Here is a 243594-nt window from a genome sequence, read left to right as displayed (position 1 = left end):
AAGTTAAATAAGAATTATAGGTAATAAAAAATTTTAAATACTACAGGCATTAAATATGAAATGCCTTTAATTAAAAGTGAACTTGGGCTGTCATTCTTTCACATGGCACTTGAAGGAGCCATTGTGCCACTAGTAGTATGCGGGCTCCCCTGTGGTACCATCACTGCACTTGATATATGTATATAAAAATACATTACATTTTTTGTAGCATATTTTCGAGTTTGCAGTGCATCCAGAAATAAAGAACGCCATTCACCTTCCAATAGATGCTCACAGGTTCTGCTCTTGTCTGACTGCGCATTGATTCAACAAAGATGAGGTCGTTGTCTTCACAATCTTTTTCCTCTCCCTAAAAAAAAAAAAAAGTTTTTTCGTCCCTTGTCCTCAAAACACATTTGTCGAGAGAATGTACTATTCAATTTAAAAACTAAATTATGAACATACTTTTATACTATTTTAGGTTCATGTTTGGGAAACATGGCTTGCATTACATTGCATTCCCCCCTATATAATGACTTTTTTTTTTACTCTATTACAAATATATTTCTCTAAAAGGACTATATGGCGTTTGTAGTGAGGTAAAAAATTGTTTTAAAAAAAAAATATATAAAATAAATAAATAATAACAATCATACTAATAATAGTATTTGTTATTTTCTACACAATAAATGTTCCCATAATATAAGGACTTTTTGGGGGGACAAAAATGTAGCTTTTCTCTGAAAAAAAATATTGTTAGTATTTTTTAAACATTTATTTCTAACTCCATGCATTTTTTTAACTACGTCCATATTATACGTTTTCCCTACAAAATACGACGAAAGTACACAATGTACTTTTTTTTAACCTATAACCATGACGAATTATATATGAAATTACAGTCTCCCTCAAAAATAAAAATAGATGCAACTTTTTGCGTGAACTGAATGTGAAGACAAAAGTGGACTTTGTTGCCCTCTGCTGGTGACGCAACCCAGCAGCAGGGAGAAACTTGAAACATTTTCATTCATTCCTAATTACTGTAAGATTATATTAACTTATTAACTTTCACTCCATATCGAGCGGTGTACAGTATATTGTTACGCCATGAATGTGTAATTACCTCAAAATATGAGGGCACTAATTGAGCGAACACGTACTGAAATAAAAGCTTGTGTCTACATCCTGCTGAATTTAAATGATCCTAAAAATAAAGACAGAACCTGATATGCTTGAAATTAAAGGACATTTAAATTCGATCATACATACCGAATACATGAAGTAATACTAAGTCTTAGTTGCACACGTATTTTTGGTCCTGCCCCCTCTTTTAGTAAAAGAAAAAATGGCATAAATAACTTCAATCTGCCAAAAGTAATAACCAAAATACCTGCTGAGACGTGCAGAAGTCTTATTGAAAGTTAAAAAAAAAAGATTGCAGTGACTGCAGCAAAATATGAAGTGTACCATCTTTTTTTGTTAAGGCCTGTTTCATGAGTATTTTGAACCACAATTCAAAAGCAACCTGAATTTCATTAATTGTTACTCATTACTTTTGTATCTACACTACTTTACTTTCCAGCAGCTGACAAACATCCGCGTGCGACCCGCACGTGCGTCTTCTGAGTTTTATGAGCAATAATGAGCGGCGACAAGCCCTGATGCACGGCTTCGCATCATCGTCATCATCATCATCATCATCATCATCATCATCATCATCATCATCATCATCATCATGGAGATACAGACATGTGGCCATAGGACAAGCGCACGGCCCTCTGGAGACCAAACACACCATCTGAGACCAGGCAAGCCAGCAACCAGTGACACACACAAACGCACACGCATGCACCAAAGTCATCATATTTACTGTATGTACGGGGGAGAAAAAGCTTCTTTAAAAAATATAAGCTTTTATAAAATAAATTTTTTGGAGAGCTTTATGTCATTTAAAAAAAAAGTGTTTTATTTACTTGGAATTTTCTTTTGAGGACAAATTAGTTGTTTTCTAAGAAAAGGGGAATTTTGGGATTAACACATTGTATTTTTAGGTATTTAAATTTATTTTTAATAGATTTTAATATTTGAACATTTTTCCAGTAGAAAAATCCCAATTTATGGCGAAAAAAAAGCTTCTTTTAAAATGTGCTTTTAAAAAAAATATATATTTTTTGAGAGCTTTGTGTAATTAAAAAAAAGTGTTTTGTTTACTTGGAATTTTCTTTTGAGTACAAGTTGTTTTCTAAGAAAAAGGGCATTTTTGGATTAACACATTGTATTTTTAGGTACTTATAATTATTGTTTAATAGGTTTTAATATTTCAAAAATTTTCCTGTCGAAAAATCCCAATTTATGGCCAAAAACAAAGAAAAAACAAAAACAAACAGCGTTTTATTTTTTGTCTTTCTGCTTTGTTGTGTGAAGAAGATGAAGACGACGATGATGATGAAAATGACTCATCAAAAGTTGCTTTTGCGCAACAAATCCTACACGAACGCATCCAAACGGAAAGCAATCCTTGTTTCACGCCGTCAATAATTTGCTCCACGCCATTATCTACCTTACATCTTTGCTTCTTATGTAATATACAGTTTTCAAAATCACGGTTGGAGTGGAAATAGATTCGTTTGGAAGTTGAGAAAGTAAATGTGCTTCTCTCAGGTACAGAACAATTCATGAAAAACATCAAACATAATTAAAACTTTTTTTATACTGTAATAAATTCCATATGAATGTTATGTTTATTATTATACAACTTACAATATTTGTACTATATATGTGTGTGTCTATGATTGGCCGTGCAAGTATGTTGTTAAGGCGAAGCGTGCGTCACGGCACTGGCTTCTTTCTCCAGATTGCCAGTGAAAACACTTACCGGGCCGTGGAGGCGACTGAAGGGTCGCTGAATGGTCACCTCGTTCATCAATCATCACAGCGAAACCCACTCGGCCAGTGATACTCAAAAAACGTCCATCTACCGAGTTCATTTTGTCTTCACACACAGAGCAGAAAATGAAAAATGGTCTGAGCCCCTTTTGAAGGCTGTTGCTAACCAAAACAGCAAGCAAGCAGGCTATCAGATGAATTCCATCTTAATATATACATTTTAATATAATTGATGTAAAAGGATATTTAACTCATTCACTACCAGCCAAGTAAAAAAAAGAAAATGGATACTTGACGTCTTTAGCCGTCAATGGCACTTAATGAGTTAAGTCCTTTTTTTTTTTAATTTCATTTTCTCTGATGTGTTCATTTAACCTTTGAACGTAAGTGCTTCCATTATTATTTCGCCTCATCCAAATCCCAATCAATAGAAGCCCTCATCCCCTTTCACCTCCATCGGCTATCTTGAGAATCAATTTTGTTGTTATTACAAAGTTATGATATGGCTTCAGCATTTTCCCACCCGCAGCACGAAAAGGCTAAATTACATTGTCCGACCCTTGAACTCCTCATGTAGTGTTTTCTTTATCTGAATGTCAGGAGTGTTGCGTTTAGTGACGGACATCACGATGAGAGAAATTCACCATACTTGCCAGAAAATTATTATTTAAATTTCATAAAATAATAAATAAATAAGTGACAGGAGAGCTTATATGCTTCCAGAAAAAATACAACACACGCACACAAAAAATCCACGTGTTGCTCTTCATGAAACATTGACGTGTTAATAGTGTGTTTTAGTGGCACACGTGTGTGCGTAGTGTGTGACGAGGTGTCATCATACGATGGATGAGCGAGCGAGCGGTGGCCGCAACGCAATTATGCGTCGCTCAGATAAGGTTAATGCCCCCGCATAGCGCTCGCTAAAGGTCAAACGTATTCATTGCCTCCTCTCAAAATGTGCTAACCTGTTCACCCGCTAACCGGCATCTGATGGCGTTTTGATGCCACTTGAGCGACCAATTGCTTGGGTAAGAAAAAAAAAGAAATCCAAAAACGGACTTTATGGTCGCCGACTGCGTGAAATAATTCACTCAGCAACACATTTTATTTATTTATTTATTTTTTGTTGTTGAAACGTGCGTTGTGATTGACTGACGGCCAAGCCAATGTTTGACTAAATGCGCCCAAACAATGACTGGCGACCAGTCCATTGTCTGTTTTGTCACAATTTACACATTACTACAAAACTATGACCTTGTTTTTTGCTGATTATGCAACCATAAACTGGTATAATTTGTCACTTTGTCAAGAGAGAGGAAGGAGATTGGTAAAGGTGAAAAAGAACTTGTACCACTGCTGTTGTTTGCCAATAAGTTCACCACTGAAACAGTTCATATTGCTTTTTTGCGCTTTCGTCTCTGGTGTACCTAATGTTATGACCACAACGCCAACAAGAGTGAGGTCTGTAAGACGGAGCCCTGTGGGACTCCGCGCGGACAAGCTGATGTTTGTTCTAATAAAAGCATCATCATCATCATCACCAACATAATCATTATCATGTCCGAAGGTGTGTGCGTGTGGGGGGGGGGGGTGTTCAAACGAGCTGGCAGACACAGACCTCATCACACGGCACAGATGTGCACCTTATGTAAAGCGCTCGTGTTAATTGCGGCTAATTGGTAAAACAGCAGAAGAAAACACTCAGGCTCATTCAGGACGCACAGGCTGCTAATTAAAATATGTACATATTGAGTGCAAATATTGATTTTATGTAGGTAAATTGTGACCATCATGAAAGCTTCATCAACATGCAGACAATGTCTTAAGTCAGAAGTAGAAAAAAAACGTGTATATTTTTTCATTATTGTACTTATTTCAGTCCCTGCAGGGGAAATATATTGTAACATTCTTCACAGTCAGACGAGAGTAAATGTGCATTTGAATTTTAATGTAATTGTATTTAACTTGGAATTGATTCTCCGTGTTTTAAGCCTCTAAGAGGAAACTGATTTTACACTCAATATGATGTGCAAAAAAAAAAAAAAGTTAAGGTGTACTATTCTCTTGATATAATGGTCATAAAAGCTAAAGAAAAAGCACAAAGCAGAATTATTTACCGTGTATGAAATGAATATTCGAATGCGGTCTGAAGCGTATTCTGTTACATTGCTGATTAGCCCATTAAATGAAAGCAACACCGACTAAAGGAATGAATGTGACACATTATTGCTTCTTTCATTTACGTTCTGCATTGTTTTATGCAATTAAACTGCGATAGGCTCTTCTCACAATCTTGCACAAACTTTAGACAAAAACGCATCACTCGGGGGTGAGGGTAACATTTAAAAATAAAAAGGCAGCAGAAAATATGTATTTTTTTTATCACACAAGAATAAGGCGATTTTTTTTTCAATTTATTTCTTAAGATAAAATATTTTCACATAAAATAGAATGCTAGTGTAAAAGTCGAGGACAAAGGTTGTAATTTAACAGCAAAAAATATTCTCACAAAATTTGTTTCTTGTTTAAAGAGAAGACATTTGAAAGTGACAGTGGCTATCTAGTAAACAACTTAACTGTGTGTGTGTAATGCTTGTTAGCGCCACCTACAGGAACGGAGGGCAACAGTCAGACACAAACGCTTTGCTTCCCTCCAGCATTCATCATATAAGCATAGCTTGTTGCGTGTGATCACATTACATTTAGTAACTATTTTGTAAAGGCTCGCGCACGCAGACGTGGAGAATGACGCATGCGGATAAAATATCCTGATGACAAGGGAGAAAAAAAGGTACAGTAGAAAAGAGAACATTTTAGCGCACAGAAGCGAGCTCTTCTTCCTCATTGGTTTCTTAGCGCTTTGTCATGGTGTGAGAAGCCAGTTTTGGTCACGCACCAGCAACCGAGCGAAAGGAGCCGCGGTTTACGCCTACGCCCGATTAGCACGTTAAGTGATCCTAAACGACGGTGCGAGCCGTCACGCTGTCACGCATTCATTAGCTTCACTTAACAGCAGACACACAGGCAAAGGTTTTGCTTCATTAATCAACGAAACCCTCCGTCAGAGGCTGCGTGAACCTAACGGACCTGACCGACTGACTTAACACTTCACAACATTTAGGGGTTTTACGTTGTATACAAACGTTAACACAATCAAGTAACCCAAATAACGTAGCTCACGTGTGAATAATACAGCCCACACGTACTAACAAAGTAGCTAACATAATTAAGTAACGTAACCTGCTTTGCGAGCTAACAGCTAACACACTCAGCTAACATAACCAACTAGCATAACCTAACTAAAACAAGTAGCTCACGCAAACCAACAAAACTAGCTAATGTGAGGTAACCTAACTAGCGTAACATAGCTAACATAATGTAATGTAACCTAAAATAACTACTACTTTGAAGCTAACACGACCAAAGAAAATTAGTAGCTAACCAACACGGATAACATAGCTTAGTATTATCCAAGAAAGCACACCTCTACATAACATTGTATTTTTCATTAACAAAGAAAACAAAATAGAAAAAAAAGAAATACTGCCACTGCATCAGGTTTAGCCATAACATTAGCAATGACATTAGCAACTACATAAGCCACAATGTAAGCAATCAAATTACCTATCATGTTAGCTATGATCAAAGATCTAACAAGAATGACGTGTGTGTTTTTTTGGGTGGGGGGGGGGGCATGGTGGGGTGCGCATGTGTGCAGTTGGCAGATCACAGTCGGTGTGACATGATGTCCTGACGGGCACAGGCAGCACCTGTTTGCTTGCGCACAACAGCGGGCGGCGGGCACGCAGGGTCAGGACCCCTCTTAGTCATTAAGGTGGAAGCATCTGGACGTTACACACACACACACACACACACCCGCGCTCACAATGATCCTAGCTTTGATTGAACAGGAAACGCCCTCCATTGTTCTCGACTGCTCGTGAAGCCCAGCCCAACCATGGGCCTTTTAGAGTCATTTTATATAATAGTATTAAAATGATAATAAAGAAGCATGTTTGCTTTTGACAGAATTTAAGAGTTTAGCGATGTTCTTAGCTGCGTTAACTAATTATCGCAGCAAAATGTTCTTTGCAGCTTTTCGTCTATCTGTTCATGAACACCACTTGTACAGCCATTTGCTCCACTCGCATTGATGCTACGAATCAAAGTGATAGTTTTGACTTGTTGATGATGAACACGCCCTCCAGACAGACAAGATCAAGCGCAGCTCAAGCGCTATGCAGCTCCTGCACTAACAGTAAACATCAATTAGCACACCTATATAATCCTGAAATAACCTCTTTTTAAGAACTTGAATATTTTGATAATGCAGAGCAAACATGAGGAGCAAAACCAGACATGCTAACAGTTGGAGCATTGAGAAATCTTTTCAATTGTTCTCATCTGATAGCATGACAGTTATGATTAGCGATGATGTTAGCGATGATAATGAGTACAATGGTAGACAGCATGTTAGTTACTGCGTTAGCTATGAACATTATTGCTGTGTTCATTGCTATTATGTTAGCTGTGATGTTAGCATCATTTTCAGACATGTTCCCCACAATTTCACTCGTTGGTTGCTGTGTTAGTTACTTTTTTGTTAGCAACGCTATTAGCTATGGTGTTAGCTATGACAATAGCCATAAATTTGGCATGATGTTTGTCATGATGCGAATTGTGATGTTATTTACTATGTTCTCCATTATTTTAACTACGGTGTTGATGTTTCTTAGTTTTTGGTAGTTGTGTTTAAATATTTTCCAAATTCTATATAGTCAAACCAAATTAATTTTACCGTATATGCTAGAATTAATACCGCAGTGAGAAATGGCTCCACATAATAACAAACAACAATGACAGTAACAAATGATTTCTCGATATGTGCGCGTCCGTGCGTGTGTGTGTGCGTGTGTGAGCTCAAAGAATTGTTTCACTAGTTGGAAATGGAAAATGGAATAGGTTGGAATGTAAACTTCACAAAAGTTTCAAGTGAATTGAAAATTGTGTTTGACATTTGCTTTTAGCCCCCTGTGTGGTACTCGGCTAATGAAAACGGAGCCGCTGAAAAAAGGTTATGTTGACGTTTTGTTGAAAGGCAGCATAAAATGTCTGAAAATGGAGGAAAAAGAAAAACGTCAACTGACATAGACCATGATATAATCTTAACCAGTAATATTATTGTGTGAGGCACAATGCAAGCGATTAGCCTTTAGCCATGGTAGCACTTGTGCTAGTCATGATGTTAATTATATTGTTAGACATGATGTTAACTACAATAATTTTCGTGATGAAAGAATAGTATTGTAATAATATATTTATAAGAATGTAATGGCATTAGCCAGCGCTCAGCATTCAGTGTTAACGTTAGCCATTGTGTTAGCCATGACTTTAGAGAATATGTTCGTCATTATTTAAATTACTGTGTTAACAATGTTAGCGTTAACAGCTACTGTGTTAGCGACTAGGTAGAACAGACTAAAGTGCATCAGAATTAAAGATGAGAAAAAAATGCTTACCCTTCATAAATCCAATCCAGAATATTTTATTAATAGCCCTTTGAGCCTCAAAAACAATCTCTGGATGAATTTTTATTTTAGTGCATGAAAAAAAAAATCTAATTTATATGTGCTGCTTGAACTCTGTCCTGGAAGCTGATGGAGTGAGATGGGAGTCAGTTATTTTTTTTTCTCCAGAGAGGCTCGAGTGAGAAAAGTCTCACAGGTGATTGACAGGAAGTTAGTCCAAAGTAAATCTTTATATGAAGTAATGTGAGCGTCCTGTGGTGTGATGTGTTGATTATCAGATGAAATAAATCTGATTATGTTCACACACCGCAGCCGCTAATCTAATTTTAGGGATGTAATGAGTGAGCCAAAAACAATTAAACGAATCTTTAATCACGTTAATGCAAGTCACATGATTGGTAAATTTGTACACAGGCAGTATTCCACATTAACCTAAATTGGCACTTACTGAAAGTTTGACAGCTCATGGCAACACTGCAGCTAATATCTTTGCTAGCATGATGGCTAAAAAGGCGTTCGGGAGTACGCTCGGAGTTTGCAATATTTCACCCCGACTGTTCATAAATTCAAGCTATGTACAAATTTGTAGGTCCACTGAAGGACGGTTTTCAGGCTGGGTCCTTTGAAGGCTCCTCCTGGCCTCCGTGGACTGCATAAACTGCGGCGAATTTGGACAGGCCTCGCTACGCTCACTTGAATGAATACCACTGGAAGAAGTGTGAAAATGTTGAAGTGTAGAAAAAGTGCGGCGTAGAAGAAGAGCGAAGCAAATGTAGGCTACGAAAGTATGCTCCAAGGTAGCTTCGCTCAGGGCCTGTCTCCATGGAAACAAAAGGCCAGATTTGAAGGCCACGTGAATTTGCCCGCAGGCTGGACCATCAAATTTGGCCTTCAGCCTAGAAATTTAGACGCAGCTTCAGAGCATTATTAATTTGTGCCATTCCGTTATACAGTGCTATAAAAAAGGGAGCGCCGTATCGCGTTCTTGCCGCGCCAACTGAGGACATCCACAGCGTCAGGCAGTACAGATGGAAACAGTTAATGGGAGAGGAGTGCGCGCTACTTCTTCGAACACACTCACTCTTGGAAAGGTGTTCTGGTTTCAGAGTGAATTTCTGATTGCGGAAGTTAACAAAATGGCTAATGTAGCAATGCTAACATTGGTATCAATGCTACCATCATAGCTAAACAGTAGCTCACAATGACAAACACAGTAGCTAGCACAACGGCTAACACTGTGCTATGCTAATACCTCTCCTAGCCAGAGCTGACCCTTTTTTTGACCCCACTTGATTTTTTTTGCCGGTCAGCCTTCTGGCTGTTGTTTTCACAGTTTTCTAGAGTGCTTTGGCACGCATTACAGGGTCAAATGACACTTTTAAAAGGTCTTTTAAGACTTTTAATTTGATCAGTTTAATGTTGATGTTCCAATACGGTTATCGCTTGTGTGTGTCTCCATAATGAGCGGCAACCTTTCTCTGACAAATGTGCTGCTTCCTGCATGCACTTCCTGTGCTACTTCTAAGCAGCTTCAGTCAGCTCCAAATGAAAATCAATCTTTGACATGAGCCTGGAAAGTTTGTGAGCGGTTAAAAACAACTATGGAATACTGCATACGTTATACATTTGCTGTAGTGTCAGAATATCAACCTCACTGACGAGCAGAATTCCTTGGAATGTTCAGGATGGAGTTTTTAGGTCATTCTTAAAGCTACCGAAGTACCAACTAACTTATTGCCTAACTAACTTACTACAAAACTTCATGAAAACATTTCATGGAATAATTCGTTTGTTGATTTTAAGGGAAACTCGCAAGCTACTTAGCGATCTAATTAACTGCCTAACTTTTGTATATTTATGGTTTTCTTATTTTTGCTTGTTTGTCTTCTTCTTAAGACATGCCAACCATTGGAAATTTATGTGAGTTTTACTTCAAACAATGGAAATTCTTTTGATGAATTATTTTAGTCTTATATTAACTCGCCAATTTTGGGGGGCTCTATCGTAGTTTTATCAAAACGCGAACAACTTTTCATCGAGAAGTCGTATGTAGGCCGTTCTCGGTTGTTCATGACTGTTTTTACAATTTTGACATTTACGAGATTTACTCACACATATCGCATGAAGTCTTAACAATAACAGCCATAAAATAAGTGCGCGAGCGTGAGTTTGTGCATGTCTCTGTGTGTGTGCGAGTATCAGGTCATCACACAGGCCAGTTCACTTGCTAGCTTTCACATTCCTTTTGGCTTTCCTTTAAGATGGGAAAGCTGACGGGAAACACACACACTGCGAGGTGGGAGGAATGTGTCTCTCTTTGTGCCGATGTAAATCTGAAGCCCCTCCGCCAACCCGCCTCCCAGCCTGTTCAGCGAAGACGATCGCAGAAAGTTGTTTATTCAAAATGGACTTTACCACGATGGTGGTTTTATGGTAAATAGGCTATTTGTTTTGTGGGAATCTGATTGAACTACAGCAATTCCTCTCGAAGAATGCCACTGCAGAAACACTTGAAAACGTGTATTCCTAAGTTGTCATGGCAACATACGGTTAAAAAAAAAAAAGAAAGAAAAAAAGCACAATGAGCTTTGAAGTGTGTGTAAAGTGTGTGTGGTTTCTACCAGGAAGCCAGTAGGGTCCGGGTAATTCTGGTCTTTCGCCTAACCATTTTCGTAATCTCAGATTTAAAAACGTTTTAGATCAGCCTTTTCCGAATCTCTGCCTTAATTCAATAGTTTTTGCGGCGGCGTGCGACATCCAACAACCAATAAATGAGCGCAAACAAAACCGGAAATGGCAAACTTTGACATGGATGAAGGGGAAAACGTCGGTGAAAATACAATTGAGCATGATGGGTAAAGAAAAATGGGGGGAAAAAAATGCTTAAAGAATGTAGAAGTAGTTTTGTAAAACGGGACCCTGCAAAATTCAGTGTGTAAAATCTCAGTCTGCGACTTGGCTGTGACTAAAAACTTGATAACTTTATAAAATGTGAGCCAGTGTGAGATGATATTTTTCCATTTCCTCAAGTCTTCTGATGTACAGGTAGTTTTAATAGGGTAAAGAGCTTGTCACTTGGCTAGCTTGTTAATTAGCTAGCTAGCTCGCTGTTTTTCCATGCAAACTACATAGGTAATACTCCCTGAAGTTTTGGAGGAACAAGGTTAATTATTTCTTTCGTTAGTTATCGAGCTTGTCATGTTATTAGTTCATTAGGTGGTAAGCCGGTTATCTTCAACTTTTGCTTGTTAGTTTGGTTGGCATATTAGTTTGTGCACAAGTTCGAAGGCTGGTCTATCATCATGAGTTTCATGTTTCATGAGTGGCCATTTTCATTTGCAGTCAGGTGAGTCAATAGCAGGAGGTGAGACTTAAGAGCACAGCGGACGTCAATGTTTTCCTTGTTTACGTAAGTGGCTCCTCGACAAGCGGCGCAATCAGCCGCTCGCCACAGCTCCTCGCTTAACGGCAATTGTTGAAATAGACTTCAGTGTGGATGCTGTCATTTACTTCCAGCGTGCTTATTTATTTATTTTTTCTACACTTGGCACTTTCCACCTTAAAGTAATGGCTACATTTAATTATAATACATTAAAAAAATAATACAAAAATACTCAACAAAACATGAACAAAGGCATCGTTAGCCGGGAACAATATGTCATTAACTGTGACATTTCCGTTATACTCTCGCTGCTATACAAATAAAATTATATCGGATTGTATTGTATTGTAAATGTTAAGCTAGCATTGCCATGTTTGGGAAAGCCTCCAAAAGTCAGCAAAAGGCTTCTGCTAATGGATAACCCCAGAGTGACATCAAGTGTACGTGGTAAATGTAGCTTTAATATGCCTTTATGTAAGCGTCGCTGTGTCTGAGCACATACTAATATCTTCAACCTTTTCTTTAATGACAGGCTGCATACATGTTAGTTTGTTAGCTAATCAGTTAGATAACTGTTAAGTTTGATAGTTTGTCCGCTTGTCAGGTAGCACATAGGTTTCAAATGGAAAAAGTTTAGTTCACTGAGTAGTTGCTTAGATAGCGTACAGGTTTATGGAAACATGACAACTAATATTGCTAGTGAGGTAGTTCACATTAGTATTATTACTTCTGCTTCAAGCCAACTTGAACGAGGTTAGCTAGCTAGTTAGCTTGTCAGTTACTTGGTTTGTTCCTCACATAGTTAGCTAGTTAGGTAGGTTTCAAGGAACAAGGTTGGTTCGCTAGGTAGATTTCAATTTTACAGCAACATTACATAAACAATATTCCAGAGGTGCTGTAAGCGTTAGCATGATTACCGCATCTTGAACCCAAACTGGACAAGGTTAACTTGTAAATTAGCTGGTCAGTTAGTTAGTTTCTTAATGTTTTAGTTAGCTGGTTTGTTTACGATTGATTTATTTATTTATTTATTTTTTTTACCAAATGCTAACAACAAGATTAGTGAGTTACATTGCAGCTTGCTTGTGTGTAATACAAATTACTGCCATCTAAAGGACTGGAGGGAAACAGCTTTGTGATTCAAGTCATACAGATATGTGGGAGGCTTTGTCTGGCGTTGGTGGAGGTCTGCGTAAGTGATACAGCATTTGTAGCCTGGGGCTAGAGGCGGTATCTGAAAGATCTCCTGCCTTTAAAACCGCCAGTGATAACCCACACTTGTCGGCGTAGTGGTACTGTAGTGCCATTTTATTGCCTCTTGGGCCGTTTGATGAAATGATTCACGCATGTTGGATGTGCTGCCAATTATCCGTGAGGCCCTCGAACGTATCAGACGTGTCTCCGCTTGTGGAGCTTGAACTCAGATATGACACCACCGCGCAGCTGGCGTCATAATTGGACTACTTAATGCTGTGGATCCTGTAACACACAAGACAAGCAGTGGCGGCAGAGCACGAGCATCAGATCAATATGTGAATGGAATCACATTTTATAAAAGAGACATACACTATCTGTGTAGTTCTCCAGCTTGTTAATTAGTTCGTTTAGCATGTCAGCTATGTATTCTATAACAGAGTCAGTTAGCTCATTAGTTACCGTACTTAGCTTGAAAGCTTTATTGTTGGTAAGATTACTATTTACCTAATTACAGCAAGTTAAGTACTTTGCAGTTTTGCGAAAGTAAAAAAAAAACTGTGAGTGAGTGAGTTGATCAGTGTGTAGTTAGCTCGTTAGCATGTGATGGAGTGAGGCAGTAAGCATTAGCAATAGACTATTTGAAAGATAACATTGTCATACATGGTTTCTATACAAACTCTGTGCCGAGGTAGTTAACAAACGTTCTTTTCTTTATTTTTTGAGCATTCTAGCTTAGAGTGAGCCCCAACCAGGAGGTATGGTGGTCTTTAATTTACAAAAGGCATAATCTACATGTCGCCATTTGTCTGCTCCAAAGTAAGCAATGAACCTATAAACCAATGCTTTGGTGTTGTTAACTTATGACCAAAATGCTGACGTGGTGGTACTAACCTGATGCCAAGAAACAATCCATTAACCGGCAAAGCTCACAAGTCTTGCGTCATGGTCCACAATAGAAGCAGGCAGAGACCAGTGGTCTTTGAAGCTCTGAGTCCTGCGTGACTTGGTTGCGGAGAAAGAGGTAGTGGAGGGGGTCGTAGGGAATTAAGGGCGTGCTAAAGAGATTTGTGTGCGTGAAATAGATACCTTCGCCCCCAGCATGGCCCATCTGTCTTGACTACAAAGAGGCAGTCTGTCAGTCGTGCGTTTGATGGGAAGAGACCCTTTTTTATGCCTTGGAGACAATTCTCTCTGATTCTATGTTACACCCTACATATTAACCTATTTCACAAAGAGATCCCCATCATAGAAGCGAAAACCCTTTTACACCAGACCGAGCAAAGGCAGGGTATTCTCCCCTTTACATAGGACCTAGCAAATCTTATCAATATGGCGTCTTTTCCACGGCCTATATGAGCCAAAAATCTGGAGACACAGCACAATTTTTTTTCTGGCTTTGGAGGTGGTATCAGAGGCATAACGAGAGCGTGATGCATTTTCACAGAATTTTGTAAGCCAGAATTGTTCCACAACAATTTCAATCATATTTTCATCCGTTTATTATGAAAGTGTAAATGCACATTTCAACTTCATCGTGTGGATTAAAATTGTGGGATAAATAAATATATAATCTTTGTACAACTATAGTACGATAGATATAAACAGGAGGCATATGTACAATTTTGTAAGAAAAAAACGTAATCAAATATATAAATCTCGTATGCATACAGTACGTTACAGTACGTGAGTTTTAATATAAAACGCTGTTAAAGGACATTTTTAAGAGGAGTATGGCTTTTACAGAAAATCCTGAAACTACTCGATTTGTATTTAACTACAATACTACAAACCTCTAACCCCTGCTGGTTTGATAGTTGTTGTATTTGTTTAATTAGTTCATAGTTTTCCATGTTATCGTTAGCGCTTTTGAGCTAATTATAAGTCCTTCTCAGACAAACTTGCCCAATAGTGCCAACAGCCATGTTCAGCGGTTTAGATATACTCGAGATATCCTTTGGAGGGCTAGTCTGTGTCCAGTGGTGGAAACATCTTTAGACATCCATGTCTCAACATGGTTTGGAAGTGGTAGTACAAGATGACAAATATGTGTGCAGTGGTGTTGAAATATTTTTGACACCTGATCTTTTAGAAGTCTGTCTTGTATGTCCGTGTCTCCAGTAGACATCTTTAGTTATTCATGTCCAGTTTAGAGATCTGGTCTGGCGTCTAGTGAAAACATTCTTTAGATATACATCTCCTGACATCTTTAGATGTCTCTGTCCTGACTTCTTCAGTTGTATGTGTCCAGACGACCTTTTGAAATCCATGTCCAGAAATTCGTTCGATCTCTACGTCCAGTGGAAGCGACATCATTTAGAGGTGTGCTTTACGTCCAAATATCTTTTAGACATTCTGTCCAGACACCTTTAGACATTTGTATCCAGAAATCTTTAGTCAACTTTAGCTTAAATCCTTTAGTAGAAGTCTGTTTCTAGACACCCTTTACACATATGTGTCCCGTGGTGGAAACATCCTTTAGAAAGTTATGTCTAAGACATCTTTAGACATTGGGCAATGTCCGTGCCTCGACATCTTTTAGACATCAGTGTCCAGTGGTGGCGGGAAGTCCAGGCCGGGCGACAGTGAGTCCTGGCTGTGTGTGGAGCTGATGCCGGTGTCCGAGTCCGTGTCCGTCACATCGAAGGGAAATGAGACGTGTTTTACCGCAATGGCCTCATTTTTCACTTTTGCGTTTCCGCCAGTGATCTCCTGAGTGTTGTCGTTCATTTGCAGCGATCTGAGCTGAGCGGTCAATTGCCAGCACTCTTGATCCCTGGAAAGCCAGGTGGCCTCAGAGCAGCGGATCTGCTTGTCTACCTCAGCTACCTGGCTGTGGAGAGACACACCGGCGAGGAAGCTGCGCCTCAGCTCCGCTTGCATCCTTTCCAGCTCGGCAAGCAGCGACTCGTCAGTCTCACCGGGTAACCAGGGAGCGGCTGACGCACCTTCCTGCTCGACACTCGCCGCCATCCTCTGCTCGGCGTCTATGTCGTCACAGAGCTGTGCTATGAGCGCCTGCTGCCTATGGACCTGAAGCTCCAGCTGCTGGACATCGTCACTGGCTTGCAGGAGCTTGTCAAGCTCCTCCGAGTTCAAAGCGCCATCTTCCAACTCGTGGTCTTCCGGCCCTTGAAACTGCTGGATCTCCACCTCCAGATCCTCCATGCGGTGGATCTGCTCTCGAATGGTTTGGTCTTGGTTGAGGATGAGCTGCACCATGTGATCAATTTCTTCAGTACCGGCGGATGTTTTACTTTCCTTGTGGAGTTTCTCCAGCTTTCGGAAGGCCTTTCTCACGACGCGTTTCTGCTTCTCCACTGGGAGAGCCTGAGGGTTCCTCGTGTATCTACTCCGGTTCTTTGTAGGCTTCATAGCCCGCTGAGGCACAACATTGCTGCTTTTGACTAGGGCAAACTGGATGAAGGGTCTCTGGTCCCCCCAGGCGTACCACAGTCTCAGGATCCTGCTGAGAGGCGGCAATACCCTCTCGAAACCTTTGTAACGCTCCACCATACTGAAGTCTTTGGGCTCTCCATGCAGGAGTTGCTTGCTCTCCGGGACAGATTTGTGATCCTCGAGCAATGCCTGAATCATGTCGGCACAGGTGGTGTGCTTCGTCACGCCGCAAACCACCTTCTCCTCATTGCACACTGTCACCTGGATCTCCTTCCCAGCGATGGGCTCGCTGTCTTTTGTCCTGGAGAACACAAGAACAGGAATATGAATTTCCAAGTTCCAAACTCTTGTAACGAGATTGTCTTGAACTTGTGTCATAGCTTGGTTGTTCGGTAAAATAACACAAAACCAAGAACAATCTCCACAAAACTGACTAACTTATGTTATACCTATTTGAGGAAAAAGATGTATATTGTCCAGAATATGTTAGTTTTATGTACAAAGGTAATATTTCCAAGTCAGATTTTCTTTTCTATTATTATGTGGTAAAAAAAATAAGTTAAAAAAAATAAATAAATTAAAAGGGTACCATATACATTTGAGTAAAAAGTTGTATACTTTCACGCCAAAACTGACCCATTTTCAAGGAAAAGTCACATTTTCATAAAAACCAAGCAATATATTTCTGCGGAAATTTACTTATTCATGGGCGAAATACATGTACGTTACAGATACCTCTTTGTGAACCCTTTGGACAAATTTCCATTGATATTTGGCTGTCAAGATGTTGAATGAGCGTTTTTTTTGTTTCCGCGGGTGCTCAAGAAGTAGAAGACGACGTTCCTTCATAAGGTTTCATCATCTTATGAGGCTATTACTCATCCTCTATTGCTCCTTAACCCCTCATTACCTTTTCGTCTGGACTGAAACTACGCACCATAATTCTTTTTTTTCAACCACATGTATGTCTACATATGTGGCTAATAGGCCAGCGCTAATGTAGCGTTGCTAATACACATGACTTTAAATGGAACAGACGTCCAAGTTGTGGGAGCAGGTAATCAAATAAAGTCATGACATTTCCAGACGTTGCGATTGGATTTGTGCGCCGTGTTTGGCAGCCGCATGACAGGCGAAATGTTTGCGTCATCACAGTTAATGTCATAGCTATGTCATTTAATCACGTTTTATTATTTTGGCGAAATCCAGCGACAACTGAAAGAGCGCTTCTGGCAGGCTGGTTTTTATAGCCAAAGTGAAAGGGAGCCTTTATGCATGCTGTAAAATCTTTACAACCAAGCCGTAACAAGACACAAGTTGGCAGAAGTAAGTGTCCGGTGTTAAACTTCACACCAAACATTCTTTTTCTTGCAATTTTGTTTCTTGTTTTTTCTTGTTGGGAAAATACTGACAAATATTAAGTTTTCCTCGAATAGAGAATTTATGTATTTATTTATTTTCTTATTTTCTCGAATTTCTTTTTTGGGGGAAAAAAAGCATGTTTGATATTCCTCCAACTTGTTTGTAATATTTTTGAGAGTATTCTTCCAAAATTAGTTTTTAGATTTTTGAGAAAAAAAAAGTCAGATGATATTTTTGAGAATTATTTAGAATTATTTTTACTCCATATATTAAAGATAAAATATTTTTTGATAAAAGTCATAGATTTGTCTATAACTTGCTTTTACATTTTTGCAGGCAAAGAAATAGAAAAGTCAAAATTTTCAAAAATTATGTTTTGAGAAGAAATGAACGTTACAATTTATTTATGAAAGTGTACGACAATTCCTAAAATAGAAGCCATGTTTTTCTGGAGATGCAACCAAACTTTTCTTGAAATTATACATAGCATTTATATTGTAAAAAAAAAAAAAAAAAAAAAAAGAAAATCCAGAAAATTGTGCATTTGTTTCCGACCCAAATAACAATGCTCCGTTTTTGGAATGATAAATGCATTTTCTTTTTTAAAATAAGCCACTTTTTTTTTTTTTTTAAACAACTTTAGCCTCAAAGAAACCACCTTTGTCTAAAAAAATATGACTTTTTCCTTGAAAGTATCATCAATTTTGTTTTTCTAAAAAATATACCACTTTTTTCCTCAAAAGACCACCACATTTTCAACAAAATCCTTATTATATTATTAAAAATATGCATTTTTACTTCCATTAAATATATGTAAAATCTGTAATCAATATACAACTTTTTTTTTTTTTTAATAAAAATGTGCAACAATTAACAAATTACGCCTCCCTTTAAGATCGTAGCGTCAACAGAGCATCATCTTCTACATCAACTGAAACAAGAAAGTGCGACATCTCTTTATCTCAAAGTGTAATTATGTTGTTTTCTTTTCCGGAAGGCCCCAAATCGAATCTTGGAGGTCAAAGTCGTGCTGGTTTGCTGAATTTGGATGATTTGTTTGCGGAATGCGTCACTCGTCTATTTGCTTAGAGGGTCCACGTAACCATTAACTCCCTTTGTTGCGGGTCTGTCACATTGCCGATAACTTGTTCACCACTTCCACTCAGAAAACACGCGACACTTTGCAGCCACATCCACGTGGGTAACGAAAAAACAATGCATGGAAAGCTTTTACTCGTTTCGCTTGGTGTAAAAGATGATGCTATCTGTCCATGCTGTCGTCTAAACGGAAGGCATCTCATTAATCCTCATCTTGACAATGTGTGTATTTTTTGAGGGAAAAGTGACGTCTTAAAGAAAAGAATGTGTATGTTTTAAAGAAAATAATCTGGAATTTTTGAGAAGGCTTTCTGTAGAGAAAAAAAAAACACTTGATATATTTGAGAACATGATTTTAGAAAATAAATGTTTTTAGAATTAGAAAATTTTGACAAGTCGTATGTTTGACAAAAAGTAATAATCTTTTCGAGAATTTCTTTTTTGGGGGGAGAAAAAGTGACATATTTCTACAGGCTGTTTGAATATTTTTGAGAGTCGTATTTTTTCCAAAATTAGTTTTTAGATTTTTGAGGAAGAAAATAACAATCATTGCAAAAAAGTAATATTTCTGAGAATTTTTAGAAATATATTTACTCCCTATAATCAAGAAAAAATATTTTTGGAGAAAAGAAAAAAATGTTTTTACACTTTTGCAGGCAAAGAAATATAAAAATCTAATTTTTCAAAGATTATCTTTTGAGAAAAAAAACACATATTACAATGCAATATTCTATAATTTATTGACTATTTATTTGAGTAATAAATATTTTTTTACGTAGGAAAAGTATTTTTTTTTAAAGCTGGATATTTTTGAGAACAATAGTTAAGATTAAGAAAAAAGTCCTAAATACTCTTGACCCTTGAAAAGTCATCTTCAAGACAAATTTTATTTTGCAGCGATTTGATGCTCATACTGGATGTCTTACATCCAACATAGTTCAAGTGTAGCTAATGTGATTCAAGTTGATCTGGTAAAAAAAAAAAAAGTCATCAATCATGTCAAACTGTATAAAAGATATTATGCACCAATATCGTGAACACACCGATGGATAAACACACTCTGAGCAAAATGTAGTAACAGCGTGCAAATATATGTGTGTGTGTGTGTGTGTTTCGGGAAGCACCTGCATTTGTCCTCAGGCACAATCACCACTTCCTGTGCCCGACAGGAAGCCCAAGAATGGCCCTTGCCTCATTCTTTTCCACTGAAATCTGCTCAGTGTGCTCACATACGGACTACTGTGCGAACATTAGGCCGGCACGCTCGTGGCAAACACGTTGGTCTGATTTGCCATGCCGCTCGAAAGTTTGCAAAATTCAAATGGACTCAAACACAGGAAGATGTCAAGAAATTCAAGCTATGAACTGAAAATCATTTCGTCTCCAGCTTTTCAATATTTCTTTTCACAAAGCAGACATGTACAATCTCCAAAGCTGGGAAATTTGGGAAAAGAGGGGTGAAGGGGCCTTGATGTTTTGAGGAAAAAGACGGGTAAACATTCGCTTAGCGTGGCGGAAAAGAAAAACACGGGCGGCGCTTCCTGTGAGGGGGCTTATCTGGGCGGGGGGCACAGAGAAATAACATCATCTTTATCTGCGGGATGAGTCGCACTTGTGATCTGTGGACAGAGACACAACATACCGCTTCCCCATTTTATCTAACGACAACAACCACGACACAACCTTCAGAAACGTCCATGAGGCACTTTGGGTTGCAAATCGTCGGCCGCGTTAGGGTTTTTCTTTTTCTTTTTTGTCAGGAAATTTTGACTATTCCTCAAAAAATTTAAAAATTCCCTCTAAAAGATGTCTTTTTTTTAATGGAGAATACAACACTGTCTCAAAGATATATATTTTTATGTGCAAAATGCAAATTTTGAAAAACACGGTATTTATTATAATTATTATTATTTTGTTATTTTTTAAGGCTAAAAGCTTCCCCCCTCAAAAACATGACTTTTGTCTCAAAAATATTACGAATACAGTTATTTAGTTCATGAAACAAAACAATTTCCCCCAAAAATATACAGCATTTTCTATAAGTACATTATTTCAAATTATGCAACATTTTTTTTTAAATATTAGACCTTTCATATAAATGCACAGCCTTTTGAAAAAAAAATCTGATCTTTTACAACATAAAAATAAGTATTTTTTTTAATTGTAAATCTTTTTTTTTAAGCAAATATATATATTTTTTAAATAAAAATAAAAAAATACATCATTTGTATCAATTTGTATTTGCATATTGCTCATGGACATTCTTTTTTCTTGACTGAGAATGTTGTATTCATCCTGAAAAGGTAAGTAATTTTACTTTATTTTGGTTTTATTATAAAACCTTTATATACTAAGCATCCAATCAGATTGCTCACAATGTCATTGGGGGACCATAAGGTTAGTTTAGAGGATTAGCTCGTGCAAGTATAGCAAATCAAGTGGTCGAAAGCATCTGACCAGAATGATCACAAAAATAAGTGTAATATAGGTACTGTCTAACTTTTTTTTTTTCTCAAATCCACACTTCTGGCGGCAAGGAGAGCGCCTTTCAATTAAATCCGACTCAAAGCCAGCTGAGGCTTTAGCCGCTGCCCTCATCTAGTCAAGAGTGGCGTCGGCTCACTCCAGACCACTCAAAGCGAGCTTTTGCCCACATTTCCTGGGGGTGGGATGCTGATTTCACGCGCTTTTTTTTTCTTCCAAAAGAAGCACCATGCCCCAAAAAAATAGACATGAAAAAGCAATGTGAGCCACTTGAGCAAATTGCTGCTGCGGATTCAAGAAGAGGTGATGACAGTGTTGGCTTTCAAGATGCAAGCAAGGGAGAAAAATAGGGAGCGTACGCATTTTGCAGGTAATTCTAGAGCAGAGGCGCACAACTGAATGTCTCTACAAACATTGCATGCATGTAAATATCACTGGGGAGATTGTATGTGACTAACGCACGCATTAAATGTCAACTACATCCACCAATTTATTCTACCAAGCATATCACTGAAAGGGTCATTCAAAAAAAAAAAAACGCATGAAAACGAATTGAAAGTGGAAAAGGATTTTACTAGTTCTTGCTTTGAATAAATGGCGTCATTGTACTAGTATATTATTATCTAATAATACACACTCGTAACTCAAAGCACTTGTAGCTCAAAAATCATCATTCCCACATTGAAATAAATGGCAATGCCGTTTATTCGTTCTGGCCTCCCAGAAAAGGACAAAGTTTTTTTAATGGGTTTTTAAATCTGAAAAATAACACTCACATAACATTGTCCTTTATAAACATACAATAATGACATAATTAAATATTCAATTTTTGATTTTTTTTTTTATCCAATTCAATGGACATCGGGCTGCTCCTTCTGTTGTGTGTTCACTTTGGCTACAGATGCTACAAGTTACAAACCTTCATTAGGCCGCAATAATATTAGCTGTTCTTCACAGAGGAAACAGAATATATGAATGAGAGTATTGTTATTAACAGTCTACATGTGTTGCGCCACCGTTTGTGTTTAAATATCAAACAAAACACCACGACAGCGATGCTATTTGTAACCGCTTCTGTGGTGGTTCCCAGTGACATATGAGCTGTATTAGGTCATACAATAGCAAAGTATCAAGACAAAAATCAGTTCAATGAAAACTAAAGGACACAGTTATAAAAAAAAAAGTTAGAACAGACATGAATTGTATTCAAAGATGACTTTTGCCTTGTTTTCTTTTCAAATATTGACTCCAAGCGCTTGCTACAACACACTTATTATCACTTCGTTCATCGCATTGGTAATTTTAACACTGGAAACCACTTCACATGCCTGACCTGGTTTCCACTTGCACGGAAACTCCCACCCAGAAGCCCCCCTCGCAGCGAAAATGTAATGTAACTCCCCCCCCCACCACCACCCCTGAAGGGGCTCACATGGTGGTTTTAAATTACCTGTTTTTCAGACGAGCTTTCAGGAAGTTCTTCCCGAATGGAGCCATTGCAGTCGGTCCAAACTCCTCGCAAGCAGCACGACGCACACTTTGCTGCGCGAAACTGACAAAAAGTTCCTTGTTGTCCCGGCAGGAACTCAAAAGGAGGAGGAGGAGAGGAAAGAGGAGGAGGAGGAGGAGGCTACAAAAGTGGGACGTTATACTGGCGCAACACTGCCCCCATGCACCTGCGTGGCCAAACGGAGGTACTGCAACACACTTGTGCATGCACCTGTTGAAGAAATGACACGAGCGTCTTAACCGTTATGTACCGTTTGAGACAAATTTGACATAATTACATAAGAATACACTAAATGTCAGTCTTTCACCCTACATTTCGATATTTTGCCTGCAACCCAAATACTTGCCAAAAAAAAAAAAAGCATTTTTTTATTTAAACATTCAAAATGTTAAAATATCATTCTGTCCAGGTTCTACAATGTCTGCGGCCCATTTAAGGTGTTCTTGCTCAGGTAAGGAACTGTGAAAATGTTCATGCCATAAATGTGTGTATTTTTGGGACTGTTGGAGCGCTATTTCATTATTTTCTTTCATTCATTCATTCATTTACAAGCGTAGACAGCAAACTGAAGCAATCCCCATCAGTGGCAAAGCTACATGGTAGCCAAGTGTGGCCAGGAGGCATATCTCAAGACAAATTTGATTAGAATCTGTCTTTGCTGAGAACTGTCTGTGTTCCCACCACATTTGCCCAGCTTCTTGCAAAAAAAATTCATTTCACACAATTTCTCTGAAGGCTCACATGAGGAAATCTCGCAACAGAAAGACTTGTATAAGTCGATTTTGACGTATTTTCCATCAGACAGTGATTACAGTTTAAACGGGGATGGTTGAATGTGAGCGTGAATGCTTGTTTGTTGGTGATTGGGTGGCCTGCGATTGGCTGACGATCAATCCAGGGTGTACCCCGCCTCTTGCCTGAAGTCGGCCAGCACAACAATCACTCTCATGGGGATAAGTGCTATCGAAAATGGAGGGATTTATTTTCAGCGGTGAATGAATCATCCGCATAACTGCTGTGATGTTTTTAAAGCGCCCACCTCCCCTCCGCACCCCAGAATCCCCCCCAACCAACCAACCAGCCAGCCACCCCATCCCATCATCACCCCGCAGACCACATTTGATGTCAAATAATAAAATGACAGTCATCGCCAAATCTGTGACGGCAGAATGACGTGTGATGACACATCTGTATGAAGACATGACGGTGGGTGAGTGGAAGGGGAAGCTGAGGAGGGGGGTGTGGGGGGAGGGGGGATGTGGCTTGTATATAGCTGAGGTTCACATCCAAGCGATCCTCATCAGCAGAGGCAGAAGCAGCAGGGAAGTCTTCTCAAAAGTTTCACCTCTATGGACTAAAAGACACCATCTCATCAGGATCACATCTGGGACTTTTCCCGCTTTTTCTTCCCATTTTTCACTCATTGCTTTTTTATTTTGTGAGTTTGTTGAGATGCAGGCTCACTTGGCTTGTGTGCTGCTTCTGCTGTGTTTCACCTGCAGAGGGCTCTGTGCAGGTAAGATGCATCCAGATCATGAAATGTTCTCTTTGGACTGGTACTAATATGTGGAGCTGTTGTAGTCTCAGTAATAATATTATTGTAAATTATTGTTGCTTTGGAAACATTTTTGGAATATGTATATAAATTTGTAGTAAGAATATTTTTTTCCAGACATGATGGATGATGATTACCACTAGAGTATAATCTGAATAAGATTTAGAGTACAGTATTTTTAAATTCAAAGTAAATACTAGACATACTATCATGTTCAACTATTTTGAAATTATTTATTACACTGTTGTTTTTAAAGACAGACAGTCATCATAATGATTAGATAAAAACATTGTTAATATATATTAAATCTTTTTTCAAGTTATTTTATACAGGCAAAATTGGTGATACTCAGATTGGACATAATTAGAATAATTTGATTATGAGTATGATGATAATTTATAATGTTGTTAAATTAACACCTCTTTCCTTTTTTAATACAGTGAAATTGTTAATGCTTGCTTGGATTTGATGAGATTTGGCATGCGTACATAATGCTATGCTTGGTGCTTATATTGCACAATATTAATATCGTAAAATCTTCTTCAGACATGGAGCAGGAGCTGGGAGAACAACTCCTTGGCAGCCTGTTTGCTTCCAAGGTAAGAAAACACTCCACAAAAGGTTCTCACAGCTTCACCAGCGCTCCATTGCGCGCTGCATTCAATAGAAAGTTCACATAGACAAACACTGCCATCTGCTGGCATAGTGGGGTACTGCCCCGTGATGGAATGTCATTCCGGGTAGTCGTAGCTGCACAAACAAGTCATCCATTTTATTTCTAATTAGCCATTTGAGGCTTATTTTGACCACTTTCGGGTGTCCTTCAAAGAGAAACACACCCTAGATAATTTTGTGTGATCGAATCGTGTACATTATGTTTAATTGCATTTTTTTTCATTACACGTGGTGGATCATGGCAGCAAAGTTTAATTGTCATTGGTTTAGCAGTGTGCCATAGAATTTTTGAAAATTCAGACCCCAGAACCAGTTTTACTTGGCAAAATTAAATTAGTTTTTTTTTCATTAATAGAGCCACAAAAAAAAGTCTTAAACGTCCAACGAATACGAAATTAAACAAATACAAATTGGCTTTGTTGTGACATTTTTATTCAAAACAAATGGACAAAAAATGTCTCAAGAAAAAATACATTTAATTTAGGAGTAATTTGCACCGATACATTAAAGATGGACTCACTATACAGTCTGGTTTTGGTATTGGAATTTATGGGAAAATTCAACTCGCAAAATTAGTTCCATTTCACAGCATGAAATTTGGTAGCCATGTTTTTCTTCCATCGACCCACAAAAACCAAATCAAGAAACCATGCCAGTAAAGACACAGAAAGTGCGCCAGTGTGTTTGAAGGTGCCATTTGAGGCTCAGTTTGACAATTTCCAGGGTTCCTTCAAAAGCCACCAACTTGGATTTGCCGTTTCAAGTTGGCATCACACAAAACAAAGCACACTTTTGTCAAGCAAACGGATGGAAAAATCCACAAATATTAAATGAAGCTTTAGAATGTAATTTCTTGATGTTAAATGATTAAAAAACATCTGAATGGTTTGAACTCCAAATACTTTTTCTGTGGTGATCATCATATGTTTACTCGTTATCATCACTGGTACCTTTTTCTGTGCTCTGCTCCAAAGGCAAAGAAATGTATCAACGAGTGTTTTTTTTTTGTTTTTTTAAACATAAGAGTCCTGTAATAAGAGTTGCATTAAATTAGCAAGCTTAAATTGTTTAATGAAAATATATTTATATATAGGATTAAATCATTGTTTTAACATTTGGATTTAATCCTCACTTTCTGATCCTTCTTCCGCAAACAGCTGAAACAGGCGAGCAAGCAGAGCGCCCCCTACTGGCGCTTATCGCTGGTCAACCTGTGCCGGCTGGCTGGAGGCCTGCGTCTCGGGGAGGAGGGGGCGGAGGAGGCGACGTGGTGGAGGAGGAACGGTGAGGAGGCTGAAGAGGATGAGGAGGAGGAGGAGGAAGAGGAGGGGGAACAGCAAATGATGATGAGCGAGTGGAGTAACCAGAGGCTGGATGATGACCTCTACAGTCTGAAGCACATCTGCAGAGCGCTGCTGCACAGTCGCCAGGGCAGAGTGAGTTACGGGATTATTTTATTATTATTTTATTTATTATTATCAAGTAATTTTCTTGCCCCAGGGAGTTCCGCAGGGTTCAATTTTGGGGTTCCTTTTTTTCCCCCTCATTGTATGTGTTAGCAAAACAATGGCAGCCTCTCTTCATCTCACTGAACATAAAAAAGAAAATTTGTATATTGATTAAAAAATTTTTTTTCTCCCAACAGCTACGCCACAACTCCAGAGAGTACGTGGAGGGAAATGGCGGAGACGCTCCGCTTAAGCGCAAGTCGCCTTACATTCTCAAGAGGCAAGCCACTCATGGAGCCAAGTCTCGGAGGCCGTACATCTTGAAACGGAGTGAAATTTACTGACCTGTAACCCATCCTTCTATCGCCGCCCACTCATGCTGCGACCAACTTTTTCCCGCTCTGCCGCTCCTCTCACTGAAATAAAGATTCGAGCATCACGTTGAATGAGAAGCTATATTTCTTTATTGACACTTTACTTTGGTTTGTTTGTGTACTGTACATCATTAAACAATCATGGTACAAAAGAAGGTCTCTTTTACTTTCATGGAACGCAAATATGGTGGTTCTCAAGGCTAGAAAATTCATTTTTATGAAAACAAGTAGTGGATTAAAAATTTGCTTCTAAAGTCACACAAAACATCAAACACAAAGGACTGACTAGTAGGCCTTTTTCCACAGTTTGGTTGTCTTGCTTTTTCTTTGACCTTTCTTTTACACTTTATGAAACATTTAAAAAAGATATGCCTCAGGGTCCCAAACTTTGTTTTTATTTTTTATTGGTTGTGTTTTTTTTACATATTTTACTTTGTTTCTGTAAAGAGTGGTTTGCTTTTATTCACTCTATGATGTAAAAAAAAAATAAATAAATAAACGCCAGGAGGCGTTGGACCCGTACCTGGATCAGCCTTCTTAGAAGCTGCCATTACAGATGACAGCAGACACCGGATTTGAATTCACAATGGGGGAAACAAACATAATAAATTATTATTATTATCATAATATAAATACTGAGTAACGCGTTTATTACACAGTAATAACGCAAATATGATTAAAAAAAAATTGTCGTAAAATGTATGTTTAGGCATCTTTTTTTTATCTTTTTTTAATCATTTTTTGCTTATTATTAATATTATTATTATTATTATTATTCCTCTTTAATGTCGTATCTGAAGAAATGTCAGGTGAATGACCATTGCAGCCAGCAGATGGCAGTGTTGTAAGCCATTTCCTTCTGCCTTTTTCAAAGCGTCTTTGGACTAAGTGACTTTGGTGACACGGTGAAGCAGCATGTGGCTCTCTGGCCAAGGTTATTTATATATGTCATTTATTAATTGTATGCCATGCGGCTTCCCATTTGGTGCACGTGTGTGATGTGCACAGCTTGCCATATGTATGTGCAGTACTCGTCTTTCTTGGCAAGGCAGAAACTTTAAAGACAAGGACGGTTTTGTGGATACTTTTTATTGGAGAGCTGCAGGCGCCACAAGTTCCTGACTTTCATTTGAAAGACATTTTGGAAATATCTTTAAAAAAACACACACACAACGGAACTCTACTTTTTGTCTTTTTTCCAACCCCAGAAAGTTAACTTTACAAAGATTTGAGTGTGTGCGTGCGAGGGAGTGCGCGTGTGGGTGTGCGTGTGCGTGTGAATGTCGTGCCTGAAATGAAAAGCCACAAGACAGAATCTCATATTGCAGAAGTGTTGAACAAACCCTAGAAAAGATTATTGGAAGTCTCTCGGGGTGTCTGTTTTCAACATTGCGGAATGAATGTGTACATGTTAAGATCGGAACATCAAATTGTAACACATTTCTCTGAAAAGGAGAAAAAAAAATCAGCTTTTAGGAGGAAAACAATGTGTTAAGAAGAAAATGAAAAGTTATTCCTTAATAAAAAGTCAAAATCTTAAGCAAAAAACGTTTTTGGTGGGAAATTTAAAATCCCCCCCCCACCCGGAAAAGGTATTTATTTCAAATGATTAAAATATCGGTCCCAAAAAGGACTTCTTTTTTTTTAAGCAGTTTTCAGTTAGATTAGTGGAATAAAAAAATGTGCAATTTATTTTTGGGTAAAATTATCAGTATTTAGTTCTTTTTTTGTTTAAGAGAATTCTACAAAAAAAAAATACAATTTGTATCATTTCCCACACGAAAAATTACAAATTTGAAGAAAAAAAATTAAATTCAATATTTTTTTCATTCTCTTTCTAAATATTTGTCAATTCTGTTTCCTCACAATTTTCCCCCAGGCGTTGTGTGTAGGACCCATGAAGAGACAGCACGCCTTCGCTGGAGCTGCTGTTGGCCACAGCTCACATCCATACACTCACACGCAGACTCGTCCAGGTCACGTGACACCATGCCTCCCCTCTGTAAGTACAATCTATTTCCTTAACATTTTATACTTGCTGTATTTTCTCGTTTGTTCGAAAATGTTTACAATGTACTTACATTTTTTTTTTACTAAGTTTGCGTTTCAAGCCAAAAACAACAACAGTAAAAAGTATACGGCCTCTTTATATAGCAGATTTTGTATCCCATGTGACAAAGCAAGATTCACCGTCCTCACAAAGGCGACTAAATGCGATTCCTTCCCAAGTTTTCTTGGCTTCAGGTCGTCCCATTGAGACGTTTTAGCGGCAGCATCCAGCGCAGCTCGAAATGTCAGCTAAATGGGAAAAAACGTTCCCCGCCAGATGTCTGAGCAAACTTTTTAATTTAGTCCAATGATTTGGCGGCGGGCGCAATTGGTCGTGTCTTTTCAGGGTCACGCCAATCGTTTTGGTGATGGACATCTGCTGTGTTGAAAAGCAAACACGTCATGCGATGATGGAGTGCTTGGCACCCGCAAACATGATTTTGAAGTATGACACTTTTTTCGTCCAAATTTTATTTTTATAAATAGAAATAAATTTCTCATAAAACATGGAATGTTTTTTTCTCAAAAGTTACAGATAAAAATAAAAATGTGACACTTCTTTTATTTATTTAGAAAATTATCCAATTTTCCAATGTAAAAAAAAATAAAACTATTAATTTTTTGAAATTTCATTTTTCTTTGAGAATTTTTTGTTTCACATACATATGAAAATATGAATCCACATTACGCAACGAGTACTAATATAGCATTTCCAAGCGGGGTCAAAAACTGACTTCCTCTTCCATAAATCAACTTAATTATCAGCAGTTAATTAGACACGCCCCCTCCAGGCCCTCCCCACTTGATTCGCCTCTAATCGCCGTTTATAAGCCGCAATATCTTCGGAGAGAACAATGTGGCCTCTTCAATGAGCACGTAACCCCGTGTGCTCGCATTCGAAGACACAGTCACACATCGACAGCATCGATGACACCGCCGCGTCAGTCAGACCCCCCCCCGAGTTGTTGCTATGGCAACGTCACATCTTCCTGGTGGGCAGTGACAAGCAAAATAGAAAGACGAAATAGTACAAGAAAAACACCGCACTGTTACAAAAGTGGTCCAAAAGTCCAATTTTTGGGGCGAGGGGGGTGGGGGGGTGGGGTAGACTCTCATGAGAAAAGGGTATTATTATTATTAGTATTATTATTATTATTATTATTATTATTATTATTAGTAGTGTTATTATTGTGGTTGGTAATATTAATAATAATAATAGTAATATTAATATTAATATTAATATTAATATTAATATTAATATTAATATTAATATTAATATTAATATTAATATTAATATTAATATTAATATTAATATTAATATTAATATTGATATTGACATTGATATTAATCTTGATATTGACATTGATATTGATATTGATATTGATATCGATATTGATATTGATATTGACATTATATTAATATTGATATTGACATCGATATCGATATTGATATTGACATTAATATTAATATTGATATTGATATCGATATTAATATTGATTAATATTAATATTACCAACCACAATAATAATATTAATATTAATATTGCTATTAATATTAATATAGTCCTCGGCAAATTTATTCCGATCGTCCTCTGAGTCGGGCTTAATGTAGTGTTCTGGCCGACACACTAAAGACAACTGTATTTAGTTATTTAGTGCAATTCTTAACTTTCACGTTCACTTTTGAATATCGCGGTACAATCGCATGTGGCCTGAGCGAACTCATTATAATGGACTTTTGACTCATCCAAAAATAAATAATTAAATAAATCTTTGTATTTGAGTACTTGTGCTCTAACCCTAACCCCTTTCCCTCCCAGGAAATGGGCATGTGTGGTTCTGCTGGGAGGTAACGGCTGAAGCTGGTGCGTTATTAAAACGTGCAGCTATGTGACAGCGACACCCGCAAAGCCCCCCCCCCCACACACACACCCCCGAGCTGACAAAACACATATTTGCACGTCGTCGAGGCCTCTGCTGGTACGCCAGGCGCGTCCCGCTCCCACAGCCAGATGGCTCGCCGTGTTCCAAACACGAGGATGTCAGTAATTGTGGCGGCGAGAGCAAGATTGTATCTTTGCCTGCCTGCGCTAATTAAAATGACTCACTCGCTGTCCCCCTCCCCCCTGGACAATTGCAGGCTTTTGTCACACAAGCTGCTCTCCTAATCTTTCAACATGAAAGTATTTTTATTCTGATTTTTTTAATCGAGTTAGGGCAGCACGGTGTTTGACTGGTTAGCACGATGACCTCACAGCGCAGAGGTCGTGGGTTTGAAGCCGGCCTTCCTGTGTGGAGTTTGCATGTTCTCTCCGTGCATGTGTGGGTTTTCTCCAGGTACTCCGGTTTCCTCCAACATTCCAAAAACATGCATGGCAGGTTGATTTTACACTCTCAATTGCCCGTAGGTGAGAGCGTGAGTGCAGGTGGTTCTTCGTTTTTGTGTGCCCTGCGATTGGCTGGCAACCATTTCAGGGTTTATCTTGCCTGCTGCCCGTATACGGCATGGGATAGGCCACAACCCTCATAAGGATAAGCTGATCAGATAATGGATGGATAAATAAAGTTAAAGATTTGAAGTATTTTTTTAAGGCAAAACGTTTATTTTTTTTTAAGGAATTATTTACATTCAAGAAAGAGTGGAAATCTGTTTCAGGAATAAAATTAATTTTTTTCTGAAAAAGAAGCGGAAGCTCATGTGTGGGAAGTATTTTATTTATTTATTTATTTTTTAAATTTCAAGGAAACAAAAATTGACACAAAAATTTTCATTTCTTAAAACAAAACTCCAGAAAAAAGAAAATATTCAAGAAAAAAAAATTCTTTTTTACATTTTTTCATTTTTTTGGAAGAATAAAATCGTTCTTCATTTTTCATTCTTTCAAAATTTGAGGAGATAAATTTAGATATTATAATTTTTTTCCCCATTAACTAAGCTTTTCTTGAATATTTTTTTTGTTTGCAAAAGGCTACATTTGGTTGAGAAGATATTTTATTTTATTGCTTTTTTTTTACATATCCAAAAAAAGCAAACATTTCATGAATAATTTTTTTTTGTGGAATCCATTTTTTTATCCAACAAAATGTTTGATTTTATTATATATATATATATATATATATATATATATATATATATATATATATATATATAATATATATATAGTGCTTCTACCACAGCTGCAGCTGTGCTTCACGAAAAATAAGTCAAATCTTTTTGTGGCAAGGAGTTTACGATTGTATGGTTGCCTACTTGCACTAATTAAAGTGAGTCAATTACTTGCTGGCACCGTCATTGGGTTTCCTTGCGCTTTCTGGCCTGCGACTTGCAGTCGTTTGAGGAATGAGCAACGTGCGGGTGTCCGGCAGGGATGCTTCTGAGCAAAATGCTGCTGGGAGCCCAGAACGCACGCAGCGCACGCTGACATAAATCTTTAATTAGCGCCTTTTACAGTGTCAGGCTACATGGCCGCCCGTGTACTCGCGTGTGCACACACACACACTCACACACACGCACCCCGACTCACACACACGCAGTCATTTGATGTGATAAAAGTCAAAGCATGTGCATCTGTCAAGGCTTTTCCTTGCATTCCACAGAGCATGCTGTAAGAAATATCTGGAAGTGACTTGTTTTTTTTTTCACGTAATCCAGATTCATGTCCACAGAAACTGTCAACCCCTTCTGGTGTGCACGCCTTGACCACCAGGGGGCAGTACAATACCTATAACCGTACGGTGAAACACGAAGAAGACCATTTCAACCACGCTTGCATACTATCAGTTATTTTTCGAGAACATGTCCGCGTGTTTATCTTTACTTTGTTTCTGCTCAAATATCTGTTGTTGTAGTTTTCTCTTGGTCATATTAACTACTGCGATATCAATGCTAGTTTTGTTAGAGCATTGATGGTATTTCAAATTATGAGTTAGTGGTCGATTATTGGACTTTGGTGAAACAAAGATTATCTAGAAGCTTTTGCAGATATGAGGCGCTGTTTGGCTGATTTTTTTCCCTTTTATTTCGACTGAACTATTTGAGAGACGAGGACTGTATACTGGCAGTGATACCGAACAATTCTTCAAAAAACAGGCTTTAATATTTATTGTCACTCCTAGACGAAGTTTACTGTCAAATTAAACATAAAACAAAAATAACACTTTGTAATTGAAAACATTCAGGAAAGGCTGCTTAGCTTAATGCTAACAAACAAAATGAAACACCTGAGACGGGCTAAACATGGCGTCGGTGTTTTGCCGTTAATTATCCATTCAGCAGAGGATATTCGAACAAAAGCTGTGGTGCAACACATGTAGACAGAATTCAGTATTACTGAGGAGTCTCCGAATCCTGACCCCAAAGTGTGCCTTATATTTCTAAGACCCAAATTTAATTCTAACCTTAAATATATACCTAACAACCTAAACCCTAAAATGAAACCATGAATAAAATTCTCCAACCCAAATAAACCCTCATTTCAAAACTGTAAAACCACTCATAACCATAATATTACATTTTCTGCAAACCGGAAGATTAACTTTCGAGCGGATGAGTTTCTCCTTCTGCTTTTTTTTTTCTTTCTTGGGATGTGTTAAGAAAAGACGATACGTATATATACACTTCTTTTTACACTTTCACAACTTCAAATGTGTCTGAATGTCCTTGAGATTTGTTTTTTGTCCTACCCGTCCTTCAAAGCCAAGCATAACCAAACGAGGATGTATTTTCACCGTGACGCTCAGCAAGCTACTGTATGTGGTTAAAAAAAAAAAAAAAAACATGGTTCCAATAATAATAAGGAGAAGCAGCGAGCACAGCCCCACAGGAGATTGCGGGACAATCAATTGTCGCGGTTGCCATGGTTCTGCCAGCACACGGGAGGCCAAAGCCCGCCAGGCTTCCTTCCTTCCGTTGCCTTTTGATGCTCCCGTTCATGGGGATGACATCTGCCCCCCCGCTGAGGCGTTTAAGTCAAAGCCGACTGAGAAAAAGCAGCCAATAGCAACCCGGCAACAAAATGGCAGTTTTTACTCTTGTAGCACGCACACGGACGGTTGTTCCATGTGCGCTGACGAGCACCACTGGACATTGGACTGGTCATCTTTTGTGTGTTGCGGCACTTCTCAATGAAATTTGTCATTTGTCGACTTGTTTATTTGAGAGCCACATTTTTATTAGGTTCACTCTCAAAGCATCTTCATAAAAACAATTGCAACCAAAAATTGAAATTTGGCAGGATTGAGTTTTTTTTCTTGATTAATTGCAATTTTTATGAAACATAATAATAATAAGAAAAACTATTGGTTAAGGTCTGTAGCCATTTTGGTTTATTTAAGTGAAGTATTTCTCCCAAAAAAATTTTGTTTTAAAATAAAACAACAACAATTGTTTGCGCCATATCAATTGAAATTTGACAAAACTGACCAGGAAAAAGTTTTTAAAAAAATTACAAAAAAGAAAAAGTGCCTAAACTAATTTTCTTTTTAAAATGAGGGCATCCATTTGGAGGGGGGGGGCTTAATTCAAAATATCGTGATTTACAGCAAAACCAACCTTTTTTTTTTTTACAATTTCCATAAATGAGGTCACTTCAGTCTAAAAAAAATACGTATTTTTAGCCAAAACACGAAAAAGTCACGTGACACAATTCATCCAATCAGTTTCACAGGTTATTTTGGAGGATTTCATTTTGTTCTTTTCCCTCATGGAATTGTCACAGCAACCATCTGTTGTGTCGGCTTGGCAGACTGCGAGAGCAAACGTTTTCCAAATGTGGGATGAAACATGAGAAAGGAGCGCATGGAGCATTCAAAGTTTGTCAAAGTGGACTCGTTCCACGTGGCACGAACTGGCGGAATGCGGAGCCCACTTCAATGCAATCTATGACGCACCTGGAACACAAACTAACAGCTAAAGGGTTATGATACGACTTTATTCTGTAAAAAAAAAAAAAAAAAAAAAAAAAAAAAAAAAAAAACGGATTCTTTTAGTGTCGTTTAGCTTCGAAAACATGACTTTCCACTGATAAGCAGGAGCTTTCTCAAGAAAATCCGACCTGATTTCCATAATAATCCTTCCCTCTCGCAAGATTTTGACTCTCCATAACGGATTGCACCGGAAAAGACGACATTATTTATTTATTTTTTAAAGATTTTTGCCACAATCTTCTTTGATGGAGGTCAAAATCGGACATTGATTGAGCCAGGTGTGCTCTCTGTTTTCTGTACCAGAGGAACACAATTTTCCTGCATTTACTAAACAGGAGGAGTTAAGACAAGACAGAAGGCTTCGCGGGGGCGTTCGCCTCCGAATGGCTCGTCTCTTCGACGAACGACGCTTTTAAGCGCTGCCAAATGCTTCGTCTCGCAAAACAACGAGCAAAGACAACCCCCCCCCCACCCCCCGCTTACACCCCGCCCCCTCCCTCATCTCCCCCCTTTTGGGATTCAATGTCGCCAGTGAATGATTTTTTTTTTGCCTTGGGGAGGGGTGGGCTGGGGGTGTTTCCTTGCGTCCAGCTGGTGACGGCGACAATTACCAAAGTCTCTCGGCGGTGGTCTCGGAGGTGCCTCGTCTGCTTTCAAGTGCGTCTCCGAGCAGGTTGTGTGTCTGGAGGCCGGCAGCTGTCACAACAAACGGCGCGCACGCAAAACATGAGCAGCAAATGGAAAATGTTTGGATGCAACGGCGAGTCTCCAGAGATCGGGAACAGATCTTGTAACGTGACAGGAATGCAGAAGATTCCGATCGGATGCTTTGGTCGTGCGCTGCTTCACGGAACGACAAACAAACAGATACACGTTTTTTTTTATACATTTCTAGAGACTAGTGATTTGCAAAGTGGGGCATGTGTTCCACTTGTGATACGCTCGCGCCCTCTAGTGGTCACCTACAGAATCACTGAATACAATTCCAGCGCGTTCATCAAAATAAAAAAAATTTCAAATGACAGACATATCGGCAGCCATATTGTTTCAAAGATATGAGTTGACTCCGAAGCTTTGTACACGGGCACTCATACAAGGCGTGTGATTTGTTCCCGGCACGAGATCCACCAATGAGATTAAGATCGTGAGCTGATTGGCAGCATCTTCACTCGTTCTATCTCGGCAGTCTCGTCGACGTTAATAAACGAACAGCACTTTTGAACAACGTTCAGTTAGTCAGAGCGTGGAGCGCGCTCAGCCATCGCACGAGCAGCTTAGAGCAGTAGGTGTGGTCAAACTACGGCTCGGGGGCCACATGCGGCCCGTTAAATGTTTTATCCGGCCCACTGAAATTGAAAAAAAATAAATAAATAAAACCTTGTTCATGTTTTATTCTCTAAATTGTGTGGTTTTTCAAAGACATATATATTGTCGGAATGCTTTTGTTCACTTTCATTTAAAATTTAATGTTTTTTTTTCTTTCTCCGATGAGGTGAGGTTACCAAAACACTCCATCCATCGGCTCCTGGTCCGACCCCTCTGTCAAATTTTAGAACTCATAGAGGCCCACCAATCAAAACGTTTTCCCACCCCTGAGTTAAGGTAAACCAATTTTAATTTAAGAATGATAACATTAACAGTTATTCACCAACGTTCATCGTAATCGTCTGCTTCGTGGCTTGTGGAACACGTTCTTCTCACAGCCTGCAGCTTGGTAATTATTCTTCATTTTGCATTTTTAAAGTTAAATTTGTTGTGGAAGAAATATTTAGAAGTTCGGGAACCATGTCGTAACAGGATAATAGCGGCATAAATAGCCCTAAAATAAAAATGATTAAAAAAAAATAAATAAATAAAAAGTCAACCTCGACTTTGCGTTTTTCACTATTTTTGTAAGAGGGCAGAGATTTTTTTTTGTTTATTCTCCCCCAAAAATTGCATGACTCATAAGAATTCCCTTTTTCAGAAAAAAAAACTATTTAATTCCCCAAATAATCCTTCCTTCTGGTAGGATTACGACTCTCGAAAAATGTTGGGCTGGAGAGATCAAGACGATTAAAACAGATTAAATCAAATGAACTGCCAATTTCTTCAAGTCATGAAGAACCATTTGGCAACTTTTTTACGGGCACATCCATTCTGCCGTGACGGGAGACTAAACGGCACCCGGCGGGCCTTGTTTTTGACATTTTGCTTGGTGTTAATGCCTAACTGCAATCCAAATGTCACTCGGTCATCTATTTATTTTCCTTTTTCTTTTTTTTTTTAAGGCACCTTTTGACAGGAGCATAAGCCTGAAAGCTTCAAGTGACATTTACCCGTGTTGTGAAATGAAACACGTCAAAAAAAAAAAAACTTTCATATAGTGCATCAGGAAAGAATTGACAGTGCTACATTTTCCACATTTTGTTACAGCCTTATTCCAAAATGGATTCAATGAAATAAATTCCCAAATCTTTTTTTTTTTTTTACAATTTAATTAATTGTACAAGTCTTAAAAGTGAAACCCTGTGAATGATAGACATTTTATATCAAAGATTTTTATTGTTAAAAAATGTGGCCAAAAATTCGAAAACTTTTACTGTTGTCATTAAGCGGTGGTATGAGTGCAAATTTAAAGTTAATTTATTCCATTTTGGAATAAGGCGGAGAAAAGGAAAGGAAAAAATGTGATGCGAATAATTTTAAGAATATTTTCTGGTTGCACTCCAGGAATATTTTAAAAATAAATGTGAAATAGAATTCAGACATTTTTCACAATCTCATCAAAGGGGTGTTATTTGTAGAATTTTTCGAGCAAAATGAAATAAATTAATTTTGGAATAAGGACGGAGCACTATGAATACTTTCAAGACACACTGCATATACATATGATTTTGTTGTTTTTGAATTCTAATAAAATGGCAAACAAAAGTCATATTTCATTAAAAAGTGTCGAGTGTTGAATTTTGAGAGTCAAATAAATGGATTCAATTTTGGAAAGCTGAAACGAGAAAATACGGCAAAAGAAAGCGCTGTCATTATATGACAAAGATACGATTTCAGAGTTTCTTATTTTTGATAATTTTGCAAAAGTTTCCCAAAATTATTTTTCATTTTTTCATTAAGCCTTGATGTGTGTAGAAGTTGTATGCAAATTTATATACAGTATAGTTATAAAGGTATTACAGTAAATCTGATGTGTGTCCCTCATGCAAATCAAAACAAAGAGCCAGAGTGTGTCCCCTCTAGCGTTCATTATGGATGCTCTTGAGCAAGAGGGAAAAAAAAAAAAGCATATTATGAATATTGAAATGAATAATGTATGTTTTTGGCTGGCGGCTAAAACGTTAGTCTCAGGATGCTTCAACCAACTGCAAATGTCACAAACTGATTTTCTTTTTTCTTTGCGTATGGTTCCACTTTTATGTCAAAAGTGTGCAGTCAAGCGACGAAAACATGACGCTGGTCTTTCATGGGTTTAATCCGTCTCCTTTTTGCAACACGACATCATCATACAACGTGTGGATAAGCATCGCGGTACAAAAATATTTGCGGCATCTTACAGCGCGGCAGCAACGAGAAGGACAGAAGGAGAGACACAAAGTGTGTTACCACGTCTTCGACGGGAATCCGGGCCCGGGAAAAGATTTCACCATCACTTCATGCACGTGTTTACATGCGTCACATGACCGATATCGCGACTCCGGACTGCCACCTAAGCTAACATCCGGCTCGGGTCATTTTGATGCTTTTCAGTGGCCCGACAACGACGCTCACAGAGAGTTTGTCGGATTGCAACCACGTTTGAAGCTTTTGGAAAGATGGGTGATGCTGAACTGTGAATTTTAATAATTTTTTTTTTGCAGCATGGACGGTAGATGACTCGCTATCGGTTCAGTAAAATTTTAATTTTTTTTTTTAAATTCAGACCCTGACTGGTACTTAGCAACATGACATTTGGTAGGCATGTCTATCACGAGTTCATCCACAGCTACTTCTTGGGCACTAATTCATTATTATTGTCAATATTGTTATTATCATGTTATTATTCATGAACAATGATATTCACTTATGATAAGACACTGACCATGTTAATGGTTTCTCATTCTATTTTTTTATGAACGTAAATAAAAAAAAAAGAAAATCAAGCTCAATTCTGGTAGGCAGGTCTGTCAAGAGTTGACACACAAGAAGCAGACTAGAGAAGACACGGGGAGTCTGCTATTTTGTTTTAAATTGGCTTATTTTTTTAGAGTCTGTTTTTGTCATAAGAGAGAGCATTTACTGCGGGAAAATCGTGCTGCTGAGTGTATATGGGAGTACCAAAAAAAAACAACAGATGGGATAAAAAGAAAAGAGCAGCACTGCTGGCTCATTCTTCACTGAGCGATCTCATCACCAGTCTAAAAAACAAAAAAAAACAAAAAAACAAACAAACAATGTTCTCCTGTCAGCCACTTTGACACAACACGGAGCAGACGCGGCGACGCAAGGGAGGAAAAACGCCTTCAAAGTGAATATCCAAAGTGGCAAGCTCCTCAAGATGGCGCTCCTCCCGGCGGCTTAGCGGTGAGGGAGCTCATTAAGGTCCAAACGGGGACGAGGCCTGCCGGGAATCCCACAGCGCCACTTTGCCGCCTTGTTATCCGTCTTGAAAGGCTGCGAAAATACACAATTACCTCAAGTAATTGCTTCTCAAGGACGGGCTGTTGTACGACATTTCCTAATAACGACCACACCCTAAACCTTTTATTAGAAGACATATACGGAGATGCGTAGGTTAAGTGTAAGACCTTGAGATAATATTTAATATCTTGTAAGATTTAATTGAATCACTTTTGATCGCCTTTTTGGGTGCCTCGAAATTCCCAGACAAAAGTTTTCCCAGTGTGTGTATTCCGGTGAAAATATATTTTGAGGGTTCTGTTGGAAAACGCGTCACTTAGTTGTGGGCCCTGTAAAATTGGAAAATTTGGGGATGAAACAGCCACGTTATGGGAAAATTAAAAGAAAAAAAAAAATCGTAAGAAGACGAACGGAATCATGCTTGGAAGTCAGCCATGTTGGTTTGGGGCCGCCATTTTGGGGCGAATGCCTTGAAAAAGTGAAAAAGAAAAAAAAACGAAAATTAATTTGGGTTGGCATGTGATGAGGACGTGAAACATGAAAAAGACGTAAGGACCCAGAAATGAAAACTGAGCAGGAAGTTGAACCTTTCAATTTGTCAGATGAGCGACGTAAAATAGCGATCAAATCTTTTTGGCTGACTGTGGGTGGAGCCTTGATTGTCAAACCAAAGCATTTCACGATGCACACCATGTTGCCGGATTTTCTTTTCTCGCTTTTACGACGGGTGCTTCAATACATTAGTTTAAAAAAAACAAAAAAAACCTCAAAACAACAATTTTACATTCAACGACTTTTAACACTATTCAATACTGGGTAACGTTCATGTCAATTTACAACGTTCACTAAATACTTCCTGTTTTTCGGAGCACAGACGACAGACATAGACGGCTAATGTTAGCTTCTGCCGACCAGTTTTATAAGTAAAAAAAAAACGACTTTGGTGGTTGTGGTCTTCACGGTCACGAACGTGTTGCAATCACAGTCTTGACACCACGCGACAATTGCTCCGTGCTCGTCTTTTCCGTTCTACGCTAACACCAAACACAAGAACCAGGAGGAAGATCCGCGAATTGCAGGTATCAAAAAAACAACAAACAAAACTTGAGCAATCCAAATCAATAAATACGTACAAAACGCTGACGTTGGAGTGGAAATATGTACATTTATAATACAAATTGTTGCCTACAATGTTCTAAGGGTCCGCACGCCCGTCTCATTGGCTGGGCGGAGGCGTCGTCCATAAACTTATACTTCGGATTATGAGCCACTCTTTCTGGCTGGCTGTCACTACGATACGCACGCAGTCCACATCGAAACCGATCTTGTGGTCCACGTCCCGGACCTCAATGTTGCCGTTCTTAAACTCCCCCAAGGTGATGTACGAAGAACACTGCTTTCCCTTCTTGGTGCCCACCAGTTTCTCGCCGACTTCCAGAGCACCGCGTTGCAGGATGTCGTTCTGTCTATCGTCGGATCCCGTGGCGATCTTGATCCGGCTGATCTTGGCCGACTTGTTGAAAACCACCACGAAGAAGTCCCCGGTCGACGGGGGCTTGCCCCAGAAGTATTCGTCCACGGCGCTGTAGGCCTTGGCGGCATCGTAGCTCTCGAAGACGTCGATGTTGGTGTAGAGGCGCGCCGGCGGGTTGTCGGGAATGTCCACCGCGTCCTCCTCGAAGTCGTCGTCCTTCAGTTTATTCTCGACGCCCTTGTAGGATGAGTAGTAGCCCATGTGCTGGAAGAGCGACGGCTTGAACCGGATCACGTCTTTCTGGGCCAGGAGGCCGCGGAAGTGGATGAGCAGCCAATCGCACGGCATCTCCTGGTAGAACATGAGCAGGAAGTGCGCCAGGCGGGGCAGGTCCCGCGCGTGGTACAGTTTCCCGATGTAGCCCAGCTTGGAGAACTCCAACATCACCCAATAGGATCCGTCGCGAGAGGCGATCACTTTCTTCAGCGCCGTCAGGAAGTTACGAGAGCATCGCACGTCGTCCTCCAGCATCATGTAGAAATCCGAGAGGTTGGTGCAGAAATTAAGCAGGAAGGCGTAGTCCACGTTCTGCTTGGAGCGGAAGCGCACCCGGTCCTCGGGGTCGTTGTAGTTTCTCTTCAAGCCGTCCAGGGACGGGTAGTACTCCTCGGGAGCCTGGATCACCAGCAGGCGGCCGGCGATGATGTGGTGCGAGAATTTGCGGCTGATGTCCTGCAGCAGGTTCTCGCACCACTGCGAGTCGAAGTCGGCCAGGTGGACCACCACCACGATCTCCTTCAACTCCTCGTAGCTGGACTGGTCAAAGATGGACTTGATGGTGTCCAGGAGGTAGTTGCCGCGCTTCCTCTTCACTGACGACAACCCGATGGTCAGATATTCTGGCAATGACAAGGAACAAATGATGAGCATCATGTTTGGAGGACTTTTCTGAAAAGATGGACATGGGAGGCAAATCGGGTCCAACGTGGACTTTTGGTGTCAAGTGAACCGTGCCTGCTTAAAATCTTTTGACAGAACATTTGGACATACTCTTTCGGTTGAGCGGCGTTCCGGCCAGATAGCGGTAGGTGACGTTGATGGTTCCCGAAAAGTTACTGAGGTCTCGGAAGGTGTGTACGTATCGCTCGGTGCTGGGGGGGCGGGCCGACGTCTCCCTGAGCTGTCTCTTATCTTCTTCCTGGAAGACAAGGTGGAGCATTCAAATCTGTTAGACACCCCCACGCACACCCCCCCCACACACACACGAGATATTGGAATTACGAACCAGCACATATCCGTCTTCAATATAAAGGTTGAGGAAGAGGAGAAACGTGATGAGGAAGCCGAGGAAAGGGATGGCCGAGCGCTTCCGCAGACACCTCATCTTGTCCAGGGACTTCCACAGCAGCCTCATGGTCACGTCACCTGCAGTGCACGCGTCACGGAAAACGTTAGCAACACGTGTCCCGGAAAACGCCGTTCATTAATCTGACCCACAAAATATTTCGGTGATCATGAAATTAAGATTTGTTGCGTTCATCGGGTCATATATAACAGAATGTCTTTATTCCTTCTCAAAATTCATTTTTCATTCGTGCGCTCGTAGGTTGGTTGGCCAGTTAGTTAATTTTGTTTCATTATTTATTTAATGATTTAATCTTGAATCAATTTAATTGTAAATTTAATTCAATTATTCGTTATATTGCTGCGGAGAGGGGAGCTCTCCAATCTCGTTGTACACTCAGTACAATGACAATAAAGGCCATTCTGATTCTGATTTATTAAAATGTGGTCGTTTGGTGCGTTCGGTCACGAGTTGGTTTTTTGGTTAGTTGGTTAGCGATAAAAATTCCCCGAATTTTAGAACACAAGACAAGGATCAATAGCCCCATCTGTTACTGTACATCCCCATGTGTGATTTTTTTTTTTTTAACAAATAGATAATCAATTTCAGACTACTTCTTTGAAATCGGACAATTTGCCGCTGATGATTTGTCAGAAGCCTCCATGATGATCACAATCGTAAACTTCTCCTTCACGCTCATCAGCGCGCATGTCGTTGCTGCGTGTCACCATGATGAGGGAAACAACAAAACACAACACGACGCTCGTGTGGATTATGCGGCTTATGCGCATAAGTGCTGTAGCGTGGCTGCGATGATGCCCAGGTGTTGCCATGGCAACCATCTTCTTTCCTCCTACCGAGAAACTCAGCTGACTGACAAGACTGCACGTCCGTCTTATATTCCTTGACCGGGGGGATAGCTATAAATTCCCAGGATGCATTTACCGTGTGTGTGTGTGCGCGCGTGTGTGTGTGTGTGTTCATTCTCGCGGCAGCAATCCAGCCTGCCAAATGGACTAAAGGGTCTTTTAATGGTCGCGACCCATTGGCGGTCACACGAGCTGGGATGTCGTGGCGCCATTTTCTCAGGACGCTGCACACTTCCAGCAGCAGGCAGGAAAAAAGCGTGTGTGTGTGTGTGTGTGTGTGTGTGTGTTTGTGTGTATATAACCTTGTGTCAAGTGGAGCACATAAGCCACAGCATCGCCTCTCAGCTGGCTCATTCACAGCCAGTCACGTTTCCACACTCTATAGTCTGTCCATTGAGTGGGAGGTGAAAGCTCGCCTTTGAGTTGCGCGGTCGCTTCATTAGTTCCTAGGTTGCTTTATTAGTAAGTCGGTAGGTCGGTCCGTCGGTCAATGATAGTTGGTTCTTTGCTGCGTTTTGGCAGAGGATGCCTGTGGGCCTGCCGTCGTAACTTGAGCAGAACCGGCAGCCTCGCTTCTGCTTCCTCTCCCGAACCCGATGACAATGAACGGTGAACCGGGCGGCCTCGTTAGTTGATCAGAGGAAAATTCATGGTATGGCATGACATGGTGGTTGACTGGTTGGCACGATGGGCTCACAGTGCAAAGGTCGTGGGTTCGATTCCGGATCCGGCCTGCCTGTGTGGTGTTTGCAAGTTCTCCACGTGTCTGGGTGGGTTTTCTCCGGGTACTCCGGTTTCCTCCCACATTCCAAAAACGTGCACGGTCGGTTGATTGGACGCTCCAAATTGTCGCGAGGTGTGATTGTGAGTGCAAGAGGTTATTCGTCTATGTGTGCCCTGCGATTGGCTGGCAACCAGTTCAGGGTGTGTCTCGCCTACTACCCGAAGACAGCTGGGAGGAGAAGCGGCTCAGAAAATGGATGCATGGAAAACGGAATACTTTATTGATTTTTAATCGTTGTATTCCTTTTTGATTATATTTGACTGGATTTCACTTTAATTGGGGTTTGTGTTCTATTGATTTTAAATGGTAGACCATTCTGGTCAAAGGTCAAATTGCTTATTACAAGCCTTTCTTGTCGGGACGATACATTTTATTACCTCAATCTTGTTGGGCGAATTGCTTTTGAAAACTATATACCCGCATTTCGTCAGCTTTCTATAACGCTAACACATTTTTTTCCCCCCATGCTGTTGAAAAGGGATGGCCTTGTGTCGCCCGTCTTCTTTTTGACTTCCTATAACCACACTAAAATAAATAGAAAATACCCTCGCGAGCTGCCTTTCAATGCGTTGCTACACCGGGGTACACTCACACGCACACACACACGCACACACCCGCATAGCATGAAAAGTTGATCCGTGACCCAGGCGAAGGACAATCTCGTCACCGAAACAACAAGAACAAAATGCTCTCTCGTGAGTTGCTTCTCTGCGGGAGACGCCTTGATTCGAAATACGTATAGACCGCAACTACAATGCTCCATTCGAGCACAGTCACGTTGTGTGATGCATTCAAGGACACACGGTAAAACTGACAAATCTAAAAACAGATCACCAAAATAAAGCAAGTTACCCTTTTGGACCTTGGCTGGTTTTGTCTTTGGTTAGTTACTTAGTATTTAATGGGTGGTTAGTACAACTGGTAGTGTTGGTGGCTGCGTGGTTGGTTAGTTAGCCATTTAGTTGGTACTTTAGTTGATTGGTTATTTAATTATTTATTTCCTTTGTCGCTCCAATGAGTCGTTAGTAAGTCTGTACATTAGTTGGTTGGGTAGTTTAGTTGATTTGATGATTGGTTCATTATTTAGTTAGCTGGTCGGTTGGTTACTTAATGAGTTTGTTACTTCTTTGGTGATTTGGTTCTTTTTATTTGGTTCTTTTTGATGGAACTTTACAAAGAGTCATTTTGAGCCGCAGCATAATCAAAGCGTAAAGTGCGGAATTAAACGTCCGGGTTAAACAGTTGAAAGTCAAAGTAAAGACGCCGACATTTTTACAAGTGAGACGTCCTGCGGGAACACTTTGAACTGGAGCCACACGACCGAGTCACTTTGGAAATCAAAAAGTCTCTCAGATACTTTTCCGATTACATCATGTTTACGTTTCGATTCGGGCAATTTTGAAAAGCTTTGTTGGCGCGCCGGGAGGAAACGGGCTGGGCGTTAATACAAACGGGCGGCAGCGGCGACGGCAGTTCTCCCGCATTTCATCTTATCTGTTTTCCATTATTTCCCCCAGGGCCTCCTGCACCTCGCAGATACCCGCTTCCGGCGCCAATAATCAATTAAGCGGGCAGATTTGCTGGGCTTCAGCAGTCGCTTTGTGTCAGCACGTCAGCTTTCCATGGATTTCTCCTCCTTGATGAGAGACGCCAGCGCTTTTTATTGATAAGAGAAACGCAGCGCAGGCAGGGGCGAAATAATCAGCGCCTTTCATTACCAAACGGCTGTTTGGCTAATCATTGAAATTGGAGCCGAGCTTCTTACAGGCCGACGCACAAAAGAAAGAAGTCGGTGCACACTGTGCGAACATCAAGCTACGTCAATTAGCAGCCAGCGTACTCCTAATCAAATATATATATATATATATATATATATATATATTTACATATATTGTTTTTTATTTTTTTATTTTTTTTCACATATTCATGCTACTGTAACTTTTATTTTGTTTGAACATTTCATTCAGCGATTCTTTAGTTGACCACTAGAGGGAGCAAACATTTTTTTTCCTCCAATGGTAAGCCTGGTCTCGTACGATATATGATACATTTGATTTTCAAAGCACCTTATTAATAATAATAACTTCATGTACAATTCATTTAATCAGATAAAATCGATGGATGGAAACAGCCACGGAAATTCACACAAAATCTTGGCGCGGAACACTTTTTCCATTATGCAAAATACCTGGCATACCTGTCAGAATGATGTTATTTTACAAATGACAATTTTTCTACATAATTTACCAAATTATAGAAGTCCCACCTGGGAGTCTGCTGCAAACCAACAAACAACAATAAAACTCGGTTATCCCGAGCTGAGCATTTCTCGCTTTTCCCTCCCTCCCCACCTCATCCCATTCTGTGTGCGGCGCAGGATCCAGTCGGCGTCACCAAGGACCGGAACAGATGTATGAGCCCCACCGAACCTCTCCTGGCACCCCCCCATCACACATCCTACCCCGCCTTCGCCTGCCTGTCACTCGCTGTCAGAAGCATGAGCGAGTCGAGCTTTAACGTTCGAAAGTGGAGCTCGTCTCTGAGGACGAGGACCACCGGCCATCGTGTTTCCCTCGGGGAGTAATCGAGTCCACTGGACCAGGAACTAGTTTGCTAACTTGAGCATGGAAAAATAATTTAATTAATTACTGATTTTTCATTCTGTGATGACAACTCAGTCTGTAAACTAATTTTAAAGTCAAAGTCAGTTTTGGTATTGTCTGGTTGCAATCCAAGACTTCCCCACATCCAGTCTTGTTCTCGCCATGTATACCCTTGACCCAGTCTAGTCTCCAGTACGAGTCCAGTATGGCCTTAAAACCTTGGGTCGAGTCTTAGTGGTTGAGTCTTGGCTTAGTACTGGTCTAATATGGTACTAGTCTAAGAATAACAAAAATAATAATAAAAAAAAAACCACATTTTAAAAATTGCAAACTGTTGGGCCACTGTTTCGCATTATAATTGGTCAGCATGCGCTTGCAGGGGCGTGGCTTAACAAAAAGGTCTATTAAGAGCTGCTCTGTTGGCCTCGCAAAAGGAAAGCATGAGAGAATGCAGTAAAAGTCCGCAAGGCATCTTTTCTCTAGTCTCTCGAGAAAGAAAAGAAAGCACTTAAAAGCACTTTAGCGAGTCAAGGTCACGTCCTGGTCAAAAGAAAAAAAAAAATGTCTGCAGGCGGCAGGCAACATGACAAAGCTTTATCTCCTGCCTACACGCCTGGAGAGGGATGGCGGCCGGCTGGCTTTTCACCAGGAAATGAAAGCTGAAAGACACAATGAGACGGCACACTGACACCCCAAGGGGGGAGGGAACGCCAGCGAGCTCCTTTGGGTGACGATAGCCATAGAGACGGAAATTGGAACGACATGAGAAAGTGGTACGTGTGTCTCTGTCCTTTCTATAAAGCAACAACAATAAAAGTGAAGAAAATTCATTGGTAGATCAGCTATGGGGTTTTTTTTCCACCAAATTCTAGTGACGCCACAAATAAAACAGGAAGTGGAGGTTTTGCTTGACAAAGTAGGACACACTTTGTCTCTGTCGCGGCTGTTTGGTACAACATGGCTAAATCAACCAAAAAGTTAGCATTAAGCTAGCAACGGAAAGTTTTTATGCTAATCACATGGTACAGAAAGACAAACAAAAGACTGGTCACCTGCCAATAGCCTGACCGGTCGGCCATGTAGGGCCACAGCCCAGATTCGAACCAGGAACCCGAGAACTGTGAGGCAAAGGCGGAACCCGTGATTGGACAGTGCCGCCTCTACTCATCGCATTATGGCTAAAATATTAATAAGAGCCACCGACCACATTGACCGCGGTTAAATCGACTTCATTATAAATAAAACCCACGAGGGCAAGACCAATACGGGCGTCAAACCCACAACCCTGACATGAACAGAACTAAGATGGCATGTACGCTACCTTCAACAAGAAGAAGAAGAGGAGGAGGAAGAGGAGTAGCGGAGCAGGGAGCAGACACTCGGCTGCCTTTTCCCGGACGCGGCTGGACTGTCGGCACAATATCCCGTACATGCGCGCATGAATCTTTGATGAGGCTCGTCGGTCGGCCAGTGGCTACAAGACACTTAGTGGACATCCAATAGGCCTGATGGGGCAGACCCCTCCGAGGCCACCCGCCACCACGCCTCCCTCCTCCCCCGTCCTCCTCACTCCGTTGGGAATCAAACAAACATGTTGTGAGATTCCGCTCGCCTGTAGCTTAAAGCGACTTTAACCATTTAATGCTTGCGGGCTATTTATTTACTGAACAGAACCTCGGCCCAAGCCACTATTAAACAGGGGTGGGGAAACTTGTTGATTGGCGGGGCCACAATGGGTTGTAAAATTTGACAGAGTGGAGTGTTTTGGTAACCTCATTTAATTTTAAATGAAAGTGAACAAAACCATTACAACAAAATATGTGTATTTTGACACGCCACAGTATTTAGAAAAATAAAATTAACAAGGTTTATTCATTAAATTTTTTTCAAGTTTGGCGGGCCGGATTAAAACGTTTAACGGGCCGCAAGTGGCCCCCGGGCCGTAGTTTGCCCACAGCTGCGCTATTGGGTCTGAGGCAGAATGGGTGGGAAGAAATAAGTCACATAGTTGGCATTTATTGGGGGGGGCAGGCCTTTAAACTTGGAAACATGTCATCACGAAATGGTTTTCTGGCATTTATTTACGCAACTGAAGAGAGGAACAAGTCTCTGAGGTCTCACGTTGGATGGGAGTAAAAAAAAAAAAACCATCCAAACAACATTTAAGGTTGAGGCGCACTACATGGGACGGCAAACGTTCAAATCTACTGGTTGCAAACGTTTGTGAAAGACACCATCTTCCCCGTTCAGTGTTTATGAAAAGTCAATGATAAAAAGAATTGGAGCGCGGCCATTATTAGAGGGTGGGCCCTTTAAAAATAGACGCACGCAAAACTGGAAGCTGCACACGGTTGATGACGTCATGATCATGATCCCGATATTCAAATAAACACCCTGAGCCAGCACGTCGCACCGTGTAAGGCTCGTTATTATCACCTTGTGTTTGGAGGCGCGGCACAAATTTATAGGCGGCTCTGGCCCGACAGCGACACCATTACACTTTAATTAACAGGAGGTTGTTAATGCTCGCTGACATTCACACTTAAAACCCTCGCAACGAGAACAACACTTTCCCAGATGAAGCCTCTCTCTTGCATCGGCCTTGCATAAATTCAATTAGAACTTATTTTAAACTCCAACACCACTCGACAAAGAGGTCAAGAAAAGAAGTCTAGCTGTCGTATTTTGTCTGTAGCTGGTGTTTATTTACTCGGCTGCTGGGAAGGCGTGGAAAGTCAACTACAGATAAGTCTGGTGTTTTTATTGGGGGTGAGGCTATTAGGCAATCAGCCAAAGCAAGCTGACATATTTCCTTTAGAGTTCTCATTCATTTACTCAACTACAGTGACGAGTCGGGTATCGATGAGGGTTGGACAATCAGGAAAGCTATCGTAGTTAATCTAAGGTCAACTCAAATATAGAACCAAACAAGAAGTCCACCAAATTTGGGGTAAAACTTTTAGGCGATTAGCTAAAGCTAGCGACAGCGCTAAAATTCCTCATCGCTAAATCCAGAAATGTCACAAGAATTGTGAAATCAATCCAAATATAATCCTGCGCTCAGAAAAACTGGTTCTATCAAGTCAATGGGAAAGCAAGAGAGAGAAAAGGCAGAAGAGTTGTGAGCCACTCAGCGGAGACTTTTTTGCCGCCTCGGAGAAATAAATTCGACTAAAGGGCAGACGTGAAGAATGTATTGAAAAACTAAATGTCCTTTTTCACAGTTTAATGCCCAATAGATGATAGCCAAAGGCTAACGCTATACATCGCAGTGACAAGCACGGCTTCATCATGAAGCGCACAGCGTTACCTTTAAGGCTTTAAATGCCACACTGGGAGCGGACAAATGAGCAAAGGACTTTAAATAGAATCTACAATATATATTTTTTTGAAACAGATTTTCAGAGTGCTACTGGTTTTGGTTGAAAGTAAGGAGCCCAGGTTTCAAAGCCAACATGGTGACGTAGCATTTAGTTGTGATGCTGTAGACCAGGGGTGGGCAAACTTTTTGATTGGCGGGCCACAATGGGTTCTAAGATTTGACAGAGGGGCCGGACGAGGAGCAGATGGAGGCAGTGTTTTGGTAACCTCACCTCATTGGAGAAAAAAAAATACATTTAATTTTAAATGAAAGTAAACAACAATATATATGTCTTTGAAAAACCACAATATTTAGAAAATAAAACATGAACAAGGTTTATTCATTTAATTTTTTTAAAGTTCTGCAGGCCGGATTAAAACGCTTATCGGGCCGCATGTGGCCCCCGGGCCGTAGTTTGCCCACCCCTGCTGTAGACGAATGGAATAAATGGCCAACAGAAGTGAATCAGCCGCAAGTACGAATGCTTTTGAATCCAAATTATAGCGGTGACACGGAAAATGAACAACGCTACAGTCGGGAAACAAAGGATTGTTTTGTTTTTATTTCCGCTTTTGGACGTAAGCCAGTGAGACACACCACAAGGCTGAACTGGCATTGTCGCTTTTCCTTTCACGAGGTGCTGCTTGATCGTCCATGCTGAAACTGAAGCAAGGTGAGAAAATGTTCCAAAGGACGGCGGATGACATCAGCGCGTTCTGCTGGAACATTCCGCTCCGAGAGTCACGCTGGCGGCGGCAAGTGAGCCTCTTAGAGCTGATACGGCGCAGATTTGCTCGTCTTTTCTCGCGGGGGCCCTGAATGCGGGAGGAAGCGGCTTAGCGTCTTGACTCTTTCCGCGATGCCACAATGATGGCCCGATGCCCAACAATGACTCACAGCGCGGAAAATTGGCGGAACCGAGGCCGTCATTAGCCGGCAAATCCCGTCGGATCGCACGGAACGCCAACAATGGGGGACCGTGTCGGGACATTCATTGAAGGATGCGCCTGTCACGTCCAATGTGTGACACTTAAAGTAACTTGCCGTCATTTTGTAAAGGGCTAATATAACATATTAGCTTGCGTGTTTAAACATTTGGGCCTGGCGAGGCTCTGCAAGTCATTCAATTTCTTTTTGTAGTGACTCACTGTTTTCTTGTTATGCGAAGTCTTATGGAAAAGAAACAACATACTATACTCCATATTATATTCAGTACAAGGTGGAAAAAGTAGACTTGGGTTATAATATTATTATATATGTATTCACATTACAGGTGTCTTCAAACTTGCAATCAGTCATCACGGCCTATTTAAAGAGTGACAAGTAATAACACATTAACAGCACACTAAACATGGACTAGAAACGAGTTCTCTCAGGGGATTAGAAAAAAACTTAGATTAGCGCATTAATGTTGAAGGTTATAAAAAAAAGTAGTCCCCAACCCTTTTTTCGTGGCGGACCGGTTAATAAAGGTCCATAACTTTTGCAACCGGTGTTGGAGGAGTCGGGTGAGCTGGCACTTGTTGCTAATGCTAACAGCTAGCTGCTAGCTAACATTAACAATTAACGCCAGAGATTTGCGATGATTCGTTGCACCACCAGTCACGAGTCCATCATAGATGGATGTAATGGAGAGAAGCCTGGCACTTTTCAAAATAAGACATTTTTTAGCCACAAAAAATAAATAAAAAATACAAATGTACTGTGCTAACGGTAACGTGGCCTTCTGTTAGCATCTTCAAAGGCTGAGTAAGTCATTTTACTCGATTTGAGTCTAATTATACAGTGATTAACTTATCTGCTTGTTTGACTTGATTTATTTTTACATGCAACGCAGACGCTCTCAACTCAAGGTGACTTTTTATTGGGAATGTTTAAGAAAAAAAAAAAAGGATTAAAAACAACATCGAATGAGCATCCGGGGGTGACTCTAAGCTCTTCTCCCTCGCATCAAACATTGATGAGCTGTTTTTATTTTAATTTACGCCCGCTGGCGCGTGTCGTGCCGCAATCGAAGAGTCCATGTTTACAAACCGCGAGCTTGTTGGACATACCTGCTTATTAAAACGTGTCTCATTAGAAGCACTGAGTAGCTAGTTTGCATTCATTGTTTTTTTTTGAAGCCACGCTTTGTCCTTATTACCATTCCGACTTGCAAATGGTTGGGGGGGAAAAAAAATCATGAATATTCATTTTACAGTCCGCTCGGAAATGGTTGTGGAAATAAGCCAAAGGTGGAGTCGAGTCGCCGTGACGACTGCTGATGAATAATAAACAAAGGCTTGTTTGTTTCCTATAAACACGACACCACGGCCCTCGTTGAATTATTTTGTTTTATACACAATACAGCAGGACCTTCCAGTCTGTTCACAATCATTTCTTTCCCCAAGCGTGGCTAGTCTGAATTTGTATTAACTGTGCAGGTAATATTTTCTGACCTAAATGCACTACACCAGTCGCAGAAGATTAAACTCTTTGTTGCTAAAAAGCCGGTTCTATCAAGGCAAATGAAATACAGTGGGAACAAAACCAGGAGTAGCAACCTATCAAAGTAAATCCAGTAACAACACAAGCTAACTAAAAAAAGGTATAACATCGGAACACAGAGCCAAAACAAAGTCGTTGGCTCACAAAAAGCTGGTTTGTTATGTCAAACTAAGAAAAACGGCACTAAAACAACGTAAAAAAAATTTTGCAAAGTAAAAGAAGCACAAAGTGCATCATCAACAATGTGTGAAAATACACCGGAATCCATTTTTTAGCTCACAAAAAGCAGTCTTTGTTAAGCCAGCAAGATGAGAATAAGAGTAATATAGCAACCTTATGACACCTGTGAAAATTTACAAAACCAAACCCAAATCATTCGCTCTCAAAGAGCAGCATTAGTCACCTCTCAAACGAAAACCGGAAATCGCAAAAACGAGATGTGCAAGAATTAATGTAGACCAAAGCGCTTTGTTCACAAAGATCTGCTCAACAGTCATTAAAAAACATTAAAAAAAAATAAAATAACTTTGATCAACCATTTATTCACAAAAAGCTGGTCTTGTCAATCCAACGGGGGAGCGGACAGAACAATTTTCGTAATTCTTCGTCTCTTGTGGCTTTGAGAGAGCGAGAGAGAGAGAGAGAGAGAGAGAGAGAGATAGAGCTAGAGAGAGAGAGAGAGAGAGAGAGAGCTCTGCGCGCAAATGAAGGCTTTTTTTTAAAAGTTTCCTTTACGTCTGCAGTAGATAGAGATGGAGAGAGGGTCGAAAAGGGGGGGAAAAAGAAAAAAGTCGTGCTCGTCTATCTTGTAAGAATCCAGTAAAAGCCGGTGTGCATTATTAATGGCAGCAGAGTGGAGGAGAGGTGCAGGCTTTCCAAATCCTCAGGCAATCACAATGGACAGCGCAGCAAAAACACACAATGAGCAACACACTAAAGTACATACAGGAGCTTTTTGGCACTGGATACTATGAGGGAGCGCCAGGTTTTTTTCGAGCATGTAAAATTTAGAGCCGTGAATGATGGATTTTCTTTCCTAATTCTGTTGATTTTTAAGCTGCTAAAGTTTATTTGGTGACCAAGTGAGGGCGACATGGTGACGAGGATACTGGAGTGCGGGTGAAACAGAGCAGTCAAAAAGTTCACATTTTCAATTTTGTTGTCATTTTTCCGAGATGGTCTCATTACATTGTTGAGTTGGGCAGTGAAATAAGTTGAGAAGGAGTAAAATGACGTTAAGATCACCGTAAATGAGTGAAAAACCAAGCTTCAAATTTGCTTCATGAACCAGTTCTTGTATCTTGCCACTGTTGGCTTAAAAAAAAAAAAAAAATACCAAAACTATTTCATGAAGCTCCTGCCTACTACCCGAAGACAGCTGGGATAAATCCCAACACGCATTTGAAAGCCTCGCTTTTGAGTCACCACGGTTGACATTTACAGACATTCAACAATTTGGCCTTCGAGGTAACGTTCCAAACATAAAGGTCTCACGTTGGACTCCCGCAAGCTGCGTCGGAAGCTGTGATGCTTATTTGGTCCAATGTTTGCTATTCATTTGTGTGGCAGAAAGTAGCAAGGCGCTCCTAAAGGTGAACATGTGAAAAGGTCACATGGTACAAAGTATTTGTTGTGTTTTGTCAGCCGCCTGCTGTTTGCTTCACCACGACGACACCCCATTCTGTCACCTTGTTTTTGATTCAAACGGATGTAGCCAAGTGTACGTCAGATAAGTAGAGCATGATGCTATAAAAGTACACGACGTTCAAGTGCTAATTTAAGTACTTGTGAACTCTTGACTTGTTTTGGAAGAGATAAATGGAATAATCGTGATGGAAATTGAAATGAATCGCATCGCAATTAAAGTTGATCATCATCATTAGGCTGAATAGGATCAATGAATGCTAATTGGAGTGAATCACATTGTCAAGTGAGTCACATCATATGAGCAGTAAATCAAAGTGCATCGTAATCCAATTCCATGACGGAATAGTCATCTAATTGACTCCAATTACGATATTCACAAGCATTACGATTTGATCCAACGCAATTCACTCCAAAACGATATGATTCACTCAAATGACGATCACTCTTTCCAACGACGGTACGATTCGATCCGATTACGATATGATTCGCCCTCGGAGCAATTTGTTGCCACAACGATTCTGATGTTATTGTTCACTCATTGTTCATTAAATCCGAAAAAAAAAAATGCGAATCTGCTATAGAGCGCCCCCTACCGGTGAAAGAAAAATCAACAGAAAAGCTGCACCGTTGTATTAGCCGCATGGTTCAAAATCTAGGAAAAAAGTTGCGGGTTATAGTCCGGAAAATACGGTACTCTAAAAATAAATTGATTCACTTCAATTCTGACTCCAATTATGATCCAATATGATTCATTCCAACTTCTATATCCAGACACAAAACTCTCTCGATTGGTGTCAGTCGAACTTTTTAATCTAAGAAAGCATCGGCGGGAACTAGCTTCACACTGGCGTGAACCTCCCAGGAATTCTCGAGTCGCCGGCTTTGTCTTTGGCGTCGTCTCCGTGTCACTGTGTTGCGGATGAGTCGCCGTACCCGGGGGGGAGCTCAGAGGCCGAGACATGTCCTGACGGATCAACAGGATTTCATGTCTGGCCGGCGGAAGATTGTCAGCTTCAATTTCTTCAGGGAATTACGAGCGCGACAAGACACGGAGCGTCGGACTGAGCCTGGAACTGACTTCTTCAACGTGCTCCGCAGAGAAAAAAAAAAAAGAAAAAAAACGGCCGGGATGGAAATGTCACGTTCTTGATGTGAAAGCGGGATAATTGCACTGTGAGTGTAATTGAGTGATATGATATCGTACCGTTGACTGCAATTACGATGCAATATGGTATGAATCACTGCAATTATGATCGAATTCAATCCAATTACTTACAACTCACCTCGGTTGCGATACAACCGAGTCCAATTGCGATAAGATTCACTCTAATTATCATGTAATGCCATACGATTCACTTCAATTACGTTTCAAGTCACCTCAGATAAGACGCGATATATACAATTCAACTGTTTCGCAATAAATTCACTTCAATTAGCATCCAATTTACGACAAGTATAATCTGATTGACTCAAATTTTGAACCTCTTTTGAATCTGAAACAATTCAGTTGGGAGACGATTGAAGACGATCACTGTCCGATTCACTTCAAGTACGTTGTGACACAAAAGATTCATTTCTTTTATGATACGATTCTTTTAAATTTTGATGCAACTGGATGTGATTTAGCGTCGGGTTGTCCATGAACGATTCACTCAAAAAGAACGAAACTTTTCATCGAACGTGAGTGAATGGATCAGCTCCTCAAATGAATCGTTCGTTTTTTTCAGTTCATTTTACTTAAAAGAACTGTCATGCCCATCACTAACGTGATTCAATTAACTGACGCAACAATTCTCGCTCGGTTTGACGCAACAAATTCACTTCATTTATGATATGACATTCAGAATCGAATCGAATCGATTCGACACGCGCCAAATAAGAAAGGATTCACCCCAAATACGATACGATTCACTTCAATTACAATATAATTCACTTAAAAAGACTAAACGATAAAATACACGTGAATACATGTTTATGAAAAAATACGATAAATATAAAATATAGCACAATTCGCTAAAAAGACGCTACAATGCAATACGACTCCAAATATTGATACAATATGACTCATTATGGCTCTTCTGGTTAATATTATTAATATGTCCGTCTAGATTCTGACAACGTGAAAACAAACAGACGTGAGGTTGATCCGACTCAAAGAGGACGCGCGAATGATGATGGTGTCATTTGGAGCGATGAGGATGCTGCATCCAAAGGTGCGATAGGGCGTCGAGAGCACAGAGTGTTGACGTAGTGGTGTGAGGTCTGCTCGGACAGATGGCGACCGCTAATGAGAGTGTGGAGGATGACGGTGTGCTGCTGCTGCTGCTGCTGCTCACCCCTCTATAAACCACAACAAACTCATCAACAACAGGAATAATACGAAAAAAAATACAAAACAGTACTTGAATGATATCTAAATATTGAAAAATACGGTCTGTGTTTAGTTTACAAATATCCCGCCTTTGCTGGGTTCAGTATAAAAGGCTCTGTGTGAAAAGAAGTTTTAAGTCCCTCGTATAAATGCAATACCCAACAATCAGTTGTCCCGTCCAGTTGGATTTTTGGAGTGCACTTTATTTTGGAGTCAGCCAGTCCTCCCTCAAGCGCCTCCAACTGGTGCAAAATTTGCTGGTCGGAAGACGAATCACATCACCCCAATCTTGGCCTCTCTTCACTGGCTCCCACTTTCGAGTTCTTTTTACGATATTTCTGTTCGCCTTCAAATCTTTAGATGGCCCCGCCCCAGCGTACCTCTCGGATCTCCTCCGTCCCTACGCACCTGCTTCGTGGAGCTGCTGAGGACTAAGCGGAGATCCAGAGGCGATCGTGCCTTTTGTGTCGTCGGTCCTTTTCTCTCGGGAATGAGCTTCCTTTAAATGTTAGGAAAGCCCGCTCTCTGTCTGTTTTTTTAAAACTTGTTTGAAGTCACATTTTTAGTCTTTGGCTTTTGACTCAACATGAGACTGTCGCTGTTTTTGGTATTTACTTTATATGTGTTTAAGTGTTTTCATTAGGGTTGTCAAAATTAAAGCGTTAACACAAGATTTTTTTTTTTTTAATTATTAATGCGATTAAGTTTTTTAATTTTCCAAAATTAATTTGCATATCTTGCAAAGCCAAGTTCAAACACTGTATCATAGTAGCTCTACATTTTTAGCACATCATCTCAGAACTAAACACCCTATTCAAGTTACCACTGGGTGTGATGCTTACAAATAAACGTACTTTAGAAGTTTTGAGAATTGAAACTCCTGTCAAGAGGACTCCATTTAGATTGGATTCAATAATCAAAGAAAGCTATTAGAACAGTCTTTGATTTAAAATACACTTCATATTTGATAATTTTACATTAATTACAAGATATTTTTCAAGTAAATACCTGTTAAAAGTTTCACAAAAAATAGTAGAAAAAATGCGATTAATCGCGATTAAGAATTTCTTTTGCGATTAATTAGTTAAAAAATGACTCTAGTTTTCATTTCTGTTTTCATTTACTGCTAATTTATATTGCACCATGTGGAAATCGTTTTGTTACAGCTCCAGCTGTTGTGAAATGCGCTATATAAATAAAGTAGTCAATATACTACCGTATTCCACAAAGCAACCCGGCAATTTTTTCCCACAATGTTGTGTTGAAAGCCATTTTTTACAGCAACAATCCATCTTCAACAGCTTTGTGTTCAAGGCAAAGGTGGATAAGTCTTCTGTTACGGCTCTGATTTTTTTGCAAGACCATGAAAGGATATAAGTTTCGAGCCCATTTCACACAGACTGTAAAAAGTTTGCATGTGCCCACGTTTTTTTTTCTGTGTGGTTGTTCTCTATAAACTTCACTGACGTTGACTGAGGGGACAAAAGCAATTTTCTGCTACGTCGGAGGTACTTGCAGTGACGTTTCCGTGGAATGACATTCCATCATACCGCCACAAGGGGGTCAAGTTGCACCGCTGGCCTGCTATGTCTGCGTGAAAGGCAAAAGCAAAACCAAGCGGTGCGTTCTATCGCTGGGAGACGCCATTAAATCCACAATCAATTAACAGATTCTTAACGAGCAATTTCAGGCCAAAATGTCACGAGTAGATTACATGCTAACGGTCCCTTCGGCTGAAAGGAAGAGCAAGAACCTCCTTCTGCGCTGTGAGAGGAATATTCCGCCTTGTGCTCCTTGACCTTGTCATCATTAGTGGTTTGACACGAATGCATAATTAATGTCAAACAAATGAGTTTATGCTAATTTAGCGGGTGGAGGTGCGCCTTTGCGGTGCAGGTTTTGACGGCAGAGACATGTACCGACGGACCGGGCCACCGCAAGCGTGAAATGATTGGCCGCTTCTGTCCGTCATAAAAAAAAAAAAATTTAAATGAAAGAACATTAATCTTTCTTTGAAGCAAACTGTTTGAAAGTTGAGAAGTGATGGCCTACGTTTGCATGTTGTGTTGGCCAACGTTCAAAATCAATACGATTCTTGTTCAGGCATCGACAAGAACATTTTTGGTGCTGCCGCATCCATCTTGGCTTGAAGAATGTTCAAAATCAATATGATTCTTGCATCGGAATTTACACAACAAAAGTTTTTGTGATGACACATCCATCTTGGGTTGGAAAATGTTTCCAACAAATACAAATTTTGCTCAATGTAACAGGAAGTCGGCCATTTTGATTTGAAGCAGCCATTTTAGCCAAATTCGCTCTCAAGTCTGGAAAGTATTTAAAAATGAATACCCCAACACTGGTTTTACCAATCAGTACGAAATAGTCATAACTGAATGTAAACAAATAGTCTCAAGGAGCCATGCCCTAAATTAAACAGGAAGTCAGCCATTTTGTTTTGAAGCAGCCATTTCTCTTATTTTTCAACCAAATCCTACAAGAGGATTCGGTGAAAGGGCCCCAAATGGAAGCAGGCATCCGAGACAACTAAATTGCGAAGCTATTTTGCATATTCCATCTAAGTAGGCGGATTATCGTGTCAAAGTTTGATGATGATTGATTCTTGAATCTAGACAAAGAAATTCCGAAGCTTAGTGGGAATTTGTTCTCCGTCTCCTCCTTCCCGGGGTTTCTGACGACAGCTGACAGGAGGCAATGACATTTTTAGTCATTAACGGCATGCGCTCACAGGAAATGAGCGCTGGTATGTCAATATCCCGCAGTGACAGCGACACCGCAGCGTGCCTCGCTATTGATCCGTCGCTATTATCATTATGGATTCCAGTGCAGATCAAAATGGCGTGTGTCTCGACGTCAACGCTCAGAGCTAAAGAGGTGCCGTGGCTCGGCTCAGATCAAGATTAGCACAATATCAGGTACAGCTCGCTAATTAGATCCTTTAGGTGAGTGGTTCTCAAAATGGGGTTCCCAAACTCAAAAAATCTCATCGGAGAAAAAAAATACATTTAATATTAAATGAAAATGAACAAAAGCATTACAATAAAATATGTGCGTTTGACACACGAAAGTATTTCGAAAATTCAACATTAACAAGGTTTATTCATTTAATTTTTTTCCAGCTTGGCGGGCCGGATTAAAACGTTTAACGGGCCGCATGTGGCCCCCGGGCCGTAGTTTGCCCACCGCTGCATTAGACCATGCACCAACACACAAAAACATACAGATGCATGCTACACGATATAAGATAAAAGGCCAACATCAGCAGGCAGTGTGAAAGGATCTCACGAGACACCTCAGCCCTGCCGTTCGTATATCCGCTTAAACATCACGGCCACAAAGATTTCCTTGGTCGCCTCGGCTCAAATTTTGCTACCTTGCATTACTTCTGTGTCCTTTGCTCACACACATCAGGCTCATATGACACTCCTGCTCCAGCTTTATGCAGTACCCTTTCACACAACGATCATCTCTTCAACCCCCGTATTTCTCGTGCGTCTGAAGCGTTCTGACACCGAATGGCGAAAGGGGAAAATGATGACGGACAGAGTGAAAGGAGCTCTCATGACTAATGCAATCATAACACTTAGTGAAAGCCATCCAAACCCTTCACAAGCTACTTTTATCTGCCAGGCTGGAGGGCAGACAGTCCCATTTGGGATGGAATCTATTCCCCATCCCACCAAAGGTAATGGAGTCTGCGCTGATAAATGCGGCGAGTCAGGTTCTCCACGACTTGCGGCAGGTATGTGATTGGTCGCAGATTGCCGCTTACCGGTCACGTGACAAACGAGCCGGCGGCCATCAATCGTTGCGCGGCTTCATTTTGTCATGTAATTCCGGTGACTAATTGCACTGCAATGGCAGTTGTTGCCAGATTGACTTGAGTTGGAAATATGGCTCCGGCATTTGTGATATCCAGGTTGTCATGGAAACCAGCCCCTAAGCAGAAAATCAGTGCCATTTAATGAGAACATGTCGACTCCATCTCGGTTTGAAAAACATTGACGAGCATTTTTGCTTGAGTGACACCTCAAACGTCTGAACTGTCCTTTACGTCACGCTATTTAGTAGTAGTATTTAGTAGTGTGTGTGCATGCATGTGTGTCAGGTTAGCCAGTTATGACCATTGACAGCTAAAGACGTCAAAGAATCTTTTTTTTTAGTGAATTGAATGTTTTTTTTTTGTATATTTTAAATTTTCCCAACTTAATGATCAAAAGCTGAGCAAGACTTTTCTATGCTCACTCTAAAAAAAAAAAAAGAAATACAAAAAAAAAAAACAGTTGAAGACATTTCCCTGATTGGTGCTCCTCGTTCGGATCTCTGTTGACTTTTCACAATAATGTCGTTGAAAGAGTAACAAAAATAATTAAAAGGATTCTTGGATTAAATGTGAATTTTTCAAGTTCCATAGGATTTTTGTTCAGGTCCAGTGGACGGATCCATTCTCAGTTTGAGAATGCTAAAAATCATGTTTGTTGTTCTGGCATGAATACAACGATACATCAATTTTGGGAGACCTTTCAAAATGAATAAGATCCTTGAACAATTATTTTGTTGTGAACATCCAACGTAGATTGGAGAATTTTCTAAATCAATACAATTCCCAAGTTAGAAACCACATTTCAGTAATACTTTCAACACAAAGTTGGGCGGACATTTTTTTTTTTTATATCCCAGCCCTAGTATATAAAAATGTCTTTTATGAATGCCTTACATGACTGCATTACTTTGGACTGAAGTCGTCTGGCATCGCTTCAACCGAGCTAAGCTCATAAGGCGGCAAAACGGCTGCACGCATTTCCATCTTTTTATAGGGCAAAAGATATCCATTACGGCGGTGCTAGGGGCTCCTCGAGGACCTAACGTTTGTCGTGGTGTAGCCACTAAATAATTATTGGTTTAGTAAAAGGTTAATTGCTAGATGGAAAGCAAGCTATTGTGATTTAATTGCGCCGTTAAACGTCTGGGTTGTGAAGTAGGCGTCGGTAATTTGCTCATTTGGCGCCGTGTAAATGAAAATGAAAAACGCTTTGGATCCCCCCGATGAGCGCTTAAAGTTTGCAAAGCGTTGCAAAGACTTGCTGGTGAAAAAAAAAAAAAGTTTCATCAGAGTTTTGGTAGCATTGTCGGTAGGCAAGTTAATTTTGAAGAGAATTTCCGATTGAAAACGCCATTTGTATAGACCCACAAAACAAAACAAAAAAAATAAAAATATCAAGTCATGCCCAAAAAGGCTATAACTTGGTTCTTGGTCTAGTAAATTTCAACCAGATATACTCAAGATACAGACAACGTTTTGAATTTTTTTCCATGGTTTGTTCTCTTTTCATTGGTTCTGTAGTGCACCACAGTTTCATTTAAGAAAACATCTGAAATTTGGTAGACATGTTTACTATGAGAAGACCCACAAAACAAGATTAATTTGACAACGAAGCAATCAAATAGTGCTGTGGGCGAGACAATCTGCTTCTGCAGGCAGGGTCACCAGCACAGCAGAAAGAGAGAGAGAGAGATGTGTGCGGCAGCGAGCTAAAATAAACCAGCGTTTAATCTATCGGCCTTAAAAGTAAAAAAAAAAAAAAAAAAAGCCGATTCCGATAATCGGCAAAATGCCAAGCATCAGCTCCGATAATCGGCCCGACTGAGATAAGCGGTTCATCACTAGTCGCAAGTGAAGCTGGCTGACCAAAGCGATGAAAAACTTGCACTCTTCACTTAATCATCGCTTCATCGACGATAAGCGAGTGGGTCGGCCTGTCATCTTGACCTTGGAGGCGTGGCAGAAGGTGTGCGTAAACAACAACGTAAATTACCTTGACTCTTGATGGACGGAGCTGCCAGCTGGATGTTTGAGAAACCGTAATGAGATGTCCCCGCATTCATTTCACGCAGGTTCACTTGGAAATGAGCCGATAGCGACGGCGCTAATAATTTATACAGCTTTCATTAGGCGGTTCTTCTGACAAGACGCTCCTTGGAACGCTCCCTCGACCGTCTGTTTCTCACCTAGTTATCTTGCAACTCATTGTTGAGAACCCCCCCCCCGTTCCCCACTCAGGACTAATCGAGGAATCACAGCGAGAGGCACCAAATTATGACGACTCAAAAACGCTCATTTATATTGAAAAATGGCTACCTATGGTGATCAATGGATCTTATTTACCTCTCAATCCCCTACTGTATTTACTTCCCGCTGATGAATTGGTTTAAGAGAACCCTGAGAGAAAATGCAATCCAGCAATTAATTTTCAATATATAAAATTTGACTAATAACAAAACAACAATAATTTCAACCCAATGAGCCTTGCAGAAGATGGAGTAAAAATAAAAGTACGACAACTAATAAAGAATTAATGATGAAAACAAATGAATATTACAAACTAGAAAGTGCTAAGCAAAGTTCCTTGCAATGAACAAGGAACAGTTTATCAGTAACACCAGGAGCGAAGATAAATCATCTTATTAGTGTTATCTTCGTACCTTGTGCATTTGTTTTTCCAAGAATGCAAGCGCAGCTGCACGGCGAGCGATGAATTAATTTTTTTTTTTTCAAAGAAGAGGAAATTAGTGGAGGATGTGAGCGAGAACAAAGAGAACAATTGGGAAGAAATTCATTATTTAAATGTACCTGACGCGGTCCGTAACGCTTGCTACATTTTGGCCACAAGCTTTCACTTATTTCACCTCACCCATATGAAATTATGAAGGTGGTCATGGGTAAGTATGATTCTAAAACTCAATGAATATATTTTGACTACGGCAAAGCCGCACACCTTCCAGCATGACTGGATTTGGTAGGTAGGGTAAGACGGAGATCTCAGAGTTGGCGCCAGGTCAAGACGGACGTCATGTCTTGACGAGACATTAATATTTCACACGTTTGTGTCAGTCAAAGATTTCGAATAAGTTCATATTTCCTCATAAATAAATTCATTATTCTCGATACTGATAAAAGTGTGAGAGTAAGAACTCTTCTTTTTGTGGATCGCTTTCGAATTCGTTGATGTTAGCGCATCTGTTTCAATAGTGGATCTTTGACGTATTTCACCTCCGAAGAAAATCAGAGAAGATACTTTCGTAATTGCGTAAGAGTAGCTAATGACGTGATAAACTTACTCCAAAAGACGTGAGCCTTGGAAGACTTTCGAGTTTGTGAGTGTTTCTAATTTCATTAACATTTATTTTAGGTCAAGTGTGTACTTTATTTTGAACGCAAGTGTATGGAAGTGTGTTGTTTCATCAGGCTAACTGCTCATGTACAGACCTGCAGTATATTAATGTACTCTATGTTTATTTATTCTTCGTTTTAGTTACTAAATTTACAAATATGACTTATAATTGTTGTCTATATGGACAAGATAACTTCAGAAAAACATGGAAAGTACGCTTTGCCTATGGAGTTTTCTTCTTTATTTCGCTGGCTGTCTAGTCGCACATAATCACGTGACGTGAGGACGGGACGGTACAACGCCTCCACGCTCAACAAAAGTATGCTACATCGCGACATTTATTTATCGCGAAGGCAGGCAAAACTCGGTTGCTTCCAGATACTGAAATGTATTTTTAGCGTGTGTGAAAGCCTCTGAGAGTGAATGACGTCGTTGAGTTATGAATCATTACTTTATCGAAAACTGTACGTTTTTTTTTTACTTATTCACATTTCACAAAGGCCATCTGTCTAATATTGTGATGAATACAGATTTCTCATCACCATGGTTACCAACGTAGTATCCACAGCGGGACTCAAACTCGGGTCCCGCTGGGCCAGAGCTGGCTGCCTTCCGACGTTCTACTTTCTTCCGAGAAGCTTCATAACCCAGCGGGAGCTTCGCAGAGGTGCGCCTGCTGTTGTCATTGCACAGCAAGTGTTGAGATTCTTGTTATTCACGACATTTCATTGCTATAGCTGTGACAACTTAAATCCAGTTTTCTTGTGTGTTTTTTTTAACGTTTGGGCTTGTAAATTAAAATGTATTTATTTATCAGTTTTAACTTATTTCATTTTTTTTTAAATCAAGCAAGGTTTCAGTTATTTATTCATTTTTTTCTAAGCATGGGGCCACTTAATCCTTGCAGTAAACAGTAGAATCTAGTCAAATGACATGATATCTTAAATATTTTCTTTTTAGGACATTGAAACATCAATAGACACTGTTACAGATGCAAAAAAAAAAATGCAATCTGCTTTAAATTAGCAATCAGAAACAGCATAATACAGCTTCGTATTTTCTTTTCCATGAAAAGTTGGACGCCATTTTCTTTTCGCTATCCTACCATGGCCCATAACAGTTTGAAAAAAAGAATTAAACTGTTTCTTTTTAGGAAATTAATGATGCAGCCAAAAGCTTAGATGCACCGTTTTGCTCCTTTCACACTATTCACACAGCAAGCACAAAATTGTCCCACGAGAGACTTCACAGTCGCTTCTGATACTACCTCGAAAGTTGGGAAATGTGTGGCTCGCCTTCAGCCCCTTATACACAGACCAGCAATGTTTAATTGATTTTTTCTGGAAGTACTCAACTCCCAAAAAAGGCCAGGAGTTCAGAAATCAAACCTACTATTTGCTTCAGTGTGAGTTTACGCGGTTGATCCCTGACAGCAGGCTGCCTTTAGCGCAAATGCTAATGTTGTTACGTGCATCTCGGCGTGTGATCACAGCTTGTTGCGCTGGCGGTGTCGTCGAGGATGAAAGCGGTGTGTCGCCGTGCTCCCGCGCCGCCGTGAACGGGCTCGAGGTTGCGAGCCGCGGATCAAAGCCGAGATAATCGACTGCGACGTTGCGCGCGAACACCAGCCCCCCCCCCCCCCCCCCCCCCCCTCTGGGATGCTGAATTTACATTAAGCGCAAACTTCCGCTTTTTGCCACGGGGTGGGGGTTGGCGGTGCCAAACGCTCGGAAAACGGCTGCCAGCCACTTGACCTCCCGGCGCGTTGCGGGCGGCTTGGCATCGCCTCCGACTGCTCAAGCTGTTAATCTAGTTCGGCGGACAACACGATCGGCAAACAGGAGCACTTAGAGGAGCGCGCACCTCCGCCAAGGCCGAACAAAAGCGGCTTACAACATCATGCAAAATTAACACGACCTTATTCAAACAAAAGAATTATAGTTTATTATTTATTGACTAAAATCGCTTTTTGTTTCAATTTACATTACTTATTTTCAAGGCAACGTTATTTTCACGTTTAATTTGAGTTGAAAAGAAGACAGTATCTGAGAAAGAAATGTTCAAATTGAGCATCCGAAATGTTTGCTGATTCAGTTCCGAACTCGGATTAGTTGGTTCGGATTTATGGTTAACTTTATGGTTAGGCCTAGCGCATGTTGTGTTGAAACTAATTGAAGGACTACTTTCCAAAAGTCAACGTAACAGAATTACGATGAACCAACGTGAGAGTTTAGGGAACATATGAGTCAGCTAGTTTGTAGGTTAGTAGTTTGTTGTATGTTTGCTGGTTAAAGGGTTTTCTTCCTATTTTTTCCTCTGGATCTGTTTTGAACTTTAGGAAGCTCCTTTTACTTACTTTGCTTTTGCTGTGCGTGAAATGGGGTATTTAAATAAAGTTCCCTTCCCTTGGTTAGGATCGTGATAAGTGAAGGTTGTGGTTCCAGGAATGTAGGTTTGGGGTTAATTGTCGGTTCGGGTTTTGTGTTGGGCATCAGGGGGAGTGTTAAGATAGGGGTCAGGATTCGGGTTTTAGGATGATGCTTTTGCATTGAATTTGGGGTAATTGCTTTCGTTGAGTTTTTGATGATCACATGAAAATAAAATCCTAATTCCCTATCATGATTTGTCAATTAGGAGTAAAGCGTTGGGAAAATGAATGTCAGGAAAACAAGATGAATCTAATTTAATTTTTTCTCCCCTGTTCCTTCAAATGGTGTTCTTTTGGATCAGTTCTTAGGTTCCAACAGCTTTGAGGTTTTTTTTTCTCCACCGGTGCCACACCCTGTTGTCTTATTTTATGATAACCAGAGGCCTTCCACCGGTAATAACATTTTCGACAACCTGGGAACTGCATCGTGGGCGTGGACGGTTTCCATGCAGTTCAAGAGCATCAACCACCTGTGAAACGGTTAACGCTCGCACGTCCTCCAGTGAGCGGCCTGTTTACAAGAATCCCATTAGACCCGGCGAGGCTCGGCATCTTAACGCCGCCCCGGAGCTCGTCTCGCATCCAATCTGCAACGGATCGCCTCTCTGTGAGAGTAATGAGAAGCTGCTTCTGCCACGGAGATTTCCTCAAAGACAGGCGGATTAAGGATTCACAGGAGCTCGTGCCAGATCGCAACCTCCCCTCAGTCTACCACCCTTCACTTCTCCACCAATCAATTCTAATTTTGCCTTGCCCGTCGATATCCCGCACACGACTCCCTTTGTCTTTCTCATTTCCCACCAACCGTTTAAAACTCGGGGATTGGTTGATCTCTCGCCTTTGGGCTGATCCGCGGAGAAGCGACCCGGGCGGCGGCGTGATTGCTCCCAGAGTGAGATTTGTTAGACCGTAGATTCCGCCTCTTTCCACATTTTTCAGCAGAACCTAACAAACAGTTATTTGTTGGAGAAACTCACTTATACGTGCCTACCGACATAGGCGAAATGCCACAAGATGGCAGCCAATCGCTCTGCTCCTTCATGTTAGCTAAGGAGTAGCTAGCATTAGTCAACAGTTTATAGGCAGTCAACGAATTTCTAGTAGAAGTCTGACTGACAGGTTGAGGCTCTGCCAGATTTTGTCAAGGTAAGGACTCACTTGCCATATATGTATTCGAGCGAGAGAGCGGGCGAGTGTGAGAGAGAGAGAGAGAGAGAGTGAGAGAGATTGTAGCCATTTATTTTTGAGGGTGCTGTTGTAAGATGAATTTGGAAATATGTTCATGTTTTGGGGATTGTTGTATGTGTTGTAGATTTATAAAAGACACAGGAAGCTTTGATAGGGTTAGTCGTCACTCATTAGTTTGGTTTTACTGCAGCGCTTTCTGTATCACCTTCTTCTACCCTCTTCCAGTACACCATTTATCCCTCGTCTCCTGCACTGGTGCCCCTTAGTGGGCACTTATGACATTACACTGTGCATATATTGTATTTTTGGGGAGGGTGGTGATACGTGGACTTTACAATAAAATAATTTGTTATAAAGTAGAATTTTTTAAAATTTTTTTATCCATCATTTATCCTCCTAGCCAGTCACCCACCATGCCGCCAACATTTTTTTTATTTAATTTTTTTCCCCATCACATCACTAAGCTAAAATATCCATTACTACTACTTGAAAAAAACATTGAAATAATTCTGTGAATTTAATTATTTCTAAATTTACCCAATTCTAATGGTAAAATTCAACATGGCCAGTTGCAAGAAAACGTTTTCAGTAAATAATAAAGGATTGGTTCCAAAGGAAAATCAGTGAATGCTAAACGGGGAAGTTCACCGCCTAACGATGTTATTTACCGCCATTGAATCCGATCTACGGAATATGTGTCGATTTGTAATTGTTTTTTCATGCCCAATATTATCTGCCACTTGGCGTCCCGTGATCCGCACGGCCGCCGCACAGGGGAAGCGGCGCTGATTAGTGGCATTGTGCTAAAATCCGCCGCATAGAGCATCTGATAGGAAGCGGCGCACGCCCGGCTCAGAGGTGATCCACACGCGCTCGGCATGTAATTATGAACCGGCGCCAGCCAATTTTATACTTGGCGACTCCTGAAAACTGCGGCGGGGAAATGACACAAAAACGTCAGAGGACAATTTTGTAATGACGGAGTAGAGCCACGGCGCTCCACGCGTGTGCCGTAATGCGCCTTAATGTGCCATCATGTGCCATTTCAGTCGTCAAAACACGCCGCTAATGCACACCGACTGAACGCGCTGACTTTGAGAAGAAAATGGAAGGCCTCCACGTTGGATGATGATGATGACCGTGTTTAGTGTATTTTGGGACGCCACACATTCATGTGCCAATTTACGCCACGCTTTGTTTTCACTGGGCTTATCCGAGCTTGACCTGTTAGGCTGGATTTATTTTTTTTTTCTATTTGGAAAAGAGCAACACCAATAGTGGGATGCCACTCAAATGCTCACTCTGCTTATCCTAGCATGGCCTGTTACTGCCAGCAGTAACTTATAATAAAAAGCAAAATGCAGTCTATTTTTTTTTTATGTAACAGATTGAAAATGTTCTTTTTCAGAAAGTGCAACATGAATAGATGGATTTGTTTCTGCTGTGATTGTACGAGCATGACGTTTTTTGTTTGGAAAAATGCTAACAGTTAGCTAAAAAAAAAAAAAAGAAAGTATTTTAAAAAAATTTCAATTGAAGCTGCATTTTGCCACAAGACGAAAAGCGCAAAAAGAGTGAATAGGAGTTAAATTGGGCAAAATTACCAAACTGTCTGCTCCAAAAACAAATCCACAAATACTACGGACGACTTTGCAAATGCCAATGCACCAATGAGAAAGTGTAAAATGACACAAGAAGGCCTCACCATTTGTCCTGACATTGTGCAATTCCAGCACACACACGGACGCCGTCCCGCCTCAGCGGGATGCGGCGGTCCCTCGGAGCTTCACGCTTGACCCACTCGACCCCCCCACGAACGTCACGCCAGCTTGCGCTCGGGAGTCCAGTGTGCTTTGATGTCACCCGTGTCACGGGAGCAATTTTTCCTGCCTGGCCAATTCAGGTATCGCCGATTCCTGACACTGTCACAATCGTACTTTCACAGTCATACATTCACACTGCAAATAGAACATTCGTTATTTCTATACGTGAGCTGTACCATGTGACCTCGTTCACACAGAATTGGGTCAGCGGTTTGATGTATTTATACTTATTGCGATATTCATAGATCCAGTATATCTTCACAGTTTGATGACAACCATCTATGTCCAATTATCCAACGATCCCACAGGATGTAGTGGAATTAAAACAGCTCAAAGGTAAAACTAACTATGAATAATAAAAAAGTCCAAACTGTGCTGCAATTCGGAGTAGAGTGGACACCTGAGTGAACCACTGTTCATTTTAATCCTAAAAAAAATGAGCCTGGTGTGTTTTAAACAAGCACATCTAGATGAGCGCCAGGATTCATTTGTTAGGGCCGCATCAGAGTTCACGCTTGAGATCCACCAGGGTTCATTTTTCTAGTGTGCCAAAAAAAAGTGAAACTGATGCAAAACCAATCAAATAGATTCTGTGTTCATGTGATGATGTGTCCGGGCACAAAAAATAATAATAATCATTTTTTAGAAGTGAATGATGGGAATTGGCTCTTGATTAGGAGCCAATTTGTTGTCTTGGCTCTTTTTCTGTGACTGGATAAGATGCGTGGCTACGTCAGTGTGTCCACACTAAGTAGAAGGGGGAAGAAGAAGGGAGGTGACACACTCACAACATGCAAATTGGAGTGAGTGAATCGGTCGCAAATGATCCCATTTTTCGAGTCGGCTCTTGAAGTGAATGATGGGAATTGCCTCTTGATTGGGAGCCGATTTGTTCCCTTGGCTTTTGTCTTTTTCTCTTCACGCCAGATGTGATTGGTCATGATGTGTAGCTGCGTCTGTGTCCACACTAAGTAGAAGGGGGAAGAGGGAGGTTACACAGACTGGAGTGAGTGGAAGACAACAGAGCGTGGGAGAAAATTGTCGCTGTGTATATTTTAAAGTAAATATTTCGAGGGCAGAGTGAAGACAAACAACGACAACAAACTTCATCAGTCATGTGTGTCCTGCTCACCCATTAGTTGAGTTTGAGAAGAAAAAGACAAGCAAGGGAATCCGCTGTTAACTCATTCACTATCAGCCGAGCGAAAAAAATGGATCTTTGACGTATTTATCCGTCAATGGCAGTGAGTGAGTTAATGAGCGTGCGTGTGTCTGTTGCTGCTCCAACAATTTAAAGTGACACTTACGTGAAAAAAAAGAATAAATAATGCATCAACACAAAAAAAATGCCCAAAAAACTGGCACACACACGCACAAAAAAAAAAAGCAATACCTGAACACAGCCTGAGAAGAGATGATTTCCTCCGCGCACTGTTACCGATCGAAGCGAAGCACACAAAGTGTGGTCGTATTAAAGCGGACTAAAGGGCGCCGGGCTTCTTAATGTCACAGTGTGTTTCCAGAGCACTGATTCAGCTGCTAGTGGAGATGTACAGCGCTAACCTTTACAGATTACACTGACATTAAACGCTGCATATGGCAAGAGCGAGCGAGCGAGCGAGCGAGGGGGGGGGGGGGGGTTTGCTGGGAAGCGGGCGACGTCCTCTCGTCACCTCTATCAGCACAAGTAATTACAACACCTCAGAAGGGACCCTCATACCTGCTCAGGGGGTCACGCAGATACACAATTCCCGCCCCCCTCGCCTCCACCCTTCCTCCAAGCGAGGAGACAATTATCTTTTCACATTTGGGAAGAACTGCTGAGGGACCTGCCGTCCTCCATTTACAGCGTCTTCGTCGTTGCGCCACACAAGGGGCCAAAGAGACGGCGCCCTCATGAATAGAGTCAACCCGCGGGTACTTGTGAATATTTTCTGTTGAAAGTATCTCATGATTTGCTGGAAAAGGGGAATGGTAAGCATTAGAGGTAGGGCAAACCTAGCCTTAGGGTTAGGGCAAAGACTAGGACGAGGGTTTGGGTCTGGGTCTGGGTCTGGGTAGGACTAAGGCTAGGACTAGGGTTAGGTTTAGGTCATGACAGCGACCACAATTCACGGACTTTTGTTACTCAAAGCATAGTAATGGCCACTGTAAATCCACAAACGTGTTTTTGCTCTGTTTCTACAGCCGATGTAGAGCCGAGCAAATATGTACGTTAAGCATACACACACACACACACAAAGGGTGATGATGACGTGTTCACGGTCGGCTGACTTCAATTCCCACATTGTTCCGATTCACATCAGGTTGTGTACTCGAGATAAAAAGGGCGTAGAGGACATCCTTCTTCGGGGGGAAAAAAACACACACACACACACACACAAACCTTCTGTTTACTTACATACTTACCCTGATAACAAAGTTTGCTCGCGTGGGTGTGCATCAGTGTTCCTTTTTTTTTTTTTTTTTTTTTTGGGGGGGGGGCGGGGTGTGCAGCAGATGAGGGAACCCAAGTGAGAAGCAAACAAGCAATCCCCAGGTGTGCAACAAATGAGTGAGCCCCTGCGGCGCGCCGAACAAGTGGCTCCTGGTGCTCACCAAATAATAGAACTCTGGATTTTCTTATTTGGTGCACACCTCGCCTCACTGACATTTGGAAACAATTCACGTAACACAGCTGCTGAGACGCTGCTCACTCGAGTATGACACAATAGGATATCAAAAGCAAAATTCTCTCGGTCGTTTCCACATCCTGGTCACCACCTCTTTCTGCTCCTTCCCTCGGGTAGGCGCGATCAAACTCTGTGTGGACTTCAATCAGCAGCCATCAATTAGCGAAACTAAATTGTTTATTTGCACCTTGCAAATTTTGCCAATTTTCGCAGGTGAGTGTGTGACAGTATTGCTTTGTTGATTGTAGCTTCAGCGACTCTCTTATGCGTCACGTCTTTGTCAGTTATAGTTGCTTGTGAACCACAAGTGCAGCTCGCACGACTAGAGATATAGAATTCCTAGTGTGTATTTTATTTTATTTTTTTTACAAACCAAGACAATAAAATGTAGACTCATTCCCGATTTGTTGTCGTGATAATTCATTCTAGCCGATGTGCTACATGGATTGTTGCAAAAGTTTTATAAGATTCGATTGTCTGTGAGACAATGAAGGTTTCTGCAATTTGTGGATCCAATCACAAAGTGAGTGAGTCGATGGCCGGTTCGGTGACAGGAGGGAGAGGATTACGATTAATGTTTTCTTTTCATTTATTTTTTTTTTTGTTAAGAAAAAACAAGTTACGGCTTGTCTTTGTTTGCTTGTCGAAGCGGACGCACCAGAATATTGTCTGTCGTTTCACTTTTGCATGTGGGCGTTTGAGGAGTTTGCTGATGGCTGACATGAGGATTTAAGGCTGCCTAAACGGGAGAATCGCCCTCTCTTTAAAGTGCGTAAGAAAGTTGCGTAAGGAATCGACTTTGGTGCGAATGGGAGAAAATGTCCCTTTGTGAGCATCAGAAGGCGCTCATTGATTTGTTTGTGGCGCACGAGGATTTCCTTTGTGCGGTTTGCAGAATAATTTACTGGTTTAGCGGGAACCAAGGTTTACTTGTTTGTCGGGTATCGATTCAAATTTCCATCATTTATTTGATTCGATACATAAGGGCCTGATTCAATTTGATTCATGATTCACTTTGATTGCTTTTCGATTCAATCAAGGATTTCACGCAGTACCAATTTTGATTTCTTATGAAAGGCGTTCTCAGACGAACCAATGCTGCAATTCGTACAAATATTCATATTTACATTAAGAATTGAAGCCAATGCAGTTAAATTTTTACTTAACATGACCCGATCAAAACAATTTCATGCTTGTCGTCGCTGACTTCACCGCTTCCGCCATTTTGTTTTGAAACGCTACCATCACGTAGTGACGAGATCTCGCGTGACACGTGAAGTCATGTCAATTTCTGGGGGAAAAGACATTATTAAAATTATCGATATATGGTTTTATGAATCAATATCGGGCCGTGAAAAGGAAAATCGATTAAAATCGAAAAATCGATTTTATTAAACCCAGCCCTGCTTGATTGGTGCGCTCTCGGGTTACTTTTATCGCATGGAATCGGTATGCGCGACTAATTGTTTATTTAGTAAGAACCCAGGGCCATCGATTTGGTTCGCACAATAATTCATCAGTTTGGTGAGCACCAACGTTTGCTTGTTCTTTCATCGCGCTTTGCTATATGCAGAGAGCACTTGCATTGACCTCACATATTAAGCACAGTTATCAATAAACTATCGGCTTAAGGAAAAAGAACTCCACTCAATTAGCTCCCCCGTTTGCATCCAGCATCCATCAGGCCCTGTTGCGCTACGGCCCGCGTGCTAGCAAGAGCAATTAGGTGCGAGGATGCGTGGCTAACAGCTGCTGATGAACGAGGAGTGGCGTGCGTTGACGGCCTTGTAAAAACACGAGCAGCTGCTCGTCCCGAGAGGAGCTCGGCGTGCTTGCTAGCGGGAGGAAAGCGTTAGCGCGATGACAACGGCCTACGTGGCGTTGGTGTTTGTTTGCCGTCTTGCAGGGGCATTTCCCAAGCGTCGCAAATTGGCAATCGGGCAAGCTCCAGCGGGTTCTTTTCTTTGGTGAGCGCAGGAGATGAGGTCAAGGCCCCATCTTACTGCCGGAGAGAGTTTGGTTACGTTGCTCCTTTAGGGCTCATTGACTGTTTTTACGGGAAGTATGACGTAGCCCACGGGTGTGCAAGATTCTGTGCTGAAGGGCCACAATTGCTTTTTGTTTCCTTTTTAAATCAGACAGTTGGGCGATGCCATTTGAAAAGAGGTCAAAAATAAAAGCAAAGGGTTAAAAATAAGTTCCATATGTACAGTATATAAAATGGGGAAATTGTTTAAATAAAGCAACAATCCATGCTACTTTATTTTTAGATTGATAATGAATTTAACGCTTATTGGTTTAATTAATAAAAATAGTTTTCATAATAAATCTGTTCAATTTAATGAGACAAATGGAAAAATAAAAGTGGAACAGATGAGCCTGGTCGTTTGTAAAAAAAAAATACTTATTTCTTTATTATATGATTCATGATTCAATAAATCATGTAGCTTCATGATAAAAATGTTCAATGTAGAAAACATTTCGATGGACTAAACCACCTGCAATGGATGAAAGACTGAAACCACTCACCGACCAGAAACTGACCACCATTCCCAAAGCAACCTAAAAAAAGTCCAAGACCAAAATCTCTTGTCATACAACAAGGACCAAAACTCCCAGAAACTGTGCAACATCTCAAAACCACCTAAAAAAAATATCTGCCATAGGAAGGAACAGAACAACCAGAAACTGACAACAACCCAAAGTCACCTGTGAGGAACCAAGAGGACCAAGACCAAAACTGTTTGCCAAAGAACAAGGACCAAGACCAGTAACTGACTAATATCATAAAGCCACCGCCCCAAAAAAAGTACCAAGAACTAAAACCACCTGCAATACCCAAAACTATCCGCACAGGTCACGACCACATGCACCAGACCAAAACCTCCTTCAAAGAACCATAGACGTAAACCACCTGCAGACAACCAAGAACCAAAACCACCACCCACAAAAACAGGGACGAGGATCACTTGCAATGATCCAAGAACCAACATCACCAGAAACCGATTCGCAATTCACCACCTGCAATGAACCAAACACCCAAACCACCAGAAATGGAACAGCCATTGCTTAGAGTACCCAAACACAAGCCGAGCCACATGCTGTTTCACGCAGCCTCACGAGCGTTTGATGCATTTCCAGTACAGACGCTCATCTGAGAAGCATCTCCAACAGAATTTGAGAGAATCTTTAATCTGCTTCAGTCTTTCAAGTCCCGCGCCGTCACCAAATGTCAAGGGCCTCCTTGACTGGAGTGTGCCACTCCACCGGGGGCTTGACAGCCGTTTAAAAGCTGAAAAGGGGGTGTGTGTGCAGCAATTACAATGCACGCTTTGGAAAGTGCAATAACATTAGGATGGTGTCTGATGTGCATGAGGGGGATTGTAATAGAGATCAGGTTCACATGATTATGATCCAGGCATCACACCCACCTACGACATGAATATAATCACTAGTGATGGAGTGATTATCCGATATTTGGCATTTTGACGATTATCTGCATCGACCTTTTGTTTCACTTTCAAGGCCGATATATTAAAAAATTTAATATTTTGGCTCGCTGCAGCACACTTTTCACTCTCTCTTTGCTGTGCTGGTGCCCCGCCTGCAGAAGCAGATTGGCCCGCCCACAGCAACATCTGATGGGAAGCAGCCAATCAGCAGTAAGATGCCTGTTTGCTTTTTCACCTCGAGTCACACGCTCTACAGGAGGCAACAGACTGCCGGATTTTTAATAATGTCAGTCGACTACAACTCACAACTAAAATAAAAACTATTTGTAAACTTTAAAGAGATGTTTGTTTTCATTGAACTATAAGAAATGCAGCTGAGCCTAGGAGCTCCGAGCAAGTTTTATTAGATTTTTAAAAGTGAGTTGACCATTTTAAAAGATCTAAAAAAAAAAAGCTAAGTCAAGTTTTGGAGTTGCTGTTTTTCAAAATGTTGACACTATTTTACCCCCTTTTTTCAACAAATGAATATCGGCCTTCATGACTACTAATAATCAGTATCAGTATCGTCCCTGAAAAAAGCATATCGGTCTGTCGCTAGTAATCACTCTTACTATTAAAACGATAGCCGCTAATGGCTATTATGTTTCGGGTTTGGGATGTTTAGTGTTGGCGTTAGAGTTAACGTTAATAGTAGTTAGTTCAAATGGTGGTTGGTTAGTGTTGAGGTTAGGGTTAGTTCGATCCCCGGACTGCCTTTAAAATGCTGATGTAAACAAGTAGCTATGCGCCCGCACAATGATTTATTAGACCACACACAAGCCACAAAACATTCATTCAGAGACTCCTCAGGGTTTTTGCGGCTCACAGAAAGACTTTTGCTCGTGTTCGCTTTACTCAAACAAATGCGCGGTATTTGTCCACAAAACACACACACACACACACACACACACACAGACGCATGCGCAGAATGAAAAGTAATACCGCCAGCAAAGTGCAAGTGTTGCTGGTCAATATTTCCTTTGGCAGATAAAGCCTGTGGGCAGCAGCCAGCCAGCCAACACAAACGCTCGATTTTTTTTTTTTTTTTTACACTTTCAATCTGTCACAGGGTGTGAATTCAACACTTGGAGGAATCTACTAACGCTTATCTCGCTCAGCTATCAATTTTTGGGGAGGCATTAGATTGGCAATCACCAAAATCACACTTCACAGTTGATCTCTTACCGTCGTCTCAGGTGTGTTTGTGGACTGTCAGGTGGACTCAAACCAGGAAGTTGTCAGCTGCTCCTGAGAAGCGGAGAGATGCTAAGGTCACACTGTTGTGAAAGTATACGAAGATGGCACAGCGACTTCTTACACACGGCCACATAGTACATAGCTTCAGGCTAAAGCGAAATACAACACTAATGACAAAGGAATATAATTTGTTTCGAAAAGAAAAAAAAAAAGTTGCAGTTGTACTACAAGGCTAAAACATGTATGAAAACATAAAATGCGTTTTGGTCATGTTCGCCGTCTTAAAATTAGATTAAATGCTAATGAACTGTTGGATATGCTAGCTTGCTAAAGCTAAACCTAACTGTTGTAAAAAAAAAAAAGAAATACACGACACTTACTGTGCAGGTCAAATAAAGGGTGTACTTAATTTTCCCATGTTAGCTTACTAAAGCTAAGATTTCATGTTAAAACAGACGCGCGCTGTGGTTGTGTGACCTGGCTTGAATCAAGTTAAAAATGTACATTAAAAAAAGCGTGTTAACTGAATCAGGTTAATGCTGATGGTGTTTATATAATATAGGTGCGCTGTGGTGATGTTAGCTGGCTAAAGGTGTATTTGAAAAGAGGTGCGAGTATTCGTGGAGTCGTTTAAATAGCGGCTAACTGTGGACATGCTAGCTTGCTAAAGCTAAACCTAACTTGTAGTAAAAAGAAAAAAAAGTGCTGATGGTGTATATATAATAGAGGTGTGCTGTGGTAATGTTAGCTATCTAAAGCAAAAGGTGTATTTGAAAAGAGTTGGGGCCATGCTCGCTGGCTGAATATTGGTGGTGTCATTTAAATAGTGGTGAACTGTGGACATGCTAGCTTGCTAAGGCTAAACCTAACTGTATTAAAAAAATAAGTGCTGATGCTGTATATATAATAGAAGTGTGCTGTGGTGATGTTAGCTAGCTACTACTAAAAATTATGGTATGCCATGTTCATGTTTTAGCTGACTACGCTCATGATGTAGAAATGAAATTTTGTGCGTCTTGGCGTGAGCTACTGCCAACTGTGTATGTGAAATAAAGTTGTCTTGTTGCGCTTAGTGGATAAAGATATCAAGAATCAATAAAGGCGCGCTGCGGACGTCTTCACTGGGGAAAACTACAACAATGTTCTCCATCCCACAAATTCACATTTTATATATTTGCACCGTTCTCGCTCCACCTGCAGCATCACCAGAACAGAAAGGCCGCCCTTTCCCGCACCATTATTAGCATCGGCCGGCGGTGGATAAGAGCACACAGCGGCGGATAATAGGCTATCCTTTCCCGCGGCGCTATCACTGCCACACACACTCGCCTTCCATTACCATAACACTCGCAGCCGTAATAAGCCAGGAGAGGCTTCCAGTCGTGACGGCCGCTGCGCGACGGGAGGTCAGCGGCGTCAAGGATGTTTGCTAGCGCGCAGCTAATTGCAAGAAATCAGGAGGCCACAGCAACAGCAGTACTCCGTCATTTTTCTGTCGCTGTGCGGTCAGTGTATCGCCGGCCCGCAAAACTAAGGCCACCTCGGGATAATTCATTGTTCATTTGTCGGTGTGACTTTTGGAGATAAACACATTGGAATTAGCATCAAAGTGTCATGTCATATCTCAACATGCTTGGTGTGAATTTCAGATCCTTAAAATGATATGTATATTAATATACATTCCTGGTTTTAGAGCAGAAAGTCCAATCACTTTTCTCTGTATTTATTTGACATAATGCCAAAAAATGAGAATACACATCAAATAAAATATTATATATGTGTTGCTGAAATAACTGGAAATGCTCAGACTAACACCGCTACACATTGCATCACTACCACGGATTGCTTATTAGTACGACTCGTATATTGATAACCTATATGCAACGTAAACGTTACATTATATTGACTTTATAACTTCATTTCAGGGGATGTAAGAAAAGGCATGAAAGCTTTTCTCTAATTTGCTACACGGTGGGGGACTACTTACAAAATCGATGTGTAACTGTGATGGTTAGCCTGGGTGAGTCTTAAATGCGGCACGCAAAATAAAGCATTTTTTTTCAAAACTTAATTCATTTTATTACCAATGACGGCTAAACACGTCAAAGATCCTTTTTTTTTTCACTCGGCTGAGTTAAAATATAAATCAAGTTTGTTGCAGCAACATTGGCGATTATTCATGTGCAAAGGGCCAAGTGGATTGTAAATAGAGTCAAACAGACGATTTTTACGCGTTACTTGAGCAAATTTTATTTTGAGTTAAACATATTGTAATGTACTATTTGTGGCTTTGTCGATGCAGAATCTTTTTGGGATGAATTTGTGGTAATGAACTCCTACACTGTCATGAGATCAAGACTAGCTTAGCGGCTAAAGATGCTAAAAAGTTGGAAAAACGTCTACTCTTTCCATAAAAGTTGAATTTACATAGCCAGGTTTTTTTCAGTCAGCGTCTTTTGACTGCAGCGGCACCCTCAAAGGGGGTTGTACCCTTGACTTGTACACCCCGGGGGAGTAATGGGAATACACCTGTTCCTGATTAGCATGTGGAAAATGTACCTCAGATTCCAATAATTAGGCCTTTGGGGAGGATTTGGACCTTGAGGTATGGTAAAGGGCGTCAACAGGGATGGTTATCTCAGAGCGGGAGATGAAATATGTGCGAAATTGTGGCGCAGATGTTTCCATTGTTGATGGCGTCCAGCGTGGTCTTAAAGCATCTCTCATTATTGCCCTCATTAGCCGTGCCATCGATACGGCAGGCGGCTGCCAGCAGACCTGATTTATGCGCCCAACTCCACCACTAAACACCAATTAATTATCTGACAAGCAATTATGCAGCATGACTTTTTTTTTTACGATTTAGTCATACGCCGAGGCAGACTGATTCGAACCGGTAATGTCTTGTGCGTACGGGTCGGTTTGGATGGAAGTCATATGCCTTTCAGACGATAGTTGGGGAAAAAAAATTCTAAATTCGCATTCCGTTGCCATCGTCTTTAACGGCAACGTCTGATAATTCCAACGTCAACCACCCCATTCCATGTCAATTTCGTTGACACAGAAGAGCGCAGACCAATTAATATTGCTTTGTGGAATATAAGTTAAACAGCAAAATCCATCCGTTTTTAGTCATCTTAGTGGGCGGCCATTTTTTTATCGACCATCAACCAGGGAATGACCAATCACGACTTACCTGTTTTCTGAAGCTGAGCCATGATTGGTTGTTATCGGAACCCTGACCAACCGTGATGTCATTTTCAGTCGACAGAAGAGACAAAATGGCCGCCCCTGAGATGGCTAAAAAGAAAAGGTGGATTTTACTGCTTAACTCATATTCCGTAAACAAAATATTAATCAAGATGCCATATTTGGGCTTGTGGTCCTGCATAGAAAATATTCTTATAAAAACAATTTTGGAATTGACGTCCCCTTTAAGGGATGATGACTCGGCGCACTTTGATAAGTATTCATGACAGTATCACGCATCATCAAGAAGGCAATTATGCACCAATTTAATTTGACAAAATCATGAGAAATGGCGCAATCCAGTCCACTGCAACCACGGTGTCATTTCCAAGCGCTCCTCTCCACAAAATGGCCCCCCAAACAGTCTCAGGTGAGAGTGAGATGCAAGCGAGAAAAAGGAAATCAGGTCGGCGTGACGATCTCTCTCCGGGGCTCTGTAGACGAGGAGCCCCCCCCCCACCCCGAGGGAAGCATGCGGCCGACATTTGCGCCCAGGTTGGCGACCACGTGAGACACTTTGCAAGGTGGATTGCGGCAGCAAAATGGTCCTTTGGAGAAATGTAATCTTTTTGAAGAGAGCAGAAAATCTCGGTGATGATGCGATGCAAGTGTGCCGAATAACGTAACCGGCGCCGGTTTGTGACGAGTTTGCATCATTTTTCCTTTCACCAACCCACCTCGTCCATCTTTTTTTGCAACCAAAATTTTTCAGTCATTCATGTATCCATTATTTTATCCATCCCAGCTATCCGTGCACACCTCAGTAGTCTTCTTCAACGTGTGTGTGTGTGTGTGTGTGTGTGTGTCCTTGTGTTCAGAGCGCCAAGTGCGGTGCAATATTCATGGTCGAATTTTGACAAGCTGGCTGTCACAACTCCTCCCTACACGCGCTCCCTCTCTCGTTTACATTTCCTCTCGCCTCCCCGCCTGCACACATGCGCGTTTCTCCTTTCACGTTCCCGTCTGCAGAGGATTTCATCTCTGAGATAAAGAAAAAAAAAAAGGCACGCTGGTGTATTTTTTTTGCGCCTGTTGTTAAGTCATCATTAAAGGATTGCTGCGAGTCCTGCAGCTCGTTCTTGCTACCTGATACGTTTTCCCAAGGTGCTCCTTGGTGCTCTCAGTGGTGAAATTGATTTAATTTATGCCAGGATAATGGAAGAAGAGGAATTAGAGGCGTCGCTTGAATTCAGGTGGCGTCCCCCCCCCCCCCCCCCCGACGGCTATTGTTTAAAAAGTAATCAGGACAATTACAGCATCATGGCAAATTGAAAGGATGCTTGCGCTGTACCAATTTTAATGACGGGGTTTGGCGTTTACTATTTGGGAATTAGAGGTTAAAGGTTTAAGTGATATTTAGATATTTTCTCGCCTTGTGTCAGTCAATATAAATAGAATTCTTATGTGCTATAAAAAAAATAATAATAAAAAAATCAACACGTAAAATGTATAAAATCGAGTATTTTACCTTTTACATCAATTATGTCTCATTAAAAATGACGTAGAACAATCATCTCTGGTGATTTGAAAAAAAAGAAAAAAAAAGGAGGTTGAGGCGTTATAAAGACGGCAAGCGGTTTGCCGCGTCAATATCAATCGTGCGCTTCCCGCCACACACAACACTAACCCTCGACAATGCCAAAGAAAACCAGCGGGATTCTTGCTCAACTAAAGGAAGCCTCAATTAACACAAGATGTTTCCCTGCATTTTCTCTGCTTGGTCGGAGATTGCGTGGGAACATAACGTCTTCAGTCAAAGAAAATCCTCGGCCATCAACGGCAGAAAATCTTTGTGCAGTGACAGGCGGCTTGTTTAAGTCCGCCGGAGCGTTTGGCCGTGGAAGGCACCATTGATCATCTGGCTGGCTGCGGCGTGATTAGCCTCAGAGCAAGAAGGCAGGCAGGCAAAGCCGCTAGGAAGGCTGACTTGGTGGTTGCAAATCAAGCTTTCATTATGCTGGAGCGTTGGAGGTCCAAATTCTGCCGTGGTTTGTAATTGACCGGTGGCCAGTTTGAGCTGATTGACTGGCATCCAATGTCGTTAGATTGCCAGGCGAACCAATCCGGCTCCACTCACTGGTGACCAATCTCATATGATTGGCGGCGAGCCCGGAATGATTGACTGGTGATCAGTCATGGGTCGGCGAGTAGCGACCGATACGGGGTGCCTGACTGAGACCAGGGTTATTTTAGTTCACGGGAACTAACGAAATAACTAAAACTAGAATTGAAAAAAATATTAGGAATAAGGAAATAAAATCATGAAAATTATTAAAAATAAATAAATAAACTACATTTTATGTTTACAAAACTATAATTGTGGAAGAAATGTCTTTAGGGTTTATTTAAAATTTTAAATTAATTTATTTCGGTATTAACGGCACGAACAGTTATCTGGGAGTTGTAGTCGTCTCAATGTTTTTCGCACAGAAGTGAATTCATTGTGCAAAAAAGAAAAAGAAAAAGAAAAAGAGACACTAAATGACGTTGCTTGTTGGAGATGAGTTTGCGTGTACTTTTGGCTCGAAAGGCTCACCCGCTCTTGACATGTAACTCGGTCCGAAACGCAATTCTAGGTAAAAAGTGCTTTCATTTTTTGTTCAAAACAGATCATGACATGATCATGAATGAGTTAACTCATTCACTACCAGCCGAGTAAAAAAAAAAAAAAAATAATCATTGACGTCTTTAGCCGTCAATGGCAGTAAATGAGTTAACAGATGTACTTTTAAGATAAAACCAATTTTTGATTAACAGAACGGCTTAGCGATGTTGGTCGATATGGTGTTTTTTTTTAAGGTGGTACTTTAGTCCTAAAAAAAAAATAAAAATAAAAAATTAAGGTGGTACTTTAGTCCTAAATTTTTTTAAGGTGGTACTTTAGATCTAAAAAAAAAAAAAAAAAAAATCAAGAACAGCTGCTTTAGTGCACACAGTGTAAGAATACCAACGGTATCCCTGCAGCTCATTAAAGCTGTAATCACGCCGTAGCGGCAAAACGCAAAAGGGGGAGCGGGGTTGTGGGGGAGGCTCTGTGCACTTTTACTTAACAAAGTCAGCTAATTAGGTCAGAGCTCTTTATCCTCGTGGAGCTCTGAGGCCGGAGCGCTGGCCCGGAATTCACCTCCTCCTGCGGTTGAACATCAGGGAAGTTTGGACACACTGGCATGTTCCTTTGCCCGGTGACAAAAGGCCAAACGCATCACGAGAGTTCTTGAGGCAAACTCGGGTTTTTATCTCCGGAGTAGGTGGACTGCGGAGTCACCTCGGCGGGACGGTGGAAGCGGGAGACGTGCTGCTCGAAATCCTTTTCATCCAGATAGCTTGTTGGAGAAACGCGAGACGGTCGGTCGGTCGATGTCCCCGTGGAGGATCTTTGAAGGTCAATGAAGTGACTCACTTCAGCAAAGATGCACTTTGTTATGCTAAGTTTGGATTTATTCCGATTTTGATGTAAACTCACCCTAGTACGAAATCGTACGGTCAACTTGAAAAGATGCAAACGTGGTGAATCAGCATTTTGCTGTTATGCTGCACGCAAATGAAATAAACTGCGCACACAAGTGAAGTCAGCTCCAAGTATAAATGCTTTTCAATCTAAATTTGAATGTACGCTTTTACACACCGAAGATTCATTTCACTTTGCTTTTAAATATCTCCTAATATATCTCATCAAGTATGACCCTGAAGCCATTTCATTTTTCGGAAAATTGGGATGAAGCCCCAATTCGATTTTCAGTTCCCGATATCAATTCTGTTCGATTATTTTGTGTGACTAACATATATTTTTATTTTAACACCTGCATTTTGTTTTTGTTCCTTTTTTTTTTCCGACAAAAAATAATTGAAAATGAAGAAATCAGTTTGAGAGTTGAACTCCATTTTTGTCTTATAGTGTTTTGTCAGTGCCAGAATTGAAACCATGAAAATAAATAAATATAAAATAGATTTGACTTTTATCATTAAAAATCCTTTTGTGATCCAAATTTCCTTATCAACTTTTATTTTAAGCATTTTAAATCAATTTGGGATTGCATTCCTAATGGTAAGCATCAAAAAGTGCTTCACGCGTTAAGATAGGTGAAAGAATTAAACGCTGATGGTAACCATGGTGACTGTCGAGCCGCATCAAGTCTGTCATGTCACATGACACTTTTATTGACATCCAGTATGACACGTAACCGGCGATGAAATAACAATGAGAACACATCACGGAGCCCAAACGACTCACACCACAAACTTCATTTTTATTTCTTCTCTTCAGACGGGTTTATTTATTTGATTTTTTTTTTCCCCTTCAACTGGACGGCCACCGCACTACGAGAGCTAATGTCGAGCTCCAGAGGCTCTGATTTTCCGCTCTGAGAACTTTATTAACGTAATGCCCGGGAAACATAATGGGATTATTTTTCAAAGGCTTGCAGTGTTGTCACTGCAAAAGAATTAAAAAGAGAGTGAAAAAAAAAAAAGTCGACTGGACGGACATGAACTATTTTGCAAGTTTTTGAGAATAACACCAAAAATCAAGACTATCGTCCACTTTCCATCCTCTTTTTAGAGCGGTGTTGAAATCAGCACGTTTTGAGGCAGCTGCAATGCAAATGCAAATGAGCCACTGCTCACCCCGCCTCCCTCTAACTGCTGACGGTGCGAGTGTGAGTGATGACAAATTTCTGACTAATTGCCATTCACGCCCATTAAGATGCGACGCACTCCAATCATACGAATCACCTTCGATAATGATACACCAGTTGGGATGCAATCTGACCTCCTTACTTCCAATTACAATGTGACAATGTTTTAATACAAATTCACTTCAATGACAAATCAATTCACTCCAAATATACAGCTCAACATAATTACGATATGAAATACGATTTACTCCGATTATAACATGACTCACACCAGTTACACTATTTTCTCCAGCTATAAAACGATTCAACTCAATTGCAATACGATTCACTCACAGTTTCAGTCGTTCAAATCACGATCCAGTTCGCTTCCATTACGATCCAATTTCCTCACGGTTTCAAACCAATTATATCGGAGGTTTTATTCCGATCTGGAAACGATTTCCTGAAGCTACAGTATGACGCTACAATCAAAACACAATTTAATCCAATTGCAATTAAAATTCGCTCGCATTAGACGATGGACGTAAAAATAAACACAATTCACATAAATCACGATTTTTAAAATTACAATTATAACTCGATTACAAATCGATAAACTCCAATTTTGATCCTCTTTTCCCCATCACTCCAATTCAGTTTACAGTTCACTGCAATTAGAAGACAATTCACTTCAATTACAGTACAATGTCATAAAATCCAAATACAAAGCAATACGATTCACTCCATTTACGATTCGATTCCTTCTACTGTCCAGGGACAACCACTGAATGGACGTCGAATGTTGGGTTTTCCGCGAAACAACTCCATTTAGCAAAATAGTAAGAGGCGTAGGTGTAGCCAACATGAAAACCTGAGCACGCTGTTGATGGATACACGGAGGGCCAATAAACGGTGAAAGCGCCACACTTACTTACTTCCACTGCGGGGCCATCACTGAGCTCACACATCAAAGTGGCAGAGGGTCCTTACGGCCTAAAAGGGAAGAAACAAAAGGAACGTTAAATGGCTTACCCCCACGCACACACACGTATATAAGCGCCGTAAAGCCCAAGCTGAAGTTGTGAGAAAGAAAGATGGAGGCACACGAGAGAGCAAGCGACATTGATTTTCCCTCTCGTGAAGTGCCGCTTCATCATTTCTCCAGACACAATCTATCGATTGGCCGCCTTTAGTTTGTTGTTAATTTTTGGGGGCTCCAAAAGCCATCGTCCGTACTGACACTTGAACCTGGCCAGTGATGGATGGCAGTGGAGAGAGGGAGACCTCGCTCTTGCGTGACCTCGTTGAGTTTTTTTACCTATAAAGTACTGCGAATTGCAAGTATAAAATGCAGAGAAAATACTATTGTAGGATCTTTAAAGATGTAAGCACCTTTAAGAGGCGGGGTCAGGTGGCATGCTGTGTAACGTTGGCAAGTCGTCGCGCCATTAAAAAAAAAAAAATGAGGTAAAAAGCTTGATTTGGCGCACCCCCTCTAGCAAACACAAACCCCCTCCCCCAGCTCCAAAAGCAAATTTTGCGTACCTCCTCACAAAAAATAAAAAAATAAATAAAAATCCCCTAAAAAGCCAGAGCAGATGCACCTCCACCCCTCTCCACCACACCTACATTTTCAAAAGTGGTAGTTAAAACACCCTCTCAACTGCGCACACAAACTGTCCAAAAAAGCTCAATTTGGTGCACCCCCTCAGCAAAGAACTCTGAGTTTGAAGACCACAGCTTCCATTAGAAATAGTACTGAATAAGCTTGATTAAGGGTAGCGCCTCTCCATCTAAAAACAAACTCGCAAATGAATCAATATTTGGTGCACCCCCTTTTTTTCCCTCACATGCAATAAGTTGCCCCCCCCCAAAAAAAAGCTTGATTTGCCACACCACCTCTCTAAAAGAAAACCAGAGTTGGTGCACGTACTCACTTGAAGATGACTGTAAGTAAAAAGAAACAAAAAGCATTAGGTGGCGCACCCCTTTTCCACCGCACACAAAGAAAATGGTGTTGCCATGATTTTGTCCAAGTGTCTGTGGACAACAGCACTCAGCATGTCATATATTATTCACTGGCATGGAAAAAAAAAGAAAAAAGAAAAAACAGCACGCACACAGAGATCAAAGGTGCATTTTTTTTCAAAGACGCACGATTTGTCGCCTTCCCATCGCAGCGTGAACGCAATTTGCACGTCCTCGCTGACAATATCTCAAAAATAAACAACGGCTGCCGGCGCCGCTTATTTTCTGCCGTTTTATTTGAAAGAGCTGCGTGTGGGCGTGCAACAGCCTGACTGAGTGTAAAATAGAGAGCGAGTGGATGGGCGGCGGTGCGTGGTGAGGGGGGGGGGGTGCGCGTGCTGGTGATCCTTTGTCAAGCGCTCAGTGCCATTTAATGGCCTGTAAAAGGCCCCTTTGCAGCAGAAAGAACAGGCAATTAGCATAGTGAGTGGATTACAAGATTGCTCCGACTCCAGGATTAATGTGTGCACTTCATCCTCTCTTTGCTTTTACTATTTACTGCGCCACAGGAACTCATTTCTCACCCCCTGGGATTTCTTTTTTTGTTCCCTACCCCTATCCTGCTGGTATCCTTGTCAAAAAAAGCAAAACAAAAAAAAAAAAAACAAGCATACACTTTATTAGCTATACCGGATCAATGCGACACAGTGTGATGAACCCTGGTGCGCCTCTATCAAGGCTACCTTGGTGCGAGCCAAGCAAGTGAACGCTGGCGAACACACCAAAAAAAAATTTTTTAAATGGCAAAAGCATGGCTACAATAACAGAAAATGGAACCCTGGTGCGCATCTAACAAGTGAACATTGCTTGCACCAACCAATGTAATCCTAGTGCACAAATAAGTAAAAATGATCCGGGGTGCGCACCAAACAAGGAAAACGTGGTGCGCACCCACGTTTGCTCAATTGGTGAAATTAGGAACTCAAGTGTGCACCAAACAACTGAACCCAGGCGCAAGTGGCGCCAAATAAACAAAAAAAAACTGTTTTCCAAAGTCTACTTGCTGATTGATACGCACCAGGTTTCAGTAGTTTGGTGCGCATTTTAATTTGCAACTGGCCAACTAAACACTGGTATGAGCCAAACATGAAGTTAAGTGAACCCACGTACGTATAAAAAAAAAGCAAAGATTAGAGCCGGAAAAATCGAGTAAAATTGGGGGTGCACCCAAAAACTGAACGCCATTGCACACCCCTTGGGACATCGAAATTATTAAAATGACATCAAAATCTTTAAATTGATGTCATATTGATGTTGAATTGACTTCACGTTCTAAACAACCAAAAACTGTTGCGCACCTAAGACACACCTAAGAATCGAACATATTTCTTTCAAGAAATAAACAAACACCAAATGGGCAAACTCTGGTGCGCACTAAACCAGCAAAGAAAGTACACCAATTGAGTGAACAACAGAAAACTAATGACCACCAAACGACTGAACCATTCAATCGTGCACACTAAAAATTTCAACTGGACAGAAGAACCAAATATGTACACCCCAGTTCGCACCACTCCAGCCTACCTCAACGCACACCAAACAAGTGGTGTGTGCTCAACAAACAAACCCTGTTGCGCAACAAACAACTAAACCATGCCGGCCACCGCCAAATTGACTCCGGTGTGAGCCAAACAAGTGAAATTAAGTCTCAAATGATCCAAGGCGCACCACTCCTCTCGTCATTATTCTACGCGCAAACATTTGGGCTGCACTCCACATTGCCAGCAACTTGGGCTGCCTCGTGTATCTACGCCATCATTCCTGTACCGTCGCACGATATCATCTTTAATCCGCAGCCCGCCCGCCCGCCTGCCTGCCACCTCCCTCCAGATTCTTCTCAGCCGCAGCCTCGGGCGGCCACAACTCATCATGCTGAGCCAAGAGTCTCCAAACAAAACAAATATGCACACCCTCTACCCGGAATACGATTGAAGTCCAAAAAAAAAAAAAATGATTTGGCGCACCCCCTCTCTCTCCACATATATGAAATAAAAAAAATGTGCATGTATCCAGCCACTCTCCCCACACAGACGTTAAACTTGAACTGCTCATGATAGACAAAAATTGGAATAAAATGTTACACACAACTGAATTTTCAGGCATCCTTTCATTGCAAACGTACCCCCCCCAAAAAAAAGTCTGAAATTTCACACCCTTCTCTCATGCCAATTTGGTGAACCACTTTGCCAAGAAAAACTTAGTTGGTGCATCCATTCTATTCCAAATGCAATAAAAATATAAATATAAATTTCACTGTGGAGGAGGTGCGAAAACAACATCCAGATCACATTCACACATTCATAGCATGCGGGTGTGTGTGTGTGTGTGTGTGTGTTCGCAGATCAATAATGTCACATTGCAGCCAAGATCACCACAAAAACAATCACGCTCAATGTATCCACTCCATCAAGACAACCTGGCGAGTCAGTGCTTTTGAAAAAAAAACAAGACAAAAAATAATTAAAAAAAAAATACGGGTTGACACGCCCCCTCTAAAAAAAGCCGGAGTTGGCATACACCATCGCCACCAGACAAAAGCAAAATAATCAATGAATATATTCAACTTTACCATTTCTCCCCAGAATGCAATCAATATCGCCAAAAGCCTAAATCCGTACACCGCCCTACCCAGTACACACACTGAATTGGCGCACCCCCTCCACCCTCGTTCACCCATTGTCCCCAGCACAGATAAAATGTTTAAAAAAAAAAAAACTTTGTCGGAGCATCCCCTAACCTCTTCACAAAAAAAGAAGAAAGTGAAAAAGATTTTGCACACACTCTCCCACAAAAAAGTAAAACAAAATTCCAGAGTTGGCAGCCCCTCTTTCAGTCATATCAAAAGAGTGGTGCGCCCCCTCACTCTCACACGCATACAAAGTCAAGAAAAACTACAACTGAAAGCCTGTATAAAGAAAAAAATGATAATCTAATGAAAAGCCTGGGTTGGCGTACCTCCCGTCCCCTCCGAACACAAATAAAAATCCAAAAAGGCTTGATTTGGTGCACCTACTCCAAAAATAATGCGAGTTGGCACGCTCAGTCAAACGCAGGTTTGAAAAAAAAAAAGTGTACTTTAGCATATTCCCTCCAACGTGGAGCCAAAAAATAAAATGAAAAATCAGAGTTGATGTGCCACTTTTCCCCTGCACCCAAATATTTGGCGCACCCTTCCCCCAACCTGTAGGCAAAAAAAAAACGCAACAATATATATTTGTGATTCCACTCCCAAAAAAAAAATGAGATTAGGCACGCTCCCCTGACGACGACAAAAAAAGTGTTGCGCCCTTTTGCGCACACACAAATAGCTTCAAAACAAGTTGGCGCACCACTTTTACCCCAAAAACAAATATGTCCAAAAGACCTGTATTCATGCACACCCTGTACCATGTGATTTAAAAAAAAAGCCTGATTTGGCAAAGCCCCCCCCCCAAAAGAAATGAGTTGGCACACCCCCTCTCAACCACACACAAATGCTTGTTAAAAAAAAATGTGAGTTTGCACACCTCTACCCCTCCAAAAGAACTCAAATAAAAAAAAAACAGATTTGGTCCTTCGTGATGTTTGTTGAAGCATGTACATCGAATAATCTGGCTCCCATTTCGCCAGATTGCTGACGACAAAAAAAAATTTGCACCGTCAGCGAGTTTTAATGCTGACGTCGCTCATTGTTTTGAATATCTCCGCGTCGACGTCCGATACGGTTGAACGCGCACCTCTTGACCCGAAGCAACTGCACAACAACAGCAATGTATGACAGGATGGCCGCTTTGCGTTATTAGCACTAATGCGCCATCTGTCTCACGGGGTGACTCGTCATTAAAGATGGAGGACGTCCATGACAAAAGAGACCATCTGACTAATTGGGATTATCGTACCGCATGGGTCACAACTCAACAGGCGCACCTTTGTCTATCGGGTCTCGTCATGAAATACTCAGTCAGCTTCTTAGCAGTGATCAGCGCGCAGAATGTAATCCACAAACTAAAATCCCAACCCTAACTTGAAACAATTAATCAAAATTTGAGACGTAATTTTCGTCCGGGCTAATGCTAGCACCGCTATGCTAGCACCACCATGCGTGCCGTTTCGCACTTGATTTAAAGATGCAAAATTGGAAGGGCGCAATTTGTCTTTAATTAATGACAAATCTGAGATAAATAAATATAAACCCTATTTATATACCCCCTTAGCGTGTTTTTTTTATAGCATTCATAGTTTTACTATGCTGCTAACTAGTGGCTAAAGGTGGAATTACATTCGAAAATAAAGAACAAAATTGAGCTGTAACAGGACAAAAATAAAAGAAATCTGCGAAATGGCGGGATGGCAAACCTGTGATGTTTTCTGTAATCCAGAGGTTACCAACACGGTGTACGTGGACACCGAGTAGCCCCCCAAAGACCACATGAGCCTCCCGGGAGCCTGTTTTGAAAATAGCTCACCAGTAATGCGACTTTGAGGTTTCTCTAGGAATGTCATTGAAGTAATTACGTTTTTTTTTTCCCAGATCCCACACTGTGCCCCCACCAACCTAAAGTAAGATAGCTTGGGAATTACCATTTTTTACTCACCCCTTAATTTTTGTTCCCATTTTTTAAATCTAAAAATTGAGGCAACTTGTTAAACGTCCCAATCTGGTGTCATTGTCTCGTAGGTTTTTGGTCAGGTTAAAACTCTGAAATGAATTACGTTGCTCCGTACCTGTGACACATCCCCTTCGCACGTAGCCCCCGCCTCCCAAAGACGTATTTATACGTCTTTGCCTTTTTTATTTATTTATTTTTTTGCGTCATAGCTCCGTTTTTTTTTTTTTAATATAAAAATCAGTCAAAATCCAGAAAAAATCGTGAAAATTTCTGGGATTAAATGAGTTAATCACCCCCCAAGAAGTAGCCCCCACTTTTTGATACTAATTCTGCTCGTGCCTCGTTAATCGCTCGCCAACCTTTCATAAACCAGTCCCTGAGTGTTCCGTATCAGTTTGCGAGTGACTTTCAAAGATGCTCTGCAGTCCTGAAGACCCCAAAGAACCTCCAAACTCCGCTTGGTGTTCGTGTGCGTACCCTAATTACAAGTTAAGAGCGTTGCCGCAGAGAACTCTCGTCGGTGACCCCCCACAAGTAAAAAGGTGAGGCCAATAAAAGGCAATTTACTGCTTGGCTACTCCCGCAACTAAATACACCATATGGACAAAAGGCTGCTCTTAATCAATTAATTCATCAATGGAGAGTTGGAGCGGCGCCCGAGTTGTGCCTGAGTGTTAATTCTTCATCTTAACAAGACGTTTTTAGAAACACACTTTTGGAAAGGTCCACTGCTCCAGAGACAAAGCAGCCAAGTGGGCGCACGGACGTTGAGCAAGCACTTCCACGCGCGGGTTACGTTTGCCCTCAGCAGGCATTCTCTTAAAGGCTGATTTAAAACCGTAACCTTGTCTGGAAACCTGAACCTCAAAGATTAATTTATTCTAGAAATCGTTGCTTGAAATCTGAGCGCGGGCTTGAAATCCGAATTTGAAACCAAATTTCAAACTCATATCGCTGCCTTGAAACCCGAATTTGAAACATTAAGATTGTTTGAAATCCTAATTTGAAACCCTAATACCAATTTGAAACTCTTATTTGGAACCCTAACTCTACTTTGAAAGCCTAACTTGAAACACTAACTCCAACTTGAAGCCCTAATTTGAAAACTTCAAGCTTCCTTTTAAACCCAATTTGAAGCCCTGACCCCCCGTCTTCAAACCATAATTTGAAACCTTAATTTGAAGTAAAATCCCTGACTTGAAACTCTAATTTTAAACATTAAATCTTGTTTAAAAAGTAACCCTGACGTCAAATTGCAACCCTACCCCAACATTGAAACCCTAATTTGAGGCCCTTTCACTGTCTCAATACCTTAATTTCAAACCCTAACTAAGAAGCCTTAAACCTTCATTTGAAACCTTAACCCTATCTTGAAACCTTTTTTGAAACCCTAACTCAAATTTTGAATCATTTCTTGAAACCGTATTTTCAAACCCTTAAATTGAAACCCTACCTTGGTCCACCAAAGTATAGCTTGAAACCTTAATTTAAAACTCTGGTTTGAAAGTCTAATTTGAAGCCCTAACCCTACCTTGAAAATCTAAGTTGAAACACTAATCCTGACTTGAAACCCTACTTCGGAACATTCATTAAAATGTTTAAAACGTTTTTTTAAAAAACCCAAACCCTGTCTTGAAACCTTCATTTGAAGCCCTACCCAGAAACACTAATCCTGACTTGGAAGAAATTTAAAAACATGAACCGTTGTTTGAGAGCCCAACCTTGTCTTCAATTGGTTCGTGTGTCAAGGTAGGGTTTGAAATTAACGGGTAGGGCTTCAAATTAAGGGTTTTTAAGAGAGAGTACGCATTTCAAAAACCATTTTTAGTTTCGGGCTTCAAATTGCTGTTGGGTTATTTCAAACGCTAATCGTGGCTTGAAACCTTACCTGGTCTTCCTTTTCGTGTCTTTCTGCTTATTTTATTGCGAATATTTGAGCGTCTTTTTCTATTTGCGTGTCAGCAACTAATGTTCGGATGTTCTCGATGAACAGAGGGCAAGCCAACTTTGGCGAAGAAAGTTTGTGTTTCTTTGGCTGCGCCGAGTTTCCGCGTCCCCGAAGCGGGGCCGTGCTTTGCCGCACTCTGTGAAATGAGCTTACAATTCCATTACACGCTGGCCCGGGCCCGGACAAGAGCTCACTCTTGTTTCCATCAGCCCACAGGTGGACTCCGGGGGGGCCGACCGACGCAGCCCGCTGAGCCGTGAGGAAACACGGCCGACGATCGCCAAACAGGAAGCGACTTCAATTCAATAAACGTTTAGTTGCAGGCTTTTATTTTGAAGCCGCACTCGGACGCGAGTATAACTTTGGAGTGGCTCCCGAGTGGAAATTGAGCACAGCAACAATTGGATCCAAAAATATTAAAAAAAATTTTTTTTTTATAAAATTTATAAAAATTTTATACAATTTATAAAATTATAATTAAAATTAATATAAAATATTTTTTTTCTTATTTATTTGAATTTGTAATATATTGTATGATATGTAATATTAGTGACATTTTTTTTTCATAGTTCCTATTGTTTTTTTTTTTTTTATTGTTTTTGCAATGTCGAACGTGTGTGTTCGCGCGCGTGTGTGCATTTTATGGCATCCATTTAAAGATTTAAGCGTCGAAGAGCCACTGCAATAATAATAAAACCAGGGATGACCCCCATGGATCATTGTGATTGTGAAGCTTTTCAACCGGTTCCCGGTTTCTTCAAATAATTGAAGGCAGTACGATGAGTCCACATTGATAATTGACGGCGTTGGCCACAGGGGGCGATGAAAAAAAAAAAAACAATGCCTTTTAGCCAATAACGTTCGTCTTGGCTCCTCTGGGTTTCCCGTCTTTGGTGATTGAACGCAGCCGCGTTTTGCGAGCGCCCCCACCCTCACTAAGTCGTTTTGTTGTGTGTGCATGTGTCCCGTCGGCCTAATTGTGTGCGGGATATTTACGCTGACGGGTGATGAATTCGGCGCCGTAAATAAAATATACGGCGAGCCGGAAAGCGACACGGAGATATACGGCCGGGGTCTACGGGGAGATTGCGGTGTTATTAAAATGATACGTCGCAATGCCGGCAACCAATCAGCTTTGAGGGCGGGCAAATGAATGGTAATTTTTCATTATTGTAAATCTGTCTATTTTTTATCTTTTGGATGTAATTTTTTTTATTATTATTATTATTTTATATGGGTAGATTATTTTTCATGCAATTGTATTTTTGTCAAATGTGTTGTAGTCTTGTTAAAAATATTTGTGTATTTTCCATGAATTTGTCGCTTTTGTATTTAGTTATTTCTTTATTAAGTATTTGGGGATCACTGTGCGTACGATTTTGTGCTATTTTCCAATACTTCTGACACTGTATTATTTACTGTAATATTTGTGTAATTTTTTATACGTGTAATTTTGTAAAAAAAAAAAAATTCAAAAGTTTACATTTTTTCACATTTTCTTTTTTTGTATTTATTTATTTTTAATTTTTTTTAATTATTTATTATTACTGGTTTATTACACATTATATTACTTTTTGTACTATTTAATTTCTCATGTTTGCAGATTTTTTTAATGATTGTTAAAAAAATATCTAGTCTTTTTTTACACTAGTATCTGCCTTTTGACTTAAGTACGGTGTGTACTTTCTCCCATCTTTGTGCCTCACCGTTTACACCTTTTTTTCTTGGAAAATAAAAAATGTACAACTCATAATTGAGAAGGAAATGGGTTTAGGGGGCCTCGTTGCGAACCATGAGTCTCCATGCCACATACAGAAAGAAAAACCAAGTGGGAAGTTTTTTTATTTATTTATTTTTTTTAATCTTACTTGTCAGCCAGCATGTGGAGCAGGGCTTCTTCCGGCTGATGTGGCCAGTTTAGAGCGCCTTGTCGTTGGTTGCAAGTGCATGCATGCTCATCACAGAGAGACGGGTAGAAGTGTGAGGGACACAGTGCGGATATATTCCAGCCACTTTTGCTTTTTGTGTATGTTTGAGAGCGGTGAGAGGAGTTTTTGATGCCTCGTTTGATTTTTTTTAAGAATTTTTTTTTTAAGTGTGTCAAATTTACAAGACGTAGTTAGTTTTCACTTTACAGGTACTTTTGCAACCCATGACTAGTGGTAAACTTCTCTTTACACTTATTTAAGCGGCGTTGCCACGTGAATGTGCCACGTCAATCATCGGCAGCAGCAGTAATAGACGCGAATTTTATTTTATTTTTCACACATGGAGTGTTTTTTTTTTCCTTCATGTTGCGGTTGCGGTTCATCAAGGAGACAAGCTTTTAAAATATTCATGAGGCGTGTTGTGTTTCTTAAAATAAGGCTCATTAGCGCTCCCGGCCTCTTTTCAAGTTTCCGCCTTTCTCGTGTCACTCTCCAAAGAGCAACACTACAGCTTGTTATGCGTCTTGGCACTCAAAGTGGGTTAAGACCATCGCAGCGCATTCGAATGGACACCAAGGTAGAAATGCCACTTTGAACAAATCTCAGGATGAACATGCGGAAACTAAATAAATAAAATAAATAAATAAACAAATAATATTATATATATATATATATATATATGTTTTTTGTGAAGCTTGTTAACAGATATTTACTTGAATAATATCTTAGAATTTATGTAAAATTACAAGCATTTTCCTTCGAAACAACTCCTAAAACTTTTACCGTCCATTTATTTCTGCCTTCAAGCATCACACTTAAGGAGCATTGGTTTGCAAGGCCCAGGAGTTACTAGAGGAGGCCGTTTCGTTGTGAGATGATGTGCGAAAGATGTACAGCTAATATAGTGCAGTATTTGAATTTGGCATAGTTGAAGTTATGAAATTGAATGCTGCACTGTATTGTAAAAAAAAAAAAAAAGGAATAAAAACAATATAGAAACTAAAAAAAAAAAAAGATGCAACCACAAAAAACATGTTCATAAATGAAAAACAGAAAAATGTGGAAAAAAATTAAACTAAAAACACAAAACAGTGATGAAAATACCAAAAAATAATGACATGAATACAAACTAAAAATACCAACAAGTAACGAGAAATACATTCTAAAAATGCCAAATACAAAAATAAAGTAAAAATATACAGTTTGACACATGATGTATGATTTATTGTAAGAAAAAAAGATTAAATACCAAAAAGACGATTACAAATAAAAAAAAAAAATAATCAACACGATACAAAATAAAAATACTGCCAAATAATAAAAATAAATAATAATAAAAAAAAAAAAATAACTAATCAATCATTTTGCCTTTTTAAAGATAATGCTCTCGATTGCGAGGCATTCATTGAACTGAATGACCTCTTCCCTGACAGTGTCACTCAAGCAACACACTTTCCAGGGCAAAGTACTCCCGCTTTTGTACAGCCACAAAAGCGGTTTCTGAACAGCCGATAATTGATTTTGCCGTGAGATGTGGTCTAGGAGGAGAGAACAGATGAGTCAATTACACTCAGGCACCTCGTAGCGCCTCTCTCGACGCTCAATAGAGGACATCGCATTCATGTTGAGAGGAAAAGAAACACTTTTACGCTCCCAAAATTGACACTTAACACATTTCACAAAAAAAAGTCAGAGAGAGCTTCCAGGGACACGCTTTGTTGCCAGGCAACGCCCGGAGTACCCTTCAATGTCCAAGAGAAAATATAGCATGCAAATACATTTAGATTTTCCTGCATCATGCATATTAGCCAAGATAAAAAATAAAAAAAAAAGAAAGAAAGAAAACTACATTTGATCTATATCTGTTCTAAAAAAATATTTTATTTTTTTTGCAAATAACTTGAGTGCAAACATACAGATACTATGCATATGCAGTTGTGCTAATAAAGATTACAAATCGCTAGAGCAGGATTGGGCAACGACGGTCACAGAGGATTGTGATGTCAAATGATCAGCTCGTCAGCAAGCTCATGCGGGATAGCTGCCCTCGAGTACAAACGGCAATGCTCTTCCCTCCATTGGCCAAAACTTAGAATTACCTACATTTTGTTTCGGTTTATCTGAAGGAAATTTGGATTCATCCAGTTGTTAACTCTTTTACTGCCATTGACGGCTAAAGACGTCAAAGATAAATTTTTTTTTTTTTTTTTTTTTACTTGGCTAGCAGTGACTGAGTTAATTGGCTTCAGACAGTGACCCATGTTAATTGAACCGCTGTCATTTGGGAATGTTGATGAAGATGGAAGCTTGCGACGTTAAAGAAAATCCCATACAAAAAACACCAAAGAACTGTCGGTAATTTCTTGGTTGCACATTCCGTCCTTCGTTTTTCCACCAAGGCAGATCAAAAACAACAAAGTAGGACTTCTTATCAAAGCAGGCTGGTTTTATCTCATTAGCGCAGATGCAGCAGGGAGGCTGGTGGGGGTTCGTATGTGGGGGTGGGCCAGTCGCGGGGAGGTGTTGCTTCCAGTTCCAAAGGGAAATGAAACAGTTTTGCCCATATTTGCTTTGTTATTTAGCTGGAAGAGCTCAAATTAATGACTCGCACTCTATTCATTACCGTCGCCGTAAACACATTAGTCCAATGAATCGTCTCTGAGCACACCTGGCCTTATCTCCGTTGGCGGAGGAGGCAGGCAGGCGGGTGGGCAGGCCGGCTTGCTCTCATCCTGCCAACGTGCTGCAGGCGCATTCAAGAAAAGGCGGCGCGGCGTTGATGGGATGCGCTACCTGCCGCCTCGCCGGGGCCCCGCAGCTGCCTCCCAGGAAGCCATAAATGCATGAGATCTGTCAGTGTCAATTTCCCGCCTAATCTCGCCGCCGCCGAGGACGCGTTTGCTCGCCAACACACAACACGAAGCGGCGGGAATTTCACCTGCGATAAGGCAATCAGCAATCAGCGCACGTTTGTTGGCGACGTCCAGGTGGTGCGACGACAACATCACGCCGGCAAGGTCGAGGCGAGCAGCTGCCTCCTGATGATTCCGAGATACTGCTCGTGTTGTGCACCGCGCTCCACGGAGGCTTGGGGCTGCACGATAACGCTTCTTCCCGTGCAATACAATACCATTTTAATAAAGAATCGAAAAAATGTTGATGATCGAAAAATGTAAAGCGGTTAGTCATTCATCAACAAATGAAATGGGATCCATTCATTCCGATTACGATGCGATGTGATTCAATCTTATACAGGACAACACGATGTAAACCGATATCATACTCGATTCATTCGTGTAACGGTGTAATGTGATTCAATCCAATTACGATGCGGTACAATATGATAAAGGATTCCAATACGATGCAATCGGATACATTTTGAAGAGAATACGATTCACTCCGATTATGAAGTAACAATTGTGATTCGGAACGATTCGCTCCATCTACAATACGAAGCAGGGTGTGATTTATTTCAGTTACAATACATTTCACTCCAGTGCTATATGAATATTAGAGGATAACGATGAATCAACAAATAATTGATTCAAAACATGAATTGATCATTATTATTGAGAATCAACTAAAATATTCCACTTGTGATGTAATAAGATACAATTTCAATAAAATTGTATTCCTTCTAATTACGATACAATCCGTTATGATTCATTCCAATTACAAGAAAATGCGTCATGATTCGCTGCACTCCAATTACGATTCCCGCCCAATCTCATTAGTGACAAACAAGATTACATTTGAATTTGACTATAAATCATCCAATTGGAATAAAGCGATAAAACTTTTCGATTTCGACTGTTCCAATGTATGACATCCGTCACGCCGACGAGACCAGCAACATTTCCCAAAGTCCACTTTTATCTCCGTCATCATCCTAAACCAAACCATTCTGAACCTGAAGTTGAATATATAACAGCGAACACATTTATGTCTCGTTTTGTAATTCATGCATGCACTACTCAGAAGCGTTGTAAAATGCGGAGCTCTCCCGCTGCCTCTCACGCTGACATGAATTATTCGAAATTATGATACGACGCAACGTGATATGATATGATATGATTCACTTCAATTACATTGCAATAGCATTCAATCCATTTGCAATGGAAGGCGATACAGGGCGATGCTCTATGATAATGATCATGATGACAACACAAAACAGCACGAATAATACAATCCGGTATGATACGATTCGCACCAATTAGGATGCATCGAGATATGGTTCCACGCAATAACAATACAATACGACAAAATATCATACAATGTCCTGTAAAATGCAAACCATTCATTCCTATCGCAATGTGATGTGATTCAGTCCGATACAATGCAACATGAATTTGTATGATTCGCTTCAATGACGCCACGACAGAGCACAAGACACAATACGGTAGGATACAATGCAGTGCAAAACGATACAATAAGACATACAATGTGATACCATTCATTTGCTATGTGATGCAATATGCCAAACTATAAGACATGATACAATACCATCAAGATGCGGTGTGATTCAACCCAATACGATATTGTGCTATACGATTCAATATGATAAAACAAGCTATATCATGAGATGAATACGATTCACTCCAGTTATGAAATTACAATTATGATGCCGAACCATTCACTCCACTACGATATCACGCAGGATACAATTCATTCCAGTTACGATACGATTCACTCCAGTGACGGAATGACAAAATTGATATCAATTCCAATACGATACACTCAATAATAAGACACGATACTCCAGTTCTGAGATGATACCATCACTCCAATTCTGATATCATACCATCCAATGTCAATTTCGATACATACAGTTCACTAGAATTATGATAACATGGGTTGAGACACAGTTGATACTTACGATAACATGACACGATACAATACGATTAATTCCACTTGCGACGTGATACAATTCACAACAATTATAATATGATATCATACAATAAGACTGTCCCCACTTTGTGCTTATTCGGCAGATATACGACGCAATTAGCTTCAATTATGATTCAAATGTGATTCATTCATTTCAATTATGATATGATGCGATGTAATTTGCCAGACGGCCATATATTGCCCCAATTATAGTACGATACTATAGGATGATACATCATGCTGACAGCCCGCCTGATGTCCACCGTCGTCATCCTTTACGGTCCCATTCTCAAGGTGGAATAAATAACAGTGTACACATTTATGTCACTTCTCGGAATTGATGTGAGCGGAAGAAACTCCAGGAAGTCGTAAAAATGTCGTGATTTCCCGTCGTCGCCTTTAAGTGGCGAGCTAACGAGCGTAGCGCACGGCGTGAGACATCATGCCTCATTCAAGGTTGTCAGGGGAGGAATTATCATACCGCACGGCAGCTATGACTTGAAGCCAGAGAACAGATGTTGAATTCAAAGTGCGAGGAAAAAAAAAAGAGAGAGAGAAAAAAAAAAAAAAAAGACAGCCTTTCACTCGCGATCTCAGCGGGATCCTTGGAGACAAACCGCTAAAAAGGTAAAGAGGAGCATTCTGCACATTTCAGGAAATCTTTTATGATCTGTTGGGGGGAATAGAAAAAAAAAATCTATAAAACAAAAGATTTTTTTTGCTGCACATTTTGGTAAAGGGCTAAAAGCATTTTGCATTTTTTTTCTCTGAAAGCGCTACCTTTCTTTGCCTCTTCCAAAACAAAACTAAAAAAATTGTTTTCTGACACAGTGACTTTTTCCACTCAGTTAAAGTTGAATACCACTGAGATTGTACAATTCAAAATTCTCCCAAAAAGTTTGTCACACGGAAGTATTGATCAAAGCACATTTTGCTTTTTTTTTTTTTTTTTTTTTTATTAAATTTTTATTTTTTTGGGGGGGGGCAACATCAAGATAAATTTGTCTTAAATTAATATTTGGTAAAATGACAATTTAGACTTTCTAATAATTTCTAACATGGTGTGCGTCTAAATTTGACAAAATGTTCACTGAACAGTAAATTGTGTATAGAAAACTACAGTATAAAAAAAACTAAAGTCTTCAATGAACAATATCTTAAACCTCAAAGACAATTGGTCTTTGAGGTTAATAATATTGTTAATTAAAAACTACATTTTTACGTACGATGCATGTTAGGGCCAATCGAAGGCAAACTCGTGTTTAAATGTCACAAAAAGACAGATTTTGGATTTATTGACGATACTAAATTCTCTTTGATGTACGTATAATCGGGTCATTCTGGTCTTTGATGTTTCCAAAAAGCTAATTCATTAAACTGTCTGATGTTTCCAAAACGTTTTTTTCAAAGTCTTTGATGTTTATCTCCACCTGTAATCACATTTGAAAATAACACTATCAAAAAGAGACAAAACAAAAAAGTATCGTGATACATAATTGAAAGGCTGTCGGAGTTTCACACTTCAAGCCAAACACAAATGTTTTTCTATTCCGCAACAAAAATGTTTATCTGCCAGAGAAACAGAAAACCCGCTGTTAGCTTCGATGTGTATTTGCTGCCACACAATAAACTGGGAAATGTTCAAATTGGATTAAGTGCTAGGGGAACTTGTTCCCAGCTCACTGCGCACACCGGCTGCAAATTAGCATCACAAAGAGAAGAACATTAGCGCCGCACGCCTCCCGCTCTCGCTCACTTCCTGTACGGCCTCAACTGAAGGCAATGCCACTCGACCTTCAAAATCTGCGGGATGCTTATTAGCATCGGACGGCAGACATTTACACTGCACTAAGCAGGGAAGCCGTAGTTAGCATGTATGCCTCACAATTCGGAGCTTTGGGGTTCAAATCTCGCTTGGAAGTTTACGTCTGGCTTCCAACCACATTCCAAAAACATGCATGTTGCCCCGAGATGTCAATGTGACTCCCACTGACTAGCGATCAGTCCGTTATTTGCAGAGCTGGGCACTTGATCCTTTTTTTTTGATACAAGTGTCTCTGCAGTGTCGCCAACTTAGCAACATTTTTGCTATATTAGCGACTTTTACGAACGATCCAGTAGCTATAAAAACCCCAAAAAAGAGACCTGCAACAATGACAGCAGTGGTCTTAGCGATGTTCATATATCTCGATGTACCCAGTGATTAGCTGGCGACCAGTCCTGGGTAATAAACGCCACCACCTTCCCAAAGACAATTGAGACGGACCCCAATGAGCACAAGCGAAATGGAAATTGGGCAGATGCATGTTTACAAAGTCAAAACCACGAATGATGCACAAGTTGTCTTTGATGTTTAGAAAAATAAGTATGTTGGATACATTGAAGATTTTAATTGTCTTTGATATTCACGCCAAAAAAAGTGCAAAGGTCATTGAGGATTAAAAAACACCTTTGACGTTTATAAAAGGCTAATTGATGATTTGTCTTTATACTCTAAACACTCTTTGATGTTTAAAAAAATAACTTGCATCAGATTCATGGAGGTCTTGAAAGTCTCTTTGATGTTTACAAAGACGTTAACGCAGACGCCAATTCTTTATCACCGCGCGGGCACTTTGAACCCGTTCCGTTAACCCGATAACATTGTTTAATCGGTGTGCGCATGCCCGCGTGTCCATGCCGGATTATTCGTCGTAATGTAACGCGCACGCCTATAGCGAGCAACGGTAATCCTCACGTATTAAATCAATTTTCCACGTGGGCTCAGGGAGCCTGGAGGAAGACGAGTCACAAAAGTGATCGGGAAAATAAGCCGTGGGAACAAAACAACGACAACCGCAAATCCAAAATCATTAGCATATTCATATTAGCATCAAACACAACTTGTTAGGTTCGTTGAAGACGACATTGTCTTGGATGTTTAAAAAAAATGTAAATGAGGGTCATTGAATTATAAATGTGTTTGTTTAAATGCATTTATAAAAACAAGTAAATTAGACTATAAAATTGACTTTGTTGCTTCAAAAAAAACAATTAAAACTTGGATTTGTTTGATTGAAGACTAAATTGTCCTCGATGTTTACAACACTCATTTGAGGATCAAGCTGTCTTTGACGCTTACAAAAAGCACTAAAGTGAATGTTGCGTATTAAATTGTCTTCAATGTTTAAAAAAAAAAAAAATTGCAGCCGATAGCGTCACAGGAGAAGGGCTTGCGTTCACATTAACATCAACGTTGGGTTCTAAACTGTCTTTGATTTTTATAAAATCATGCAAATTGGCTTCGTTAAACCATATAACTTGTTTGAAGTTTACAAAAAGGTTGCCTTGGCTTCATTAAAGTTCTAAAAAATTGATATTTGCAAAAAAACAAAAAAAAAAACAGCATAAGTTTTGCTGCAGTCCAAATGGTTCTCGATTGATAAACTATGTACAGCACACACGGGAGACGAAATAGTCATTAAAAATACATTTTGCATTTCGACTAGGTTTATCAAAAAATAAAACAATAAAGTTCATTTTTCAGAATACATTTCTCAATGCATGTTCAAGCAATCCACTTTTCAACAACAAAGTGAACAATAAATCACATACTGTGATTTTTTTTTTTTCCCAACGTGAAGATCTCAAAACAGCTGAATAGCTAGGCACTAAGCGCGAAACCTCATTTTGTGCATTTTTTAACCACAAAAATCCACTCACACCATTTTTTTTTATAGTATTCAGGTGCTATGTTTGTCCCGCGTGTCATTCCATATCCACAAAAAAAAAATTTGGATCAGTATAAGACCTGGTGCAAGTGCAACTAATCCACATCTGCCATCTAGTGGTGAATAGTGATATTACAACTTAAATATATACAGTGGGACGCCACAACTAATTTGGGGGATAGAGACCCGAACGGCCCACGCATCGTGAAAATCCATGTGAAATTGATGTCCATTTTTTTTCCCACCCCAAACCTTAGAACAAAAGATGCTGAACCTCGAATATAAATTTTCCACAGCACACAACGAACGCTAACAGCATTTAGCACATAAAAAAAAATAGGGCTTAATTACACATAATGAAGAGTTGAAGAGGCTGTAAAGAGTAACGCAGGCATCATCTGCACTAAAACAATCGAGCGCACTTTCAGAAAAAAAAAAAAAAAAAAAGACCCGCCGCCAGCCGCTGACCAAACCTGACCCACTTCTGGCTGATTTATGCTTCACGGGCCCTCAGCAGACACAGTTTTGTTCTACTGGGGTCATAAATCTCAGGCTCCTCAGCGCCCATCAGCTGACCAGACAGACCCTCACCTCTAACCCTCCCGTCAACCGCCACCCCCCCGCCCCCAACACCACCTCCACTTCTTCTCAGGGCTCACCTAAGCCACATCGTGGCCACTTCATGAGCCCGAGCAGACAATGCCGTCAAATGCAGCCAAGTAGGCGGGCACGAAGGAGTTTACCCATTTGTAAACACTCCCTGAGGAAGGATTTGTACTCGTTTTCTTCATAAAACAAACCGGTAAGGTGGTAATAAAAATACGGCTAATTACATTGAATAATAGAAAGCATTTGTGGTGAATATTTTTAGGTGAGGCTCATTGAAATAAATTCAATTAAATGACACTACTTCACATTTGCCCCAAAAATTATTTCATCAAATAGTTGCACAAAATAAAATCATCGGGACTTTTTTTTTTGTATGTATTCTTAAAATCTATTCATTTTGGGGAACCACTTGACAAAATAAAATTGAGTAAACTCATAAGATTTTTGTTGGTATATGTTATTTAAAAATATATGTTATTTAAAAAATTTGGAACAATTTAATTGCATGGAAGTAAATTTTCTTTGATACTGACGAAAACACACGTTAAGTGCATAAAGATCGGAAATTCTCTTAGATATCGCCAAAATAAAGACGGCAACCTTTGAAGATTCAACCGTCTGCGATGTGACCATATGAATTATTACATTGGCTTCGTTGAACATTAAATGTTTTTTCAGGTTTACTAAAAACATGCACGTCGTGAGCGCCATTTAAAGTTAACGTTTTCAAAAATGTAACATGAGCTTTATAAAAGACCGTGAATTCTTCTTAAGACGCATTGAACAGTCAAAATTGCATTTGTTGTTTACTGATAAAAGCACTAAATTGTCCTTGATGTTAAAAAAAAAAAAAAGGAAAGTTGCTTGATCATCATCACCGTCCTATATTTGCAAACATCACGAAAAAAAAAACCATCCAGAACTGGACGGGACCGCTTGATGGAAATCCAAAGGGCCACCCAGTGAACAACAGAACCTCCCCCAAGCTTCGAGTTGGCGCACGATGACGAGAAGTGTCAGGCTAAGCTAATTAGACTTGCGGGTGACAGAAGCGGGACACGACTCCATAATTCATGAGCGCCATTGATGTGGCGACGGCATGCAGATGCCCACCTGAGGAAAGCGGACGACTTGCGGTTTGAAGAGACGGGCCGCGGGACCTTATCCCATCATCTCTGCCATTTATTGATCGAGGCGCTGTGGCGGCGGCTTCAAACGGGTGGCAGGTAGAAAGCGGGGCAGCGAGGAGAACTGCCTAAACGGAAGCGACAGGCCGTCTGAAGTGTTTGTTCATCAGTTAGCGGAATGTAAAACTCTCGTTTCAATGCTTTGGAGGCGCTTGTGAACAATGTTATTGAGTTACGGAAACTCAGCGACACAAACGGTTCTTGGAGGTAGTTTAAAAACAGCACCTAGCCCAACTTATAAGAGTACAGACAAAATGGCGGAAGCTGCCTGACTCTTCGGCGTTAATAAAAAAAAAAAAAATTTAAATTGTACGTTAGCGTCATTTAGGAATAGATCATCCTTGTGTTCAAAAACGTGTACCGTCGGATCTTAGAAGATTTTGAAGTGTCTTTGATGTTTTCAAAAACAACATTTTATTGAAGACTAATTTAAATTGTCTTGAACATTTCCAAGTCGATATATTGTGTTAGTTAAAGACAAGACGGTAACTACACTCGAAATTAATTGCATTTGATGTTATCAAAAACACATCGGCGGGTTCCTTCGTAACGAATTTGGCGTTAGAATTAAAAAAAAACAAAAAACGTTAGCTTCATCAAAGAATTGCCCTTGAAGGGTAAAAAAAAAATAATGATGCTGGCATCAGTTAATGACAAAACTGACTGACTTTGGCGTTGTAGGGAAGATTAAGTTGTCTTTGATATTTTTAAACGCTTCAGAGACCCTAAATTGTCTTTGATGTTCACAAAAAAGATGTAAGCTGGTCAAAACAACATTGTATACACAATACAATCGGTGCATGGAGTGTTTGGAATTGTCTGATGGTTTCAAACACATGAAAATTTAATTGGTCTTTGTTTTAAAAAAATAAACACTGTTGGCATCAAAGAGTCCTATTTCTCTTTGACGTTTACAAAACCACGCACAATGTTCAAACAAATATTAGTGTTGTTGAAGCTTCAAAATCATCCTCGACTCTTTCGAAAACAAAATGTTAGCGTCAAAGACCTGAAAATGTCTTTGACGCTCACAAAAAAAAACATCTTCACACAGCTTTATAAAAGAATACAAATATATTAATTTCCAACAACACTCGCTTCATTGAGCATTACAACAATATATATGTCTTTGAAAAACCTCAGTATTTAGAAAATAAAACATTAACAAGGTTTATTCATTTAATCTTTTTCAAGTGCAGTGGGCCGGATTAAAACGTTTAACGGACCGCATGTGGCCCCCGGGCCGCAGTTTGCCCACACCTGATCAAAATTGTCGGAATGTTTCCTAAAACGTGTATAGTACGCTCGGTTGAAGGGTATACGTGAGGGGCATCAGCAGCGTTTATTGGGTTGCGTGGGTGGAGTGAGTCATCGGGACCTTTATGACCTCCACGAGCGCAGATAACCGACACTGGGAAAGAAAAACGTTGGGTGCCGGGGGGTGGGATCAAGAGGCGCCACAACCATTATTGCTAACATTTGTCTAACCTTTCACGGAAGATTCTTGGAAAAGGACAACAACTGGGATACAGTCGACAGATAGACGGAAAGAAAAGTCGATATAGACAAGGTCGGTTAAATAAGTTGCAGTTAAAGAATCAAAATAAAACATCCATAAAACGTTATGTCATTTCAATTAAAATCGTGAATGAAAGACTTGCAGAGTACGAGAACCAAAAAGATGCCGTTTGTTTTCCTCAAATGAGTAGATAACAAAAAAAACAGGTAATTAAAGATGCATACAACAAAATTAATTAATTAACTATTAAATACCTGTGGCTAATTAAAGATAACTGAAATGTCTTGTCCCTGCACCACACGATTGGATAGCAAATGGACTTAATTACAGAGAGTGGGGAGTGCAAGTGTAATATGTGCAAGCCCAAAAAAAAAAAAAAAAAGTTAAAAAATGAATCGACTTTTATCCCCATTTCAGACACTGAAGAATTTGAATATTAATCCGAGTGTCTTCGCACTTACTCCATATTTATGTTCATAACTTTTGAAGCTGCACGCTGCATTTTAATTGACCCCGGTCCTTGCATCAAGGAGTGTTTAACCGAATTTACAGCATTAGAGTAAGAAATCCTGTTGATTCCCAGCCTTATGCCCTCGTGATCATTTAAACAAGAATGCTGCCCATGTTGAATGAGCACAATCAACCGCTTGCGTTTAGGCACAATACTTCTTTTCTTTCCAGGAATTTTATTATCTGAGAGGCTTGACATAGATGAGTTCAAATGTCGTAGATATTTTTAGATTGGTGCTGACTAACAGACATCCGGCATTTCTTCTTCTTGAGAACACACAAATGAAAGAAAGGAGGGGGGGTGCTCTTTCTGGTAACAAGCTGGGGCTCCGAGACGCTCTTTCCACCTCTGGTGACCTCTAGTGGGTCGGCAGCGGGAAGTAATGAGCCACTGTTTGGTTGGGGGATGGAGGGGGATTTTATTTAATTTTATCTTTTTAGTGGGGGGTGGGGGGGGTGACGTCAGTGGCATAAACCCAAACGTGACGCAATTGCTGTCGCTTTGCGAAGGAGGAAGCCTGACCTTGTCCAAGTGTGACTGCTTTTCATGTGATTAAAACACATAACAACAGTGTGTGATTTAAGAAGAGAAAGGACAGAGAGAGCCGACAGCTCCAGAAAGTCACACACAAGTGAACAAAATAAATGCTCCAAAGACAAAAAATGCAGAGTTTTGATTAACAGGGCACCGTTTGGAATATTTTGACCCGCAATTAGCGGAAAAAGGACAAGGAATGTGGCAGCAATGGGAACACACTTAATTACAAGAATTTTTCTTGATGGAAGCGGCGCTTTTTTCTAGACAGGGCACCTATCCAATATTTTAGAGGTGCTGCCACACACAGCAGAAAAAAGGAGTGAGGGAGTCGGCAGGGACAAGAAGTCATTCAGAAGCACACTGCAAGAGTTTTGCAAAGATCGGCTTCGATTGACAGGGCACTGTTTCTCAAATTTGTCAAGTCGCATATGAACAAATCGCAGAAAAATGACTGGGAGAGTAGGCAGCAAGAGAGAATATGAATAATGCATACTTCTATTTTATGCATGTATATTTTGATTCCTTGATGTATTTAAATATAATTATTTCTCTTTCATCTTTTTCGTCAGCTCAGCCATCGATAGAAACTAAAGCCATCTGCAGAAATAAGTATTGAATTCCATTGATAGTGATAACTAAAACCCATTCATAAGATTCACTAAAGTAATCACAAGTAAAAAGCAACCGATAGTAATAAGTAGGGATTGGCCAATACAATACCAAGTATTGTATCGGGTAAATAACTTTTTTTTAAATTTTATATGGAATTTGTCATCAAATCAGTCCTGACGGTGACAAATTCCTTGGGTGTTTTACATACTTGGCTAATAAGATGATTCTGATATCAGAAGTTCACTGGTATCAGTACTTGGTATCAGTGATCGTTCAAAGAGTGGGATCGGTCTGAAAAAAGTGGTAGCAAACATCCCTAAAATCATCCATACTTCAAAAGAAAAACCTTCCATAGTCCGAAGTAAAGCCATCCATTGTAATAAGTAAACCCACAAAAAGTCTCATATTAAAAACCTTCCAGTCATGAGTAAAGCCATCCATAATAAGTAAAGCCATCCAAAGTAATAAGTAAAACAATCTGTTGTAACAACTGAAGACATTCAAATAAATAACTCAAGCCATTAATAGTAATAAGGAAACCCATTAAGTAAATTCATATAGTATTGAGTAAATCCATTAATATTTAAACAAAGTCAATAGCAATAAGTAACGCTATCATTTGTCACAATTGTAATCATTCAATCCATCCATAAAATAACTAAAGTCATTCAAAATCCATTAAAAATAAGAAGCCATCAATGATAGAAAGTAAAGTCACAAAGTCAAGCTGATTGACTTGCACGTCCACGCTCACTTCCCGACGTGCGCGCGCGCCCGCGTCACTCACCTCCTCGTCAGCACACGCCGATGCCCGCCGCCAGAATGCCGGGACTGAGGTAGCACAGCACCGGGAGACGCCGCCACGAAGCACCGAGCGGCCGGCGGTGCAGCCAAGGCGGGCTCCGATCGCCAACGTTCGCGCAGACGTTGCCGCCTCCTCCTCCACTCCTGCCGACCTCGGTGCACTTTTATTTTCTTTCTTTTATTTATTTTGGAAAGAATTGTCTTCGCCGTTCGAACTGCTGCCGTACCCCAGAGGTGCCATCGGTCCCGATTGTGAGCGCCGTCTGCCGCTGCTCTCTCGGTGCAGGATTCTCGCGGAGACGCTCGGGAGGGGCGGTGCGAGAGAGAAGCAGATTGGAGGAAGAAGTGGAAAGCTCGCTCCAGCTGTGTGCACGCTGGACACACCTGTCGGGAATCACGCGCACACTCACTTATTTAACATCAACGATAATAAGACTTCGTAAGCGTCAGAATGTTTTTTGGTGGGGCGGATCGGAAAGAAGCAAAAAACGATCAGTTGTCTCAAATTCAAGAAATTGCTTGAGAAGCTGATCATTTTTGCAGTTGTGTGTTCATTTTTCCACAGAGAGCAACGTCGGAAAGTCTGAGCCATTGTTTGGGCGTCCGGGGGCGTGTTTGGACGATTCAAGAAGTTTTAGAATATAATGTGACAAAATGATATAAATCAAGTGTAAATTTGAATAACATATACATTCATATTTCGTTATCATGTGAACCCGGTCCAGAAGTATATTTTTGACTATTGCATAATTCCATCCATTATCCAAGCCGCTTATCCTCGCGAGGGTGCTGGAGTCTCGGGGCACAAAAGACGAACAACTATCCGCTCTCACGCTCACACTTAGGGACAATTTGGGGTGTGCCTGCATGTTTTTGGAACGTGGGAAAAAAAACGGAATACCCGGAGAAAAGCCACGCAGGCACAGTGAGAACTTGCAAACGCCACACAGGAAGGTCGGAGCCGAACTCACAACCTCTGCACTGAGAGGCCATCCTTCTAACCAGTCGGCGACCATGCCACCCTCACATAATTCTTTGTACATAAATAATCTACCAGTGTAATCTTTTTATATGTGAGTGAAGGTGTAGGACTAGATAATTATTGTTCTTCTTCCTCAACTAACACCTCATAGCTCAATAAGGTAAGAAAATTGTGAGAAACTTTTTACTTGTTATTTGTCTGCTCATGACCATACGACATGATGATAACGCTCATCTACATAACAATTAGCAAGTGACTATTAATGCAGAGAACCTTTTTTTTTTTTTTAAACCCAGCATTATTCTCCATAATATTTGCATAGAGAAACACTGATTAACAGCGGCATGTTGCGTTTGGCATCAACACACGGAAATTATCTCACCTGTCTTGCGCATTAAAATGCTGATTGCATTATTTAAAACGCCAGCTGGTAATTATTCCCATTCTGTGCTTTACTTTCAAATAATGTCATTCAGCCTTGACGAGCGATGACAGGCGCTAATGGAAAATCGTTCTGTTTATGTGTGTAGAACAACCGCTCATTGGAATAATACATACTTTCACTTCTAAAATAATAATAATAATGATAATGGGAAGTCTATTCAATCCGGGAAAAAAAACACGTGTGGTGCAAACTGCCAGTTGTCTTGCTAGCCACTAGCACGCTAAGCTAACGTAGAAGTCGACCTCATCATTCAAAGATTTCTATCAAAAAGATCCCAATGCCCCACACCAGTAAGTCAGAAACTTTGAATTGAACTATTCTTATCATTTTTTATTAGTTTCTTTGAAAATAAATGATTATATCCCCATCATGTTTTGACATTAAAAAAGTGTACACTAAGGTTTATTGTCATGCGTTAGCAGAAGCCTTACGTTAGATTTTCTTTGTTTTTTTTCTGCAATAGAGCCTGACAAGAAGAAGGTGAAAGTTAACAGTGGCAAGCAAGATACTTTGTATTCTCGATGTCTGCTCATCTGCGAGTCAACATGGCCTGGCATCATCTGGTATGGCCTACACTGCCAGTGACAATGAAACGTACACACAGTGAAATATTTCAAGACGCCGCGTCGTTGACTCTGTCCCAGAGGCAGTTAAAAAAAAAAAAAAAAAGCCTGTAAAACGTTATGGCTTGAGCGGAACGTGAGAAGGAAACACAAAAAATGGAAGCAAAAGAGAAGGCTTATTAAAGTCATAAAAAGTCATGTAGAAATCCTCAAACATCACAGCACAAGGCTGGAAAGTTTGCAGAAGTTTGCATCACAGCTTCTGTCACCTTCAGCGAAATACTCTTCAAAATAGTTTTAAACCAAAGATTTTTTTTAAGAGGTAAATGCGTTTTACGTCAGTTGTTGACGGTCGTAGAAGCGGAGGCTAGCACGAGATACTAGCATGGAGAGTTGGACCCGGAAGCTAGTGTAAGAAGCTAGCGTAAGAAGCTAGCGTGAGAAGCTAGCGTGAGAAGCTAGCGTAGGAAGCTAGCGTAGGAAGGTAGCGTAGGAAGCTAGTGTAAAAAGCTAGCGTAGGAAGCTAGCGTAAGAAGCTAGCGTGAGAAGCTAGCGTGAGAAGCTAGCGTAGGAAGCTAGCGTAAGAAGGTAGCGTAGGAAGCTAGTGTAAAAAGCTAGCGTAGGAAGCTAGCGTAAGAAGCTAGCGTAGGAAGCTAGCATAGCCGCATCACTTAATGCTATTTCACACAGAAACGCAAATCTGATTTGTTATGTTTTGTTTTTATTTGCCTTTTATTCAATGAAAATAACTAAGATTTATTTTTGTAAAAATATTACTTTATTGTCACGTTGCCGCACCTTTTATCTTTAAAGAAATGACACTTTTTCTTTTCAAGATACAACTTAAGCCTATTTTCCTAAATGTGGATAATTTTAGTAAAAACTTAGTCATGTAATATAATAAATTGTCGGGAAAATTATTTTCAGGTTTTTTTTCAAATATATTCATCTTGACGTTTATAATTTTACATTTTCTAGCAGTAAAAAAAATACAAATTCATTCACGTAATACTCCGACTTTTCGATAAAATGAATTGGAGCTGTCCACGTAATAACTCCCTCTCTTTACATCAAGTTTCAAAATAGGGTTAATATTTTATAGTAGGATTTCAAAGTGGGTTTTCAAACTAGCGTTAGGTTTTCAAAGTAGGGATGGAAATTCGGGTTAAAGTTTCAAAGTAAGGCTTCAAACTGGGGTTAGGGTTTCAAAGTTGGGTCAAGGTTTCACAGTGGGGTTTCAAAAAAGAGTTCAATGTGACTTGGAGCAGTAAACATATTCACACTTCTCATTACACATTGCACAAACATAAGCATTGCAAAAAAAAAAAAAAAACCTCAAAGAAACGCGAAAGACATAGGCAGCATTCGTCTTTTGAGTCCGGCTGAACTGGGGTCTCGTGATGTGCTTTTCACGTTATGAAAAACAAAAGAAATTGTTATCAAGCATGCCCTTTTTGCGGTTAGCGGTCGGCGTACAAAAATCCTTCCCCGGAGGTAGCATCATTGTAGCAAAGCTGCGGTCAGAGGATAGCTCGCAGGCCCGCGAGAACGGCTTGAAAAAACCCAAAGTGACAATTAGCGGAGTGACGCATCTCCATGAGTCACACCTCGCCGTCAAATCACCAGCGCGCCACTAATATCCCAAAATAGCTCCGACAGCTTCGGCAACAACACAAGATTCAAAACGCAACATAATGCTTGCCAAAACGCAACGTTTTCTCACATTTCCGTTCCCTTGGATGGTGACATTAAAGGAATGTCATGCTGCACCCGTCACCACATTAAACGGGGATGTTGCCGTGCTTCCAAAAGAGAACTGGCCATAATCCCCGATTTCTTTCCAGTCTGCGTCATTGAACGCGAGAAAAATAGCGTTCTATAATAATAAACCTTGAAATAAATATATCCGTACAATGATTACATCATTAAATAGAATTAAACCATTTTTTGTCAGGTGTTCTCATTTGTACGCACTTTGCTACGTATTCTTTTGGCCACCTAATGCCAACTATTAATTATTCCTTGCAGAGGATAAAGAATACATGCCAGTCACAATTGTTATATCTTTCATTTTTTGTGTTGCTGCACGGTTGGCCTTCCCATATTCATTCCTTAAAGAGTCATAATATGTCTTATATTTATATTTTAGCATTAAGACAGCGGTAGTAGCAGTACCTAGCACAGAGAGCGTCAATAGATGATTGGATGACGCATCCCCAAAAGAACAGAAAGTTTTCTTAGATATAAATCCCAACGATGATAGCCCAGGGCTGTTTTCAGTATTTTGCAGCAAGTCATGACAGTCCATAGTATGCTGCTATGCATCTAAAACAAACAAGGACATTTTCTCTGATTTATTTCAACTTCTTGCATAGCTCAATGTTGCAAAAAAGGGCGATGACAAAGGGCCTTTTGTCAGAGTTACATCGCAATAGTCAGGAGAGTGCATGGTATGCTGCTTTGCATCCAAAACAAAAACAGAGCATTTGTTTTAATTTCTTTATACATCACAAAGAAGAAAATGACAAAGGGCTGTGGTCATTACACTGCAGTAGTCATCCCAGTTCGTAGTATTCTGATATATATCTAAAACAAATCAGGAATTAAGGCATAATGGGGTTTTTTTCTCTCTTTATAGCTTAATTGTCAGATGTAGTCAACATATCACTGCGGCGCCATTTGAACAACAACAATGACATTTTACTAATTGCGGCCTTTACCGTGCATTGGATGGATTACACTCATTCATCGGAAACAAATGTACACTGACGGACTAGCTAACAGCCATGCTCCTAATTGGGGAGGCTAATTAGTGTAACAAGGGTTGTCCTAATGAAGCAAATAACATTTATTGTCTGCTTTCCAATACTGAACTGTCAATCATCTTGGGATTTGTCTGACTTTTGCTGTACTGAAAAAAAAAAGACCTCAAATTAGTAACGTAATGTTCGTATTTTTCTGCCAACCAAAAGTAGCGTTAGTTTACTGCTAATATAAGTGCAGACAAAAGAGTTGGCCTTTTACAGAGGGCTAAAAGAGATGAACAACATTTCCCATTAGAAACAGAAGCAACATTTTGGTTAAAGACCTAACAGCAGGACAGAAGTATGTAGATGACCACATATTGCTGGTGTTTGTTTGTTTTAGCTAACGTACATTAACTAGGATTTAAGTTCGTAGCATAGCGTTAGCATTTTGATTAAAAAAATGTGACAAAAGGTGCACATTCAAATGGCTATACAGACAACTGCCTAGCTTTATTCTGTGCTATTTAAGTTTATACTTACATTGAAATTTGCAAATAGCCTCATTATTTTAGCTAGCTAATGGGCGGTAACTTGGTAGAACCAACAAATGGTGAAATTTGGAGGGCCGAGCTAGCCTCATTAGCTGCGCTGGCTAAAGTACCAACTAGGCCTCTACTCTGAAGCGTATTGTTAGCATTTTTGTTCACCAGAAAAGTAGCATATGATACAATAAAATACAATACAATACAACTTTCTTTATATAGCACATTTCAAAACAGCTGGAGCTGTAACAAAGCGGTTTCCTTATGCTGTAATATAAATTAGCGGGAAAATAGCACACCAATTAATGGCTAATATGAATACATTGCTTCTCTTTAATTGAATGGACATCAAGCGTATAAAAAAATGAACTGAAAATACACACCGGATATTTTCACTTGCCTTGCAACATGAACTGATGGTGGCCGGATATGTGAAGTTCACTAAAAAAAAAAAAAATGAACCCGTTTAGTGAGTAAAAAAACTTAACATGGCTTAAGATAACACTGCATCCAATTTTGCGACATTCCTGTGTGGTGGTTTGCTTTCCGAATATAGACAGCGATATTTGTCTTGACTCAATACTTGATATGCAGTGTTTTATATTTTTTTAAGTATTTATTTACTTATTAATTATTTTGGCCAGTGTTGTTTGGTGTCACTTAAGCGACTTAAGTGCGTGAAGGTGGCGCGATAGCAGCACAACACTCATCAGAATCGCCTCCGTCCCTATCCTGATGACAAATGTTTACGGCACTACATTAAGAGCAAATTACCTCTCCTTCTCGAGGCCGTGTCATCGTTCATCCGTGGGGGCTGCTGTCGTAAATTTGTTTGGCGACGCTTGGGCAGAAGGAATTAGGGGACATCTATCTTGTGGACGGGCGGTTGAAATGACAACTTGGCCTCCTGTAGGACACAAGTTGCATTGTGGACGGACGGATTGGTGTGTTTTGTTGTCGTGGTGGTTGCTGGCGAAGGCAGGCCCACCACTCGCGTCTCACCATGCCGTGACTTCCCGTGTGTAAGCGCAGATGACAGGCTTGTGAGGAGACGACTCAAAGAAAGTCCTCAGCGCTTTCCCTAAGCAAAGATTTACAACAGGCTTCAAACAAAATGCACACTAATCCCCACTGAATCTAATATTAGTCTTTTGGTTAGTTTTTCTTGTGCGTTGAGGATATGAACGAAGATAAATAAATTAAAGGTGACTTGTTTTTGCACCTCAACATGGTGAAAAACAAAACAAAAAAAAATAAAAAACGTTTTTATTGTCAAAATAATGGCAGATTTGGAAATTGCTCCTGGTGGCCTTTAATATAATGACGCACCTTGACCTCAAAATTTAAATTTTACTTTAATGATTTGACCTGTAAGTAACAATGATGCCACACAACCTACAAGGTAAAGCTTTGTGAGTTTTAAACTACAACTACATAATGACAGACCTGGAAACCACAAATCCAAGCCTTTATTATGACGTATGAGTTTGTCACTAATTGATTTTTGACCTTGTTACAAGTAAACGAGAAAATCTATCACCGTTCTTTACACAACTCTCCCTGATAGACCTTTTAATTTCGTTTTCTAAAGGTTGCAACATAATACTAATAAAACAGGAGCCTAAAAAAAAAAAAAAAAAAAAGCTAATTACATTTTTGAAAAAGCACCCACGAAAATCAGTACTTTAAATTAGGTAGTACATTTTGTAGGAAAAACAAGTCAGGGAACATTATTCTACAAGACGATAAGTAGTCTGCATAATGGATCAATGTAGACTCGTCAGATCTATTCCAAACCACTAGGTGGCAGTAATGTAAAAAAACAGACATTCTCAGTTTCTTCCTGAACATATTTAAATTTGTTTTTTTTTTTTTCTTCTGTGTAATCATAAGAACAAATAAACCAAGATGAAAACATAACCTTGGTCGCCATAATTAGGAGTAGGAATTGGGAGTCGCTCACATCTGCAAGTAATGAGTAACTCTCAAATCTTAACCTTCAAGTTTCAAGCAAGACCCAACTTAATATGACCCCAAAAAAAAAAAAAAAAAACAAGAAAGTCAAGTTGGGTCCTTACTACATGTCGAGCAGATTTAGTCTTGTTATTACTTTGGTTAAGCAAGTCACAAAGCAAGTCATTCCGTCTCACTTATTCCGGTTTTAGCCATTTTGCACCCGCTATCTGGAATTGTGTTTGCTGTGCAACACATTCGCTAGAGTCAAGCCACGGAACTTGAGCCGGTCACCTCTGGTAATTAACATTTTACAAACACGCCTTACTGAGAGGGAAAATGTTCAACAGGAGAGATTAGCATCTTTAACAACGTTTGGCCAAAGATTACTGCAGGCGCCTTCTGCCGCTAATCCTGCAAACAAAATTCCCCTCTGGTGGATCGCTGCTGCGGGACTGCGGCTCTTGATTTTTAAAGAGCAGCAGTGGGCCAACTTTTTGATTGGCGGGCCACAATGGGTTCTAAAATTTGACAGAGGGGCCGGACCAGGAGCAGATGGATGGAGTGTTTTAGTAACATCACCTCATCGGAGAAAGAAAAATACATTTAATCAGAATCTTTACGGAAGTCCAATGACTTGTAATCGGTCCCTTCAATGACTCTCGCAGTACTTGGGGAGAGCGGACGGGGGCGTGGCCATATTCCTCATTAAAAGAAGGCGTTTTTCAAGTTGCTATTTCTTTCCTAATTTCTACTGAATGAATGTCTAAAAAATCGAATTTCAGTTTCCTGATCAAATATATAAACAGATGTGTTCATGAAAAATGGGCCATCTAATATATCGGTTTTATTTTTCAGCAAAATGAAATGGTCAAATGTGGCTAATGAAGTGTCTATTCAGAATAAATCTGAACTTTTACCATACCGGCTACATAACGAATGAACAAGGTTGCAAATGACTCGACGGACTTTCTTTCGTGGCTAATCCCGCTCACTAAACCTCCCACTGGGGGAGCGCTGCTGCAGGATGGCCGCTTCCAAAGAAGAAGGATGAAGCTTGGAGGAATTAACAATGGCTTAACCTTTTTATGCACAAGACTTACCATAGGGAGGGTGGGAGCGACATTCGGGACGCCGCCGATAATTAGCCACTATCGTTCGGCACAGAAATGATGAGCCGAACGTGAGCGCCCTCCCATTGTGGTGACTTCATTTCAAACGTGTTGTCAACTACCTGGCTGTCCTTTCACAAGATAACGCTGAGGTTTTAATGAGGTGCGCCCCCCCCCCAAAAAAAAAAAAAAAAATCACTTTTTAATTACCGCTAGAGCCCATTTCTTCTTGTGTAGTCCAATAATGAGGCCATCCAGGAAATCAATTGAGTGCCCTGTGTAACAAGAGGGAGTAGCCACTTTATCCCCGCTCGCTGAAAAATGACCTCAGATCTCAAACGTTCGCATATTTTTGCTCAAAGGGCTTAATGGGCGCCGTGTAACGCTTTGGCAATGATGTCGCTTCCCGTTTGTTAATTTTTTGATATAGCCAATACGACTGTACAATTAAGAATTGTATTCTATTTTGGAGATGAACATGCTCGTATGATATTGAACTTGTCGTATGTTAACATGATTTGTACCTTTTTTTTTTTGACGAGGATTTCGGTTAGATACAAAAGCCAATTTCAGACGATTTCAGTCAAATTTTAATTCCGGTTGCATTTGGCCAAAAATACGTTGTATGATGTTGCCAATGAATCTCTCAGCAATCGCTGATATGATAGCAAAATTATTATTTTAGCTTTTCTACTCTTTGGATATGCTAAATGATGCAGAATAGCAGTTTGAACTGCACTTACTCAGGAACATCAGACTTGGACCAAATTCATTATCAGATTTGGGGGATTCACACTCATGGATGATCAGGCCGAAAGGCGGTCTCCGAGTTCACGGCAGTGATCTGTGATCAGCCTGGTCAACTTCACATGAGGTGCAAATGGAGAATTTATAAACATATTTTTCACACTTGAATCTGTTGCACCGACTCCAGCGGGTCCATTTCTGCTTCGGCCATCTAGACTTTGTGCCTCTCCTACATTGAAATTAAAGGGAATTGACTGCTTTGCTTGTTCAGGAATTTAGCCCGCTCTGTTCACTCCCTTAACGGCGCATACGCCCCTTTCTAACAGGCTACAAAAATACCAAAAGAAACAAAACTCCACCCATCCCTATGCACAGTTAGACTGCATTTTGTGCAAGACTTAAGCGTCCCGCTACAAAATTAGGGATCTTCAATTCTATTTTATTATGAATCAGCATTGAGTCATTTACATGTTTATTAAATGTTCAGGCATTGTTTCATTTATTCCCTAATTTTCAGAGAGCCATTTTTGTAAACACGGCCTCATGGTCAGATGAAGGTTGCGCTAAAAGCACATAAAAACGTAATAATACATTATTAAAGCAGCCTTTTGGTGTATGTAATTCATCCCTTTTTAAACTTCAAATGTTTTTTGCCTACGGATAAATTCAGTTCGCCTTCATTCCTTATTGAAATAAAAATGAAAAGTGTGCTTGTGATCCCAAAATAATCCCCCCGCATGTGTCTTTGTTTGCCCCGCGTCGAAAACAATGCGGCCCAGGGGATGCGGCTCGTATTTTATGCATTCGCACGACGACTATGACGACAACGCTGCTGCTGCTTCTGTGGCTCCTCCGCGCCAACCCTTCCACAATGCAACCCAGGGACTGACGGCAATAAGTCCGACAATGTCCCCTGAGCCGCAATAATAAGAAGGCATAGGACGTGCACAATATGCTTTTAAAAAATGGCGGATAAACATAGTACAAGAATCATCGGCTCAATTAACAAGTATGAATACAGAGTGGCAGCTCGTACTGCGTGATTATAATGCACTTGGCCTACATATATTTTATTGTTTAAGATCTCGTAATAAGTTAAAATTTTGCAAGGTACGAGTTGGAAATGTCATTCAAATTTGTGACTGTACAGAGTGTTCCCGATCCTTTGATCTGTTTTTGCTCACCTCATATATGATAGCAGTTTGAACGCTGATTTTTTTCTCTCCAAAATTCTCATCAAATTATGAATTTTAGAAACCGGGATGTGTCGGACTACTCCAAAGTTAGAAAATAATCCAAAATATGCTAGAGAATTTTAGCCTTTGATCGCTGTTTGAACTCATTTGATCTCCTGCGATAGTTTAACCAACCCATTGGAACATTGATTTTTTATTTTTTTTTTTTAATCAAAATTCTTGGTCAAATTCAAAAGTGTATTTTACCCAAATACATTTTCTGATTTAACATTTGCGAGATACTAACATCGTAGCAGTTGAACTGCTTTGACCTCTCGCGTTTTGCTAACATCTTGCACAACAGCAGTTTGAACGCCGCAGTAGATTTTACTTTTTAGCAAATGTTATGTTCAAATTCCAAATTGCACAAACTCAAAGGCGTCAACCTTGCCCCAAAGACATTAGATGTTAACATTTGTTCTTGTTGTCATATGCCAGCATAATAATAAGTGTCGCAAAAAAAAAAGAAAAGAAAAGCACACTGAACTGAGCTCGGGTGAGGTTGAAATAAAAAGACAAGCGTTAGTGTGATTCACCTCAGCCAAGTGTGTGAAAAAGAAAAACAATACAGCGCTGCCAGAAAGAATGAATCAACGCGAAAAAGTGGCCTCTAAACAGCAAATAAATCAATAGTCAAATGTCATTTGATGCCAAGCTGAGCCTTTTACCGTCTCTGGGAGTCCCATCGGATTTTCCGCTTTCACCGGCGGAGCCAAACGTTTATTGAATGTCACTCAATGAGACTAAAGCATATTCTATGTCGTGTCATCACCGCATTGATTTTTTATTATTTTTTTTTTTGAGCCGTGATGCGGAAAAGGCATGCGTTTCGGTCCACGTTAAAGTTTAGCGCCTGACATCGGTCGCATCAATCTTTTGTCCACGGACTCAAATGAGCAATTTGAAACACTAGGGGACCGGGAAGCGTCGCTAACGTGTGCCGCTAGCTGCTCTCTCTTTTTGTCATTGATGACCTTTAGCGTCGACACGCTAATGCTAGTCTGTAAATTGACGGTGTTCAATAGCACCAAAACTTAATGGTGACCAATATCCTGGGTAAAATGACCAGTTTGTATCAGTTGGCCTTAATATGATTATAGATTGGTAGTTTTGATTGGTGGGCCACAATGGGTTCTAAAATTTGACAGAGGGGGCGGACCAGGAGTGGATGGATGGAGTGTTTTGGTAACCTCACCTCATCAGAGAAAAAAAAAATACATTTAATTTAAAATGAAAATGAACAAAAGCATTACAACAAAATATCTGGGTTTGACACACCATCGTATTTTGAAAATAAAACATGAACAAGGTTTATTCGTTTAATTTTTTTCAAGTTCGGTGGGCCGGATTAAAACATTAAACGGGCCGCATGTGGCCCCCGGGCCGTAGATTGTCCACACCTGCTCTAAATTGTCCCACGGTGTGATGGTTGTTCGTCTATGTGTGTCCTACGATTGGCTGGCAACCAGTTCAGGGTGTACCCCGCCTACTGCCCAAAGCCAGTGAGGAGAAGCGATACAGATATTGGATGGATGGATGGAATTTGATTGAGAAAACTTCAAGGTAGAATCGCTGTCTTGCATATAACGTTAAAAAGTCACTGCAGATAATAGGATAAAATAAAATCTTGTATTTGGGTCAAGAATGCCTCCCCTTAAATTTGTACAATGCAAAATTCAAACCAAATATTTGGGAAACAATCCACTTGTAGTGCACCACAGCAGTTAACGACTGAATAATTCTCCACGTGAATAATGTTTTACCCAATCCTTAATATACACACAGAGAAGACATCTTTCCACTCAGCTAATAGCCGTCATCATTCCGCCATTACTCGCCGCGCCAGACGCTAGCAAAGCTCATGAATATGTATGGCACGACTCAGCACGTCGTTAGTCAGAAGAAAATGATGTTGTCAGACACGACGGCGACAACAACAACGATGATGATGATGATGATGATGCGGCGATGAAAACGAGGGCGTCGTAATTAAGACGACAATAGCCCGTGGTCGCGTTGACGACCCTCGCAGACGTCTGTTCAACGCAATTCGCCGCTTTCAAGCATGCACGACGTCTCCAATTTGGGCAAATTCATCATCCAAATGCTGAAGTGCGAGATAAAAACGACATTTGATCGTCTCATACAATATGTTTTCATTTTCTTTTGGATTTTTCTACATTTTTAATTACTTTCATTTTATTGTTAGAGACAAAATCTCTCCAAATGTACTCCTGCCAGATTAAAACCATTTATTTGTTGCTTTCAGTTTTGTGCTCCATTGTTCTGGTTGTCTTCTACATCATAAATAAATAAATAAAAAATAAGACTGTCATATACTTCCTATCATTGCAACAGATAAGCAGTGACAGTTTGATGCGAACAAGGGTTGTCAGAATGTAAAAGTTACAACACAGTACATGTGGATTCTTTTTATTTTTTTTATCCATCTATAGAAAATTTAAAAAAGCAGTGCACAGTCTCTGTAAACATAGTTTATGTAACGTTCAAATCCACGGATCCGAGGCACAACAAAGCAGACTTAGGCAGTGATGGATGGGCCTCGTGGAGTGATGACGGCAAGCCAGGGGCCATGTTTGCGACTGCAACGACCTCAAGGTCACCGCCATCACAAAAAAAAATAATAATAAATTTTTTTTTTTAAATGTCGCGACAACCAAAAAGTCTGTTTGTTTTCTCAGTTTTCTTCCTCTGCACAAAAGAGCAGAAAAGTGCTAATTAACCTCAGAGGAAGTCATTAAAAAGTCGGCGAGGGGGCGAGATGTATCACACGGAAAGTCATTGTTGACATTTTTGGCTGTGTTGTTGTTAAGTAAACTGATATACGGCAACTTTATTTGACGAGGGCACTCAAAATAACGTGGAGATATGCTATGTTGTCACTTCGTTATAGCTGCTCCCCAAGAATCTAAAATCTATTGATTAAAGTCTTTTGTCATGTTGCTGTGTTGAAAAACAGTCGTTACTCAAACTTTTATAGTCACGCAACACCTCAATATAAAATGTGTGCATCCTTATACACGGCGGTACAATTTCACCCTTGCAAAAAAAGCCAGCTGTTTTGCGTAAAGTAGAGTTAGTAGTTTTGAATGTCGCCTCACTTTACTGCCCCCCCCCCACGACACCCTCAACAGCATCCCTGCCCGGAGGAATGCCTCGAGCTCGCTAACGCAAGCGCACGTCAGCACTCCAAGGCGGCTACATTGCTAGCATGACTTGTTTCCAATGCAGAATCGCTAAAAACAAAATGTTACCGTTTGATGTTGTAATATTTTTTGTTCGGGGGGGGGGGGGTGTCAACTTATCTCAATCACCAAAATTCTATTCCTTGAAATGAAGTAGCGAGCCTTCTAATTACTTTCTAAAATAAAATTGGTGAGAGCCTTATTTTATCCCACGAGCCTCTGTGACTAACGGTTGACACATCCTTCAGTCACACATTGTGTCTCTACATTCTTTGATTGGCTAGTTTAGTCACGTCGAGAGTTAAAACACACACACACACGAAGTTTCATAAGTTTGCCAAACCTTATAAGCTTCGCACCCGCTTTCCTCCACAACTGAGCTGGCACACCACTATCCACACAAAACAAGCTTTCACCTGACAAAACAAACATTTTTAAGCCTCGTGTGGGATGAACAGTCCTTTTTGCCTGTCTATATTTTGATTTACTTTTTATTTTGCTAATATTTCATAATGTCTAATTTGTGTTCGACATTACAAGAAGAGCTGCAAAGTAAATAGTTTGGGTCAGGGGGTACTTGGAAATCTATGCAGGCAGGTGAAGGCAGCTCAAGGGGTCCTTCGGCGAAACTGGTATGGCCATGTCGTATCTCGTCTGTTGCAGGTGAGCGGGAATTAATTACTAAAGGGATTCCTGTACTTTTTTTTGTGGTCCTTTGTTTTTTATGCTAGTCGGAAAATGCCTTCAGTGAAACTGGCGCGGTCACGTCGTATCTCGTCTGTTGAAGTGTGTTGTGGTTCGATATAAAGAGAACGCAAAATACACTCTCTCAAGTGTCTTCATCCAACCCCCCCGTGCCACACGTAACGGCTTCAACAACCCCCGATAGCGTTGACGCAAATCCTGCTTCGGCACCAAAATTCTGGAATCACTGACTTGGTTGACAGGCTGATGAATGTAGTAAATCGGGGACTGGTATCGAGGGAAGGCACTAACATATAAATTCGTGTCCAAGTCCATTTGTATTAGGCGGCGTGTTGTTGTGTTTTTCCCGAGTGACAAGATAAATGCTGACGTTTCTGACAGGCTGAATGCAGAATGATGCTCACGCTGATGCATCGGCCCTGAGAACAAGCTGCGCTTAATGAGAGGCTCTCTAGGAGCGTAGGAGGATCATCTCATCGGAAAGCGCGTTAATGTGCTTGTGTTAGCATTCCGCTCGCCATTGGGCAAGATTTGGCGATGACGTGTGGTGTTTGCATGAGCGTATACTCGGACAAATTGTAAAGTAAATTGTGGGGTGGGCTCATCCATCTGATGCTATTAAAATATAGATTGTACTCAGCTGTAGTAATTTTAATTAATTGCTTTGTTGAATTAGTTAGATTGTTCATCCATTTATTGTGTGGCTATTTGAATTTGCTAGTTAGTTTAGTAGGTCATTAAGGCATTTGTTCTTTCGTGGTTGGTTATTTGTAACATTTTTTTAGTGAGCCTATTCAGAATTTTGTTGCTTCGTTACTTAAATTCATACTTCCTTGCTAGTTATTTTGTCTGTTCATCATTTGTCAGTTGTTTAGTTTGTTTAATTCATTAGTTTGTTAGCTAATTTTCTTGGCTGTTATTTGCTCGTTAAATTGATTACTTTCTTCATTTATTTTAGTTTGTTAGTTGGTAAGTTCCTTGTTGGTTTGCTAGTTAGTTCACTTTTTTCATTTCACTTGTTAGTTTATTTAGTTATTTTTTATTTAATTATTTAATGTGTTCATTCATACTGTGGCTGTAATTAGCTAGTTAAATTGATTACTTTCTTCATTTATTTTCGTCAGTTTGTTTAATATGCTATTTAGTTAGTTAGTCTTTTCATTGTTGATTAGTTGGCTTAATTAGTTTTTGAACTAATCCTTGATAACAATGAGAATAAGTAGTATAGAGAACGCATGAATGTTTAGTAAGTTGGTTAGATCGTTAGTTAACTGGTTGGTTATTAGTTGTTGTTTTTTTTATTCCTTGTTTTCTTCTTTTATTTTTTGGGGGGGTAGATTGTATGTCAGATAATTTAGTTGGTATGGAAATTTTTTGATTGTTTTATTAGTAGTTGGTTAAATTTGTTTAGGTCCAGGCCCTTAAAGTACACTTACATGGTGGCCACATGGGGCAGTGACACATCAAAACCATGTGATGAAGTTGCAGCATTTTTTTCCCCCCAGGATTGTCATGTGGCTCAACTGTGACTGGCGATCCCACCACCTCCACCACTTGAGTGACACAGCATCACCATCACCTTGCATGGCTTTATTTTCGGAAAAGAAGACATGTTGAAGACGGTTTAGACATGCCCTCTGCTGATGTTGTTCCTTTGATGTAGTGGGTTGTTTTGTTCCACTCATTTCTGCTTTCACTGGAAAGTAAAAACGAGTCAGGGGAGTGACAAGCTGTAAGAGAAGCAGCTTCATGTTCAAGCGGGAGGCAACAAAACATCTTGAGGTGGTTGCAGGAAGAAGCCTGCCGGGGGGCATCCTGATAAGTCGTTCTCCGCATGTCAGTAAACATCAGCAGAATGCAGGTCAGCGCAGACGGGCAGCTGTACGCCATGAGCACATCATGTAACGCTTAGTGTTTGGCTGAACGAGCAATATAACAGGTCGGGGGAGCCAGCGCTGGTGGGCTCGCGTGGTTTCACCGACAGGGCTGATGTGTCAAAAGAGAAGCCCCGCACACCCGTGGGTCGCTGTCAGACCCTCATATACGTGCATATATAATAAAGCGTGATGCTTGCTCGAAGCAGGGCGGCTCTAAAGCATATTTTCATGCGTCAGCTGCAGGAGGAAGCGGTAAACACATTATCACAAGCAAGGGCTTTGATTTATAAGCCACACACACTTGAAGGATTTGAAAAGTTGCGAATGTTTTCATGTATTCGATTGATTTTCTGTCATCACATCAAACAAATGGATTATGAAATACGCTACACTAAAAAATAGGGGATGAATCACTTCTTCCTGGGTTCCTGGTGCAATAACCGATATAGATAGATAGACTGGACTATATCTACATAATGGATGATTGAAATGGCCGATCGATGTTTGAGGAATTCACCAGATGACAAGTCAATTAATGGTGCTCTGCATTATGAATGAGGTGTAGGCTGAGTAATGTTTGCTGAGGGAACGGGTTCAACGAGTTGAATGACCGACCAATCAATGATGCTTTGCTTTATAAGTGATTATAATATTCCTTTATTAGTTTCAGAAGGACAATCAACCCATCCGTTCTACAAAAATACAGTAGATAATGCAGTAGAGGGAAATGAATAATAACATGTAGCCTGATCAATGTTCGCTTTGGGAAGGAGTCAAGTAGCTGACCAATCAATGGTACTGTCTTTTTTAATGACTGGCATGTCGCAAAACCAATGTTCACATCTGAAGTGTGTCAAATAACCCATCAATCATGGGTGCTGTATGTTATGGCTGACACGTTGACTGACTAAAAAACACACTAGGCGCCCTATTTCTTTTGTCCAGCGAACGTCTAGCGCAAAGTGCAGCGAGGGCTGGAATTTTCTTTTATTGTTGCATTTTGGTTGACAGATTTGAAATTTGGCAGCTGCGCCGTTGTGGGAGTGAACACAGCCGACTTGATTCCCAGGCAATTGACGTGTCTCCCCTCGGACCTTCCCTCGCTAGAGTCTGTGCAGGAGATCGGTACATGCAAAGAGTGTTTATAACACAGGTGTCAAACCCAAGGCCTGGGGGGCCAGATCGAGCCCTGGACTTCATTTTATGTGGCCCACGAAAAGGCAAATCATGTGCATCAACTTCCTGTTTCGAGCACATTTACTTCACTTCTAACAACATTGAGAGATGAGATATTGCAATTTATTTGTTACCATAACGGTAATAACAACTTAGACCTGGTTTCACCAGGTCTCAAATCTAATCTACTTTCTGTCACAAAATTCTCAAGTTCGCTGCGGGAGTGAAATGGGTCATTTGGCGTACACCGTCTGCCGCATCCTTGCGCCTGATTAAAAATGCTGCTAGAGTTCTGACAAAAATCAAGAAATTGGACACACTATCTTTTAATTTATCTAGAATGGTGCTTGATTTTAATCATTTTAATCTTAATTATTTAAATTATTTTATTTTATTTCTGTAATGCTTTGAATGTGTTATGTAAGGCACTGTAACGAAATAAGCAATACAAATAAATTTGCCTTTTCGTACTAGGAATGAGTCAAGTGAAAAATCAACGCAACTGTGAGTTGCGATTGACAAGTCAGTTGCCCAATATTCACTTTGTTCATATTGTGTGTGTGTGCGTGTGTGTGCGGGGTGCGTGTGTGTGTAAAGGGAATAAAGCAGCAGTGGTCCATCTTCTACTCTTCTCTCCGAAAGCTTTTCCCAGTGATGCGCCTAGCTCCAACTCTGTTCCATTCCCCAGCGTGGAAGTGGCTGGCTCCTCCTCCTCATCGTTATCTGACTTGGCAGCCAAACGCAGAAAGGTCACAATGAGCACGCTGGCGCCTCCGCCGTCACAACGCTACTGAAGAGAGTGGATGAAAGGATTCTATTGAAGCGTCTATTGAACTGAGTGAGGGCTGCTTTTTTAATCAGTGTTCTTTTGGTCCATTTGACTGTTCTGTAAACGGCAGTTACAAAGCCAGATTGCTTTTTAAAGTGGAGCCACTTGGTCGTCAATCTGGCTGGCATCATCAAAGTTGTTTTGTTTTTTTTAACATGTGAAATAAAAGTCACAATCTCGATCAAAGTCATTATCGTTTAGGATGAAACATGACACAAGCGTAAAGCCATACAAAATGAAAAGTGAATTAAACACTAACCACTGGCAAAGGATGAACAGCTGAACGAGCTAACCAACTAACTCATCTACACTCGTGAGGATTGTGGGCGCACTTGTAATGGCTCAACAAGCAAGTCGATTTTTTTTTTTTGCTTTCCTGAAGAATGATGGTTTTGGAGATACAAGGCTTCAAGCACGTTAACTAACTTAATACCATTACACACAAAGTAAATGCAATTAATTTAAAATAAATATAATAAAATAAATAATGTATTGCCGGAACAATTAAAAAATCAAGTACAAAGAAATTGTCTGCCTGTCAAAAAAAAAAATCTAAAAGCAAAAATGAAGTTGCTGAATGAAACAAATGAATACATTTAAAAAATTTAATAATGGACAAAAAGTTTCAAGTTTTTAAAAAATTCAAACGTCAATCCAATTTTACATATGTGTAAAAACAATTACAAATACATATGCATGATAGGTTGATTTGGATTCTCTAAATTGCACCTAAGTGTGTTTGTGAGAGCGGATGGTTGTCTCGCGATTGGCTGGCAACCAGTTCACGGTGTACCCTGCCTACTGCCCGAAGACAGCTGGGATAGGCTCCAGCACGCAAATAATTTACAAAAAGCAGATTGCAACCATAGATAGATGCAGCCAACCATAGGTTTATTGAGATAAATATACAATTGTGAAGCTTGAGTTTAAAAAAAACACATTAATAATAACAAATTCCAAAATTAAAAAAAAAAACATTCACAAAAATGAACAATGTACAAATTATTCTTTTGGTACACTAACAAGAGTTGTCTCGTACATCGTAAATGACAGTAACATTTTTTTTTTTCAATCAGAGGTTAAATGAACTTTATAAAACCTCCAATGTATTTCGTCGAGGCTTCGCAACGCGTGCTCGCCGGTTTTCCCGGCTGAACGTTTGCAAGGATGCTCATCATGAAAAAGGAATAAATGGCCTGGTGTCGCGAAAACCAGCGCGGTCACGCTGCATTTTAAGAGCGATAATAAAGCATTCCGAGAGGAGCCACTTCAAACTCCGGCACCGCCCCCCCCCCTCGACCCCGCCTCCGACGTCGTAATCAGTTTAATTCAAATGTCACGCTGGCGGGCACTTTTTCCGTTGGTTTGCTTTGCTGGGCCGAATCGGGGGCGTCGGTCCGCCTGTAAAAGGTAATCAAGGCAGCGCTGTAATTATATCCTTCAGAGGACTTTTTTTTTTTTTTTTTTTTTTCTGCACAAGAGCTCGCAGGCACTTATTGGAAATTTGCATTTGTAATGACTCTCTTTCCCCACTGCGCTTGCTCTGTTGTGATTCGCAATAAACAAAACAAGTGTGCCATGCCAGAGCGCCTGCAGCAGGAAATCAATAGGGAATTGTGTCTTTTTAATCATCTGATACTTGGATCGGGGTTTGGGGCAGGTAGCGAAGGGACTCGCTGTTTCGACGTGTTGTTCGTCAGCAAAGTTGTTGACAAAACTATCGACCCGTGGCGTTCTTCCAAGCCGGCATCCAATCATCAACGTCCGTGGGAAATCCAATTCAGCTTCATGGATTTCACATTCAAGTTTCTTTCCTTGATTTTCAACTTCTAATGTGTGTGTGTGTGTGTTGAGTCAATGACCAAAGTTGCAGAACATGAGCATTTAGAACGGTCAAGTCCACAAACTAGCAATGCTAGCAATACTGAGCTAGCATTAGCATGGTAAACAAGCCGACATTGCTATATTTTACATTATTAGCATGACTTCCTGGCAATAGAGTTTTACTAAAACACTAAATCTATCAGTTAATTTTTGGGGGGACATAAAATGAATTCAAAATCTAACAAAGAGATGATAAACTCACTTGTCAAGCAAAAATGTTTCTGTTTACTGAGTGTTCGGCCCGTTTCTTGTTGGCAAACAAAGGATGGACAATTGTGTTTTTTATTTCACAGATCTGGCTATTCCGCCATGGCTTCAGCAAAGCTCCAGAGGCCCAAGGTAAGAGGTCAACGTGAGGGTGTGCCCACAATCCGTGTGCTCGATCAAATCATTTTACTAATGTTCTACAATCAGGTGAGATTGACGGTTTTAACAAATGTGACAAAATATATATTTATTTATTATTTATTTTTATTTTTTTTTTATGAACTGCAAACCCAATCTTTAAGCGGGAAGTAAAATAAAAAATGAGCTTTACAATATCTTCTATGCGCCGCCACTAGTCTAAACGGAACAGCAACAGTGGAATAAACTGGCTTTTCCGTGCATCGTTAAAGCGGCTGCTTTGGGCCCACAGATCCGTTTCAAAGCTCCCGAGAGTAAAGCTTTAAAATCAATTCAGTCTGACTGCCTCCAGCGAGGTCATGAGGTGGCGCTGTTCTTCTCTCACATGGTAATTCGTTGGGTAGGCCAAACAACGGAACACCTCCCACCCTTGGCCCGTGTGAATCACACCTTGTAAGAATCTCATCCTGTGCCGTATTTAAAGTGTTACGTCATCGATGATGACATATTCAAATGGGCAAAAAAGGAGGTGGGTGGGGGGGGATGGGGGGGTAATGATGACAGAGGAGCCCAGCGGGACTTAATTGGTTTCTTGGGAAATGAACGGGAGTCTGGCGTGACTGATGAGGTCGGAAAGTGGGTCAGAAGCGCAGGTCGCTCGACTGCACAAGTGGGCCGGGACGCCAAGAAGGAGGCTTTGCCGTAACAAATGACCTGGACGCTGCGGACTCACCGACTTTTACTCTACGCTTTTTAACAGTTCAACTAAATCTACAGAAGGTGATTTTTTTTCCCCGTCCATTGAAATGAATGGAAAAGCTATGAATATAGCCCAACCATTTTTGTCATGTGTTTTTAAATAAAGAAAATAAAATTGTAATTTTGGATATGACTAAAAAGCACCAGTAATAGTCTTTTTTTTTTTTTTTTACAGAGGATAAAGAATATATGCCAGTGAATATTGTTTTAATGTCTATCTACTTATATTGCTGCACCATTTGTGTTCAAACCAATTTACTATATCATTATAATTGCCCTTTTGATGTTGTTTGCGGTGTTTCCCATGATGCATTAGCATTAACCTAGTTTTCCCCTTTTTTCCTCGGAAAAAAAAACTTAACAATCTAAAATGAATTCAAATAATTTTTCGTTCCTTCAAAAAAATGGCATTTCAGCAACAAAACAAAATAGGAAATGTGACCAAAAGAAATTTACCCTCAAATACAGCAAATAAAAAGAAAAGCAAATCAAGATGGAAATATATATTTGCATAATGTAAACACGTATCACAGTCCAATTCAAATCGCAAACCACAAGAATAAATGTTAAAACAGAAAAAAATGTAATAAAAACAATTCTGTAAAAAAATAAATAATCAAGTAAGCGCATAAGACGATAAAAGCACCTGAAATCAAAATAATTTAATTAATTTAATTTATGGAATAGGACTGAAATCTATAGAATCAAACAGACATATTTGATACAAATGTACAAAAGCAAGTCATCCTTCAAGACCTCGAACAAAACGCTGCTGTATGGAAACGCAGACATCTTGAGCACGCACGGCCACCGAAGAAACAGCCTTGGAAGACCTTGAGGGGTGGGGATGCGTGGGAATATTATCCGGCGGGGGTCAGAAGTCGAACGGCTCGGTGTGTGAATATTCATCACTTTCACCCTTAAACTGTGCCATGATTAATTGAGCCGGTGCTGTGATTCAAATATGAATGAGCTGCTTTCAAAGCCTAAATTCTCAGGGACGCTTCAGACCGTCCCACGCGCTCATCTTTCATGCCTGCCACGTCTCCTCTCTCACGGATTTATCTCGCTTTACTTTTATACAGGTAGGGGCGTGGGCGCGTGTGTGTGTCTGTCTGGCCCAAAAATCAGTTTTTAATGTTTTGTTTTTTTTCTTATTTCATCATACATGGACTCCCTTACTTGGCGAGATTTATCTCTGAAACATTTCAGACACGCAAACACTTACGTGCTACTTATGTTGTTACTATTTCAATAAGTCAGAATTTATAAATGTAAGCATTGGTGCAGGTGTTACTACTTTGTGTGTGTTAAAGTAGCAAGTGTTTGAAGGTTGACAATTATTGTAGCGTTTATGCAAATTTTCATTAATTCATAATGTCATTATTGCATTTCACATGTTAGCATGAAGACAGCGGACTTTTGTGAAAATAAGATTTGGTTGAACATTCTGGGCTTTACATTTTATTATTAAAATTTAATTTAATTTAATTTGTATTACGGGCCAGTTTGGCGTTCAACTTAACTGGCAGTGACGTGTAAACAAATTAAGTAAGAACACGTTTTCTTTGATTTGGAGGACTGTTTTTGTTTGATTGTGATTATTTACGGACGGAATATATTTCTTTATCGTTTAGAGTGGCCGGGGGAATGTGTGGTTGTTAGTTTACGGAACAAAATGTTACTATCAAAAGTTTGAAAAAAAAAAAAAACATGCAACACTTAAAATAAAAATGCTTCGTCTTTTTTTATGTTACCGCAATACTCCTTAGAGAGGTCGATTGGCATCCCTGAACAGACTGTTATTTGAATTTTAGCTGCGTTCAGTATGTAGCAGCCTGCCTAAGAGAACTTCCCCTTGATACAGCACACACACACACACGCGCGGAGTGTCCGCTCCAATTCCTGCCTGCAATACACACTTGTAGCGTGGGGGTGTGTGTGTGTGTGCGTGTAGGTTTGATGGAGGGTCCACTCCAGTAGGGAAGCCGAGGGAAATGCATCACTCTAAATAAGAGTGCTTAGAGTTGGCAGCGAGCCTGGCAGGGCCCTCGTGAGGATTGTGGGCGGACAAATGCATTGCACAAACGTACACAAGGCAAACAGATACACACACACACACACAGCGTAACCTTTGGCCGCTTTAAAGAGGATAATAAGTCAGAGGCGGCACTGGATGTGAGCCCAGCAGGTGGTCTCCATCCTCAGAGCAGGTTGTGAGTCTTTTGGTCTTCCGCCATCATCGAGGAGTCAGCGAAGAGGAGAAGAATCAGTCCCTCTTCTGCTACAGTGTCCCGTATAGTGGGTTTGCTATTTTGTAGTGTTGCTCCAATATGTAGTCAGGAGAGGTTCAATTCACTGTTGTGCCCACAATGCATTCCACAATGCAGCTTTTAAAGAAAAAAAAATGTTCACTGGAAAAGCAATATGTCCCATAATGCACTGCGCTGATACACAATAACCAACCCATCACAACATGGATCAACAGAAAGTGCAGACAAGAGCCACCAGCTTCTGTTGTAATTATCTCAAAGCAATGAAGTATTTGATAAGTTAATGAGTGAACAATATAATCTACTGTGCAAAAATACCTAAATTGTGACAGCTGTAATAGTGCCTACGCGGTGGAGTGTGGTTGTCGCTCTTACTACATAAAAAAAAAAGTTATTAATCAACTATCCAGCTATTTAACTCATTCAATCCATAAAACGTATATATACATTTTGAAAGTTGTAATCCCCGCCTCCCAAAGACGTATTTATACGTCTTAGCCTTTTGCGCCAGAGCTCCATGTTTTTATATCTTTAGAACACAATATTATGTAAGCCTAAATCAGTCAAAATCCAGAAAAAAAAACCGCTGTGATTGAGGTGTTTCCTCTCGTGAAAGCGGCTGGGATTCAATGCGTTAATAATCTTCCAAACTAACTACCAGGGTACCCATCTACCTACTTGACTACATCACTAACTGACTGACAGACATACTCCCTGCCTGCCTTCCAACCTGCCTACCTACCCATCCACCAAACAAACTCCAATAAATAGAAATTAAGTGCTTATTTTTTACTCCCTTCAAATTTTGTCACCCAATTGAAAAATTACTGGTTAGAAAAGCTACCGTGTGCACGAGTGTGTGTATCTCTGAAATGGAAGACGGAGGCAGACAAGACACCTTGTTGAGAGGAAGAGGCCCCTCTGAAGACACCACACAAACCTTTGTCACCTTTCAACATCTTCCCACTTAAAGCAGCCATGACGGCGGCAATAACACGTCTGCTTTTTCCCGTCGGGAAAAAGATAGATGTGATGATTATTACATGAGGTGCAGTCCCTTCATGGAAAATCCCAGTGCTTGTGGCCCAAATTCAGTCTGTGGATGTCATCGTTCATGCAGTCGTTTAATCAGTCAAACATTAATAGGTTAACAATGTTCGATGTTTTTTGTTAGCCCAAAATGCTCACATTATGCAACTAATGTCATCTGAGGGTTGGCAAGGACACACATTTTCATACCCAGCCCAAGTCTGGCACAAAGACTGTCCGTATAGTTGGGGTGTTCTTTCGTTTGATATTTTCTGCAATGTGCGCAGTTCGAAATAGGTGTTTGCGCCGTTGTGGGGGTGAACAGAGCCACCTAGCTTCCTGGACAATGGAAGGAAATTCCCAAGCATACTAAAGGATGCTTGCACCAGTACAAAAACTAAGAAGCTGTGGTTTTCATGTCTTAGAACCCGAGGAGTCTACAAATTTTGAAGATTGTTGTTTCAGACTCCACACTTGAAGATTTTTACTTCAACTATTCAAAATGTTTTTTTTTTTCAATTGAGTTGTAAAAGTTTTAGGTGATATTGGGATTGTGCCGGCATTTGAACAGGGGTGTGTAAACATCTTATCCCAACCTTACAATCAAGGTGCCTTTCCTTGCTGCTTTTGTGGAAGTATGCATTTTACACAATATTGATTATATTTAATAGTATTTTCTTTTACATAAGTGCGATTCTTTGAGATGTTTCAATCTCTAAACATTCGTCCATCTATTTTCTTCTACTTATCTGGCAGGAAAACATCCATCCATGCTTTTTTTTTTTTTTTTTACCACCTATCACACTCACAAGCATCCATCCATCCATTTTCAGCCTGCTTATCCTGCTCACAATCATCTGTCCATCCACATTTTTTTTTGCTGATCTACTTCGATGCCGACTTCTACTTACTTCGTGCTGAAATATGTCAGGAAAAGAAAACTGTCAGGAGGTTAGCGTCACTATCAAGCGTTTGGTGCATGAAGCCGGGGAGGTCCCGTTTCGCCCCATCCGAGTCTTGCGTGTGGGGAGGCAATGACCTTTTTTCACAGGCATTCCATTCCAGTGCTTCATCACTGTCTGGCCAGGAAAGGTTTTCGCGCCAAGCCAGAGGCCAAAGATAAAGTGGACAGCTCTATACCGGGATCGGCTCCCTCTGCTGACTCGGGCGACGTATCCCATTAAGTGCCGGGTCAGCAGATAGCGGGACGTTCACCTTTGCTGCCACGTCGTCCTCGTTTGAGGGTAAGCTGAGTCAGCACCTTTTCTCCTGTTACATGCACACAACTTTGCATTGTAGCCACCCAATTGACTTTTAATGATATCCCAATCCACTCTCATTGCAACAAAACACACCCTTGCAACTATGAACCTTTTAGATTTTGAATAAAAACTCATACCTATCCTCACCGTGGCACGACAAAAGATATGCTGTCCCTTATGACTCCTATTGATTTTGAGCAACATCCCCAATCCTTTTCGGTGCCACAACCATGAGCTCTGTTTTCTTCTTCTTGATTTTATTTCCTGAAGATAGTTGACAAGGGACTGGAGCGAATCTGACTGGATGGAGTACTGCTGAGTTAGAGCTGAGGATCTTCAGCCTAACAGTGGAAATTGAGTCCATGCTGGCGAGTAATCCGATCAAGGGGAGCATGTAGATAGTGAAGAGGAGGGGCCCAAGGACAGAGCCTTGAGGTACTCCTTGATTGACGGGGACAGTGGGAACCAAAGCCATTTCTGATGGCCTACTGTGTCCCGTTAGTGAGATATGACAGAAACCAGGTGAGAGCAGTACCAGTTAGAGGTGGTTGAGGAGGATGGAGTGGGTAGGCTCAGGATTTTGATGTTTGCAGATTTTAGGGTTTCATAAAAATCTGACATTACAACTGCTCTTTGCAGGATCTTGTTGAGGGTTGGAAACTAGCCATAAATCATTAAAATCACAGAGCAGACATGATTTTTGAGGATGGGAGAGACGTATGTAGTTCTGAAACAGGTTGGACCGGTGCCAGATTTAAAAGAGAAACGTCTGATTTCCACCTTGAGACAACAGAGTGGAGGCAAGCAGGCAGGGACTTCGAATGAGTCTGGGCAAAGAAGCAAGTGGATGCTTTGGCCCGGGTGACCAGCGATAGAAAATCCAGTCTCCAGAAAGTAAAAGCCCTGCCACAGTTTGGACCTGGATTTCACACAGGGTATTCCTTGGAGGATGTAACATTCTGTGGCTGAGGCGAGAGAGGAAGGCGGTGCTTCGGAGTGTGACAGGGGATGAGTTGGTTGCACAGGTACCAGTAGCTTCTGTTGGATGGAGTCCAATTTGCCTTGGAAGAAATCTAGGAACTTGGGGCCAAGATCAACAGCAGCTGATGGTTGGAGGTCAGGAGTGCTGTCTTGTATGAAGCCACAGGGTCCCTGCAAGCCAGCAGGCGACTGAGAGCGCAGTCCTTTTACGGAGCCTCTACAGCTGACGACCCATGGCCTTCATGGCTCGGAGTCCAGCTTTTTTTCTTATGGTGTTGATATCTCATATTCATCTTTATTTAAACACACTGGAACTGATACACACGAGGACTTCTAAACCCCCCTGAGCGTAAATGCTATCCAGCATCCACGCACACGCATAGACGCACCCTGAGAAAGTTTACTTCTATTGATTTGAAATGACACAGCAGAAACAATTAAACACACACTGGCTCTTTTGAACTATTGACTTGGGATAATAGGCCCATTCTGATTGCAGCACAACAAATAACACAAAAATCGTTTTGTCCTTTGTTGTCTTCTTCAGTGGTATTATCTTTTTTTTTTTTTTGTTGATTATACCGCGCACACACACACACATACACTCCTCCTCATGCTGGCGTCTGACAAATGAGCAGGAAGATCATTAAGAAATGTCATGGGCGTCATTATGAGACAGATAATCACAGCGGCCCGCTTCCAAAGTCAAAACTGCGTTGTCGTTTTGTTTTTTTCCCGACATCATTAGGCCGGGACACAACACCGTGCGGCTGACATGAGCATTAGCGCCTGATGCATTGCACCACCGCAAGAAACAGCATTTGAAACGTTCGCCCGAGCGCGGGACTACTTGTCGTTAAGTTGCTGATGATTACAAATGAGCGAGCTGATGCGTTGCTAACGATAAACAATTGAAACTGACGTCGACACAACCAAATGAACTTTTCAACAAAGCTGCCGGTCCAAATCAAGGGTGTGTCTTTGAAAACATCAATGGCAATTTTCAACGTAGCAAACAAACGTGATGGAAACATCAAAGTGAATTAGTCCTTGACAAACACTACATCAAAGACGACTTTGTGAACTTAATCTTAGTAGATGTTTTTGTAAACATCAAAGACAGCTAGCGTGCTGCACTGACTCTGTATGATATTAAGGTTCTTTTACTAGTTTTTAAATATCTTACCCGTCTAAAGCCATCCTATTGATCTGATATGCGTAGGTACATACTTAGCTACTTTAGTACTCTTAAACATCAAACTATTTATTTTTCTAAAAACAAGAAGTACGTTCTTACAAAGACAATGCGTCATCTTCAAATTTAATTTACGTGTTTTCGTCAGAAATCATTTTAGTCTTTAAATAATCTTAGTGCATGATTTTGTAAACATGAAGCGAATGTACTTTTTTTTGCAGTTTTAAGCAAACCTTAACAAATGTGTTGTCGCGGTTCAATGAACCGTGTGGGAAGGAAGGAGGACCCGAAAGCGACAGGTGAGTGGGAAACAGGGTTTATTGAAGGCTGGAGTGGGGATGTGAGCTGGAGAGAGTCCACCGCAAGGCAGGCGTCGTCCAGGACAGCGTCGAAGGAAGCCGACGGGTCAGTGCCGGGTGGCGCGGACGAGGGTGCGGTCGAGCGAGACGTGTCGGGAGGCGAAGTCGGGCTGGCGTGGTAGCGCGAAGCACGGCGGAGCGGAGAGCGCTGTCGGGATGTTTGCCGGGCGGGATCTCGGAGGCGCTGGCGTGCGGAGCGGGACCAGACGGGTTCAGGTCGGCTAGAGGGGGGAGACGGCAGAGCAGGGGTCAAGCAAGCACGAGAGCAAGGCGAGTCAGGCGAACGGGAAACAAGACGAGACATGAGCCAGTACCACGTGAGGTGACAAGATAATCCGGCGTCGGACTCCTGGCGTGGCTGGTTCTTAAGCCGGCGCTGATTGCCGGCAACGAGCTGCAGGTGCGCCGGAGCCGACGCCCACTTTCTCCGGAGGAGAGCCTGTCTGGGTGGATCGTGAACCTGTAACAAACAGAACTGCCACGCCCTCCTCCCCGACCCGAACCGTCACAGTACCCCCCCCCTAACGGACGCCTCCTGGCGTCCTACCCGGCTTGTCCGGGTGAAGTGCGTAAAACTCCCTGATGGGGGCGTCGGTCAAAAACAGTTTTCGGGAGATCCAGGAGCGCTCCTCCGGACCGTAACCCTCCCAGTCCACCAGGTACTGGTAGCCCCGGCCCCGGCGCCGAACGTCCAGGACTTTTGCCACCGTGTAAGCCGGGTGGTCGTCTATTATCATGGGGGGTGGGGGGGGTGCCGCCGGAGTGCTCAGAGGGCTGGAGGATACCGGTTTGAGGAGGGAGACATGGAATGTGGGGTGAATCTTCAGGGAGTCGGGAAGTTTGAGTCGAACAGAGCATGGGTTGATGATTCTTTCGACGGGAAAGGGACCGATAAAGCGAGGAGCCAGCTTACGAGACTCGACTTGTAGGGGAAGATCGCGTGAGGAGAGCCATACCATTTGGCCAGGCACGTAGTCCGGGGCTGGGGACCGACGGCGATCAGCCAGTCGCTTGGTCCTCTGGGCTGTTCGGATGAGGGCGGCCCTCGCTTCGGCCCACACCCCCCGGATCCGGCGGAGGTGCTCCTCCACGGAAGGAATGGCCACGGTATGCTCCTGGTCCTTGAAGAGAGGTGGTTGGTAACCGAAACAGACCATGAAGGGAGACATACCTGTGGCCGTGGTGGAGAGGGAGTTATGGGCGTACTCGACCCAGGGTAGTGCGTCGCTCCAGGAGTCCGGGTTGCGGGCCACCACGCATCGGAGGGCGGCTTCCAGGTCCTGGTTGGCCCGCTCCGTCTGGCCGTTGGATTGGGGGTGGTAGCCCGAGGAGAGACTGGCGGTGGCCCCGATTGCCTTGCAGAATTCCTGCCAAACTTGTGAAGCGAACTGGGGGCCCCGGTCGGACACGATGTCCTCCGGGATGCCGTGGGGTCGGAAAACGTGTTGGGTGATGAGTTTGGCGGTCTCAAGCGCGGTGGGCAGCTTGGGTAGGGGGACGTAGTGGACGCTTTTGGAAAACCTGTCGACCAGGGTGAGGATGACTGTGTGTCCGTTGGACGGAGGGAGACCGGTAACAAAGTCCAGGGCGATGTGCGACCATGGACGGCTTGGAATCGGCAGGGGCTGGAGGAGGCCGGCGGGGACCGCGTGGGAGGCCTTTCCGCGTGCGCAGACGGAGCAGGCTCGCACGAACTCCCGGGTATCCTTAGCCATCCGGGGCCACCAGAAACGCTGCTGGAGGAAGCGGAGAGTGCGTGCCACCCCCGGGTGGCAGGTGAGTGTGGATGAGTGCCCCCATTGCAGTACCTGTGACCGCACGGTGTCGGGAACGAACAAGCGGTCGGAAGGGACTGGGCGCGGGTCCGGTTGCTGCTCCTGAGCGTTGCGGACGACCTGCTCGATGTCCCAGGTGGCCGCCCCCAGTAGACAGGCCGAGGGAAGAATGGGCTCCGGAGCGTCAGGGCTGGCAGGGGGCGAGAACTGACGTGAGAGGGCGTCCGCCTTCCCATTGTTCGAGCCGGGGCGGAAGGAGAGGGTAAAATTGAAACGGCTCAAGAACAAGTTCCAGCGTGCCTGGCGGGGGTTGAGTCTCTTGGCGGACTGCAGGTATGCCAGGTTTTTGTGGTCGGTCCAGACCAAAAAAGGGGTCGAGGTGCCCTCGAGCCAGTGCCGCCACTCCTGGAGAGCCCATACCACCGCGAGGAGTTCTCGATTGCCCACGTCGTAGTTTCGCTCGGCGGGGGATAGGCGCCTGGAAAAAAAGGCACACGGATGGACTACCTGGGTACCGGGATCCCGCTGGGAGAGGACGGCCCCCGCCCCGGTGTCGGAGGCGTCCACCTCCACGATGAACTGGAGAGCGGGGTCTGGGTGCCGGAGTACGGGGGCGCTGGTGAAGGCCTTCTTCAGGTGGGTGAAGGCCTGGGCGGCCGCCGGGGTCCACTGGAATGTGGTGGCTGTGGACGTAAGCGCGGTGAGTGGACTGGCGACCTTACTGTAGTCCCGGATGAAACGGCGGTAGAAATTTGCGAATCCGAGAAAACGTTGCAGCTCCTTCCGGGTGGTGGGCTGGGGCCACTCCGCCACGGCCTGGATCTTGGCCGGGTCGGGGCGAAGTTGCCCCCTGGCGATGATATAGCCAAGGAAGGGCACCGAAGGGACGTGGAACTCGCATTTCTCGGGCTTCACGTAGAGGCGGTTCTCCAGGAGGCGCTGGAGGACCAGTCGGACATGCCGGCGGTGATCTGCGAGAGAGCGGGAGAATATGAGGATGTCGTCGAGATATATGAATACGAACCGGTTGAGCATGTCGCGGAAAACGTCTGTCATGAGGGTCTGGAAGACGGCGGGGGCGTTGGTAAGTCCGAAAGGCATCACCAGATACTCGAAGTGCCCCAATGGTGTGTTGAATGCCGTCTTCCACTCGTCCCCCTCCCTGATGCGGACCAGGTGGTACGCATTTCGTAAGTCCAACTTTGAGAAAATCTGGGCCTCACATAGAGGTTCGAACGACGGGTCGATGAGGGGGAGCGAAGACTTGTTTTTGACCGTTATTTGGTTTAATGGTTTGAAGTCAATGCAGGGGCGGAGCGAGGCGTCCTTCTTTTTTACGAAAAAGAAGCCCGCGCCCAGAGGAGAAGACGAGGGGCGGATGAGACCGGTCGCAAGTGACTCCCGGATGTACGTCTCCATGGCCTCCTTCTCTGGCCTGGAGATGTTGTATAGCCGGGTGTTGGGCAGGGGGGCCCCCGGGAGGAGGTCGATGGCGCAGTCGTACGGACGATGGGGGGGGAGGGTACGGGCAAGGTCCTTGTTGAAGACCTGCGCCAGGTCGTGGTAGTCCGGGGGAACGGAGGAGACGTCAGGGGGAGGGGGGGGGGGGGAGCGTAGAGGAAGGGGGCGGATCCGCTGAACGCAAGCAGTGGGAGTGGCAGAACTCACTCCATCCTGTCAGCACGCACCTCCTCCAATCGATGGTGGGATTGTGGGTCTGGAGCCAGGGGAAACCTAAGACCAGGGGGACCTGGGGAGAGTGGATCAGAAAAAATCTGATGGACTCCCGGTGATTTCCAGAGACGATGAGGGTCAGGGGAGCGGTCTGTTGGGAGACCCGGGCGATGAGATGTCCGTCCAGCGCGACCACCCTTCGGGGAGACAGAATGGGTTCCATGGTGATGCCGAGCTGGCGGGCAAGGGTCAGGTCCAAGAAGCTGCCGTCGGCCCCCGAGTCGACCAGCGCGGTGACCGAGCGGGGGGTGTGTGGACCCAGCAGCCGGGCGGAGATGGACATCCGGGAAGAAGAGCCAGAAGCGGAGACCAGCAGGCTCGGCGTTGGGCTCTCCCTCAACGACGAGCCTGCTCTTTTGGGTTACTGGGACAGTGGATCAAGACGTGGCCGGGGAGGCCGCAATACAGGCAGAGCTGATGGGACCGACGGCGCTGGCGCTCCAGAGGGTCCAGAGTAGTTCTTCCTACCTGCATCGGTTCCTCCGCGCCGGTGGATAGCTGAACCGGCGATGGCGAGCGAACCTCGGGTCGGGGAACGGCTGCCCGGGCGGCGACTCCGGCGGGGCGTCGGAAACGATCAGCCTGCCGGTCCCGCAACCGATGGTCCACCTTGATGGCCAGGGCGATTAGCTCTTCGAGCGTCGTGGTTTCGTCTCGGATCGCCAGCTCGTCCTTGAGGGCGTCGGTCAACCCGTTGAGAAACGCCTCGCGGAGAGCCGGCTCGTTCCAACGGCTCTCGTGGGCCAGGATGCGGAATTCCACCGAGAAATCGGCCGCGGAGCGGGAACCCTGTCGGAGGGAGAGGAGCCGGCGGGACGCCTCGCGCCCCTGCACCGGGTGGTCGAAGACACGGCGTAACTCCTGGCTGAAATCCGCGTAAGTAGACATCGCAGGAGACGCCGCCTCCCACAATGCGGTTGCCCACTTGGCGGCGCGGCCGCGAAGCAAGTTGATGGTATAAGCGATCCTGGCCCGTTCGGTAGCGTAACTGTGGGGCTGGAGGTCGAAAACCAGGGAAGTGCTGAGTAAGAATTGGCTACACGAGCCCAAGTCCCCGGAGTAGGGTTCGGGAGTAGGAACGTGGGGCTCTCGACCGCCCGCATAATGCAATGCGGCGGCCGGGGGGGCCAGGGTCGCGTCCCTGGGGAGGTTGGAGGGGGGAGCGAGTGAACCCACCTGGTTAGAGAGGTGCGAGAGCTGGTGTTGGATGGCCTGGAGGGAGCCCGGAACTTCCTGCAGCATTCGATCATGGCGCTCGAGCACGCTGCCCTGGTGGGCAAGCGCTTCGCCCAGGGGGTCCGTGGTCGCGGGGTCCATTAACTTGGCCGGATTATTCTGTCGCGGTTCAATGAACCGTGTGGGAAGGAAGGAGGACCCGAAAGCGACAGGTGAGTGGGAAACAGGGTTTATTGAAGGCTGGAGTGGGGATGTGAGCTGGAGAGAGTCCACCGCAAGGCAGGCGTCGTCCAGGACAGCGTCGAAGGAAGCCGACGGGTCAGTGCCGGGTGGCGCGGACGAGGGTGCGGTCGAGCGAGACGTGTCGGGAGGCGAAGTCGGGCTGGCGTGGTAGCGCGAAGCACGGCGGAGCGGAGAGCGCTGTCGGGATGTTTGCCGGGCGGGATCTCGGAGGCGCTGGCGTGCGGAGCGGGACCAGACGGGTTCAGGTCGGCTAGAGGGGGGAGACGGCAGAGCAGGGGTCAAGCAAGCACGAGAGCAAGGCGAGTCAGGCGAACGGGAAACAAGACGAGACATGAGCCAGTACCACGTGAGGTGACAAGATAATCCGGCGTCGGACTCCTGGCGTGGCTGGTTCTTAAGCCGGCGCTGATTGCCGGCAACGAGCTGCAGGTGCGCCGGAGCCGACGCCCACTTTCTCCGGAGGAGAGCCTGGCTGGGTGGATCGTGAACCTGTAACAAACAGAACTGCCACGCCCTCCTCCCCGACCCGAACCGTCACATGTGTTCTGTGAACATCAAAGGCAATTCCGTTTTCGATTTGTTCTCCTTGTTTTAATGTCCTGGCTGTATAGTTGATCTGAGAGTGGCAACAGGCGGGACATAACCGGCCCCTCATGCCCGACTCGGGGCTCCCGTCCACAAACCTGCTCCTGACCTAGTTTCCCGGCCTCATCCGTTACGCCGGAATCGTCCCCCCGTGATTCCCATTTATCGCGCCCGGCCGGGCTTTTTAAAAAAAAAATTTTTATTACCAACCATCCACTCCGGCATTTGAATATTTCATCACGGCACTGTAGCGCTTTCAACACGGAATGTGATTTAACCGCCGTGGCGGTACACGCGAGTGACAGCGTGATTATTGTTGTCAAAAAGTGATGCATTGCCCATGTCGTAACACGGAGCGATGAGACGGGAACGGGACGGCCCTCGCAACTCGTAAATTTCCCGCACAAGGAGGGAGTGAAGCCGGCATTCATTTTCCTTTTGTTTCCAGATTGTTGAGCTGATCAGGAGGGTGGGCTAATTCACGAGATTAGTTGGAGGACTAGTGACAATTCTAGTCTCCAGTCTTTAGTTTGTGTTTGCAAACATCAAAGACACTTTAAAATGTCTCCAGTTAAGATGACATTTTTTTTAAGGGTGAAAACAATTTGGTCTTCAACCAACCTAATTTGTTTACCTTTGAAAAAAATCAAAGGCAGCTTATAGTCTTGTAATGCGCTTTTGGACAATATGTAAAATCATTTGGTATTTCATTAAACTAAGACAAAATAAGATATTTATCCATCCCACAATGGGGAAATTAGCTTTCAGCAGAAATAAAAAATATAGATAATTTTTTTTTTTTAATTTATCAAAATAATAATTTTAGTGTTTTACATTAGCGTTAGCATACGAATGTCTGCCGAGATGTGTGGACACATTAAATCGTAATAACCAGACAGGAATGCAAAACGTTGCTTCTATTTGACGTTCAAGTAGTGTCAAACATTCATTCATCTTCAAATGTTCAAGGATTGCTGAATGTCAAAGCAAAAATATTTGAAAAATTTGGTATAGTAGTCAAATAGGATTCTCAGTGGACTTGCTAAACAGTCACGTTTGTATCCGGCGCTCAAGCAGTAGTAATTTTAAACGGATAATTATTGAATGTCAAATGGTCACTGATTATTGAACGTCAAAGCAAGAACCCTATTTATGAAGAAAAAAAAAAAAAGTGGTTCAATACCTTTGCCAAATGTCAAACTTAATTGCTTCTATTCGACACTCGAGCGCTACTGGCAATTATTTTACAACAGTGTCCTCTGAGTCATCACTGTGCTTGGTATCCTTACAGCAAGGGGGGCAAACAAAGTCGTGTGGTACGTATAAGTTAAGTATCATTCACAGAGGAAATGTCAAACCTTTTTACTAATCCGCGCTCGAGCTGTTCAAAAGAAAAAAAAATTCATTCATATTCAAACTTTTGAGGATTGTGACAATATCGAAAAGCGAAAAGTTAGGCTCGGTGATGGGGAGCGGAATTTTTAGCATGTTGCTATGCTAACAATCAGCTAGCAATTAGGGGTTAAAGGTCTGTGGCAGCTGTTGTTGTTGTTGCTGTTGTTGTGCAGCTGCAGCCCGCCTGCGAGCGTCGATCGATATGGGCAGATATGGGCCGTGAGGGATCGGGTGTGGTGGTGGTGGAGGGGGGGGGGGGCTGCCATCCCCCCTCTGGCTCCCCAGGGGAGTCAATCACATGGTCACATGATCAATACTCAGCGTATTTCACCTTTATTAGCGCTGCAGCAGCAGCTGTCACGTGTTCCTACTGCGCTACGTGACCACTTTTCTTTTTTTGTTTGTTTTTTTAATGGATGGGATTCTTGCTTACATATTCAATAATCATTGAAAATGAATCAGATTTTTTTTCCAAAAGAGAAAGAAGAAGCTTTGGCCGTTCCACTTTGAATGGTACTTTACTCCGACTGTACCACTTCTTCAGTAGTGCAGAATAGAAACCAGTTGGTTTGGCATTTCAACACAAAAAAGCATCAGGTTAGACGCGCCCGATGAATAATTCTACAGCGGAGACGTCGCCGCGGTTGCCACCAGAATGTGAGCAGGTTATCTTCTCAGAGGTGGATCAATGGAGCCCAGCTCACTCCCCGGCGGGGTTTACCGCCATTGATGCGTCTGGACCTCCAACAGCCTCAAAAGAGGAAAGGGGTCAGGTGACAATGTTTCAATTGCCAGCGAAAGTGTTGTAAAAATGATAGTTAAAACGTGAAGAGTGCTGGACAGGAAAAAAGGTACAGGACAGAGACTGGAAGGGGGGGAAAAAATCAATGGTTCATGATTGTTTTAACTGCTCAGGAGGTAAATAGAAAAAAAACTAGCGGGGAGAAAAGTTTTGTTCTCTTACTGCCCCAGCAACTGAATAGAAAACACGACAAAGACTGGAAGAAGGAAAAAAAAATCAATTCATATAAAGATTTAATTTTTTGTAAAAGCTGGATAAGCGACAAATAAATACAAGAAAGGAAAATCAATAAATTTGATAAAGAAAAAAAAATTCTCAACATCAAATAGTGAACAAGACAACAATGGAAAAGAGAATTGAGTCTGAAAGAAAAAAAATCATTACATTTCACGGTAGGTATATATTTATTTTTTTACTGCTTGAGTTCCAATTAGAAAACAAGACAGCGACCAATAAAATCTAAAAATGTGATTTTTCTTCACCACTTGAGATGTGGGCTTACCACTTTTGAGGATGACGTCATATCAAGACTTTTTTTTCTCGACAAAAGCCAAAATATTACAACAATAAAGATGCATTTGACTTTTTTTAAATATTAAAAAGTGGAGTTTTTAAACAACCATCAGTAGAGAATAAACTGACTGACTTTGGACGTGCTTTAAAAAATACACAACTTAAATGTTTTCAATACTTGATCAATAAACTGAAAAGAAGAGACTGAAAAGGGTGCAAAACTAAATTTGAAGATATTTTTTTTCTTTATATTACCGTTCCGAAGAGAAAACACGTCAGGAAAAAGAAGGGGGAAAAAAATCCAATCCCCTTCCTGAAAAAATATAGTATCGTAAACGTGGCCTCAGTTCTATTGGTTTTTCTTTACCATTTGAGGAAGCGAGGTGAAACCAAAAAGGAGGTCAAACGGACCACCAGGACCACCCCTTTTCACGCATGTAATAAATCTTATTTTTCAACCAGCCGACTCGTATTTTGCGACAGGAAACACTCGCAGATGGTGTGCGACGTTCACACAACAGCCTAACAAATGGGAAGAGTAAACGAAGTGGACAGTTGCTCCCGAGTGGAACATCCGGCAGGTTCCGCCATTCTGGAGAAAATAAATAGGTTCTTCTTGGGGGGGGGATGAGGGGGTGCCTTTGACATTCCAGCACCACAAAAGCGAAAAAATGCCCCAAGTCATGGTATAGAATGTTGACTAAAACTATCACAAATAGGAATGACTAAATGTGACGGTAACTAATAAGCATGTTCGTCCAAAAGACTGAGATTAAATCTGAAATGCCTGCAAAAAACAACACTGGTTTCAAGACATGCATCGAATCAGCTTTTATGGGAGAGATGCACACTCCTAAAATGTTTGTATGCATTTTATGCCCCCTAGTGGCCAAAGCACACATGCACCGGTTGGAGTAACACAATGTCCGTTGAATTAGCATATGAAATCATGATGTAATTCTTATAATGTATTAAATTATTTCAATATTGTGTTTTTGTACTGTACAATTTCAGACAGTGCTATTTTTTTTTTTATTGAAAAACACTTGACAAAAAAGGCTGAATCGGATTAATGGCATTTCCATTCATTTCATTGGAAAAAGTTTTGACCTAAGAGTGATTTGATTCGAGTGTTGTCACGAAATAAATGAAATAGTTACCATTTAAAAAGGTTAAAATATAACTTAAACATTGCCTGGACCATTAATAAAAGCTTTAATTGCCTGGTCCACGTTTTGATGTTTAACAAGCAAACGACACAGAGCGTGACGTGGCATTCGAGATTTAATTGACAAATAAGAAAACGTTTGCCTTGATCTGCATGCTTCAGATAGCGAGCAAACGAAAAGCCAGATTAGCGCAGCAGAGCCTACAGGCCTAACGTTGGAACCTCAGCAGGTGTTTTGTGAGGGAAAACAGATTAGGAGTTCCTGTCTAGTTCTGTTGAATCAGTTAATGAGTCGATCAGGTTGGACTACGTGGCCTGAATCTTAATTGGTTGCCTTTTAAAAAAAAACGTCAAATAATTTTACAAGTTTATTTTCTCTGCCCACTGCAGTTAGTTGGATGATTTCAAGATGGAAGTTGACCTTGCAAATGAACAAAGTGACATATATCCTCTAAATCTTTTGACAAATGTGTTTTTAGTTGAGTGCAAACAAAATGACTGACCTAAAGAAAATACGATTTGGTATAAAAATGTTATATATTCTCTTTTGAATTATATACACGATATAGTTCTTTTTTTGTTTAGTTCGCTAATTAATATTCTCAAACTGTATAAAAACAAACAAATTTGCTCTCCACTTAACACTTATGGAAAATGTGTGCTTAACAGATGACCGTACCTTCCTTCTTGTTCTTCTTCTGTGGTGCCTATTCGCGGTAGACAAACCATCGTAATGGCGCATAATCACCACCAGCTGACTTTGTCTTTCCACTGCAAGCAAGCCAATGTGAATTGATGGTTAGGTGGACGTTGTGAAATTTGCTTTCGCCATCTATTGGTAGGAGGTCGGGAGTGCACACAAAGTATTTCAAATGTTTGCTCTTAATTCAAGTTAAAAACAAAACGGAAAAAAGGCAATTGTACTTCAAGGCACTATCGTAATTATTTTTTTAGATGATACTTTACTATTAAACAATCTAAGAATGAAATTTGATATTAGTTTACAAACAACAGTAACATTACAAGAATAAAGTCAATAAAGTGCTTATTTGGAGGGAATAAAGGGGGGGAAATGGGTTAAGGGAATTCATATTTGTTCGAACAATATCAGAATAAAGTAATATTTAAGAGGAAATAGCCATAATATTATGGCAATAAAGTTGTACTTTTTCCCAAATATTGGATTTAAAAAAAAACATTTTAATTTTATGAGACGTGTCATAATTAAAAAAAAGAAATTGTTTAAAAAAGGTTCCATTCATATTTTCAGAAAATAAACTGCAATATTACAATAATAAAATTATATGAATTTAGATTTATTTTTTTCATCCCTTTAAAAGTCAGCTCGTATTCAAGTGAATATGATCACACTTGATTGACATCCCTGTTCTTCCGTGCCTCGCCTGTAATAAAGTATCTGCCACCGTCGCTGCTGCGCTTCTGAGTAAGTGCGCTCCATTTGACCCTCGTCACACGGGAATCGATAATCAACGGCGATATCTTCTTTTTCTAATCTCCCCCGCTATCAATTGCACGCTATCTGACAGACTCATCTCATCATTTGACAAAATGTTATCTCTGTCTGACCCCACAATCGAACCAAACCAGCTCATTCCTGTTCTGCTCTCTTCGACAGCATTTTACAGAACAAAAGACCACCAAACAAAATAACAAAGCCTCCTACTATATGCGCGTCAATCATAACAATAAACAACTACGTATTGAATGGGCATTATCTTCTATAGGTACGAGTCCTCATGTCAAAGTTCCACTATGCCGAACAAATATTCAGAAGCTGTTTTCTTGAAAAATTTTGACGTCAATGTCATGCATGAATTAATAGTTTTCTTCTGTTTACAGAACCCTCCAAAAGCATTGGATTGAAAACGTCAGGTTCCTTTGTTTTTGTTGAGTATTGAAGACATTTGGGTTTCAAATCAAAAGTTAAATATGAGAAAAAAGTTATTTATATCTAGTTGCATTAAACAACTCGGAACCGAGCAGCTTTTGTTTGAGCCCACATATTTTCCAAGTATTGGAAGATGTGACTACTTTTACATTAATTGCTTAAATATTGGACAGTGCTTCTTCTTCACTTTGGGTTTCACCTGTAAAAATTGCATTTGCTGTTAAGCAAACATGAAGGACAGATAGCTGGAGAAAAGCAACCATGATGCAAAATGAAGGAAAATCCATTCGAGTTATTACACAAACATTGGGCATAGCCGATACAACAATTTGGAATGTCCTGAAAACGAGAAAAAATACTGGTCTTCAAAAGACGTCGAACAGCTCGACCAAGGGTATCCAAGAGCAGTTTATGGCAGAAACATTGTGAAGAAACACCCGGAGACATTAGCCAGTCATCACTGCCAAACTCCACAGGGCAGGGGTGAAGTTATCACAATCCACTGTTGGAAGAAGACTTTGAGCAAAGAAATATGCAAAGCCATACCACAAGATGAAAACTACTTATCGATACATTTTTGTATACAGACCTATTTTGTATGCATCAATGTTCAGGCCAATCGACGGTCCCATTAAAAGATACATACACAGTTGTGTTTTTTTTTTTTTACACATTTAAAAAAAATATTCCAAATGCCTTCATAAATAATCTGTGGCATGCTTTTGTAAAAAAAAAAATAAATAAATAAAATGTTTTTATAGCCTGGTTCCTTCTATTATGCATGATTACAGCGTCGTGTATCAGTCATTTAAGTATCTCAAAATGTTGCTACTGTATTTCTATTTGGATTCTTTTCGATGGGTGGAAAAAAAATGTCTGTTCTGAAAGGAATATTATATTATTCTATTATGGTCGGCATAATTTCTGCCATATTTTTAGCCTCACGCCTGAATGCTCTCTGGTTTATGCCTTGGCGAAACAATTAGAATGTGCCTCGAATCAATTTGCACTGTGCAGCTGAGCTCCATCTCCTCGTTCCTCGTCTTCCTCTTCCGCTTCAGATATGGAAGCAAGGTGCATGGCTAATTAAAGCGAGACAGTAATTACTTTTAGGCTAGTGTGGTTGATTGTTGCTTTAAACGGGGATCTTGTGGGTACATCCCATATGAGGCAAAAGGTCCAGTTTGACTTTTTACAGCTTTCTTCCAAATAGGAGGGACGATTCTGCTCTCTAGTGGCAACTGAGTTCATCTGGAAATCTCCCGCGATTTAAGATGAAACTGGAACTGCTATGTGTGTATTTTATTTTTGTTGTTGCTTACATTTTGTTTATTTCAATTTTAATCACCAATGAGATGCGCTTTATCAAAAGTTAAGGTATTTAATTTGACTTATTTTATAAAATCGTTTAGAAAAATAGATTTACATATTCAGTTAAAGATAGGTCGAGAATGTGATCAAAAAGGCCTTCAAAACTTATTCAATTCAAACCTGCTGACACCCTGCTGATAGTTTTAGTAAAATAAATTGTACCGTATTGTATTGTGAATTTACTAAAACAAAGATCTAGCGCTATCTGCTGGATCTGGTGGGTCATTGCCCTAACTGAAAATAAGTGCCAGTATGCATTTTCTTTGTTTTAATAAAAAGTATAATTTAATAAAATGTTAAATACATTTTTAAAGCTAATTTAAATTTTAAGTAGTTGTTTTTTTTTTTGTTTTTTTTTTAGATATGGAAATTAATAACATGTCTGAGTTTGTTTCATTTCTGTGAATTAAAACCAAATTAATAATGATGATTAAAGGAAAACTGTATAATGGCATTTCTAATGTATCCCAACTGAATAATTAGCATACATTTTCACCTTAATGTGGTAAACAAATTAGAAATTATTCCCATTTAATTCATTGGTTTACATATTTCGAGTATATGTTAAAGTCCATGGATCACTTGGTATTTATGAATAACCAAAACATGCACTGTCGTTTCCTGCAGTGCAGATGTTAAATTGGACGTCAATCAACAAAAGGAGGGCGGTCCCTTTTCTTCATTCAAAGCATTTCATTGGCTAAAGTTCCTCTTGGAAACGCCTTTTAACGTGTTTCTATCTTTCCATTGGTCCGAACCGGCACGGCAACAATATACGTCAACAGTACGAAACCCTTTGATTGGCAACTCGCGTGGCCCACATTAAGCGAAACGGCTAGGCAGCTAACGCGAACAAGCCCGAGCGAGCTAAAGGGAGAGATTGATGCGTGTGCTTTGTTTTGCGCTCATCTTTCTGCTCCTCGCCAACCTGTTTGCCGTCAGAAAGCCCACTCAGCGCTTGTCTTTAGGAACCATTTCCCCTTTTGGTAGTCACAAAACATTTACAAAACTGACGCTGCCTTGGTGAAGGTAGGGCGGACTTTTTTTCTCTCCCCGCGACACAAACGCCGCACCGGTTGATCCAAAATGGCGTCAAGCTAGCTGAAAAGTGAAAATTTGCAATCTATCCGCGCTAGCTGTTAGCACCCAAGCCGGCTGCTAGTAGCCTATCATTGACGTCGTCGCTCCTCTGATAGTGATCCGATTTAGTTTGATGACAAACGCAATTTGTTGTTACCTGGTCAGAACAAGATCAAGTGTGGTGTCCGAAATGGGGCTTCAGTACGCCACTAACCGCGGCTCTTTGCCCCCCTCCGCTGCACTGGAACGCAAATACCCCCACCCGCAATCAAATTAGCCATTTTGCCGCATTAGACACTTCTTATGTCATTTTGTTACCAATGGAAACACAACCGCGTAGTATTTTGGCCGCCACTTAACGTTGTTTTAAAAATGTATTTACCAAACGACGTCGTTTCGCCAACCGGCTGGGTTAGCACGTTAGCATTAGCCGGCTAGCCCAAAGAGACGGTGGTCGTGCTTTGTTCTAACAAAGACGGTCACGAATGACTTTTTCCACGTCTTGTCACTCGTGTCCAACCCTTCGCAGAGAAATTGAATGTGTAAACACGGCATCATGCGCGCACTGTCGCATTTTCCTCATGAATGCTTTCATATTATGCGTAATCGTCATTGACGAGGCCAGGCTGTAAAGCAAACTACTGCGGATTGAAACATGAAATAAATTTTATTCCCTGTTGGATTGTCGATAATTATTATTGTGTGATCGCTCATCAGTGGTTCTTCCTCTTCCTCCCCAGCACCGTCCCCCCCCCCCAATCCCTTCCTATTATCCTTATTCTTTCCACTATTCTTCATTGTCAAGCCGCCAAAGTGGAGAGTGTGATTGCAGAAGGGGGTGCTTCTCGTGTCAGGTAATAATCCTCTTGTGTTGTACTGTATTTCTATTTTTTTTCTCATCCTCCTCCTCCTCCTCCTCCTCCATGTAACTTCCGGCTGCAGAGAACAAAGCAGGATGTGGTAAAAGGCTCAAAATGGCTGTTTGTGCAGCCGGAGGGGCAAAGTGAGGAGGCGGGGGTTCTGTTGATAGCCTTGTGATGATTTGAGTCCTCTGGGTGGTGGATGGCAGCACAAGCCTGCTGCATTGGGCATGCCACGGCCTCTGTGTGATGCAGTGTTAGATAAAGCGTGCACGCCATGCACCACCACATTAGATGATCTGTCGTAGCCTCCAAGCATAAATCACTATCAATGCATCTCTAACTCAAACATACTGATAGAATAAAGTACCTGGTGCATTTCCTTATGTGTTAAATCAGATCGCAAGACATTTCATTAGATGCACAATTGAGCGAGATCCAAAACGAATGTGCAATTTCAAAGGTAAAATTGGTACTGGAAATCAATATGGTTGTTACATTTTGATTAACCTATGTAAAGTAAAAAAAAACGTTTTTATCAGAATTATGCCACAGCGTCTTGAAATTAGCAGCAGTGGTCTTGACTGATGCTTCCAATTCAAATGCCGGCGTACAACGTGACAGTGCTACGATTGTTAATGTCATAAATATTTTAAGTAAATTAAAAAAAAAGTTCTAGAGGGAAGATAAAGTTCTTCATTAAACCACCTCCTACTGTGTTTCATGTGAATACTTTTTTCTGACTGTAGAGAGTAAAATTGGGCCTCCTGCTTGGTCAGCTATGTGAGTAATTGCTTCATAAAAAAAACTTTCCCCATGTCACGTTGAGCATGTATATGCTCCGTCAATGACAAAATCTTAAATAATTTAAATGGGGTGCAAACGCGTTTCTTAAACATAATTTTACAATGGAGTTCACTTCTATTTTGTCTTATTTTGCTGCAGAAAAAAAGCGGATTTTTGTTTTATGGTTTACGGCACATCATTTGGCCTGTCGATGTACGCGTTTCATTGGACTGCTACAATTACAGTATCAGCTCTTTTACTGAATCTCATTCAATTGAGCGACACCATGCTTTAAAAAAAAATATTCGGCAAGCATCCAATGCATGCAGTATTTATTTATTCACGCAAACTTTCCACGCAACACCTAGTCATTATTGCAACAAAAGCTTAAATCTTAAAGCGTGCCTTTTGCTTGTGCTCCCTGGCGCAGTGCTTCTTCGGGGGGAGGAGGTGGTAGGGGTGCACCTCAGCACTATCCCAAGACTGTCGGCAACAGGTGCGTCACCGCGTCAATATTTCTCCCGCACATGTCACCAGTCAACCACATATGCTTTAATCCACACCCAGAACCCGCAAAACCTTGAACTTTCAAGTCATTCCGACGTGCCATTGTCCGATTTTTTATTTTATTTTATTTTTTTCCCGAGTGAAGAAAGGATGTCGTAGCGATGTGCGTAATACAAATGATCTCCTTTGGGCTTCTGCAGCGAGTTCCTGGGGAAAACCCCAGGGCAAAGCGTTCAGAGATGGGTTCCTTCACGAAGCACTAGACGAGATGCCAACTCCAGCAACGAAAAAGAGCGGCACGATGCCATCTTCAGGAAAGTGAGAGGGTAAGCAAACGTGCGTTTTGGCGTCTTAATCTACGTAACCGCCTCCGTCCCAAATTTATACGTGCCAATTTTGTGAACATGATTTACAGACGTTGCTTATATATGTTTTTGTTGTGGACTGCTATGTGTTGAGAGTTGGCAGTTATTCAAGACTGTTGACTGATTTTTTTTTTAACACATATTTACTACAGTACAGCGGTCTGCAACCTTTTTGGGTGGGGTACCCTGGTATAACTCTTTATTAGCGGTTATTGGCATAGCCAAAACTAGCAAGGCTAACAGCTATTCTGTTTGTGTTTTAGTCTTGTTCATTTCACTAACCCAGTTGTCCCCCCTTCCTGCAGCATACTCAACAAACTCACGCCTGATAAGTTTGACAAACTATGCCTTGAGCTTCTGAACGTGGGCGTAGACTCCAAACTCGTCCTTAAAGGTATCATCTTGCTGGTACGTACATGCGCGCACACAGCGCTCAACGTGTACGCGTCCGCTTTCACTCGGTGATTCTTGACCGCTTGTTGTGTGTCGTGCAGATTGTGGACAAAGCCCTAGAAGAGCCCAAGTATAGCTCGCTCTATGCTCAGCTATGTCTGCGCTTGGCAGAGGACGCACCAAACTTTGATGGCCCTTCAACCGAGAGCCAAACCTCCCAAAAGCAGAGCACAGTGAGTATGATTTCTGCACAGTTGTATCGTTGGTTAAAAACTTTACTTACACATTCATGCTGACCCCATCTCCACTACTTGCGTCATCTTTCCAGTCTTTAACTGTGCAATATTTACTCTTTATTTACAAAAAATGGATAACCTCCATTGCTGATTGTGCTGCAATTCCAGACCTTCAGAAGACTACTGATTTCCAAGCTTCAAGATGAATTTGAAAACCGTGCCAGAAATGTTGAAAGTAAGTCTACTCCATGGCGGGGACTTTGAATGTTGTTTCACTTAATTCGTCCTCACTAACCTCCTCACCCCATCCCCCAGTCTATGACAAACATGACAACCCTCTTACTTCTGAGGAGGAGGAGCAGAGAGCCATTGCCAAGATCAAGATGCTTGGCAACATTAAATTCATCGGGGAACTTGGCAAACTCGACCTCATCCATGAATCTATCCTTCATAAGTGCATCAAAACGGTAGAGGTCCTCGACTCTTTGGAAAGTTGTTCTTCAGAAAACATTTTATGACCCTCTCTCCTTTAAAGCTTCTGGAAAAGAAGAAGAGAGTCCAACTTAAGGATATGGGCGAGGATCTGGAGTGTCTCTGTCAGATAATGAGGACTGTTGGGCCGAGACTCGACCATGAGAAAGCAAAGGTAAACCGCAATCAGAAAGATGCAACTACACTCACAGGTTCCTCTGGCTCCCATTTTCATCAGTCTTCATCTTCTAAAAGTGTTTTTTCTCCATTAAGTAGTTGCCGGGCGTCTGAATAAAAGGATTGTGACATTCCTCAGTTACATTACACAAAGTATAAAGAATTGCAGCACAATAATTCACCACACCATTTTCAGGGTGGGGGGTTCCTTACACATAGGCCAAGCAGGAGTTTTGTTACCATGACAACCAGTTGCAGCATTAGGGCATACAACTAAACAAACCTGTTCAGAGTCTTTCTCACTGTATTGCAGGACTTTTCGGATTCTTTGAGAGACTGTATAATTGTTTTTTTTTAAACTAGCAACAAATCTAGCAACTTTTGAATGTGACTGAAATTCTATCCAGAGCTTCCCTCTGAATGGCGCATGCACGAAACCACCACTGGGTCATTTTGCCATATACCGAAGACATGAAGATTTTGCAGGAAATCTTTATTTTAGTAATTTGATTCGAAATGCGCAAGTCTACCTCATACGAAGTGGGATATTACATCATTTTTATATTCTAAAACATGGTTTGACTTGTTAATTACCCAAGTATTCAATTGAATAATCAATTATAGTAAGATTTGTGACGGCCTAGTGTGTATCTATATAATTACATCCTTTTTTTTCCCCCTGAAATAATTTTTTGGTGTCTCTTTAAGTAGCGGTTTTACTGTAGTGTACAGTAATTTTTTGGTGCAAACTTAAGACTTTTTCTCCTGCCGCAGTCTTTAATGGATCAGTACTTTGGCCGTATGCGATCCTTAATGAACAACAAGGATCTGCCAGCGAGGATCCGCTTCCTGCTGCAAGACACAGTCGAGCTGCGAGAGAACAACTGGGTCCCCCGCAAGGCTTTCCTCGACAATGGACCAAAGACGATCAACCAGATCCGACAGGACGCAGTGAAGGTCGGCGAGTCTGCTCCACATCCCGAGCAGAACACCCGTGTGTTTGTGTTTTGTTTTGTTTTTAAATGACATCTTCATGTCTGCAGGATTTGGGCCTTTTCATCCCAGCACCTATGTCGCAGGGCATGAGGATGGACTTCTTCCTGGAAAGCCCCTTCATGCCCAACAGAATGAAATTAGACAGGGAGACGCTGGGCGGATTGGCCGACATGTTTGGACAAATGCCGGGTATGAGTTGTCAGGAAAATTAAACCATGGATCTTTCCCATGTCTTGTGCATTTTATGACTTGCAAAGTTGACTGCACATTGACCTGTATGTTTTCACACGCATCCCTCCTCCAGGCAGTGGGATTGGAACAGGACCAGGAGTCATTCAGGACAGGTACTCCCCTACCATGGGACGCCATCGCACCAACCCGCTCTTCAACGGCCACGCCGGCCACATCGCTACTCAGCCGCAGTCGCAGTTCGACATCGGGCCCAAGTCCTCCTTCGTCAAGTCCAACCAGGCAAGCGGGCGCCTTGCCTCTACCGGCATGTCATCCCATCCCAAATGTCTCACGGTCGTCCCTGTCCGTGCAGGTTCAGAACCAGCATTTCCTCAGCCAGAGCCAGAACCACACGGCCCAGCAACAGGTCCAGTCCAAGGACTTGCCCCCACGCTTCAGCAAGAAAGGCCAGCTTAATGCGGATGAGGTAACCACTAGTCACACTTCTCTGTGCTTCACTCGATAGTGTGCGATCCTTCTTCCCCTCATGCTCGTTGATGATAAAAAGACGCGTTATTCTGAGGAAGCAAACTGCCACCAGTCCTCTCCTCTTCCTCCATCTCTCTCTCTCTCTCTCTCTCTCTCTCTCTCTCTCTCTCTCTCTCTCTCCCTCCCTCCCTTCCTCCACTCCTTCACACTGGTTGGTGGTCCTCTGACTGTGATTATGAGATCTGAGGGCATGATCACAACTGGTGCTCAGGTGTTTGGTTTTGTTTAAGATGGGAGTCAAATGCCCTTTTTTTTGTGTGTTGTTGTTGTTGTCTGTGTACGTGTCCCCCCCGCAGATCAGCCTGCGGCCGGCTCAGTCATTCCTCCTCAACAAGAGCCAGGTTCCCAAACTCACTCCGCAGATCCCCTCCATGATGCCTCCCAGCACCCAGCCCCCTCGCACACAAACCCCACCCCTGGGACAGGTGAGCAGGTCTAGCGCACGTGTCATTCAACTGGACGCGGTGTCCCACAAAAATGGACAATAGTACCTTGGTCTATGAGATTTGTTTGCAAGTCAATTTACCAATAGTAAATCAAATAAATGTTTCCCATTAAATCAAAGTAAAATGCATTTTTTTAATCTATTGATTTGAGGTTATTAAATTTAAGGTGATGCATACATAAACTGTGTATGAGTGCGTTTGCGTATTGGGTGCTTTTAAGGGCCGTCGATTTATGAGTTTGATCAGGAGCTCTGACTCCACCTCCGATTGGCTGTTTTCCTCATCTTCTGTAAACTCCTTGAATGATTCGTGTAATTGTGGGGCTCTCCCTTTTTTCCCCCGGTTTACTTGATTGGCCGTGTACCTGAAAACGGCTCCTAACGCAAATTTTGGCTCATAACACAGAAATAAAGCCATCCTTGGGCTCCTCGCAATGTGAAAAACTAATCTGGGGCCCTCGTAATTCAAGGTACCAAATCTCAGTTGAATTAAAATAGGTTAAGGTCACTTAATGGAATAGAACAAAACATGAGCTTTTGTTTTTAATTAATAATTTTTTTTTTTTTTTTGCAACACATTGTGTTTTTAATCACACAACCTTTCACCTCAGCCCCCTCAGCTTGGCTTGAAAACCAACCCGCCGCCCATTCAAGAGAAGCCTCCCAAAATCAACAAGAAACCACCCCCTGCCAGGGAGGAGCTGCTTAAGATGACGGTAGGTTCTCAAGGGCCGGTGGCACCAAGAAACCTAAAATGCATTCATTTCAGTTAGCGCCAAGATGTATGCTTTACATTAGAAAGATCTCACAGGTCACCACACAAGAAATACCTCACAAAAAGTATATATCCTGAAATAATGCTGATCTCATCTGGGTGTACTTACTGTGTGTAAAATTTGGGCCTGTGAACTGAAACACACATTTTGTTAATGGCAACAGATGCCCAAATTAATTGTACCTTTTGCCATTTAGTGGAAGATCATTGAATTGTACGACCTACCTGTACATGTCACTGGCGTAGACAGACAGAGCTAAGATACACTATTTGTTGTAAATGCATGATTTTTGCTGCACAGTAGCCGGGAATCACAGAATTGAGGCAGGGTGAAATAAAATTCACCTGAAAACACGCTATTATTCCACAAATATGAATGGAGCGTCACTAGAAACTTGCCTAAACGTACGTGCCGAGCCGAGACTTTGATTAAAGGTTAAGAGATACTAACAAACTTTTGATTCATTTCCAAAGGAGGCGACCATGGGCGAGTACTTCACCAGCAAGAATCTGAGCGAGGCGGTCAATGGCGTGCGCGAAATGAAGGCCCCCAAGCATTTCCTGTCTGAGATGCTGAGCAAGATCATCGTGTGCTCTCTCGACCGACCCGACGAGGACAAGGAGCACGCCAGCACGCTCATCCACGCGCTGCGCCTCGACGGACTCATCACAGCTGAGAATTTCATGCAGGTGGGCATGTGCTGTCATTTTTGTCTTTAGTGACGGCGGCTGCATGGTCACGTCTCTCATTTGGCAGGCTTTCCTCAGCGTGCTGGACCAGTGCCCCAAGATCGAGGTCGACGTCCCTCTGGTCAAGTCCTACCTGGCCCAGTTCGCTGCACGGGCCGTCATTGCCGAGTTACTGAGCGTGGCTGAGCTGGCGCACCCGCTGGAGAACGGCACCCACTTCCCGCTCTTCCTGCTCTGCCTGCAGCAGACGGCCAAGCTGAAGGATCGCGAGTGGCTCACCGACATCTTTCAGCAGAGCAAAGTCAACATGCAGAAGATGTTGCCAGGTAGGACCTGGATGGATGTCCGTTTTCTAGGCTGCTCATCACCTGTTAATAACACGACAACCATTCACACCTCTGTTACTATTTATACTGTACATTTTGCCCATGAGTGGTAAAACTTTTGCTCGAGGATCACATATTTTTAAAAGGAACGGAGGGACCAGGTTATTTAGTGAGGTAAAAAAAAAAAAATGGATAGTATGTGAAGTTTATTTCACATGGAGCTAATTATGAGGTGCTTTAAATAAATGTAAAAATGTGAATAATACATTGAACTTTTTTTTTTTAGAATACATTTTAATGCAACATTTTTCTTTTTAAATGTGTCTGGGAAAGGTAATTAAAAGCAGGCAAATTACAGATCACGGACGCAAAATGAGATTTACACCCAACCTTTTGATTATGATCCAGCCAAGTTGCCATCTTAGAACTGCCAGAACCCAGCTAAGCAGTATTTAGGAATAAACGTGCCGTTCGTCATCCTTTTTGCATCCGTGCCATGCAATAAAATTGGGAAAATGGTGGATTGGGATGCGTCTAGCACAAAAAAACCCTCTTTGAATTAATTCAGAGTTTGATATCCTATGCTAGAAGGCGGTTTGAACTCTTCAGTTTTCTTTTCAGGTATATTAGCTCTGGTAGGAACCCAGTGGCATCACTGCTAACCCCTCATCCACTGTGCAGAAATCGACCAGAACAAGGATCGCATGCTGGAGATCCTGGAGGGCAAGGGCCTGAGCTTCCTGTTCCCACTGCTCAAGCTGGAGAAGGAGCTGCTGAAGCAGATCACGGCAGACCCATCTCCACAGTCCATCTACAAGTGGATTAAGGACAACATCTCGCCCAAGCTCCATACCGACAGAGGTTTCGTCAACATCCTCATGACCAGGTAAGGTGAAAAGCGGCAATATTGTAACCATTTATGGGCTTGTTCGAGTTTTAGAACAGACCCGTGGCCTACTAATGCTTGCCCTTGGGGCTAACTTGTATGCGCTTGCACCATTTTTTATTTATTTATTTTTTTGGTGACGATGTACATTAATCAAAAGTCATCCGTGTAAGTAACTGTCTCTTTCATCTAACCTCCCTCTGTCCATCTTCCTTGCATAACTACTCACCTCTCCGTTCTTTGCTTGCCAAGAAGGAGGGAAACTAAAATGCGATTGGCATCTTCGTGGCGGCTCGTTTACTCAACTCTGAAAGCAGACAACCTCTTTTGCTAACCTAGTTCTCTCGCCTCAGCTTCCTGCAATACATCGCTCAGGAGCTGTGCATGTCCGAGGGCGACGAGCAGCTGTCGGCCCCCTCCAAGGAGCAGCTGGAGCAGGAGAAGACGCTGCTGCTGGCCTTCAAACCCGTCATGCAAAAGTTCCTGCACGACCACACCCAGCTGCAGGTCAGCGCCCTCTATGCCCTGCAGGTGCACTGCAACGCCAACGGCTTCCCCAAAGGTACGCCAAGACTGCCGCCCCAGGCCACTTTATTAGGTACCGGGTTGTAATTTTGCGCAAAGACACTGCCAGGTCTTTCTTGGGTGGGTTGTGTGTGAAAGTCGTCCCTCTTTTCTACACCACTTATAAGAAATACACTAGAGCTGAAGCCTGCTTTTTTTTTTTTTCCCCTGAAAATGTATTTGTTGTGTACTGACACTGGTGTGGTGTTAAAATAAGCATGAGGAATACGGCTTGAACAACAACCATAAAAAAAAAAAAGTAAACACTTGAACGCTTCACACCGACAGACGATCCTCATTTTTAGGATATATATTTAGTTATGTTGTGTTTCAAGGCATGTTGCTGCGCTACTTTGTCAACTTCTACGACATGGAGATCATTGAAGAAGAAGCCTTCCTCGCATGGAAAGAAGACCTCACCCAAGAATTCCCTGGGAAAGGAAAAGCTTTGTTCCAGGTATCATTAAGAAAAAAAAATCTGTTGTATACTTCCATTTTTCTTTCTATTGCATGTGAAAATAATCATCCATTTCAAGCCTACGCCGAGCATGCCTTGACGCTTTTGACTGGAGGTTGAGCACGATGCAGATGGCCTCAAAAAAGTTTGCAACTCAATGGTGGTCTTCCCACAGGTCAATCAGTGGCTCACGTGGTTGGAGACAGCCGAGGAAGAGGAGTCTGAGGACGACGGCGATTGAGGAGCCGCCAGCCACACAAGATTACACTTTGCCTTTTCCTTTGCGTTGACCTCCACCATTGATCGATCGACTAACCACTAACGAGCAACACCGCCGCATCTAAACCCTGCCATCCCCTTCCTCCTCCTCCTCCCATTTTGTGGCCGCGTGTGGAGTGACACGACTTAGTTTTCCTTTGTAACGTTTCTTACCTCGTTTTGACTAATTAACTCGCCCCGGGGCAAACATCAAGGTTGTAAAATCATTGGTTTGGTTGGAATATGCTCGCATTTTTTTTTCCTTTAGTTTTTTATTTTGGCGTAAAAGTTCCTCCTCAACCAATGACCGGTGACTTTTCTACCTCTTTAGGCGGGTATTTTTTGCCCTTTTTGTTGAAATCTAAACTCCAAAACCTCATTTGCTGTGCTTAATATTGTATTTCCTCAAATAATGGCCCCAATTGATCAGTGTAATTGTGTCCATTCTTTTGGTCAAAGATTTTCAAAACGGCAGCTCCCAGTGAGTTCACAATCTAGTTGGTCCGCTTAAGATTCCAGTTAAAACAAATACAGATTAGTTGTCTAATTTAAGAAGCTACCTAGTGACCTTCAGCATTCCGGTCGCTCCACAATGTTGTGCGTCATTTTCCCTTTAAGCCCAATTTCACTTGAGGTAAACTGTTACATATTGCTTACGTACTTCATCAGTCCTAAAATGAAGGCATCACACCAACGGCCTCGTTCCTGGCCGCCATTTTTGGGAAATACGGGGATAATCTCAACATTTAAGTGCAACAAATGACGAGGCTCATGAACTTTTTTTTTTTTTTTAAATAGTGAATGAAATAAAAAGATGCAAGTGAAGTGCCCCACTACTAGCTCCCCCCCTACTCATCCCTCCTTACTTAAAAACTGCTGAGTCATTGTACGTGAACATCATTGTACTCATTCATCATGATTGTGCACCTGCTTTAATGTCAATAAAGTCAGTAAATGAACACCAGTAACATTACTTGTCTCAATGGTTGTCCCAGCAGGACTTAGTCCTGGTCTGTGGGGATCCAAAAATATTCAACCAGCTTCCTGCTCCGTCGCTGGCCCGACGCCGACTCGGGACGCGTTCCCTCAAAATGGGGCAGCTCGTCAAAGTGGGCCGGTCCGGTGTCCCTCGCAGAGTGTGGCGCACTGACGCGGAACACGGTCCTGGTCCTGGGAATGGGGGATGGATTTGAGGATTGATGGAACATGGCAGGACGTTAAATTGGTTGGCCACTAGAGGGAGGCACAGAAGTAATAGCTCCACTCCGTTTGAATTGAAAATCATGGGGTTGCAACTTGCCCGTTCCTTTTTATACAAATGATGCATGCAACTATACGACTGACCTATTGGCATGAAAGTGGTAAAAATATAAGAAAGGCTTGGGATCGGTTTTTTTTGTTTTTTTTAATAAAACATTTTCCTCCTCCCTTTTGAACTTAATTATTTAAATGTTGTCCCCAAACTGCCGTCAGCTCCGTTATTCTATGGAAATGAGCGGTGACAGTTTGTCCAACTGATTAAATTGGGAAAGAAAAAACACTCTGGCCAACAGATGGCAGCATTGAGTCTATTTTAGATTAGATGACAAAACAATGTGGACACTTGTAAAAATTAGCATAAGTCAACGCTGTGCATAAAAAAAAGTTTCACAAAAAATAGTTTTCTGCATTTTGGGGTTCAAAACTACCTCCTCTCAGGTTCTTCGGAGTTGGCCTCTGGTATTGTGGAAATGTAAACAGGGCCGCCCTCCTGCCATAAAAAAAAAGACTTCAATCGTAACTGATTACCTGTACTTTCAAGATTTCATGACAATTTGTCTTACCGTGAAATTTTTCGGCATGCCGTCTTGATTTTTGAGAATTTTAACCCGCTGGTCACTCTCTGTCATGCACAGGAAGAAGCTCTTGATGTTAGCCTGACACTATTAAAAAAAAAAAACAGTTCAGCCAATGTATTTCTTGTTTTAGTGCTTAGTTCGAGGTCCAAAGATTAATGGAGTGCTAATCCATTATCCAATTAAGAAGTACTTATTTATGATAATTGATTTTTTTCCAATACCTTTTTTATTTAAAATTGTCCAAATGCTTGGAATTTGAGCTTGTCAACAGTCAATATTCTCCCATTACTTTTGTCCTCTATGAAAGCAGACCCTTTGTCTTGAATGAAAATAAAACATTTACTTTTACTTTGGAAAACAGCGATGAATATTTCTGCCTATTTTACAAAATGTTATGGACCAAAGCAGCAAATAAATCATAAATGTGTGCATTTTCTACACTGTTTGGAATGTCCTGTGTTTGAATGAAGCGATGCAATTAAAACATTTTTTAAATTAAATCCAAATTTAGATTAAAATCGATAAAATAATCCTAAATTGTGCCTTAAGTGTCTTTCTCATTTTGAATGTCAGAAACCATTTTCTAAAAATAAAGATACTCTTAATGAATACGGTCTCCTCACACTTTTGTCCCGCCTCATGGCCTTCATGTGGTCCTGCGCTCTCAGCACGCCATCCAGCGTAGCGTGCTTCGCCTTCCAGTCGCGGCACTCATCCGCCCAGTCCCGCCGCTCCCGCTCGGCCAGACGCCTCTCGGCCTCGACCTCCTCGCGACCCCGCTCGGCTCTTTCAAGAGCTTCCTGCGCCGCTGCTGCCCGACGTTGCCATTCCGCCTCGCTGGAAATAAATACAGGTTAGAAAAGCTTCATTAACCTCAAAGGCCATGTTTTCAATCACATTTTAAAATAGTTCACAAGTGTAATGGTAAAAGGTTAAAAATAGTCTTAGCCTAGCTAAGCACACTTAATTATCTGCACCTGAACGATTTTAGAAAAAATAATGTGTTAACATTTTTCTGACAGACGTTGCGATTTTGATTTGCGTTATTCTTCCCAATGTACAGTGACATTCACAAACATGACAGAAAATGCCGTTATAACATTAAAAACAATAAAATCTATTACTGTAATGAGTAATGACTTTTGCAAGTTTTTAGGAACTACTTACTATCGGTGTTATCTTATTTTAATAAATCTTTTTCTTTATCTCCGTTATATAGAAATTGTGCATTTCGTTGTCATATTGTCAAAATATTGCCATTGTATTGTGAGTGGAATCAAACCTTGTTACTTTGTTCTCATAAACATTGTTTCTATTATCTCAACTTAATTTTATTTAAAACACCTATTGCTGCTGAAATATTATATTGCAATGTATCGTCAGTATTTTCAATCAATCGTTTTATTATGCTACATTTTTCAAATTTCATTGAATTCATTTTTTGGCCAATGCCGATTAATTTATCTTGGCTGATAATTGGTCTTAAACATTTTACTCTAGATGATTTTAGATGATTTTATTGCGATTTTTACAATGGCCGAATATTTTGTTTCTCTTTCTGTCATGCTTTTAATGTTTTATGTAAAGCTCGCTGAATTGTCTTGTACATGGAATGTGCTATACAAACATGCCTTGCCTATATTTGGCAGGATAAATTTCTGATATCCGATTAATCGGCGGGTGAAAAAAAAAATGTAATGAACAACAGTCAAGACTCATTTACAATTCTTATCTCATATTTATTTAACATTACAATGGAAAAATCGATAAAAGGCAAACTTTTTTTGTGCCTTTTTTGGTTTCGGGTTCAACATCAGTATTTTTGGTTTGTTTTGTAATGTGTTAATGCGTAAAAATAGATTGGCAAAAATTATCCATCTTTGGAAGAGCTATTACTGGCCGATTAAATCTGGTGGTCGATTAATCGGTTGGGCCCGAATAATTACTACATCGTGATATTATCACTGGAAAAATGGCTCGAAAATAGTCTGATGGGTTGGCTGGTGGATGTCTGCTGAGCTTCTGTGAGAAGAAAGAGTTTCAGTAGGCCTCCGGGTGAACTTTACAGTCAAGGTGAGAAGGGCAACAAGAGCATGGGAACATTATGCGGAAATTCCAGTTCTCCCAACGGGATTTTGCACTGACCACGCACAAAAATCGCTGGGAAAAAAAAAATGCTCAATTTGCAAACAGAGACTTGATTCCCAGTCGGAAACGAGTTTAAAGAGAATTGTGTGAGCACGTTTGACAACACGACAAGATAGATCAATTCTTGGTGGTTATCTGGTCAACGGGCCATGCTGCAGATTTGACCTCCACTTCCTGCTTCCTCCCCATCATTTGTCTCGTTCACTCCGCTTTTTTGTTTGTCCCGCCGCATTGGCTTTGTGTCCTGGCGCTGTCGAACATCGCGGTGGCGGTGGACGTGACCGCTTGCAACATGTTGACTTGCTTGTTGACGCTGACGATCACCTCCACGCTCCTCAAAGGTACTTGAATAAATGGAGGCTCCGCTTTGAACCTGATTCTGTCATGGGTGCATGAATAGGAATGCTTGATAGGAAATGCTTTCGGACACTTGATTAGGGACATGGTCTAACTCATGATATATATTCGATTTATGATATTTTATACCGTATTCATATAGTTGTGCTTGTAAGTTTGCATAACCTGTCAGATTTTGTTCTATTGGCAATTCTTTTGAAAATATGTCCTGATTACTGAATGGGAACTATGCCATCATTTTCTCTGTTGATATGTTTTCTTTCATGATAGTACTTTTTTGAAATGTTAAAACGTACCGCTATGCTTTTCTTCCCAAACATGTGAATGAAGTCTTTTGAGGCATTTTCAAAATACATTTTCCAAAAGATTTTTTTCTTGAAATGTATGTTGGATTTCATTTGCATTTTATTTTTTATTTTTGTATATTGTTTTAAACTATCTTTGTTTGTAATTGTTTCATTCCACTTTGAGGTGGGTTATGTTTAGGGTTACTAATATTTGAAATGATCACATATGTACGTAGACCGTAGAGTCACGAGAAGCAACTGCTGCGTTCTATCCGCAGCCTCCCAAGGTCAGAGTGCCGCCGGGGTCTTCCTGCTCATCGAAGGCGGAGCTTACACCTTCAACTTTACCTCCGCGCACGTCGCCTGCCAAACGCGTCACGCCACCATGGCGACCACCGCCAACGTGGAGGAGGAACTGCGACACGGGCTGGAGACGTGCAAGTACGTGGTTTTGCTGGTTTTTGCACAGTTCCGTTTTATTTATAAGGTGAAAAAAAAATATTTGGAACACGCCACGTTGACTCATATGTCATATTAACGGCCTTGATGGTCACTTTCACGATGGGTCATTATTTTGTCAATATGCCCTTGTGAGATAATGAAATGACAAAAAAAAACATGATTTGACTTTTTCATAAAATTGTCAAAATCTTTTTTTTAAAGTCACACATTATTGAAACACAAACCTTCACTTTTCATTATTTTTTTTAGAATTGCGTGATGAGGCAGCTCAAATGCTTTGGTGGGCCTTATGTCGCTCACGGGCCTTAGGTTGCCCACCCTTGATTTAGATCTAAATTAACTGGTAACAAGGTCAAAAATCAATGTGGCAAACCACATCGACTGAAATGCGACATGAAAGAGCTGTCATAATTTTTACTTTCTCAAAAGTTTTTTGTGGTGAAATGTTTTGCCTCAACCAGGAGGTACGGTGGCTCTTTAGTGCCAAAATGTGTCAAAGTCTGAACTTGCCCTGAGGTTTTGTCTCGTGACGTGTGCGACACTTTCCCAGGTTTGGCTGGGTAGCGGAACAGGTGGCCGTCATCCCTCGACTTACAGCGAGCAGCAAGTGCGGAAACGGCAGGACGGGATTGGTTAAGTGGAACGCCAGGGCGGAGCAGGCCTTTGGCGTCTTCTGCTTCACTGCGACAGGTATTGACTGTACAAATGCCAAAAGTTGAAGTGAGATAATCGAGTCATGCGATTAACTACATAATAACGCTTTTTCAGACTGATTTTTTTTTTTCAGTATTTGTTCACTTTGTGATTTTTTTTGTCATATTTGAGTTTAATATTTAACATTTTTTTTAAAAAATATTTTGTATTGTGTTATAATTATAATAATATAATATATTTAGTAGACATTTTAGTATTATTTTTCTTTAAAAAAAATTTTTTTTCATATTTTTTGTTGAATAAATTGATATTTTCTGGTATTTCTGTATAATTTATTTTTCCTAATATTTCTATTATTCTCTCTACTTTTCCTTTTCCCACTTATTTTTGACTTTGAATATTTTATTTAGATAGATTTGTATTATTTCTAATATCACCCGCTATGTTTTAGTATTATAAGTAAAAAAAATCTTGTAATTAAAAAAATATTTTTAATTCACATTTGATTCTTTTTCTATTTTTTATCATTTTCTAAGGTTTTATCAAATATTTTGTACTGCCTATTATTATACTAGAATAGTTTTCTATATGTCATATTTATTTATTTGGCCCCTAATACCAGGTTGTTAATATTCCTTTCATTTTAAAATGTTTTATTTTATGTCTTACTTTTTTCAAATAGTTATGTATATTATGTCAAGCAGATAACATTTGCATATATTTTGTTAAGTATATTTTTTTAAAAGGTTTTCTTACTATTTGTGCATATATAAGGTGCTTGTCTACTGGCACGCATTTGCAATTAATGCGCAGTAAATGTTTTTTTCTTCCTCAACAGCCACCCTGCCGACTTCCAACTCGTCCTCCTCCACAACAACGCCTGACGCGCTTCCACTGCCGTCGTCAACATCCACACCTTCCCCTCCACTGACTAAAACCGCAAAAGCAGCCCCAGCCTGGACGTTCCACCCAGTGCCTATCTCCACTTCCTCTCCTCCTCTTCCTCACCATCCCTCCTCCTCTTCGAGCCATGCTCTTCCTTCTCATGTCATCACTTCATCGCCCACTTCCTCATTCTCCTCCTCCTCCTTCTCCTCAGCTCCGGCTCACCCGTCTAATCAGCAGACCCAGAGACCCACCGAGGCCCCCTTGAGAGGTATGTTCCGGAAGCACTCTGCAATGAATTAATTCATCCATGGCCGTGATTTACGTCAAATGTAAAATATGTCTATTCTGATAATATAAGTTTTGTCTAATGATTTTATTCTAGCATGATCATATCCCATTTTTTTTTCTAAACAATATTTCTCTATTATTCCTAATCTATTTTTTAAATATAATATACAGGCTTTGATTGCAGTAAAAACATATTCTGATCTACGTTTAAGACTCAATTTGCAAAGAAAATGTAAAATACAAAATCTGATTTTATCATTTTGATGCTCACTGAGCTAAAGTCTGATTATTTTTTTTTTGTTTGTTTGTTTGTTTGTTTGTTTGTTTTTAGCAGTATGGAGAGCGCTCATTGTCCTTGGCGTCGTGTTCCTAATGGCGACAGCGGCCGGAGTGTTGTGTTACTACTACAAATCGTAAGTTTAATTCAAATTATTTTTAATATTACTATTAACATAAAAGCTAGTCATGGTTTTACATTTTTAAATCCACATTTTAAGAAGTGTTTCAAAAATAAAATTGGGGAAAAAAATAGGATCTGTTTACATGTAGCATATCATCACTAAACGGTGAAAAATATTTGATACACTATAACAGAAAAATGTAAAAAAAAAAAAGAAAAAAAAAAGAAAACATTGAATTAAATTACGAAATAATGCTATAGAACTATTGAACAAAAAATACAAAAATATTTTGAAAAAAAAAATGGAACGTATTAGGTGGGAGAATATAAAAACTCTCTTCTTCCGGAAAAGGAAACATGGGCGGGCCCTGCAGGGGGACGATGTGGAAGCCGAGATGTGGAAGCCCACGGACAGCCGGATGGACCTTCATCGAGAACACGGTGACCATGATGAGGAAGAAGAGGAGGAAAGAGATGCAAAGTACTCCAGTGACATCATGCTATGTGTGAACCCACAAACGAGCAGAAACACCACCGTGTCGTAAAGATACTCAATCAAAAATGTTCATTTTATTTGAAAAGCAACAATGCGAGAAAAAAATACATCATCTCACAAAACATGAGGGTGTCTTTAATGTTGTGGTCATTGACAAGCTATACGAATGCCTCATTTCTGATTTCCTCATTCATGAAAAAATAAATAATAATAGAAAGAAAACTGAATACACTTTGTATGTAACGTATGTCTTTGCAGTTGTGTTGTAGAATCCATGCATCATTTATCCGATACACTTATTGTTGCCATTTTTGTATGTTCTACTACGTTCAATTGAAGGTCGGCAATGACTGCTACAGTGCTCAGCTGTAATTGTCATGTTTTATGGAAAATGTGATTGGATGTTGGTTTTGATTAATAAAGATTTTAAAAATATTTATCCTTGTAATGATTTTCTGAGACAATAATAATAAGATAGCGAGACCTTACTTACGTGTATTTTTTTTGTGGTACTTGATTTTAAAAATATATACTGCTGATTGGTGGATGTATTTACACACTTTTCTACTGGAGCAAATAAATAATGTGAAAGTATTGCAAATGTCATTAAGATACAGTATACTTTATTAGGGTTCGTAGCACAAATTGTGCAGGAGTTTGCGGTCGTCGACGGGCGACTCACATCGTGCAGGTGGTCACAGCTCGTGTATTGACATCGGAAGTAACCGTAGTAGAGTGTCCAGAAAGACGTGTCACACTGGCTGTCAATAATAATGAAAAAAAAATGCAACATGAAGTCAATAATATCATCTAAAATCATTGCATATATTTTTTATAGACTTACAAAAACGCAAAGACATATTTACGTATTTCTTCGCTCCCCTATAATGCGAGAAGAACAAAAGCGACGTGAAACTACACTACGAATCGTAGAAGAAGAAGCGATACGTCACGTGTCCGGAAATACAACTCACGCTGCCTTTCAATCAAAACATTAATATCCACTCCCTCTCCGGATATTCTAACCTGTCATAGTATCGTTCCATATTTGTATTTATTTCGATACTCGGGGCACCATGAGACGTATCGGCTCGGTCCAGCAGAAAGTATCGTGTGTTTTTATGACGGAAGTCAAAGAAGAACCGTCCAAAAAACGTGACTGCCAAGTGAGTGTGTGCATGGTGAGAAAATGCAGCTAACGTGTTAAACGATGTTAATATTTGATTTAACGTTGTTAAATAATATCAGTGTAGTCTTGGAAATAGGGTTAGGGTTGCTTTCATGTCTGTCACTTTGTTATTGGTTTGAGTCAACACTAGACACTGTGGCCCTCACACAAAACAGTTTATCCTTCAATCTGACAATTGCAAGACGTCAGAAGAAGCGTCACGATATCGCCCCCCTTTTGTGTTGAAAGCAATCGTAGCCCAAACATTATCCAAGTGTTGCCAACTCATAGATCGTAATCAGGCAGTGGCATAGTCATAAGGCTCCTTCACAAAAAACTCATAAAAAACAACAACAATGGTCCAGACTATCTGTGCTATTCACGCAGAGCCCAGCAAAATGAGATATTGTGTTTATTTTCTTGTGCGGAAATACGCTTATTGCAATTTTAATGACGGTTGTTAAAGCATCCCCTTTTTCCATTGTAGGATGCCCTTACAAAGAAGCATTTACCTCAAGAGTGAAAGAGATAAGATATGTTAAAACCGCAATTTCATTTCAGAGCCTTTTATGCAACATTGCGACATGGGGGGAAAAGGGCAAGAACATGTCGCCCTCAAAGATTATAATTTTGTTTTTTTTAGCCATTCCATATGGTCGCCACAACCATCTTGAACCCCGCCGTGCTAGAAGTCGACATCAACAACGCACTAGCCACAGAGAAACTGGACGGCACCTGCTGCTATGTTACGCACTACAAAGGTGACAATTCCTGACAAAACCCTCATCACATTCTTACTGCGTTGCAGTAAATGAAAGATCTGTTTTTTCTCTTCGGCCCTTAAGGGAAACTGCACCTCTGGGCTCGACTGGACAGGAAAGCCAATAAACAAGCAGAGAAAAGATTCAAGAAATATCAGTACGCTCACAGGAGTTCCAAAGGTATTTTAGTGAGTGTCACAAGCCAACGCTAATGCTGAAGTGTCTAAGAAACATTAAAATGTGATAATCTATGTCAGTGATTGTTTTAATTCGTGAACATTTTTTCCTAGGCCAATCAGTCACCCGAGACATTTAGCGGTAGCTCATAGCTTGTGTCTCTTAGCTGCTCCGAAACGTTTTTGTGTATTGTTTTACAGGTTTTACGTGGAATGTTGAAGAGGACTTTAAGACAGTGCCGGACGCATGGATCCCGGCTCACCGGGTCAAACATCACGATGGTCATCCCGTCCCCGATGAACATGGACACATTCCAGGTCAGCTGACATCGCAGACAAAATAAAAGGGGCTTCATTTCAATACGATGCCGTTAATACAGAACAGCTACATGGAAAACGGCATAAAAGGGAGACGATGCAAAATAACTGCACAATGTTTCCCCGTAAATGTCAGGTTGGGTTCCGGTGGAGGATGGCAACAAGCAGTACTGTTGGCACTCATCCGTGGTGGATTATGGTGCAGGAACCGTGCTGCTTCTCCGTCCCGTCGCCAGTAACAACTACGACACACTGGAAATTGCCGCCGTGCCGCTAACGGACGTCCAGGAACAAACTCTGGAGCTCATCGGGACCAACATCAATGGAAACCCTTACGGTAGCCGTTGATTTACAACCCAAGTTTTACTCTCCAACCAGTCATAATTTGACTTGGACATCAGTTTTACCAACATTTAGAATCAATTCATATAATTACAGTGAGGTACTCGTTGATTTATTTATTAGTAGAGTCCAAACATTAAATTGTGGTACTCTAGGGTTTTTGTCAGGTAGTCGTGAATTTATGACCATATTTTGACAGGCTTGGGATGCAAAAAGCAACCAGTCCACTTCCTGGTATCCCACGGGAGTGTCCATATCCAAAACCCGCCTCCGGTGGACTTCCAGCAGCTCTACTCATGGTTCCGCAGCAGCGCTGAGGGTCGCGTGGAGGGTATTGTGTGGCACTGCGACGACGGTTCGCTCTTTAAGGTGAAGCGGCAGATCTCGCTGCTTGCGGCAGAAGCTATTAATGCAGTCCGCTTCTTCACTCTGTGCTCCTTGTCATATTTTGAGGAGATTATCTGTCTCGGCAGGTTCATCGCCACCACCTGGGCTTGGAGTGGCCAGCAGAGGATACTCATTTGGGCAACAAGTCGGCAGTGGTCCGTGTGGGTGGGACGGTGGTTGCGGCTGGCGACAACAGCAAGAGTCTCTTCGTGTCATTATCTCACCTCAATGGACACCGTTTCAGCCGTCTGCGTGACATCCACTTTGACGTGTGAATGCAGTTCACAGGATATTCAAAGGCAGACACGCTTTCATACCCTTTATTTAACTTTCAGCAAGCTGAATATTTAAGAAAGTCCTAAAAAAAAAATCATAATTCAAATACAGTATGCACTGTACATTTTTTTATGTTCTTTTAAACATGGCTGCCAAGTGGAACTTAATATTTCCTTTTGTTGTAAGTCAGTATTTTCGTAATTAGTGGCCAGGAACATTGGAAAAAAAAAAGTGTGTAGCGGCCACATGTCAGAGTTGTTGGGAATTCAAATGATTCTTGAAGACAGCTTTACTGGAAACTGGGGGGAAAGAAAATATTCTGTGTAGCAAACCGGAACTCAAACATGGACGCACACAACATTGTGGAGCAACCACATTGTGGAATCTATGGCAGTACTAATCATCAATTAAGACAAATTTATCTTAAATACTGCTGATAGTTTCGAGCATTTAATTCAGGTTGCTTGCCACAACATTGTGGAGCTCCCATTTGTCAGAGTCAACTGAAACTCTTAATTACCAATAAAGGTGTCATTTCATTCTGCAGATTAGGCCCGACAAATAAGTCAAGTTGTTAGCTGGATTGTAAACATGGACACACAACATTGTGGCATGATTGCACGTAAGTGTCTTGGAGTGTTCCACGGAATGTGGGATCCAAGCAGACTGGACTGAAGTTGCTGGAACAGCCCATGGACGTACACAACATTGTGGAGCGACCACTGTCAAGTTTTCTGCAGTACACTATTTGAGTAAATGCTGAATTTGATAGTCAAAAATTATTCTTTGTGCATGATTACAATGTCTCAACTAATAAAAAAAATCTAGCAGACATTCCGTCATGGCTCAACCACCTGACCGAAACATCTCCTTGATGGAGGTAATACTGAGTCTTAACATTTTGCTTTTGCTTAATGTTTTTTTTTGTTGTTTTGTTTTTTTAAAGAAAATTTGTTCCAATTTATGGTTGATGTTTACCCCGTTTAATTGCAGAGTAAACAACGGCTTCTCAATGTGAATTTTTTGGGGGTTGGTGGAGGTGTTACGCCCCCAAAACTAGACAAGATGTACTCACTCCCTCTTCACCATACTTCACTCTGGATATCATCTCTCAACACTTGGCAACCAGACACATGTCTCTTGCTGGAATAAATTTTCATTTGACCTTAACGTCAAATGAAGGAAAATTCCCTAAATCTCCTGATAGATTTTCACTGCACTTACCAGATAGATTGGGAGCTTTCGTGAATCACCGCCATGTCTTGAGCTCGACTTGGAGCCGCTCCATCGACCCCGTCTATGAAAAGATAATTGATGATTATTTGACATGCATAGATCACTAATATGACACAGGCCATGTTGATGTGTGGTACATTGGTTTGATACGTTTACAAATTGTTCTGAATATCGTATGTTTCAGAGTGTAATTAAAACCTTTCACAAATTGATGCCAAACAAAAAACGTACATACTGTATGTGCCTATATATACTTAAAAAATGTCCCAAAATCACAACTAGATGTTTGATACTGAATCCGATTCCCACTTTTCTTTCTCTCCATTACACAATGTCGATGCGCAGACATGACAGGTTAATTTGATGGGATGACCAAGAAACACGATTCCATGTTCAGGTTTGAAACTTTTCATATATATTTTATTTTAATCTCACATGACATTAATTGTGATTGATTATGATTAAGTTATTTTTATTAACCTAAAACTGCCACTTTTATTCGTTTTGGGGGGATTAAATGCCATATCGGTGGCTAAATTAGCTTATCATTAGCAACGGTTTTGGACATCTCATGCACGCAAAACACGTAATAACTGCTTTAAAAGTATGGTTAATGAATGTTAAAATTAATATCTATATAAAATGTAATGTTTTTACAGTTTCGGAGCTACGTTACGCGTTTTTTGTAGTTATTTTTGCGGTTAAGTTAACCAAAAACCGAACACGTAAACGTGACATAGTAGTATAACCATCTCTGATTGGCTGTGTGAACGGAATTGACCAATCAGAGATTAGATTCTTAGATACCGAAAAGTACGAACGTCGATCCAGGTCAAGTTCAAGATTGCTAGTGTCATAATAATTATTCTTTTTCCATCTGTGGGTATTATTATTGCTTCTTTGTTGGTCAGACACCTCCAATGAGAGTAACACCTCAAGTTGAGACCTTTTTCCTCATTTCATAGGAAGGACTTCCATTTTACCAACCCCGCCTCCATGATGTCATAAAGATAAAGCCACAAAAAACAGGTGCTAGAATGTTTTGTAAATGTATTTAGTTTGATTCGTCAAAGTTAGGAGCAGCATTTGATGGACTAGAATAATAATGGAATATAAATGGAAAAAAAGTATTTAATACAATTTATTTTCATTTATTCCCTTTTTACTGGTGGCTTTGGACATTTTAGGGCTCACGATGCCTGCTGCTGTCGAATGGGACAATGTGAAGAAGCTGAACCCGGTGACACTCCATGAACATTACAAGGATGAACTGGACCGTGTCATCGACCTTCTCACGTCGGTAACCATACGCAGACTCGCTTCGGCGTCAAGTTGTGAATTTGCCACCCCACATGTGTTTGCAGTTATTTCAAGGTGCAAGCTGATGTGAGCTAATTTTACAAGACAGCAGCAAGTACTACTTGTTTTCTGATTGTTGGCAGCGCAATGTGCTTAAAAGTCAACATTACCGACGCCTCATCATCTCCACTCACCAATTTTTGATGTCTACTGGCATTAAAAGTCATTCCCGAGTTTACGTGGATCATTTGATCGGATAATTTTTCCTTTTTTGGGCCTTTGTGTTTTGTTTGTGTTGCAGGCAGACGAGTGGGAGTTGGAGCGCCAAGCTCAGGAAGATGTTGTCCACATTCTGCGAGTGTTTCAGGCCCTGCTCAAGGTCCTCTACCCAATGTGCTCTTATCTGTTGTGTGAAGACCTAATTCTCTCCTCAAATAGACAGCTAAATGAAGCTTTTTAAAGGAGTAATAAGTGAAAATTAACGCTAAGAGAGACCATATCCATCCATCCACGATCTAAGCCGCTTATCCTCACGAAATGCTGAGCCTATCCCAGCTGTCTTCGGGCAGTAGGCGGGGCACACCCTAAACTGGTTGCCAGCCAATTGCCGGGCACACAAAGACGAACAACCATCCGCGCTCATGATCCCACTAGGGACAATTTAGAGTCTTCAATCAACCTGCCATGCATGGTTTTTTTGTAATGTGGGCGGAAACCGGAGTACCCGGAGGAAACCCACGCAAGCACGGGGAGAACATGCAAATTCCACATAGAATGGCTGGAGCCAGAATCGAACAATGCACCTTTGAACTTTGAGGCCATCGTGCTAACCAGTCGTCCACCGTGCTGCTGAGAGACCACCACTGGACTGATGGATACCAAATCTTTTGTGCAACTAAATGCCTACTACTCGTAAACAGAAATTATTTCAGGGAGTGACGCAAGTTCAGGTGTGAAATTAACTGAAGTATTATACATTTATATTTAATCTTTAAGAACCATTTGATTTTGACTTTATCATATTTTTTCGGAGGTGGAACTTGGTTAAAAAATTGTAGAATTACTGCAGCAGCAAGCCATTGTGTGCATTTCGAATCTTGTTTAATGGCGACCATGTCTCCTCAGATGAAACATCAGGAAGCGACTTTGGCCGAACAGTTAGTTGAAGAACAAGAGAAAAATGGTTTGTATGTTGAATGTTGTTCTCAATACAAAGCCATTCTTACGTTGGTTCTGATGACTGTCTTTGCCGTGTAGAGAACACGCTTATCACCAAGGTGTCCAGACTGGAGGAAGAACTCACGGTGAGTCTCATGAGGACGCTTCTATCTCGTAGATGTTGCTCATTCACATGTTGGCGCTCTATGCTACACGTTAGTACGCCGGCACCGGCCCAGAGAATCGCTTTCTGAGGAACGAGATCCGGCAGCTGAAGGGCCAGCTGGTGCGCAAGGAGGAGATGGTCAACCAGCTGAAGAAGGAAATAAAAAGAGAGAAGAAGACGATGGAGAAGGTCTGAACACCTTATTCGGTACTTAGTATCTTCTGAACACTGCGAAATCAATGTCACTGATTTTGCTATTTATAGGTTTATGTTTGATTAAAGTGAACACTTTTGTTTCATTCTATAAACTGCTGATGAGATCATTTACACATTTCAAATAACAATATCATTTAGCGCATTTATTTGCAGACAATGAAAAATGGTCCAGTGCAGTGTTATTGGTGGCCTCATTTTTTTGATTTGCTGCCAGATTGACATTGTTGGTTCAACTCTGATTTGTTCCAATTCACCCCCCCTCACACACACAATAAATAAATATTTCATCTTGATCATAAAATGTTTATTTAAATTGGAAATGCTCTTTTCTCTGTGTATCTTCTGCTTTAGCTGTTTTTGCGAGCAGAAGCTGCGGAGGACGACCTGAAGATGTTGAAAAGAGAGGTACAGCATATGACATGGTTGACCTATCACACAATTTGGTTGGTGCTGAAAAGTAAAAAAAAAAAATATATAATTTATTCCACAAAATCCACCGAAAAATACTAAGAAGCCATGCCTGAAAACATAGATAACGTTCTGTGTTGGGAATCATAAACTGACGTAACGTTTTTGTCAAATGCAAAACTTTTTGAGTGACAGTAAATGAGCAAATTGTATTTGCGGCATTGCCTACAAATAGTTTCTAACAGCTTTACAAAGTGGCAAACTCACCGTGTGAGGGGCTCAAATCTAGCCAAAGTCTGCCATTTCTGTGTTTAGCAGCCACTTCTAAGAGGAACGGCTTTGCTGAATAGAACCCATTGGAATGTTTTGAAAAATCTCCCAACTCAAGCAGTTTGACGTTGTAACGTGAAATTTGGTCGACACGAAAAAAGTCCTAAAAGGCCATGGCTGCGAATGCATTGGAAGTCGGCCATTTTGGTTGGAAGCGTCCATTTTCAAACACAGACCTGGTAGCCAATAGCTGGAATGTTTTGAAAGTTCAGGCCCTGAAGCCTGTTTCATTTGGCTACATAAATTTTGGTTAGTGATAACGTGTCTAGAATGATTCGTCCCACAAAAAAATGTCTGTTGAAATGCGCTGCCATTTTCTTTCAAAAAGCCCTTTCAGGTCATTTGTGCAAAACAAAGTACTGTTTTAGTTGTTGTAGAAAAAAAATTGCAAATGATTTGCTTGTTTTCAAAAACAAACGGTTGACACAATTTGAAGATGAATGATCTTAAGGATTAAAAAAAGATTAAAAAAGCACCAAACATTTTGTATGAGCTTGAATTTAAAATCTCGTGTGCCATAATACCATCTAAAAGTAAAAAAATGTCCTGGGTCAGAACACGCAGCTCCAGCAGGATGTGGACTTTTACCACGGAGAGTTGGAGCTTAAGGAGTCAGATGTGTCCAAAGAGGAGACAGCAGAAACTCAGCGGAAGCTCATCGCGGCCAACCGCCAGCTCTCCCAGTGCATGGACGACCTTCAGGTGACCCCACTCACCACCTCTGCCACTGACATTACATTGGCCACCAGACGTGTGTGTGTTTTTTTTTAATTTTATTTTTTTTAAGCAAGCGGAGGACGAAATCTTGCGCCTGAAAGCGGACAACCTCCGGATGCAGAAGTGTGTGATGGACTCCACCAAGGAGATGGAGAAAATGAGCGACGAGTACAATCAGATCAAGATGGCCGTCCATCAGTGCGACTCGGAGACAGACCAGCTGAGGAAAGACCGGGATCGCGCCGAGCTGCAGGCAAACGCATTTCCTCGAATGAAACGCTTTTTGTCAATGTTGTCATGTTTCTGACATGTGCTTCGTGCGTAGGTTAGAGAGCTGACGCAGAAGATTACCGACATGGCGGAAGAGGATGACCCCATTTGGGCGGAAGTGGATGCTAAAGTTGAAGAATGGAAGGTTGGTGGTTAACGTTTTATCCCCCAAAGATTGTTTCAATTTGTAACATGAAAATTAGTAGGTCCACACACACAAAAAGAAAGTTTGATGTTTGAAGTGAGCATGTAGGATTTTAGGATCCATTTTTAGGGATCCTTAAAAAAAGAATTTGAAAATTCAGCCCCAAAATCCAGTTTCAGTTAGCAACATGAAATTTTCTAGGCAGGTCTGTCATGAGTCGACCCACAAAAAGTCTAAAGAAGCAATTTCCACAAAGTTGGAGGCTGTGTCCATATTCACTGGCTGCATCCTCCGATGGCCACATTTTTTTTGTTTCATGATGTTACTTCTGGCGCGACTTGGCCGCACGTGGCTTCCAAATTCTACAAAGACAGTTCACAGGCTAGGTTCTTCGACGCCTTCAAAGGCTCCTCCTCATGTCGCCTCTGTGGGAAATTTGGACCGGATTAATGTGAATTTGGAAATCAGGTGCGGTGCAGTCGCGCCGGAAGCGACGTCATGTGGCCAAAGATGTGAGGAGGACTCAGCCTGGGAATAATTTGGACACAGCCACAGTAAGTCAGCCATTTTGGTTTGAAGCGACCATTTTGTCGACCTTCATTCAACCATCCAAGGAGGCTGACATTTTATGCAGCACAGATGTGCTCACCTGCAGTGAGGTTGTGGAACATTGATGACCTGACTATTATTCGCAGAAAGTTCTGACTGAAAAGGATGAGGAGATTTTGGTGTACCAGCAGATGATCCGTGAGCTTCAGCAGAAGTTGCGCCTCGCCCAGTTGGACATGGACAGAAACAACAATCTTGCCTTGGAGCAGGTACGCTAGGCGATGTCCTCTCCTGAACATGCCACAAATCCTAATCAAGACAAATGTGAACAAACCAATGCTCTGCAGGCTGTAGAGGAGCGAGATAATCAGATCAAGCTCCTGAGAGAGCAAGTGGAGCAGTATACAGACGAAATGAAGAAGCAGACGTTGTTCATGGAAAGTCTGAAGATGCCCAAAAAGGGAAGTGAGTTGCTCCAAATTCTGAACACAATGAAGACAGCTGTGATAAAAAAAAATGTTTCTTAAAGCGTATTTGGTGCTGTATGAAAAACCACCGTCTGCTAAATTAACGTTTCTTGTCTATTTCATCCCTTTAATAATGACAATATTTATAGGCGCCTATTTGGAGACTCAAGCGCTGGTCCAGCAGAGGCAGACGGAAGAACTTGTGTCCAAGTGGGACACTGCCGAGATGAGAGCAGTAGAAGCGGAGGAGGCTTTGAAGCGAGCCGAAGATGACGCAGAAGAAAAAGACCGAGAGCTCATCGAGGTTTCCAAGCGCCTGAAAGCGTATGAGCGCGTAAGTGGATGACAACACGTGTCGTACGTGTGATGCCAACGGTGTCTCTATGTGGCCGGTTTCCTTTTAGACTTCCGTGAAAAGCTCAAGACAAAAGTTGCTGGTGATTCTTTCTCTGTATTCCAGGGCATTTACGGCCTGGAAGAAGCCGTCAGCGAGATCAAGGAGTGTAAAATTCAAATCCGAATGGGAGAGTTGGAATTGGAGGCCGTCACCAAAGAGAACAATCAAGCGTACATAACAATCAACCAGCTCATTGAAGAAAATGAGGACTTCCGGGAAAGACTCGGTGATGTCTGCTTGTTTGTTTTTAAATCACGCAATCTCTTGTGAAACTTTGATTGTTTCTTTTCAAAGGCTATGAGCCCAGCCAGGAAATCAACCTCAGCGAGTACAGGCGAGCCAAAGGCCTTAAACAACGGCAGTACAAGGCTGAAAATCAAGTCCTCACTAAAGAGGTAAACACAATCCAAAGTTTATACTACTGTTTTTATCTGGTTTCCCAATCTTCCTGTTCAGATTGAACGTCTTGAAGAGGAACGGCTGGTAATGAAGAAACAAGTCAGACAATTAGCCAAGCGAAAAGGTAATTATACACTATTTCCTCAGCTGCTTGGTGTGTCATCCACTTAAACCGAATCAGCACCTCCCTCAAATAGATGCTTCCCTGTTCAAAAAATGTGCATCAGTAAATTAAATCATACATGTTATTGTTGACACACATATGTTAAAGAGTTAAACTGAGCCCATTTGTATTCTGTTCCACCATACCTGATTAAAATGATCAGCAAGCTCTGAGAAACCTGATGACCAACCCCGACTCCGTTGGATTGTGAACGAGTCAAACATTGATCGCCTAATTTAATTTAATTTAATTTAATTTAATTTAATTTAATTTAATTTAATTTAATTTAATTTAATTTAATTTAATTTAATTTAATTTAATTTAATTTAATTTAATTTTATCTACTTTAGAAAATGGAATAAAGTATATCATGTTGCTACCCACCTCTGCTCATCAAAGTGGCACAAAAAAACGTCATAGTTGTGATACTTGTTTGAAATTGTGTCACTTGGGTTTAAAAAAATTAAATCACAAACTTTTGTAAAATGCCCTGAGGTGGTCATTTTGGTTCCAAGTGAACGTTGTCAGAGTCTTTCGAAAACGAATTTGCCGTTTCGTTCCAATTTGTATAACATTTTAGTGCTTGGTGTAGTTTTTGTGTTCAGTCTTGACCATATTTGTCTCTCCCTAGGGCTGCCACCGTCCATGTTGGAGGAAGACGATGTGGGATATGGTGTAAAATGGCCACCAACTGTTACCCAAAAAAGCAACACATTTGCGATTGAAGAGCCCCTAAGCGAGGTTGGCACCTTGAAAAAAAAATCCTCTCCCAATTAAAAAGAAAAGAAAAATGTAAAAATTAAACATGATTTTCCGTTGGCAGGTTGAATTTTGGGAAGAAGGGGTGACGATGTCTAAGAAGGAGCTGCAACTTAGGGGAGAAGAGTTGGCAATGTCAAAGGAGGAGCTGGAGCTTAGGGGAGAAGAGTTGGCGCTGCCAAAGGAGGAGCTGGAACTTAGGGGAGAAGAGTTGGCGCTGCCAAAGGAGGAGCTGGAACTTAGGGGAGAAGCGCTGATAATGTCAAAGAAGGAAGCGAAAGTTGGGGAAGAAGCAGTCATGATGTCGAAGAGGGAGGCGGCACTTGGGGAGGAAGCGATGACGAGGTCAAAGAAGGAGGCGGAACTTGGAGAAGAAGAAGTCATGACGTCAAAGAGGAAGGCGGCGGCACTTTGGAAAGAAGCGCTGATAATGTCAAAGAAGGAAGCGAAAGTTGGGGAAGAAGCAGTCATGATGTCGAAGAGGGAGGCAGCACTTAGGGAAGAAGCACGGATGACGTCAAAGAAGGAGGCGGAACCTGGAGAAGAAGAAGTCATGACGTCAAAGAGGAAGGCGGCGGCACTTTGGAAAGAAGCGCTCATAATGTCAAAGAAGGAAGCGAAAATTGGGGAAGAAGCAGTCATGATGTCGAAGAGGGAGGCGGCACTTGGGGAGGAAGCGATGACGAGGTCAAAGAAGGAGGCGGCGTTTAGGGAAGAAGCGCTGATGATGTCAAAGAAGGAGGCGAAACTTGGGGAAGAAGGGGTGACAAGGCCAAAGAAGGAGGTGGCACTTAGGGAAGAAGGAGTGCCGATGTCAAGGAGGGAGGCGGAACTCAACAAGTGCCAGTTCCAGTTTAAACGTAATTACGATTGTTATCCTCCATTTTGGTTCCTTTGGTCCCTCTTCCCAAACCTGCATCAATATTGCATTTTTGACTATCATATAATACACTGGACCATTTTAACATTCATAATTGCATGCATGGCATGGTTGGCAAAATGTGGCCCATGGGCCACATTTGGCCTGCTTTTTACTTAACTCTGGCCCACGGAGAATTTACAATATCTACAGTTCAATTATATTTGCTTCATTAATTTAGCAGTTTCTTTCCTAAAATTTGTGAAGAGGTGTTTATTAATTTTATTTATTTTTTATTCATTGATTTATTTTAACATAATTCAAACATGTTTACATTTATCATTTTAAAATAATAATTGGTCATTACAATTAGTTAAATAAAAAAAAAAAAAAAACGAGTTTCATTCGAAAATTATAATTGTTGGTTTTAAAAATCAAACGTGGCTCTTGACGACAAATGTTTGCCTAACCCTGACGTATGGAAGTCAAGGTAACGACTATGAAAATAATGCTAAAATAACATTTTGACCACTCCTGACAGACACAGAATGGGGAACAGGGAAGTTCTCTCACCCTAGTGCTGTTTTATAGATGGAAATAATGCCACCTGGACAATTTCCTACATTGTATATTCCAAGAAAGTCTCACTCTTTTTCTTTGTTCCCCTCTTGAATTCATGTGTCTTTGTCCTGTGTATGTCACCTCAAAGTGGAGCAACTTGAGAGAGAGAAAGGTGACCTGGAAGCTGCACTTAAAGACATCCTCCAGGCCTTGAAGGCTAAAGACGCCACAAACATCCCCAGTCTGAAAAAGCTGTCCAACGTAAGTACCAACATGACGTAGGACTTTTTTTTTAAAAATGCTTGTAGTATATCAACAATATTAAAAGTGAAGACATTTTGCAATATTTTACTACCAACCACGGCTCTTCTTTCTCAGCATAATCTGAAGGTCTTTGCCACTGACATGGTGGCGAGCCTCCTAGAGGAGCACGCGAAGGTTCTTCAGGAGAAGATGAAGGCCGAGCAGGAGAGCATGTGGACCAAGAGGAAGTTGGACAATCAGGAGCAGAGTCTTCAAGAGATGAAGGAGGCCTGCAGATGTTTGGAGGAGGTACCACTTTGCTCTCATTTCACTTTTTTCCAAATATTCCTAGGTGTGTTTATAACATGTTTGCGAGATGCTTTTTTCAAAGTACTCCAAAGCTCAGGAATTATTTCACACACCCTATTTCTTGTCTTGCTGAAATGAGCCTGTTATGAGGGACAGCGCGGTCCCATGACTGTTAACCACGCCCCATACAATGATCAGACAAGTGCAAGAAAGTCTTTAATTAGCTTGACGCTCACGGATGGATCATGGGCGTTGCGACCAGGCGAGTGGCTTCTACTTCTGGATGTGTAGCCTCGAGGGTGGAGTGGAATGGTGGAGTATTAAAAGCGAAGATCTGAAAAAACAATCAACTTCCTGTTAAATGTCAATTTGTGCGCAGCTCTGTGCATGAGGTGCATGCAGCAGACACATCGGCAAACGCGTACCTCCGCCACCATATTGACAACCTACCCTATGCCTCGAAAAATACTCAATGCAGCTCTGCTTACCTTTTGGATTTGTAATGACAATGTATAGGGCAGTGTAGTCTGGCCTTGCTGACAAATCATATAAACAGAAATTTGATGTGAGGACGATTACTCAGTAAATTTAACAGAATTGGGACATCATGAGGACACATTTTCAGAAATAGATTAGTAAAGATTTAATTGTTTAATTTCTCACTTACTGGTTATCCAGAGACCAAACTATTTGTAAATAAGCGATTAAAAAAAGTACATTTTCTATGCAGAAACTCGAGGAAAATTCCAGCCATGAGACAGAGAACCACGCTGCCCTCCAACTGGTCCACAAGAGTGTCAAAGATCTTCAAAGTCGACTCAACAATAAAGAGGACGTGATTAAAAAGTACCAGAACCAGCTGACCCAAATGGGAAAGGTACATTTTCGCCGTTTCTGAACTTTGCGGCGTTAGTCTACACATTACTGCTTGTTGCAGCAATAATTTTTTTCTTGCTGATATGATTGCAGTAGAGAAGCAGCATCATTGGTGTTCAATTGGGGAGCGGGATATAAACTGTATTCATTTGTGTAGAGATTACTGAAATTAGCACTCTATCTACTATGGCTGGGAAAAAATATCTTTTTGCAATGTATTGCGATACTTTGTGTGCCGATACCAATTATCGAGACGTGGAGGGAATGTCGATACTTTCCATGCCATGTTGTGTTTTATGAATGGAGTTTTTTTCCCCCCTATCTTGCACTCCGGTTTGTCAGGAATAGTTAGTGGAACGGTTTATGCACTTTTCAATCGTGACACTTAAATAACTATCAAATGGCACTTAAGTTAAAACTTTGGGAACACATGCCTGTTTTTTTAAAACAGATTTTATGGTTAATACTTCCTAATATTTAAGTATCACAATACGTATCGGATCGCCACCCAAGTTTTGGGATCCGCACTGGATCATGATAGAAGTGTATCGTCCCAGCCTTACTGTCTACACGGCTACTCGTTAAATCAAAATATAGCTAACAATACACCGTTAGCATTACGTCAAACTTGTTATCTTGTTTGAAACTGTGTTTTAACTTTGTTGTTGTCATCAGGATCAAGAAGAGTTGATCAAGACGCACGCCGAGGAGATGAAGATGCTGTATCAAAAGTTGGACTCCAACAACAACATGGCCGTGGATCGTCTCAAACGGCAGGCAGTGGTACTGATGATTACTTTTTGAAAATTATGGAATATCCTAAAAAATAAATGTAGTAAACCCTCTCTATTTTTGCAAATGGCAAAAATTCTAGAATCTTGGGCACTCTTTTTTTAGTACAAGCTCTACTGTTTCTTTTTGTTTTCATTTTATTTAAAAAAAAAAAAAAAAAAAAAAGGCCAGATTGACATTATAAAAGTTACAATCTGCAGGCTAAAAACCTCAAACGCAATCTCCAATGAATATTCAGGAAGCAATGAAGAATCCCAGCATCGGCGCATCGACAACCAAACATCTGGACCGCGTGAGTGAGTTGGAGCAGATGGTGGCCGAACAGGATGTGTCGCTCGCGTCTGTTAACAGGAAGCTGAAGATGGCCACTGCTGAGTCCGAGCGATACAAGGCAGCCATGGAAACACTGACCAAGAAGCACGCGGACGAGATCTCGAGGTGATCGTCTCATTTTGCCACTTTTCTCGCAAACACCCTCCATGTGATAACTTGTTAGAGTTGACGCAGGCTGAAGAGGTCTCAGGCGGCGCAGTTGGAAGATATGAACTTTGAGACCAAAGACCAGAGTAGCCAAATTGCGGCGTTGAAGAAAGAGATGGACTCCCTCCAGAACGAGCTCGAAACCCAAAAGGAGGCCAACGTTCAGTCCCCGAGTAACACCTTGAAGAACACGGCGGAACGTCTCAAGCTACAACTGGTCCACAAAGAGAAACAGATCAAGGTGAAATAAGGGCAAAATGCAAGATTAACAATTACAGAAAGGAAAAAAAACACTCTCATGATGTTTGTCTCCTCAGGCTCTCAGCAAAGTTCTCATTGGAATGCGCGCCGAGATGAAATCTGCGGCAGAACATCAAGTCTTGGCAAACTCCGCACAGACCGAGGAGAAACTCAACATTCAGAAGTTGGTTGACAAGCACACCAAAGACTTGAAGGTGAGCTCCAAATGCCACCGAATTGCAGAGCGTTTGTTGGATGTGTGTCGTCGTCTCTTGCACAGCTTCAAGTGCAGGAGCTGAGCAACCAACTGGAAGCGGCAAATGATTCGTCCAGAAAGAATGACAACAAACTGAAGGCTCAGGTGGACAATATCAACAAGAGGCTGCAGAAGAGCCTCAGCATTCAGAAGGTGCTCCGCACTCAATTGGAGGAGAAAGAACAAGAGTTCCTTGAGCTGGAGAAGCAAATGAAGAAGTGCGTTGATCCCGTTAAGGTTGGTAAAGCAGTGTGGAATATCGTAGCGGGATATTCAAGTGTTGCTGGACCTTTTAGGGAACCTCACACATCACTAAGGCCGATGGACTGCATCTAACGTTTTAAGTTCTATCTTACAACTAAACCATTTAGTACATTCAACATACGTATAATGCTACTGTGATCACTCCAACAATGACGCGCTACAATTCCATTTCACATTTAATTCACATTTTGTTTATTCCCAGCCAAAGGTTATGATAATTGACAAAAGCTAATGTCAAAACTAAAATGGAAAACACATTTTTGTTTATGAAATAAAATGAAAATGTTTTAAAAAAATAAAAATAAAAAAAGAAATAATTCATCTTACATTTGTAAACCTAACAAAAAGTAACCATATTAAAAATGTCATTTGGTTTTATCTTGGTCAATTAATACCATGTCTGAACTTTCTGGGTTCGTTTAAAGCAAAAACTAAAACTAATAAAAACTAAGCTATGCATTTTAGATAAATAGATAAAACCAATTTATTCTAAAAACTAATTAAAAGTAACTGACTTTAGAGAAACAAAAGTCCCCAAAAAAAAAAAAAAAAACTAGAATGGGAAAAATCTCAACCTATTATCACAATGCCTCCAACACTGTTCCGCATCTAACCAATATAATTTGCACCATTCTTTGCTTCCATCTTTGTGGGGCTACATTTTCCAGAGCAAAGAAAAAGTAGTGCAGTGGGAAGAGGCTAAGATGTGGCGGTCCAGGGTGGAAAAGGTCAAGCGCTTTCTGAAGGACAAGGAACAACAAAACTACTTCCTGCAAAGACAGCTCATTACTTTGAAAGATCTCTATGCCAAGTCAGTGCGGCAATGCTTTTACCAGCCAGATCACAAAAGCTTTTTAGTCCAACTATCAATGACTATTCAACCTCCATTTTGAATGTGTCAACGCAGGCTGGAGCAAGAAAAGAACACAATGCAGAGGAAGGCCAAGGCTAAGGCAGCGATGGCCGATCGTGTCCAAGAGAAGGAAACCCAATTCATCCCCGCCAAGTATGCATCAGTCCTAACTACAAAATGCTTATTCTTATTTGGGTTACTGGTTAGTTGGTTCTTAAGCCAAAGAAGTAAAGTGGAGTCGCCGGTCAATTAACAGGGATTAACATCTACGGACAATTAAGAGTCCTCAGTGATCCTAATGAATGTTTTTGGAAAGATTCAAACTCAGTCGGATTTCATCGAGCATCAAAAACATCAATTTGCTTTCATGGAGTACTGCAGAAAATGGAGAATTTAATTACGTATTATTATTAATGCTATCAATATATGCCGTCAACTCTTCGCTGGATTTTCTTCCCAGCATGACTTGGTCCAATTGGGAGTGTTTACTGTGGCGACTTTCAAATTGTAATTTTTATGTTTGTCCACCAGATGGCGCTACTCTTTCCCCATTCAATGCATGTAGCAAATTTCACACCTTTGTCTCCTGCCAGTGTGCCTCACTACTGAAATGCTTACTACTAATTTGAAGTCGTGCATATCTTTAATACAACCGCTAATAGAAGCTTGAGTTTTTGGCGTATCCTTGCAGACCACAACCATCTGTGAATGCTGAGGTCACCGAGGAAAAGAATCAGTCGGTGGAGGAGAGACTGCGATCCTTAGAAAAGCACATCTCTAACCAGCCTTTGGCAACACCGCTTGTGAGTTTATTTTATTTTATTTTATTATTGTTTTTTTTTTCATTCCCGAGTATTGCCGCATTTGGATGTTGCGTTTGCTTCAGGTGCCAAAGAAAGATGCTGAGACTTCCTCGCAAATTGACGGGGACCTCCAGAAAGAAAATCTCAAGCTGGCCTCGGAAAATCTGGAGTTACGACTCCAGCTCGCGCAAGCCAACATAGACCTGCCGAGATTCAAGGTACACTTTAAGACACACACACAAAAAAAGAGCAATTAGAATAAAAAAAATATATACAGAAATACATTACAGCCTAACGTAATTGAGATTAATTACTCCAGTTTTGGAGTGATGCAATTCAGACTAGTTTTGGATAAAATTGTTTTTTGTTTTCTTCCTTAGCGTAAAGTTGCAAATCTGGAGGAGATGTGCGGTGCACTGAAGAATGACAATGCTGAAAGTCTTTCTCATACATGTGAGGTACGTGGCAATAACATTGTGCGCTGTACACACTAAAATATCTGCATTTAACAGGGTACAAGTCAAATACTTGTGAGCTCCTGAAAATGAAGGCAAAGTGGCTGTGGCTGGCATTCCGACATGATAAATAGCATATTTTGTGAAAACTCTTCAATTCATTTGACTCCAAATGAGTAATGTATAGATTTTTTTCCTTTCATTTCCAGGTGGATACGTTTAACATTGCTGACAAGGGGGAGGCAGAAACAGACCTCACTGAGGAAGTCAAGTAAGAAAATGTGGGGTTTTTTTTCTAGGAAAATAAGTCACTCCCGGAATAAAGTTTGCTGTATAACTGACACCAAAATGCTCAACCACACCATGTTATTTCATCTAGTAAAGATTTGTTACCAAATAGGTGAAACGGCATGGAAATGAGCATAGATGGCACGGTAATTACAATATAAAACAAAATTTTAAAAAATGTGGAAATAGCGGATATAAAAAAGTTCAAATGCCCATTATTCAAATGCTATTTTTTTGTAACATTAAAAAAAAAAAAATTAGACCATGCTGTAGGCGCATAAGTCTAAATTCCGACTTGGCTTCTAAAGTGTAAAACTAAAAATTAACACTTAAAATTGAGCCAATATTTGTGTCAATAGTGAGCTAAGGAAAGACAACTTGACGCGGGAACAAAAGCCAGGCAAGACCCGCGATCCAAATTGGGAGACCCCTACAAATGACACAGGTGACACTCCCGCATGTGCTATTCAATATTAAATTTTTTAAATAATTCTGAACGTTTACATTTTTTTCCCATTTAGATACTAAGAAGCAAGGACATACCGAGCTTGCGGCTGAAACTGAGAAAAGCAACTTTGGAAGTGACACGAAGGATTTAAATGATTCATAATATACTGTCTCCATTCGAAGTATTTTTCATTCTCAAAAGGATGTAACCTGTAATGACTGTAAACTTGCTACATTTGTAGGTATGAACAGTGGTCTTAAGTATTTTTTTATGCAATACTAAAAATGTATTTAGGGTTATTTTAGTTCATTTATAAACAATTTGGTATTTTATAGTATAGCAAGCACATGCAACGCATACATAACAAAACTGCAGATGTTGAAACACTATTTTTGCCTTTTTAAGCCCTTTGATACGCTAAACATTCCATAAAACCCTTACACCTGCCATGAAACCCACATTTGAAATCCTAACCCTCGTTTAAAACCTTTACTCAGGCTAGAAGCACTGTTTTTAAAAGCTCAAATCATGTCTCGAAATCCTAATTTGAAAGTTTAAACCTTATTTAAATCCCGGACTGTGAGTTAGATGAAACAACTAGACCCCTAATTCTGTCTAGAAACACAACTTTGAAGTTATAGCCCTGGCTTGAACTCTGTCTTGGAACCTTACTTTGACACCATAACACGTTCCTTGTAAAAAAATTTTTGACAGTGCCATTTGGGAAACTTTATAGGAATTGCTGCTGATGTGATGCAAAGGTTTGAGGGTCGTTGCTATCTTGAAGGAGAACGTAGAATTGATTAATTAAACTGTGTTAAGTATCAGAATGAAAATAAAATGTCTCAAGCGTAGGTATTTGTTTTTATGACGTTTGTATGGTATATTCTTTTTCAAAGTGCAACGTTGATGTTTTTTTCCCCCTTCCAAGTCGCTAGCCGAGTTAGCATAGCAATCGCTAATGACGTCAGCAACGAACTGGAAACGACGACGTATGCCGTACTTGTGGGACGACAGTTGGACTTCTTCTACCCACCGCGTTTGGTCGGTGTTATTGCTCGTTTTCTCCCGGGGGAAATGAGAAGAACTATGCCCGGTAAGCGTCTTTTTATTCTTTACAATTCATTAATTTCTTAGTACATCGCGAATGTCGTCTAATGAAGAGCGGCTGAACATTGTTGCTCGCACGTCAAGCTAACGACACGCTACATGCATTTTATCATGTCTATTTATTTAGCAAACTTGAACATACATTAGGGTTATTTATAACACACCGTGTTATCCCTTAATGAAGAAATTTGCGCCTTTCAATAGTTTGAGGTCTTGCATTACCACCCGATCTGCTTTCGAAAGCCGATCTGCCGTTAAACACATTGCGCATGCGTACATCAGGCCGTCATTTTTGGAAAAGGACAAGTCACGACACATACTCATCTTTTAATGCATACATTTCAAAGTTTATAAAAAAATAATTACACCACTTTTTAATGAAGGATATACAACCTGGGAACATATGGAAAGCTGTTTGAGCATTAATTTGATATACTTAAGGCCACATGTTGTCCTCACCAGTAAGACAAGTGCACTAGTAGGGTAATGAATAAGTGCTCAAACTGATTTGTAGCCAGCTATCCTAAATGTGTGCTAAATTATAAACACAAGGCAAAAAAATGGATAAAATTACAAATATGCTGTTGTCAACTAATACATGGTTTTGCCTAGTAACGTGTATTTGTTCTACGAGCGCATGTAAGTGTCTTACTGGTGAAGCGAGAGTACTAGGACGTGGATGGATGGCTGGCTGGCTGGATATCAAGAATATTATATTGATTAAATGCGCCCCAACAGCTTGCCGTACTCACCATTGCCATGTTTTATTAGTAAATACAAGCACTACTGTACTACATGACAATTGTACAGATCTAAAACATAAGAAAATGCAGTATTCTACACTTGAAGCTGCCAATATGCAAGTAACTTGTTAAGACTTCCAAGTTACTGCATTGTTAAAAATACCACTGTTCTATCGACAATAAATAGCTCAAATGTCACAAATAATTACCCCTATCAAGGCACTGAACTGTTTATTAAAAGCTGGATGGCCAATTTGATCTCAACTGAGGGTGGCACTTGAGGTGCTGTCACACATTTTCCTCAGCTGCGCCTCCAGCACAACGTTCTTCTTCACCTCCACATTGTAGTTGTACTTCAAGTCCTCAATCTCATCAAAGAAAGCGGCGTCCAACTTGCCCAATTCGTCCTTCAGCTGTTGGACATGGGCTTCCAGTTTGCTTTTCTCCACCTCCGCCGACTTAAGGAGTCCTTTCAGCGCCCTGTTATCTTCCGAAGGACGAAAAGAGAAAATTTAGTTTGTAGTGGTAAACTGTGTAATATAGCGTGTGTGGGGGTGTGTGTGTGTGTGGGGGGGGGGGGGGTGCGTGTGTGTGTGAAAAGTCACCTGTCTCTTGTTTGGATGTCGCACAGTGTTGCTTGCTGTCCTCGTCCAGTCTTTTCTTTAACTCTGTGTTCTCTTTACGCATTACACTGTGTGTGGGAGTGGGGGTTGGGGGGAGTATTGATTAAAACAATAGTCCTAAAATGTATTTATAGCCTCCTACTACTAATTATTACCCTAATGCATTTTTAAAACAATAGTAAAAGTGGAATTCAAATCAAAACAAAAATACTCAAAAACCCAAGACTTGCAGCAACTTAATGTAACTAGCATAGCTCACTGGAACAGAAACAAGGACACACAACACATTGTGGAGTGACCACACATTATCGCCATACCTCATTTTCTTGGAGACATCTGCTTCTGTGCACGGACCACTGGTAACGTTCAATTTGTCAACCTGTAGAAATGACAAAAGAAAAAGAGAGGATACATCCAAAGTTAGTGGACTCTGTGTTTATTTCTTTCACTGTCTCTCCAGTTTGGTTGCTCAATCACCAAAATGCAGACCATTTAATTCATTGTAGCACTTTGTAGCCCACCAAAATCTCACGCCCAGGACGTGCTAACCAAACTGCACGAAGCAATAAGCAAAAACTGAAGACTTTACCTGATCTTCGAGTCGCTTGATGCAGATCTGCGCTTTCTCCTCACGAAGGTTCGCTTCCTTCAACTTCCGTTTGAGTTCTACCAGACTGGAGGTTTTTGTCGAGAGTTCCTTCTCCAGCTCCTTCATCTTGTTCTCAAACATTCTATGGAAACGGGGGAGATCCATTCAAAGAAAGAAAAAACAAAACAGATGGCAACATATTCCAATGGTGAAAGCCAGCCTTACCGAGTCACCACCGACGTCTTGGCGGACTTGCCATCAGTAACTTCCATGGCGGGTTTGGACAGGGCGTCGTAAAGTCTTTGCTTTGTTTCCTCCAGCTCAACCTCAAGCTTCTCACAACCCAATTCCACTCTGGTTTTGGACACGCGTAGCTTGTCTGCGGCCTCCGCTTCCTGATGACCCACGTTTGAGAACATGTCATCTTAAAAATGGTGTTCTGCTGAGTTCATGGTTAATTAAAATGGGAACTCAGAGTCATACAGTTAACCATATTAGCTTAAATACTCGAGAAATTGATGAGGAAATGAGATTTGGTAAAGTTGCAAATAGTGAACCGTCTATCTCATACTGGTCTTCCTTTTTACCCTTTTGACTTGCTTTCGCAGACGTTCATTCTCCATCACTATCTTCTCCAGTCCTCTGCATTTCGATTCCAATTTGCGAATCTCTGCTTCATGTTGACTCTTCACTTTGTCATATTCTTCCTAGAAGGTAAAAAGACGATTGGTTGAGCTTACTCTGGTGAAAACGTGGATGTTATGTGTGGCCAACAACCTGTAGCTTTTTGTGTTCTTGTTCCAAAGCCTTGTCCTGACTTTGACTTGCAGAGGTTTTTTTAAGTGCCTCATTCTCCTTTTGTAATCTCTCCACCACCTTCTTCATCAAGTGGATGGTTTTCTCCAATTCAGGCACAGATTTCCCGCTGTTGCCAACCTGTCAAGGATCCCATTACAATGATTATCAGGTTTTATAAAAACAAGACAAGTCTGTTTAATTTCTGCGGAATAATACTTTGGAATTGGCCAGCTTCTTTTGCAAATCGGCACGTTCCTTTTTCAAGAGACTGAACATCTCCTCCTGGTCTGCAACTTTACTCTAGAAAAACAAAGCAATAAACCACTAATCAATAATCTATATACAATTTTGACATGGTACTTCTGACCAACCATGTAGAAAAGTGGAGTGTACCTTCAGCCTTGGCAGGTCAATGTGGGCCTGTGCCAGTTGGAGACGGAGCTCCAGATTCTCTGAAGCCAGTTTGAGGTTTTCCTTCTGGAGATCCATGTCTCTTGGCGTCTCCACATCTTTATCCGACGTCTAGCGTAAGGCAAAGATAAGCATTATTTTAAAGACTAAAATCTAGAAAGCTGCGTTCGGTTTTGCCGACACACCACTATGGAAAAGTAAAGGGCAAAGGGGATCAACTTTGAAGTCTCGGGCTCTGCAAGGAATGCTACACAACTAGCACGGCGCTGGATGACTACGGACGTCTGAAGTACCTTTGGATACATTTGCGACCTGTTTTCTGGGTTCTGCACACCATCATACATTTGTTTCCTGATAGCACTGTCGAGGTTTTGGCTTGTTTTCTTGTATTTGCTCACATCTGGAATACATGACGTTGCTTCCCTTGTAGACACTTCATCTTGTTCTGTCCCCTCGGGCTTTTCTGCACCTGATCCTCCCTCGTCCTTATCATCTTCTCGACTAGCCAATTCATCATCTTTGTTTACGTTACCTTTGGTTTCACCTTCTTCTGCAGGGAAAGACAATGATTCACATCCTTCGGATCCTGGCTGTGCAATTTCGGAACCATCTGGTGTATCGGCAGATTTCCCTTTACTTCCCTTTGCTTCAATCTCATCTGCACCTTCTATGTGGTTGTTTTGCGCTGTCTCGTTTTTGGACGCCTCAAAGTTCAAGGTACTATTTTCTTCAGCATCAGTCTCGGACTTTTCAGGGGTGTTCGTGTTGACTTCAGGTCCTGTAGAGCAGCACCGTGGTTCATCCGGATTGTGCGCTGCAATTGCTTCAGATGACTTATCAACATCAAAAGTCATCCCTTTGAAAGCCTGCAAGTTTTTCCCCTTTGCATGCGCCGAATCCAACTGACACCAGTCAAGAAAGAAAATAAATGAAGACAGAGAAAGACAGCAGGGCTATATCATAAAAAGAAGAGGACGTGTGTGAAGAAGTCCCATGTAAGAATTTACAAATATGGGATTTGTTTCAACAGAAACACTCACCGGCGGTCTTGAGGGAGATGCGTGGTTCTCCATGGCTCGCAGTCTTTCCTCCAGGTGGTGGTTTCTCTGAGTCAGATCTTCCACAACGGCATCACGACTTAGAGCCTGCTGCTGCCTAGAAGGTTCCCCGAAATACAAATGCCGCAAGTCAGTACAGTGGTAGTGGCTTTGTGTTGGGATCCAAAATTGGCGTGATTTGAATTGGAGTTGATTTGTGTTCATGACCCCTTGAAGGCACACAGCCAACACAACTGTTAATACAGTGAATACAAAAAGTTATAAAATTTGTTTTGTTATATTGTGTTTTTATAATTGCTGTCATGCGTTACCTCAAATTCCTTTCAACGCCACTAATTCTAACACTTGATTAATGCACAACCCATAATTGGACTTGTACTGCACATGTTCTGTGTTCCAGGTAACATTATGATGTGGGATTGTAAGAATAGTTAGTGTGCTGTCAGAGATAACACCACACTCTTAACCCGAGTTGTCAATGGCGAGGGAAAAGCTGTTTTTTTTTTTGATAGAGTGGACTTGGTGCCAGTGACGAGAACCTCAGATTTGTTAGCGTTTACTTTGAGGAAGATTTGGGTCAACAGGGTTTTTATTTTGGCGGTCGAGGAGGAGATGAGGTAGAGCTGGGTGTTGTCATCAGCACAGCTGTTGGAATGAATGTTAAATCCATGGAAAATATTGCCGTGGGGGAGCGGTCGAAGACGAAGATAAGATGCCCCAGAATCGATCCCAGGGGCACACTTGAGGGGCTGGATTTGAAAGACTTGATATGGATAAACGGAGTGCAGCCAGAGAGGTGTGAATCAGTTCAACGGTGTGTACTCAAAAAGACAGGATACGTACTTTATGACGATCAGCTGAGTCTCCAGCTCTGCATTTTTTTTCGTCAGTTCCTCGAGATCCTTATCCAGCTCATCTCGTCTCGCTCCCACCACCTGATCTGCCGTCACTCCACGAGCCTTTGTTTTCCTTTGCAGCGCGTTCCTCTCTCGCTCTAGTCTGTCAGAACCATAAGAAAAAAAGACAATAAATGATTATCAAAACTTCCTAAAAAAACGATAACTTGTTCAGCCCTAACATCACGTGATACATAAGATTATTTGGTTGTCGACACTGACCTGCCGTAGAGATCTTTTATAGTGCTGAGCTGTTTAAGCAGCGAGTCATTTTCTTGTTCCTTGTCCTTCAGCGCGTTCTTCATCTTCTCAAGCTTGGACTGCCACTTCTTACCCTCCTCCCACAGCAGTATTTCCTCGTTGCTCTGTTGAATACGCATGTAGCGTTTAGCTCGGAGCAAATGAAACATTACACTTGTACATATAATGGTCGGAGGTTTTACAAACCTTTCCCTGATTGGCTCTTTTGATTTCAGCACTCTTCAAGTCTGACTCTAACGTCCTGATCTTCTTCTGCAAATTCTCAACAGTTGGCCCCTTCCCTTGGATCATGGGTTGAGCCTAAATCATCAAGTATTTCTTAATGGAGCAACACTGCAAAGGTGTTTCTATCCTAGAAGTTTTTCCCGCCCAACCTGAATGCAGCTGCTGAGCCTCTTGACTTGATTCTGGAGCTCCTGAATTTCCTGTTCTCCTTCCTCCTTCTTGGCTTGGAGGCTCTTATGCTGCTTCTGACTCTTCTGGAGCTCTTGGTTCAGATCATCCATTTCCTTTCTGAGGGTGTTCTCGTTTCTCTTGGCTGATGCCTTCGCCACTTGTAACTCATTGTTGAGCTCTTGCACCTGAGTCTTTGCGGAGAGAGTATAAATTGATTTCATCAACCAACCAAGATCAGTCATTTGAGATGTGGAGCCTACCTTCAGATCTTTGGTGTGCTTGTCAACTAACTTCTGTACATTAAGCCTCTCCTCAGTCTGCGCGGCGTTGGCCAAGACTTGTTGTTCAGCAGCAGACGCCATCTGGCTCCGCAGCTCTAAGAGAACTTTGCTGAGAGCCTGAGGAAACAAATCATCATGAGAGGAAGCTTCTGATCCAATTAAATAAAAAAACACTCTTGACAACCTTGATCTGTTTCTCTTTGTGGACCAGCTGCTGTCTCAGGCGCTCCACTAAGTTCTTCATGGTGTTGCTTGGGGACAGAACGTTGGCCTCCTTTTGGCTCTCCAGCTCATTCTGAAGGGAGTCATTCTCCTTCTTCAGCTCTGCTATTTCTCTCCTCTGGTCTTTGGTCTCCATGGCCAGATCTTCCACCTCTATGACATGAGACTCCTTCAGCCTATACAAAATACCCAATGTTAGCATAGTTTTGCTTTTTCTTCTGTCACCATGAGTGCGACTTTTACTTTTCACTGTTTTTGAATTATAAAGACGGAGCAACAAAAAGCCAACTTGTGTGTGACCCGAAACAAAAATGGCTTAGTGTCATTTAAAAAAAAAAAATAGACCCCTCCGATTTCATGAAACCCCTCATAACCTGGACATCTCGTCGGCGTGTTTCTTAGCTTGCGTATCTATGGCCATCTTCACTTGCTCCAATTCCACAGCGGCCATCTTCAGTTTATTGGTGGCGGATATGAGCGACGCGTCCTGTTCAACCACAGTCTGCTCCAACTCTGCCATGCGGTCCAAATGTTTGGATGTAGACACGACAATGCTGGGCTTTTTCATCATTTCCTGGGAGGTAGGACGGACATAAGGAACATTTGAGAACCATTAAAGGTCTGACCTATTTTAGTGTATCTAGACTAATTCAGATTTTTGGATACTAATTCGGATATTTGGCAGAATAAAATATCTATCTATCTAAATAACCTATCTATTAGTACCGCTGCCTGCTGTTTGAGACGGTCCAGGGCGGTGTCATTGTTGGAATCCAGCTTCTGATAAAGTGTTCTCATCTCCTCGTCATGCCTCTTGATCAGCTCCTCTTGATCCTGAGATTAGTCGCAAGGGTTAGTTTCAAGAACTGAACTCCAACTATTTGGTATCACGCTACCTTAACAGCTTGCGTCAGCTGGTTCTGGTACTTTTTGAGCACACTATCTTTCTTGTCCAGTCGCCCTTGGAGGTCTTTAACGGTCTTGTGCACCAGCTTGAGTGCTTCTCCATCTCGCTCGCAAGTGTCCGCCAGTAGACGCCCGCCACTGGCGACGACAGATGGGAGGCGCAGACGCAGCTCGTTGATGACTTTGTCCCGGGATGCCACGTTCTTTTCAGAATTTCTCAAAGCTACTTCTTTCTCCTTTAGTTTCTACGTTTGAGCGAAAGGATGTCGGTCATCTGTTGCGTGATTGAAAAGTCACACAAAATGAAAGAAAATGATACCTCCTCCAAACGTTTTCCAGCGGCCTGCGTGCTCGAGATGGCATCAACTTGCTCGTTGATTTTTCTCAAGGCTAACTCAAGTTGTTGAGTGAGAGGTAGATTTGTGTCTGGAAGATAGCTGGGGGTTTCGATTGCCTGAAATCAAAATCTTAGCTCATTATAAAATGATCTTAAAATAAAAATTACGATTTTTTTTTTTTTAAAACAAAAATTCAATTTCCCATTTCTGAATCCATTAAATCTTTTGATTTATCATCTCCAGCTAATTGCAGAATTAAAAAGCAATCGGAGATGGCTTTAAAATGAACCTTTTGAGTGCCTCCCTGAACCTCGTGGTGGTTCTCGTGCTGATCCAGCTGACGCTCCAACTCCAATTCTCGCTGGTCCCACGCAAGTTGCCGCTCTTCTTGAATCTTAAACCAAAGAAAATTAGGAACAAATAACTAAAACACACCCGCTTTTTACTTTCTCTCTCACGCTCACCATATTTTGTTGCACAATCTCCTCGCCGAGTGAGTGGATGTTTCTTTCCTGCTCCTCCAGCAGGTTCTTCAGGTACCGAATCTCCTCTTTCTGCATTGTCGCCTCCCTGCTTTTCCTCAGTTTCTGCAGATGGGCTTCTTCCATCTTTTTGTGCCACTCACGTACCTGTTTCGGGAATGTTATCTGATCAGCAGAATGCAAACAACAAACTGACGTTTGACTCGCTGTCGAAACACTTCAGCAAGTTTTGTCTGGGTGCTACGATTTCCAAAAACATGCTTGTTTGGTTAATTGAAGACTAAACTGTCCTCAAATTGTCTCTAACCTTCTGCGCCCCTTTGGCATCCTTCAATGTGGTACAAAGTTCTTCCAGGCCTCGGAGCCTCAACTCCAGCTCCTCCGCACGACCCTCCGCCCTCCTGCGCGCCTCCTCAGCCTCCCTCCGCTCCTGGTACGCCTTTGCTCTCTCTTCCTGGAGGCCCACCAGGGTGAACGAAAACTTCTCCTGCTGCTGCAGCGGCAGCGCGCCAGCAAACTGGCGGCGCAGCGACTGCACCGTCTGCCGCAGGCGCCGGCACCGGCTGCCGGCCTCCTGCCGGGCCAGGAACAGCACCCGCTCACTGGCGTCCAGCCGCTGTTCGGCGCGCTGTAAGAGTGCTTCCAAATGGCGGACATGGGCTGCGGAAGCAGCCAGCTTAGTCAGGGCGTCTGACTCGCTGAGTTGCAGAGCCACGATGTGCTGATGGAGCTTGGCTACTAGGGCCTTCTCATCTGATTGAGACTGAGGACAAGAAATGAAAGATTGGCCAAGATATTTTTTGGACCTAATTTTAGCCAGCATCAAAAAGATTAACAAGGTTCTATTCAGATTTTTCTACTGTTGTTGGGAATTATTTGTAATGTAAACTGATCAAATGCTAACATGCGCGTAGTTTGTGTGCTAACATACCAAGATGGCGACCTGATTCCAAGCGCAATTAAGCCGATTTGATAAGGATTTGACATATTGCCCTATATTCAGGTACTATTTCTCATGAGAATGTATTACATGCTAAAATGTTTGTAGTTGGTGAGCTATCACACATACCAGGTAGTCTAAGATTTGTCTCCTCAAAGATTCCACCTCGTTGTCTTTCGAATGTTGTCTGGCCTGGAAAGCTGATGCCTGTTTAATTGCAATGTCGGAAACCTCCCGAAGCCTATCAATCAAACACACGATTTAAAGGTTGTTATGATAATAATACTAATTAAAAAAAAAAAAAAAAAAAAACCCTGTTTTTGTACACAGTACTTTGAAAGCTCAGAGCGCATTTGTGCCTCAATGGTCTCTAGCTGTCCAATCTTCGCCCGGTCGGCATCGCTAGCCCCTTTGGTGACGCAGTCAGCCAGCTCATCCCTCAGCTCTCGCTCGATGTGTTGTGCCTCGACGTTCATTTTGGTCAGCTGAGGAGGAAGACAAAAAAACACCTGAGCCCAGGGCCTATGATCCTCATACAGATGGCTGGCAAGTGGTCTGTCTACATTGCTACTCAGTGCTCTGTATCGCAGTATTAATGTTTGTGTATAATGAATAGCTACGGTTTCCTACTTTTTTATTTCATTACCGTACATTCTATTCTTTTATAAAGCTTCATGAAATTTTAATTCATTTTAACAGAGAAAATTGATTAGCAATTCCAAGTAAGTGTCACAAATGACTATTTAATTTGTTAACTTAAATAAATACAAAATTTTTATATTAAAATGTACAAATGACAATTTATTACTTAAATTCAAATGTTGCATATTTAAATGACTTAAATATTGCATAAACTAAGCTTTCCCGTAAGCTAAATATCTGCTTCACGACTCCGCAGCCTACCTCCGCAAACTTGGCCTCCAGCTCACTGTTGCGCTCCTCCACTTTGCTGAGTGAGCTCCTCAGCCGTTCATACATGGCGGTAGCGTGCTCCGCCCTTTGTCGCTCGTTCAGCTCCTTCATCTCCAGCATAGCCATGCGTCGAGCGGCCGATGCCCCCTCACCGGGTTCCTTCTCCGCGTCACCCTCGCCCATTTCCAACCTGGCGTTCTCCCAGGCGTGCTCCAGCGTATGCAGCTTTTCCTTCGTGATCTCCAGCTCCTTGTTAATGGTGGCCAAGTGTCCTTTTAGAGAGAAATTCTCGCTCTGTAGGGACAATAAGAATATTTGAAGCAATCTTGTGTTGCACTAATGGTGCCTCACTTTGAGAAAGGCTGTCTTAAGGGAACAAATTGAACCTTTGAGGTTCACCGTGGTGTGTTTGCGCACCTCCAGATCTTCCAAGTTTGTAGTTCTCTTGATGAGCTGTCCGTCTCTCTGAAGCACGTCTCTGTATTTGACAGTGAGCTGCGTGTACTGCCTGTTGGCCTTCTCCAGCTCCGACGCCGGCACGCTGTCGTCCAAGGCCTTCTGCAGCGCCGCCATCCTGTACACTGCAGTTTCCTTTTTCACGCAAAACAATAATAGGGACAATAGTTTGGGCCACCTCCGGTTGAAAAAAAATCATTGTGAAAACTTATCTGCTGCACTGTCATTTTTAGCTGAAATTGTAGCATTACTGCCAACAAAGGCGGTGGATTCGAAACATTTGGAAGTTGCTCCTAAAACTGCCCAACTTCTAACAAATTTTCTTTTGTGGCTTTTCAATTATAAAATAAGCAAATTTCATTCCAAACAGTCTGAAATTTTGAATGCATCTTTCTGACACGTTTGTGCTCATCTGCTGGATTTCAATGAAGTAAAATGGAATGAAGGCAGGACAGGACACGAGGGGATTCAGTTGAAACGGAGAATCTTTATAATAAAACACAGTCAACGTTAGTCCCGATTTTCCACGGCGCCAGCGAGTTTGATTTGCAGTGGCTGGACAAATTCACCTGGCTCAGACACAAGCCTAGAAAAGAAAGCGTGAAATTTAATATGATGGCCAAAAATTCTTTCCATTTGCTTGCCAGGCACCAACTGAGACCGAAAAAAAAACCTGCGTTGCGATAATATTCTCCGAATGAGATGACTGCTTACCTTGTATCTTAGCAGGTGGCCAATCCTCTGCGTGACGGCAGTCTGCATTTGAACATCGGCGTCCCTCAGCCGGCCATTTTCTTTGCGCAGGTGCTGCTCCTGCTCCATCAGGGTGGTGCAGCGTCTAGTCAGCTTCTTCTCGTTCACTTTGGACACGGTCAACTTGCGCAGAGATTCACTCAGATGTCGTCTGACTTCCTCTGGGTTCTTGTCAAGGGCTTCCAGCAGGTCCTGGTAGTCGGATTGATAGGAAGCGTTAATGGATTTTTAACATCAACAAAAAAATGTGTGGGGACAAGGTCGACTAATTTTCAAGCGCAAGAGAAGTGAGACGCCCTTTTATATAAGGGAAATGCCGCACTGTGAGTTGTCTTGCAAGCCATAGTCGCTGTCTGACAACAATTTTATGTCAAACCCGATGCTGCCACTACGTCACAGTCTCCCGGCAGGAAAGTTGATCTTGCTTACACTGAACTGCTGGAGTTGAACAGCATCCATCTGCTGTTTCTCCTCAAATTTGATTCTGGTGCTGGTGAAAGTTTCTTTCTCCTTCTCCCATTGTGACTTCTCACTGCACAAAAATTGGATGCAAATTTCCATGAAATGTCAGCAGTCAGCCACCTAAAAACCTTCATGTCCGCACGAATCCATTGAGGTCTCCAAACCTGAGGTATTCCTCATACAGAAGCGCTTGCTGGTGGCTAATAATGGCGAATTTCTCTTTGTATTCCTCCAGTGTTACCATCAGCTTGTCCCGTGTGGTCTCCTGGTTCTGGACTTCCTAGTTAACACCAATAACAAAAAACAAAAACATGAGCTAATGCTTTATATTCATCGAGTAACGCATGCAGGATACCGCAGACCTGAAGCAGCCGAACAGCGTACTCGTTCATGGAGTTGATGACCTCCATGCTGCTGGCTTCCAAACCCTCAGGGAGGCTCACTGGTCGGAAGAGGCCGCCGCCCGACTTCCTCAGGTGCTCCAGCTTGCCCTCCAGGTGACTCATCTGACACCACACAAATTTAACCAAAAGTTGACCAGTTTGTTTTGAAACAGCCACTTCTGGTGAATTTATGGACTTGTATATTGACTCTTAATAGGACAGTGATTCGGAAACTCTTGTATGAGATTCCCCTAGTGGTACGTGAAAGAATCACAGAATTAAATGATCGAGCTCTGCATAATGTTACAGTGACCTAAACATTTTCTTATAATGCAGCACAGTAAACTTGTTAAGTACAGTTCGATACATTTGCATGTAATCTTTCAGAGTTCTTTCTTCTCAAACATTTATTTAGGTACAATTTTTAAATCTATGCCCCAATCCAACACAGATATCTTAGACTGATACAGAGCACGGAATATCAAAAAGGAAACTATCAAAAAACACTAGTCTCACTGACCAATACAAAATGTTTTGGACAAGATGCATGAAATCAAAACTGAACAAAACCTCAAACAAAACTGGGGAAATTGTAGTGTTCGTACTTTGACAAAACTCTTGACAAATTAACTGGCGCAAAGGAGCCCCAATCAGGCGTGGAGTGAACAATAAGATTCTGTGACCAGATTTTATAGCCTACAAGACCATAGTTGGGACAGGTTCCCAGATTCCGTCCTGGACGTACCTTCTCTTTGGCAGCAGCGAGTTGGGCAACGCTGCCAGTTGCTTCCTCCCGGGTGGACTTCAGTTCGCGCCGAAGCTCCTCGTTTCTGCCCACTAGTTCGTGGATTTGTGACTTGAGATCTGACGTCAGGTGCTGGCCCTGTGAGCCGACACAAATAGACACAGGAAAATGAAAAGCCTGTTGAACAAACTGTAAATTTGAGGTGTAGGTCTATTTGATGGACTCTGAAATTTGTTTGATGGCCATGGAGATTACGCACATCCACTGGACCGGCGTCAGACGGGCTTGTCTCCTTGGCCTTCAAGGCCTGGAGGACGTTCTTGAGTGCAGCCTCCACATCTCCTTTCTCTTTGGAGAGCTGTTCAACTTGGAAAAGACACACAAAATAGTCCAATGCAAGACCAAACGGAGGATGCGAAAAGAAATGGAGTGATTCTGCTTACACTGGAGGTGAAACTGAGTCTTGTGGAGCTCCATCTGTCTCTTCTGCATTTTCACTTCTTCTTCAAGGTGCTCATTCTGCATACACAATGTTTATAAATGAATCAGAACAAGAACTGGATTTCAATTTTGTGTCGCAACAGGTCCCTCGGGAGCTGACCTTGGCTCGGAGCTCTTCATCTGTGTGAGTTGTCGGCCTTCCTGTGCTGTGTGAGACATCTTCCTCCACCAAGCTAGACGGTGGCAGTCCTAAAGACACAAATTTATGTCGCAACCGAATGCAAAATTACACAAAGCACAAAAATTTTGGTATTAATCAGATCTCTGGCAATGAACCCACAATGGTTGCATTGGAACAAAATGACCGCGCAAGGGACCGATTTATTTGAGGGGAGTAATACTCTTCGACTGCTGTTTTGGTTAGCAACTGAGTTCAAATGAGCTCAACAGTTAATGTTTGTGTGTGAACAAAGCTTTCCACAAGTTTCTTTTTTTTCTGATATGTCTTAAGTAGATGCATCACGTGTCCAAGGAGTGAATCCCGATTAAAGCACCTCTCTGTTTGGCCAGGAGTCTGACTTGTTTCTTCATCTCCAGCCGTTCCTCTTCAAGACGTTCAATCTGAACAAAGTGAGTCATAGAATATTTTCCCAAATTGTTCTGCCCTACTTTGGATTGTGTTTACCTCTTTAGTGAGTATTTGATTTTCAGCTTTATATTGCCGTTGTTTAAGGTCTCTGGCTCGTCTGAACTCGCCGAGGTACACTTCTTGTTTGGGTTCATAGCCTTTGGAATGACACAAGAGTCAGATGATTTTTTTTTTTGTCTTATGAACAGCTGCAGTTGTTGTTGAAGTGCTCTCGAAAGAAAGGTGAATGGCGTTGAGGTGAGATGAAAGTCGTTATTGTTGTCATAATGCGATGCATAATGCCCAAAAAAAATAATAAATAAACCAAACCAAGTCTTTCCCGGAAGTCCTCATTTTCCTCTGAGAGCTGGTTAATCGTCATGTACGCTTGGTTGATCTCTTTGGTCACGGACTTTAACTCCAAATCCCTCTTTTGGATTTGACTTTTACACTCCCTGATCTCACCGATGGCTTGTTCGAGGCCGTAGGTGCCCTGAAATTCGGAAAAAGAGCCTTTGTTATGAGACATCACCACGATCTTGTGGAAGTGATTGGACACACAATGACCGTGTGTTGTCATCCACATACACGTTCATATTCTCTCATGCGCTTAGAGGCCTCGATGAGCTCTTGGTCTTTTTCTTCGGCGTGAATTTCAGCCCGTTTCAAAGCCTCCTCTGCCTCTGCTGCTCTCATCTCGGCAGCGTCCAGCTTGGATGTGAGCTCCTCCATCTTTCTCTGCTGGACCAGTGCTTAAACCAGACACACACACACACAAATGTTTTATTCAACAAAACATTCACAAAAATCAAATAATGGATGGATTAAAAGTGATCATTTTCAATGGTCAGGTTAGCTACTTGTTTTTAGTTTTACTATTGCAACTGTTGCTTGTATTTGTTTTTGCATTTCCAATGGGTTTTTTTTTTGCTGTCAAGTGCTGCAAATTTTTTTGAGCCCCTAAGCAGCACATTTAGGATGCATTTAGCTCCACAGCAACACTATTCCAATGCTTGTTGCTATCCGGTGACATAATTCAGATCTGTTATTTTTTTTTTCCCAGTTTCAATGTTTTCGTTTTCTCAAAATTCCAAATGACATATCTCCAGTGTGTTGTTTGTGCCTAATCAGTACAAGAACAATGTTGTTCTCGGTGGAGAGGGTAGGAACACATTGGAATTATTCTGATGAGGAAACCCAAATTATTGGAAGTGGTTTACTTGGAACACAAAAACAATTCTTAGATCTGTGTCACTTGGGAAAACATTGGACCTGTGCCAACAAATATCTGGGAGCAAATGACGTAACAGTTATGCCACTACAAATTTTCTGTGCACAAAATGTGGTACAGCTCACTCTTAGCACACTGAGGCCTTTCATAGAGAACAAAATCCACTTTTAGGATGACTTTTTAACCTCTGCTATGTTATGAACCTGGAGTTACGTACCTCCACTTTCCTTTCTGGGCACCTTCAGACCCTCCATGAGCAGTGTCTGCTTCACCATTTCACCCGTGAACTGCTCCACTTGCTCTTTCAGAGTCTTAATCTGATCATCTCGCTCCTCCACGGCCTGCGGAGGAGTCATTGGTCAACAATTATCTTCGTCAATATCAGCGACATGTTCAGTAAAGTGAAGCAGGTGGCGCAGACCTGCTGCAAGGCTAGAACGTTGCTTCTGTCCAAGTCCAACTGGGCCACGCGCAACTTGTGCTGAAGGTCACGGATCATCTGCTGGTACACTGAAATCTCCTCGTCCTTTTCAGAGAGTACTTTCTGTGAATGAACGTCAAGTCATGAACACAACGTCACTGTAGGCAAAGATATCAGCCTACCGGCGAGGACAAAAAACAAACAAACAGTCGAGCCATTAAACAAGGACAAGTTCACATTTTGGAAATTCTCCAAATGACTTGAGAGCTTCAAACCAAAGTGGCAGTATTTCTGTGAGTATTCTGACTTCGGCTTGGTTTCTTGAAATTTGTTTTTGGGTCAACGCGTGAAAAACATGATGCCAGATAAAAAATAATTTGAACTTTTCTGCTGTGCTCAGCCCAACCCGCAATGACAAAAACTCAAGACATCTGACTCAAACATGGCTCCAAATCAAGATGGTTTGACTTCCCTTTCGTGAGTGTGAAAAGACGATGCACTAAATTCTTCCCAACTTTCCTGTTTCTGGGTGAAACTAACTTGAGGTGCTGACCAACCTTCCATTGGTCCACTTGAGCATCCACTGCTGCAATAATGGGATCGTCCTCTTCGGTCATGTAGTTAATCTTCTGCGTCAGCTCTCGGACCTGCACAAGAAGCACATGTCAGCAACATGAAAAGCCAAAAAAAGTGTTTTATTGGCGGTTGTTTACCTGCAGCTCAGCACGATCCCGGTCTTTCCGAAGCTGGTCTGTCAAGGAGTCGCACTGATGGACGGCCATCTTGATCTGGTTGTACTCGTCGCTCATCTTTTCCATCTCCTTGGCCGACTCCATCATACATTTTTGCATGTGGAGGTTGTCCGCCTTCAGCTGTGAGATCTCATCCTCTGCTTGCTAAATTCAAGTCAACTGTGTCAACATAGATGTGAAGATGGTCATATGGGGTAGATAAGTGCGGTACCTGCAAGTCATCCAGGCACTGGGAAAGCTGGCGGTTGGCTGAGCTCAGCTTCCTCTGAGTTTCTGCATTCTCCTCTTTGGACGCAGCCGACTCTTTACGTTCCAACTCTCCTTGGTAAAAGTCCACATCCCGTTGGAGTTGCGTGTTCTGACCCAGGACACATTTACTTTTAGATACCTTTACGTACAATAGACGTCAAATTCATAAATCCAAATTTAAGACTTTTGTCTCACACATAATAGTGATTTTGTTTTGTTTATTTAGCAACGTCCGACTGTCTTGTATATACAATTTTAGGTGTCACACTGGAAATGACCCAAATTATCATAGAATTATTATTATTATTATTATTATTTTTTTTTTTTTTGCTGAAACGTTCTTGCGTGTAAAGTTAATCTATTCACTTGAGAGTTCCTGGAATGTTTCAAAATATCTCTTTCTCATACAAATACCAAACTAAATGAACATTTTTAACATCACTACTAATCATAATCATCTACCAAATTTACGCTACACCAAGAAAGAGTTCTACATCAACTACGACAACTACTATACAGTTATCCAGCAGGTGTTAAATTCCGGACCAATCTCCAATAAGTGAAATCCACGATATAAATTCTTTTGTGTTTTGTAGACTTCCTGTGACTTTCAGCTATGGCTTCTTTAGAATTTGTTGCGTCTACTCATGATAGACATGCTCGCCAAATTTCATAATGCTGAGTAAAAATGCTTTCGGGAGCATCATTTACTCAACATTCCAGGCTCCACAATTTTCTCCTCGACTGATCCCTGGGAATGACCCGTCAAATGACAGCTTCGAATGAAAATGTCAGGATTCCTGTGTCCCCCGCAGGCATGGCTTTTTGGGTGTCTGTGATAAACATGCCTATAAATGTTCTAGTTTCTCTGTGAAACTTCCCTCAGGGGCTCAAATTTCAAAACATTCTAAGCGATGTTACCAGGTCAACAAGTCGGTCTTTGAAAAAGATCCCTGAAAATGACTCAGAAAATGGCTTCTTTGAACCCAAAGCATTTTCAGGCATGGCTTCTTCAGACTTGTGTGTATGTGAGAAAGGATCCTGGGATCCAAAAATGGCGTACACACATGAGAGTCAATGCTTCGTCATGTTTGCGACCAGTTGTGACTTTTTGTTTATGCCAATGGAGTTCGAGGCTGTCGATCTAATTTTACAGTACAATCTATGAGCCTTACCTTCCTTTTGAGCTTTTTTATCTTTGGCAAAGAAGATCAGAGACAACAGTGGAAAAGATGTGAGGGGGGAAAAAAAAAACGTGGATGACAAATGCAAGGCAGTTGAGTAAGGCTATATTTGAACAGAGTAGATGAAGGAGAAGAGGGGGAAGTATTGGCATTCGCGTGGCGGCTACGTACTTCTCTTTTCAAAGTCTTCGCCTCGTCCTCGGCCGCTTCTGCTCGCACGACCAACTACAAGAGGAAATAGCAACCACTCACAACAAACATCTATTGGAGCACGACTGCTTATTGTCTTTTATACAAGTGCTTGCCTTCTTTAAAAAAAACAAACAAGAGTTCAGCTTTGTTTCAGACATTTAGACACTTTAGAACTCTTTATATTTTGAAGAAAAATGCATACTAAATCTACATTCTTTACGAGTGTTTATCCGTGAATATTACTGTTATGAGATTTTCCTTTGTGCAAGTCTCTTTTACGTAAGTAGTAGTTGCTGTTATGCCATAGTAACCGGACACCTAATTATCTTAATGTGTGAAGTCATAACGGCTGTTAGTGGGGTTCAGGTTAGCGCAATATCCCAGAAATGAATCCGGTTCCGGCTAGTCTGCAAAGAACAAAAATAGTGATTCTGATGTGATGGTCCCACCTCATCAATGGTTTTCTTGCTTCCTCCCATCTCCCTCTTCAAGTGTGTCGCCTCCTTTTCCTTTTGTTCCAGTTGCGTCTCCAGCTGACGGATTTCATTCCTCAGGAAGCGATTGTCCGTCCCGCTACCACCATCTCCGCTCTTGGCGTACTGAGACCAGACACACACACACAAAAAAAAAGGATCTATAATTGCGCTAACAATACGAGCGATTAATAACTTAGGTGGACATATGTTGTAGACAAAGATTAAACTGAGATTACCTTCTGCTTTGCAGTGCAAACAAGTTCTCTAGTTGGATTGTGTACCAAAATGAACAAAACAAAGTCGTAATTCAAACGAGCAGAATTAGCTGTAATCCTCTTAAGGTGCTCGGCCAATCACAACGCACCAACTTTGCATCTATTAGTACCCAAGGAGTAGCTTTGTTTCAAGAGCACTGTCAAGTACCTCGCTCCGATTGTTATTTGGTTTTGTTTAAACGCTAAACAACAATAGTCGGTCAATAAACTAATGGGAAAAAGTATTTTTGCAATATATTTTAAATGCAAAATATCAGATGAATGAAATGGAATAATGGAGAGCATAATCAACTGTAAAAATATTTGATAGTGATAGGTGTGATAAAGGGACATCATCGAGGCCTTTTAATATGACTTACCTTGAGGTCCTCCTCCAGTCTCAACATCTTGGCTTGGAGTTTATTTTCTACACGGCAGACATCGTTATCAAAAATCAATATATGCAGTGTCTTCTATACAAATATCTGTACCGACCATTTTTCTCTAGTTCTTCTATTAACTGCCCAGCGAGAGACGCTTCCTGATGTTTCATCTGAAGGAAGGAGGAGGACATGATCTCATTTGAATGGAGGCAAAATGAGAAAATAGTTGATGGTACAGAATGAAAGTGGAAAAAGACCTTGAGCAGGGCCTGAAACACTCGCAATGTGTGGACTACATCTTCCTGAGCTTGACGCTCCACCCGCCACTCTTCCGTCTGTAACACAAAACATATGCACTTCATAAGAACGACACAGTAAGGAAGAAGAATTGCCACTTTCACATACACAACAAAAAAACAAATAGAGGAAGTTCAATTTATTCCAATTTTAGTTGGGATTTTTTTCCCATTGACAGCAGTTAACCTTACCTTCACATCAACTAATTTAAAAATATTTTCCCCTTATGACCCTAAACGTGACTAAACAGTAAACAACAAAATGTTTTGATTGACATATTTTCAGACTTCCATCAGCTAGTTTTGTTGTCATGTCTCACAGCGGGGGGAATAGCTCATAAATAGCGTGAGAGAAAATGAGAATGAATATTCAGATGGCAATAAAGAAAAGCTTCAAGGGCCCTTGCAAGGATTTTGGCCACACCATTCGCTCAATGAGAAATTGCTTGAATATTGACATTTCCCAAAAGCGCTTGTCGAAGAGTATTTACGACTTGTACCACACTATATTGTCTCGTCATTAATTATTGTTTTTTCAGTGTGTTTGATGCTGTGTGGTATCGCTGCATGCGTGAATAAACAAGCGCCAAGCTTGGATAATAAAAGTTTCCGCTTCATGTCCATCATTTTCATCTTCATTGCTGTGGCGAGTTTCAGTGAAATATTTATGCTCGCTTGCTGGAATTATTATAAATTCCCCGAAGGAAAAAAAAACATGCAGACGTCTGTGGAACAGAAACCGCTCTTGCGCGCGCTCACACGCACGCACAAACAACTCTCATGCTTTGCAGGCGTTCACATCACAGTTCTCAAGAGCTTATACTGCTCATCCAGGCATCATTCAGAGTTGTGGAACTACCGAGGTCAAACACAGGAGTTTATTGGATTGAAAGGAAATCTAAAAAAAAACCCACACTTAATTTCCATCCCTATATTCAAAGACAGGGTATTAATTCTAATTGACAGTGCAGAAAATTCACAAACATTCAAGATAAAATTCCTGGTTTGTTCCAGAAAATGTCAGGAAATAGAAAAAAAAATGTTGACCATTGTTTTCCAATGTAAAAGCAGGTATTTTGTAAATGTTTTTATTTTGATTCAAATGATTTGCGTAATTAGATTGAAAAAGATTGAAAAATAATTAATTACATTTGGTCATCTATTTGTTTTTGATCAATCTTTTCTGGAGCGCTAATGGAAACAGAAATGATCTGTTGCAGGGTCACACCGGACCATCGTAAAACTGAAAATTCAACCTCTTAATGGTTAAAACCGTTTCCCACGGCAAATAATCAAGACTAAAATAGTCGTTGAATTTCTGGCAAATTCTCATCTTGTGAGGTCTTGCAATAAAAAAAAAACTGACAAAAAAAAAAAAAATCACCATAGGCGGTGTCGAATTTTTTTTTTCTGAATTTGCAGTAAATTCTCGACTTGTATTGTCCCCCAATACAAGTTTTAGTAATCTATAGCAGTTAACCCTTCGATGCTCGCCGGACAGAGCGTTCACACTGAATTCTTGTGTGACGTTGGAATTTCTCCCGACTTTTTTCAAACACATGATCAACCTGTGAGGTCTTGCTGCTGTATGGAAAAAGATGTTGAAAAGGAAAAAGACAAAAAAAAAAAGCTAATCAGAATTCTTTGATGATTATGAAGAAGCGTTTGAACAGCATCAATCCTTTGATGCGCACTGCTCTTGTTTTATGCGCCTTCAAAGACACATTTAGCATTTTCAGTGTGGGAAAATGGACTCCTCGCGTCATGTCCATGTGATTTAAAGGTGCACGAGACATTCTGTGAGCGTGGCTGGTCGTCATGTGAAATAACAGATAGCCACGGAGGAATAACGTCAAGAGCAGGTGTTTCAGTGAGCGATAGCTATATTTTTTACGCTGAACTGCATTTATGGTGGGGCAAAAGTCATTGCACACTTTTTAAATGACCTATGCTGAATAATGGCGGACAATTTACATACAAGAACCACACAAAATCAAAAAAGTTATTCCAAGAAAAGGAGTGAAGGATGCAAAATAAAAAGTGGGTCTTGAGGAATTAAAGAAGGCAGAAAATCAGTTGAGGCGAAGAAAGGAAGACTGTAAGAATCAACAACCTATATAAATATTAGGGCTGTGACGATACACTTTTGTCACTAGCCGATACGGCTCCCGATACTGGGTGGTGATCCGATACATATTGTGATTAATTATTATAAAATTTCAACCTAAAAGTATGTCTTAAAAAAAACAGGTTTTAACTTAAATGTCATTTGACAAGTGCATAAATCGTTCCAGTAACTGATCCTGGTGCACACAGAGAAACTCCAATCGCAGGGCTCAACATGGTATCGAAAGTATTGATATTGCTTCCACATATCGATACTTGGTATCGGCGCAAAAAGTAGCACCACACATTGCAAAGTGTTATTTTTCCAAGCCCTAATAAATACTGATACTTTACCGTGACCGTGACATTGGTAAAACACAGTTTGAAAACCTCCATACATCCTTTTGCCGATCCGCTTCTCCTAGCGAGGGTCACCCTGGACTTGTTGCAAGCCAATTGCAGCACACACAAAAACAACCATAAGCACTCATACTTCACACCTAGGAACAATTTAGAGTGACCAATCAAACAACCATGCATGTTTTGGGAATGTGGGAGGAAAGCAGAGTACCCGGAGAAAACCCACGAAGGCATGGTGCACAGAAATGGCACAGGAAATGCCCAGAAAAAAAACAGGTCTAAGTGAAAGGAAAGCATCAAGAGTTCCGAAAGAAAGTGGCAGAATAGGAACAAATGATGGAAGTCAGAAAAGTCCTTTTTGTAAAAGAATGGATGGCTGTAGATGTTGTGGACGGAAGAAAGATGCCGGATGGTAAAGAGGTGTAGGCAGGAAAGTAATGCATGAATTAAATCTCTCTGTGCGAAGCACGAAAGTGAGGACGGAAAAGATGCCACGGAGGGGAAAAAAACTGATTGTGAGCTAATGAACTTGAAAAATAGTGGATATACCCATTTGTGGCCCACTTTCGTGTTGGATAGTTACCGAGGTGAGCCGCGTTACAAGATCGTCCAATTCATCTCTGTCACATTCGTGGAGGTTCTGCGGCTCGATCCTCCTCATCTCTGCCCACTCGAGAGCAACAGTCATCCCGGCCATAGCGACGCCACACACAGCTGATGACCGTCAGCAAGCACACAAAATACTTATCACTTAAAAATGCGACATTATGAAAAAATGTTGACTAGGATTCCTAAAAATATATTCAAGTGCATTTCAGCAAAAACTGTTTATTTTTCGCAATTTGGCAAATTAATTCTCCATAATGGTCACCCGTCCGTCGCGAATGACATCCTTTCTGACTCCGTCGGTGTGTACAAAGTATCAGTATACCCGTCAGTGTTTAAAAAGAATTAAAAAAAAAAAAAAAAGTCATACATAACGCGATAGCATTTTATTTACGTTGGTTGAATTTCTTCTTCGGTGCTTATTATTCTGATGCATCACGCCACCTATCGCTTCGGAGTGTATACAGCGATGTTTTTCCTTTTTTTTTTAGATCTTTACATTTTATATTGAATATAAATTATTTTTTCCAGAAACATGCTTATATACATTAAGCAATTTTTATTACATTTTATCTCCAATTTCAACCCAATACACGACATGTTTTGTCCTGTCACCTCTGCCCCGGAAGTCATCGTGACGAGCCGCTTCTGGTTAGTGCGTGTGCACAACTCCAATACCGCTTGCTGGGTGGTGTATCGACTCTTTTTTGCTTGTTCCCAATTCAATTAATTTTAGTCGCTCCCCCTCGCGTCCCGAACTGCACCCCGATCCCCTCAAGGACACGGTACGTGTCGACACGAATTGTAAACTTTCATGGCACTTCCCAGGATAAAATCCCGCTACTTCTCGTGTCGCACTGCTAACTAGCATAATCTGTGAAAGTAACTCATGCTATCAGGTTGATGCTGAACTCACTTCAAGATGCGTTTACTGTGAATTGAGCAGGAAAGGATGTGCAATGAAGATTTACTTTATCACAAAAGTGACTTTTAAAACTAAAAACTGTTTAAGAACTAGAGGGTCCTGACAGCGCGAGTTACACCCTGTTTTGGGTTTAGAAGTCAGCTGTTAGGCTTCCGGTTGCATTGCATGTCTCACAACTCTTAATAGTGGTTTTAATTTAGCTATCCAAAAAATACGTCACCCTTGAGGACTATGTCTCCATATCCTGTGCTGCGTACTACTCTTCTTGTTGTTATAGATGAAGCTGTTGCCACAGGCTGCTTAATGGACAATTGCTTCGCAGTTTTGAGGTTCTGTGTTAACATTGGTTGATCCTTTTGATTGCGTGGGGCTTCTCCGGTTACTTTTAGGTTCATCCCCATTCCAAAAACATCCATGGGAGAGAGACCTTTTTCCACTCCCAAATTCTGTCCCCCTTGATTGACAGAAAAAAAAAATTCAGTTTTTTTTCTTTCTGCTGTGCTTATTTTTTTTTCCAAATCGCTTTCTATAACAAGTTTATTCCGCCTTTTAACCGAATGTGTCCATGCGCTGAGGTGTTCATGAATATGTCTCGCAGAGCAAAACAACAAATACATACGTCAAAGAAAAAAACAGTAAACTTGAAATAATTGCTAAAATGGATTAACCACTTATTTGTTTTCCCACACAGCAATCCATGACGCCGGCGCTGCGCCATGGCTGCCGTGTCGTGGAAGGAAGCGCTGCTGCTTACTGGCCTGGTGGTGGCATGCTACTGGAACAGCCTGTCGTGTGGTTTTGTTTTTGATGATGTCTCGGCCATCCTGGACAACAAGGACTTGCGGCCCACTACGCCACTGAAGAATCTCTTTCTCAATGACTTTTGGGGTACGCCTATGGTAGAGGTATGTCGATTTCCACTTGTTCAGTGACTGAAATGTTACTGTTTGGGTTTTTTTCTACAAGTGAAGGGAGTCGGGGGAGCAATTAAAATCAAATAACATTTTGGGATGTGGAAAATAGAGGTGAGATTTTTTTTTAAGGCGCCATAAAAGTAATTGAGAGTGCTCAAATAATATCGACCTTTGCAGAGTGATACTCTCATTAGGCATTAGGAGTGTTTCCTTACACTTAGATACGTTTATACTGTGTATATTTGCATGCTTTTTATGAATGTCTGCTGCTAATGTTATACATTAACGGCTACATTACGCCGCCGACTCTGTGTGATCTATATCTTTGCTGCTGTAACACTTCAAATTTCCCCATTGTGGGACTAATAAAGGACATCTTTATCTTTATCTTTATTTAGTGGTGTTGAAAAGTAAATCACCCTGTTGTCTTTCATGTTCCCATCCCAGGAACGCAGCCACAAATCTTACCGGCCGCTTACGGTGCTCACCTTCCGCCTCAACTACCTTCTGAGCGAGCTGAGGTCAACCTCCTACCACCTGCTCAACGTGGCTCTACATGCCTTCACCTGCTTGCTCTTCCTTCGCGTGTGCCGCCTCTTCTTGGACCGCACCTCGGGGCTGGTGGCGGCGCTGCTCTTTGCTGTGCACCCCATCCACACAGAAGCCGTGAGTGAATCTCTATGCGCCCATTTCAGCTTTGCGAATCAAGCTGGTTATTGTATATTCATAGTTAGAAACTATCGGATGCAATCTAATCAGATTTTTTTTTTCCCCCTAATTTTTTTCAAATTTTTTTTAAAGGGAAACTCAAGTCAAAAATTTCCCAGCCCATTGGGGGCAGTGAAGAGTGTTTAAGGTAGAAGAACAACACTTCACGACAGAAGTACAGAACAATTTAATTTTCATTTTTTTTATTATTGAATAAACAATGAAAATAAAACATGCAATTAGAAAACATTGTTTACAACTACATTTGCTCATCAGCCATCTTTTTCCGCTCAGAGCACCCGTGTCGGTTGCACATTTTTGAATAGTTGTGCAAAATGTGAGCAATGCAGATGCCGCGCGGAGGTCCGTGGTTTCCTAAGTGATGTAATTTCACCACGTGGAGCCGCTCCGACCTCGTGGGCGCATCAAGCATAAACCAAATTTAGCTTTTGAATGTCACATGTCCAAACCCAGATAACAGGTGAGCCGTGACAGCCTCGCTGATCATGTCAGCATGACAATTCGCTGTGGGCGTGCGCATTTAAATTAGACTCACTCATGTAACATTTTCTAAAATAGGCAGATAAAACATTTACTTAGTTGTTTAAGGTTACATTTGGGTACGCAGGGATTCCAGAGACCCAAAAATGGCTTTTAATGGTCAATTTTCCATTTTATGTCCTCTTGAATGTCGCTTGTCCTTGACTGTAACGTCATTGGCTAAACAATTTGGTTCTTAAAGGCTGATGGAACATGAGGCTCAAATACTGCTTTCACTCGTAACCGAAAGCCTTCAGTTCACTGTTTTAACACGGGAGGGATTGTTCACCTATAAAGGGGGGGTGGTCTGCCCTCACCCCACCTCCCAGCAATTAGGACTTGTAATTGATCCTGTCCTACATTGACCCACGTTCACAAACAAATGAAAGCAAATCTTCAGCCCCCTCCTTTAGTGTCCACCAGTTTGCCTGACAAACCTTCAAGTGAGACGGTTATCGCCATCCAGCATCTCCACCAACTGGATCATTTGTTCCTTGTGATAAGTCCATGCACAATGGCCGCCTTGTGCGTCATTCTTCGCAATATCAATTTATCACAACCAGCCTAATGGTTGGGCTTTATGAAACGAGTGCCAAACCGTAGAAATATTTGACACAATGATTCTTTTTAGTATTCGGAAAAACAACTGTCCTTGCTGTTTCACTTAAGTCCCCTGATGTCATTATCACTGTCACGAATTTGAAAGAGAGCCCTAGCAAAGCCGTCATTTTGACTGATTGCGCTCTGACAATGACATCATCGACTAAGATGATTGCTACTCGCTGTCTAATTACGTTTGTTTTTATTTATACTAAAATTGAATTGAGAAACGATTGACCCGTGCGACTCACGCACAAAGTGTTGGTCAGCTGTTGTCTAATATAGTTGGTTTGGCGCAGAATTAAAGAAGACACGTGTCACTACACTTCACTTCAAAGAAGAGGAAGTAAATCAGAAGTACGCCACAGAAAATAACTCTGTCCCCAGTGCACCCTGCCACTTTTTTATTTTCCATGGCAAAACTCGTTATTTTCTTGATATTGACCGCGTGGATTGTACGACCCACAACGTCATGACGTGTTAAAGCGCATTCAAACTATTGCTGTCTGTCAAAACAAATCAAGACCACTGTAATGAATACATAATTATATTATACATATATTACTTTACATTACAAATTTGTTTATATAGCGTATTTCACAACAGCTGGAACTGTATATAAAGTATATTACACATAAAAACATGCACAAGCATTTGACGCGTAACCAGACTGTTGTTGACTGACCAAACAATAGCGAAAAGGAGAAAAATGTTCGTGGACGATAAATACGATCTGTGGATTAAGATTGCATTTGTGAATATGCTTTCCTTAGAAGTGTACTTTTTACAACCTAGCTTCGCTTGTACTAGCACGCTCAGCGCGAACATCGGCTGTGATGTTCGTGCTCAGTGCCACATGTACATGAAAGTGGCAGGCATATGCTTAGTTTTGTGTCTTTTTTTTTTTTTCTGATCATAAATAGTTGAAGTCTTGGCCATAGTCAAATCAACATGCTCATAAAACACCAAAGGACGGTCAATGTTGCCAATTTAGCAATTTTACTAGCTAAATGTGGCTTTTCTATTCCCTCCACGCGACATTTATTTTTGGGGGGGGGGGGGTGACAAGTCACTTTAATTATATCTAAGAAATGGTTATGCTTTGTAATGTTTTTTTTTTTTTTAATAATAAATACAGAAACTGTACAGTGTATTACTTTTTAAAGAAGCAAAAAACAAAAGCCAAAGTAAAAAGATCAATCAATAAAATATAAAGAATTAGTTTGTGAATCTTTTTATTTGATTAGCATTTGGAAATCAAATTTTTGTTCGCGACTGAAAAAACTCTTATTGCACTCCGAAGTCTAGATTCCACTGTGTTTTCTTTGTAAACAAAAAAATAAATGTTGGCTTGTCCCATCAGCATTTGCCACAGCAAGTCGCTTGTATGATTTGTTTGGCAGTTTTATTTTTTATTTTAACTTCCAATATTTCTGTGGAAGATGGTGTATGGAAATGTAAAAAAAAACTTGTATTAAGAAAAAGAAAGCAATGCCTCCAAGGGAAAAAAAATCTGACAAATTGTTTTGATAATGTCAATTTTAGGAGACAAAACTGATTGAAAGCAAGTATGAATTTCAGGTTTATTGTTCATGTCAATTTCACCCCAACTGCACATTTTCTGAGCCTTTTTAGCACCACTTCCTGAACCCCCCCCAATAAAGCAGCGTTTAAGTCACTATCATGTGATGTTGTCCCGTTCCGCACATTGGTCCGTCCACATGAGGGCACTCAACGTTTGTGCCTTGTTGCCAGACAGTCTGTCCCTTACAACATTGCTTTGTTTGTGCGTGCGTCATCTTTAATAAGAGGTGTCTCTTAATCACCCCGGAGGCTTTGATGTGACCATATGATGCCTCGTGAAGCGGCCCTGAAGAGCTGTTTTCATATTTAATATCAAATTCCATGTTTTTGAAAACATGAAGCATTCCTTTTATGCTACGCCTTTTTTTTTTTTTTTAAGTCGAGACATCTTGTGTGTGCCAAACAGGCAGCGTTGAAGCACAGCCTTTCAAACTGCCAGTCAAAGTCATCTTATTCCCTTGTGGCTCTGTCTCTGTGAAAAAGGTACAAGGCATGAAACAAGGGGACGTGTGAAAGGGAATAGCCGGAAAACAGATACACCCCCGAAGTTCAGTCCTATTACGATGTTGTGTAGAACGAAGCGGGGATGTGTGATTCCAATCACCTGAGACTCATTTCTCGCTCAATTTTGGACGGTCCTTTAGCAAATGTTTAAGACTTATTAACATCCAAGTTTTTGCATGGTCCTTCCTGACTCCCAAGACTTCCTGTTGGTCAGACGTGCTCGGAGTTGAGCTAGCCTTGCCCCTAGGCCGGGTTACTTTGGAGAAGTGTTCAACTGTGCTCCAAAATATTGTCGCCATCCATCAAAAAACCAAATACAAATGGCAGCTATTTATTATGGTTTTCTTTTATTTATTTTTTTAAATCTTTTTTACTCCCCATCCGCCCAGGTGACCGGTGTGGTTGGCAGAGCTGAACTACTGTCATCAATCTTCCTCCTGGCTGCTTTCTTGGCCTACACCAAATCAACCGGCGCTGACCACTCTATCGGTGAGTTAATTTTTTTTTTATCTGTTCCCACGCAATGACACATGTCTTTAAAGAGTGCAAAGTTTTCCTTAATTTAATTTATATAGCATACCACAGTTCACATATTTTTACATTAGTATAATAGTTAAGAATTCTAAATCCCGTGGTACACTAACCAAAGACACTAATTAGTTCCGTTACGAAGCTCGTAACTCAATTTACTAGAAGGTCAAATAAATGTTCTGCATTGAAAGAATTTAAAAATATTGAATCCACTCCCCCTCTCCTACAAGGCCATATTTTTGTGTGTGTAAGTTTTTAAATATTAGACAAGTGGTTTTATAAAGTATACTTTTGCATGAAAGTTATTTTTATCGTAAAGGGCCAGCAGCAATGTCAACCAGGCAGATTACATCTTCTGTATGTCAGGCATCGTCAGTTCATTTGGCGCGCTTATGTAAGAATCTGATTATAGTATAGAAATCCTTAACCTCCGTTCAGCTATTAGGATCCCAGATAAGAAATTTTGTTCCCAAGACCCAAACCTCCGCACTTACACAGCACAAGTGATAAGCATAAGCTTCAACTGGCCTGCCGGCGCGAATGCATCAGTTTACGTCTTCGCTCGGTCCTCGGCACTCACGTCCTACCGACCTCGTTGTGTCTTGTTGGTTTTTAGTGTGGTCTCCCATCGCTCTGACCGTCGTGCTGGTGGCCGCAGCGACGCTCTGCAAAGAGCAGGGAATCACGGTAGTCGGCATCTGCTGCGTTTACGAGGTGTTTGTGGCGCAAGGGGTAGGTCCATGAATAAAGCTCAATGAGCCATTAGAAAAGTGAACCGGTACGATTTTGTGTGTGAAGGCCATTAAATTGATTTTTATGACTGAAATAAAATGTTATATTGATACAATGAATTTTTTATTATTTTTACCAAAGTGAGTTGTATTTTATCAGTCACATATTTATCTACTTAATTGATTTTTATACGATTTGCAAACGCTTGGATTCTAGTTGATATCCATATACAGATCCATTGCGGTGAAATGAGTTATCTTTTATGGATCAATGTATTTATTTGCATCTGCAGTAAATAAAAAAAAAAAAATTAATCATTGAATTAAATCAATTGTCATTTGCTTATTGAATGGCATAAAAATGCCATCCAATAAGTAAACCCCTCTGCTATAATCACAAATTAAAATTCAAAAGTGTGCCTTTGAATAATATAAAAGGGTTATGAAATGTATTTAAATGCAGCATTGTATAAATTGTAATTAATTAATATGCTCACAATGGACAACTTCATGAATAATTTCAAATGATAATTTAAACCGATTTTCTCCGCTCTGCCAGTTCACCTTACCGGTGCTGCTGGACACACTGAAGCAGGCTTTACGGGGCAAGGGCGCCTTCCCGTACGCCGTCCTCCAGATGTTGCTGAAGCTCATCGTGCTGGTCATCAGCACGCTGCTGCTCGTCATAGTGCGGGTCCAGGTCATCCAGTCGCAGTTGCCCGTCTTCACCAGGTAGGCTGTATTCTAAAATGTTTTGTTTTCTCGTCTTGATTGAGTCACATTGCAGGCAACCTGAAAAAAAAAATAAAAAAATGAGAGGTTGCACGAGTGCGGCCATACCTTGGTACCAAATATCAGTTCAATTTTTGTGACGACCATTCGTCTGTTATACTTCCATAATACATTAATAAATTAAAATAAAAAAAAATGTTCTGTTTTAAATTTAAATTTTTTTTTTTTTTTTTACAGTAATACTTTGTCGTAAATATTTAATGGGTACCTGTGACTAAAAAGCAAAACGTGGAGATTCTTCTCACCTAAATGCACAAGTGCAGTCCAACCGCCTCTCTCCTTGCCCTTTTCCTCTCTTTGTATTATTATATTATCGCTACAACGGCGGGGGAAATCCGTTTCTTCCTTGAGATTTGTTTGTGGTTCAGTAGAATGATAATATATGGCGCCTCAAAAAAATTTTTCCCTGATAAGAACACCGCGGGCCGCAGTTTTTCTTCTGCAGTGAGTTGGTATATGTGCAAGGTTCAATCGCCATGTGGTCGAGTGAAAGTTGCAGACCGTAATTTATGTGCAATTGTCCAGTTCTGTCGCCTTTAGATACGTTGCACAGTGTGCGGATGAAAGATGAAAGGGCACCCCATGACTGTTGATTCTGCACAAAGAAACGACACTTCACATTCCACAGCAACCGCTTCTTGTTTTAATAAGTCTGTCTGCTCCTTTGGCAGCCATCGAACCGGCCATCTCACAGATAAAATTCCCCCACAATTAGCCCGACAACTGCTAAGCCTATAATCCTCAAACTATCCCTGGGTTCTCGTGGAGCTAGAATTCCCGACATAAGTGGGACGAGCCATAACACAGGAACATAAGTTAAGAGGGCAGGATTAAGATAAACGCAGCGGTCGCCAAAACAATCTTTGAGGGTGGGAGTGTCACATGTCCAGGTTACTTGTGGGTTCCCGTCTTATGATGATGATCATACTGGATTGGCCCGCCATGTTCTGCCCACGCGCGATAACGATAACACAAATATTTCGCAATTTAGTCTTGCCCCTTTTTCGAGTAGATGTGCTTTAACTTTGCAATCAGACGACATAGCTCAGTCGTGTTCTATTTTGAAGGACCCCAAAATCACTTCGGAGGTTGAAATTCAAACCGCTGATATTCTGAACTCAGGCGAAAGGATTAACCGCGTGCAAACTTGTGTTTACGCGTCAATGCCAATGAGAGCCACTGTCAATACAAATCAAGAAGTAGGATGCGTGTTTGCCGTCCATGGGCTAGGGATGCTCACGCTAAAAACAACGCCAGTAGCAAAGCAATGTGAAGACGTAACACTTGACACCGGCTTTTGCTTCCTTGTGCATCACCGAAGCCCGTTGAGGCTATCAAATGATCTGATCGAAAGCTGACTTGTGTCAAATGGGAAAAAATATTGTTAATTAGCTGTGTTCTGTGTCAAATACACTTGACGTCTCCCGCTCTGATGCGCCAACATTTTCAGGCTCTCCGTATGAAACAGGGTCATAACAAACACGTCTTTTTCAGATTCGACAACCCGGCGGCCGTCAGTCCGACGCCAACCCGCCAGCTGACCTTCAACTACCTGCTGCCCGTCAACGCCTGGCTGTTGCTCAACCCGTCCGAGTTGTGCTGCGACTGGACCATGGGCACCATCCCCTTGGTGGAGTCGGCTCTGGACCAGCGCAACCTGGCCACGCTGCTCTTCTACGTCCTCTTGGGCCTGCTGGCGTACCGCAGCATCACCTGCTCTCGCAGCTCTGCTAAGACAGTCATCATGGTGAGACGGATCTACAAGCAGTGGACCCTAACTTTTTTTTCCCGCCGTGGCCCGGTTCATTCAAGTCCATAGCTTTTGCGGACCGGCAACCAGTGTGTTTAGTTGGCACTTGTTGCTAATGCTAACAGCTAGCTGCTAGTCAGTCGCCACAAACGCCGGAGACTTGTAAGATCAATTAAATCTGCGATAAAGCAAGCCAAAAGGTCCAAAACTACAATGTTGTGTTTGTCCATGTTGATGTTTGAGGGAGCTACGTGACATATTAGTTCCACTCAGTTTAGTTTCGAAGATTATCTTAGGTCATGTGGAGGCAAGCCTCATAAACAACGATTACACCGGTCAGCGCATTTTAACAAAAAAATTTTAATCAGAGATGCGAATTGCGCTCTTGTTTTTTTTTTTTTTAGCATATTGTTTTCATCATAATGATAGAAAAATAAAAAAAAGTAATATTTGAATTAAAGTTTAGGTTTGGCAACAGGTGGATTTTTTTTTCATCTGAAACATAGCTAGGAATTACAACACATGGTAAAAAAAATTCCTATTGTGCAATCTTTTATAGGGCAAATGTAAAAAAAAAAAAAAAACCTGATGAAAATATGTCAGCTTCAAAAATACGTTTAGCGACACGAAGCCATGTGATTAAAATTTGCTGTTGATCAGTGTTATTGTTTTTGTTCAGCGGACTTGCCAAGCTTCATTTCAAAGATAGTGTAAACAGCATCTTTAATAACGATTGGAGTGGTTACAGCAAAATGTTGTTCGTGTCTGAGGAGCAATGAAATGTTTTAGTTCTACCCGTTCTGCTTTTTTGCTTGGTGATAATCCTTTTGAAATTGGTTTTCTCCCTTTTTCTCAGTTTGTAATAGGTCACTCATATTGGTTCCATGCTCGCCATTGCACGGCATTTTTTCATAATCCTTTTATTTAGTTTTGATCAACACTTTCACTTGACACAAGTTTAATTTGTGAACAAATCCATCAGCAATTCTCAAAACACGCCTCCCCCCGTCCGTCTGCAGTTGAACACCCGTGTTTCACCCCTGCTGGTTACATAAATGTGGCGTATTAGGTTAACTTTTGGAAAATGTTGGCATGGTCAGAAAAGGCACGACGCTAAAATGAAATTAAAGGTGTCTTGTGCAGCAAGCCCAAACATTCTCACAGAACACAAACAAGAGCAAAAGATGACCTTTGTGGACTCCGGTATACAAAGGTCTGTGTTTGCAAATGTTGCACAATGTTCCTATCAGGAGATCGAGCATTAAAATGGCGTGCCTCATTGAATGGAGCTTTTTTTTTTTTTTTCTCCACAAACGTCTTCCCCTTTCTTCCTTTCAGGCCTTGTCTCTGATCGTTCTGCCCTTCATTCCCGCATCCAACCTTTTCTTCCCGGTGGGCTTCGTCGTGGCTGAGAGGGTCCTGTATGTCCCGAGCATGGGCTTCTGCGTGCTGGTAGCACACGGATTCAAGGTGGTCTCGCACAAAGGGTGAGCAGATGAGACGTTGGGTGTGAAAACGCCATCATCCATCTTGGTGTGAAAGTGCTTTTTTTTTCCTTCTTTTTTTTACATCCTGAGCCCGCACTAAAGTCACTTGGCATTTACAGATTTTGGAACTCGGTGCAAATAAATACACCATAAAATGTTTAATTAAAATTGTCATTAATTAATTAGTTAAATAATTAAATTACAGTGTCGTAATTAAATGTCATTTATGAATTAAATGTGAAATTGAATAAATCAATGTGTCATTAATTAAATTACGAAAAATTAAAAAACATGTATAAAATTATTTCTGTATTTAAATTCAATTAATTATTTCATGGTCCTTCATTGCAGTGTCTCTTGAATTTTTTTCATCTGATCTCAGCCATCACAGTTAGATTTTATTTTTTATTTATTTATCTAATTTAGTCAATTCAATTTACTAATTAATTAATAATTAGCAATTAACAACTAATGGCAATTTTAATCATAGCATTTCATGGTGTATTTATTCATTTAATTTTGGCACTTTCGGTCCTCCATACAAGGCGTGTCGCATTACTGGGCGGCTTGTCCATTTTGGAGAAAATGTAAGTGCGCCTTATGTTTATGAGAATACAATACTTTTTCATGGCTCTGTCCATCCATATGTCCTGTATATTTCAGATAGGTCATGGAGAGCATGTGAGCCTTCAGCGCATGTGGAGCGTGGCAGACGAGATCAAATGACTTGAAAGAAAGACATTGAGCTGTTCATATTTAACTTTTTTTCCCCCAATTTGAAATGCATTCCATCATTTAAGTCCTCTGTTGTTTGCAGTGAACAACCCAACAACCCCCTAATCGTCCAATCTGGTTTTGAAAGCAGTCCCTTCTCGAGACGTGCACTTTTTTCCTCTTGTACGTGGAACATTTCCATGAAAGAAAAATTAGAAAATATTTTATTTTTTTTAATATATACGTCTGAGCAACAAACTGAGAGGGCACACAGAATACATTTATTTATTGTATGCTTTTGGTTCAAATCTTGGCTCTTCACATTCTATAAACATGCTTCTTAAGTTCATACAGTAAATGGAAGTAGAGTTTCCCCTGATTAATAATGATTGACTTCCTTTTTGAAGGTACCTGAAAAAAATGTCATGGCTGATGATCGGTGTCCTGCTGACGACGCACGCCGTCAAGACCTTCAACAGGAACTGGGACTGGGAGTCTGAATATACTTTGTTCATGTCGGCTCTGAAGGTGAGACAGGAGTGCGTCAATGCCAACTTGCTTCTTGATTGAGCAATGTATTTTTTATTTATTTTTTTTTTTTTGTGGGGTTGAGCAAAGCATTTTGTTTTGTGCGGGGTTCGCAGGTGAACAAGAACAACGCCAAGTTGTGGAACAACGTTGGCCACGCGCTGGAGAACCAGAACGATTACGCCAGAGCCCTGCGCTTTTTCCTGCAGGCCACCTCCGTGCAGCCGGGTAAGTCTTTGTTCGGACACAAGTGGGGAATAAAACATAAGTATGCGTCTGTGTTTGCTACCTGCCTTAGTTTCAAAATTTCCAAGGGACAATAATTTGTGTCCACATTTGAAAGAGGCCCGATCCCGACCCTTGTGAATTATTTCAAGTTCCTCTCCGACTCGATGTGAATTCAACACCGCCTTACCTGCTACTGTCTCAGATGACGTCGGCGCCCACATGAACGTTGGGAGAACCTACAAGAACTTGAACAAGTCCAAAGAAGCCGAAGATGCTTATCTCGTTGCCAAGTCCCTCATGCCGCAGGTAAGCAAAATCAAAGAAAGTCAAGGACAGCCTTATAACTTGTATGAAAGTTGGACTGTGCTTGTCTCGGCAGATTATTCCCGGTAAAAAGTATGCTGCGCGTGTGGCGCCCAACCACCTCAACGTGTACATCAACTTGGCCAATCTGATTCGCGCTAACGAGTCCAGGCTGGAGGAAGCCGACCAGCTTTATCGCCAGGCCATCAGTATGAGGCCCGACTTCAAACAGGCGTACATCAGCAGGCAAGTTTTTGCACATTTAATATCGGCCTGGCCACTATTCTATTCTATTGGATGAAAGAGTCGTTCTTATTGCAGGTTAGGAGCAGTAGGGCCACATCGGAATACTTCAAATACTTAAAAAAAAAAAGAAAAAGTTGCAATTCTGAGCAATTTTTTTTTACATCTTTTTTATATCTCTATCTTTTATATCTTTTTTTTATGACAAATCTATGCAATTTAAAACATTGTAAATATTTTTGACTTGACTTCTCATTTAGGATTCTCTACTAATTAAAAGTTAGATTTTGATTCACGCAAGTTGTTTTTTTTTTTGTTTTTTTTTTTAAATAAAAACAACTTTGTCCTGAAAAAGCTTTTTGTTTTCAAGCAATATGACTTTCTGAAGACTGGAAGGAAGGACTTTTTTTCTTGTGATAAAAGAAACAAACAAAACACACACACACAAACACACACATTTTTTTCTCCTCTAATTGATTTTCCCCAAGTTCTTGGAACGCTTCACCTAATCAACCCAACCCAAGATCATGTTTTTCTTTCTTAGAACAGGACTTTGTAAAAGCGAAAATGACCCTTTTCCCTCCAAAAGTAAAACTAAGACTTTGTTCTGTTAAGAGTGGGAAAAAAAAATTGTTGTTCCGAATTTAATGTGTTGTGTGATGCACTTGCCAACAGAGGGGAGCTACTGTTGAAAATGAACAAGCTGACTGAGGCGCGTGACGCATACTTGAGCGCGCTGGAGCTGGACCGAGCCAACGCCAACCTGTGGTACAACCTGGCCATCGTGCATATCGAGATGAAGGAGCCATCAGAGGCGCTGCGCAACTTCGAGCAGGCTCTGCAACTCAGCCCGCGCCACAAGCTGGCGCTCTTCAACTCAGCCCTCCTCATGCAGGAGTCAGGTGAGAACTATTCTTAAATTTCTCGGCAGCAGGCCAATACAGATAGGTGCATCAATGTAGTTTTCTCGTTTCGTGTCTCACACATAGGAGTTAACTTTTAAGGTCATGCATGAAAAATAAATAGCTCTGTAATGTTCATTGACTTATCTCCAATCAGGTCCTTGCTATTGTAATATCTGGAAATAACACTATTTTTAATTGAAAAATCATTATTAGTCTTGTTTCATTAAAAAAAAAAAAAAAATTAGGACTATGTGTAACTTGACTTTTTTATTGATTACAATTTAAACTTGCGTATATCCTCAGAAAATACTGTTCTGCTCTTGCAATATTTTTGTAATATGATTTTTTTTTTTCCTTTAAAAATTTGACTCTTTCTGCAACCATCCCCCCCAAAAAAAGAAAAAAATACCAACTTTTCAGACTATGCATCTTCCGATGTGCGCTTCAAAACTAAACAACCGAACTTGGCTGGACCAAACAGCCTTTTAATAACAGCATGAGAAGCCATATGAAAACGTGCATTCAGCACAAACGTTTATCGATTGCTCCACGAAGTGAGCCAATCGCAATTATTTTCCCTAAACCATGCAGCCCTACCAGAAAAACCAGCAGGCGGCACCACCTGCTGCCTGCCAACGCAATCAGGGCGTTGACTCGAATAATGCGGAACGAGCTTGAATAAACTCTACGTGCACCGTCGGATCTCTGGCTTTTCTCGTTTGACTGACACACTCGCACACACACATTCACGCACACACCCAAAAAAAACCCCAAAAAAACAACATTTAATGCTCTTTAAAGGCTTTGAAATGGCAGTGCTTTCTGTAAACTTTGCCGCATTGTACGGCAGTAGCGGACTAAAGCAGGCTTACACGAACTAAAGAAGGATTATTACTATTGAATTGTATTCAAACAGTTGCAACAAAGAGAGATGAGTCATCAAGATGAAAGGCTTGGTTTTTTTTTTGTTTTCTTTTCCCGCCACTCTCACCTGCGGTTTGCACAATCATCTGTCAAAGCTGTCACTTAAACAACTGCTTCTGACAAAACACTCATACAATAAGTCTTTATTCTCTTAAGATACTTTTTTTTTCTCCTCCCTCTTAATAATTGTACTTTTTTCCTCCTAAGATTACTGGAGGGTTTCATAAAATAATTAACAAAATATTTTTTGACATGCCTAAAAATAACCCAACAAAATTCTTGATACAATATAATTTTTATCTGAAGGATACTAATTTTTCACTGAACGATGCTGATTCTTAAAAGATGGGCCTTTTTCTTAAAACATCTTTTTATGTCCATTTTAAACAAAAACACCTTTCTGGAAGTGTTCCTTTCCTTTTTATGTTTGTTCGAACACTCATAAGTACAATTGGAACGCGGTCAACTGGAAGCCAAGTGAAACGAAGTGGCCTATTGTTAGCATTGTGAGCTCTTGCTATCCTGGATGACAAGTTAGATGACAAATGGAAGTTCACCGAAAGGTTGCTGGCGTCCTCGTCATTTTGTAGAAGCTCACTCGAAATGGCTTTTTCACGCTCATTCTAGCGTCGATCTCCTTCTGAGTGCTCAACCTCTGATAGGAGAGGCCTTTATATGTATAAACAAGTCGTGAGATAAACTATGGAGCTTTGTTTAGTTTTATTTATTTTTTGTACATATAATTATTATTTATTTTTTTTGCTGCGAACTAAAAACATTTGGGTGAATTTTTTTTTTTTATCGAAATTACATTTTTGCAACCATCGGGCCCAGACCAACTAATTTTTTTCCTGCATTAAAATCCACATTTTTGTACATAATCTTTTGTGCGCTGAAAAAAAAATGAATTTGTTAAAATACAATTAAGTCTTGGTGTAATGGTACACTCGCATGATTGATTTGTGTGCGCGGTTCCGTTTCTGTTTCCCTACGTGAGACTGTCTGGCAACAAGTTCAGGGTGTAGTGCGCCTTTTGCCTGAAGTCAGCTGGGATTGGCTCCAGCACCCTCCTGTGTCCCTCTGTAGAGGAGTGGGCAAACTTTTTGATTAGTGGGTTCTAAAATTTGATGGATAAAAAAAAAAAAACATTTAATTTTAAATGAAAGTGAACAAAAGCATTACAACAATATATTTGTCTTTGAAAAACCACGATATTTAGAAAATAAAACATTAACAAGGTTTATTCATTTAATTTTTCTCAAGTTTGGCGGGCCGGCTTAAAAAGTTTAACGGGCCGCATGTGGCCCCCGGGCCGTAGTTTGCCCACGCCTGCTCTACAGGATAAGCGGCGTTGAAGATGACACAATTCAAAATCAAACTTTTCCAGTCGGTGCGCTCGTCAGTCAGGTTACCCCCAGATAACAGTAAGGCCGATACCATTTTGTCCCCCACTTCTCAGGCGAGCCCAAGTTCTGGCCCGAGGCCAACCGCCGCTTCCTGGCCTACGTGGAGGAGGAGCCGAACGACGCCAATGGCTATTTCAACTTGGGCATGCTCGCCATGGACGCGGAGGAGAACGTGGCGGCAGAGCGCTGGATGCACAAGGCCATCGCGTTGCAGTCGGGCTTCCGCTCAGCACTCTTCAACTTGGCGCTGCTCTACTCGCAGTCGCGCCGCGAGCAGGACGCGCTGCCCGTGCTGGACGAGCTGCTGCGCCACCATCCGGAGCACATCAAGGGCCTAATCCTCAAAGGCGACATCCTCATGAACCACAAGGGTGACACGGCTGGCGCCAAAGCCTGCTTCCAGCGCATCCTGCAGATGGACCCGAGCAACGTGCAGGGCAAGCACAACCTGTGCGTGGTCTACTTCGAGGAGCGGGACCTGCCGCGGGCTGAGCGTTGCCTGGAAGAGACGCTGGCGTTGGCGCCGCAAGAGGAGTACGTGCGGCGCCATCTGAACATCGTCAGGAGCAAGATGGCAGCCATGAGCGCGGCCGGGCAGCCCCTAGTCGAGGAGGAGAAACCAGCGACGGAGGAGGAGGAAAGGCGGAGTCCCAGCGGCGAAAAGAATGCAAGGAAATCCTCCGCAGAACGCGACCAATCGGAGCTGGATGCCGGCCAGCCGGACAGACGGACTGTGGCCAAGTCCGCCGAGCAGACGAGCGACATCGAGCAGAAGCGCGCTGCCGCCTTGAAGAGGCTGGAGGAAATTGAGCTCATTTTAAGCGGCGATTGACCACAATCTTCCTATTCATCTTATTTTTTTTTTTAAGAGCCATGACTATTTTTACACCGAACTTTGTTTTGTATTATGAATTTTGCTCCTATTATTCACATTTGCCCCCCTAGGTACAGTGAAACCCCATAAGGGATAGAAACTGAGCCCTACTGCGATTAGCAAAAAACTGCTAGCAATTGACCCCCCCCCCCCCCAAATGCTTTATAATTTCCTCTATCTATAGTTTTAACCATATATCCTCTCATAACACTTTCTACTATTTCATACATCTTAGCCTAAATATTTGATTCCAAAAATACACCAGACATGCACATGTCTAAGCACACGCGATGAAGACTCGTACCTTATATTGTCAACCACTTGAGCAGACTGCGCTAACTTTACACCAGTGCTTTTCAAATAGTGGGGCGTTGATTTAAAACAGCGTCGCCCTGTCGCTTGTTGTCCCGGAAGTCATTTCTTTTGCCGCTACTTGAATACTAGTCGCCGGGCTTTCTTGCGCCTAAGTCCGTGCACAGCAGGAGCGACGAGCTGCGCGATGACAAGCGACAACACGAACAAAAAGCGTTCTAAACGAGTCGTCGAACGTGGAGGCATCAAGCGTGCTGATTGCTGAAATGAATTACAGAGTAATAAGCGCTTCGATGTACGCTCGACTTTTCACAGAAGTCCGACTCGAACCGTGTTTGGGCAGAGAGCCAACAGCTAAGAATCTAAATGTTTAATTGCAACCATAAAATAAGATGACGGCTACGTTAGCAATGTAGCAGACGCTCTCAGACCGTCGTCAAACGTATAGTAAATGTGTGTCATCTCATCAATATTTGCACCACAGAGGTACTGAGTTTCGAGAGCCTCACAATAATAGTTCTCAAAATTATATTTCTTATCAATTTAGTACAAAATATAAATAAAAAAAAATGGTGGTGGGGGCCGCGAATTGTTTTCTTCTTGGTTGAGGGGCGTGACAGGAAATAATTGAGAAGCACTGCTTTACACCAAGTACTACTTTCCTATCAGCGAGGTCTTAGGCACATTTATTGTGACATATTCCAGCCCAAAAAGGACGGAAAAGCTGATTTTTGGCAATTAGCCAAGGATCTGAATTATTTTTTTTTTTGACTGGCGTACCGCGACTAGGCGGGGTTATTTCTTCTTAAAAAGGGAATCTTGAAAGACATCAAGGAGAAATTTACATCTATTGGAGGGCAACTTTTTGATTAAGTGTGTGCACATCGCTCAAGCTGAAGTGCAGATGTTACCTGAATTCGTTTCTGGGAAGAAACAGGGGCCATCTGGAAATCTCTTCCGTGCCAGCAATTTAGCACACAACACGTTGGTGCAGACTTTTATCACTTTGCTGTTTTATGGCAAGGCATAAAAACTTAACTGCCATGCTTAAGCCCACACGCAATGATGAAATTGTACTTTTTTGGTGGGGTTAGGGGGGGGCATCTGTTAAGTATGTGGTTTAAATTAAGTAGCAAACATTAGAACAAGTTAACGTAGAAGTGGATAAAATGGCCTCGTCCCAAAAAAATGACAGCCAATGCATGTTTTCGGTTAGACATTCTGGTGGTTCTACTCAAGCCAAGACATACCAAATTTGATGTTTGCGCAGCGAAATTGGCTTCGGAAGCTGAAATTTTTCCCAAAACGTGTGGCGTGCGCTACTTAACCAAAGGATGAAACATGACTTTTTATGACCTGAGCATCACACATCGATCATGTAGAGACATGCTTCACATTTGGTAGCCATCAGACACAATCTCGACCAGGAGCCAGGTATTTGAATGAGCACAGGGGAATTGGAGGAAACAAAATGGCAGACTTCCATTGCCTTTTTGAGCAAGGCTTTAAAAACTTGCCCTACGAGCCAATGGTCTGTCGTAAATTGATGCCGCCTCAGATTCATTCTTTACAACTGAGCGTCAGCCATCACGTCTAGCATGTGCGCTTCAAATTTGGCAGGCGAGCAAACCGAATCGTGAAGGACCACTAGAAATCGGTGAAAACAACCGAGATAGGCTGCTTCATTTCCTTTCTTTTGGCCATGTCTTTAAGACTTTGCCCTGGGTCATATGATAGACATAGCTATCAATTTTCATGTTGCTAAGTGGAAGTGGCTTTGAGGTGGATGGAATTTTCCCAAATTTCTGGAGCCCCACCCCTTTTCAAAAGGCCCAAATTGCTCCGATGCTTACACGGTGTCAGCTCAGCTGGTCAAGAAGCACAAGTTTGGTCGTTAACCACTGGATGTTGTTTTGTCGCCTTGTGACCCGTTTTCACTGCACGCGCACACCCAAAGTGGGAGTACAATTACAGGAAGTGACTACGAGGATGATGATGAAGGCTTGCCCCCGCCATGGAGCAAAACATCCTACGCCTCATCACCACCCGCTAATCTGTATTGATCTCCCGCCGCATTTCCTGCCTTCCCGTCATTGCCATTAGCGCTATTGTTGCGGCCCCTGCTAAGCTAATGCTAACGCCACGGCCGCGACAACCCCACCCCGTCACGCCACCGTGCAATACATTGTGTGTTTATTAACAACCCTGAAAGTGTTCAAAGATTGTATTTTCATTATTTATTAATGTATTTGTATGCAGACTGTGACGATATTCCCCAATCCCCCACCCCCAACCTCCCTACATCCCGCTATCAGTGGATTTCAAATCACTTTTGGTGTTACAACTGAAGAAGGTACGGTTTGATTTGATGACTTTCTGCCTGCCGAGTGACTTATCTTTATTTCAGATTTTTTTTGCTGAGATTCTTTTACGCTGGTGGTGGGCAAATAAAATGAGATGACTTGACTGCTTCTGTTGTGTTGTTTTGTTGATAAAGTGGTGCTTCGGTAAGAGTGGACAGCTACACTCCCTTCCAAAAGTTTTGGGATGGCTAGGTCACTTTGTTTTTGTTGTATACTGAAGACATTTGCGTTCAAATTAGAAAAAAAAAAATTCTGGTATTATGAGAGAGGTTCAGAATTCCAGCAGTCTTTCCGTTTGTGCTGGACGGATTGACAGAACGTAAATATTTTTTTTTTTAACGACGGACTACGCAAGGACGAAATTGAGTTTTTGTCCCAACCCGGACTTAAGCCCAATCAAGCCTGCATTTCACATCCTGTAGGGAGAAACCTCTGCACGAAAGGCGTGGAAAAATTGATGAAATACTTTAATCCCCAATGCAGACTCAAATCTAATTTAAAACTTTACTCTCACTTGAAACCCCAACTTTAACACCGACTTGAAATCGAAACTATGCTCAAATCCCAAATCCAAACTAGACACCCGAAGGTGCAACGTGATCCTCCGTGATGCTTTATTCAATCTTATCTTATCTGGTGGATCTCTTAAATTGTTTGAGTGTGTGTGTGTGTTGTCTTTTTGGCCTGTCAGTCATGTTTGCGTTGTTACCACGGTGACCTCCCGCTCTTAAGTTAGTGTGGCTCAAATGTCGGATGATTTAACATCTCGCCTCCAGCAATGCGATGGCAAGCGCAGACTGACACGGGCCTCTTTCCGTTTTTGTCCAGCTGCTGCGCATCTTTTCAACTGTCAGTCACATGTCCATCATATACGCATAGATCTTCACACAGGCGTTAATGGATTGGACAAGTAGTCAGTCCATTCTTGAAACTTTTATTAACGACACAAGCACTTTTCTTTTGGCCTTTACAACTGTGAAGGAAATGGCACATAAATCTCTCCTTAAATAATGCGTTACATGTTAGGTGTGGAGGGGTAAAATATTAAAATTAAAAGAAGTAAATGATTATAAAATAAATTTCAGTTATTTCACGAGTGTAAAATGTTAATATCTGGGTGTAAAAAAAATAATTTCCAAGTGTAAAATTTAATTGACTACTGTATTGAGATGTAATTTAGTTTTTCTTTCACAGGTGTAAAAAAAAAAAAGAGCTAAGCACTCTTAATATGTTGATGTATTTTTTTAATCATTCTAGTGTTGAAGAAAGTTTGCAATATTAAGCTAAAATTAACCAATCTTATTAAAACAACTAAATTGTTCTTTTTTTAGTGTTAAAATATCCTCACTGGAATTATTATTGCGCTTTCGTCACAGTTAATCATGGGAGTCAAAATAGGAGAGAAATATTTTGGATGTCGGCAAGTTTTGTTTATTGCCTGGCAACCCGAGGGAGCCCTGATGAAAGGCACACTGAAGCGAGCAGCTGGTCAACACACATCAACGCAACTTTGACCGCATGTCAACAGACGGCCTTTTTTTCGAAGCTTTGAACAAACGTGACCCCTTAAGATGGCGCCTTGCTAGCTCCGTCGAAGCTCAGGCGCTAAACGTAACACTGACCCGCAAAAAAAAGGACCACACAAGAAATCTCACCACTGGTTTGTTGTTACATGCGCTACTGTAGCTGTGTCGTTGGGCATATTTTTACCAGAATGTTCAGAGTTGTTAACCATAAAATTCGAAGTTCTCAACCTTATTTCTATGGCACTTGAAAAACAACCACAGCTGCATGCAAAGTGCTGTCCATAAAGCCAAAATCAGACGTCTAAAAACAAATTACTAACATAAAAAACAAAGCACAATAAAACACGAAAACAATGCCGAATCTCATGCTGAGTTGAAAGCAAAGAGTAAAAATGTTTTGAGATGTGTTTTTAAGATGACAGAGAGGGGGCTTGCCTAACGTTGAACGAAACGTTAATCCAAAGGGAGGGACTGACAACTAAAAAAGCATGATCCTCTCTGAGGCCCCGCTTTGTCCTCAGTACCTCCAGTAAGTTCTGGTCCGCTAGCCTGAGGCACTGGGCAGGTACGTAGAAGTAGAAGAGCTCAGAAAAGTAAGGTGGGGTGACACCATTTAAAGATTCTAAGAGAAATGAGAAGGCGAGCAGCAGCATTGTGGACCAACTGGAGATACTTGAGGGAGGCCTGGCTGACTCCAATATAAAGTGCATTACAGTAATCCAGCCAAGAAGTTACAAAGGCATGTTTTACAGTTTCTAAGTGCTGTTGTGAAATGAGAGGCTTTATTTTAGCCAGCTACCTAAGATATATTAAAAAAAAAAAAACAGCAATTTGCCGGTCCAACTTGAAACCCAAATTTGAAACCGCTCCTAAAGCCCATGCCACTAACTCCAGGTCTTAAGACCAAGTTCCGAAAGTGAGGTCCTTGTGATAGGCCAAGTCCCTAAAAGCCAGGTCTTTGAGACCAGCTAAGTCTTTGAAAGCCATGTCCTTGAGACAAGCAAAGTCCTTGAGACCAGTGAAGTCCCTCAAACCAGGTCCTAGAGACCAGCAAAATCAATAAAGCCAGGTCTTCAAGACCAACCAAATTCCGGTTCTCAAGGCCAACCAGGTACTCAAGATAAAATAAATCCCTAAACCCAGATCTTTACAAACCCCATGTCCTGAAAACTAAGTCCAGGTTTCTAAACGTACGTCCTCAGGATCAAGTCTCTCCACCCAAAAGCCCAGAACCTTTACTTTTACCAGGAAGGTAAAAGCCAGGTCCTTAAGACCAACCAAGACCCCAAAAGTATTATCCTTGAGACCAACCAGTTCCCAAAATGCCAGGTCCAAAGGACCAATCAAGTCACTGAACGCCAGGTTCTGAAAACCAACCATGTCCCTGAAAGCAGTAATCAATAGTTTTTGCTCTTCACTAGTCCTTTGTCTGCAAAAAAAAAGAAAAACTTCAACCCCCTGTCCCTGACAGCAAAACCCTTATGACCAACCTGGTAAAAGCTAGGTCCTGAGACAATTAAAAAAAAAACATGTTCATAAACCAACCGGATCCCAAAATGCCAGGTCCTTTGGTGCCATGAATTCCCTGAAAGCCACGTCCTTAAGACCAACCAGGTCCCTAAATGTGCCAAACCCTTCGGACAAATCAAGTGCCAGAAAGCCAAGTCCTGAAGGCAAACTCTGTCACTAAATCCACATCTTGTTAGGTGCTTAAGATAACAAACCTTGCTCTTCCTTGCTGTGTTTCAAGATGTTGTTTTCTTTCAAGTGAGCTTCACACACGGTTCACACAAGTCAAAGTATTTTTCTTTGGGGCAAAAATGTCAGCAAAGCTCTAGAGGTGATTCACCTGCTTTGTCGTCACACATCTGTAACATTCCAAACGCCAAAGTTCACACACTTTGAATTTCTATTCTCAAACATTGAACATACAGTTGGTTCTACTGTGGTTCTTATTTGTTATTATATTTTTGGGAGCAAGTTATTGATGTAGCTTGTAGCTGTGTTGTTACTTGAGGTGTTCCTCAGGATCACCAGATTGTCGTTGCGCATTTAAAATGTCATTCATCAAGCAGCTTCCATGTTAAGGTCAATGGAAGACGTCGAAGGTATTGTTAGCAATTGGGGAAAATGAAAGCAAACTCTGTTTAGTTCTAATATTTGTTTTACTGGTGGTCTCCGCCATCGCAAGAATCATATTGAATTAAAAAAAATAGAATTATTTAAAAAAAATAAATAAATAAATAAAAATCTGTATCTAATCCAAAATGGGGAAAGTCGATATTCCGAGCTGAGTTGACATTCCTGCCTAAAGCTAGTCCGTGCAAAGCCGCAAATTTCAGTTTCATTGCGGAACAGTTCGGGCATGTTTTAGGAAAACATGATTGTGGGCTAAAATGTTTTCAATAACATTCTTGGAGAGCAGTTGTGTGGATTGAAAATGAGAGAAACTTACATTTGCCAAATAACAGTGAACGGAGGCGGTGAGTGAGCAATGAGAAGTAGCATCCTAAACATTTGCTTTTCCCCTTGAAGGCATGTCAAACATGTCAGCAGCTTCGCCTCTAATATATATTTTTCTAATTATTGTTTGGAGTGGGGCGGCACAGTGGCCGACTGATTAGAACTCTCACAGTGCAGAGGATTGGATTCCGGCTCCGGCCTTCCTGTGTGGAGTTTGCATGTTCTCCGCGTGCCTGCGTGGGTCTTCTCCAGGTACTCCGGTTTCCTCCCACGTTCCAAAAACATGCATGGTAGTGTGATTGAACACTCCAAAAATTGTCCCTAGGTGTGAGTGTGAGAGTGAATGGTTGTTCGTCTACGTGAGTCCTTCGATTGGCTGGCAACCAGTTCAGTGTGTCCCCCACCGACTACCCAAAGACAGCTGGGATAGGCTCCAGCATGCTTGCGACCCCTGTGAGGACGCTGTCTGTGTGTGCCCTGCGACTGTCTTGACCAGTTGAGTGTGGAGTCCACCTTTTGCCCAAAGTCCGCTGGGATAGACTCCACCCGATGTGACGATGTACAGGATAAGCGGTGTTGAAGATGACGCGCAAAAGTGTGACGCAGGGGCTGACTAGTTCGCATGTCCGCCTCACAGTCCCGAGGTCGTGGTTTTGATTCCAGCCCCGGGGCTTTCTGTGTGAGTTTGCATGTTCTCCCCGTCTCTGCCTTTCTGGCAGGCGGCCTCTGGCTGCATAGATATTGATCGAACATAGATATCGATCGATAGAGCCTTCACTCGATCTTGATTGGCTACCGTGTTGAAATGACACATTATAGAGGCGCACCCTTCGTGTGAAGCCGGGCTAGTGGCGACATTCGAGCCAGTGAACCGAAGCGCACCCTCCGATCCTGCGGCCTGCCAATCCAGAGCCATTGACCTCGATATCCACGCGATTTTGCAAAGGCATGCCAACCAGGACAGCCCCACAACATCCAGAGACTTTAGCAGCAGATCTCATCCACCCCCGGGGCCTTGCCACCAAAGAGCTTTTTAACCACTTCGATGACCCACAGATTAGAGAACCCGACTCTGGAGTCCTCAGACTCATCTTCCTTATCGGAAGACATGTCGGTGGTAAGAAGGTCTTAATATTCTCGCCACCGACTCACAACATCCCGAGGTCGTCTCGGTCAGCAGCGCCCCATACTGCATGCTGCTTTTCCTTCCGAAGACACCGGATGGTAGGCCAGGATTTCCTCGAAACCATCTGGAAGTCATTCTCCATGGCTTCATTAAACTCCTCCCAAATCAGAGTTTTTGCGTCAGGCACAACCAAAGCTGCTTTGTACTTTGCCTTCTGGTACCCATGAGATGCATCCGGAGACCCATGGGCCAAAAAGTCCATCGGATTCGTTCTTTAGCTTCATAGCATCACCCCCTTGTTAACTCGTGCAGCAACTCAGTCCCGAAACAGAATTCCCGGGCTTTTTTCACCACAACCGTTTCCTCACAAAATTAGTCAGCCGCATTATCAGGATTTGCCTCCTTGTTTTTTGGGGAAAAAACTACGCACTGCTACAGTAGTCCTCAAAGCCATTGTTCATTGTTCACGACTTGCGTAAAACCTGAAAATTTACGCCACCTTCTTCTTTGGTGTTTGTCTTTTTTCATCTTCTCTTGGACTTAATGTAGCTCATTGGCACATTATCGCCAACAACTGGGTTAATGTACATTTTTAAAAAGCGGCACATCTTATCGCCCACCATGAGCTAGGAGATATTTAAAATTCTAAGTGCTTTATGACAACACATAGAAGCACTTGTGGTAAGGAAAATAGTGCTTTCAAAGAAACAAGTTCTCATATCGCTATACTGTAAGTGCTTTCAAACCACAAGAAAAATCTTGTCAATAAAAAAATCATTTAAACTAAGTGCAAAGATTTGGCTTTAGTGTTAGCGGGTTAGCGTTTGTCAGGTTTAGTTGATGTCAAAGGTTTACGTTTTACGACTCTTACCGTTCTATCACCATTCATTTGAACACAATAAGTGTTTGGGAACTGAGGACACTCATTGTTGAAGCTTTGTGGGTGGAATTCTTTAACCATTTTTGCCTACTGTACAACTTCAATTGCTCAACAGTCCGGGGTCTCCCTGGTCGACTTTTGTGCTTCATAATGCGGCACACGTTTTCAATGAGACATGTCTGGCCGACTTACATAAACTCTTTTACTACAAAGCCACACTGTTGGAACTCATGCAGAATGTGGCTTGGCATTGTCTTGCTCAATAAGCTGTGGCGTCCATGGAAAAGCCGTTACTGGGATGACAGCATGTGTTTCCTCAAAACCTGTATGTACCTCTCAGCATGAAGAGTTCCTTCCGAGATCTGCAAGTTACCCATGTCATTGGCATTAACGCAGCCCCAAACTATCACTTATGCTGCCTTTTGAACCTTTCACCGATAACAGTTTAGATGACTCTTTTCATCTTTGGCCAGCAGGACAGAATGTCGAAGAGTTCGAAATGCGGACTCGTCAGACCACAGCACACTTGTCCCCTTTGCGTCAGGCCATCTAAAATGAGCTCAGCCTCGGAGAAGCCAGTGGCAGCTGTATGGCTCTTGCTTCGCGAGGAGTTTCAACTTGCATTTGGGAACAACTGAGCCTTTTGGGATTTAAAATAAATAAATAAAAATAATAATAATAAAATGAAAATAAAATGTTTTTTCGGACCCCATTTTTTTCAGGGAAAGTAATAGTTCTAATGATGATAGGTTTAGGTTGTCTTTTTTCGACTTATTCTTTTCTTAAGTAGAATCGTATCTTAGCCGTCTTGAGTTTCTCAAGCTGTGTGTGCAAATAAATGGTGCATTTGTGTGAAAATTGCTTCATCCAGTCCCGTGAAGACTTGATAAGAAAATTGCGGGGATTCCAAAAGATGTTGGGTTTGGTAAACAATGTCCGAACATTGTTATCAGACGCTCCGTGTACTTTATCAGCAGTGATGTCAGCGCTATTGATTGGAAGTCATTGGACTCTGCGGCTTTTGGTAATTTTGGCACTGGTACATTTTTAGCATTTTTAGATGTTTTTTTTCCTCAGGGCAGGGACTTTTCAGAGGCCAACGGAGGATTTAAAAATGTCAATGAACACAGGCGCTAACTGTTCTGCAGTGTGCTGAAGGATGGTTCCGCAGATGATGTCAGGCCACGTTTTTTTTCCATCGATCACACTTGTTAAAAAAGTGAAACCCACCCTGTTGTGCCCGCGTTTATACCGCTGTGGACAAAACGGGATGGTCAAGAGACAATGCAAAAGGGACGTGATTGGCAAATGTGATTGCCTTGGATGACCAGTGAGTTTTTTTATTCACTCCAAAATTTGCGTAGTAGGACCTGTCAAAACTTTGTGGTGTTCTACAGTGGCACAGGAGGTATATATTCCTAGGCATCTCCCGGCACTTGGTCCGTTTATACACACATTTATCGAGAATTGCCCAAATTTCCTCTGACAATTCTTCTAAAGCTGCGCCACGTGTTGACAATATCTTAAAAATCCTGCGAGTGAGCAAGCGAGACATAGAGATTAGTCAATTTAGGGGCCGGACCAAGCATAGGATCTTTTTTTCGAGTCAGACAGGGCAACAAATGCGCTCCCAAGCTGCCTGGTGTCCACATATCATCAGTAAAAAGTCTTGATCGAATGCGACAAACAGACTTATCTCTCCCCAGCCACATCTTCCAGCTCTCCTGGAGGGATCCCCAGGCGTTCCCAAGCCAGCCGGGAGGCATAGTCCCTCCAACGTGTCCTGGGTTGTCCAAGGGGCCTCCTGCGGGACATGCCCGGAACACCTCACCAGGAGGCATCCTAATCAGATGCCGGGCCATCTCATCTGGCTCCTCTCAACGGCAGAGGAAGAGAATGCCTCCTTTAGTTTGGACATTGTCTGGGTCGTCCATCTCTTTGGGTTGGGTCCTTAGCCAACCCAAAGAAGAAACAGCCAACAAATTATTGCGTATCCGTGGGAGGAATTCTCTGTTATATTGGATATCTCCCCCCTTCCCAATGATATGCTCATGCTCGTGTCCATGGACGAGACAAGTGTACCGTATATAATCACTATAATGAGTGAAGTAGATGGTTGACGTGAGTGCCGTGCGAGATTAGACACATCCATCCGAAAAGTAATACGATACGATAAGTCGCAAATAAACAAGCAGTGCCCAGAAGTATTACAAATGTCTCAACAGCGCCAGTGCGGACTGTGTGTCTGTCTGATTGGGTCTGAATACAAACAGAAACATATTATCATGATGATTGATTTGAGCAACATGTCTCACTATGACTAATGTTGCTGTTTTCCTCTTCTTTTGATCTATGCAATGCGTGGCAACAAAAGACAAATGTTCATATCGATATTCTCTTCTTCATGTCTCATAATTTTGTGTGTGTGTGTGTGTCTCTGTGAACATGTGCTACGAGGGGGCACATATGTTAGGAATTAGCCTCCTGCTCATCCCAGTATTTGATACTCCATATTTGCGTGGCCTTCAACAAAGACAGCATCCATGTGGGGAAGAGGCGGTACTGTTAGATGATTAGATGTGGTGATTGGACGGCACTCGTGTGCATCTGGTCTAAGAATGCTCGAGTGCCATCAGTCGCAGACTTTAGCAAATATAAACCATCATTTGATCCCTTTCCCCTGTGCGATGTTTTTGTCAGTCGCACGCCACATATAACACATGCACTTTATTCTTGTTATACGAGACGCGTCAGAAAGGTTCCAGGACTAGTGTCACAAATTCTGTATTTCAAGCTACAATCAACCACTACCACTACTACTTGATATAGTCCACCTGGAAGGACTCTTCCGGGATCCTGCGCTGATTCATTGTCACTGCCGTCTTAATGCTGGCGACGTCAAAATAGACCCCATTGATCACCTTCTTGAGCGTGGGAAGGAGAGGAAAAAAAGCACTGTTTGTGCTGGACAGGAACTGTCAGATGCTCAGGGCAATGAACATGCGTGTAATGTTGAACGAGCCACAGGTTTTCCTGCCATAACTCTCAACTCGCACACAAAAAAACAAAACAAAGGAAATGCTGCTTAATCTCTTTGAAAACAAGCCGGTTAATCATCTGGCCCACATTGAAGGATAAAAATTCATAGTTTGGCTTTGAAATATAATTTGTGACACCAGTTTATGAATTTCTTTTCCGATGGGTCCAGTCAGGCCCTCGTACCAACCAAGCGGTGCTGCAATTCCACGTCCACGTGGTATGAACCAACCAAGGCCCGACCGAATGGTTCGGAGTCCATATTGTGATACCGTGTCCCCAGGCCCAACCAGGCCGCACTCCAGGCCTGACCCTGTGATGCTGCTCCTCCGTGGTTGACCCAGTGACCAGAATTTCTTTTCCTATTGGTCCAGTCAGGCCCTCCTACCAACCAAGCGGTGCTGTGTTTCCATGTCCACGTGGTATGACCCAACCAAGGCCCGACCGAGTGGTCCAGAGTCCATATTGTGATACTGTGTCCCCAGGCCGAATCAAACGGTGCCGCACTCCAGGCCCTGACCCTGTGATGCTGCTCCTCCATGGTCGACCCGGTGACCCTGATCTCCCCGACCCAATCCCGTGGCGCAATGCTTTCCTGTTGACCCCGTATAAATTCTAATTCTAATTCTAATGACAGGGGTGTCAAACTCATTTTTGTGGACGGGCCACATCGTAGTTGTGGTTTCCCTCAGAGGGCCGGTATGACTGTGAACCCATATAAATTGATTGAAAAGCCAGTTTTGAAATCAGAAGCTAGTAAGTAATTGTTCAACAATTTTTCAATTTATTTTAAAAGGGGAGGATTGGTAACAAATAAATGGCAATATCTCATTTCTCAGTGTTGTTGTGAAGAAAATATGCTAGAAGCAGGAAGTTGATGCAGATGATTTGCCCTTTGCGGGCCACATAAAATGAGGTTGCGGGCCAGATCTGGCCCCCGGGCCTAGAGTTTGACACATGTGCCATATAACCTGTTGTGGGCCAGATCCAACTGTGCCACGCTTCTTGGTCCAAGTGGTAATACCCTTTCGAATTCCAACCCGGCAGTGTCAAACCTCCGATACTGAGCCTTCAGGGTGACCCTCAAAAACTGGTTCTTTGGGTTTGAGTACGTTGTATGTTGTTGCATACAGAAGCCGACTCCCAGCTGTTTCCAGTGACTCAAAGCAGGCAGAGCCGTGTGCACCTGGAAGCTATCAGGATCCTAAAAGTAGATTTTATGCAAATTCCTCATTTGAAGAGGAATGGTCTTTCTTTCCCTGATTTATCCCCAAACTTGAATGATGCACGGGGTGATGTAGATGCTCGCCAGCTACTGCATGAGCTCGACTGAGCAAAAATGCTGCATTTTATTGTCTATTTATGGCGTCATTTTTGTGTTACTTTGTCAGGGGATAATGCCAAAAATCCAACCGAGGCAACTTTCACATGAAAACGGCCATTCATTTATCAACTATTTCTGTTATCACAACACAACAGCTGGAGCTGTAACAAAGCGCGTATGACATGGCCTCACCGCTCACGGTGAAGTGCGCCTTTTGCCCAAAGTCAACTGGGAACGGCTCCAGACATTTTGGAGGCTTCTTTGTTCAACAATGTTTTTTTTTGTTATTTTTTTTTTTACAAAGACACACTTCCTACAGCGTCAAGCCAAATATTTTGATTGAAAAAAGACTTGAAAGCCACGACTGTGTTCTGAATTTCAAACAAAAGAACACATTGACACTCAACAAAACGTTGCTTAAAAGATCAAAGTGTTAAGTCGAATTCCGCTGAAGTTTTTTGATAGCGGACTCTAAAAGCAATAATGAAATAAATATGACACTGTTTATGTTTAACAATATGCATTTATGGGTCAAATCAAATACATTAAATCAAATACAAATGTGGACTGGCAAAGGTACCAGTAATTTTACTTTTTACGATAAAAGAAAACAAATTTCGAGTCCTCTGTGGACCTAACATGTTTTTGTCACAATTTACGACTTTCTGACGTACATATTTTGGAAATTCTCAAGAAGACTTTCAATTTCAAATTTCATATTAAAAAAATAAAAATAAAATACATTGATGTCTTCCAAAACATCAAAGACCCCTTTGAGCGACTAAGCTTGCAAACCAGAGCCTCGAAAAACCCGAATTGACGCACATCAGTAGTGACATGCCGCGCGCAATTTCCAAATGTTTTGGCGCTCGGCCTGCCATTGATGATCACTCACTTGGTCATTTCTCATGGCGGCTTACAAAGACGCGTCCTGGGGCCCTGACACAAGCGCCACTCTGTGTCGGCGCTGAAGGATTCTCCTCCCTGGCAGCTTTGACGAATCCAAGCGTGGAGCTCGCTTCCAAACATGGTCATGTGCTCACACAGCCAACAAACGCAGAACGGGCAAGCGTCCACCGTCTCCTCTTTTAAAGTCTGTTGCAAGTGGTTTTAGGTCTTGGTCCAATTTAGGTGGTTTTGGTCCTTTGTGGTCTGGACAGGTGTTTTTGGGCTTTTGGTGCCAGCGCCATTTCAAAAGGATTATTTATTTAGTTATTTGTTTTTTTTTGGGGGGGGGGGGGTTTCTTGAGGGCATCGGATGTCAGTTCAGTGACATAAAACTCATATTGTTGTTAAATTGATATCAGATGCCCACCGGGTTTGGTCCATTACAACTGGTTTTGGTCCTTGATCTGTTGCACATTTTTTTTTCCAGAATGTTTTGTG

The 243594-nt window shown here is 41.5% G+C and overlaps 10 protein-coding genes, 2 long non-coding RNA genes and 1 other non-coding gene across 23 annotated transcripts; 9 read left to right on the top strand and 4 right to left on the bottom strand.

Annotated features, from left to right (window-relative positions):
* Positions 1-14478: 14478 nt before the first annotated feature.
* rassf9 (Ras association domain family member 9) lies at positions 14479-22892 on the bottom strand. Its single transcript, XM_088297464.1, has 2 exons — positions 22766-22892; positions 14479-16672 (listed from the first exon to the last, which is right to left on the bottom strand). Exons 1-2 carry the CDS (start codon positions 22810-22812, stop codon positions 15511-15513), a joined length of 1209 nt encoding a protein of 402 aa, XP_088153590.1. The 5' UTR covers positions 22813-22892; the 3' UTR covers positions 14479-15510.
* A 41-nt stretch (positions 22893-22933) lies between these two features.
* Positions 22934-27023, top strand: nts (neurotensin). Of its 2 annotated transcripts, XM_088297467.1 has the most exons (6): positions 22934-23009; positions 23235-23276; positions 24269-24341; positions 24927-24979; positions 26213-26491; positions 26701-27023. In XM_088297467.1, the coding sequence occupies exons 3-6, from the start codon at positions 24278-24280 to the stop codon at positions 26845-26847; spliced, it is 543 nt and encodes a 180-aa protein (XP_088153593.1). In that variant the 5' UTR covers positions 22934-23009; positions 23235-23276; positions 24269-24277; the 3' UTR covers positions 26848-27023. The 2 variants fall into 2 exon arrangements, with proteins under 2 accessions (XP_088153593.1, XP_088153592.1); XM_088297466.1 differs by lacking the exons at positions 22934-23009; positions 23235-23276 and having other exon boundaries at positions 23287-24341.
* An 11716-nt stretch (positions 27024-38739) lies between these two features.
* On the bottom strand, positions 38740-123068 carry LOC148334625 (alpha-1,3-mannosyl-glycoprotein 4-beta-N-acetylglucosaminyltransferase C-like). 4 transcript variants are annotated; one of them, XM_088298046.1, is made up of 7 exons: positions 122998-123068; positions 109106-109506; positions 85185-85246; positions 76380-76442; positions 42218-42357; positions 41983-42130; positions 38740-41831 (listed from the first exon to the last, which is right to left on the bottom strand). In XM_088298046.1, the coding sequence occupies exons 5-7, from the start codon at positions 42344-42346 to the stop codon at positions 40675-40677; spliced, it is 1434 nt and encodes a 477-aa protein (XP_088154172.1). In that variant the 5' UTR covers positions 42347-42357; positions 76380-76442; positions 85185-85246; positions 109106-109506; positions 122998-123068; the 3' UTR covers positions 38740-40674. The 4 variants fall into 4 exon arrangements, with proteins under 4 accessions (XP_088154172.1, XP_088154171.1, XP_088154173.1 ...); XM_088298045.1 differs by having other exon boundaries at positions 85189-85246; XM_088298047.1 differs by lacking the exon at positions 109106-109506 and having other exon boundaries at positions 85189-85246; positions 122998-123063.
* On the top strand, positions 123006-149252 carry LOC148334624 (uncharacterized). The gene is made up of 4 exons (XR_015844038.1): positions 123006-123317; positions 127010-127250; positions 129419-129464; positions 148580-149252. It is a non-coding gene; the product is annotated as an uncharacterized LOC148334624 (long non-coding RNA).
* A 2571-nt stretch (positions 149253-151823) lies between these two features.
* eif4g2b (eukaryotic translation initiation factor 4, gamma 2b) lies at positions 151824-161950 on the top strand. Its single transcript, XM_088298044.1, has 19 exons — positions 151824-151933; positions 153433-153558; positions 153903-154005; positions 154092-154223; positions 154395-154461; positions 154542-154693; positions 154762-154872; positions 155649-155831; positions 155918-156059; positions 156175-156341; positions 156415-156528; positions 156887-157015; positions 157647-157751; positions 158285-158500; positions 158568-158826; positions 159508-159712; positions 160066-160274; positions 160612-160733; positions 160909-161950. The coding sequence occupies exons 6-19, from the start codon at positions 154610-154612 to the stop codon at positions 160972-160974; spliced, it is 2112 nt and encodes a 703-aa protein (XP_088154170.1). The 5' UTR covers positions 151824-151933; positions 153433-153558; positions 153903-154005; positions 154092-154223; positions 154395-154461; positions 154542-154609; the 3' UTR covers positions 160975-161950.
* LOC148334623 (small nucleolar RNA SNORD97) lies at positions 156589-156782 on the top strand. Its single transcript, XR_015844179.1, has one exon. It is a non-coding gene; the product is annotated as a small nucleolar RNA SNORD97 (small nucleolar RNA).
* Positions 161951-161992: 42 nt separating the features above from the next.
* Positions 161993-165166, bottom strand: LOC148334621 (uncharacterized). Its single transcript, XM_088298054.1, has 5 exons — positions 165126-165166; positions 163453-163666; positions 162815-162913; positions 162680-162741; positions 161993-162161 (listed from the first exon to the last, which is right to left on the bottom strand). The coding sequence occupies exons 1-5, from the start codon at positions 165164-165166 to the stop codon at positions 161993-161995; spliced, it is 585 nt and encodes a 194-aa protein (XP_088154180.1).
* On the top strand, positions 165036-169218 carry lyve1b (lymphatic vessel endothelial hyaluronic receptor 1b). The gene is made up of 6 exons (XM_088298049.1): positions 165036-165318; positions 165900-166062; positions 166634-166773; positions 167576-167893; positions 168245-168326; positions 168666-169218. Exons 1-6 carry the CDS (start codon positions 165270-165272, stop codon positions 168856-168858), a joined length of 945 nt encoding a protein of 314 aa, XP_088154175.1. The 5' UTR covers positions 165036-165269; the 3' UTR covers positions 168859-169218.
* Positions 169219-169756: 538 nt separating this feature from the next.
* rlig1 (RNA 5'-phosphate and 3'-OH ligase 1) lies at positions 169757-173427 on the top strand. 4 transcript variants are annotated; one of them, XM_088297968.1, is made up of 7 exons: positions 169757-169975; positions 170621-170738; positions 170823-170918; positions 171116-171232; positions 171369-171569; positions 171774-171943; positions 172048-173427. In XM_088297968.1, exons 1-7 carry the CDS (start codon positions 169886-169888, stop codon positions 172234-172236), a joined length of 981 nt encoding a protein of 326 aa, XP_088154094.1. In that variant the 5' UTR covers positions 169757-169885; the 3' UTR covers positions 172237-173427. The 4 variants fall into 4 exon arrangements, with proteins under 4 accessions (XP_088154094.1, XP_088154093.1, XP_088154095.1 ...); XM_088297967.1 differs by having other exon boundaries at positions 169757-169990; XM_088297969.1 differs by having other exon boundaries at positions 169788-169975; positions 170465-170738.
* A 922-nt stretch (positions 173428-174349) lies between these two features.
* Positions 174350-189381, top strand: LOC148334618 (centrosomal protein of 290 kDa-like). 2 transcript variants are annotated; one of them, XM_088297965.1, is made up of 34 exons: positions 174350-174502; positions 174661-174773; positions 175074-175151; positions 175898-175955; positions 176030-176076; positions 176151-176285; positions 176664-176717; positions 177606-177752; positions 177838-178020; positions 178093-178182; positions 178878-179000; positions 179079-179196; positions 179348-179532; positions 179659-179821; positions 179890-179990; positions 180052-180118; positions 180789-180898; positions 180981-181776; positions 182485-182597; positions 182715-182888; positions 183619-183765; positions 184440-184547; positions 184795-184994; positions 185064-185277; positions 185354-185491; positions 185557-185769; positions 186465-186607; positions 186704-186802; positions 187341-187452; positions 187536-187670; positions 187833-187910; positions 188117-188178; positions 188555-188640; positions 188717-189381. In XM_088297965.1, exons 2-34 carry the CDS (start codon positions 174669-174671, stop codon positions 188803-188805), a joined length of 4671 nt encoding a protein of 1556 aa, XP_088154091.1. In that variant the 5' UTR covers positions 174350-174502; positions 174661-174668; the 3' UTR covers positions 188806-189381. The 2 variants fall into 2 exon arrangements, with proteins under 2 accessions (XP_088154091.1, XP_088154092.1); XM_088297966.1 differs by lacking the exon at positions 174350-174502 and having other exon boundaries at positions 174537-174773.
* Positions 189382-189523: 142 nt separating this feature from the next.
* LOC148334617 (uncharacterized) lies at positions 189524-203135 on the top strand. Its single transcript, XR_015844035.1, has 4 exons — positions 189524-189739; positions 201631-201777; positions 202659-202918; positions 202993-203135. It is a non-coding gene; the product is annotated as an uncharacterized LOC148334617 (long non-coding RNA).
* Positions 189874-212400, bottom strand: cep290 (centrosomal protein 290). 3 transcript variants are annotated; one of them, XM_088297961.1, is made up of 52 exons: positions 211965-212400; positions 208877-208954; positions 208732-208789; positions 208617-208663; positions 207956-208105; positions 207486-207539; positions 207306-207326; positions 206093-206239; positions 205843-206025; positions 205687-205776; positions 205130-205252; positions 204926-205049; positions 204066-204229; positions 203808-203970; positions 203535-203635; positions 203404-203470; positions 203010-203098; positions 202852-202927; positions 202668-202774; positions 202409-202546; positions 201643-201786; positions 201445-201560; positions 201248-201350; positions 200780-201010; positions 200027-200200; positions 199601-199903; positions 199031-199182; positions 198827-198938; positions 198065-198520; positions 197740-197904; positions 197565-197669; positions 197257-197391; positions 196928-197182; positions 196758-196865; positions 196406-196605; positions 195994-196207; positions 195789-195926; positions 195507-195719; positions 195319-195432; positions 195094-195236; positions 194819-194974; positions 193958-194072; positions 193211-193819; positions 192900-193028; positions 192723-192806; positions 192486-192644; positions 192296-192415; positions 191934-192103; positions 191709-191850; positions 191437-191498; positions 191102-191187; positions 189874-190983 (listed from the first exon to the last, which is right to left on the bottom strand). In XM_088297961.1, the coding sequence occupies exons 1-52, from the start codon at positions 212076-212078 to the stop codon at positions 190757-190759; spliced, it is 7734 nt and encodes a 2577-aa protein (XP_088154087.1). In that variant the 5' UTR covers positions 212079-212400; the 3' UTR covers positions 189874-190756. The 3 variants fall into 3 exon arrangements, with proteins under 3 accessions (XP_088154087.1, XP_088154088.1, XP_088154089.1); XM_088297962.1 differs by lacking the exon at positions 207306-207326; XM_088297963.1 differs by lacking the exon at positions 193211-193819 and having other exon boundaries at positions 189876-190983; positions 211965-212399.
* Positions 212401-212628: 228 nt separating this feature from the next.
* tmtc3 (transmembrane O-mannosyltransferase targeting cadherins 3) lies at positions 212629-231956 on the top strand. The gene is made up of 14 exons (XM_088299506.1): positions 212629-212772; positions 213604-213817; positions 214274-214492; positions 218152-218251; positions 218910-219025; positions 219584-219756; positions 221311-221563; positions 222905-223053; positions 224175-224295; positions 224412-224523; positions 224726-224829; positions 224903-225072; positions 225745-225971; positions 228358-231956. The coding sequence occupies exons 2-14, from the start codon at positions 213629-213631 to the stop codon at positions 229134-229136; spliced, it is 2712 nt and encodes a 903-aa protein (XP_088155632.1). The 5' UTR covers positions 212629-212772; positions 213604-213628; the 3' UTR covers positions 229137-231956.
* The last annotated feature ends 11638 nt before the right edge of the window (positions 231957-243594 follow it).

This window comes from Idiotropiscis lumnitzeri, chromosome 6, assembly GCF_059441095.1.
Source record: "Idiotropiscis lumnitzeri isolate Australia: NSW breed Sydney's pygmy pipehorse chromosome 6, RoL_Ilum_1.0, whole genome shotgun sequence".
NCBI lineage: Eukaryota > Metazoa > Chordata > Actinopteri > Syngnathiformes > Syngnathidae > Idiotropiscis > Idiotropiscis lumnitzeri.
Note: the sequence above shows the minus strand (reverse complement) of the source record. Positions and strands in the feature narration are given on the sequence as shown.

Bases quoted from the DNA above. Each gene is read 5' to 3' on its own strand.
- rlig1 (XM_088297967.1), top strand. From the start codon at position 169,886: ATGAGACGTATCGGCTCGGTCCAGCAGAAAGTATCGTGTGTTTTTATG. The intron at 169,991-170,620 runs GTGAGAAAATGC...TGTTTTTTTTAG, and splicing joins GCCAAGTGAGTGTGTGCATG to CCATTCCATATGGTCGCCAC. The intron at 170,919-171,115 runs GTATTTTAGTGA...ATTGTTTTACAG, and splicing joins CGCTCACAGGAGTTCCAAAG to GTTTTACGTGGAATGTTGAA.
- eif4g2b (XM_088298044.1), top strand. From the start codon at position 154,610: ATGCTTGGCAACATTAAATTCATCGGGGAACTTGGCAAACTCGACCTC. The intron at 156,342-156,414 runs GCAAGCGGGCGC...CTGTCCGTGCAG, and splicing joins CCTTCGTCAAGTCCAACCAG to GTTCAGAACCAGCATTTCCT. The intron at 157,752-158,284 runs GTAGGTTCTCAA...TCATTTCCAAAG, and splicing joins AGGAGCTGCTTAAGATGACG to GAGGCGACCATGGGCGAGTA.
- nts (XM_088297466.1), top strand. From the start codon at position 24,005: ATGACACATCTGTATGAAGACATGACGGTGGGTGAGTGGAAGGGGAAG. The intron at 24,342-24,926 runs GTAAGATGCATC...AATCTTCTTCAG, and splicing joins CTGCAGAGGGCTCTGTGCAG to ACATGGAGCAGGAGCTGGGA. The intron at 26,492-26,700 runs GTGAGTTACGGG...TTCTCCCAACAG, and splicing joins TGCACAGTCGCCAGGGCAGA to CTACGCCACAACTCCAGAGA.
- rassf9 (XM_088297464.1), bottom strand. From the start codon at position 22,812: ATGGCTCCATTCGGGAAGAACTTCCTGAAAGCTCGTCTGAAAAACAG. The intron at 16,673-22,765 runs GTAATTTAAAAC...TGTGTTCTCCAG, and splicing joins AAAGCTCGTCTGAAAAACAG to GACAAAAGACAGCGAGCCCA.
- LOC148334621 (XM_088298054.1), bottom strand. From the start codon at position 165,166: ATGGGGAGGAAGCAGGAAGTGGAGGTCAAATCTGCAGCATG. The intron at 163,667-165,125 runs GCCCGTTGACCA...ATTTATTTCCAG, and splicing joins GAGGTCAAATCTGCAGCATG to CGAGGCGGAATGGCAACGTC. The intron at 162,742-162,814 runs GTAAGACAAATT...TTTTTATGGCAG, and splicing joins GCATGCCGAAAAATTTCACG to GAGGGCGGCCCTGTTTACAT.
- LOC148334618 (XM_088297965.1), top strand. From the start codon at position 174,669: ATGCCTGCTGCTGTCGAATGGGACAATGTGAAGAAGCTGAACCCGGTG. The intron at 175,956-176,029 runs GTTTGTATGTTG...TTTGCCGTGTAG, and splicing joins TGAAGAACAAGAGAAAAATG to AGAACACGCTTATCACCAAG. The intron at 179,001-179,078 runs GTACGCTAGGCG...AATGCTCTGCAG, and splicing joins ACAATCTTGCCTTGGAGCAG to GCTGTAGAGGAGCGAGATAA.
- lyve1b (XM_088298049.1), top strand. From the start codon at position 165,270: ATGTTGACTTGCTTGTTGACGCTGACGATCACCTCCACGCTCCTCAAA. The intron at 165,319-165,899 runs GTACTTGAATAA...TTCTATCCGCAG, and splicing joins CACCTCCACGCTCCTCAAAG to CCTCCCAAGGTCAGAGTGCC. The intron at 166,774-167,575 runs GTATTGACTGTA...CTTCCTCAACAG, and splicing joins CTTCTGCTTCACTGCGACAG to CCACCCTGCCGACTTCCAAC.
- tmtc3 (XM_088299506.1), top strand. From the start codon at position 213,629: ATGGCTGCCGTGTCGTGGAAGGAAGCGCTGCTGCTTACTGGCCTGGTG. The intron at 214,493-218,151 runs GTGAGTGAATCT...CCATCCGCCCAG, and splicing joins ACCCCATCCACACAGAAGCC to GTGACCGGTGTGGTTGGCAG. The intron at 225,972-228,357 runs GTGAGAACTATT...CCCACTTCTCAG, and splicing joins CCTCCTCATGCAGGAGTCAG to GCGAGCCCAAGTTCTGGCCC.
- cep290 (XM_088297961.1), bottom strand. From the start codon at position 212,078: ATGGCCGGGATGACTGTTGCTCTCGAGTGGGCAGAGATGAGGAGGATC. The intron at 203,099-203,403 runs GTGCTTTAATCG...TTGTGTCTTTAG, and splicing joins ACTCCTGGCCAAACAGAGAG to GACTGCCACCGTCTAGCTTG. The intron at 192,104-192,295 runs GTAAAAAGGAAG...GTGGGTCATCAG, and splicing joins TGCGAAAGCAAGTCAAAAGG to GAAGCGGAGGCCGCAGACAA.
- LOC148334625 (XM_088298046.1), bottom strand. From the start codon at position 42,346: ATGAGGCTGCTGTGGAAGTCCCTGGACAAGATGAGGTGTCTGCGGAAG. The intron at 42,131-42,217 runs GTTCGTAATTCC...CTTGTCTTCCAG, and splicing joins TTGAAGACGGATATGTGCTG to GAAGAAGATAAGAGACAGCT. The intron at 41,832-41,982 runs GTATGTCCAAAT...TGTCATTGCCAG, and splicing joins AACGCCGCTCAACCGAAAGA to AATATCTGACCATCGGGTTG.